Source organism: Artibeus jamaicensis, unplaced genomic scaffold, assembly GCF_021234435.1.
Source record: "Artibeus jamaicensis isolate MK-2021 breed Jamaican fruit bat unplaced genomic scaffold, CSHL_Jam_final contig_777, whole genome shotgun sequence".
NCBI classification, from domain to species: domain Eukaryota; kingdom Metazoa; phylum Chordata; class Mammalia; order Chiroptera; family Phyllostomidae; genus Artibeus; species Artibeus jamaicensis.
Genome location: NW_026521966.1, coordinates 591958 through 860940, shown reverse-complemented (window position 1 = coordinate 860940; position 268983 = coordinate 591958). Strand labels below are relative to the sequence as shown.

The 268983-nt window shown below is 40.8% G+C and overlaps 8 protein-coding genes and 1 pseudogene across 17 annotated transcripts; 4 read left to right on the top strand and 5 right to left on the bottom strand.

Annotated features, from left to right (window-relative positions):
* Positions 1-30710: 30710 nt before the first annotated feature.
* On the bottom strand, positions 30711-31037 carry LOC119048617 (uncharacterized). The gene has a single exon (XM_037144284.2). It carries the CDS (start codon positions 31035-31037, stop codon positions 30711-30713), a length of 327 nt encoding a protein of 108 aa, XP_037000179.2.
* An 8809-nt stretch (positions 31038-39846) lies between these two features.
* Positions 39847-46646, bottom strand: MIS12 (MIS12 kinetochore complex component). 2 transcript variants are annotated; one of them, XM_037144275.2, is made up of 2 exons: positions 46515-46646; positions 39847-42805 (listed from the first exon to the last, which is right to left on the bottom strand). In XM_037144275.2, exon 2 carries the CDS (start codon positions 42763-42765, stop codon positions 42145-42147), a length of 621 nt encoding a protein of 206 aa, XP_037000170.2. In that variant the 5' UTR covers positions 42766-42805; positions 46515-46646; the 3' UTR covers positions 39847-42144. The 2 variants fall into 2 exon arrangements, with proteins under 2 accessions (XP_037000170.2, XP_037000169.2); XM_037144274.2 differs by lacking the exon at positions 46515-46646 and adding an exon at positions 46206-46488.
* Positions 46647-46954: 308 nt separating this feature from the next.
* On the top strand, positions 46955-55166 carry DERL2 (derlin 2). Of its 4 annotated transcripts, none has more exons than XM_037144271.2 (7): positions 46955-47077; positions 47712-47774; positions 49706-49779; positions 50818-50911; positions 51909-52104; positions 52364-52454; positions 54659-55166. In XM_037144271.2, the coding sequence occupies exons 1-7, from the start codon at positions 46985-46987 to the stop codon at positions 54762-54764; spliced, it is 717 nt and encodes a 238-aa protein (XP_037000166.1). In that variant the 5' UTR covers positions 46955-46984; the 3' UTR covers positions 54765-55166. The 4 variants fall into 4 exon arrangements, with proteins under 4 accessions (XP_037000166.1, XP_037000165.1, XP_037000167.1 ...); XM_037144270.2 differs by having other exon boundaries at positions 47709-47774; XM_037144272.2 differs by lacking the exon at positions 47712-47774.
* Positions 55167-60714: 5548 nt separating this feature from the next.
* DHX33 (DEAH-box helicase 33) lies at positions 60715-81409 on the top strand. 2 transcript variants are annotated; one of them, XM_037144269.2, is made up of 12 exons: positions 60715-61147; positions 63401-63561; positions 64393-64620; positions 64824-64994; positions 67639-67824; positions 68533-68644; positions 69738-69897; positions 70067-70155; positions 72548-72675; positions 73060-73263; positions 74544-74630; positions 77676-81409. In XM_037144269.2, the coding sequence occupies exons 1-12, from the start codon at positions 60865-60867 to the stop codon at positions 77982-77984; spliced, it is 2118 nt and encodes a 705-aa protein (XP_037000164.1). In that variant the 5' UTR covers positions 60715-60864; the 3' UTR covers positions 77985-81409. The 2 variants fall into 2 exon arrangements, with proteins under 2 accessions (XP_037000164.1, XP_053528575.1); XM_053672600.1 differs by lacking the exon at positions 77676-81409 and adding an exon at positions 75935-77651.
* Positions 81410-82177: 768 nt separating this feature from the next.
* On the top strand, positions 82178-86848 carry C1QBP (complement C1q binding protein). Its single transcript, XM_037144263.2, has 6 exons — positions 82178-82490; positions 83070-83220; positions 84543-84636; positions 85861-85956; positions 86190-86312; positions 86462-86848. Exons 1-6 carry the CDS (start codon positions 82265-82267, stop codon positions 86609-86611), a joined length of 840 nt encoding a protein of 279 aa, XP_037000158.2. The 5' UTR covers positions 82178-82264; the 3' UTR covers positions 86612-86848.
* A 58-nt stretch (positions 86849-86906) lies between these two features.
* Positions 86907-94886, bottom strand: RPAIN (RPA interacting protein). Of its 3 annotated transcripts, none has more exons than XM_037144268.2 (7): positions 94760-94886; positions 93049-93219; positions 91960-92020; positions 90268-90379; positions 90054-90174; positions 88841-88981; positions 86907-87064 (listed from the first exon to the last, which is right to left on the bottom strand). In XM_037144268.2, the coding sequence occupies exons 2-7, from the start codon at positions 93202-93204 to the stop codon at positions 87035-87037; spliced, it is 621 nt and encodes a 206-aa protein (XP_037000163.1). In that variant the 5' UTR covers positions 93205-93219; positions 94760-94886; the 3' UTR covers positions 86907-87034. The 3 variants fall into 3 exon arrangements, with proteins under 3 accessions (XP_037000163.1, XP_037000160.2, XP_037000161.2); XM_037144265.2 differs by lacking the exon at positions 94760-94886 and adding an exon at positions 94419-94538; XM_037144266.2 differs by lacking the exon at positions 94760-94886 and adding an exon at positions 94419-94535 and having other exon boundaries at positions 90054-90117.
* A 166-nt stretch (positions 94887-95052) lies between these two features.
* NUP88 (nucleoporin 88) lies at positions 95053-136834 on the top strand. 2 transcript variants are annotated; one of them, XM_037144256.2, is made up of 17 exons: positions 95053-95380; positions 98166-98335; positions 99076-99201; positions 104694-104780; positions 113062-113238; positions 116642-116828; positions 117281-117428; positions 126953-127051; positions 130262-130352; positions 132733-132834; positions 134622-134780; positions 135069-135194; positions 135301-135366; positions 135499-135579; positions 135849-135975; positions 136112-136230; positions 136596-136834. In XM_037144256.2, exons 1-17 carry the CDS (start codon positions 95084-95086, stop codon positions 136657-136659), a joined length of 2226 nt encoding a protein of 741 aa, XP_037000151.2. In that variant the 5' UTR covers positions 95053-95083; the 3' UTR covers positions 136660-136834. The 2 variants fall into 2 exon arrangements, with proteins under 2 accessions (XP_037000151.2, XP_053528565.1); XM_053672590.1 differs by lacking the exon at positions 113062-113238 and having other exon boundaries at positions 95056-95380.
* RABEP1 (rabaptin, RAB GTPase binding effector protein 1) lies at positions 134622-245954 on the bottom strand. Of its 2 annotated transcripts, XM_037144254.2 has the most exons (18): positions 245871-245954; positions 208596-208724; positions 204444-204647; positions 202054-202214; positions 197463-197582; positions 189279-189414; positions 186085-186263; positions 179309-179440; positions 174226-174693; positions 172896-173000; positions 170943-171059; positions 154478-154576; positions 150269-150409; positions 146514-146703; positions 145830-145885; positions 141612-141710; positions 140685-140801; positions 134622-139677 (listed from the first exon to the last, which is right to left on the bottom strand). In XM_037144254.2, exons 1-18 carry the CDS (start codon positions 245902-245904, stop codon positions 139576-139578), a joined length of 2589 nt encoding a protein of 862 aa, XP_037000149.2. In that variant the 5' UTR covers positions 245905-245954; the 3' UTR covers positions 134622-139575. The 2 variants fall into 2 exon arrangements, with proteins under 2 accessions (XP_037000149.2, XP_037000150.1); XM_037144255.2 differs by lacking the exons at positions 134622-139677; positions 140685-140801; positions 141612-141710; ... (7 more) ...; positions 179309-179440; positions 186085-186263 and adding an exon at positions 190542-190587 and having other exon boundaries at positions 189328-189414.
* LOC119048620 (uncharacterized) lies at positions 165712-165933 on the bottom strand (annotated as a pseudogene).
* Positions 245955-268983: the final 23029 nt, after the last annotated feature.

The following is a 268983-nucleotide window of genomic DNA, read 5'->3' as shown; positions in this document are numbered from 1 at the left end:
CTGATTGGCCACCAGGGAAAGGTGGTCCCCCTGTACTAGGTTCACCTTTCCCATCGCCAGAGAATTATAGCTCTCCATGTTAGAGAGTGGTGAAAAGGAAATGAATTATTTATCCAAGTTATACAGATTTAAGAGTAATGACTTCATGTCTTCATCAAAATCCCAAAGTCTCTTAAAACACCCACAAACACACAGTCCTTCTTTCCCCCCTTTGCCCAGTCTGGGGTACTGTATCTCAGGAAAAAAATAGAAAGCCACATGGTGGTTCTCTGCTAAAGCCGCATGGTGATTCTTTGCTAAAGCTGTGCTGGTGTTTCTCTGCTAAAGCCTCAAGGTGATTCTCCCTCACGTGGCTTCAGGAGTCCCCATTCTGGCCAAAAGCATGTGGTTCTCTCTTCAGTGGCTGCCGGTGTCTGCCTTTAAATCCCATGCCAATCTTTCTCTGCAGTCCCATTTTCGACTCCTCCCACAATTAGCTACACTTGCCAGCATTCCCATATCCTTCCAGCTTTGCTGGGCTGCCAAGTGAGTCTGAACAGGTGTGGCCCCATGTCCTGGAGCCAATCATCTCGAACCTCTCATGCAGGCACTGTAATGGGGGCTGGAAGTTGCCTCCCAGTTACATCTTGGGTGGAAGTCACTCCCTCCTCCCGGGCTCAAAGCATGGCCATGGCAATTTAACACATACATGAAATCAGTTAAATGTTATAGATGCATTAAATGACCATGCCAGAGGTTAGCTGCAAAGTTGTTGCTATGCAAAACAACTCAATGGCCCTGCTCCATATATCCCAACCCCCCAGCTCAGACTTGTGGGGGTGAGGACATCATCCCATATTTTTAATATTTTCTGGACAGTCTGAGTTCTGGACCCAATTACAAATCCTTCTTTTGGGGGCACCCTGGCTGCACCCTCCTACATCTGTATGTATATTACAGATAAGGTATATTTTGCTACCAGGTAGTATTACCAACATATTTTTGTAAATTCACATTTAGATTGTAAAGTGACCTTATTTTATTGGCTTAAAACAAATGAGTGCTCGCTCATACCAATTGAAGAAATAACACAATTGCATTTCAAGTGCATGAGATATAGGATTTATGTTTCATAAATAAAAACTAGCCTAAGGAAGCTGTTTTAATTAAGAACATGCAACTGTCCAATGCTCTGCTAGCTTTGGGGCTAGCTGACCAGGTGGGTAAATAGAGTTTAGAGACCTTAGTGTGTTGTTTTGAAAGGCTAGCAGCCAACTCTATTTGCATGAAAGGCCTCTCATGCAACCTGCATTCCAAGACCAGCTTGCACTAAGCTGCCTGCCTCCTGGACTGAGCTCCCTGCCTGCACTGTGTTCCTGCTGTCTGAGCCAGCCCTCCTAAAGCAGCTCCTGGATTCCTATTTCAGCCAATAGGACTGAAGCTTTCCCTGTTCAATCAGAGCTGCTGCAGCTGTATCTTCCATTGGCCTTCCTTGGACCTTAGATGTCACCAAGCAATCAGAGGTGACTCCATTCTGACAAACAAGAACAGTATTTTTGGATCAGTCAAATAGTGGGGATTTGTAGGCCTCATTTGCACGAAGACAAACCAGCCAAGGACAAGGGACAGGAAGTTTTGTTCATATAAGTCATTCCCCGGAAGCTCTGGGAGTGTACTATGTGTTTTCACCAAAGAGTGTGTTTGCCTGGCTGAAGTTCAACAGCAGTGCCAGAGCAGAATGAGCAGGCCAGTGCAGGCCAGTGCAGACCTGCACAGAGGAGAGAAGAGCAGAACATATCTGTACAGAGCCAAACACTGAGGAGTACATCATATCTCTCTAGTTGGGGAGGACCATGCCCCAGGGCCATTTGGCCCATGGCCTCCTCACAGGCTTTTTTTTTTTTTTTTTCACAGTGGAGCTATATCACAATTGAGATGTCTTGCACTGAATAAATTTTCCTCTCCTGCACCTCAAATTGGGGATTCCTATTGGCACAGAAGTGGTGGTGCCTATGACTATCATTTGGCACTAGGTTAAAACAGATTGGTTATTTTCAACATGCAGACAAAAGAGACAAAATCTACACAGAAGGAAGCCCCAACATGTCCATGGAGCAGTGGTTGTTCCAGGATGGTTATGGCTTTGCCTTGAGCAGAGCTCAGCATCAGGTTGAACAGCTCTTGTAACAGGGTTCAGCAAGGGAGGGAGGGGGCAGGGAGGAAAATAGAAATTTGTAATGGGGTCCAAAATTCAGGGTGTTCAGGAAATATTAGAGAAAAATATGTATATGGTATCCTCACCCCCACCAGTCTGAGCTGGGGAATAAGACACATGAAGCAGGGCCATTGAGAGCTGTTTTGTATAGCAACAGCTTTTCATCTAACCCCTGCATGGTTATTAAACATATCTATAACCTTTAACTAGTTTCATAGATATGTTAAAGAGCTGTGGCCCTGCTTTGAGCCAGGGCAATGAGAATGACTTCAACCCAGAATGTAACTGGGAAGCAACTCCCTCTGGTTACAGCTCCTGCGTGAGAGGTTGAAGATAATTGGCTCCATGCCTTGGGACATGGTTGCCATAGTAAGTCCAAGCAGGTGTGGCCCCATTGCGTGGAGGCAATCATCTCCAAGCTCTCATGCAGGCACTGTAACCAGGGGGAGTTGGTTGGGACCATGCAACTTGGGCGAGAGTTAGGGCCACGCAGCTTTGGGATGTTCCCTTGTGCCACGTGGCTTAGGCAGCAGGACAGACTTTGCCTGGAAGAAAAGGGGAGAAATGACTCTTGCTTGTGGGCCATGAGAAGGTGCCACATGGTTTTAGATTAACCAGAGATTGTGACGGCAACACAGCAAATGGTGCCAGGAACTCAGGGGCTGCCTGAACCACAGACTTCTACTTCTTTTCCTGAGATACAATATCCTGGACTGAATAAAGGGGAGAAGGAAGGACTATGTGCATTTGTGGGTATTCTAAAGAACTTTAGTATTTTAATGAAGACATTAAGTCGTGACTCTAAGTCTGTATAACTGTTAAATAAATAATTCCTTTCCTTTTCACCAATCCCTGGCATTAAGAGAAGTCTTTCCTCTGGTGGCAGGCAAAGCAAACCTAGTACGAGGTGAGTGAACCCCCAGAGAAAAAGGGGTGTCCTTTTGGTAGGAGTATATCATTCACTACCTGCCCTCAGGTCTGTTCTGTAACACTGTTACAGCTGAGCGCAGGTGTGTGTAGGTCCCACATCCTTACAGCTTCCTGACTACTTACAGTGACTCTCTTAGCAATGCTCACTCCATTTTAATTTTGCGGTTATCAGATAGTTTCATTAAACTGTAGAAGGTTCACAACCTCTGGATTCTGCTTCCATTGGAGAGTTATCACTATCACTTGTCCAGAAGTGGACTTTGGGGGAGGGTGACGGTGGCCAGAAAAAGAGGGGGATTAAGTGAGTAAGGTGAAGGAATTAAGAATTACAAACTGGTTATCACAAAGTAGTCCCAGGGATATAAAGTGCAGCATAAGGAACAAAATATTATAACTATGTGCAGTGCTGGATGGGTACTCAAAATATTGTGGGGATTGATTTATAAAACATATAACTGTCCAACCCCTATGCAGTAGTATAGCTGGAATTAATATTGAATGTAAACTATAATTTAAAAACAACAGAAAAGTATGTATAAAGATCATAGTGGGTTTTTTAAGATTTTGTTTATTTCAATATATTTTATTGCTATGCTATTACACTTGTCCCATTCTTCCTTTTCATTTTCCTCTACCCTGTACAACCCCTCCCACCCACATTCTCCCCCTTTTAGTTCATGTCCATGTGTCATAAGTTTTTTAGCTTCTACATTTCCCACACTACTCTTGCCCTCCTCTGTCTATTTTCTACCTACCTTCTATGCTACTTATTCTCTGTACCTTTTCCTTCTCTCTCTTCCTTCCACTCACCTGTTGATAACCCTCCATGTGATCTCCATTTCTGTGGTTCTGTTCCTGTTCTAGGTGTTTGCTTACTTTTTGTTTTTGTTTTAGGTGTGGTTGTTAAAAACTGTGGGTTTGCTGTCTTTTCACTATTCATATTTTTAATCTTCTTTTTCTTAGATAAGTCCCTTTAACTTTTCATACGATAAGGGCTTGGTGATGATGAACTCCTTGAACTTGACCTTATCTGAGAAGCGCTTTATCTGTCCTTCCATTCTAAATGAAAACTTTGCTGGATAGAGCAATCTTGGATGAAGGTCCTTGCCTTCCATGACTTGAAATACTTGTTTCCAACCCCTTCTTGCCTGCAAGGTCTCTTTTGAGAAATCAGCTGACAGTCTGATGGGAACTCCTTTGCAGGTGACTGTCCTCTATGTGTTGCTGCTTCTAGAATTCTCTCCTTCATTTTAATCTTGAGTAATGCAATTATGATGTGCCTTGGTGTGTTTCTTTTTGGGTGCAACTTCTTTGGGACTCTCTGAGCTTCCTGGACTTCCTGCAAGTCTATTTCCTTTGCCAGATTGGGGAAGTTCTTCATTATTTGTTCAAATAAGCTTTCCACTGGTAGCTGTTCCTCTTCCCCTTCTGGTACCCCTATAATTCGGATGCTGGAGCGTTTAAAGATGTCCTGGAGGTTAGTAAGCCTCTCCTCATTTTTTCGAATTCTTGTTTCTTCATTCTTTTCTGTTTGGTGGTTTCTTTCTTCCTTCTGGTCCACTCCATTGATTTGAGTACCAGTTTCCTTTCCATCACTATTGGTTCCCTGTGCATTTTCCTTCATTTCACTTAGTGTAGCCTTCACTTTTTCATCTAATTTGTGATCAAAATCAACCAATTCTGTGAGCATCCTGATCACCAGTGCTTTCAACTGTGCATCTGATAGGTTGGCTATCTCTTGGTTGCTTAGATGTATTGGTTCTGGGGCTTTGATCTGTTCTTACATTTGAGCCATTTTGGGTGGGGGGGGGGTCTGGTCTTGCCTGTTGTGTAGTGAGGTGTGGAGCCTTAAGTGTTCACCAGGGTTGGGCAACCCACAGGGCCGGGTTGTGATGTTGTATGTGGGGGCGGGGTCAGAGAGAGAACAATGGCACTTGCTCTGCTCTCTCTCTTGGATTTCAGTTCTTTCTGCCACTTCCCACAAGGAAATTGGGCCTTTCTGGTGCTGGTTCCTGGGTGGGTGGGCTTGCGTACATTCTAGGATCCTGTGGGTCTCTCCAACAAATTCTCCTGTGAGGCTGGGAGTCTCTCCTGGCACCTCAACCCCCACAAGAGTTTTCAGTCAGTGCTTTTAGGATTTATTTCCTGGTGCTGGGGCCCTGGGTTGCACAGTCAGTCTCACTGCCCGATTTCATCTGGTTTATCTGCGTGCCAATGTGGGACTTTGGTCAGCTAGCTGCCTTGTGCACCTCACTGGGTCCGCTTGTTGCCACCAAATGCCTGGGGTCTGCAAACTACTGCCTAAGTACCTGGGTCCACCAGCCACTGCTTCTTCTGCCACCACCCCTCTCCACTGGCTGCTGACTCTGCCCCTCTTACTGGTCTGGATGAATGGTTGTTGGACTCCATACAGTTCAATTTTCTGACACTCTGGTTGTTTTTTTGTTTCTAAATTTCTGTTGTCCTTAATTTTGGTTGTGTGAGGAGGCACAGTGTGTCTACCTAGCTTCCATCTTGGCTGGCAGTCTCTAGTGATATTTTGACATTACAATTGTCCCAATTTTCCCCTCTTTGTCCCCCTTCACCCAGCACCCCCCTGTAGGGTGCCCCATCCCGTGGAGCAATCCCAACCACCATGAGTGAGAATGAATCGATCGGACACAATCTGTTCCAGTTGAAAGGGGTGGTGGTGATTCCCTCTAGTGGGCATGCCTCAATCCCTTCTGCAAAATGGCTTTTATTGGGTTCAGTGTGTGCAGGGGTAAACAGCAGGCATGCAAAGCTTATCAATCAAAGTCTAAAGGCCACAGTTACAGAGAACAGATATTAATCATAGATAACAATTGTGGAAACACAGAGATCTGCCTTAGGTCTAGGTCTGTTAGATATGCTGACACCAGAGGGTCGTTAAGGAATGTTTCATGAGATTAGGAGTTCACTCCCTTATGCTCTGAACTTAAACATTTGGTTTATATCAACAGGGCTATACAAAGCAAAGCAAGCTTCAAAGGGTATAATGCATTCTTTAGCCCTAATTCCCTAGGGAAGCTTCCATGCTAGTATCAGGTCATGCCTGCCTCCAGCATTCCCGGTATTCCAGTGGATACTTATGGGCCTCTTTCAGGGCCAGCTTGCATGAAGCTACAGCCTCCAATACCACACAAAGTGGTCCCCAACACCCCCCACTCCCTCGTGGGTCAGCATTGTTCATGTCCATGGGTCAGGCATATAAGTTCTTTGGCTAGTCCTTTATCTATGCTATACTTTACATCCCCATGGCTATTCTGTAATGACCTATTTGTACTTCTCAATCTCCTCACCTCTTCACCCATTCCCCAATACCCACCTCCCACCTGGCAACCATCAAAACACTTCCCATACCTATTATTCTGTCTCTGTTCTCATTTGCGTAGTTTGTTTTTTAGATTGAATTGTTGACAGATCTATTTTTATTGCTTTTTATTGTTTATAGTTTTTCTCTTCTTTTTTCTAAAATAAGTCCTTTAATAGTTCATATAATAATTGTTTGAGATGATGAAATTCTTTGTTTTTTTCCTTGTCTGAAGAGCTCTTTATCTGCCTTTTGATTCTAATAGGGAGAAATCTTTAAAATCCAAAGCAGGAGAGAGGAAAGAGAAAAATCAGCACTGAATCTGTTATTGTGAATCTACAAAAAACAAAAGTCTCAGGGCAGGTTTTAATAGCAGCCAGAAAGATTATTGAGTGAGGTGCTGAAATTAGAACATCACTTGATTTTTCAGCAGAAGCAATTAGAAGCAAAAGACATGAATGATATTCTCAAAGTTTAAAGAAAAGAACTGTCAATCATGGATTACAACCACAGAAAAATTATTTTTTAAGAAGAGGGGGTGACATCAGAGGAATGGTGATATACAAGATCACCTTGGTTTCTTCACCTGAAAGTTCGACAATTTGATCAGCTATAACTTAAGGAAAGATTCCCTGCTCAACATGCAAGCAAACCTGAGAGATTCGCACATGGAAGTATCTAAAGGTGGGCAAACAGGAGCAAACAGGCAAGGTGAGAAGGGAGGAGAGCTCAGATGTCCACAGACACAGCCCTGCAGCCTGAAGTTTGTGGTGGGTTAAACTCAGAGAGGGGATGAAGCTGGCTGTAGCCAGTGCTTCCTTCATCTGGGAGAAGCAGTCTCAGTGGCACTTCTGCAGGAGTGAGTGGTGCAAACTGCAGCTTAGCAATACAACATGTGAGAAAATAGAAACAGGCACATTGAAACACTCAGAAAATAAATTAATGAACAAATTGAGTACTTTACCAAAGAGACTGAAATTTTAAGAAAGAACCAAACGAATCCTGGAGATGAAACATTTAATGAAGGAGAACAAGAATGAAGTACTCAGCATAGAAAACAGAGCCAATAAGATGGAGGAGGAAAGAATCAGGGATATTGAAGATAAAAATCTAGAAATGATGCAGAGGAAACAAGTAAAAGAACTAAGCATAGAGAAGTGAAAATGCTCTATGGAAGGAAACCATCCAGCTCAATCAGAAAAAGTAATATGAGAATTATAGGTATACCAAAAGAAGGGCGGGAGAAGGGAACAGAGGGCCTATTCAAACAAATAGTGGATGAGAGCTCCGCAGCCCTATGAAAAGAACTAGATCCTCAAACCTGAAAGGAAACAGAACATCTAGTTAACTTAATCCAATGAGGCCCATTGTATTAAAACTGTAAAAAATTAATGAAAAAGAAAAAAATAACAAAGCACCCAAGGAATAATGAAAGTGACCTACAAAAGAAAGCCCATCAGTTCATCATCAAATTTCTCCCAGAAAATATAAGCCAGAGAAGAGTGTAACCAAATATTCAAAATACTGAAAGGCATAAATTTCCAGCCAAGAATAATATATCCAGCAAAGTTATCCTTAAAATAGAAGGAAAAAAATACCTTTCCAGTCATACATAGCTCAGGAAATATATCACCAGAAAATGTCCACTGCAGGAAATATTCAAAGGAGTTATTCTACCTGGAACAAAGAGTAAAGCTCACAACATCATAAGTAAGAGTACAAAAAAATGCTTACAGTGTAAACAGGAATATTTTGGGGCAACAGAAACATAAAAAGGGAGGGTGCAAAGGTTTGAACTTGCAAGGGAGAATGAAGAGCAGAAGCATTCAAAAGAAAAGAAAATCTACTGTAAATATGCAACTTTTTAAATAAACTCACTGATAACATGCCCACAAAAAAATCCATAAGATTTTTAAGCTATGAGAAACATAGCTTTAAAAAAGAGGAAACAAATGAAAAAAGCATGAAATACCACCAAACAAAATCAATCAGCAGAAACACAAAGGAAAAGAAACTATGAGGCATGGAGCTATCAGAAAACAAAGGATTAAATGGCTATAGGAAATCCTCATACCTCAGTAATTACCATCAATGTAAATGAACTGAATTTACCAGTGAGGAGGTGCAGACTAGCAGAATGAGTCAAAACACAAAGCCCAACCCTGTGCTGCCTTCAAAGATACATCTAAGCTGCAAATACAAAGGTAGATTGCAAGTGAAACTGCAAAATAATTCTCCAAGCAAATAACTTCCACAGAAAAGCATCTGTAGCCATACTGATATCTGACAAAATAGATTTCAAGATAACAAAGATAAAAAGAAATAGAGATGGATGTATTATAATGGCAAGGGGACACTACATCAAGAATCCATGACACTTCTTAATATGTAGGCACCCAATCAAGGAGCACCAAAATTTATAAAGCAATTACTCACAGAGTTAAAGGGAGAAACAGACCAAAACACAAATGGTTGGGGACCTTAATCCTCCACTGACAACTCTAGATAGATCATCCAAACACAGAGTCAATCAAGAAGTATCAGCCTTAAATCACACCTTAGATCAAATGGACAGAATTGACATATAGAGTCTTTCATCCCAGATCATCAGATTACACATTCTCCTCCAGTGCACAAGGGACATTCTCAAGTATAGATCCTATGCTGGGTCACAAAACTAGCCTCAACAAATGCAGGAAGAATTAACTGATACCAACCATATTATCTGACCACAATGCCTTCAAATTAGAAATCAATTGCATAGAGGAAGTAAAGAAACCCACAAATATTTGGAAGTTAGATAACATACTACTAAAATATGACTGGGTCAAAGAGGAAATAAAAGTTGAGATCAAAAGACATACTCATGGATGAGAATGACAATGCGATGTATAAAAACTTCTGTGATGCAGTGAAAGCAGTAACAAGAGGGAAGTTTATATTATTACAGTACTATCTCAAGAAACAACAGAAATTCCAAATAAATTACTTGACATTAAATTTAAAAAATCTAGAAATATAAGAACAAAAGGAACTCAAAAGTCATCAGGAAAAAGGAAAATAATAAATATTAGAGCAGAATGGGGACTTCTGGCCAAGATGGAGGCATAGGTAGACACACTGTGCCTCCTCACATAACCAAAATAAGGACAACAACAAATTTAAAAATAAAAAACAACCAGAACTGACAGAAAATCAAACTGTACGGAAGTCCAACAACCCAAGAGTTACAGACGAAACATTCATCTAGACCAGGAGGAGGGGCAGAGACAGGCAGCTGGGTAGAGAGGACTCGTGGCAAGTCAGCAGCTGGACAACAGGGGTGGGCAAAATGGTGGCTTGTGGACTGGGTGAGTCCATGGCTCACAGAGTGGGCAGTCCCATATTTGAGTGCAGATAAACCAGAGGGACAACTAGGGAGTGAGATAGACTGCACAAGCCAGAGTCCCAGTATGGGGGAAATAAATCATCAAAGCCTCTGACTGAAAAAACCTGTGGAGGTTGAGGCATCAGTGAGAGAAACTCTCTGCCTCACAGGAGAGTTCACTGGAGAGACCAACAGGGTCCTAGAACATATACAAACCCACCCACCGGGAATCAGCACCAGAAAGGCCCAATTTGGTTGTGGGTAGCAGGGGAAATGACTGAAAACCAGCAGAGGGCAGAGCAAGACACACTGCTCCCTCTCAAACCCCTCCCCCATATACAGCACCATGAACAGCTATGTGTGTTGCCTGCCCTAGTGAACACCTAAGATTTCTCCCCTTACCACATAATAGGCACAGAGAGACAAAAAAAAAAAAAAAAGGCCCAGATGAAAGAACAGTGCAAAGCACCAGAAAAAATACAACTAAGTGACAAAGAAATAAGCCAAACTATCAGATACACAGTTCAAAACACTGGTTATCAGAATGCTCCAGGAACTCACTGGGTACTTCAACAGCATAAAAAGACCCAGGCAGCAATGAAGTTCGCATTATGTGAAATAAAGAACCAACAGTGATGAGAAGAAAACCAGGGCTCAAGTCAATGATTTGGAGCATAAGGAAGAAAGAAACAGTCAACCAGAACAGAATGAAGAAACAAAAATTCAAAAAAAATGAGGAGAGGATTAGGAACCTCCAGGACATCTTTAAGCATTCCAACATCTGAATCATAGGGGTACCAGAAGGAGAAGAGGAAGAGCAAGAAACTGAAAACTTATTTGAAAACATAATGAAGGAGAACTTCCCCCAGTCTGCCTAAGGAAATAGACTTTCAGGAAGTCCAGGAAGCTCAGAGAGTCCCAAACAAGTTGGACCCAAGGAGGAACACACCAAGGCACATCATCATTAAGCTACCCAAGATTAAAGATAAGGAGAGAATCTTAAAAGCAGCAAGAGAAAAAGAGATAATTACCTGCAGAGGAGTTCCCATTAGACTTATCGGATGATTTCTTGAAAGAACCCTTACAGGCAAGAAGGGGCTGGAGAGAAGTATTCCAAGTCATCAAAGGCAAGGACCTCCATCCAAGACTGCTCTATCCATCAAAGCTTTCATTTAGAATGGAAGGGCAGATAGAGTGCTTCTCAGATAAGGTCAAGTTAAAAGGGTTCATCATCACCCAGCCCTATTATATGAAATGTTAAAGGGACTTATCTAAGAAAAAGAAGATAAAAAATATGAACAGTAAAATGACAACAAACTCACAGCTATTAACAACTGAACCTAAAAAACCAAAAGACCAAAAAAAACCCCACAAACAACTAGAACAGGAACAGAATCACAGAAATGGAGATCACATGGAGGGTTATCAGTGGGGAATTGGGAGGGGAAGAGTGGTGGAAAAAGGTACAGTGAATAAGCAGCATAAATGGTAGGTAGAAAATAGACATGGGGAGGTTAAAAATACTATAGGAAATGTAGAAGCTAAAGACCTTATATGTACAACCCATGGACATGAACTAAAGGGAGGGAATGCAGGTGGAAGTGGGTGTGCAGGGCAGAGGGGAATAAAGGGGGAGAACTGGACAACTGTAATGGCATAATGAATAAAATATATTTTAAAAAGAAAAATAATAATAAATATTAGAGCAGAATTGAATGAAATAGAGAACAAAAAGACTACATAAAAATTAACAAAGATCTGATTATTTGAAAAGATTAATAAAATTTATAACCTCCTGGCTAGACTCACTAAGGAACAAAGGGACAACACCTATGGAAACAAAATCAGAAATGAAAGAGGAGAAGTTTCCACAGATACCACAGAAATACAAAAGATCATGCTAGAATAGTACAAAAGGCTATAGGCCGCCAAATTCAATAATCTAGAACAAATGGATAAGTTCCTAGAAACATATAACCTTCCTAGACTAAATCATGGAAAATTGGAAAATCTAAATAAACTGATCAGTGCAAAGAAATTAAATGACCATCAAAAATCTCCCCCAAAATAAAAGTCCAAGACCAGACTGATTCAACAGTGAATTCTACCAAACAGTCAAAGATTTAAAACCTATTTTCTCAAACGTTTCTTAAAAAATTGAAGAGGCAGTACGTCCTAACAAAATTATGAGGATAGCATAGCCCTGATACCAAAACTTTGTAAGGAGAACACAAAAAAAGAACATTACAGACCAATATCTCTGATAAGTACAGATGCAAAAATTCTAAACAAAATACTGGCACATCAAATACAACAATACATTTGAAAATAATACATCACAATCAAGAGGGGTTCATTCCAGGGGTACAAGCACAATTCAACATGCAGTATAATACACACATTAACAAAAGAAAGACCAAAAATCATATGACCTTCTCAACAGATGCAGAAATAGCATTTGATAAAGCACAATATCCATTTATGATTGAAACACTCAATAAAATAGGAATAGAAAGAAAGTATCTCAACATAATAAAGACCATATGTGACAAACACTCAGTCAGTATCACACTCAGTGGTGAAAAACTGAAAGCTTTCCCTCCAAAATCAGGAACAAGACAAGGATACCACTCTCACCACTCTTATTCAACATAGTTCTGGAAGCCTCAGCCAGAACCATAAGGCAAGGGAAAAAAACAAAAGGCATCCAAACTGGGAAGGAAGAAACAATAGTGTCACTTTTTGCAGATGGCGTGATTCTGTACATAAAAAACCCAAAAGATTCCATCAAGAACTATTCGAAGCAACAAACAAATACAGTGAAGCTGCAGAATACAAAACCAATGGACAAAAATTCACTGCTTTCCTGTACACCAACAAAGAAGCTTCAGGGGAAAAAAAGAATAAATCACTTCCTTTTGCAATCACAACCAAAGAAGTAAAATACCTAGGGATACAGGTAACAAAAGATGTAAAAGACCTAGATACTGAAAAGTATACATATTATTAAAAGAGATTGAAAAAGATACAACAAAATGGAAAGATATTCCATGTTCATGGATTGGCAGATTCAACATAGTTAAAATGATCGTATTACCCTAAGTAATATGTATATTTCATGCAGTCCCCATCAACACCCCAATGTCATCTTTTAAAGAAACAAAATAAAATAAAATTTATATGGAACCACAAAAAAATCCCAAATAGCCAAAGCAATTCTGAGAAAAAAGAATGAAACAAGAGTTATCATACTACCTGACTTCAAATTGTACTACAGAGCTACGATAATCAAACCAGTATGGTACTGCAAGAAAAACACACAGATCAATGGAGGATAATTGAGAGTCCATGTGATATAAAACCATTTGTACATGGGCAGATAATTTTCACCAAAGGAGCCAGAAGCATGCAATGGAGAAAATAAAGCCTCTTCAATAAATGTTGCCAAGAAAATTGGAAAGCCACATGGAAAAGAATGAAAACATATTATAATTTGTCCCCAAGTACAAAAATTAATTCAAAGTAGATCAAAGACTAAATATAAGATCTGAAATAATATATTACAGAAAAGAAAATACAGATACTAAATGTATCTTGGTCATCGAGAACATTTTATGAATTTAAAACTCCAAAGGCAAGGGCAGTAAATGCAAAAATTAATGAATGGGACTGTGTCAAACTAAAGAGCTTCTTCACAGCAAAAGAAACTGACAACAAAACAAAAACTGGCTCCCTGCAACCAACTGAATAGGAAATGACATTTGCAAACAACAGCTTTGACAAAGCTTTCCTGTCCAATATATATAAAGGACTCATAAAACTCAACACCAAACAAACAATCCAAATGAAAAATGGGTGGAGGACCTGAACAGATACCCCTTCCAAGAAGACATACAAATGGCCAACATATATATATATATGAAAAAATTTGGAACCTCACTAGCTATTAGAGAGATGCAAATCAAAACTACAATGAGATATGACCTCACAACTGTTAGAATGGCTGTTATCAAGTGATGCCAAGTGTTGGAGAGGTGGTGGAGAAAGGGGAACCATCGTTCACTGCTGGTGAGAATGTAGACTGGTACAGCCACTATGGAAAACAGTCTGGCAGTTCCTCAAAAATTTAAGAATAAAGTTACCACATGACCCAGCAATCCCTCTCCTGTCTATCTACCCCAAAACTCCAACACGTGTATTCACAAAGGCATACGCACGCCTCTGTCATTGCAGCATTATTCACAGTAGCTGAGACAGGGAGACAACCCAGGTGTCCTTTCATAAAGGACTGGATAAAAGGATGTGGCTCACATTCACAATGGAATACTCCTCAGCCACAAGAAAACACACACACTGCCATTTGCAACAATGTGGATAAACCTCGAGAATATTAAGCTAAGTGAAAGAAGTCAGGAAAAGTTAAGAACCATATGACCCTACTCATATGTGGGATATAACACTGAAACTCATGGACACAGACAGCACTGTGGTGGTTGCCAAAGGGAAGGGAGTGGGGGTGCAAAGGGCCTAATACCTGGTGTCCAGGACAGTTTGACTATAGGTGGTGGGGGCACAGAGCAATATACAGTTTATTATCAGAGAAATTAACAATTGAAACCTATATGATCCTATTAACAATGGACATCCCAAAACAATTAGTTTATAAAGTTTTTAAAGAAGGTGAAAAATAGACATTTGAAAACAAACTAAAGCCAAGATAGCTTTCCACAAATAAATCCTTACTGAGGGAACTCCAAAGGACGTGTGTCTCAGGAAAAAGGAAAGTGATCCCACATGAAAGGTGGGAGGTGAGAGATGAAATGATCTGCCAATATATGGAGACACATCTGAATAAATCAGACCAAAGACTGAGTAAAGCAACAGTAAAAATGTCTGATGTGTGGGAATTTTAAAGAGAGAGAACTAAAAGCCAACACCAACAGCAGGTAAGAGTGCTAACGCGCCCGAAGTCCTAGTGTTGTTCACAAGGAGGTGAAGGCGCCCCTGCCCCTGCCCTCCTGGTTAAAATGCTGAAATACTTCTGGACTCATCAGGAAAGAGCATTCTCCATTTTTTGTAACCACAAGTGACCTGACAACAACACCCGGTGTTGCCCACACAGGGAAGGAACAGGGCCTGTGCCTGTGCCGGCATGGACGGGGAGGCTGGGGCAGCATCTCTGCTCCTCCCCCAGGGTGGGCAGCAGAGTCTGACCCATGGGCAGCAGGAGCTGTGTTGTGGGCAGGGGCTGTGGCTCAGCCTGTCCAGTCCAGGCCATGAGAGGCATCAGATGCACAGCCAGCCAGTGCTGACTGCCAGAGGCCTCATGCCTGTCAACTTAGTGACACAATGAGAAGGACCTGATGCGGTTCCCCTGTCAATCAGGACTCAGACAGGAACTTTATTGAATTATGATAGAATGATTTATTAAACAATTCATGTTATAGCTTATGCCATTTGTAAGCACGCATATGATATGCATAGGTTAGGTAATAAAGGAGGATATATTTCTAATGTTTCATTTACAGTCATGCACCCCTAACAACCACTTGCTCAATAACAGACCACGTAGACGAGGGAGGCACTCCCTGGAGCCTAGCTGGGCAGCAGGCTCTGCCATCTAGGTCTGTGCACATGCAGTCTCCGAAGTTCACACAATGACAGAGTTGCCGAAAAGTGCATTTCTCAGAGCGCGTCCCTCTGGTTCAGCAGTGTGTGTGACTCTATAGCCTGATGTATTAATTATTCTGCCACTCCAGTACTTAAATAAATTTAGTATCAGTTCTATGTACAGGCATTGATTTACTTCAGACTTTAAGTAAACACTTTAAAATATTTTAAAATATATTGACTGAGTCCTCAGTCAAAAAATATATACATATGTAAGGACAATCATTCACAAACTAGTAGAAAGAAAAACGGATGAAAAAATAAATAAGCAAAGAGAGGCCCAGACCCAGAGGAAGCTCTTGTGTTGAGGCCACAAGGTCTAGCATTCAATTCAAGCTGCCCCTCAGGAGGAACAGAGGCCAGTCCCAAGGGAAGAGACTCGAGGGTCCAGGGTCACCTAGCTTCACAAACAGGGGAAGCTTTACTGGGGAAGATTAGCTAAAGAAGATTTGGGAGTATACAGTGGGGAGGGAGGCATGAGGTAGTTCAGGGGCTGTAGTGGTCCATTCACGTGGGCAAGTTGAGGAGCAGGTGCTGAGAGCTCCGACAACGAGCTGAGACAGTTAACTTCCTCCCACCTGAACACCTATAGACTGATGAATAAGCCACCGCAGACTGTGGTCGGAGTATAGGGCTCTCATCCCAGGCCTCTGGCTGGCTTGTGACTTTGGGAAAAACACATCACTCCACAGGTTTTAGTTCCTTCATCTGACACCTGAGTACATTCCCATTTCCTGGAGAGCAAGGTGACCTCATCCACTGAGTGTCACCATGGCAGTGCCAAGTGCACCACCTCTTAGAGAAGCAACTGTGCAAAATATGGCAACTCATAAAAATGTTCTCATCCTTTCACCACTTTACTCATCCCTTGGCACTTATCAATTCCAAGGTGCTAACCCAAAGGAAATAGACAGATTCTCTGCAGAACATGTGCATCGCAGGACTGTTTATCATGGAAGCAACCTCAGGGCTGAAACAAGAAGGGAGCAGTGAACCAGGGATGCTGCATCACTAGCAGAGACCATGTGCTGCAGTCCTAGGAAAGGTCTGCAGAGGCTCGTGACCATGCAAACCAGTGTGGGAAAGACAGGAGACAAAGCTCCTTGCTGTAATGGAGCCATGAAGAGGTTCTGCTGCAAAGAAAGACTCATGAGACAGAGAAAGATGGCAATGAGAGTTGCACTGCTTGGTGGGGTCAGAGGTAAATACTTCAACATTCTGTCACATGGTGTACACCACTGTGGTATTCTTTTTCATGAAAAATATAAGCAATGAATACAGTGGAATCTCAGTTCTTGAAGTTAATTTGTTCCAGAAGGCTGTTTGAGAAACAATTTGTTTGAAAACTGAATGATCCTAAGAGATGCATGATTGATCACACAGGTATGAACATGAAAGGTTTATTGGGTTGAGAATTGAAGTTTTCTTGATATTTTCCCCATGAACACTTTGAGAAACTAATTGTTCAATATAGAGACGTTTGAGAAACAAGGTTTGAGAAAACTCACATAATAATCTCCGCAATCACTCCTGGGATGAACAGCAATCAGCAGTGTTCCCATTGGCGCCCAAGTAGACTGAGGGCTTGTGAGCCTTCCTGGATGTGCCCTGGTTGCCCAGAAACCTCCTGCATTGCAGCAGTTGCCAGGAAATACAGGGATGGAGCCAGGAATCCTGAAACCTGGACCCGTGGCTCTCTCACTACCAGCCTTCATCCCTTGAGTCTCCAGTGGCGTCAATGTTCCTGCCTGGTGCACTGGTCAGAGATCTTATCTGCAGTCAAAGAAAGCACAAGTGTCTGATTGATGCACAAGAGGAATGTCTAAGGAGAATATTGAGTAGTTCATAGAAATAGCAAATGATTGGGCAACCTGTCTTAAAGGGAAAACTAGGCAGTGAATAAAAGCACTGGGAAGTCAAAGCTGTCACAAGTCAAATGGGGAGACGTCTGCTGCGGACGCAGCCCCTGCAGATCACATCCCTCCTGCCACGGTGGCTACTGGACCTTTGAATCCATGGCTGACGCCAAAGAATCTATGTCCTGTCACCACCCCCAGATCAAGGTCCTGGCTAGGGGCATCCACTCAGTCAAGTCCTGATCACACACCTGTGTCATTGCTTCCTGGTAGCAGCAGCTTCCCAAGCAGAAGACCAAGCTCCATTCTTGCCAAGACCCACATAATGAGGGCAAAGGAGGTTCTTCCACAAAGAGAAGGATCTGAAGGGTTCATGACAGACACTCCACAAAGGTACACTACCCATGTACACTCCATTCCCCACTGTGCTTTCTGCTTAATGTTCTCTACCTGTGAGAAGTCAGGCCTGCAAGCTTCACTCAACAAACCTCATTGTTACAGAATCCAGCACAGGTAACCATGGGTCAATACCATTCCCGGCCCCAGGACAAGAGACTGAGTATAGGTCTAGCTTGAGGGGCTATCAGAGGTGCTCCCTCTCTAGAGAGCCTGTACCAACAACTCCAATAAAACCCAGGCCTCGTCCAGCCAGCTCTCCTAGCTGGGTCCCTCAGGGAGGCCACTGAGCCTGCACCTGAGGACCACACTGCCCCTGCATAGCATGACTCCATGAGGGCATTAAATCCTTGTTTCTCAAATTCATTCTTTTCAGGAAAAAATGTGGACAAATCCTGGTTCCAGGTGGCCCACATGAAAGAGGAGGGGATAGTCCTGGAGAACCCCAGCTTCTCCCCCATCGGAGTTCTACTGAGAATTATCCATGCTGTCCTGCCCATTTCCATCACCTTCAACGTGCTGCTCTACTATCACCTCCAGCATGAGGATGTCACCTTCCACCTCTACCTGATTCCCATCGACTGCTCCATTTGCAAGGTGACACCAAACCAGAAAGGCTGGGCCAGGGTGGGCTCACAAGAGACATGACAGGCACCCACACAGCCCCCCTGGATGCAGCATAAGGATCAACCTCTTAAGAGCAGAAAAATTTAAAGAGATGAGTGATGGTGCCTCTCCTTAGCCATGGACTGGTCAGTCTCTTGGGCCCCTAAGGCCTCCCCCAGCCAGGTTTGCTGCTCCCTCACTCACCATGGACACATCACTCATCAGTCGTCACTCACACTTCATCAGCCTCTTTCCAGGGCTCAGAGGAGGGAGGGTTCCATATCCAGAACTGTCCCCTTCATCCATCCTCACTTCTTTTGTAGCCTTGCCATAATTGAACCCTGTACATGGCAGAGGCAAACTGTGGGCCTCTCCACTAGCAGTCAGGGGGAGGGCGTGCAGGTCACAAGGGCATCAATATGCCATGGTGGGTGTAGCCACCTTCATACACAGTAACTAATGCATGTACCACCTCACTTTGCTTGGACAAGATTCCACAGGGCAGACTCTCTGAGCCAGACCCAGACTGTCCCCCCGATCAGTGTTCTGTGTGCTCCTTAGGCCATAGATGATGAAGAAAAGATATTCCAGTTTGTGCAACTACACAAGCCACCCCCACTGATCCCCCTCTACATGGGCTACTGATACACTGTGTCTGGTTCAGAGGAGATGGAAATAATCCCTCAGGTGAGCAGCCCTGATGTTCCCCCCTCCCTGAGGTCAGAGGTCGTGCTTGGGAATAGCTCTGGGGCAGGTCTCAGGGCTTTCCCAGGAAAGGCCCAGTTGGGGTACAGCTGACAGCAAGAGGGGTTTGGGGTGAGAGGGAAGGCTTCAAAGATTGGGAGAGAGACAGCTGGTAGGAGTGAGGGTCACATTCAGGACAGGGACAATGATGGGGTGGACTTAGGGGACTGAGAAGTGTTGGGGCTACAGGGTGTTGATGCTCTCCAAGCACAAGCACCAGGAACACAGCTGTAGTGAACACACTGGGTCCGGTCTTATCTCAGCCTGAGACCAGGCACCAATGGGAGCCGTGGGCCTCTCAAGACAGAGTCTCAGAAAGAACCTATTTGTGATCTGGGACGTGGCTGGGTAACCTGGGGGAGGTCCAAGGAAATGGAGGTTTGCTCTCTACCTGGTGTTGTCAGAGGGCAGGGAAATTCAGTCACTGGGAACCTCAGTGACTTTGTCTCTAGGGAGGGCAGACTCAGCCAGCACAAACCATAATATATGAAGCAGCAGTCTCGAGTGCAGAGGGGCAGGATGGTGTTTGGCATTTTGTGGGCTGCCCGGCACCCCATGTGAAAGGGACACTTGGGGATTGTGTGTGTCCAACAAGAGGACAACATGGCTGAGGTGGCAGCCCAGATGTGTTTGTAACAACACTGAGGTCCAGCTGTGAGCATCAGACCAGATCCCAGACCTCAGGGGCTGCCTTTGTCCTCTCTCAGTCTCCCCCTCTCACCAGAGGAAGAGGTGGTCAGGACACTGGACACTCAGCTGTGATACCCCCGTTTTCACCACAGCCCAAACTGTGCTGCTCAGGGTCAGAGCGTCATCCACTGAAGGACAGTCTGTAGTGGAACCATTGTCACCCTTTCCCTTCTGGTCTCAGACAAGTCCTCGAACTCTCCTAAGTGGTGATGGCAGATGGAGTGGATGTGCAGTGGTCAGGAGGGAGTGATGTGTGTCCTTTCAGTGGGGACACATGAATCCAGGGATGAGCACCTCACAGTTTCCTGCTGTGTTAGTTGTTAACAAGGGAGGAGAGACACGGCTCAGTCATTTAACAAACGTTTACCCACTGCCAGCTCTGTGCTGGCTGCAGTTGGGAGGGCCACTGAACAAGACAGAGAAGGCCCTGCCCTTGGGATGATGACACCCTGGTGGGTTGAGACCTGCATAAATAATTAAAGAAATAGAGACCAAAACCATAAAGCACCGTGGGGAAACACACCAGGCCATGTGGGTGGTATGTGGAGGTATCACTGAGGTGGCCCCACCTGAGCTGAGACCTGAGTGACAAGGGTTCTGGTGGGGAGCCATTTGTGACAAAGCCCTACAGGCTCAGATGCAGAAAGGAGCAGGCACCCTTGACACCTCTATGTGACAAATTGGAGGTCAGTGTGGCAGAGCTCAATGACTGCAGCAAAGAGAGGAGGTGGATGGTGTCACACAACAGACAGAGGTTTCCTGGGGCCCATTAACCATGTTGCCCTGGTGTGGAGTTCAGATTCTGTTCCAAGTGCATTGAGAATGTCTTAGAGTCTGACTTGTAAAACGAGAGCTGATTTAGTTTCACGTAGATGCCTCTGGCTGCTGGGTAAGAAGGGTGATAAGAAGTTAAGAATGAAATCAGAGAGATGTGTCAAAAGGCTATTGCTGCAGGGCAGGCAGGAGCTTACGGAGGCTTGACTAGGAAGACAACAGTGCAGATGACGGTAAGTTGATGGATTCTGGGAGAGGTTGGAGGTAGAGCCAACAGGACTTGGTGTTGGGAGAGAAATGTAGGAGGTAGGGATGAAGCCTAAAACGAACATGAGAGCTCAGTGGGTGGTATGACATGTGCACTGGCTCGCAGTGCCAGTGGCATCATGCATGAGACATGAGACAAATTCACATAGACTACTGAGTCCTGTGGAGGAAAACTACCAAGTTATGTGGGATAGCAAAGCTACTCTCTCAAGGGGGGAGTGCCTTGCAGCAGCCCGGCAACTCTCTCAAGGGCAGAGTGTGCCTACCCTTGCCTAGACAGGCTTTTATTAGTTTTGTTGCATAGGAGTTCAGGTACAACTTATTAATCATTGTCAGGCAGTAAACAGTAGATAGTATACAAAGAACTATTAGGGCTTCTTCTAAATCAGTGTCTGTAAGCTAAAAGGTTACAGAACTTTGGGAACATGAACTTATTTTCTGCTTGGGCCTTTATCATTTAACTAAAAATATTCTTAGCAATGGAGGCTTCACAGGATTGTTAGGAATTTTTTCTTTTGCCAGATCACCCTGGATCCTGCTCTAGCTGGTAAAGGGGCTGCACCTTCTCCCCCACCACAGGTTTTCAGGCTTAAGTGGATTAGAGCCAGGAAGCACTTCTCCCAGAGGACATGGTGACTGGGCTATGTCAGAATAGCTGGGGGGCAAGGGTCCATCACTGGCTCTTTGTTGCAGTCCCCCAAGTCCTTCCATGATGGCTTCCCAAGTGATTGTGTCTGGCTTATGTTGCCCCTCCTCTGTGGGGTCTCACCCATCTCTGACTACCTGACCATGCACTGGGGGCATGAAGATGAAGCAGAGGCAGCATTTGCTACCAGAGACAAGCTTTGTCTCTTTGTGGCTCACATCCCAGAGGTTGCTCACTCAGTCTTAGCTATGGGAGATGGTTACAATTCCTGAAACCAGGCAGAGCAGTTCCCAACAGTGGTAGTGTCATTTAATGAGTGTGGGAAACTGGGGAGGGGGAGTGTTTGGAAGACAGTTGGGAATCAAAAGTCTGTCCTGAATGGGGTTTAGAAAATGGGAAGGATATAAGTTTTCTCTTGGTTCAAAGCGGGTCAGGCTCAGGATCCATTGAGAAGACAGGTTGTGGGCTGGAGAAATGAGGATTTGGGGTCAAGACACAGGAGGAGGAGGGAGAAGGATCTGGTTTGGGATGTGTGGGCACTAAAGGATGAGTCCTGACTCATCTATGGGGCACTCAGTTGTGTCCTCTTTCTTCTGGGTCAGAATTTGTGGAAAAGGAGAAAAAGATCAGAGAGAGCGTGCACTGGTGATTAATTTTAGTGCAGATCATTCAAGGCTTATGGCTAGGGTTAGAGTTAGGGTAGGATTAGGGTTCCCATGGAGCTGAGCAGGGCCACGAAGGTGTCAGGTGGAGAGAGACCTCACTTCCAGGATGAATGGTGGCCTCTCACATGATATCTCCTCCCACAAGAACTGGAGCTCTGCTGTTGGAGCCCTGGAGAAGCCCAGCTCTTCTCTGAGTTACACGTTGGCCATTTGAGGTCAAGTGTTAGGCTGTACACAAGACACAAGGAAGAAGGAACTCTGGTGTGGGAGGCCTTGGTGAAATCAGGTAAAGTCAAGACAAGTGTAGGGAGCTCAGAAAGTCTGTTACAGAATTTGTGTGTGTGTGTGTGTGTGTGTGTGTGTGTGTGTGTGTGTGTGCGTCTGTCTGTCTGAGAGAGAGAGAGAAAGCTAGAGAGAGACTCCGTATTATCACAACTTGCTGGTGAGAATAGCCCAGAGAAGTTAATCTTTCTATTTACACAACAGCTGTATGACTGGAATTTGAACTCAAGTTAATCTGACTCTAAACTCCATTCCCTTTCCTATGCACCTTCATGTCTTCACACTGCCCTGTATTAACAGAGTTAGACATCAGCAAGGCCTGTGGTAATTTTTCTCATATTGGATTGGGTGTGAGCTGAAACAATAAGAACTAAAAGATAGTATTATTGTACGAATTAGGCCAATTTTGACAATAGCAAATACTCTTCCCTGTGTCATTAAGCTTTCTTCAAGGTAGACAAGAGAGAATCGAATAATGAATTTTCAGGAATGAATGACAATTTGTAGTTTTTTAGATGAGCACTAATACCCTCAAGAACCAAAATCCCCTAGACATTCCTTGAAGGAACAGCTAACGCTTGTCTACTGTTGAAATAAGTTGGAACTGCCTCCTGAGCTTCCACAACAGTTTCCCCGTGTGAAGAAATGGAACAGGTTTCCCTCAGTCTCACTTGGGCACAATCACAGTTGTGCACAAAGCAGCCCCAGTGTCAGACCTCAGTTTGAATCCCACTCTGGCACTGACTTGCTGGGTGATTTGGGGGAAATGACTTAACTCGTTTGAGTCTCCTGTTCCTCGTTTATAAAATGCAGACCATACTACCTAACTTGTATTATTGCAGAAAAAAATAAACTACTAATATATGTTCTCATCTCATGAATCAGTCCTTAATATAGCGGTAAGGTTATTTTCTCTCACATTAACCCAGTCTCTTCCTCTACTCAGTCTTAATTCTGCCCTTACAGCTGACAGAGGCTCTATCCCCATCCCCATGGTAAAAACTTTCAGATATGGTACTTGAAAACTATAGTGGCCTCCCTTAAACTTTTTCCCATGCCAATTAAACATCACTAGTCCCTTCCATCATTCCTCTTACAGTTTAGTTTTTCAAAACTTTGCCATCCCAGTCACCTTGCTCAGCAGATGTGTCCACTTGAGGATGAGTCAGGATGGACTCTAAGACCATCCAGTCAGCATAGAGGACATGCAACTCCCCCTCCCTGTATTCAAATAGACCTGATCCTCCCAGCACCAGAGCTGGAGCTCCCCTGTGCTTGACTTTACCTCCCACACTGTCCGCTCACACAGAACTTGGGTGGCCCAAACTCCCATGTGGTGTCCACAGGAGCTTCTGTGGACTCCTCCTTCTTTTCCTTTGCAAGTAATTGTTACACCCTTCATTCATCATTACTGTTGTTGTTTTCTTTTCCCATTGAAATTTACCCATTACTCTGCAAAAATTTTCTTCATTTTGATTCTGACATCAAATCCAAAATAAACAGTGTGAGTCTAAAAGGCCAGACAAAGAGAAGGAGTTAGACTTCCAGTAGGCAAAGGAGATCTCACAGTTGAAGCTATCTATCCACCAAAAGACTCAGTTATTTGTCCCCCAGGGTACCATCCAGGCCAAGACTGAAGTAACACATGTCTACAGTGTTCGAGTAGAAACTATTAACTCTCACTGTCCCTCTGATCATAGCTTCTGGGCCTCAGTTTCCCCACATGCATGAGGAATGGACTCACCTGCAACCCTTTCCTTAAATTTTGTTAGAATGAGTCTGTAGCTTGTTCTAAGAACCCAATAAACTCAGCAGTAAGACATGGGTCACAGTTTCAAGGCTTCTCGTTTGTGTTAACAACTACCACTGTCACAGAAGGTTCTTCCTGTCTGTTTTCCTCCAGGAGACACCAGACCTGAAGCTACTCTGGTCCCTTCATACCATACAGGTCAGTAGCAGCTGTTGGGGACCACGGGATCCATGGCTGGTCTGGGGTGTGCTCTCTGCTCCTGGAGGGGAGGGAGGAGAGAAAGGAAGGGACTTTATCATTGCAGACTTTACAAGGGATCAGGACTTGGAGAGTGGTGTGTGCCCCAGGGCAGAGTCCTTCTCCATTTTCCTTATTCTTGTTCATGGAGCCCTGGCACCTTCCACAGAACAAGCTCCAATGCCTCCATCATGAACCCGACTCCACACCCAGCTCCAGGAGAAGGCTGGGCTGGAAACTCACATGAGGGGGACAGAGGTATGGACCACATGTCTGGTGGTCCATGTTTTCACAGGGTGGGGGTACCCAGGGAGGCAGAGAAGGTGAGTGCAGAGTTAGAGGTGGGGAATCAGAAGTAGAGGCTGCAGTGGAAGCTCCTCTTCATTTGCTGCCAACCTCAACTTCACCCCCAGATGCCCCAGCCTTACTGCACTTTGTGGATCAGCATCGGGAGCAGCTGGTGGCTTGAGTGACTTCGGTGGACCAAGTTCTGGACAAGCTACATGGACAAATGCTAAGTGACGAACAGCATCAGAAAGTGCAGGCTGAACGCACCAGTCCAGACAAGATGAGGATGCTTTTCAGCTTCAGCAGATCCTGGAACAAGACATGCAAAGATAAACTCTACCAACCCCTGAAGGAGTCTGGCCCTCACCTGATAATGGACATATGGGAAAGGCGGGGCCATGGAGGAGAACCAGGAGGGCTCCCGACCTGACTGTGAGTCCTGACTCTCCTGACTGCTCTTAGGGTCTCTGTTTCTTCACCTCTAAACAAGCTGCCCTCTGACCTGCCTTCTATTATGAAGTTATGGAACATCAGTGATGCCCTCACTGGGCATTACATGTCCATGCCCAGGATCACCCCGTGGGCACACAGACTGCCTCCCTTGGCTTCCACAGGCCAGAGGTCCAGGTGGGATGGCAGCATCTTAGGAATGTGCATATGCAGCTGGCAGGACACCTGCAAACCTTGTAGAAGCCTCACCCACACTCCTTGTCCAGTGGCCACCACAGCCAGGCTGAGAGCCCTCTCCGTGCCGCTGATATGTGGGGAGAATTAGGGAGGAAATGAAGCTGGTACCTCTGCTGGAGACACACCATGGAAATGGACACCTTGGGGGTTTTAAGTGACTTGTAAGTAGTAGAAAAAAAAAGATTTACTTTTAACTCGTCAATGTTGAACTTGGATTTTCTCTTAGTTCAAATTTTGCTGTGTTGTTTTTGAAGTTTGGATGGATTCCTAGAGCCAGGAGAGGGTGAAGAATGCCACAGGGGGGTGGCGTCTAGACCTTAGTACAATGCCTTCTGCTGTGCACCTTGCAGCTGGCCTAGGCACCTCTGCCCGGTGCTCCTGGAGCACCCTGTGTCCCCCACCCCATCAGAACACTCAGCATGTGGCATTGTTCCGACGGCTTTTCTCCTGGTCTCTCCACCCTAGATGGCAAGCATCCTGAGGACAGGAACCATGTCTAAGCAGGTTATTGCCAGTGCCCAGGGCAGTCCCTGGCACACAGTGGGTGTTAAGTGAGGGTTTATGAATAGGTAAATTATAAAGGGACATTCCCCAAATATATCCTTTAATTCCCTTCCTGGCCTCTGACTGTCTTTGAAATTCAAAGACGCATCTGAGTAATATTTCCCCCATTAGTAGTCTACCCCTTTGTCCCCAGTGAATCAGTAATCTTAGAATTAAATCCATTGGTGTTGAGTCATTTGTACCAATGTTGTTCTCAACTGGTAAAAGCAAAGCTCCACTCAGTTTACCCCATCACAGTACACAAGAGCCCAATTTGATCATCCAACTTTGTCTCCCTTCCGACTTTGTCCCCCCTCTTTCCTCAGTCACTTCTCCTGCCATCTACCTGGGCCTCACCCACTTTCTGTACCCTCCATCACATAGCCTAAGGTGTCTCTTCTTTGACCTTTCTGACTATGATGCTTGTTATGAGGGTGAAATGAGATACATGTATGAGCTTGGATCAGTGTTCACCTCCAGGAGAGTACATAGTAAGCAATAGGCATAATCCACTGCTCACTGGGTGGGTGCAGGACACCTGTACTTAAAGAGAATGTTCTTTTCCTGAGATTCAGGGAGCTGTGGCTGCTTTCTGGTCCCAGGTGGGATAGGCCTGTGCAGAAGTGAAAATACTGTCAGGACTCTGCACCCAGGGCTCTGGTGCTACTCCTCCAAGGACAAGGAATAAGCACAATGACCTTGCTCTTTGAATATAATCTAGACCAGCTGCCCCATGGGCGGTTTTCTGCTGCATGTGGCAGGTACATGACTGTATTCTGAATCTGCAGTCCTCAGCTCCAGTGTTACTAAGAGACAAAAGATATGCCAGTATGTCACAGCTTGTTTCTTCACCAGACAGCCAGAGCCCTCCTGTAAGTCCGTGAGAAGCATGGAAGAACATTCTCAAGACAAACCTATTTGTTCCTCTTGCCTTGCACTGGGCATCACATTGAAAGGACAGAGCCCATTTATGGGTTCTAGTTTACTTCATTCTCAAGGTCAAGTCCAGATCCTCCTAGAGGAAGCTCTGCTCTTCTCCACAGGAAGGTAACTGTGCGGCTTGGTTGCTCGGGGCCTGTCCTAGACACCGTCCTCCAAGTTTTAACTCCCAGCGGGGGCTATGATGGTCGTTGGGGCCACAGGTTCACAGGGTCATGGCAGGCAGGGTGTCTGGGGTCAGCCTCCCCTCCCTGCCACGCCACCTCTAAGTGAGGCAGGTCAGTGGGAAGCTAGGAAAATTCCTTGACAGTGAAATGAGAGAAACAGAGAGAAAACCGTTAAATGAACAGCTGAGCATTAAAGCCAGATAAGAAATCCCTGGTCTCTACCCTCCCTAACCAAAGCCACTTAGGAGCAGATGGTTCACATCTCCCCTCCCCAGCCAGACAGCAGTTACCTTACCTCAGTTTGTGCTCTTTCTGTTGTTTAGTGCCAGCCAAACCTCAAAATGAATAAAGTCAGAGGAAGAAAAAACATAAAACCAGTCAGATCCCGACAAATACAAGATAAAGGGGAAGCCGAGCAGAGAATGACCCCACACCCCACTATACCTCACTTTGATGCATGAGCATATTATGGTACACATCTGGAAAGCTGATGAGTGTTTTGACAAGACCTCCCCTAAAACTCCCTCCTGCAGAAAACAGATAAAAACCCTCAAGAAAAAAAAACCCAGTGTGTAGTCTTTTCCTCCGCTTTTCTCAGGCATGTAAGTTCGCATTCTTTCTCCTAAGTTCCGAGGGTCTTCCTCATGCCTAACTTTTCTGTGAGCCAAAAGTGACCCTACCCCGGCTCCACACTATTATTGGGACTTCCTTTCCTGAGTGTAGGCAGCCCAGACCAGGCTCACTGCTGTTACTGTGTTCTAGCTTCTTCTGTTAAGCTCTTCCTTTGGTTCACTGTCCCAAAGTTTTACTAAAGATACTCTCAAAATCACCTGGACTCCTGTCTGGAATTCTTTCCACACAAAGTCAAGAAACCACACAAAGTCATGTGGAACAGAGCTACCTTGGCCAGGTCACATCCCTTTATAATGACATAAGAAGTGCCTGACCTTTGGAGAAAACCCTTAGTCGTTGCCCTTAGTTGTTGCTGAGGGTATGGGGACATTTTCTGCAGCCCCAGGATGTGTTCAAAGAGTGAGAGAACATAGGCACCTGAGAAGCTGAACCTGGACAGGTGCAAACACTGAGGTTACAGTCTGCTAGTGAGGCCACCCATCCCTATCTTATTCTGTAAGGATTATATGTATACACTATTTAATCTTAATGAGAAGTTTGGATTAGCCAGGGTTTTCCAGAGAAACACAGCCAAGAGAATGTGCGTATCCATAGAGGGAGATTTAGTTTAAGGCGCTGGCTCACACGATTAGGAAGGCTGGCAGGTCCAACATGTGCAGGGTGGGCTTGCAGACGGGAGACCAGGGCAGAGCTGCCGCGGCTGTTTGCTGGAGGGATGCCCTGGAGCTCAGGGAAGGTCAGTCTTTCCTTCTATTCCAGCCTTCAGATGACTGCAGGAGGCTGGCCACACTGTGGAGGGCAGTCTGAGCTACTGACTCCAATGCTGCTAAAGTCAACATTACACATTTAAACGTTCATTTCATGTAAGAACACCCTCACAGAAACACCCAGAATGATGTTTGACCCACTATCCGGGCCCTGTGGCCCAGTCCAGCTGACATAAACTTACCATCACAAACCCTATGACGACAGGTGCCACTATCATCCTCATGTCACAGATAAATGGAGGCAGAGAGATGGTGAGTGTTGTCCCCAAATTCTCAGAGGAACTAAGTGGTGGACTTGGGATTCACCCTCTGGCAGCTGACCCCAGAGCCTGCCCTCCTGCCCACCCCCCAGGCCTCTGTGAGGAAAAGGACTCTCTGTCACTGCAAAGAGGGAAATAAATGCAAATCTACCAGGGAGCCTGCTGGGGCTGCTGTGTCCCTGCTCTCTAGGGGCCCAGAAAAGGAATCTGAAACCAGGTCGTTATTTCGTACTATCAGACCCACTACAACTGCCTGAACCATGGGCTTCCAGTCCTCTGTGTGGGCCTGAGTCATTATTTCATTACATGCCCTGTGGCACCTGCTGAACTCCAAGAAGGTCTAATTGTCTCTTGCTGGTGGGATGCAGCCAGTTGCTGTTTTCAGGAGCTGTGTTCTGCCCCCTGGTGAGCATCTGTGCCAACACTTTACACCAGAGCCTGACAGAAATGACAGCAGTGTCAGGACCAGGCCCATGCATCCCACGGGGTGGGACCCACGTCCTCCTGCCCCCTATTAGCCCCTCCCCAGGGCAGCTGACAGTGGGACTCTCCACTCCCTTCAGAGGAACCGCCCCCCTTGCCTCTGCTGGGAGGAGCAGGAGTGTCTGGGGACTGGGTCCCTTCAGCAGAGACCTAGACTCTTTGTTGTTCTGCACGACCAAAGTGGGCTGTGCAGGCCCAGGCATCCCTGAAATGCAGTGGCTGAGGGAAAGCCTGGCTCTGAGGGTGGTGTGTGTGGTGATGGGGTGTGTGTGTGTGTGTGTGTGTGTGTGTGTGTGTGTGTGTGTGACACAGGCAGCCAGGAGTGTAGCGACACCTCCTGAGCAGCCAGCCCAGCCCTCCTTCCTTTTCCAGGACACCCCCCACTCCCCACACAGACTAAGTGGTAGCAGGAATAGCCATGTTTACACAGCTGACCCTTTTCCCCTAACCACGGAGAGGTTAGCAGGGGCCAGTTTCTGGGAATAACAGAGACAGCCAGCCAGCTTTCAACAGGAAAGAACATGAAGGAAACCAATGGGTGAAGAGAAGCAGGGATGAAGGATGCAGACCATGGGCACCTGGAATGCCCCGTCTTTCAATTGCTACTTCCACTGAGTTGCCAAAGTCACAACTCATTTGTGCTCTTGAGTTCCGTGGACATTCTGCTTCCTTTCAATTGTCCCCTTTTTTGCTTACACTAGTTCCAATGTCTTTTCTGTTATTTAAGAAAAGTCAAAAAAAGGAAAAGCAAAGCAAAGCACTGAACTCTAGCTCTTGCACTAGGAGATCTGTCTGTGCCAGCTGGGGGACAGGGTGGGCTCCTCCTGGGGTGAGGCAGCTTCACCGGGTTCTAGCCCAGGCCAGTCAGGGCATTGACCCTGTCGCAGACCCTCTCTGAAAACCCACGGGCCACAGTTCCTTAAAGAACAGTTTTTGGGCCCTGGCTGGTGTGGCTCAGTGCATTGAATGGGGGCCTGAGAATCAAGGGGTTACCGGTTTGATGCCTGGTCTAGGGCACATGTCCAGGTTGCAGACCAGGTCCCAGGTGTGGGGTCCGAGTGGCAACTGCACACTAATGTTTCTTTCCCTCTCTTTCTCCCTCCCTCCCCCCCTCTGAAATAAATAAATGAAATTAAAAAGAAGAAGAGTTTGTGAGCTGTGAGTCCTTTAAAAACAAAATGATGCATCCCCTGTACTTGCACCTACCCTACAGAGTGGTAGGGTCTGGGACATTATCCTAATTATAAATGGGGTTCAACTGCACCCCAAAACTCTAAACGTTGGGGCCTGACTGCCCTCTCCCCTAACCTTAAGGTGCAAATATAGAGACCCTTATTTCATTACTTACAGTAGCTTTGGTCGTTCCTACTGATGCACAAAAGTAGTGAATGACAGGCAGAGAAGAAACAAGTATCAAAAGCTAAAGTGAGTGCAAAGCGCCTCCCAAACAAAAAGCACAGAGCCCTTCTTTTCCATTCTCTGCCTGCACTCCCCCGTCTCGGCCTTAGCCACTCAGGCAAGCTGTAAATGGCTAAAGGTCAAAAGGCAAGAGGTGATGGAGAAGGCGATGGCCACGTAAAGATGCAGAGATGCGGGAAATGGCTGAGACAGCAGCCCTTGTCCAGTGGAGACGCCTCCTCCTTGTTAAGGAGGCGCGCAGAGGCCCTTGCGGGGTGCTGGGCACGGATCCTTGCTCCGACTCGCCGACCAGCTTTCTCGCCCGCGGCCAATGCTGATTTGGGTTTGCGGGCAGCCGGGCGTTCCTCCTCGGGAGGCTTGTCACACAGACCTTCGGAGTCGGCGTTGGGGTCCAGGCTAATCTGCTCCGGGTGCCAAGGTTTGCCCTGATAGAGTTCGTTAGCCATTGCCAAGGAGTGGAGTTGGGGTGGCGCGTCCGGCCGGGTCCCAGCGCTATGAGCTGTGGACACGGTTGCAGCTGTATTTCCATCTCCCGGACAGGGGTGGCGGGGCCAGCCGGGATTTGAGGCCTCCGACGGTTCCACGGCTTCCCAGTTCGGGAGCCGCTTCCCATGACTCCTCCTTTTGCCCCCATCCTGTTGCAGCGGTTGGCTGTCCAGGTTCCAGATCCAGGGAGCTCCCGGGCTGCTAACTGGCAAGTCTCCAGTGCAACAAAATTTGTTTTTATGGCAACCCAATGTAGGCAGGGTTTACTCAGGACTTTATTTCTCTTTTTTTTTAATCTCCAAAATGTACTTGCTCCTATAATGCTTTTCATTCTCTCCTCACTATCTTTTTAAAGTATATTTTATTGATTATGCTATTATAGTTATCCCATTTTTTTCTCCCTTTTACCCCCTGTACCCTGCAACCTCCTCCCACCAGCACCCCCCCCCATTACTTCATGCCCAAGGGTGTACATATAAGTTCTTTGGCTTCTCCATTTCCCATACTGTTCTTAACCTTCCCCTGTCTATTTTGTACCTACCACTTAATGCTTCTTATTCCCTGTACCTTTTTTCCCCTGTTCTCCCTCCCCCCTCCCCTGATAACCCTCCACCTGATCTCCATTTCTGTGATTCTTTTTTTAATATATTTTACTGATTATGCCATTACAGCTGTCCCATTTCCCCCCTTCCTTCCCCTCCACCCTGCACACCCCTCCCCGCACATTCCCCCTCTTTAGTTTATATCCACGTGTCATAAATTTAGCTTCTACATTTCCCATACTATTCTTGCCCTCCCCCTGTCTATTTTCTCCCCCTCTGTCTATGCTACTTATTCTCTGTACCTTCTCCCCCTTCTCCTCCTCCCACTCCCCTGTTGTTAACCCTCCATGTGATCTCCATTTCTGTGATTCTGTTCCTGTTCTAGGTGTTTGCTTAGTTTGCTTTTGTTTTAGGTATGGTTGTTGATAACTGTGACTTTGCTGTCCTTTCACTGTTCACATGTTTTTCTCTTCTTTTTCTTAGATAAGTCTCCTTAACATTTCATATAATAAGGGCTTGGTGATGATAAACTCTTTGAACTTACTTTATCTGAGAAGTGCTTTATCTGCCCTTCCATTCTAAATGAAAGCTTTGTTGGATAGAGCAATCTTGGATGTAAGTCCTTTTCTTTCATGACTTGGAATACTTCTTTCCAGCCCCTTCTTGCCTGTAAAGTCTCTTTTGGGAAATCTGCTGACAGTCTGATGGGGACTCCTTTGTAGGTGACTGTCCCCTTAGCTCTTGCTGCTTCTAGGATTCTCTCCTTCATTTTAATCTTGAGTAATATAATTATGATGTGCCTTGGTGTGTTCCTTCTTGGGTCCAACTTCTTTGGGCCTCTCTGAGCTTCCTGGACTTCATGGAAGTCTATTTCCTTTGCCAGATTGGGGAAATTCTCCTTTGTTATTGGTTCAAATATGTTTTCCACTTGTTGCTCTTCCTCTTCCCCTTCTGGTACCCCTATAATTTGGATGTTGGAACGTTTAAAGATGTCCTGAAGGTTCCTAAGCCTCTCCTCATATTTTGGAATTCTTGTTTCCTCATTCTTTTCTGTTTGGTTATTTCTTTCTTCCTTCTGGTCCACTCCATTGATTTTAGTTCCAGTTTTCTTTCCATCACTATTGGTTCCCTGTGCATTTTCCTTCATTTCACTTAGTGTAGCCTTCATTTTTTCATCTAATTTGCAACCAAAATTAACCAGTTCTGTGAGCATCCTGATCACCAGTGTTTTGAACGGTGCATCTGATAGGTTGGCTATCTCTTGCTTGCTTAAAAGTACTGGCTCTGGGGCTTTGATTTTTCTTCTGATTGAGCCATTTTTGGTCAGGTCTCGCCTGTTGCATAGTGAGGGGCAGAGCCTCGGGTGTTCACCAGGGCAGGACAACCCAGTCGCTAGGTTGTGATGCTGTATGTGGGGGCGGGGTCAGAGAGGGAATAATGGTGCTTGTTCTGCTCTCTCTCAGATTTCAGTCCCCTCTGTCACTTACCACAAGCAAATTGGGCCATTCCGGTGCTGATTCCTGGGTGGGTGGGCTTGTGTACGTTCTAGGACCCTGTGGGTCTCTCCCATGAACTCTCCCGTGAGGCTGGGAGCCACTCCCAGCACCTCGACCCTCGCAAGTTTTTTTCAATCGGTGCTTTTAGGCTTTATTTCCCATCTTTGGGGCCCTGGGTTGCTCGGTTTGTCTCACTGCCTGTATTTTGCCTGGTTTATCTGCACACAAATGTGTGTCTGTGGTCTGCCAACTGCCTTGCACGCCTCACTGGGTTTTCTCGTTTCCTCCCCGTGCCCGTGTCCGTGTCTGCCAACCACCGCCTTTTCCTGCCAGGACCCCTTTCTGCCGGCAGCCGTCTCCTCTTACTGGTCTGGATGAATGGTTCATTGTTGTCGAACTTCCATACAGTTCAATTTTCTGTTTGTTCTGGTTGTGTTTTTGTTTCTAAATCTTTGTTGTCCTTACATTTGGTTATGTGAGGAGGTACAGTATTTCCACCTATACATCCATCTTGGCCAGAAGTCCTCCATTTCTGTGATTCTGTTTCTGTTCGAGTTGTTTGCTGTTTTTGTTTTTGTTTGTTAGGTTTAGTTGTTGACAATTGTGTTTGTCGTCATTTTATTGTTCATATTTTTGGTCATCTTTTTCTTAGATAAATCCCTTTAACATTTCACATAATAAGAGCTTGGTGATGATGAACTCCTTGAACTTGACCTTTTCTGGGAAGCACTTTATCTGCCCTTCCATTCTAAATAATAGCTTTGCTGGATAGAGTAATCTTGAATGTAGGTCCTTGCCTTTTATGACTTGGAGTAATTCTTTCCAGCCTCTTCTTGCCTTCAGGGTTTCTTTTGAGAAATCAGCTAGTAAGACTTATGGGCACTCTTTTGTAGGTGACTGCCTTCTTTCCTCTTGCTGCTTTTAAGATTCTCTCTGTATCTTAAATCTTGGCTAATGTAATTATGATGTGCCTTGGTCCAACTTCTTTAGGACTCTCTGAGCTTCCTGGACTTCCTAAAAATCTATTTCCTTTGCCATATTGGGGGAGTTCTTCATAATTTATTTGAAAAAGTTTTCACTTTCTTGCTCTCCCTCTTCTCCTTCTGGCACCCTATGATTTAGATGTTGGAACATTTAAAGTTATCTCAGAGGTTCCTAAGCCTCTCATGTTTTTGAATTCTCTTTTTTTTAATTTTTTTATTGATTATGCTGTTACAGTTGTTCTATTCCCCCCCTTCATTCCCCTCCACCCTACCCCCCGTTCCCACCATAACCCCCCCTTCAGTTTATGTCCATGTGTCTCAAGTTCTTTAGATTCTATATTTCCCATACTAATCTTGCCCCCCCATCTATTTTCTATCTACTGTCTATGCTACTTATTTTCTGTACCTTCTCCCCCCTTCTCCTCCTCCCACTCCCCTGTTGCTTACCCTCCTTGAGATCTTCATTTCTATGTTTCCACTCCTGATCTAGCTGTCCTCTTAGTATGCTTTTGTTTTAGGTGTGGTTGTTAATAACTGTGAGTTTGTTGTCCTTTCACTGTTCATGTTTTTTTAACTTCTTTTTTTTAGATAAGTCCCTTTAACATTTCATATAAAGGTTTGGTGATGATGAACTCCTTGAATTTGATCTTATCTGAGAAGCACTTTATCTGCCCTTCCATTCTAAATGAAAGTTTTGCTGGATAGAGCAATCTTGGTTGTAGGTCTTTGGATTTCATGACTTGGAATACCTCTTTCCAGCACCTTCTTGCCTGGAAGGTCTCTTTTGAGAAATCTGCTGACAGCCTGATGGGGACTCCTTTGTAGGTGACTGTCCCCTTAGCTCTTGCTGCTTCTAGGATTCTCTCCTTTATTTTAATCTTGGCTAATATAATTATGACGTGCCTTGGTGTGTTCCTTCTTGGGTCCAACTTCTTCGGTACTCTCTGAGCTTCCTGGATTTCCTGGAAGTCTATTTCCTTTGCCAGATTGGGGACATTCTCCTTTATTATTTGTTCAAATAAGTTTTCCACTAATGGCTGTGCCCTTCCCCCTTCTGGTACCCCTATAATTCAGATGTTGGAGCGTTTAAAGATGTCCTGGAGGTTCCTAAGACTCTCCTCATTTCTTTGAATTCTTGCTTCTTCACTCTTTTCTGTTTGGCCATTATTTGCTTTCTTCTGGTCCACTCCATTGATTCGAGTCCCAGTTTCCTTTTCATTGCTATTGGTTTCCTGTGCAATTCCATTCATGTCAATTAGTTTCGCCTTCATATATTTGTCTAATTTGTGGCTATAGTCAACCAGTTCTGTGAGGATCCTGATCACCAATGTTTTAAACTGTGCGTCTGAGAGTTTTGCTATTTCTTCATCACTTAGATTTATAGGCTCTGGGGCTTTGAGATCTTCTTGAGCCATTTTTGGTGTGTTCGCACCCTTTAAGTGTGAGGAGCGGAGCCTTGGACTACCAGGTCCCTGGGTTGTGACGCTATATGTGGGGGCGTGGTCAGAGCAGGGAAATGGCGGCACCCTCTGCTGTTTCATGCTGCTGGGTGAGGAGCAGAGGCTTAGGTGGTTCACCTGGTCCGGGCCACTCAGAGTCGCTGGGTTATGACACTGTATGTGGAGGTGGGGTTAGAGCAGGGAAATGGCGGCGCTCTCCCTGCCGCTGGCTGCGGGGACCTGCTGCGTCCCGGTCCAATCGCCCACTCCCTTGCTTGTCTATCCGTGCACCAATGCGTGACCATAGTCAACCCGCAGCCCTGCTCCCTCGCTGTTTCCCCGAGGTCACTTGCTTCATCGCTCGCTCGGTCACTCACTAGGTCCAACCCTGCGCCTGGATTCCGCGCACCTGAGTCTGTCTGACTGAGTTTTCCTGTGCAACCCCGCTCCACCAGCTGCTGGTTTTGGCCCTTACCGGTCAGGCTGAAGAATTTGTTGTTAACAGACTTCCGAAAAGTTCAATTTTCTGTGTTCTGGCTGTGTTTTCTGTTGCTAATATTGTTGTCTCTAAATTTGGTTGTGTGAGAAGGCACGGCTTATCCACCTATGCCTCCATCTTGGCGGAAAGGAATTTCCTGTTTTTGAATTCTTGTTTCTTCATTCTGTTCTGGTTGAACGTTTACTTCTTCCTTCTGCTCGAAATCATTTATTTGAGTTCATATTAATTCTCTTCACTATTGGTGCCCTGTATATTTTGCTTTATTTCACTTTGCATAGCCTTCACTTTTTCCTCTATTTTGTGACCATACTCAACCATTTCTGTGAGCATCCTGATTACCAGTGTTTTGAACTGTGCATCTGTTAGGTTGGCTCTCTCTTCATTGCTTAATTCTATTTTTGGAGCTTTGATCTGTTCTTCCATTTGGGCCATATTTTTTGGTCTCAGCATGCCTGTTAGCTCTACCTAAGGGGTGGAGCTTTAGGTATTCATCAGGACAGGGCAACCTACATCACTGCATTGTGGTACTGTATGTGAGGGAGGGGCCTGATAGGGAACAATGCCAAGTGCTCAGCTCCCAGTCAGCTTTCAGTCACTTCCCCCACTTCCACAAGTGCCGCGGACCAGCCTCGCCAGGAGAGGGGAGGAGGTGGAAATGAGTCAAGGACGCAGGGAGTCAGGTTGGAGAGGTCTCAGCATCCCGCTGAGCCCCGAACTCCATTTATTCAAGGCTTTTATTACAATTATGGGGAATAAGCAGGAGGGGGCCGCACCCAAGCCAGTTTCTTTGTCCTTTCTGCAAAGCTACTCCACGGAACAACAGGGGAACACAGGGTGCTATCAAAACTTCCCTGTTTTTCAAGCACCGGTGCATGACCTACCCTTCTACAGGGAAACAGGCTGTCTAGCTTATGCTAAGTTCTTGGGAAACCTATTGTCTACCCACAGCAGGTTCTAGGCAGGGAGCCAAGCAAGGTGGAGAGGAACTGCGCCACGGGCAGCGGCCTTGCCAGCTGGCCCTGGCCCCCCGGCTTTGCCAAGGGGGGCTTGCGGCGCGTCTCCTTGAGCAGTGGCTATGCCGACTGGTCCTGGCCCCCTGGCTTTGCCATGGGGGGCTAGTGGCGCCCACACACAAGCAAATTGGACCCTTCTGGTGCTGATTCCTGGGTGTGTGAGCTTGTGTACATTCTAGGACCCTGTGGGCCACTCCAACAAACTCTCCTGGGAGGCTGGGCATTCACTGCTGCAATCCCTACAGGTGTTTACAGCCAGAGGTTTTGAAGATTTATTTCCTCATGCTGGACCCCTGGGTTGCACAGTCTCACTCCCCAGTTGTTCTTCCTGGTTTATCCACACACGAATGTGGGAGTGCCTGGTCCTCCAGCCACCACCTTGCCCACCCAGTCCACCAGCTGCTGCCTTGCTGTATGGCCTCTCCACCCCAGCTGCCCATCTCTGTCCCTCCCACCAGTCTGAATGAATGTTTCTTCTTTAACTCCTTGGTGTCAAACTTCCATACAGTTCAATTTTCTGGCAGTTCTGGTCTTTCGTTTCTAAATTTCTTGTTGTCCTTCTTTTGGTTGTGTAAGGACGCAAAGTGTATCCACTTATGCCTCTGTCTTGACCAGAAGCCTCCTAATGATGTATCTTTTTGAGTATCTTCTCATGTGCTTATTAGACAAGTGTATATCTTCTTTGAAGAGATCTGTCTTTGAATCCTTTACTCATTAAAAAAATTGGGCTTTTCTTTCTTTTCCCTTCTTTTTTTTACAGAAAGACTGACTTTATTTTCAACTACAAAGTAACCAATTAAATGCCATTACTGAAGTAATTTTTAATCTATTTAAATTCCATTACATGCATTTAAAACCTTTTATTTACTTGAGAGAGATGGGGGGGTGCAGAGAAAAAGAGAGACATCAATTTGTTGTTCCATTTATTTAGTCATTTGATGCTTTTGTATGTCTCCTGACAGGGGATCAAACCTACAACCTTGGTAGTTCAAGTCGATGCTCTAACCAACTGGACTACACAGCCAGGGCTCCATTACATACATCTTTAAGTGCTCCACTACAATCATGATTAAAATGGCCTGTGAGAAAGTATTAGCTTTCAATCGCTTGTCTTTAAGTACACCAATATTTTTCTTTCGACAGAACAGGAAATATATTCAGACTTCTGTTTTTCATTTACCTTTATAAAGCAAACATGCTACTAAAAGAGGAGGAATTATGTTACTTAGAACTATGAAAGAAGGGTTGCTTTTCTTGAATTCTGAGTTCTTTAAATATCTTAAGTACAAGTCCATTATTAGGTATTTGTAAACACTTTTTCCTATTGTTGATTTTCACTCTTTCTTTTAAAGATTTTATTTATTTTTAGAGAGAGAGGGATATAAACTTTGATGTATCAGAGATACATTGATTGGTTACCACTCCCAGGCCCCCAACTAGGGACCTGGCCTGTTACCCAGGAATGTGCCGACTAGGAATCAAACCAGCAAACTTTTGGTTTGCAGGCTGGCATTCAGTCCACTGAGCCACACCAGCCAGGGCTTTTTTTTTTTTAATGAAAATAAATGAGACTTCATTGTCTGAAAACACATGATTTGTCCCCAAGAGTTTTGGGGGATTAGATAAATTGTGTCAGTAAATGTAATAAAACTCACAGGGATGTTTTTCCTCACCATGAGGAATGTTTTAACTTTTTTTTGTTCAATCTATTGGAGTGACATTGGTTGTCTTTTAACTTTCATGATGGTGGCTGAAGTACAAAAGTTTTACATTTTGATTGTTATATATATAAGTATATATGTACGTACATACACACACATTTCTTTTTCCTTTCATTTCTTGCTTTTGATGTCACCTCTAAAAAAATTATTGCCTTATTCAAGATTATAAGGATTTATGCCTATGTTTTCTTCTTGGAATTTTATAATTTTAGCTTATACATAGGTCTTTGATTCATTTTGAGTTTACTTTTATACATGGTATTAGATAGAGGTCGAACTTCAATCACCAGTGGTCAATGATTTATGAAATGAAGTCTCCATAAAAACCTAGAAAGACAGCTTAGAAAGCTTCCAGATTGGGTAACCTGAACACATCCACCATGCCTGAACTCCATGGGGATAAAAGATCCTGTTTTGGGGACCTTGTCCTGTGGCTCTCTTCACTTATATACCCTTTGCAATAAACTGGTAATCCAGGGAGTAAAGTTTCCTTGACTTCTGTGAGCAACTCTAGTAAATTAGTTAAATCCAAGGAGGGGTTCAATGGAATCTCTGATTCACAGCCCATGAGTCAGAAGCACCTGGGCTTGTGACTGAAATTTGAAGGGTAGTCTTTGTGGGGCTGAGCCCTTAACCTGATTCACAGCCCATCAGATAGGAATCTGATGCTATCTCTGAGCAGATATCAAATTGAGTGGAATTCTAGGACACCCAGGTGGTGCCTAAAAACTGCTTTGTGTAATAGGGAAAGTCCCCATCATAACTGAATGCAGAACCTGTTACATAGTATGTCCTTACAATTTTTCCTACTTTTGTAAGGTTGGTAGTACTGGCCACTTTTTATTAATGCCAAACAATCTCCCAAAATGGCCGCCACTGCAGCCATAGGATGAGAAGTCTGTTTGAGGGTACACATTGGGGAACACGCATGATGTTTTATGGGAAAGTAAACAGATAAATGCAAGGGAAAGCTTGGGAGCAGATTTGCTATTACAAAATCATATGATCTAATGTAGTGAGAAGCAGGAAACTGGGTGAAATTGATGCTAGATGGAAAATAAAGCAATGGAGCAGAGTAGGTAACCAAGTGTTTATTATTCTGATTTCTGAATTTCTGAGAGAGGAATTTAACTATTAGAGGACAATGAGGCCAAGCAGACTAACTTGTTCCTAGAGATATTACTATGACAAATGATATTAATATCCAACAATTATTAAGCATTTACTAAACATGAAATGGACTCCTGAGTTCTAATCACTGAGGACTTCACCCTTCTATCCAAGTCTTCTTCATATTTTAACTGTATTCAGACAAGCCATATTATTGCATATATAATGGGGCCAATCAGGCCTCAGCTGTCATTTCCTTAATAACAGCTTACATCCTTTTTAATATCTTAATGTTCTAATTTTACTAAGTACATTAGTTTTTTGTTGCTATCATAACGAACTTAGTGACTTAAAACAACAGAAATGTATCCTTAGTTCTGCAGGCCAGAAATTCAAAATAAGGGTGTCTAGGGCCCTTATTCTGGGGTCCTGCTGCAGGTGCTAGGAGAGAATCTGCCCTTTGCCTCTTCCAGCTTATGGTGGCTGTTGCCATTCCTGAACTTCTGGCTGCATCACTTCAATCTGCCTCTGTGGTCACAATGCCTCCTCCTCCATCTCAAATCTCTCTGCCTTTCTCTTATAAAAAACACTTAACAATGGATTTTGCCACCCCCCTCCCCACATAATTCAGACTGATCTCATCTCCAGATTCTTAACTTAATTAAACCCGAAAACATCGTTTTTCCAAATAAGGAACAGTCATAGTTTCCAGGAATCATAACATACATGGACAAACCTTCTGGGAAATCACCATTTAAACCTCTATACTAGGGGATTTTAAATAACCTACAGATGTAAAAGGAAAAAATGAAAAAAATTTAATTTCATTTGGATAAAAATATTGAAAAAAACATGCCATGACGCCCTGGCTGGGGTGACTCAGTGGACTGAGCACTGGCCTGAGAGCCAGGGGGTTGCCGGTTCGATTCCCAGAGCAGGGCACATGCCTGGATTCTGGGCGGGGTCCCCAGTGTGGGGTGCGCAGGAGGCAACCACACATTGAGGTTTCTCTCCCTCTCTCTTCCTTTCTTCCTCTCTGTCTAAAAATAAATAAAATCTTTAAAAAAAAAAAAAAAACATGCCATGACATTACAGACAGCAGAAAAATAAAAAACCAAAACCTTTAAAAACATATATATTTCATGTGCAGGATTAGAAAAAGAACTTTGATAATAAATACATCAAGGTAAACACAGACTTCCTAAATCTATGACTATTTAATCGCAAATATTAATACCCTAGATTACTCTTCTACATAAAGGAAAAACTCCAAATCCTATTGTTTAGGAAGACATGGAGGGCAAGCAATGCCTTTAGAGTATGGCCAAATTGTCTCTTTCCTTGGGTGACCTAACATGTTAAATGAATTAATTACAAAAGGAAATATCAGACTCCATGGAATTTAAGCAAAAGACATAGCTAAAAATTCCCACTGAAGGTACAAAATATTAAATGCTTATCAGTGAGAATACATAAGTTAATTAAATATTAGGTACAAGGAAAATTCCAAAACTATCTGGAATATGAAAAAATGGCATAAATACCTAACAGTCAGTTAACATAAACTTTGCTATTGGGTATGTTCCAGGGTTCCTTTTCTATTCCAGTGAGATCTGCTTCTTTTTTGTCCAAGATCTTCCGCTGCTGGGCTCCAATATAGTAAATTGTTTAACATCATCAAGGCCTTGGTCATGGAAAGGATTTATTTGTTGAAAACAACTTTCTTCTTTACTGAAGATTGTGGTTGTTTTCTCCGCTACTTACTTCTTTCAACTAGTTATCAACCTTCTCACGTAAGAAAAATTATAGGGCAAAAGTAAACATTCTATGTTGGCTGTCCCACAATGTAGTAGCTGACTAGTAAAGGAGCCACTCACTCAACCTTTTTATCACTTGGACTCATCTAAATAATAAGTAAAAAGGAGCAAGGTTAAAAGCAAGGTTAAAAAGGACTCATGACCAAGGTACAACTTTTACAAATATCTTTGGCCATGGAAAGCTTTATTTCTTCATCACACCCCCAAATGAATTTTTAATAGATCAAGAATCCCTTCCTACCTATTAGAGGACTGTAAGAAATAAATGCTTCAAAGATTTGTTCGTAGATAGGTCAGGAGAGGGGACCAAAAGAGAGGAAAATGTGGAATACAAGGAAGAGTAAACAAACAGAATCCAACAAAATATACAGTACAGTAAAATAAGAATAGTTGATATAAATCCCTTACTCATTCTACATTTGACTGGCTCTTTTTACTATTTAGAAATTAAGATATTTTCAGTCTTTTGCTTTCCTTTTCCACATTGTCTCTAATACTCTGGAGTTTTCTGGAGTTCTGGACCAGGAACACAAAGCTGTCCCTAAAATCACTAGTCCCATGATTTCTACCAACATTTTGAAGCTCATCAAACAAAGTCAATGTCTGTCTAAGTTTGGCCTGAACAAGTTTTTGCTCTTCTAATTCTGCAAGAAGGGCCTGCTTAGTGCATAATTCAGTTTTATACTTCTCCTGCAACTGTTCGATTTCTTTTTGGAGAAGCTGGAATTCTTCTTCACTATAAGAATGACTCTCCTGAGATTTATCTTCTGGAAGCAAGATGTTTGGGGGAATACGCAAAATCCACTGTAAAAACAGCTGCTCCATTTTCACAAAAAGGTTATCAAAACGTCCTTTCATGAAGCAGAGAAATTTCTCTGTGCATTTACGAATCTGGACTGGGGTAATCTCACAGTTTGGGATGCCATCCAGCTTCTTCAGAATAACCTGTTCAACAGCCTGCATCACTTCAAATAGGTAGTCTTGAAATGCAATGTAGATCCTGAGCATGCAAGTTTGTGGTGTAAAGCCAAAGAACTGGGCTTCATAGGTCATTGGATCAACAGACATCTTGGCTTATTCTGGTATGTTAAATTTAATTGTGAAAAATCTGTAAACATAAAAAAAAAAAACATGATAAAAAAATCATCTGAGAAAAGTAACAAATCCCATTACAGATAGAAAAGCTTTTGTTTCTTGATACCCATGCCAATTCCAGCCTCACTCACTCAAAGTAAGATGCAGTCTCTGAGGTTCTTTCCATCAGCCTATCACCTCCCTTACTCCCTCATTTCCCTTACCTCTCATTTTTGAGGATTCTGGCCTGTGGCTCAGTATTCTGAAGTCTGTTCATCACCCCAGACAATGTTCAGATTTAGACATAATCTAATCACTGCCCTAGAGACTTGGTTTCATTAGTTTCAATGGCTTCACTCTTTCAGCCACCTGCCTTTTGATATTTGTAACTTCTCTCCCCAACTGCACTATTTTTTAAAGATTTTATTTACTTATTTTTAAAGAGAGGGGAAGGGAGGGAGAAAGAGAGGGAGAGAAACATTATGTGCAAGAGATACATCAATCGATTGCCTCTCACATGCCCCCAACTAGGGGCCTGGCCCACAACCCAGGCATGTGCCATGACTGGGAATTGAATAGGTGATCTTTCAGTTCTCAGGCCAGCATTCAATCCACTGAGCCACACCAGCCAGGGCACTGCTGCCCTACTTTTTTTGTCCACAACTTCCTATGTTATTCTTCCAACTCATATTATACCTTAATCACGCACTTATACTATACCTTAACCATCAAGACTTTTAGCACTCTGATCCTCTCTTCCTTGTATTCAGTCTATCCCATTTCACTTCTTCCCTATCCATTTTAAGATTCACCATCCGTCACTTCAAACACTCCCTGGGCAATGTCTTCAACTCCTTGTCCTTCCAATCTAGCCATAGGGGGGAAAATCCCAGTTGGAAGCCTCTTATGAGCTCTACAATCCCAACATGTTTTTTCAAGGGTATATAAGTCATTACTTTAGAATGTAAATACCTAGGAAAATATCTCCTTGTCACTGTAGGAATTTAACCTATGTACCTTTTCTGAGCTATAATCATATACTTGCTATAGAATAGAGTCTCACTATTCCTTCAGATAAAGGCAATTAGCTAAAATAAATGGCTACCTCAAATACCAGGTGATTTTAGGATGAATTTTATGAAAGAATTTGAAGCAAATGGTATGATCAAATCTCATGGGAAGACAAGATGCAGGTAATCTTGAGAAATTATGTAATGGCTAAAAATGGAATGGCTGTAATTGCTTGGCTACATAGATTACAGACAAAGAAATTTCACCCTCACTCAAATTATCTACACTATGTTATAATCTGGATAAGACTATTCGGTAATGAAACAACTTTCTTCTCTATGTCTGTGGAAAGGATTCTCTGGGTTGGCAGGATTTTTATTTCCTTAGCACTGCCCTATGCCTTCAGGATCAAGATCAAACTCTTTCAACATTGCTTACAAGGAACTTCATCATCCAACCCTTATTAACCACTCTGTCCTTAAGAACCTCACATGTGCATAATTGAGCTGATAATACTTCCTATTTCATGGCACTCTATTTTTAGTTCATGCTAAGTCCTCTTACTTTTTTATTCTTCCACCTTTCATCTCCCACAGGAACCTACTCGAATGTCTTTTTTTTTAAGTTATTTGAGAGAGAGGGAAAAATAGATTTACTTGTTGTTCCACTTATTTTTGCATTCACTGGATGATTCTTATATGTGCCCTAAGTGGGGATCAAACCTGCAACCTTGGTATAATGGGATAACACCAAACTGAGTACCCGGCCAGGGTAATGTTTTTGATGTATGCTTTTTGATTCATCTTTAACTTTAGTTTTTAGATTTATATTCTTGAGAAATACAGTTCTGTATATGTATGTTTACATTTTTCTTTACATTTGCAATCTCTTCATGTTATTATACAAGTTTACTTCATTGGTTCTGACTGAAGTATTCCAACAATATTATCACATGCATATACCACACTTAATGTCCATTCTTCTTGGGACACCTAGTTTGCTTCAGCACCTTACTACCAGAAATGATGCTGTAATAAACACCCCCCTATGTTGTTTCCTTAGGGACTTGCAGGGTATTTACAAAGGCAAGTAATTGCTAGCCATGGAATTCACTTATAATTTCACTAAATATTGCCAAAATATTCTCCAGAACACTGTGGGAGGGGGGATCCTACACAGGTTTACACTGCCATTTGCAGTATATGAGAATTTCTCATATCTTCGCCAACACTTATCTAACATTATAGTTTTACCAATCTGGTAGATATAAAATTGTTTCACAATGTCGTTTTTTGAAAAACAAAACCATCTAGTCCCACACAGGTTGGATAATGAGGACTGAAACTACCTACGTTCCCCCACTCTGATAAAAACTTACTCTTTACATTAGCATAACATTACTATTCTGAGAGACCAGTATATTTTCACTGTTCTAATGGCTTGAATTGCACCAAAGATGGGAAGCATCTTCAATGAGAAGCATCGACAATTTGTACCCTAAAATTCTCTGAAGCCCTTGCCTCAGCTGTTTCTACCAATCCTGGACTGTTATTTCTAGACCCCTACCCAATACTAATCAAGCTTCCAAATTGAAAATCCACCATAAACCAAACTTGGAATTCTCAAAAAATTCCAATCATGCCTTTCTTTCGTATGACTCACACCAAAGCTCTTTCAAGGTCCACTCTTCTCTCTTACCAGAGCTAAGCAGTAAATACTGCATTGTTTTATCAACAGGTTGTGGTGGTGATATTTGGGGAGCAGGCAAAAATATTTTTAAGTACATTTCTGTTACTACCAGTAAAACCGGCTACCACTCACTTCATACATGCTAGCTTTTCAGATTTCTCCTGGGAATTACCCATTCACATCCTTTTTAAATACCACTCTCTCCACCCTTTTACTTGGTCCCTTTCTTATATATTACCAGATTAAATTGTCACTCTCCATTCCAAAAACCTTTAGCGCTTCCTTATTGTCTGACAAGTTCTAACTACTCTTTGTTCCAACCAAACCAAACTATTTTCTTTTTTTTTTAATTTTATTTATTTATTTTTCGATAGAGGGGAAGGGAGGGAGAAAGAGTGGGAGAGAAATATCAATGTGTGGTTGCCTCTCATGCGTCCCCTGCTGGGAACCGGCCTGCAACCCAGGCATGTCCCCTGACTGGGAATCGAACCGCGATATTCTGGTTCGCAGGCCCGCGCTCAACCCACTGAGCTAGGCCAGCCAGGGCCCCCCAAACTATTTTCTTTTCCTGTGATGTCTTTCCCTCAAGGAAAGATACCGTGGCCAAATATTCTTCAAGGGTTAGTTTAAATACACTTCCTTGGTGACGCACCCCTCCTCTGAACCCCATCAGGGCCTTTCTTCGGGCACTGACCCGAGTTCTACCTCAGGATATTACCACGAGCCCGTCTCACCTTTTCTGCTAGCTCTCGAGTTCCTACGGGCAGTGCGAAGACGGCTTAATCAATATTTGCAGAATAAACACTGGAAATGTCCAGGATACCTCAAGGATTTGAGTTGACAGAGCAACAGAAAGCGCCAGACAGGACCTGCTTCCGGCCGGAGAACTGGCTCCCGACAGCCCCCGCAACCCCGCTGCATGCCGGGACCTTCAGGTCGCAGGCCCCGCCAGCGAAGATGCTCCAGCGCCGGACGATGATGCCTAACCCAGTTCCACTGCTTCTCTCTCTGCCTCTGAGAAATTGCAGCCCCGCAGCACTTACCGAAGCGACCGTGAACGGGACAAGTTCGATCAAACAGTGGCTTCCCGCCACCTCCTTTAAACCGCTTCTGGCTGCCGGATATCGGCGGCGCTGGTCGCTCCCCAAAATTACGGCCGACGCTAGCATCAGCGAATGACAGCAAAGGCGGGACGCCTTCCCGCTTCTGATTGGCCGACTGGACGGCGCGCGAGCTAGCTGTGGCCCTCGCGGATTGGCGAAAAGAATCTGTACCAACTCTCTTCTTTGTGATGTGAGTGGGTGAGGGAACAAAGCTGCTGCTCCGCGGAGACGCAACTCATGATTGGTGAATGGCTTTTTTTTAGGCCTCTTACGATTGGTGGTTGGCAGGTGGCGCGGCACCGATTGGACAATAGTGGGCAGGGCAATGGGAGGCCTCTTTGATCCCGCCTCGCTGCTTGCTCGACTGGCGGAAGGGGAAGTGGGGTGGAGGGCAGGTGGCGGAGGGGAAGATGGCGTACCAGAGCCTCAGACTAGAGTACCTGCAGATCCCACCGGTTAGCCGCGCCTATACCACCGCCTGCGTACTCACCACCGCCGCAGTGGTGAGCAGCTGCAGCGCCACCTTCTCATTATCCGGCCTGGATGTGATCGGTTCTCAGGAAACTGGGGTTTGGGCCTCAGGGAACCCCAGATGGGCTAGTCTCAGGGGTGGGTGGAGGCGGACAAGGCTCGCTTCGGGATTCGTAATTGCTTTGACACCCGATAAGGAACTCGGTAAGCGAGTGCTACTGCAGAAGGGGTGGAGGTTCAGGACTGCAGGTCAGTTTCGGAAAGATGAAGGCCACACCTGTAGCAAGTCAAGGCAGCGGGAGCCGCACATCCAGAAAACGTGCCTGAGAACTCTGGCAATGTCCAACTGGTACCTCGGTGACTAGTGGGATAGGGTGGTGGGGAAGTCCGCTTATGAAGAAAGTTAGATATCGAGGACAGAAATCTGGAAGTTGGTGAGAGGGAAGAGTCTTGAAATAAGGAGTGTGGCTATAGGGGTTGTTTGGAAGCATCCTGCCCTGACGGTGGCAGGCTCTTGAATCTCCGTTCTTTTGAGGGTGTTGTATTGCTTCACCCAACTGTTTCAGATGGTGCCCATGTGATGGGCAGATTCATAGCAGCTGCTCTTTACTTGCCCTATATCTTAAGAGGGATTTGCTTTAAGGAGCTCTTTTTCTATTTCAGCAGTTGGAATTGATTACACCTTTTCAGCTGTACTTCAATCCTGAGTTAATCTTTAAACACTTCCAAGTAAGTGGTCCATCACAACCATGATTGTTCCAGTTTTTAACTTGTTTTTCTTTTTAGTAGTAAATCCTGCCACATACTCCCTCAAAAAAGAATTCAGTGGGAATATTTGACTGTAAGTCTTATAGTGAGATGTATAAAGCAGTGATTCTGCAGCCTAATTGGGCTTCAGAATCACCTAGGGAATGTTTAAGAGATTCTCAAGTTCCTTATCATGTACCAAATCAGGATCACAAAGGGTACGAAGTAAGAATCTGTGTGTGTGTGTGTGTGTGTGTGTGTGTGTATTTAAGTTCCCTGAATGGTTTTGATTTGATGTGTCCATTTCCTATATTTAGGAATCACTAGTTAAAGTTAATATTGTGTTTGACAGGAGACTGCCCAGCCTTTAGAAAGTTACAGAGGTAGTACAGGTGAGCCAGCTGTGCTGTGTGGGCTTAGGAAACAAGTTACAGAGGCAAAGGAAGAGCCCTCGGAGCTTAGGAGAAAGACAAAGGTGACTTCCTGAGAGGAAGAAGGAAGGCACAGGCCTGGTCCCAAGAGGAGCACCTCAAATCTATTACAGCTTTGAGATGTATTTTTCTGCTCCAGGATGTTTTTATAGGCTATAGTTGGAGAGACCCAAAAACTAGTAATTCTGCCTCTACACATTCTATTCCCTGTTTCAAATGTGTTTCATTCACATTATACTCATTTGATCTCCAGCTTGCTTATGAAGACACTGCTTTTGTGTAACCTCAGACTCATTCTCCTTGGTGTCCCTAGGGTATCTATAAATGCTTCTTTTAGAGCACCTCTCATCTCATATTTGGACTTATTTTATGCTTGCCTCTTCACTAGGATGAGGACTCTAAAATCCTTTATGTAGTTAGTATATATAACTGAATTATTTCAATTTTAATAAATATGAATTCTTAAGAATTTAATGATGCATAAAGCAGTCCTGTGGATTCTTGTCACTGTCTTCTTCCTTTGATAGTAACATGGCCTTTGCTGGGGGCTGTATAGCTCCATCCAAGCATTGCTTCCTAGTTAGTACTTGGCTTGGTTTGATTTTGCCTGGGGTTAAAACCCTTGATACTATGTATCTGCATTAGGAGTTAGGAGTTCCAGGTCTTGACTTCAGTCTCCTTTACAATTTGCCCTTTGGGCAAGTCATTTTGAGAGTATTTAAGACTCTTAGTTTTCTTATTTGTGCATTGGGGGTGGCAGTAACAGGATTAAGATTACCTGAGATAATAGAATCTGTTAAAACACTTTAAAATGTTAAATGCTCTACCATTGTGAGAAGTTGTTTTTATTGTGTGTCAGTGGGTTGGGTAGGGAAGAGTATGTCAGGGTTCCCAACAAGAAAAAATAAGTGTCCTTGTATCTATCAACTATAGAATTTAATTATTAGAGTGTTAGGTCTTATAGGCATTTGTCTATTCAGACTGGAACTTGAGCATTTGCTTTATAATTACTCTTCACTCTGGATGTTTTGGACTGCCTAATATAGAGACTTTTTTTTTTTTTTTTTTAGCAATTTATATTAGATCCCTGGGGTTTTTTCTGATTTCTCAAGACTGATCATTAGATTGCAGTACTACAAAGTGAAAGCAGTGTTTTTTATTATGCAAATTAACCTTGTCTTTTCATCAAACTTTTTCCATGATTTGGCTGACCATGTTAAATACAATCACAATTTTAAGTTTTCTGTCCTATTGTCCTTAAAATTTCAGGGGCTGAGTGTCATCATTCAGATTTTCAACAAGAAGCAGCACAAAAATCCAGCGTCAAATTCTGTGCTCCACTCTTTAGTTCAGATATCCATGGACAGTGTGACATATCCATGGAGTCCCAACCATTGTAGTCAGAGGATATCTTTCATTTTAATATGGAAATGTTCCTAGTATATTTTAATCTAGCTCTTGATTTTTTTTTTCTTTCAACAGATATGGAGGCTAATCACCAATTTCTTATTTTTCGGACCAGTTGGATTCAATTTTTTATTTAACATGATTTTTCTGTATCCTTTACTAAGTGGGGTTAGCGTAAAAACTTTAGGTTTACTTAGGAAATACAATATTGAGTTGAAACTATTAATCCTGTCATTTTTGTTACCGTCTTAGCTGTAACTTCTAGGTACTGGGTCAGTGGGACACAGAGTAGTTGGTCAGATAGTGTTGTTTTGATGGTGTTTGTAAGTCACTGTTGGTTCAGAGGGCAGGTACGTAACCATAAAATGATTATATTTCACCCCATAAGTCACTTGCAAACCTGATCAAGTGAGTTGAATGATTTAACTGATTCATAGTTATAACATCAGCAGATACCGTGATAATTAACATAGTTTTTTGGTTTTTCTGTTTGTTTTGATAGTTAACAGAGTTTTGATAGAGGTCTGAGAGTGCGTTCATAAGGAATGGAAATTTGAGATCCTGTATCTTAGTTACTTGTTCTACTGGCTGAAAATACAGTGCCATAATGTCTTCCAGGCTTGCCATGTTCCAGTTTATTGAAAGACAGGAAGAGTCGTGCTCTGGTCACATGGTAGTTGGGGCTACTGAGCTTTCTCCTCTGACCCTCTGGAAAGGGCAGTTACAACTCACTTTATCTGCAGCAGACAGAGAACCATGCAGGGGTGACAGGATTCCTGCCCTAGGATGGATTCCTGTGTCTCCTAAATACTATATTATTCTGGTAAATTTCTGATAATTAAAGTTTTTTTTATCGTGATGCAATTTCATTGACTGAGGGATAGAAATGCCTAATCAACCTGCCTGAAGAACTAGATTTTCACACAAGGCTTCTTGAGGGATTTCTTCCCCCAAGAATTTAGGGATTTCTTCTAAGTTAGGTTGTGAAAAAGAGTAATGCAGATTGTGTGGCTGAACATGGAAAAGATGATACAAATTTTAAAAGGTTTAATAGGTGACTGGAAGCATGTGTATCCAGAAAAAAGGCTTGACTTAGAAATAAATGGAGTCCAAGTGTACCTACATGATGTTAAGTTTTACTTTCTTCATATTTGTGTGCTAAACATTTTCTTAACTTGGATCCTAAGATATCGTTACTGTCGAATGCTAGAAGAAGGCTCTTTCCGAGGTCGGACGGCAGACTTTGTATTTATGTTTCTTTTTGGTGGATTCTTAATGACTGTATCCTTAAAGAAATAGAACAAACACAGGAAAATGCTAACACCCTCTCTCCCTAAAGTTTTTCATCTGTCTCCCACAATTTTCTGGGTACCCTGAACAAACAGACCTCCAGATTTTAGCCTCAGTGTACTACTATTTATTTCATACCACACTTTATGGGCAACTTTCCAAGCCTAGAGGTTAGACAAAAAGCTTTTCTTTTTCCTTCTTTTTTTTTGTTGTTGTTGTTTACAAGATGCTTTTCTACTGTGAGCAAGTCAGAGGAACTTTTAACCCAGATGGGTTACTGTTATGTATCTGAGATATATTACTGCTCATGGGTGTACTTCACTTTTAAAAAATTAAGTTGGTAAGATGTCTATTTGGTTACTACCAAAAGTGATACATTTTTTTTTAAATTGTCAACCATTTAACAATCTTGAATGTTGTCCTGTCTGAGAAGATGGTTTTGCTCCAGCTGGCTTTATTCACCTTTGTCAAGGTGCTAATAGCAAGAGACCTTTAATGCAATTATTGACCAAATAATTAACACATTTTCCAAAAAGGCAAGAACTTCATGACTGGAGAATAACAGTTTGAAGTCCAGATGAGTTGGCCTAAGCAGGTTTTTGCCTGATTGCTCTGGGAAATTTTTTTCAGGATTTTTTCTTCTAAAGATGTAAGTAACTGCTCTGACCAATGGTGACTCGGTTGGGCATTGTTCTCCAAAGCTAAGGTCGCCAGTTTGATTCCCAGTGAAGGCACATGCCTGGGTTGTGGGTTTGGTTCCCAGTGAGGTCATATGCAAGAAGCAACCGATCACTGTTTCTCACATCTGTGTCTTCCTCTCCTTTCTTTCCCTCTCTCTAAAAATAAATAAACTCTTTTAGAAAAAGATATAACTAATGCTCAGTTTTCCTAATTTGAACTTTTCTTGTAGCACAATTCCTAGTTCTCTTACCCAGTCTCCCCTGTTAACACTTCTAATGTTGATATTTTCCTTAATGCCATCTGCTAGATTTTTGGTTTGTTTGTGAGTTTAGTTTTCTTGGGCCAGGCCTTTACAATAATGCTTGTCTACGTGTGGAGCCGAAGGAACCCATATGTCCGCATGAACTTCTTCGGCCTTCTCAATTTCCAGGCCCCCTTTCTACCCTGGGTGCTCATGGGCTTTTCCTTGTTATTGGGGAACTCAATCATTGTGGACCTCTTGGGTAAGAGTCTTATCACTACTTTTTCTATTATTTTACTTGCAAACTTACTTTGTCGCTATTTTTCATGTTTATTCTGTTTGGCCTTCACATAATAGCTACTATGGAATTATTTCATAGTTGTATGCTCAAAGACTACAATATTAGCTTTTTAATTCTTACTAATTATATTGATATTTCTTCCTAAATATTAGAAATTTATGTTGGTTTATTCACCAGTCAAAATTTTAATCCTCTCTCCTTTATTTCTGGTTGACTTTAGGTATTGCAGTTGGACACATATATTTTTTCTTGGAAGATGTATTTCCCAATCAGCCTGGTGGAATACGAATTCTGAAAACACCATCTATTTTGTGAGTATTTAAACCAGGTTGTGTGTTTTTTGCAGATAAACTGGGATAGGGTGCATGATCATCGGTCAGGTCAGTAAATATTTGCAGATTGAGCAACCTGCCTGCCGTTCAGCAGCACTGGTATCGACAGGAACAGACGGTGCCAGAGTTGTGGCAGGAGTGAGGTTAACAGGCTCAGGATGTGCTGCGGCTGATTTGTTCATTGTTCTCCAGGATGACCTCTGGCACCTCCTGCGCCAGAGAGGAGTCCGCTGGTTTTATGAAAGCTGCAGAGGTTTTGGGAATACAAAAAGAAAAAAGAAAGAAAGCTGCCGAGTTTAGAAAGGTGAGGTAGCAAAATGGGCAAAGCCGATTAGAGGAAAGTTTGTAATGGTGAAATTAAACAGGTAGTACAGGTAAGCAGTAGAAAGGAAATAGCTTTGGGCTAGAAAGCAGATGTAGGCTGTTCACTGACCAGCCAAGTCCCTTCCTTTCTGCACATCATTTTTCCTGGGAATGGAGCTTTCATAGGACCTCTTTCTACTCTGAAATTTTATGTCCTTGGGATATACTGCATTAAAAAGGGTTCACTTGAGGAATAATATGTGAGTTTCCATTATAAAATGCTGGTTGTAGAATAGTTAAGCAAAACAAAGTCAAATCTTCCTTAATCCCACCACCTACTAACTTTTTGGTATGTGTTTTTTGGTCTTTTATTGTCTGTGTACTTTTTAAAAATGCGTTGTCATTACCTTTTTAAGTAATATGTGTCATCATAGTTTTTTTCATCATATATGTCCTACAAAATTGTGACAGCCACACGATACCATGTGGTATGAATATAGCGTAAGTTTATGAAAACTTTTTTTTAATTTAATTGATTTTAGAGAAGGGAAGGCGGGGAGGGAGAGAGAAACATGATTTGTTTTTTTCATTTAGCTTTGCATTCATTGGTTGATTTCTTGTATGTGCCCTGGCTGGAGATCGAATCTGCAACCTTGGCATATTTAGGACAATGCTCTAACCAATTTAGCTACCCAGCCAGGGCCTAATCCCTTGTTGATGGACATTGGCATTAGTTCTTGCTTTTCCCTTCTATAATTGGAGTGGTGGATATCCCTGTAGCTAAATCTTGGCACACATCTATGATTATTTTCAAAGATGAAATTCCTAGAAGTGAAATTTCCATTTTGTTTATTGCTGAATCACTGTCCAGAATGGATGTTCAGGTCTACACTTCTACCAGTAATGTAAAAGTGTCCCATTTCCCCACATCCTTCACAAACATGGAGGTATTGTGTTTATTCTTCCCTAGTTTGATAGCCATAGGATGATGAACAAAGGACTTTTTTCCCCTTAGGTATTTGAAAGTAAATTGTCAGTCTAATGCCCCATGACCCCCTTTAATGTATATTTTCTATAAACAAGGACATTCTTCCACAGTCAAAATCAGGGAGTGAAACAAACACAATGCCACACTTGGGAATTGTCCTAGTAATATTCTTTATAGCAAAAGAATGCAGGGGTTGCATTTAGTTGTGTCTCCTTTAGTTCAGAACAGCTCCCCAGTCTTTCCTTGGCTTTCATGACATTGACATTTGTGAAGAATATAGGCCCATTTTGTGGAATGTCTCTCAATTTGGGTTTGCCTAACGTTCTCTCACATTTGGGTTCAGGTTTGCATCCTTGGCAGGAATATCAGAGAAGTGACACTGAATTCTTCTAATTGCAGCCTATTAGGACAGGATTTCAGTTTGTTAAATTTGTCAAAATGATAGTTATTACTTTGATTACTTCATTAAAGGTGTCTGTGAGCCTTCTCCACTTTTTTCTCTATAATTAGCATGTATTGCTTTTTGTATTAAAAACAACTGAGAAAAGCTAATGTAAATATGAAATAATTATACATATCTTCAAAATATAACTTACAGGGGATTGCGGTTGCTAGAAGAGGGAATGGGGATAAATGATATCAGGTGACTTGATTTGGAGTGGTAACACACAATATACAGATGATGCGTTATAGAATTGTACACCTAAAATCTATGTAGTTTTATTAACCAATGTCACCCCAATAAATTCAACCAAAAAAATGTAACTTTTTCATTGGTAGGCAGATGTAATGCTTGTCCATTGGTGGAAACCCCAGAGCTCTTTTTGACCTTGCAGTATTTAGGACCTAAGATGATTGTGGACCTAAGTTATATCTGTTTCCTGTCTTTTAGGAAGGCTATTTTTGATACACCAGATGAGGATCCAAATTATAATCCACTACCTGAAGAGCGGCCGGGAGGCTTCGCCTGGGGTGAGGGCCAGCGCCTCGGCGGGTAAAGCGGCAGTGCCAATAATGGACCCAGCTGGGAAGGACTCAGTGACACACCCATTGGGATTCTTCTATCCTTTGTGTTGCAAAAGTGTGGACACTTTTGACAGCTTGACAGATTTTAACTCCAGAAGCACTTTATGAAATGGTACACTAATCCAGAAGACATTTCAAGCAGTTTGCCAGCGGTTCCTCACTGCACTGGTACTGAAAGTGTAATCTCTTGGAGCCAAAAAACTGGAAAAACAAACACCCTGCCACCTCTAGTGAACAAGTACACGAGTACTTGAGTTACGTGGTATAAGGCAGAGCTTTTTCCTCCTCCTCTTCTGTGATAGACGAGGCCATGGTGTAAATGGAAGTTTCAGGGAGGACAAAATAAAACTGAATTCCATCTCTCTCTCACTGAATTAGAGCTTTTGTGTGTGATCTTTTAAATTATACTATATTCCAGCTCAGGTGTGAGCTCGGAGCAGCTTCCATGCTCACTCCTGCCATGTCTCCACAGCTTTCGACTGGATTTCATTTCAAGATTGGAAACGTGGCTGTATATACATCTTACTAATTCAGAATGCCAGCTCCAGTAGGAAGATTTGGTTCTGTTCTCATTGGGGTTTTACAAAACTTCAAGTTGTCAGACAACGAGGAAACAAGGGGCAGGGGGAGGGTGGCTCTTACAGCAGCAGGAATTCTGCTACAGGCCAGTCCAACTACAGGCCGAAAGTCCATGTGGCGTCTGATTTACTCCGTCTTCATTTCTCCATTAAGAACTCCAGGGAAAGATAATGGCCACCTTCTTGTAGAGCAACAGAAAGAGATTTTTAGACCTGGAAACCAGTTAGAATATTGACTTCGGAGCCGGATGAACAGGTACCAGTCAGGCAGAGATACGTTTCTCCTGGGCCTTTGGCCGATTAACATTTGCCATTTGCTTCATGAAAAACCAAGAAGCTTTTCAGAGTAAAGTACCTGGTTTACCTTTCCAACCAGGTAGAAATTAGGTTCCACAGAAATAGGAACTTAATGCCTGTGGTTCAATAAATGCCTATCCAAAATAGTAACTTCCCTGGGTCTCCGCATGTTTACATTCATGCTGCCTAAGTAATTCAGGGAACCCAGAGGACTAAAAGGGACACCCCCAGAAAAGAGATTGTTTCAAATAGTTTTGATAAACAGCATGTAGGCACAGGACTATTTCCTAAGTAGTTCCAGACTCTTATGTGGTAGCTTTCTAGAGTACAAGATTTTCCTCTGAAATGAAGGTTTAAACTAAACCTAATGGGAATTGTCATAGTGTTTGTGAAGTGAATAGTATTTTAACATCTTTCAATGGACTGTGCATTAGGAATGGAATTTAAATATTTTACATGCTGTGGGTTGGTAATTTTTAATATGATTGTTGCAATTTTATAGAATATGGGTTAATGGGACTGCTGTTTTTCTTGAGTGGTTTAAAAACCTTAATGCCAATCTGGGAATGCATAATCCTTATGGGATCTTAAATTGTCCTGTCTTTGTTCAAGAAAGCTTGAATTTAATTAGAAGGGGTTTTTAATATTGTTCATTTTGGGACTAGCAGTGGGTTTCTCTAGTTTTATTTGTTCTCCCTCAGTTAACTGAGTTATCCCATTCATGGAATTTTTGTGGTAAAATTTTAATCCTAAAATCTATATACTGACTGTTCATTTAAGTAAGGAATGTCTGTGCATATTGATGGCTGGGTAAAACAAGAAGCCAGTTTTGAATTGATGGCCTAAACAGAGTTGGTTATGGGACTTGGATTTCTCTGATGGGATGAGAATTCCTAGCAGCAGGATGCCACACTGTGCCACTTCACTCTGCCCTGGGCAGTGGTCATGTCAGTCACTGACCTCTTATCAGATTGGTCCATCCCACTACCACCATCCCTAGCCCTGTGTTGCTTAACAGGTTACCTACACTTACCTGAACATAAAGAAAAAGTTCATCACCTCCAACTTACCTCAGTCTCGATTCTTCCAGAACACCCTTTTACATTAATGCAAGTCAACTGAAAAATGAGATTCAGTATATGGGATTTTGTGACCAATTTACCTGACATAATTTAAGGGATTCCTGGATTCTACCAGTAATACTGAAAAGCACACCTAACCAAGGCATAGTTTTGTTGTTACTGTAGAAATACAGTATATGTTCATTTTTTTAAATGGACGTGTAAATTACATCTCCCTCGGAGATAACATTTTATATACGTTTTGGTGTTTTGTTTTTCACTATGAAATTCTATTTGTTTCTCTCTTCCCATTGTTCTTTTTCTGTGTCACTCTCCTATGTCCTAATATCTTCATACCTCTTGTGTAGTATTTCTAAGCAGAGAGTGCCCAAGTGTTAGATTTTGGTAATGAAACCCTCGCTCTAGCCCTGGCTGGTGTAGCTCAGTGGATTGGTGGGGTCCCAATAATTTTCTTCCCTCTTCCTTCCCCCTTCCCCTTAAGATAAATAAATAAAATTTCGCTCTGTTTCTAGGGTCTATTGAAATTAGGAAATATTGGAGCTATTGGCATGTTGAATAAGAGGCTTCCTAGAATTGTCATCTGTCTGTGATAGCCTGTATTTTATGTTGCAGCCGTGTTTTCCCTTGATAGGTGAGTGCCGTCTGTGTTGTAGTCACACTATGCCATTGTTTCTAGTGTTGTGTAGGGATGTCCCCTGAGCTATTTGCATATTATATCAATTTGCATTAAAGTTGTGGAACTTTTTATGATCGAGTCACTTCTCTGCTCAGATATCCACAGTGACTTCTTAGCCCCCATATCAATTGCATATTTTTTGACTTCCTCTGAGCCCTACTCCTACTTGTACCCAGCAGGGACCTCAATTTAAGTCTCTTCAGTCCTTCAAGGCCTGACCCCTTTCCTGGTTCCTTCAGAAATCTTGACTCTAAGGCCCATATCATTGTCTTTCTGCTTTGAACTCCTATAAAGCTTCAAGTCTATATGACATACTCTTACACCAAATTATATGTTGTCTTGTACTGTTACTAGCTGGTACATGTATATTAGTTTTGTCTCCCTCACGAGAATGTAAGCTCCTTAAGGGCAGGGACCATGTCTTAAACTTTTGTATCCACCACAGTGCCTAGCACAGTGCTTGGCACATATGTGCTGAATAAATACTTTGTTTATTGATCAGCAAACTATTATCTGGTATTTTTAACTAAAGAGGGGTTAATATATGTGAATGCAAACTTCTACCTAGTTGCTGAGGCTTATGATCTTGGAGGGTAGAATAAAACCAAACGTGGTCACAGGCAGTGGTTTGGTGGTCAGATAAGCCAAGGAACAGCAGTGACCACCACCAGCCAGTATGATCATAGTGAGAATAGACAGTTACGTCCACACACCATCCCAGAGCACTTAAGAATGAAATGTGTTTAAGAATTCACCTTTTGAGGGGTTGGATGGGGCAAGGGAGAGCAAGAGAGGGAGTGGGGGGTTGGGACAACCAACTGAACAACAATAAAAAAATAATTCACCTTTTGGAAGAAGAGCCCAAATATCTGAGTAGTTAGCTTGTGACCATCTGCATATGGAAGTCATTTAACCACAAGAGACTTATTTTGGAGGGAGGCAGATTTCAAACTGCCAACGTGGGGGTTGGAGGGGTAGAGGAGGAAATGTGTGTAACACTGCTGGATGCCAATATAAGGTTTTTTTCAATTCTTTCAGGCTTCAGAATAGCTGGATTATTGGGCTAGAGGTTATTGAGTTGCCTACATATTGGTTTATTTTTGTCTGCACCATTAAAAAGAATTTTGACCCTGGTTGGTGTGGCTCAGCAGGTCAAGTACTGACCTGCAAACTGAAAGGTCGCTGGTTCAATTCCCAGTCAGGGTACATGCCTGGGTTGTGGGCCAGGTCCCCAGCAGGAGGCAGGTGAGAGGCATCCACACATTGATGTTTCTCTCCTTTCTTCCACCCTTCCATCCTTCTCTAAAAGTAAATAAAATCTTTTTCAAAAGTTTTTTTTGAGCTAACATTTAAAATGAACAGATTTTACATGAAAACCTTTTTTTTTTTTTTTTTTTTTTTTTACTTTTCTTGGGGAAAAAAAAAGGAAGATCTGGCAATACCCAGCCTGCATGGCAGCTACAGACAGGGAATGTTCTCTATCAAGACATCATTTCACTCAGTTGATTATTTACCTCATTTGGAGATATATAATTGGAGCATGTGTCTCCATTAGCTTACTCTGGAAAGCATGCTGGGACAAAGGACTGAAGTCCATCTTACATACTTAAGGCCTATAATTTCAGAGTTAACATTTAATTATTGTTATGGTCTGAATACTTGTCCCCTACCCCCAAATTCATGTTGAAATCCTAATTCCCGTAGTGATGGTATTAGGAAGTGGGGGCCTTTGGAAAGTCCTTAAGTCATGAGGTAGAACCCTCATCAATGGGATTAATGCCTTATAAAAAGGCTCTGGAGAGATCCCAACCCCATTCCTTCATGGGAGGACACAGCAACAGTTCTCCAGGCAGACATCATGAGAGTGCCTCGCCCAAAGGCAATCATGTCGCCTTGATCTTGGGCTGGAATCCAGAACCGTGAACATTAATTTTCTATTGTTTGTAAGTCACCTAGTGTGTCATATTTTGTTATATCAGCTGAACAGACCAAGACAGATTTTCCTTTTTAGTGTTGGATTGCCTTTCTAAATATGTAAGGGTAAGAAGTGAAATTCTGTCAATTTATTCTTAAACATATCTGCTATAAGATCAACATGTACATTTCCAGTAACTCCCTATCACTATACTGTAAGCAAGTGGAGGAAAATTGTGTCAGACCTAGAAGAAGGGGGAAGGAGCATTTTTAACAGGTTCACAAATATGAGTTGCCAAGGTTGCCCAGAGATGAACTTCACAGGGTGCCCAAAGTCCTCCATGTGTTGAAACTTACCACGAATTCTTCGGAAATAATTTCCTGTAGGCAGAACAAAGGAGCTGCTTGCCAGTCTTTCTGTGCTGAATCAAAAAAAAATCATCTAAGAGCTTTGAATTTCTGAGGGGATGGAGAAACTAGTTTTAACTTATCTTCCCTGCAGGAGTTATGAATCTTTGCATTGATTGGTGTCTGGGTGATGGGGTTTGGGAAGCACTGTGGAGAACTTCAGAGTCTGGCAGAAATAGTTGGGGAAAAGAAGGGTAAAAAAACATTTTAGTTTCATTAAACTTCCTCTTTCCTTGCTTGTACTGCAGGAGCAGACCACATCCATTGGGATAGTCATTTTCTGAGAATGTATGATTGTTAGAGGATGTATCTTAGAGTGATTTCCTCTTCTGCAATACAAAATGATCACCACTAATGTCCTTTTCAACATTCTAATGTTGTGGCATCTAATGTGTTTAATCTCAGAGGCTATTTCTTTATCTGTAAATTGGGGTAATATCAGTATCTAATATGTAATATAAATTGTCATGCAAGGGTGTTTAAATTTGGCGTCTCTGGGCCACACAGTAAATACACAAACACTGACGAAAACAAAAATCTCAATGTTTTAAGTAAGTTTATGATTCCGTGTTGGGACGCATTCATAGCCATCCCGGGGACCCTCTGGCCGCAGGCTGGACACCTCTGGTAGAGGATTAAATAACGCAGATGTGGGTTCCTAATTGATCTTACGAAATTAAGCACTTTTCTTAAAGAATGAATATTACTGTGGTAATACCTAGTATTATCTAGTAAACACATGTTTACTAGAATTAGTATTACATGTACACTAAAACTGAAAGATCGCTTTATTACGACGCAAGGGGAAGATCCAGTGTAACCAAACACCCGGTCTTCCGTGGCTGTCGCTCACGGCCTTTTTCCGGCTTTACTTCGGTTGCTCCACTCCCCGCCCTCCGGAAGTGAAAACCTCCGGAAGTGAAAGCCACCGCAAGCTCCCAGTGCATGCTGGGAGTTGCAGTCCCTTTCCTAAAGCCTAGGTGTGGGCCTGAGGTCTCGGGTGGTCGCCGGGAGCCGCTAGCAGGTGGCGGGAGAGGGGCGGAGCGTCCTAGCTGTCTGCTCCCGAGAGCTGCAAAGCTGCCTCCCCTCGCTCCTCCGGTGGTCGTTCCCTGCCGGCATGCCAGAGGAGGCGGGCTTTCCGCCGGCTAAGAGATTCCGGCAGGGCTCAGGGCCTGGGAGCCACGCCGGGTCCTGCCCTCCCCAGAGGCGAGTGGTAATGCTGCTGAGCGCGGGCAGTGCTGGTGGAGGAGGAGGCCGGCGGCGGCAGCCGCCCCTGGCCCAGCCCTCAGCCAGCCCCTACCCCGAGGCTGTGGAATTCCAGCGCCGGAGTCTACCCATCTTTCAGGCGCGTGGGCAACTGTTGGCCCAGCTCCGAAACCTGGACAGCGCCATCCTCATCGGTGAGTGGCCGCGTGGTTCCTTTCTTGTTCTTGGTTCCTGGCTCTGCGAGCAGTTTTCTTAAAAGAGGGTGCCTCTAACCCTCTTTCATTTGTTTCTACAACGAATCTAACCGCCTTTTCTGGGCCAGGCCCGAAGTGGGGCCGCGGAGTCTGATAGCCCTGCTTGGGAGGTGCTCACAGCCGAGTGGGAGTGAACGAAGTGTTAGGCAGAGGCCCACCTTCAGTGTGAAAGAGTTGAAGGGCATACTGGGGTCTTTGGGAACTTAGAAGGGTGAACTGAGCCAGTCTGGGAGGAGGCGGCGGGGGAGGTGCTTCCGGAGGGAGGTATTCTATGCTAGGGGGAGAGCCTGCTGCGTGAGAGATAGTCCGGTCTGACAGGAGGTATAATAGTAATTCCTGGTGCACGAACTAAAAGGCGGGGTTGTGAATTGGCAACTGTTTAGAAGGAGCTGTGATCGCCAACGTTTAAGTTAGGAACTTCTGAAAGACCGAGGGGATGAACCTCCAAAGAGGAGAGGGAGACCAGTCGAAGGAATTTCAGAGTTACAAGAAGAGGGGAGTGTACAGATGCAACAATGAGGTCCAGTAATACATGGACCCCAAAAATGCCCACTGGGTTTGGATGCAAGGTATCGGTTGTGGATCCCATTGAGTTCAGTTTCAGCCCAGCTGTGGGTAGGAGCTGAAACTTGTCACTGGGCTAAGGAATAAGTAAGAGGTGAGGGAATGAAGGTAGTGGGAGCAGGTTTCGGTTTTGAGGAAAAAAAGAGGGAGCTGAGAGGAACTTGCAAGTATATCTTAATAGAATGAGGGGAAGAACTCAGTAGGGAGGGAGGCTGAAGATGGAAAGCGAGCACTAATAGAGCTGAGGTCAGGGGGCATGGGCAGGGGGGACAACAAGGGCTAGAAGCAGAATTGGTCTTTAGTACAATGAAGGATGTCCAAGTGGCTGAGGGGCTGGAGAAAGGAGGCACGAGTGGGTGTGACTGCAGAAAAGCTTACAAGGGGAGGTAGAGTAGATCACATTTGAGGACTTCTCTTTTTCTATGAAATAGGTGCAGGAGCTCTGCTGAGAATATGACTTTCAGGGCCTCAAGTAGGCCCTTGGGGAGGATGAGGACAGAGGACAGGCTGCAAAAGCAAGAAAAGGATCGATGTTAATGCTGGTGCCCAGGGGCATTTGGCCCCACTACAAACTCAGGTCCTCCTCTGCACAGTTGGGTCATTTCACTTTATCAGTGCTCAGTTCTCTGGGATAGGAGCAGAAGAGATGGACAGGGAGACACACTCATCCGAGTTTGGAGTTTTGCCTGGTGGATTCAGCAGGAGGAGTGCAGAATAACCAAATTCTTAGTTCATGATCTTGCCTAGAACTGAAAGAATGAGCAGTCAGAGGGGAGAAAACAGAAGAATAATGGGACTGTAGGAATATGAGGTCAAAGAGGTGTAGTTGTAGCAAAGAGGGAAAAGATCTACAGCTTCTCAGGAGGTACTGCTAAAGGAACTCACCAGGAAGAAGATAACATTGGGTGCTTACTATATTCAGGATGCTCAAGTACAATGGAAGACACAGATAGCCCTATGCCTTCTAGAAGCTTCTGGAATTGGAGGAGGATAGAAATGTTTAAATACTTCCGGACAGTTTAGGGTAGTCAGCTGGAAGGGTGATGAACAAGGCACTACGGAGCACAGTGGAGGCTGCCAGCGCAGCCCCACGGGACGGAGTTGAGGTCTAATGCATGCTGTAGGGTTCTCCAGGCAGACAGTGAGAATGGGGGCAAAGGCAGAGGCTAGGGAATGGTGAGGAGTCGTTATGACAGCCGTGTATGAATGGATGCCCCGTGTCAGAACATACAAATCTCACTTATTCTTTTGAAGAGTACATTGTATTTTGTTTTATGTTTTTACTATACCTATTGATGAGTGTTTATATTGTTTCCAGTTTTTGCTTTCATGAAGTGGAATAAAACATCTTTGAAGTTATATATTTATGTACATCTTGAATCATTTCCTTAGAATCAGTTCCTGCAAGTGGAATTGTAGGTCAAAGGGTATAAACATTTTAAAGATTTTTCTGATAAATCTGGCCTCCTGAGAATCAATCCCAATAACCACTCCACCAACAGTGTTTGTGAGGATCAGGTTCTTGTGACTGTGTCAACTTAGAGCATTTTCTTTTATCTTTTTCTTTGATACATTTGTTTGGTAAATTTGTTTCGATGTACATTTAGATGAGACTTTTTTCTTTTGTAGGGGAAACGGGCTCAGGGAAGACAACTCAGATCCCTCAGTACCTCTATGAAGCGGGTGTTGGCCGCCAGGGTGTCATCGCTGTGACCCAGCCTCGTCGCGTGGCTGCCATCTCTCTTGCTACTAGAGTCTCAGATGAGAAGAGAACTGAACTTGGGAAGCTGGTACCTGATTTCCCTCTTTATGAACATTTCTCCCTCCCCTGCCATTTATTTTCTGAACAAGCTTTCTTATACATAGTGAGCTTCTTTCTTGCCACAATCATGTAGGCCTATCTCATAGTTCTTTACCAGTTCCTAAGAGATCAGAGGGTCTGACGGGCTATCAGTCTGATTTGCTTTGCTTTCAAAATCTGTTGGCAAGTTGCATAAATTACTTGTTTTCCTTGAGCATTGTTTTTTATTTTATTTATTAATTTTTAGAGAAAGAGGGAGACATCAATTTCTTGTTCCACTTATTGTATGTGCCCTGACCAGGGATCAGACCCGCAACCTTGGCGTATTGGGACAATGCTTTAACCCACTGAGCTATTGGGCCAGGGTTATCTTGAGTGTTTTTAAGGCTTTAATAATCTCTGTTAAATCTCTTATGTCTTTCTAGAAAAATTGTAAGCATTTTCTAGCATATATGTGGGTATTGAGAATGAGTCCCAGACTTGTATATAAGTCAAATTTATTTGTGTATGTGTGTGTGTTTATGCATTTTACTTAAAAACATCTTGGACAGCTCTTCATATGTGTAACATAGCTTCACTTGAAACTATTAAGTAGCTGGCAGTAGGAGGCTAGTTTTAAATTCTTGGTCATGCTTATTATAATTGCAGTTAAAGGAGCATGTCCATTGTCTGTGTCAGCCACTAGACTGCTTGCTGCTGCGGAGCAGGGCAGGGTCGATATTGGTCTTGTTCACCATGGTAGCACAAGTGCCTGGCACAGTGCTGGTTACATAGTGGGTGGTCAACATATGTTTGATGAATGAATAATTTCTCCACATAGGTTGGTTATACAGTGCGATTTGATGATGTTACCTCAGAAGACACCAGGATCAAGTTCCTGACAGATGGCATGCTTCTGCGAGAAGCAATTTCAGACTCCCTGCTTCGGAAGTACAGCTGTGTCATTTTGGATGAAGCCCACGAACGGACTATCCACACAGATGTGCTCTTTGGAGTGGTGAAAGCTGCACAGAAGAGACGAAAGGAGCTGGGGAAACTGCCACTCAAAGTAGGTGTAGCACGTGCTAGGAAGGGGGCCTGCATTTCTTCCTAAGCGTGTTCTCCTTCACCCCTTCTGCTTCAGAGTCGTGGACAAAGTTAACCACAATGGAAGTGGCACAGGCTTCGTCACCTGCTTTCAGATCTTGAAAGGGACAAAGAACAGCTGTCTCAGTGTTCGTTTCCCATGTTTGTCTTCCTTCTCTTGCCTAGGTGATTGTGATGTCAGCTACAATGGATGTGGACCTGTTCTCTCAGTACTTCAATGGAGCCCCTGTCCTCTACCTGGAGGGTCGGCAGCATCCAATCCAGATTTTTTACACCAAACAACCTCAGACAGACTACCTGCACGCCGCACTTGTCTCAGTCTTCCAGATTCACCAGGTATGGGATGGGGTGCTGATTCCTGAAAAGGTCTGTTTTATTTTACAGTTGGTAGAGTATGCAGTCCTGGAAAGAAAAGCTACTGAATGAAACAGCTTAATGAGCCATGCCATTAAGATGAGTCAGGAATTCCTTTTCCATGTCCAGGTTTTTATCCTTTTTTCAGTGTCTCTTATTTTCTCTAAAAATAATTCAACTCTGCCTGGCATCTTTCCCTAGCTAAGCCAGAAAACTTCCGTATGTGAGAACAGTGGCTTACAAACTTTTTTTATCATAACCCCCAGTAAGAACCACCCAGTACACTGAAGTTAGTTTTATAAAACACTGCCTCCTTTGCTACTTGTGAGGTTTTCTGGTATTTTCTACCTCGTATTAAAAAAATGAGTTGGGCCCTGGCTGGTGTGGCTCAGTGGGTTGAGTGCCAGCCTGCGAAGTGAAATGTCACTGGTTCAATTCCTGGTCAGGGCACATGTCTGGGTTGAGGGCCCGGTCCCTGGTTGGGGTTGTGTGAGAGGCAGTCAGTCAATGATTTGCTCGCACGTCAATGTTTCTCTCCCTTCCTTCTCTCCAAAAAATAAACCTTAAAAAAAGTTTGTGTTGACTTAATAATGGCTTCCAATTTAGAATTTTCTTTAAAAAGAAAAAAAATCCGTACTACAGAAATATTTCAAAATCCCTTCTCATTTTATTAAACATTTACTTAAAATTTGAGTGAGTAAATCACCTCAGTTTTGTTTAATTTGTATAAAATTGACTGTTTTTACTTTAGCTTTCTAAAAAATCTAGAGCAAACTTGTCAAAATTAATTTTATTTATTTATTTATCTATCTGTCTGTCTATTTATTTTCAGAGAGAGGGGAAGGGAGGGAGAAAGAGAGGGTGAGAAACATCAATGTGTGGTTGCCTCTTGTGCACCCCCTACTGGGGACCTAGCCCGCAGCCCAGGCATGTGCCCTGGACTGGGAATCGAACTGGAGACCCTTTGGTTCGCAGGCCAGCATTCAATCCACTAAGCCACACCAGCTGGGACTAAAATTCATTTTTATTTTAACCTAAGCAATGCACATGCAGTTTGAAGTTTAAAGAGTTAAGTAGTTAATTCCAAAAGGCTCATAAAAAAAAAACAACCAGCAGTTATTTTTACTTCCTCATATCAGATCCTGCTCTTTAGAGTAACCACTTTCAATTTCTTAGCTATTTCCCCTGGATATTACCTTAGTTTTTCTAAAATAACCTGTTGAGCCTTGGCTGGTGTAGCTCAGTGGATTGAGCACGGGCTTGCAAACCAGACAATCGCAGTTCGATTCCCAGTCAGGGCACATGCCGGGGTTGCAGGCCGGTTCCCTGCAGGCCAGTTCCCAGCAGGGGACGCACGAAAGGCAACCATACATTGATGTTTCTCTCCCTCTCTCCTTCCCTTCCCCTCTAAAGATATATAAATAAAATCTTTAAAAATAAATAAAATAAAATAAAATAACCTGTTGATATTGATATTAGGAATTATGTGTCAATTCCTTACCATGGTAGATAAGGATTCAGAAATACTCCTCCTCTACCTCTTGCATCTCCTCTACCTTCATCCTCTCAACATAATTATATCACAATGTGTTTTAAATCAAGTATCAGTATTTACAATATTATACCCTACATTGCTAGCAGTGTACCATCTCAATGCCTTGTTCCTGGTACACACAGTTGTATGTTTCCTATGTATGTATGGCTAATTTTGCCCCAAGTGTTCCAAAGTCTGTCATATGCCGATCACGAATATTTCTTATGTGTTCAAACCTATTCCACTTTTCCCAGAGTCCTTTATGCTGCTTTTCTGCTCAGAATAGCTTGCTCTCCTGGGCTGCTGTGTAGTTGTCATCCTGGCTCTTCCCTTTGCCATCCTCCTGTGTTGAATCCCATTACTGCACCCTGGGTCTTCCCTGCCTCCTGGCTGCATTGGGTCGAGAGTGGGCCTCGGAGCTCTAACCACACTATACTCAGACTTTGAGCCAGTCCCTGGATAGTCACCCTCCCACAACCCACCTCTGTATTGTGCCCAAGTCCTGAGCCTTTCTGGCTTCTCTGGGATATTGGTATGTCTCCCGTCACTATTCCCAGTAGCCGGCACCCAGGTTGGAATCCCCCCTGCCCAGCCAAGTTGCTCACGCCCTCCACCCTCTCTTCCACCTTTGAGAAATGGGTTGAGACTTCTATCCTCTTCTGTTGTCCTTGTCTCTCTGGGCTCATACCTTTATTGTCATCTTGATAGTATTTGAAGAAGGTCAATCTGCCTTGTTTAACTTACTTCCAAAAGCCAACTTGAGGTGAGGCTTTTTCATGAATGATGGCTTTGATGAGTCCTCCCACTGATGACATTTCGAGACTATTTTAGATCATATCCTTTCTGTGTGTACCTCTGAAGATTTTTCCTGTTGCTACTGGGCTAAAACTATATTCATATATTAACATATATACATATACTTATTAGTATTAAACATTTTTAATTGTTTTGTCATCAAAACAAATACAAAACAAAACAAGCACTTTACAAATACTTCTGAACAAACTTCAGAGAAAGATTAGGTGAATAAGTGTGTTAACACTTGGCTGTTCTTCCATTTGCAATACTAATCCCACTTTAACTTTTCGATAGGAAGCCCCTTCTTCTCAAGACATCCTGGTGTTCCTCACTGGTCAGGAGGAAATTGAAGCAATGAGCAAGACCTGCCGAGACATTGCAAAGCACCTCCCAGATGGCTGCCCCTCCATGCTGGTCCTTCCCCTGTACGCCTCCCTGCCCTATGCTCAGCAGCTCCGTGTCTTCCAAGGGGCCCCAAAGGTGAGTGCACCACCTCCTCTGTCCAGCCTTCTCCCTTGGAGGCCTGTGGGTATGCCCGTCACCAGACTCCAGATATGGACTGTATGGGACGGGGTGCTCAGGCACCAGATACATGGGTGAAAAGCTGCAGGAATATAATATGTAGCTACAGATGCAGCATGCTCATGTTAGGAACGGGGAAACAGTTGTCAAGGTGAAAGAGAGTACACAGGCAAAAGCTAAAAGGCAAATGAGTGACTCACGGAAGGTCCAGCATAACAAGCTGCATGTGTCCATGATGGCATTTATTGGGGGCCCGTACTGTGCCAGGCACTGTGCCGACATTTCATATACGCTGTCTCTCATCTTCTCAAGAAGTGGCAAGGTAGGTTATGACCCCATTTTATAAACACTGAGGCCCAGGCAAGTGAAGTGACAGTTATTCAAAGGGCACACAGTAAGTACCTGGCCCCATCCACATCTACCTGCATCTGAATCTTGCGCCTGTCCCACTACATCTCATCACCTCAAAATGAGCTTTTAAGACAAGAACAGCCCCTCTCTCCCACCCAGTTTAATGACCATCAATATTAGTAACTCATTAATAATAACAGAGTCATCTTTTCTTGATCATGAGTCAATTATGGAAATTAATGGTGAGAAATATGTTTTAAAACTTCTGAATCATATGTGTGTCATATGGCTTTTTGGTTTTCTTCCTCCTTTTAGGGCTTTCGCAAAGTGATCATTTCAACCAACATCGCTGAAACCTCCATAACTATTACAGGAATAAAATATGTAGTTGACACGGGCATGGTTAAAGCAAAGAAGTATAACCCTGGTGAGAATTTGTAGCTCATGATGTCTCTTCTGTGTGTCGTGAGCAACCACGGAGTTTCCTGAAGTCCCCACCTTCCCCACAATGGGCATTTCATGTTTGTGACTAACTGAGATTTGGGTGGCAGGCATCAGAAGTGAGACTGTCCAGAAGCAGGTCCAGGAAGGGGACCTGAGGCAGGAATGTGAGACAGAAAGGCAGAGTAGAAAGAGAAGGTGAGGTTTAACAAACTTGGGAGCACAGAGGTTCAGGAGCGAGGTCTGAAACCCTGTCAGCAGTTGGGTGAGAATGGTGGCAGCTGATCTCACATCAAAGGCTCTCATCAGAAGTCATGTTTGAGCATGGCCAGGTCGAACTCCAGGTTTCCCCAGATTCCCTAGGCTGGGTGGGGCCCTAGCTATTTTCTGAGAATGTTCAGTGGGACACTTGCTTCCATCATTGTTCTTCATGTCTGTTTTGTGCCTTGCTTTATTCTGCAGAGGAATTGAGGCAGCTGAAATTATCACTCCCATATATTTAATTGAAATGCACTACCCTTAGAACATTTGAAAGGGCCTGGGTCTCCGGTGCCTGGAACAGAGTACATCTTTATTCAGAAAATTTGTTTCATTTACTCCTAGGAATAACAACATCAAACTGTCTCTCTTCCGTGGCAGAGGTGGAAGGGAGGATACAGTGTACAGCGTCTGGAGGCATGTCATTTCTGAGCCATTGATGGATAGGGTGACAGCCATCCTGCTTTGCCAGAGAATGTGCTGGTTTTATCACTGAAAGTCCCAAGTCCTGGGCCAGCTGGGGTGGTTGTCACCCTATGTTCTCAGTCAGAGCTCTGAAAGTTTCTCCCTGGCCCCTTGCTACAAGCCTAAAGTTTCTGTGATGTTTTTGATAACAGATTTCACGTATTGTCCACTACAAGGCCTTGGTTTGCTGCAAAACAGCCTGGTTTTGTGCTTTCCGGATTAGCCTTGAGTTTTTCGGGACTCATGTATTACAGAAAGGATCACTGGTGTTCTAAGCAATGCTTCATTTTGTCCACACTGTGGAAACAGTTTCTGTGTGATGAGCAAGGCACTGATATGGGCCCTTCTCTCTCCAGACAGTGGCCTGGAAGTGTTAGCTGTGCAGCGGGTGTCAAAGACCCAGGCCTGGCAACGCACAGGGCGCGCTGGCAGAGAGGACAGTGGCATCTGTTACCGGCTGTACACAGAGGATGAGTTTGAGAAGTTTGAGAAGATGACCGTGCCGGAAATCCAAAGGTGGGCCCAAGGTGCCCCCACACTCCTGCCATCTCTCCCCCATCTCACTTTCCTGCTTGCTGAGGTCTTCCCAGAGTTGCAGTTCTAACACTTCTTAGTAGGGATGGCTCTGACCCACTGGCTGGAGGACCAAGGCAAGTGAACAGCACACATCCCTCACTCTTCATAGGTGTAACCTGGCGAGTGTGATGCTGCAGCTGCTAGCGATGAAAGTCCCCAACGTGCTCACCTTTGACTTCATGTCCAAACCATCTCCCGGTGAGTGGACTCTTCAGTGGAGTGGACAGTGTACAAGTAGGCAAACGACAGCAAATGGACTCTCAGAAGCATTTTAGAGGTCTCCTTGGGTTTAATCTGGTGGAGAACAACACTGACTGCCAGAGAAGTGTCTCAGAATCATGGAAGGACAGATTCAGAGCCATTGGCACCTTCCCAGGCCAGAAAAGGTGGCTTCCTAGAGGGACTCCCAGTTGGTTCCTGGACCACAGGAGCCTTTGAAAGCAGTTGAGGGGGTCCAAGAGTTATGCAGAGATTGTACTTCTGCCAGCAAAAGGACTGAGAAGGTCAAGTTCTTTGCTTTTGACTAGAGTTTGATCAGTTCCTCTCCCTCACTGATCTCTCCATAAGGAAGAAGTAATTGGGATCTTGCTAATGATGGTAGCTTGGCATTTGACATCTCTTCAACCCATGATTTTCCTTTTTTTCTTTTCCTCTCTCCTTATTAAATGAAGAAATTCAATTTTCTTTTTGGGGAAGGGAAGGATAAAGAAGGAGAGAAATATCAATGTATGGTTGCCTCTCGTACCTACAGCTGGGGACCTGGCCCACAACCCAGGCATGTGCCCTGACTGGGAATTGAACCAGCAACCCTTTGGTTCACAGACCAGCACTCAATCCACTGAGCCACACTGGCCAGGGCTCAATTTTCTTTTAAAGTAAAAATTGAGCCCTGGCTGGTGTAGCTTAGTGGATTGAGCGTGGGCCTGCGAACCAGAGGATCATGGTTTGATTCCCAGTCAGGGCACATGCCTGGGTTGCAGGCCAGTTGCCATCAGGGGACACATGAGAGGCAACCATACATTGATATTTCTCTCTCTCTCTCTCCTTCCCTTCCCCTCTAAAGATAAATAAATAAAATCTTTTTAAAAAAAAAGTAAAAATTGATGAGTACACGAGGGTCCTACCCCTGATCTTCAGGTTCTTAGTTTCCCATCCCTCAAATAACCCCATGACTATGTTCTAGTTGCCTTCTAGAGAAAATATACATATGCAAGTGTATATAGTTTTATAATGCTAACAGCAATACATGCTGTGCACTGTTCTACACCTATTTTTTCCAGATTTTTTGAGATATAATGACATACTGTATTTTTCGAACCATAAGATACACCTAGGTTTTAGAGGAAAATAGGAAAAAAGATTTTGAAGCAAAAAATGTAAAATATTTAATAACATAAATAACATAACATTTCACCAATATAAATGTAAACAAAACTCAGCAGCATTAACAACCATTATTCCTCCCAATTTTGGGTTGGGGGGAAGGGGGAGCATCTTATAGTCCAAAAAATATGGTACATCACTGGTTAAGTTAAGGTAACTAGCATAGTAATTGGCGTTACATAGAATATGAAATAATTACCTCTTATAAGTTCAGTTAGCATCCATCCTCTCACACAGATATAATAAAAAGAGAAAGCAAAAAAGAAAAATACTGTATTTTTTTTCATTGCTAAATTCCTGCACACAAAGGAAGAACACACGTGTAAGGTAGAGGGAACAGTAAAACCAACACTTGTGCGCCCCTCACGGCGGCCTGGACTCCTCCCTGCCCCAGTGCTTCCTTCCCACTCCCTCAAGGTAACCACCCGCCCACTCTGCGTTTGTAGTTCTCGTGCTGTTCTATACTGTGTAACTCTTTGGATATGTATCCCTGAATGTGTCGTTTTCATTTGCATGTTTCGGTGTCATTCTTCAGTAACTTTCCATTTTCATTCATTCTGTTTTGTAAGGTTTACTTGTGTTGGTATGTTTTCACCACTGAATGCTGTTCCATTCTGAGTAAACCAAAATGTGCTTTGCCATCTTCCTGTTGACTGAGATATTTGCACATTGCTCTTTGCACCTAATATACTTCACAAGTTGTTTCCTCTCAGTATATATACAGTTATTACATCTTAGGAGAGCTTTTTTATTCCTTAATAGGTGATGTACTTACATGGTTCTAAATTCAGAAAGCGTAAAAGAATGACTAGTAAGCCGTGGCCCTCTCGCCAGGGGTCCCTGGTGTGTCCATGGCTGTGAGTGTGTTTCTGGAGATACAGGTCCCTGTCCTTTGTATGAGCTCATCTGTGGGTGAATTCTTTTCTATTTATTTATTAAAAAAATTATTTTTGTGGGTGCAATTCTTAAGTGAGACATGGCTGGATTTGAAATTTACATACATATTGCCAAATTACCAACCATTCTTTCAAAAGGGAATTGAACTGAAGACAGTGATGTGTCATTAACAGCTTTGAAAGTATGTTGGGGTCAGTGGTCATTGTGATCTTTGCTGTGGTTTGATCAGTTGTCAAGTTATCAAGCTCCCAGAAGCACTGAACTAGTTGCAACTTCTTTCTTTGATTTTTTTTTGACTCTTTTTCTTCAGATCATGTTCAGGCGGCCATTGCCCAACTGGACCTGTTGGGTGCTCTTGAACGTAAGGACGACCAGCTTACCCTGACTCCAATTGGAAGAAAGATGGCAGCATTTCCTTTAGAACCCAAATTTGCCAAAGTAAATGATACCCTCTCTTCAGTCCCCTTTCTGTACATTACAGGTTAGCCATCCCAAAGTAGACTTCTAAACCCAGTGCTTCTGGATTAATCTTCACTATTCTCCTACATAATTTTCCACTCCGGCTTTGTGTCTGACACTGATTTATATTCTGTGTGGGATTAGAACTCATTAAATCATGAGCTATCCACAAGGAATTGGGAATCCTGTAGGAAAGGCAATTGTTTTGCAAAAAAGTCAAGTAACGTTAATGCACAGTCATGGTTTTAGAAAATCTGCCCTTTAACACCTAAGAAAGGAAGCTGCAAATGCGATATACAAAAATACTGTGTTCAGAAGCTAGGAAGAATTTTGGTTAATGTGATTTATAATTTTGATTTGCAGACCATCCTCCTGTCCCCCAAATTCCATTGTACGGAGGAGATACTGACCATTGTCTCCCTGCTGTCTGTGGACAGTGTTCTCTACAACCCTCCCTCCCGGCGGGATGAGGTGCAGGGTGTCCGGAAGAAGTTCATATCCAGCGAGGGCGACCACATTACCCTGCTCAATATCTACCGGACCTTCAAAAACATAGGCAGAAATAAGGTGAGTCTTGTGCTGTTCCTTTTCTCAAGTGATACCTCTTTTCAGGCATGTGGACCTTTGTTTTTGGCTGAATCATCTAAAGAGCTACAAAAAGAATGTCAGATGTCATTTCAGAGACATCTGCGTTCAGGGATGGTACCAGGGAGAAATGTGATTCCTGCCTTTCACTCTACTTGTGTTTAACTCATACTTAAGTTAGTTCGGTACCTAGTGACCAGTCTCTTAGCTACAAAATGGGTTTTTCCCCAGCTGCCCTGTCTTTGTAGTACTTTTTTTTGCTTGTATGACAATTCAGCTCTTTGGACCAAGATGGAAAATGGCAATATATTGTTTCATTTATCAGTATAGTCAGTAATTGTGCCCTAGTGTGTGTGCTTTAACTTTGCATTTTAATGCAGTTAATTAAAGAAAAAAGCCACCATCCACTTTTAGCAGTTGTGAGCATTTTGCTCTATTTGTCTCTCCCTGTGGAACCACTGTCCGGATGTAGAAGTGTGTTCCCGTGGCCTAGAGAGCATCCTTTCACTTCATTGGATACTGCAGCTGTTTTCTTCAACTGCCCTGTGGCAGCCTGTTTGCACTTCCACCACTACAGTGAACACCTACGCAGGTCTCCTTTCGCCCAAGGGGGAGCATTTCTCAGGGACCGAGACTCAGAAGAGAGCCTGCTGGTCTCTGGTAGCTACATCCAGCTTCACCAGGCTAGCGTGTGGCTCCCCAAAGCTGTCAGCATCTCTGTACTTCCCGTAGTGATGTATAAGAGTTTCCATTGCCACACCCATCTCCAACACTTAGTTGAAATGACAAATTTTGTCAAGTTGATGGATGTGAAATCGTATCTCAGCTGTTTAAGTTGCTTTGCCTTGATTCCTCGAGACTGAGAATCCTTACATAAGTGCATTGGTTACTGGTCATTTCTAGTAAATCTTCTGTGAGTTGTCTGTTCATTGCCTTTGTCCATTTTCTACTGGATTATTGGTGTTTTTCTTACTGATTTGTAGGAGCTTTATATTTTAACATATTCTGGTTTAATACCTTTATTAGGTATAGTGATGTAAACCTCTTAGTCTGTAGCATTTTCATGGTGACTTGACATAAGAAAAAATTGTTTTATTTTTTAAATTATTGATATTTTTCCTTATGATTTATGCTTTTTGTTAAAGATATTTTTTATATTTGTGACAACTGAAGTTTTCTCTCTAAATTCAACTATGTTCTAAAAATTATGTTAATTTCACTATAGAAATGACAGGATTGTGATCTCTTTTTCTCCTATTCAGGACTGGTGCAAAGAGAATTTTATCAACAGCAAGAATATGATGCTAGTAGCTGAAGTCAGAGCACAGCTGAGGGATATCTGCTTAAAGGTATTCTTTCTACTCCTTCTTTGGGGGACTAAGCTGATACGTTTCTCTAGGTGAAAAAATTTTAATTGTTTATAATAGTGATTACAAAAGAAACTCTTGTTGCAAGAAAATTTTAAAGTAACGAAGAAAGTAAAAGTTACACACAATTCTACCTCACCATTTTGGTCTGTTTCCTTGTAGTCCTGCTTTTAAATGTTTTTTACATACGTAGTTACATTGTATATAATTTATACCCAGTTTCTGTAAACTTTAAAAATATTTTACAATGTTATGAGAATTTGTCCTAAGATTTTTTTTCTTTTTCTAAGATTTTTATTTTTAGAGAGAGAGGAAAGGAAGGAGAGAAACATCAGTGTGTGGTTGCCTCTCATGTGCCCCCTACTGGGGACCTGGCCTACAGCCCAGGCACGTGCCCTGACTGGGAATTGAACTGGTGACCCTTTGCCTCACAGGCCCGTGCTCAGTCCACTGAGCTACACCAGCCAGGGCTTGTCCTAAGATTTTTTAAAATAGGAATATGTTTATTATTTTCAGGTTACATAAGTAGTACATAATTATTATAAATTGATACAATGCAGAAAATAGTGATATATAATGTAGAAAATTTCAGTCTCCCTTAATACTGCCCCTCAAAAGATAAACCTCTATTAACAGTCTGGTATAAATCCTTCTAGGATTTTTTCCTGTGTGTGTATGTACATACACATGGATACATGTATAAAATTTTCTTCAGAAAATAAATATGAGCCCAGGCCAGGTAGCTCAGTTGGTTAGAGTGTTGTCCTGATGCACCAGGGTTGCAGGTTCAATCTCCGGTCAGGGCACATACAAAAATCAGCCAATGAATGTATAAATAAGTGGAACAACACATCAGTGTTTCTCTCTCTCTCTCTCTCTCTAAAATCAATAAATAAAAATTTTTTAAAATACGATACACATTTTGTTTGTAGCTCATTTTTCCCACTTGGTAGACTTCTTGAATACTTAATGGGTCTGGGCTGTCTTTCATGGTCTATATGTGTGTCTCTCCTTTTTAGTGACCTCATAGCATTTCATTGTATCCACTACATTTTACTTAACCAGGCCCCTAATAGTGGTGGTTTAGATTCTGTCATAATGCCCAGCCTCCTACACAGTATATGTGTGTGGCCTGGTACGCACAGAATGAATGGTGAATTGAATTCATGGATGGTGAATTTAGGTCTTGATAGTTATTGCCAAATCATCCACCAGAAAGTTTTCTGTTAGCTTACTTTCCCTCTTAGAGGGCATGACTGCCTGACACTTGACATTTTACCTCGGAGGTGGAAGGGAGATTATGTCAGCATCTCCTGTTGTTGAGCATGGAAGTGCCCACTATCTGCTGTCATAACAACTCTGGTGAATGTGTGTGGGTGTCAGTCCTCTTCTGAGACAGCCCCGCAGTGCAGACGCTCTGCAAGTTGCTAGGAGAGTTGTTGCCTGTACCCAGCCTGCGTCTGATGCCAGTGGCCTGTTGTTAACACTAAAGCGATTTCTTTTCATAGTAGCCTGATGTGTTCTGATTTTACACATTTTCCCAAACCCATCTTGCATTTGAACAGTTTTCCAGCCAGATCATCTCAGCTTAGTCAGTTTTCTCAGTTTATTAATGACAGTAGAAATGGTGCTTCTCCATTAGTTCTGACTTTAGAAGCTTCAATGGCTGATCAGGCCTCTTTACATGCCAGATATGGTCAAGGTCCTGGAGGCTTACAGACCTACCATTCTAAACACTTTTCATATGATTGCCATATTTTTAATCCTCACTTCCTCCCTATGAGGTTGATTCTGTTACTGTTTCCATTTTACCAGTGATGAAAGTAGAGCCTAAGGAAGTTAAGTAAGTTGCCCCAAATCACCCAGACAGTGAGTGGTACAGCTGGCAGCCAGCAAGGAGACACTACTTAGCTGTAGGGCCCTGGGCTTCCTGGAGGTGGTGATACTGAGCTACTGACAGATGAGGAGTTAGTGTCTTCCTCAGGCCAGAATCAACTGATTGCAAAGAACAAAACACCCTGAACCACCTTAAAAGGGAAAAGGAGTGTGGGGGTGGGAGGGCATCTCTGGGAACCTACAGGCAAGAAATAGTCCAGCCCCACAGGGAGTGGAATGAAGAACCAGAAGAGGACAGCAGGAGCGAAGGCAGCTTTCTCTGGGCCTGCTTGGCCTCTTGTTTTGGCTGCTTTCTGCATGCTTCCTTCTCGCTGCTCACCACTGCCTTGGCACACACAGTAAGGCTGCTTTCCCTAGCCTCCCACTTAGGACAATAAGAGGGATTGCTCGGATTTCCCACACTCAGACCCCAAATACCTAGAAGTGAGAAACTGGCCTGTGTGCGTCAGGCAAGTGTATACCACTGGTTGGTTCATCTGCAGCCTGGGGTATAAGATGACATGGGGTAGAAGGTCCAGGAGACTGAGGGCTAACACTTCCACTGTGGAACCAGGGGGTGGTTTATGCCCTGGCAGTGCACATGTGAAGGCACCGTCATGGAACGGGCCTAGGAGAGAGAAGGCAGTTGAGTTTGGAGGACCCAGGATGCTCAGAGGGCTCATTCACAGCTTCACAATTGGAAGCTCGGATTGCTTTGCCAGGAGCAGTAGAAACAGTGAAGGCTTTTCAGCGGGTGAGAAATGACTGGAGTTGTGCTATAGGAAGATTACTGGGCGGCACTGTGTGAGACGGATCAGAGGAGATGAAGACGTAGTCAAAGTCAGAGGGAAAGGCCTTTCCTTCCAGGAATGCCCTGGCAGATATTACCATGAGGGGGTAGGTGCCAGGTCACCTAATCTGTCTGTGGTTGGGCACCTTCTGTGCTCGTCTCCCTCCTGGTCCCAACTTGCCCAGGCTGCGGTTTCTCTGTTTTCAGTGCGCCCTCCTTCAACTGGGCCTCTTCCCCTGCCCATGCTGGTCTCTTGATCTCCAAGGCATGTGAGAAAACCAGCCCTGACTGGCAATACTGTGCAGTGCTGAGCAGCATTTATGTTTGGGGTCTTTTCCAATTCTCACTTCCTCCTGAAACAGATGTCAATGCCAATCATGTCATCCCGAGGGGACATGGAGAATGTCCGTCGCTGCCTGGCTCATAGCCTCTTCATGAGCACTGCTGAGCTTCAGCCAGACGGTACCTATGCCACCACAGACACTCACCAGCCGGTGGCCATCCACCCCTCCTCCGTCCTCTTCCACTGCAAGCCTGCCTGCGTCGTGTACACTGAGCTGCTCCACACTAACAAGTGCTACATGCGAGACCTCTGCGTGGTGGACGCCGAGTGGTTGTATGAGGCCGCCCCGGAGTACTTCCGGAGGAAGCTGAGAAGTGCCAGAAACTGAGCCACCCCAGGCTGCTGCCTGAACTGGGGCCTGGGAGCTGGGACCACAGCCATCCCGACAGCAGACTTCCCACCTGGTGCCTAGTGAGGCGGCAGGTTTTAATGTAGCGGAACATGCCCAACATCCTGGAGCTCATAGGTGTCTTTCTTTAATGTCTAAATTCCTTAGACTGAACCATGTAGGCGTGCACCACTATTTATACCTTTGAAACATCAAAATTATGCTTTTGGTTCTTGCTTAGGCAACTTTGGGTGAACGTAGTTAACTTCTGAGCCTCAGTTTCCTCATGTGCCAAATGGGGAAGCTAATAAAACTTGTAGGGTTGGGGTCGTGAGGTTTAGAGAAAATGGAAGTGCCCAGAGCTGTGCAGCCCACGGTGAACATGCAACAAAATGTCGGCTTGGTGTTGCCACACTTTACATGACGTGAATTGAGCACAACAAAATCCCCCAGGTCCTCAAGGCTAAGGGGGACTTTCTAGAAGGGGACCATAGGAGGTTACAAAGCTCAAGTTTGTCCTTGGATCTATTTTAATGTTTGTCTAAGAAATTTTTTAATAGAAAAACCTAAGAAATTGACATCTGTAGATGTTTCAGGAGGGAGGTGCTGTTGTCCTTACCTCGTGGCCTGGCCGCCCCGGCAGAACCTCCTCCTCAGGGAGTGGACCCCTGCTGCCTCCAAGCAGAGAGCAGTGAAGGAGCACTTGTGGGCTGATGAGCTGTGCATCTTCCATCTTGGTGCTTCTGTGGCAGGTGTCCTCACCTGCCCTTTCAGGAGACATGGAGGTTTCCTGGGTGAAGGCTGATTTGTATCTTCTGAATCATGTCAAGTATAAACATGGGCAATTGACCTTGGAGGGCAGTGGCCTCCAGGATACTCAGTTGATATTTTTCTCTGGAACTGGGTCCACATAAGTGAGTGTAAGGAATGGCTCCGTGCAACATCTCAGCCATTTTTCTTCTGGCAGGGTCCCTGGTCAGAGGGCTGGTGGGGGCAGGGAGGTGGGGAGACAGAAGGTCCACAAGAACCAGACGGTACTGACTCATCCTGTCCACCACATCTGGTGTTATATTTCAGCATCTTATTTATTGTCTTTATCTTCTTCCTTCTTTGAAGACAATATGGCTTTGTTACTCCCTAACTTGACCAATCATCACTCTCTAACCCTTAGTTTCTACATTTCCCAAAGGGAATTAGAGGGTCTTCTCAATCTCTTCATATCCCACCCCCCCTTTTTTTTTGAGAAGGGAAAAAGACATCAAAGGTTCTCCTTAGATATTTACTTATCAAAGGTAAATTAATGTCTTGTCCTAGAAGTAGCCAAGATTTAGCCCTTTTAATGTGCTTAATTGGTCTAAACATATGTGTAGTATTTTGGTCATTATTTAACAAAGTGTTCATACAGTTTATGTGCAAAGGGCCAAACTGAGAGATCCGTCAGAAACAGTGGGCAGTCTCTTTGCTGTGGATCCGGTGACCTGTACTCCGAGACCAGCCTGCGGAAGCTCCCCACTCCAGGCCTCATCTCTCCACATCTGTGTCTGCCAAGTCTGGTCCAGGCTTTCCAGCACTAGCTGTGGCCCTGAGAAGTCAAGCTTTTATCTGGTGTTCAGGGCACTTGTGATTTAATTCTGTTAGAAATATTTATGTTTAGGATAAATAGGATTCAACAGATCCTGTATACCCTATCTCAGCTATTTTCAACCTTTTTCATCTCATGGCACACATAAACTAATTACTAAAATTCTTCAGCACATAAAAAATACATTTTTTGCTAATTTGACCAAAAAATAGGTATATTTATTTGTTTTGTTGGCTGTTGACATTTTTTAAAATTTGACAACATAAGGAAAAGAGGTCAGCGTTCTGACTAAATAGTCAGGTATTGCATGCTTTAAAAATTCTTGCCCTGGACCAGTGTGGTTCAGTGGATTCAGTGCTGGCCTGTGAACCGAAGGGTCACCAGTTCAATTCCCAGTCGGGGCACATGCCTGGGATGCAGGCGAGGTCCCCAGTGGGGAGCACACAAGACGTAACCACACATTGATGTTTCTGTCCCTCACTTTCTCCCTTTCTTTCCCTCTCTCTGAAAATAAATAAAATCTTAAAAGAAAATGCTTGTGGCACACTGGTTGAAGATCGCTGCCCTATCATATTACATACTTAGACTTTTAGCTGATTCTTCCTCAGATTGACTGGTTTTTACTGCCACTGACTTTCTGAAAAGTTTTTCAAATGGTTTTTAAAGAATATTTTTCTCATTTATTTAATATAGGCCTAGGATGTTCAATCTGACTTGATAAAAGAAAATGTCGTATTTTTAATAAAAATTTCATCATGCTGGTGAAACATTGGGAATGGGGTGATTTATCATGTTCTTCAGCAAAATCTCTCTGGGGCAAGTAAAACTTAGAATAACTTGTGTCCAGTGTTTTTTGTGTTCCTGAAGAGTTTCTGGAAAATATATATTTTTCTGAACAGGAATAAGGGATAAATAGCTTTTAAGTAAATGTAAATAGCTTCTAATTAGCTTTAATGTTTAATGTTTCTGTACAGAAATATGTTTATCACTGTAACATTCTGGTAGTTTTAATACAATAGTTTTCTATTGGGCTTTTTAAAAAGTTAATTTTTAACATAGCTGCTCAGGGATTAAATCAGATTGGAAAACCCATCTGAGTTCACACATATTGAGCTGCAGGGGGATAATACATTTTAAACTTAAACTTTCTTAAGAAAGTTAAATGTTTCACGATGATGTTGCAATATAATCTTGAGCTACTCTTTTTCAATTGGTGAAGTCTCTAATGGTGTGACACCTCTTTTCCTCTCTGTGAAATCCATACCTGGTTGAGTCACTAGCTCCCATGAGCAGCTTCATGTAAATAGATGCACTCCAAGCAGATTGCATGTCTCAGGTGTTGGTTTTCTATTTCTCACGGTCCTGGAGTGTGGGAAAGCCAGAGCAACAGATTTCATTGCAGGGAAAGAACTGTAGTGTTCTTTCCTTCTGACACCTGGTCCTTGTTAAGAACTGTTACTTAATGTTGCACCTCTGCCGGTTGTAAAGAGATTCCAGGATGGAGATGAGTTTTTTCTCTGTGGGGTAAACCTTTCTGTATTGTGATATGTAAATCCATTTAATCCAGGCTATCAAGAACCGCTTGGAACTGTGGCTAGGCAGCTAAGATACCATCCTGAGCATTTACGGGAACACTGCATCTGTGGGGAAGCAAGGATTCCATTAAGCTTTATTTGATCAGAATATGATAATTTGCAGAGGGGAAAAACGAATTGGTCCAGGTTTATGTTGTATTTTGAGAATCTAGTTTTGTTCAAATAGACATAGCTCTATAGAAACATCAGTTCTTGTATGTAATGCTCGAATTCGCACGACTACCAATTCATTAAAAGTGAATCTTATACATGATGCGTGACTTTCTTGCGTCTCCTTTTCCTTATTTACAGAATGCTCTTTGCAATATATTGAGTATTAGTCTTATCTTTGCCACTAATTGGGAAAGCCTTACTTTCTTGGTACCTTATATATTCTGTGTAAGATAGGAACATCGGTTCTGGGTAAGGTCCTGTGTAAGGTAGGAACATTGGTTCTTAGCCAAAATCTGATATAAATCATGGCTTCTTACCTCGAGAAAAATATCGCCCCATCAGAACCTGAGAGCAAGGTTGGAGGGTTATGGAGAGGGAAGGTCGCAGGCATTGCCGCCCCACAGGAGCACCGGGGCTGGTGGGGTGAGTGGAGGCTGTCAGGTTAAACCAGCACTGCCAGGTTTCTCCAGAGAGAAGAATGAAGGGGAGGGGCGGAGTAAGGGGGGCGACCGTGTTCCAGTGCCGTGTCTTAAGAGAGATGATCTTGAAGGCTGCTCTTTAGGTTGTTGGGGATGGCAAGAGTGTATTCCTTCCATCAGGTCACAGCGTGGTATGCTTTGAGAACAGTAGATGGTAATTTGGAGAATATAAGCAGCCAGTGAAGAAAAGTGATGCTGGCAAATTAAATAGAAAGCGTTGCTGCACACCACTCAGACCGGCCCACTGATCCACAAAAGCTCAGTTACCTGATTTGACCCCTCCCGCGGAAGCTGTGTGGGAGCAGCCCAGCAGAAGGCTTGGTTCGGCCCGCAGTGCCTTTGACCTGCAGGCGACCTTGCGGAAGTGCTTCCCTGGCGGCGGGCGGGACTTCCGGTGGCGAGCACTTGGGAGTCCCTCAGGTCGGATTGTCTTCAGCTGCACGTGTCAGCTGCGGTGCTGTCGCTTTCGCGATGCTGCCTCTGCTGCGCTGCGTGCCCCGCGCTTTGGGTGCAGCCGTTGCCGGCCTCCGTGCTGCCGCGCCCTCTGCGCCTCTCCGGCCGCTGCTGCAGCCCGCGCCCCGGCCATGCACCCGGCCCTTTGGGCTCCTCTGCGTGCGCGCGGGGTCTGCGCGGCGGCCTGGCCTCCTGCGGCCTCGCGGACCCTGCGCCTGTGGCTGCGGCGGGCTGCACACCGAAGGTGAGTTCGCGTGTGTGGACCGCAGCCGTGTGGGGCAGATTCCGGGTGGGGTTGGGGAACCGGGTCAGGGAAGCGTAGACCGCGAGTGGGCCGCCCGGAGCCGCTCCGCGAGGTCCGGAACATTTTCCCAGTTACTGGCAACCTCTGGATGATACCTACGTGCCATCACATTTCCCTCTCCCCTACATCCTTAAAGTGTTTCGTTTTGGTTTGAGGCATACAATTAAAATTTGGAAGCTTACCTTAGCTTTAGTTTCTGGAAAAGGGAACTTTGGGAAGGCCCTAGGTCGTGGTTTGAAAGTAGGGTGATTACATCTTTTGGTAAGTGGAAAGGGGTAACTGGGAACTCTTTTGCTTTGTGTGAAACGTGATGACTTAATGGTTGCAAATCCTTTTTCAGAATCGAACTCAGATTCCCAAATGATAAGGGGACTTAGACTTACTGGGTGTGAGTTGGCCTAAGTCCCGGAGGATTTTTTTTGACACTCCAAGTCAAGATTTCTGGCTCGAGGAACCTCGGTCACTTTAGATTGATGGACTGGCTGTTCTTTTTCTGTACCTTACGGATTTTCATTGTAGGGGACAAAGCTTTTGTTGAATTCCTGAGTGATGAAATTAAGGAGGAAAAGAAGATACAGAAGCATAAGTCCCTCCCCAAGATGTCTGGAGGTTGGGATCTGGAAGTGAACGGGACAGAAGCCAAACTAGTGCGGAATGTTGGTGGAGAAAAGTAAGTACTGGGGGCTTGTGGGCTCTGTGGTCCTATACCCATGACCCTGAGGGACCTGTCCTGGGTTCTTTCGAGGCAAGTACTTTGATACATGGTTTCCAAGATGCAGAAGGAATCTTTGGGTAACTTCGTAAATTCCAAGTGCGTTAACTGTGCACAAATTTCCTATGGGCTGGTTGCTAAGGAGGTGTATTCTGTAATTTCACCTAAACCATTTTTCCTAGGATGAATCATAGTCAGTATTGGGCCACTAAAGTATTCTGATGAACACTGCAGTTCTGCGCCCAGAGCTCAAGTTGGCCACCACTGTTTCCAATTAGATTTTGTGGCTGAACCTTTAACCATTGTTCCTGTGAGAAGGTGGCTTCCTGGCAAAGCCCAGTTAGCAGGGCTCCAGAGGGTGCAGTTAGAGTGCTAATGTATGCAGACAGTGCCTGCTGGAGCAGCACAGCTCAGCAGGGCTGGTTCCGAATTTCACATCACTTTTAATTTCAACTCAAATTTAGGCACACAATTTGTCAAGTGAGGATACTTGCACCTTAAAATTGCCATCAGTTGTTGTTTCTGTCATGCCTTGTCATTATAAAACTTACCACAAGTATTTAGAAAATGAATCCATACTGCAGCACATTGTTGTGAAGCTTCCCCTTCCTGGGATCGGGTCTGCTCTTGGTATTTGGCTGATGCAACTCTCCAGTGCCCCTTCTTCCTTTCCTCTAAGGGGCAGAATTTCTAATGGAGAAAAAAACTCTTTAAAGAAGGCAGCTATTGTGCTGACACTGACCAGTGTGGCTCAGTGGTTGGGTGTTGTTGTGCAAAGCGAAAATCCAAGCACGAGCCTGGGTTGTGAGTTCAGTCCTTTTGTGGAGCACATACTAGAGGCAACCCGTAGCTGTTTCTCTCCCTCTTTCTCCCTCCCTCACCCCCTTTCTAAAAATAAGTAAGTAAAATCTTTAAAAAGTAAAATAGAGGCATCTACCTATTCCATCCCACCACTTCCTAGGAGCTCACTGCCACTGGAGGGAGCCCCAGGAAGCAGGCCTGGGGGAAGTAAACCTACACTTGACTGTAACTGGCTGACATGAGCTCTGAGGCCTGAGTCTGACTTCAAGCAGCTGGCACAGAGAAGGCATGTTTCATACCAGCTGATTCCATCTCAGGGTGGGACGTGGGCACCCAGGCCTTTTTGGGAGGTCTGTATAAAGCTAGCTAGGATTGACATTGTTCCAACAAGGATTTTTAACTATAGCAGGCCTCCATATTTAATGTTCAGTTAAAGAAAAAAAAACTATACCATGTCCTTTGTGTTTTCTTCTCTCTAGGGTCACTGTCACTTTCAACATTAACAATAGCATCCCACCAACATATGATGGGGAGGAGGAGCCCTCCCAAGGGCAGAAGGTTGAAGAACAGGAGGTAAGCTGTAACACTGTAACCAGCTGTAACACTGTAACCAGCTGTAACACTGTAACCAGCCTTTACCTCAGTTCTAACAGGCCCAGGGGCTTAGAGGAACATTGTGGGGGGGTTTTTGTTTCATTCCTCTAATGCTAGAAGGGGAAAGAAGGCTGTAGACAAGCATCCTTGGGACTTTGCTTGTAGAGGAGCAGTTTCAGGCCAGCCTTAGCAGCAGGAGTGTATGGCCCATTTTCTTTCCCAGGACTGAGTAAATTGTCATCTGCAGGCTTGAGCTTTATAATTTGACCTTTGTTCTTCTAATAGAAAACTGTTGAAATTGTCTTTTACCCTGCTATAACAAGAGGTTTAATATTGAAGATTATCATTTGGAGACTTCCCAAGTGAGGGATGCTAGAAAATGCTAGAAATAAACACCAGCCACTTAACTAAGGTAGCAAAGTTGGGGACATCAGATATTTAACATCAGAGATTCTGGTATGGTCTTTCCTTACGTGGCTGGCCTCTTGGGGCCCAGTCTTCAAACATTTTAGGAAACAGTGGATCTGGCCTAGAAACTGCTAGTATAAGGACCACAGAGTCCCTAGACCTTCTAAGAAGGTTGTCTTATGACCTAGAACAGAGAACACAGCTTCCGGGTGACATCAGACTATGATCTTGGCATTGAGTGGTTCACTGTCAAAGGAAGGGTTGCTGTGATTATTCAGACTTTAGGATGGCCAGCTAGCCAGATGTACTGGCCTTTGGTCTTAGGCCATAAGAAGATCCTGAAACAGACAGTTGGCAAGAGATCTAGGAGCTTTATGCCATCTTAGCAGTTTATGGATGGAGAAACAGTCCAGGAAGATTGAAGAATGATCTAAATTTCAGTCACTTGACACATAGCTGGGGCTGGAATTCAGATTTCTTCATTCTGAACCTAGTATGTTATTTAAAGAAGTGTCAACAGAATTGAAACACTACTAAATATATGATGCTCTGTTCTTAAAAATAGTTTTTAACTCTAGAAAGGATCCATATGAAGAGTTCAAAATGAGCTGCTGTGTGGCTTCAGTGTACCCTGTTATTGGCTCCTTACTGAGAACACTGTAGCAAAGACTTTAAAAATGGCTAAGTGATATCCTAACAGTGGTGGTTTTCAGACCCCCTGAATTGTCTGAGACCTTTGGTCCAAGCACCCAGTACCTATCAAGGGCATATACTGACTTATTCTTGTTTCCCCAGCCTGAATTGACATCCACTCCCAATTTCGTGGTTGAAGTTGTAAAGAAAGATGGCAAGAAGGCCCTTGTGCTGGACTGTCACTATCCAGAAGACGAGGTAAGTAGGATGGAGTGCTAGCACCTTGGCATCCCTGGGGACAAGGGCCTCCGGAGACCTTACTGGTACCTTTTCTAGCATAGACCAGCAAAGCTGGGGAAGAGGGGGATGGGAAATGAGGGAGCAAGGTTAAAACCTGGTTGGTCTCAACCTGTAAATAGTCCCTATTCTTTGCATGAGTCTGGCCTATCTTGGAAAACCCTTCAGTTTCCTGAACTATTGTCTCTTCTCAGGTTGGACAAGAAGAAGAGGGTGAGAGTGACATTTTCTCCATCAGGGAAGTGAGCTTTCAGACCACTGGTGAATCTGAATGGAAGGACACAAATTACACACTCAACACAGATTCCCTGGACTGGGTGAGTGCTTGATAAGATGGGGTGCTCTTGGGCCTTGTAGGGGAGGTCCTGGTCCAAGGAGAGACAAAAAAGTATTTTAATTAGCAAATGTTACAGATGAAGCCTCTCCCTCTTTTTCTTTTTTTTTTTAATGGTGTTTCTCCTTGTAGGCCTTATATGATCACCTAATGGATTTCCTTGCGGACCGGGGTGTGGACAACACTTTTGCAGATGAGTTGGTGGAGCTCAGCACAGCCCTGGAGCACCAGGAGTATATTACTTTTCTGGAAGACCTCAAAAGTTTCGTCAAGAGCCAGTAGAGCAGACAAGATGTTGAATTACCTTAATTTTATGGCAGGCTTTGCCAGTGAACAAAACCTACTTTGAAGCCAGACATGTACTTTGAAATGTTTTCATCCTAATATCATGGGAAATGATTCAAATTTAAATTATTTGTTGCCCTTTATTTACTATTCATTTGTTTCTTCTGTACAAATCTATTATTTCTAGATTTTTGTATAACATAATGATAGGCAATAAAATAGGTTTATCTCTAAGGTGATTTGGTTTTTCTGTTCCTTCCCCTTCAACCTGTATTACAAAACACCAAGAGCCTACATGTTTGGAAAGTTTTAATATAAAATAAGTTATAAATGAAAGGTTTGTATTTACAGGGTTCCCTCTCGTCGCAGATGGAAAGAGTTGTTTCCAACCCAATAGAACGAAGTGAGTGAAGGCTGGCTTTAGATGATCACAGCCCAAGTATCGCAAGCCTGGATTTAAATAGAAAAAGTTAGCTTAAATTGTTTTAATCAGTAATGACATTTATGCTGCCACTGAAATTCCTGCATACCACAAGATGAGGCTTTGATTCATAGTACAATGGTACAATACCCATTGTACAATGGGTACAAGCTTTGAAAATAGTACAGTGCTTTGAAATAGCTTTGAAATAGTACAATGGTATAGTCAGAATAGGCTTTGCTTGATTTCAGTCCCGCAGTTTCTGAACAACTGTCTTTGAAACCCTCAGCAACATCCTCTTCAGGCTAAGATCAGACCCTGGAGAAAGACTGATCAGTTATCCTCACCCTCAGGAACCCAGTGACCAGATTATTCAAACTTTTGAGAGCTGGCAGCTTTTACAGCCTAGCAAGGAGGTGAGGTTCCCTCAACTTGAGACTGAAACAGGTATGTATTATAGAAGGGCAGAAACTGCATATTCACTACAGTCAACTTGGAGGCCCATTAGTTCTAGTACACCTTCCTTGGTCTCCCCTAACAGAAGGTTCTCAAATATAAAACGTTCCCACCTGCACTGGCTGGCATAGTTCAGTGGATTCAGGGCAAGCCTGTGAACCAAAGGGCCACCAGTTCAATTCCCACTCAGGGCACATGCCTGGGCTGCTGGCCAGGTCCCCAGTAGGGGGCATGTGAGAGGGAACTACACACTGATGTTTCTTTCCCTCTTTCTCTTTCCCTTCCTTTCAAATAAAATCTTAAAAGAAAAAAAATACTGGTTCCTGATTCTTTGAACAGCCCAGCCCCACATCTATGCCAAGGAATACTGTGCTTAATTTAATTAACCTTGACATTCATAGGTAATAGACTTGGCTTTCTAGTGATCTAGCACATCCCATCCCTATGATTACCCCTAGACCGCTGTCCCTCTCACATTTCAAATACTCCACAAGTAATGAGTGTGCATACCCATCTGTAACTCACACTTATCTTCCTCATCCTTGACAGCCAAGCTTAATCCCCCTATAGCTTGACTTCACTGGATCTTGAAACCAGTGGCCTTTGACTTCCCCTTAAGAGAAAGATGCCTAGTGCCACATGAACTCCAGAACATTCCAAATGATTTACCTACCTTTCGAAATGATAAACTCCGGAACAGGCTACGGAATACAATTTTGTTCCCTGTCCTGTTTCTCATCTTTGCTGTGACAACCTCCTGTCCCACAACAGTCTCCCTGCCCACCCAGCAGCCAGCATTGCCAATCACAGGTTACTGTCAGAGATATTGGTTCCTACAGCAAGCTCAAGGCCTGCAAATCAGGGTGGCTCTATATCCACTTGTGTGGTCCCGTTCCCTCACACATGAGTTGTCATTTACGGGGCCAGACAATAGGCTTTGGTCCTCGTGAAGGTATCTGCCTAAGAGATAAGCCCGATGCTACCTTGCTGTGCTTCCTGCTCTGTATCCTTGTGCAAAACTGATACCAGGATGGCCTCCTTGGGTCTTACAAATATGAAATAATCAGCTTCATCTGAGATTACTGCTGCCAATCAAACAAGAGCAGGCAGTGCAACCAGGCTGTCTAACTCAAGACCAACGCACCTTCCATAATCCTCTGCTGCCTCTGTCCCTCCTCTTGTGGGGAACAGCTGGCCTGTCAGTTGAACTGACTTGTTGCCTTCACTTTTCTATTCAGGTAAACTCCTCAGAGAATAAACTGCATCTTTAAACATTTACCGGTCTCCAAGCTATTATTTCTACCAGAGCAGGGACCCGCCCTTACCACTGGGTCCCCTGGGAGGCTTACCAGACAGTTCATGAGAAGACTGGACTTTTTTTCTGTCCCTTCAGTGACTGAAAACACAGGTGTGTGAGGACAGTGTGCACTGTGCTCACTCACGCTGACCTCTAAACAGGCACGAAGTTTCTGCTCTGTCAATTCTGAAGACTAAAAAATAAAGAAGTTACACCACAACTTCATCTTAGTTACCTCATAGTCGACAGTTTGAAAATCATGATATCCAATATATCTGTGATAACTTGATTCCTTGGGCCTTTAAAAACACTCCTGGGCTCATGAATATACTAGAAAGATCTCTCAATCAATCTCCATCTAACTGCCTCGCCAGGAAACCAGCGCTCTCCAGTCCTGCTATAAAACACACCACCCCTTACAGTACCAGTGACACTCAGAACCTCCCTTATGCTTCTGCCTCTGCCAGTCAAATGTATCCCCACCAAGATCTGTTTGGCTGGTGGAGGCAAAAGCATAAGAACCAAACAGATCCACTCGGTCCTGTAACTGTTTGTGCTAATTGAACTTCCTGCTGTAATTGAGTAATTTAATTACATATTATGTAAATGAAACAAGAGCATGAAAATAAAGTTTTGGGTTTTTTGTGATAATAAGTGGGACATTTAGGAAACACAAAGATGAGTCACTTAAGAAAAAAAGGTTGAATTACATAAAAGATAGGAAAAATCCTGAAGTTGTACACTCAGCTTCTGGATGCACTTTTTAGAAACCAAACTGGAAACTAGGCAATGCATTGTGAGAGTGATCTGTGTAAAAAAGACACAGCTCTCTAATCAGCAGAGCCCCGCTCAAGGACTGGCAAGTAAAGTTATATGCTTGAAACTTACTATGTTTCATTTTTAAAATTCACCCCTTTAACCAACTGACAAAACCATCAGATCCTCTCACGTCAGAAAAGAGGGCTCCTTCTGTATTTTGAGATAACTGAAGCTTAAATTCTGAGCATAGGTGTGTCTTCGTATATGGACGATCTTTACGGGTGTTTAACAAATGGCTCTGGGGAGAGGGCAGGGAGCACCCTGACTGGTAGTGCTTTTCCATGCTGTACATACTCTCACTGTGGCTGATTTTAAGCTACGAAGGTGAACTGAACACAAGTTGGGAAAAGATGTGCACAGTTGGCTCTAGCACACCCTGAAGGTTCTTAAAGACAGCAAGTATACGTGGAAAGAGGTGACACAAAAGCTGTGTGTGAAACACTTACATGAGATGGGATGTACAGGCCACACTGACACATGACCACACCGCTTGCTATTCTCAGGTTGTACCTAGAGGCAGAATTGGGATCCCAGAGCTTCATGGCCAGCAGACCAGGATCCCTGAAACTTTCCAGACAAGAAGTGTGGAGGGGAAATTCCACTCATATTGGAGTGGAGGGTGGGAACCAATAGTGCTGAAAAGGTTTGGAAAACTCTTACTTTGTACACACAGGACAGATGAGGGAGTTCGCTTCCCACTCAGCCAGTATGATGCTGAGACATTTTTCATCAAACTGCAAGCTCTTCTCATATTCACTGATGATGGACTGTTCTGCAAAGCAATGGACAGTTGGACTACGTCACCATGCTTCACCTGACTGCCCTGTCTTTGTTGCTAAGCTTCACCTTCAAAGGCTTCATCCACACAAGAGAAATATTCAGGCAAAAATCCTGCTACCAACCACTAGATATTTACTCTTCCATCAGGCTTCCTCTTGGATCCCTCCCCTCCTGTCTGTCTTCAACTGGTGAGCACAAGAAAGTAATGATGATAAGGGACAAGGAGAAACCTTTCACACACATCTCCTGAGGTCATAAGAGCAGAGATGTAGGATGTCAGGGTCCCAAGGGCAGCTGGAGAACAATGACACTTACAGGGTGATTATTTCTGAGGCTGGCCCACCCTGCTGAGTCTAAAGTGATCTCTTTCCCAATGTCCATATTCTCAGAATCTGTGTTGTTCAGAATCTGTGGTCATTCATTCAGCAAATGCAACAATACCTACCATGTAGTAGGCAAGGAGTACAAAGATGAAAATGACTGATTCCTGCTCTCAATGACCTCACAGTCTAGATTTTAGCTCAGGGATCAGTAAATTATGGCCCACAGGCCATATCCAGCCCACCTTCAATTTTTTAATAAAGTCATATGGGAACATAGCCATGGTCATTTTTTATGTATTGTCTATGACTGTTTCCACACAACAACAGCAAAATAGAGTAGTTGGAACAGAGACTAAACCCCAAAGCCTAAAATGTTTATTATCTGGACCTTCTCAAGAAGTTTACCAGTCTCCATTCTAGAGCGTTCCTCATGATGGCGTATGGCTGAACACAGTAAATCCTTATCACTTCAGATTTTTTAAACATACCCCAAAAGAAATATTTATGTTTCACCACTAAGATAGTTTTATAGGTGAGGGTAAAGGGTGACCCAATTAAAAAAGAGGATAACTAAGAGGATAAAAAATTCACAGTCTAAATGGCATCCATTACACTAATCATAACAACTAACACTTGTATAGCACTTACAATTTGTCAAATGCTATTTTAAGTCCTTTACATATATAAACTTATTCCCTATTGTTATCCCTATTTTAAAGATATAGAAACTGAGGCATGGGTAGATTAAGTGCTTTGCCCAGTGCCACACCAGTTACACTGGTAAAGCTAAGAAGTGAATCTCAGGAGTGAGCTCAAGAGTCCACTGTCTTGCATCCTCATAATAATAGTTATCATTTGTTGAAAGCTTTCTATGTGCCAAGCACTTCTCTAAGTCTTCTATGCACATTATTGAAGTCTACAAACAAACTTACAGAGTAAGTCTATTATCACTATTTTACAGATGATAAAAACTAAGCCTAGTCAAGACAGGACTATGTGGAATAAACGAATTGTATAAAGTGCTGAACTATACACTCTATGGTGCTATGAATGCCTCAGGGAGTGGCTGCTCACAAGACCCTGGGGGGTCAGTAAAGAACGGAGAAGGCACTTAAATTAGGCAGTGCAAGAGAGACCTGATCATGCCCTGTATCCTGCAGGGTGACAGGATTACTATTAATCTATTAATAGAGAGGTACTGCATTAGAGTAATAAGATATAGGCAGGAAAGACCACTCTTAGGGGTCACCTTGGTCAATCAGCTCCTGTTGGATTTCTTCCAGCTCAGCCAAGTCCATCGGCCTCTCCCACTGCAAGAGAAAGAGGGGCCACCAGAGGTTTGAAGTTATAATCAGCTGATGAGCACCACAAGGATTCACACTTGGAGGATGGCTTGAAGAACAGGTTTGCCTGAGTAAATCTATCAGGTCCAGTCCTTCTGTAGATTATGTTGACAATGGGGTAATGTGATCATGCCGAGAAGTCATGAACAAATGATTAAACTACCCAGTGACAAAATAATGACACTTAATTGGGGGAAGAGGGTATAGGGGAGCAGATAAGTATGTGGTTCTGCCAAAGCTATGAAACCACTAGAAAGTTCCTAACCTCTGTAAACCTCAGTTTGGACTTCTGTAAAGTGGGAATAAAACCTAGCTGAGACGGTTATTGTGAGTGCTAATTGTAATTATACAACACAAACATCTGGCATACTGGAGGTCACACGGAAGGCACTGAATAACGCATCATTATTATAAAGAGCCTTGATGTTTTCAAAGCAGTTTCCCACATTTTCTTATATAGCACTCACGACTCTGAGATTATTGTCTTCATTCCATAAACATAAAAACTAAAAGTCAAACAGGCAGGGTGGTGTTAACAAGTAATAGAAAAAGCAGGATCTGAATTCCAGAGCTCCTGACTTCTAACCCAGTGCTCTTCCTGACACATGGTAAATGGTTTCCTGCCCACATTCAGCTCCCAGCTCTTACAAAGATCAGAATCAAAAAGCTACTGAAGACCTTTTTAAAAAGAGATTCCTAGTTCATGCCTACTGGATCAAAATTTCCAGGCACGTAGCCAAGGAGCAAAATTACTTTGTTTTCAGTTTCATAAATGAATACAATGCAGTGATGCAGCAGGTCAACAGTATGATATTTAGGAACCATTAATCCAAAAGAGTCTAACATTAAAGAACCTGGGTTAAAGGCTGTCAGAATCCTGAGTCTGGGCTTGAGGGTACATGAGTTTAGAGGACTTGGGGAAACAGGTGGACAGAGGACACTAGGTGTTCCTGGTGTTGTAGCACCCTCCCTGAAAACACGTATCATTGCCTGACCTGAGCCAAGGCCTCTGGACGACTTTCCATTGATTGTAAAGCACTCCACTCTTCTTCCATCAACTCTTGCACTAGAAGGGTGCTCTGAGCTCTTCCTGGCATATTGCCTCTAGCCTGGCGGTATTTGTTCAGGAGCCGGTCCCGGCTGTTTCGCATTCTCTCCAGGCATCCCTTGGAAGGAGGAGAAAGATGGGAAGAGGTTGGGGAATGCAGGGTGGGTGGGGTGGGGGAGGCAATAACATTAAAAAAAAGTCTTAGCTTAGTTGTTAAAACATTAAAGAAAATTTATAGACGCAAATTATCAACTATAATCCTAACTATTGTTAATTTTGCATTTTCTCCTCCAGTCCTTATTCACATGTAGACAAATGAAATTACAATGCTTTGTTCATGTATTTCCTGATCACCATATTTCATGGTTCTCTCTTCAATGCCAGCTTCCTTAATGGTTGGATGATAACAGCTCAAAAAACACTGTGCTATTACGGGACATTTACGTTGCTTGCAAATTCTTGCTGTTCCAGATATAGCTATGGTAGTCACCTTCCTGTACAGCAGTGTTTCTCAACTTGGGGCAATTCTGTCCCCCAAGGGATATCTGGCAACGCCTGAAGACATTTTTGGTTGTCATAACTCTAGTTGCAGGGCTGCTGGAATCTAGCAGATAGACGCCAGGGATTCAGCTAAACATTGGACAATGCACAGAACAGCCCCCCACACCAAATAATTTATTTATCTTCCTCAAAATGCCAACAGCCAAGTTGAGAATCCCTGATGTCAACTGTCAACAGCATCAGATTATATTCCTGGGATATATCCACTTATGGGATTCCTGTAGTCACAGGCAATATTACAGGAACCATGCTGTGTTCAGACTAGGTCAGAACTGAGATGAGGTGCAACTTTGCAAAGACTTACTAACTGCAGCTCTTCTGAACAGAGGCTTTCTCTAGAATGAATAGAACTAACTTCTCTCTTGCATGAGATAAATATACAGTATACAAAATGCCTTTCTTGGTGCCCACCTACCCCAAAACAGCAGGTGTGTTATTATAGAGTACAAAGGGGTAGCCAGGATCACACTTCAAATGTAAAACAAATCCAAATCCAAAATCCAAATTCAAAAATAGGGGCCTGGGGTTGGGCCGGCCCGGGCTAATCCCATACCCAAGGTCCAGCAACTCCGGGAGAAGGCCAAGACCCAGAACTTCAGGTGGGAGGCCTGAGTCCCAGGTCCACCTCCACCGGCCAGATGCTCCCGGCACCTGCCTCACCAGGCTGAACTGAGGCGAAGGCACTGAGAGCAGTTTCTGGGCGGATTAGGGGAATGACGACGGCCCAGGCAAGGTTTTCCCAAACTTCACACTCACCTGCCTGAATGCCTCTTTCCATGGAGGTGAGCCCACCAATTTGTACAGGGAGCGGTGCGGAGATACTGATTGCTCCGCCATCTCCCCTCCGCTGGAGTAGCTATCAGAAATCCCCGCCCCCTGCAGGCGTGCAGAACCCTGGGAACTGTAGTTTCTGATTGCTGATCCCACTGCACCCCACGGAATCTGGGAAGTGTACTTTTATTGGCCGACCCAACCCAGAGACAAATTTGTACAACCCAAAGGTGGGGGACTGCGTTCGTAGTATTTGTGAGGTTAACCACCCTGGATTGACGGAGGTAATTCCTGAACGAAGATTTTGAATGTCTAGGTTTACCTACGTGGAGGTGTCCAATAAGCAGTCAAATACGCGGGAGTTAAGTTCTTCCCCAAATTCTAGACATCCCGCGGAACCAAACTTGAAGCAGGCACTGGCCTGTTGACTTTCTCCTCCCGCCCCTTTCGGCTTCAGAATAAAATATTTGACTGGGGATCGACTTTCCACTGGCGTTGTCCCCGCCTGATGGGCGGGCCTTAACTTCGTCTGCCCCGTGCTTCCGGGATGCCTGCACCGTGACTAGTGGAAGCAGTGGGAGGCTGGCCGCAGATTGGCCGAGCTCTGCAGCGGGCGGAGCAATTGGCAGGAGGGGAGCAGTTGGGTGAAAATGGCGGCCGTCGCGGGACCTTTAGGTGACGGCGAGCTGTGGCAGACGTGGCTTCCTAACCATGTTGTGTTCGTGCGGCTCCGGGAGGGACTGAAAAACCCTAATCCAGCCGAGGCAGGAAATGCGGCTTCTTTATCTTTGCCTTCGCCGCCGCTGTCTCAGTTGCTGACGAGAAACCTGGTCTTTGGCCTCGGCGGAGAACTCTTCCTTTGGGACGGAGAAGGCAGCTCCTTCTTAGTGGTTCGCCTTCGGGGCCTCAGCGGCGCGGGTGAGGAGCTCTCTCTCTCCCAGTACCAGGTATGGCCAGGCTAATCTAGGAAATGACCGTCAGCTGGGATCTGAATTCGTTTGTTTGTTTTTTAATTATTGACTTTTGAGAGAGAGCGAGAGGAAAACACCGATTTATTTTTCCACTTACTCGATGCGTCTAACCGCATCCGTGGCGTACGGTGACGACCCTCTAACCAACTGAGCCACCCTCCAGAGCTGAGCTAGTTGGTGGTGGGTTTTTTTTCCCCTTTCCATCCTGGCTATTTTTCACTTCGAGTGGAACAGTGTCTTCATTTTCATTCCGCTCAAGCATCGCCACATAACCTTTTGTTGCCTCTTTGTCGGCCCGTCATTGTGCTAGACACAGTTATAGGAACTTACACTCTCAAGGTGCTTAAGTTCTTGGGGTTTGGGAGGAAGGGAAAGACCACGGAATACTCAGCAACATCAATTATGCAAACGCTCTGAAGAAAAACGAAGCAGGGTGAGGGGATAGAGGGTGTGCGTGCAGTTGCTGTTTTTGGTGGGTTGGTCCTGAGAAACCAGGTTCATGATGTGACACTCAGAATAATAGGGATAAGCCTGCCTTTCCCTGGGGGTTAGGAGCGGCAGGTCAGGTAATAGATTTGAAAGTACCAAGTGTTGTGCCTGACATAGAGAAGAAATCCCCTGTTAATCTTGCATTTACCTTTTAGAAAGTTAGGCCATTCCCAAGGTTGTTTGTTTTTTGCTTGTTTTTGGTATGCCAACAGCATGTGAAAGCGGGTGTGATCAGAAAGTATTACACATTTGCTGTAATCAGACATTGCTTTCTGGAAATGTTTATATTTGTAATAAACTGATTCTCTTCTTTTAAAGATTAAAGACTTGTCACAGGTTCTAACGCATGACATCTGTTGTGTAGCACTGTCTGATTCGAGTTGATGAGAAATGATTTGAAATCACAGAGGTGCTAGATAAAATTTTGCAGTTTTCAAAGTAGGTCACAAGTCTACAATCTAAAATTTCAGTACATGAGTAATTTACAAGCTGCTCATCACACAGCATTTGCACAGTTGTAAAATCATTCACACTTGTTTATTTATTTGTCTGCTTTTCTAGACAGTAAACACTAAGGCAGGGGCTCTTTCTGCCTTACTTGTTTTTTAAGTACCCCCAGGATTTCACTGAGTGCCTGGAACGTATAAGCTCTCAGTAAATATTGGTGAGACTTGAATGACCTTCAATCCTCCAGAATATCAAAAACTTGGAGATAGGCAAGAAAGTGGCTTAGCATGAGTTGCAACTTTAAAAGTTAGCAAAAGCAAGAGTAGTGACTTAGAAATAAAACCAAAAACCTTCTAAATAATGCGATTGACATAAACGATTCGAATTGTATGTGTAGCATAAGAAAGGTGGTCTCTGGTTGATTTGAGGTAGACTGTCAAAATCAAGTAGAAAGAAGATGAGGGTTGAAAAGGTAGGCAAAAAGGAAAGAACCACTGACAGGAGAAAAAAACAATTAGAATCAGTAAAGGGCAACTAAAAACCCAAAAGTCAGGCTTATAGATATCAGTAACAATTAATAGAAACCTCATTGTATTTAGAATGACTTGTCTAAAAGGATTTGGGCTTAATGTGACTCTCCATACATAAGGATAAGCAGTAAGTACAATGGCAATTTCATGGTTTATTGCTGAAAGTAGAAAGACAAGAAAATGGGAATTCAACATAGTCGCAAGAGAAGAAATAGGAAGGAGTAAATGTTGTCTGAGCATATGATGCTAAGACAAACACTTCCATATCTGCATAGGTAAAATGCCATTTTATTTGCTGCAGAAGCTCTTGAAGCCATTCTCTATCTCATACTATTTCTAATATAACATAGTAATTATTTATTAATACTTCTGAGTTCTTCATTTGTTCACTAAAACATACATTGAGTCAACAATATGCCATATACTATGCTAAAGATACTGAGAGGAACAGTACAGATTCATCATTAATTCATTCTGAGTAATTCATAGTTGTGTGGGATGAGCAAGTGAATAATTAGAATGCAGGGTGATAAGAACTATAATAGAGTGTGATATGGGAGTCCAGGAAAGATGCATTTTATCCCTGGCCAGAAGATCAGGGGTATTTTTGTGGGAGGAAAGCATATAGAGACTGGGTCTTCCAGAATGTGTTAGCCTGCTTAAAAAAAAAAAAAAAGGAAAATGAGGCATTGCAGAATGCAGGAAGAGAAACAGTTATGCAAAGACATAAAGGCATAACAAAGCATGATAATTACCAAGAAGTACAAGTTCTCTGGAGGGAGTATAAAGTTGAAGTAGAGAGTGGTAGAAAATTGAGGCTGGAGCTTGATCATAAAGAGGGAAATTATGTGCAGTATGTATTTATCAAGGTAGGGAGATTTGATGCATTTTTATAACATTCCAATCAAAATAGTTAAAATTATTTCTTCAATTAATGGCCTGAGTGTTAGTAATTACCCAGAATGCTTCATTTTCTTCTTCCTCCCTCCCTCCCTCCCTCCCTCAGGGAAGGGAAGGAGAAAGAGTGGGAGAGAAACATCAATGTGTGGTTGCCTCTCATGTGTCCCCTACTGGGGACCTGGCCTGCAACCCAGGCATGTGCCCTGACTGGGAATCGAACCAGCAACCCTTTGCTTTACAGGCCCGTGCTCAATCCACTGAGCTACACCAGCCAGGGCCAGAATGCTTCATTTTCTTACAGTTACGGAAAACTAAAGCAGTACTGTGGTTTCAAGTAACTGTCACATATATTTACTTTAAACTTAACTATTTTAACCAGTTTGCTTTAATTTCAGAGATTGCTTTGCATAAATCCACCCCTGTTTGAAGTCTATCAAGTCTTGTTAAGCCCAACACAGCATCACGTGGCACTTATAGGAATAAAAGGACTTACGGTGTTAGAATTACCTAAAAGATGGGGGAAGAATTCTGAATTTGAAGGTGGAAAAGCAACAGTGAATTGTAGGTAAGTTATATTTGCATTTAGTGTTTAACTTTATAATTTGTAATGAATGCAGAAAATTATTCAAGACCAGTAATTTTAAGGTATGTTTACTATGAATACTCCATATGGTCTGCACATTGGCATTTTATGGTAATAATGTTTTGGTATATATGTGATTATATTTTATATTCTACCTGAATTATCACATTACTCTCTCATTAGAAGTCAGGTCATTCTTCAAGGTAGAAATAAGATTTTTTAAAAGCAATTATTATCTATGAGCCAGACAGTTTGTTCATAAGTTCAACTAAGTTTTCTTTTTATGTAACTTTTTTCCCAACAAATCCAGAAAAGTGACCATCTGAAAGATCTACTGAAAAGAATATAAGGTAGAAACCCGCCTTTAGTTCTACAACTTAAAAGTTGGGTCCCCTTAAAATGTTTCTTTTCTAACTCCATTTCCACAATGGGAATGATAATATCTGCTCTTTTATTTTCCTCACAGGGTTACTAAAAGGATCAAATAAGATACTATATCTAAAATTACATATACAATATAGAATGCTCTACAATTTAGAAAGTGTTTTTATTTTGATTCTTTGATATTGATTGAATAGATGCTTTGAATGCTCTCCTAGCAAGACTTAAAAGAGAAAGTTGAAGGAAAGAAAAGCAGAGTGTTCAAATAGATTTTCCTTTAGAGGGTTTTTCATCCAAGTCCTACAAAATGTTTTGTTGGAAAATTGTTGTCTTTATTTTAGTACCACTCCAATTGCTGAGAGATTTTTCACCAGTTCTACCTCTCTGACTCTAAAGCATGCTGCCTGGTATCCGAGTGAAATGCTGGACCCCCACATAGTGCTGTTAACATCAGACAATGTAATAAGGTAAATTTTATTTTTATATCTTACAGCCTTGTGATTGGGGAGGTTTTGTTTGTATTTGCCAGTTAAGAGCTCAAGGTGCCACTAAATGGGTCCTGTCTTATCTGATGGCTGTTGTAACGCATTCTCAAGGATAGTCTAAGTGCTCTAACTTACATGCCCTAATTACTGCTATTCTCTCTCAACTAATCTTCCCGCCTCCGTTATCTCCTATCTAATTCTGACTAGTAAACACTGTTAAAATAACCTTCCTGAACTGTTTTCATGGTGTCAGTGTTTTGGATGTAAATAGTGTCAGTATTTTGGATGTAATGTAGCATAGGGGAAAGAGAATATGACTGGGAATTGAGAGATTTGAATTTTTGTCCCAATGTCACTTCTGTCTTTGAGATCTTAAACTTCTCTTTAGGGGAGCTTCAGTTTCCAGTTTGTAAAATGAGTAAATTTGATGATTCTAAAGTCTCTTTTAAGTTTAGTACTGGATTAAATTACCTAATCCTACAAAAATTTCTGTTGTCTGTTAACTTTCAGGATCTGCCTTATATAAAAAGTTTCTGGAGAGACTCAACTGAGTGAGATATAAATACCTCCAGTTCTGTTTTTCCTTTTTCAACTGTATTCTACCAAATTTTCCTTCCCTACTCAATACTTGATCCCTTAATGGCATCTTTTACAGATCTCATAGCTTTCTGGTTACTTTTAGGTATAAAAACTAAGTCTGTCCAGTTTAAAACTCCAGTCTCAAATCTGTTTCAAAACCATATCCTGGGCCTTTCACAGGTCAGACCCTGAGGCATCTGCAGTAAGTGCAGAGAGCATGGTCTGCTCTTTGAGTCTTCTCTCTGTCCCAGCATCTTGAGGTAGGGAGTAGAGTATCAGGAGGGGGCTGCCTCTTCTTCCTTCTGGGTCTAAGCCCTTGTTAATTGGAGTAGGGAGGATAGCTGAGGCAAACATCTGACCTAATTGGTTGTCTGTCAGTGGTGGGGCAGAGGGGTAGGGGCATATCCCTGCTCCTGCATTAATCTAGTTCCATATGCTGCTGGTAGCCTCTGTTGATGGGGTAGTATGTAAACACAAGTGGTATGTATGTGTTTATGAGTCAGTGTTTAGTCTCCAGCCGTCTCCATCATTGCAGAGCTCTGTCTCTCATTGGCTCTAATAGCTATCTATACCCTGAATCCTCTCTCAAGATGGCATATCCCCAAACATGATATTCCTCCTTTGTCTTTCACATTGTGGTCATGGTAGCTGCTCGGGTACTTTTTGTGCCCTCCAAGGACCACAGAGAACTGGGTGTGCTATACCATAGTCCTTTCTTTTGCCTTTCCAGCTTCTCTCCCTCCAGTAATTTTCATGTAAGAAGTAGATACCATATAGTGTTCATATGCCACTAACCCTAGGAGGTGGCATGCCAGATTCACCCAAGAATTTCCTCACCTTGGTGGCCTGTAGTTTTCTGTAACACATCTGGCAATTAGCACCAAAATGACTCATCTCCCCTTTATTATAGGTACCCCTAAATCTGACCATTTCTCTTAGAGACTTCCCTGCCCATCCATTTGGCTTTGGAATTGGGATAAAGACAGGAGGAAGGAATACCTCCCATTAGGAACATTGTACTGTATGCCTAAGGTTCTTGGCACCCTCTCTCTTAGTCTTCCTTTTATACATGCTAGAAAAGGAAATGGTGGGAGATAGCAAAGTCTATGTGTCTTCTTCACCTAAGCCCTGAAGGAGTAATCTGGCCTCAATTATTGAAGATTCTTTTTAAGCTGTGGGGTATTTAACATTTCTCTTTCCTAAGCTGTGGACCTTGTTGACAATTTCAGGACAGCAAGAAATTCCCACTCAGTGCCCTGTTGCATTTTTTCACTGTTCCCTGTTACAATATATGCTGTCTAGTACTTAGTGTGTATTATGTGTATTTTGAAGTCAGCGCTTAGAAGCAGCTAGGAAGACCACAATGAATGTATGTTTTTTGTTTTGTTTTTTGTTTTTTTAATACATTTTATTGATTATGCCATTACATTTGTCCCATTTCCCCCCTTCATTCCCCTCCACCCTGCACACCCCTTCCCCACCATTCCCCCCTTGAGTTCCTGTCCATATGTCACAAATTCTTTTAGATTCTATATTTCCCATACTATTCTTGCCTTGCCCTCTATTTTTTACCTGCCATCTATGCCGCTTATTCTCTGTACCTTCTCCCCCCTTCTCCTCCTCCCACTCCCCTGTTGCTAACCTTCCATGTGACCTCTATTTCTGTGGTTCCACTCCTGATCTAGCTGTCCTCTTAGTTTGCTTTTGTTTTAGGTGTGGTTGTTAATAATACTGTGAGTTTGCTTTCCTTTCATTGTTCATATTTTTTCTCTTCTTTTTCTCAGGTAAGTCCCTTTAACACTTCATATACTAAGGGCTTGGTGATGATGAACTCCTTGAATTTGACCTTATATGAAAAGCACTTTACCTGCCCTTCCATTCTAAATGAAAGCTTTCCTGGATAGAGCAATCTTGGTTGTAGGTCTTTGGATTTCATGACTTGGAATACTTCTTTCCAGCCCCTTCTTGCCTGTAAAGTCTCTTTTGGGAAATCAGCTGACAGTATGATGGGAACTCCTTTGTAGGTGATTGTCCCCTTATCTCTTGCTGCTTCATTTTAACTTTGGCTAATGTAATTATGATGTGCCTTGGTGTGTTCCTTCTTGGGTCCAACTTCTTTGGGACTCTCTGAGCTTCCTGGATTTCCTGGAAGTCTATTTCCTTTGCCAGATTGGGGAAGTTTTCCTTTATTATTTGTTCAAGTAAGTTTTCCACTTGTTGCTCTTCCTTTTCCCCTTCTGGTACCCCTATAATTGGGGTGTTGGAACGTTTAATGATGTCCTGGAGGTTCCTAAGCCTCTCCTCATTTTTTTGAATTCTTGTTTCTTCATTCTTTTCAGTTTGGTCATTTTTTTTCTCCCTTCTGGTTCACTCCCTTGATTTGAGTCCCAGTTTCCTTTCCATCACTATTGGTTTCCTGTGCATTTCCCTTCATTTCAATTCGTTTAGCCTTCATTTGTTCCTCTAATTTGTGACTGAAATCAACCAGTTCTGTGAGCATCCTGATCACCAGTGCTTTCAACTGTGCATCTGAAAGGTTGGCTATCTCTTGGTCACTTAGAATTATTGGCTCTAGGGCTTTGAGCTATTCTTGAGTCATAATGTTCTGGTCTGTACACACCTGTTACATATGAGGGGCGGAGCCTTAGGTGTTCACTGGTCACGAGGGTAGGGCAACCCAGTTGCTGGGTTGTGATGCTATGTGTGGGGGCGGGGTCAGAGAGGGGCAGTGGCATTTGTTCTGTTCTCTCTTCAATTTTGGTCCCCTTTGCTGCTTCCCGCAAGCAAACCTGGCCCTCCTGGTGCCAGCTCCCGGGTGTGTGGGCCTGTGCACCCTCTAGGACCCTGTGGGTCGCTCCAACAAACTCTCTGTGAGCCTGGGAGCCTTCCCTGGCACCTCAACCCGAAAAGTCTTTCCAGTTGGTGCTTTCAGGCTCTAATTTCCGTTGCTGGGGCCCTAGCCTGAGTGGTCTGTCTCACTGCTCGCTCCTTCACTTGGTTTATCTGTGTGCGAATGTGTGACCGTGGTCAGCCAGCCGCCTTGTGCCCTCACTGGGTCCCCCCTGTTGCCACCCCACACCTGGGATCCACCAACTGCTGCCAGCGCTCTTGCGCACCTGGGTTGGTCTGGCCGATCTTTCCTGCCCGACCCCGCTCCGAGAGCCGCTGACTCCGCCACTCTTACCAGTCTGGCTGAATGGTTCGTTGTTGTCAGACTCCGTACAGTTCAATTTTCTGTGTTTTGGGTGCGTTTTTGTTACTAAAACTTTGTTGTCTTTAAACTTGGTTGTGCGATGAGGCACAGTGTTTCCACTTATGCCTCTATCTTGGCAGGAAGTCAAATGTATGTTTAATTGGATTAAGTTTTCATTGAAAACATTTGTTAAATGGTGTTTTATTAATAATGGAACAGACTAAGTTTAAAATGATACTGGTGAAAAAATTTTTTTAGTTTTATACTTCCCTTTGAGAAAATAGTGATGACATGATAGTGTCCTTATATAACAAAAGCATGTATAGATTATAGGGTAAACATCATTCATTCTGCTGGTCAGAGTAGTGAGATATGGTACTTCTCTAATTAGATTTGGTGTCTAACAGGCAGAGAGAGATGGGTATAATCGAAGGGAAGCTGGCAAACTTAGGGGCAGTAGTAAGATGACTACATAAGGTGGGTATGGCTAAGAATTTTGGATGGAAGAGGCAGAGGTGCAATTCTGTGGAGTAGACTAATAAAGAATTTTGGTAAGGACGGAGAATATTTCTTCAGGTCCCAAAGAAACCTTCTACTGTTAAAAGAACAAATGAAATACCTACTTTGTCAGTAACAGAAAGATCTTTGAGAAAGAAATGGTTGTGATAACTTGTAGAAAAATTCTCAAAAACTGACTAGATATATAGAGGAAAGGACAATTTTAGAAAATGAAAGAGAATTAAACAAGTGTTGGTGAGAATGTGGAGAAAAAGCAACCCTAGTCCACTTTTGGTGGGAATGCAGACTAGTACAGTCACAGCGGAAAATAGTGTGAAGTTTCCTCAAAAAGTTAAAAATGGAGCCCTGGCCAGTGTGGCTCAGTTGGTTGGAGCATCATCCCATATACCAAAAGGTTGGGGGTTCAATACTGGTCAGGGAACATACCTAGGTTGAGGATTTAATCCCTAGTTGGGTCATGTACAGAAAGCAACTAGTTAATGTTTCTCTTTCTCTCTAAAAAGAAAAATGAAAAATGGGATTTTCTTTTGACCCAGCAATTCCACTTCTGGGAATATACCCTAAGAATCCTAAAACACCAATACAAAAGAATATATGCACCTGTATGTTCATAGCAGCATTATTTACAATAGCCAAGATCTGGAAACAGCACAAGTGCCCATCATTAGATGAGTGGATAAAAAAAGCTGTGGTACATTTACACAATGGAATATCATGCAGCAGTTTAAAAAAAAAATAAAAGGAACTCTTACATTTTGTGACAGCTTGGATGGGCCTAGAGACCATTATGCTAATTGAAATAAGCCAGTCAGTGAAAGAAATAGGATATGATCTCACTTATACAGGGAATCTAATGAACAAAATAAACTAACAGTAGAAACAGAGGCATAGTTATATGAAACACACTGACAGCTGTTGGAGAAGATAGAGTGGGGGTGTAGAGACTGGATAAAGCAAAGTGAACGGATTAGTCAAAGAACATGTATATGTTCTTTGGGTATATGTATATGACCCATGAACGGGGACAGCAGTATGGGGATCGCCTGAGGGAGGGGGTGCTGGCTAGAGGGGGACTAAGGGGGAAAAGGCAGAGACAACTGTAATAGCATAAATAATAAAATACAGTAAGAAAAAGAAAGAAAAAAGAATTTTAAGTGCAACTTTCTTCTCTTTCGACTGCTAGAATTTATTCTCTTCGAGAGCCCCAGACACCCACTAATGTCATCGTACTTTCAGAAGCAGAAGAGGAAAGTCTAATGCTCAATAAAGGGTAAGTTTTCATTTGTGTCATGAAATGCTTTTCAAATTTAGGTTATTGAGATTATAAATGCAGTCTTAACAGGTTGCAAGGTTTTCCAGAGGTGACTTTAGCATGCTTTTGGTGAGGAGAAATAAGCAAAAAGTAAGCATTGTAAATAAGTAACAAGTTACAAATCTGAATGTCGTCATAACTACTAGATTGATCTTTTTTCAAGAAAGTTCTAAAATGTGAGTGGCTTAAACTGATTCTGTGTTATATCTTGCATAAATTCTAGCTCTGGCCAGTGCGGCTTGGTTGGTTGGAGCGTTGTCCTGTACACCAAAAGGCTGCAGGTACAATTCCCAGTCAGGGCACATACCTAGGATGAGGGTTTGATCCCCATTCAGGGCACATCTGGAAGACAACCAATTAATCTTTCACTCGCACATCGATGTTTCTCTCTCTCCCTTCGTCTCTCTCTAAAAGCAAAGAAAAATATGTCCTTGAGTGAGGATAAAAAAATAAATAAATTCTAGTATTACAAAAGTACAGGAAAGGTGGAAGGTGAGTGTTGAGGCAGAGGCCTACCATCTGTTCACTCAGTGTAGACAGGCAGATTGCTGAGCTCCCAGACCAGCATCTAGTGTCCCAGAACTGGAGTGGACATAGATAGCCCTCCTGATTCCCTAGTGACCCTGACTTCTTTGATTTTTCTTACCCACTACAGGGGCAAGTTCCTGGCTGTGTTGACCACTAACAGAATCACCCTTTGAACTCATAAACCTTGTTCCTTTGGCCTCCTGATTAGTCTCTCTGGTGAGCACTGCACCTGATCACCCGCAGTGTGTGCATGTGAAGTGAGGCTTTTAGTAGCTGGATTTCTGGACATTCCATTTGGCTCTTTTCATGTTTCCATGGTGGTCATATCTAATAGTCATTTATTTTTGTTTTTCCAACCTTTATTTCTCTAAATATTTTATATATAGCTATCCCATATTTGGCAGTTTTAGTCTCCAAAGACCTTGGGGGATGTTGTACGGATCTAAATATGTATTTATTTGTTCTTCCTGACTCACCGTGAAAGTCTTCTTTCTTTCATTGCTAATCTCTAATTGTGCACTTAGGTCTACTTTAAAAATATTCTTTTCAATTATAGTTGATATTTAATATTTTGTATTAGCTTCAGGTGTATAGCACAGTGACTAGATATTTTATATAATTTACAAAGTGATTCCCCAGTAAGTCTAGTACCCCCCTGGCACCATACATAGTCAATGTTGTTAACTATATTCCCTATGCTGTACTTTACATCTCATAATTATTTTGTAATTACCAATTTTTACTTCTTAATCCCTTCACATTTTTTACCCAGCTTCCTCAACCCCCCTTTTATTTGGCAGCTATCAGGTTGTTCTCTGTGTCTATGAGTCTGTTTGTTTTCTTTGTGTGTTTTGTTTTTTACATTCCACATATAAGTGAGTCATACAATATTTGTTTTTCTCTAACATATTTCAGTTAGCATAACACCCTCTAGGTCCTTCCCTATTGTTGCAAATGGTAAAATTTTATTCTTTTTTTATGGACAAGTAATATTTCTTTGTATATGTGTACCACAGCTTTTTTATCCATTTATCTATTGATTGGGTTGCTTCCATTTCTTGGCTATTTTAAGTAACATGGCAGTGAACATAGGGGTGTCTGTATCTTTTCAAATTAGTGTCTCAGATTTCTTCAGATAGACACCCGGAAGTGGAACTCCTGGGTCATAAGGTAGTTCTCTCCTCTTGTCTTCTTTGGGGGGGGTAGTTCTATTTTTAATTTTTTGAGGAACTTCCAATATGTTTTCCACCGTGGCTGTACCAATTTGTATTCTCACCAACATTGCACAAAGGTTCCCTTTTTTCCACATCTTCACCAGTACTTCTTTGTTAATTTATTGATGATGGTAGCCATTCATTGTGGTTTTAATTTACATTTCTTTGATGATTAGTGACATTGAGCTTTTTTTTTTCTTTAGATTTTACCCATTTTAGAAGGGAAGGGAGGGAGAAAGAGGAGGACACATCAGTTTGTGGTTGCCTCTTGCACACCCCCAACTGGAGACCTGGCCTGCAGCCCAGGCACATGCTCTGACTGGGAATCAAACCAGCAACCCTTTGGTTTGCAGGCCAGTGCTCAGTCCACTGAGCCACACCAGTGCCACACCAGCTAGGGCACATTGAGCATCTTTTCATATTTCTTTTTTTTTTTCTTAATTTAATTTATTTATCTTTAGAGAGGAAGGGAAGGAGAGAAACATCAGTATACGGTTGCCTCTTGTGAGTCCCCTGCTGGGAGCTGGCCTGCAACCCAGGCATGTGCCCTGACTGGGAATCAAACTGCAAACGTGTGGTTCGCAGGCCTGTGCTCAATCCACTGAGCTATACCAGCCAGGTCTTTTCATATTTCTGTGGGCCATCTGTATGTCCTCTTCAGAAGGTCTGTTCAGGTCTTCTGCCCATTTTTTAATTGGGTTGTTTGGTTTTTTTGCTGTTAAGTTGTATGAGTTTTTATACATTAGGAATATTAACCCTGTATTGGATGTATCGTTAGCGAGTATCTTCTTCAGTTGGTAAGTTGTCCTTTTGTTTTGTTGGTTTCCTTTGCTGTGCAAAAACTTTTTAGTTTGATGTAGTTCTATTTTAAAATTTTTTGTTTCCTTTGTTTGAAGAGATATATCAAAAAGAAATATTACTGAGAGCAATGTCAGAGAGGTTACTGCCTATGTGTTCTTCTAGGAGTTTTATGGTTTTGGGTCTTGCATTTAAGTCTTTAGTCCATTTGGAGTTTATTGTTGAGCTGATGTTTGGGAATATTGAAAACCTGAGTTTTGGGTGTATTCCTCCACAGAGGATTTTTATCTCCTTCCACTAGCGGTTAGAGGTTGCCACCAACCTGGGACCCCTTTGATTCTCTTGGTAGTATCAGAATTGAAAGTTTAAGGGTTTTGTTGTTGTTGTTTGTTTTTGTTTTTCACGGACTACCGAGTCCAATGGAGGAAAAGGGACAGCATGGCTTTTCTCTCAAGGGGAGCAAAAGATGCGGCCCTTGCTGTGACTGGCCTTTATGGGGTTTCTCGGCACATTACATGATGGTCCTCATTTACTATGCTCAGGTTCGCTTTAGGTGGTTACCTTTTATAGAAAACAAAGGAGCCAGGGCCGTCCTTCGAAGGTTTAGCATGGATTTTTAGGAAGTTACTTTGCAGTAAATGTTTGTCACTGGGGGCCGGGCCCATGCCATGCAGAATGGTCTTCTACATCTCCCCTCTTGTTTTTAGTTAGGACCACTATGGATCCCACAAAGCTTGCTATTTGCTGGTCTTTCACAGGACCCTGGGAAAATAATTCACAGATGCATCAAAGTACACAGAACATTATTACAATCCGTAAGCAACCAGCAGTTCCAAAGACCCACATTCTCAGATTAAGGCCATCAATCACTGTCAGGCAGTAATGATCACATAGATAATATTTAAAGAACTCTGAGGGCCTATTTTGAGTCAGGGTCAGATAGCAAAAGGGTCACAAAATTTGGGGGAAACAGACTCATTACCCTTATCGTTTAAATTGAGGGTATTAGCAAAGTAGGTTTCATAGGATTTTATGCTTGCTTTCTTAGGCCTGATTGCCTTGGGGAACCTGCCCTTTCCAACACAGGGCCGAATCCACCTCCAGCACTGTTTCAGGCTTAGGTCCAGTAGGGAAAGTAAAGCAGCCAAGAGATTAGGAGACTTCTCGCAGACAGAATGAGGACTCAGGCTACGTCAAAGACCAGGGTCAAGGGCCTATGACCCTCTCTTTCTACAGCCCCCCAAGTCCTTCCCTGAAGGCCTCCATGTGATCCTGCCTGTCTTAGGTTGCCCCTCCCTTGAGGGATCTTACCCGTCATTGGCTAACTGACCTAGCACTGGGGGCCAGGCAGGGTGAAGAAAAGTAGGCAGAGGTGGTGCTCCTGCCAGGAAGATAAGCTTTGTCTCTCAGATGCTCAGGTCTCATGGCAGAACAGACTCAGATGAAGCATGTCCCTTGGGCTCTTACTCAGCCTTAGCCATGGGGGGTTACAGCTTCTGAAACCAGGCAGGGCAGTTCCCAACATCTAATCTCCTCCCTTTTTCTATTGTAAATGCAATTGTAGCTATTAAGCCTGTGAAACCTACTATTTGCTGTTCCTGAATGTGATCTCAAGAAAACAACCTCCATGTATACATCATAAAGCACAAATAAGGATTAAGACAAGGGTGCATCCAAGGGTTGCCATGACCCAAACTTATAAATTCAGTCCATTGAACCAGTTTTTAGGGTTCAACCATTGAACATTATGGGGCACTGAGGGGGTGTTGCCCTCTGCAGGAGGAGCTTGAGCCTCAGTCCCTGTCATGGGGCAGCCCCATCCTCCTCCGTTGGCAGACCCAGGCCCGTGAGTGATGGTGCAAGTGTCCATTTTCCTTCTGGTTGTTCAGGGTTAGCTGGACAATCTGGTCTGTCAGTCGATTGGTGTTCGGCTTCAGGTAGCAGAGCTTGGTGTCTGTCCCGCTCATGATAAAGCTTTACTCTTTCGGCTGGTAGCCAGACGGGACCTGTGGGGATGGAAACACAAGCATACCCTCTTCCCCAAGTTAAGAGGCCTACAGGGCTTTGCCAAGAGCCATCTCCCGGCGAACCTCTATATAAAACCTGAGGATAAGATGACTTTGGCTCTTTCTTCTGAAAATGTTTCTTAATTGGAGTACTAAGTGATGCATCACAATTTAGAAAATTGTAGGTAAACAGGGCTAACATAATCAAATTTGGGGGGGAAGGACTCATAACTCCCCCTTTTTCTGTTTCTTAAGATTTCTAAAAGTATGATGAGCCCATTCTATAATTGTCTGACCGGTTGGATTTTAAGGTATTCCTGCTTTATGTTGGATAGTCCAGTGCTGAGTGGAATGTGCAAGGTATCCAGGGCCATTATCAGTTTTAATTTGCTGAGGCCATCCTAAATGACTAAAGGCCTCAAGCCAGTGGGCTTGTATATTTTTAGCAGATTCTCCTGTTAAAGCAGATGCATGTAGGGCACCAAAGTAATATCAATAGAAATATGAACGTATTTGAATTTTCCAAAGGGATAGTAATGAGTGACATCTCTGTTAAAGCAGATGCATGTAGGGCACCAAAGTAATATCAATAGAAATATGAACGTATTTGAATTTTCCAAAGGGATAGTAATGAGTGACATCTGTTTGCCAAATTATTTGAGAACTTAGTCCTTGAGGGTTAACTCCTGTAAATGGGGGTGCCTTGCTAAGGGCTTGGAAAGACAGGTCCCCTGCTGTTTCTGCAAGCGGCAATGAGTTTAAGCAGAAAGTTAATGGCCCTGTTGTTCTCAGGACCTGGTAGCTCCTGGGTTCAGAGTTTTCAAGAATAGTGGGAAAGATGGGGGGGTGCTCCGAAAAAATATGTTTTAGACAAAAATGGTTGTCTAAAGGGCCTTTTGCACACCAAGGGCCTTTTGTGACTTGATTGACTAACTGTTCCCTCTGGGAGAATAGCCAGTTCTTCCCCAAGGAAACAGTCAGTGTTTATAGGTACTGAGTTAAAAAATGGTCCTTTTGCACACCAAGGGCCTTTTGTGACTTGATTGACTAACTGTTCCCTCTGGGAGAATAGCCAGTTCTTCCCCAAGGAAACAGTCAGTGTTTATAGGTACTGAGTTAAAAAATGGTACTTTGTTTTCCATGGAGGAGGGCTAGTTCTCCCCGGGGTGAAAGTTTCAGTTAAGTGATTTTAATGTCTCACAGCAGCAGATACTTAAATTTCAGTGAATCCATCTCCACAATAAAGGAAATAACTGCTTCTGGGGGTTGATAGGGCTTGTTCTGGTGTCAGAGCATTTTCTCCCTGGCAGTGTGTTTCCATAGTTTATCAACTTGCCATTACAGACACATTGTCTAGATGAGAGAGAGGCAGGAGGGCCCTGCAGTTATCAACACAGCTGTATTCTAACCTCAGCTCTACCATTTGTCAGCCATGGCATGTGGGCAAGTTACTCGACTGCACTAAGACTCATTTCCATGAATATAAAAAATTATAATTGTGCCCATTCATTAGGATTATTGTGCAGAGTAAGTGAGATCATGCATTTGAAGTGCTTAGCATGGGTCCTGGCACTGATAAGTACTCATTAATTGATATCTACTATCTTTATTGGACAGAGTATTAGAAATATTCCTATATTTAAGTTCCAGCTAAGTTTTTTTTTTTTAATTTTTTTTTTGATTTTATTTTTTTTAATTTATTTATTTATTTATTTTTTAATTTTATTTGGTTACTTTTCAAGTACATTTTTTTTTCTCTTCCCCCCCCCCCCGCCCGGTCTCCCCCCTCCCTCCCATCCCCCCCCCCCCCCCCAGTCCTCATCTCTGTGTCATTCATACTTGTTCCTCAAAATCCCTCCCCCTTTTTCCCCTTAAGTTCCCTTCCCTCTCCCCTCTGGTCGCTGCCCACTTGTTCTCTATTTCAGCGTCTTTGTTTTTATTCTGTTTGCTTGTTTGTTTTATTCTTTAGCTTCCTGTCAAAGGTGAGATCATATGGTATTTGTCCTTCAATGCCTGGCCTATTTCACTCAGCATAATGCTTTCCAGTTCCATCCATGTTGTTGCAAAAGGTAGTAGCTCCTTCTTTCTCTCTGCTGCATAAAATTCCATGGTGTATATGTACCACAATTTTTGGATCCATTCATTTACTGATGGGCACCTAGGTTGCTTCCAACTCTTGGCTATTGTAAATTGTGCTGCTATGAACATTGTGGTGCATAGGTTCTTTGAAATTGATGTTTTAGGATTCTTGGGGTATAATCCTAGCAGTGGAATTGCTGGGTCAAAAGGCAGGTCAATTTTTATTTTTCTGAGAAAATTCCATACTGTTTTCCATAATGGTTGTACCAGTCTACAATCCCACCAACAGTGACCAGCTAAGTTTTAATGGTTGCAGGTTAAGTGTCTTTAAGTTCATTTCTATGTCTATTTGTTACCATTTATTGTCTTGATTTTTTAGTTGAACTGATACAATTCTTTTATTGTAAATATTGGGATTTCTCATTTTTAGCATCCTTATACCATATACCTTTCATGTGATAAACAAACTAAGGTATGGTACTTATAATACCTTAGAATAATGTTGACTCTCAACTGTATTAAATTGTGGTTAAAATAATAATCTTATTTATCACCCTTGTGTTAAACTGGAATCTGTTGGGCTAACCAATTATACAAATTTTAAAATTGTAAAAACAGCACAGTTTCTCACTTGTCTTTCCTGATTATAAAGGTAATGTATTTTATTATAGAAAATTGGGCAAACTACAATAAACTATTAAGAAAATGAAGTATTATGTCATATTCTATGTCTGTCCTCAGTATAACAGCCAGAATGATACTTTCAGTATAAATCAGGTCATTCTACTTTCTTGCTCTCCACACCCCGTTGATTTCCCAGCATCTTTGCAAGGGTCCTGGAGGGCCTTCAGGTCCAGCCCTGACTCCCTGCTCTCTCCACCCTTATTCTTCCCTCTGTGCCCTGGCTCTCTCACTATAACCACCTTGGCCTTCTCGCCGTTCTTTAGACAGCATTGACCAGCTTCCCACCTTAAAGCTGTTGCAGATGTTCTTCCCTCTGCCTCAACTGCTCCTTTGCTATGCAACCCGCACTTGCTCCCTTAACTTCCTTAAAGTCTTTGCCCAATTCTTACTTTGTCAGAGTGCTTCCCACACCACCTAGTCTAAAGCAGCACCGCCATCAGTACCTACCCTCTTATCCTATTTTTTTTCCTTCATAGCATCATTTTATGACTTGGTATTGTTATGTGCTCTTTTCTCCTCTGTTTGTTGTAAGTCTTTATCACTAGAGGTCAGGCCTTTGTTTAATTCACTGATGTGTTCCCAGAACCTACCACAGTGGCTGGCTAGATACTTAGAAAATATTTGTAGAGTAAATGCATCCTACTGTTCAAGGATAACTATAAATGTTTTTATGTGTTTTCCTTCTGTTTCTTTTTGTGTTTATGCATGTTTGTGTGTATATTTTTACTATTCGTATGTCTGTATTTAAACTATTTAAAATTAAAATAGCACTACACAATTTTATGGCCCATTTTCACGTAGTTTTGTAGTGTTGCTTATTAACATTCCTCATAATCATAATTTTTTGTGTTCTCTATTGAATACAAATTCTATCCCACTTCCTGTTATTGGGCCTGTTTTCAATAAGTTTGTTTTTAAATCTCATTTCAGAAGGGCATACACAGCATCTCTAGGAGAAACAGCAGTTGCCTTTGACTTTGGGCCACTGGCAGCAGTCCCGAAGAATATATTTGGACAGAAAGGCAAAGATGAAGTAGTGGCGTACCCACTGTACATCTTATATGAGAATGGGGAGACTTTCCTTACGTATGTTAGTCTGTTACACAGGTAAGTTGAGGAGGTAAGCCACCTAAATGAAAGTCCAGCTTGCGCTCCAGTATAGATTGTAATAGTTAGGGTTGGGATCTGTGTTTTTGAGTTTGTGGAAGTGTTGTAGCCTTTCAGAGCTTGGCTTTTGTGGTTTTTTTATTTTTTAAGGACTTGCAAGTCATGGTAAGGAGTTTTGGTTTTATTTTTATTTTTTTAATATATTTTATTATGCTATTACAGTTGTCCCCATATTCTTCCCCTTTGTCCCCCTCCACCTGGTACACCCCTTCTCTCTAGAGGTCCCTCCTCTTAGTTCATGTCCATGGGTTGTGCATGAGTTCTTTGGCTTCTCTGTTTCCCATGCTATTCTTTACATCCCCCTGTCTATTCTGTACCTACCAATTATGCTTTTTTTTTTTTTTATTAATTAAATTTATCTATTTTTTTGAATTGATTATGCTGTTACAGTTGTTCTATTCCCCCCTCCATTTCCCTCCACCCTGCCCCCCCAACCCCACCATTACCCCCCCTTTAGTTTATGTCCATGTGTCTCAAGTCCTTTAGGTTCTATATTTCCCAAACTATTCTCGCCCCCCCATCTATTTTCTATCTACTGTCTATGCTACCTGTTTTCTGTACCTTCTCCCCCCATCTCCTCCTCCCATTCCCCTGTTGCTAACCCTCCTTGAGATCTTCATTTCTATGTTTCCACTCCTGCTCTAGCTGTCCTTTTAGTTTGCTTTCGTTTTAGGTGTGGTTGTTAATAACTGTGGGTTTGTTGTCCTTTCACTGTTCATGTTTCTTTATCTTCTTTTTTCTTAGATAAGTCCCTTTAACATTTCATATAATAAGGGCTTGGTGATGATGAACTCCTTGAATTTGGTCTTATCTGAGAAGCACCTTATCTGTCCTTCCGTTCTAAATGAAAGTTTTGCTGGGTAGAGCAATCTTGGTTGTAGGTTTTTAGATTTCATGACTTGGAATATTTCTTTCCAGCCCCTTCTTGCCTGTAAGGTCTCTTTTGAGAAATCTGCTGACAGCCTGATGGGGACTCCTTTGTAGGTGATTGTCCCCTTAGCTCTTGCTGCTTCCAGGATTCTTTCCTTCATTTTAATTTTGGCTAATGTAATTATAATATGCCTTGGTGTGTTTCTTCTTGAGTCCAACTTTTTTGGTACTCTCTGGGCTTCTTGGATTTCTTGGAAGTCTATTTCCTTTGCCAGATTGGGGAAATTTTCTTTTATTATTTGTTCAAATAGTTTTTCCACTGGTGGTTGTGTCTTTCCCCCTTCTGGTACCCCTATAATTCGGATATTGGAGCGTTTAAAGATGTCCTGGAGGTTCCTAAGACTCTCCTCATTTCTTTGAATTCTTGCTCCTTGACTCTTTTCTGCTTGTCCATTATTTGCTTTCTTCTGGACCATTGCATTGATTTGAGTCCCAGTTTCCTTTTCATCTCTATGGGATTCCTGTGGAATTCCATTCATTTCCCCTTAATTTAGCCTCCATATGTTTCTCTAATTTGTGGCTGTAATCCACCAAATCTGTGAGAAAGGTGATGACCAGTGTTTTAAACTGTGCGTCTGAGAGTTTTGCTATTTCTTCGTCATTTAGATTTATCTCTGGGGCTTTGAGTTCTGCCTGCGACATTTTTGGTCTGTTCTGGCCCTTTAAGTGGGACAGGCGGCGCCTTGGAGTCCCAGGTCGCTGGGTTGTGACGCTGTATGTGGGGGCGTGGTCAGAGCGGGGAGATGGCGGCGGCCCGCTATCGCCGCTGCGGCTGCCGTCTATCGCCGCCGGTCCAACCGCTCACTCCCTCACTCGCGCGCAACCAGGCAACCACAGTCAACTCGTTGCCACCGCCTCCCCACTGTGTCGCTCCCCCGGTGGGCTGCTCGGCGGCTCACCAGGTCCAATCCTGGGTTTGGAACCCGCGTGACTGGATTCGCGCGCCGGATTCCGCGCCGTCCGACCGAGCCCTCCTTTATAAGTCCTCACCGGACACTGGTTTCGCCCCTTACCGGTCAGGCTGAAGAATTTGTTGTTAGCGGACTTCCGAAAAGTTCAGTTTTCCGTGTTCTGGTTGTGTTTTGTGATGCTAATATTTAGTTGTCCCTAAACTTGGTTGTGTGAGGAGGCAGGCACATCCAGCTAAACCTCCATCTTGGCGGAAGTCCCCAATTATGCTTCTTAATCCCTGCACCTTTTCCCTCATTCTCCCCCTTTGCCCTCCCAGCTGATAACCCTCCAAATGATCTTCATACCTATGATTCTGTAGTTCCAGGCAAGAGAATAGAGTATGCAAAATTATAAAGATGAGAAACACAAAAGAGCTTCATAGATTGCAGAATGGTGAGGCTGTACTACCAGTAACATTCTCCTTGAGAAGTGTTCTCTGCCCTCCCCACATGATCTTTCTCAGGAGATGTCGTGTAACGTTATCACTCTCCCCATCCCTTTCTCCCCCTACCTACCACCTGGTTCTCATTCGTCCACACTGTGATCTACCTTGTAACCTTAGCTCCAAACCTTAGAGTCATCTATATTCTCTTATGTCTAGTCTGGTCCCAAAATTCTATTAATTGTACTGTGATCATTTCTTGAATGTATATATCCTCCATTCGCTTGTCCCTGCTTCATATCCTCATCATCATCTGCCAAGATCATTCTTAAATAGTTGCCCTGAATCCCATTTTGGTCCCCTCTCTATCATTCTTTTCACTACTGCTCACTACCGGATGAATCTTATAAATCACTCTTGATTTAAACCTCTAGTGGCACACTGTCCCCAGCACACAGACTCTGAACCCTCTCACACGGCACACAGGATCCTCTGCTTTGTAAGCCAGTCCTGAGTATCTGCCTCACTACTTCTCTGTGGCCTTAAACTTTGTACTTTACCTCCCATCATACTAAGCTAAGTTTCCTTCTTGTTAATTTTTTGTCTTTCATGCCTCCAGGACTTTATGTATGCTGTTCACTAGCTTGGGATGTTTACCACCTTTTCCCAGAATATACTCTTTCTCCACTGATCGTACTTGCTTTTGATACCTTTCTTATACATCTCACTCTTTATATCTTTCTGTATCCTTTGTACCCTGTAAAGCCTTGCATTGTAACACTTATTACATGGTATAGTAATTCTGGTTAAATGTCTGCTTCACCAGGTAACCCATCAGTTCTGTAGGGGTGTCATCTAGCTCTCCATAAACATACTTGTCTAATCCAATTAAATATGTGGGACTGGAGCCTTGACGATAAGCTATACTTCAGAAGAAAATTGGGGAATCACCAGAACATAGGGTAGTAATTAAAACCAGGTGTTGTTTAATATGCTGTCATGTAAGTGTATTTTGAAGAGAAAAGAGGGCTTACAGCACCAGTGCTGTTTTCACCCACATTTGTTTCACTCTTTCTTCAGCCCTGGGGATATTGGAAAGTTGTTGGGTCCATTGCCCATGCATCCTGCAGCTGAAGACAACTATGGTTATGACGCTTGTGCAATCCTCTGCTTACCCTGTGTCCCCAACATCTTAGTGATTGCCACTGAATCAGGAATGTTGTATCACTGTGTTGTGCTGGAAGGAGAAGAAGAAGATGACCAAACAGTAAGTCAGGCTAGTGTGTGTATATTTGTATCTCCAATACTTAATATACTTTCGTGCCAATATAAATGCTTAATATATATTAGGAATTTCGTTTATAGCTGACAGTTCTGTGTATTCTGAAAATTAAACACTTAAAATCAATTGAAGCCCACTTAGAAATTTAAATGGGAAGAATAGAAGGTGCCCAACTTACTTAATCCACCAACCTACATATATCTGTCTTTCTGAACTCTAAATTGGCATTCTTTAATGACAGATAAAAAGAACCTTTGAATCACTGCATTAGCTCTTCTCTGAATTTGTTCTTCCTAAGAGAGACTCTTTTCTCTTTGAAGAATAACAAAGTACTGTCATAATAGGGGGTGGAGTTAAGAATTTGAAGGCAGTATTTGAATTTCATTGTGTACATTTTCAGGTGAACATAGAAGACTAAAATTATGCTTTTTTTACAGTCAGAAAAGTCATGGGATTCCAGGACCGACCTTATTCCTTCTCTGTATGTGTTTGAGTGTGTTGAGTTGGAGCTAGCCCTGAAACTGGCATCTGGAGAGGATGAGCCCTTTGATTCTGACTTTTCTTGTCCAATCAAACTTCACCCAGGTAATTTTCTTTAATTACAGTTTACATTTAATACTTAATATTAGTTTCAGGTGTATAACGTAGTGGTTAGACATATACTTTACAAACAAATCCCGCTCCCGATAATTCTGGTACCCAGTTGGCACATAGTTATTACAATACTATTGATATATCCCCCATACTATACTTTACATCCCCATGACGGTTCTGTAATAACCACTTTGTACTTAAGCCCTTCACCTTTTTCACCCATGCCCCTGAACTTTGGCAACCCTCAGTTTATTGTCTGTATCTAGGAGTCTGTTTCTGTTTTGTTTGTGCTTTGGATTCCACGTGCTAAGTGAAATCATATGACACTTGTTTTTCTCTGACTTATTTCACTTAGTGCAATACCCTCTAGGTCCACTTATGTCACAAATGGCAAGATTTCATTCCTTTTTATGACTAACATTTCATTGTATATATGTATCACATCTTTATCCACTCATCTATTGATGGGCATTTGAGCTGCTTCCATATCTAATATAATGTTCCACTGAACATGGTGCATATAGCTTTTTGAATTAGTATTTTGAGTATTCACTAAGTTTTGTTCTTTTATTCTGTTACATTTATACTAAAACTACCACAGATTATTTTATGCTATTTATTTGTTCTGTGGTCCAGTCTTTAAGAATTTAACTGGCTTTTTTTGTCCTTTTAGTCATACATTACACTTTAGGTCCAAGAAAGGCTGAGCACATTCCCCAAGTCTTAAGATAGTGGTCTTTAGTCTGGATCTACCCCGATTTATCATAGTGAATTTTTTCTGTTTCAAATTAAAGTAGATTCCATGATTCAAATACTTAAAGGTAAACACACTGTAATAAACTTTGAAAGTCAAATTATAATATACTGATATATACTAATATAAAGAGATAAAGATATCTCTTAAACATAGCTTTCTTAAAAAATAAGCAATGAAATAAAATAGCTTTCTTCATTTTCTAGAATACATCTTGTTATAATCAGACCCAATTTAAATGTTACCCTTTTTATCTTTTTTTCTTTCATTTCACCTTATCTGAGCTGGTCCCAGATTGTTCTGGCAACTTATCTCTGTTCACCTAGGGAGCTCTCAGATAAAGACGTGTGACAGTTAAAGAATGTATTGTTGAGGAAGAGTGGCTGAGTGGAAGGAGTATGTGACTAGGAGTCTGGAGTGTCCTTTAGCTACTAGTTACAACTCTAATTCATAAGCTCTGTAGTATCGGGCATTTATTCAGCCTCTCTGGGCCTCAGTTTTCTCATCTGAAAACAACAGGGATAACGTCAGATGATCTTTAAGGTTCCTACTAACACAGAAATTTTGTGGTTTTATTTGCCCTTCCATGATTTCTCAGAGTCTCCTCTAGGATCTTGTCCTCCCTTTAAGAACGAGGAACAAAAGCTTAACTCAGCTGGAATAATTGGGTGTACCTTTCACAGTTTTCTTCTGAGCATTACAGAGAGAGGAGTTTAGTCGAATAGCAGTCTGAATCTGCTTCTGGTCCCACCAGCAGTTTGCATAGGTTTGGTAATAATGACTTTGACTCTGAATTAAAGTGTAGCCAAAACATTTAAGGGGAAAGAGTCCTATAATGGACCAGCAGAGAGAACTCATTGGGCATGTCTCATTAAATAGTATTTGGAGACATAAAGTCTAAATGCTGTCTTGAAACTCTGCTTGATAGATGAAGGAATTGAGACACTAGATAAAGTAGTATAAGCTAATTGGTTCCCTTATAAAGATGCATGTGCTTTCTGGCCAGGTAGCTAAATTGCTTAGAGCATCATCCTGATATACCAAGGTTGTGTGTTTAATCCCCGATGAGGGCACATACAAGAATCAACCAGTGAATGCATAAATAAGTGGAACAACAAAAATTGATGTTTCTTCCTCTGTCTTTATCTCTAAAATCAGTTAATAAAAAATTTTAAAGTATATTTTATTGATTATGCTATTACAGTTATCCAAATTTTCCCCCCTTTGCCTTCATTGGCCTGGTACCTACCTTCCCTCCAACAATCCTCCCACCCCTTAGTTCATGTCGATGGGTCATGCATAAAAGTTCTTTGGCTCCTCCATTTCCTATACTATTAACACCTCCTTATTTTCTACCTACCATTAATGCTTCTTAATCCTTGTACCATTTGCCCCATTCTCCCAGCTGATAACCCTCCAGATGATCTCTGTATCTATGATTCTGTTCCTGTTCTTGTTATTTGCTTAGTTTGTTTTTGTTTTTGTTGCTTTTTACATTCAGTTGATAGTTGAGTTTCTTGTTATTTTAGTGTTTATAGTTTTGATCATCCTTTTCTTAAATAAATCCCTTTAGTATTTCATGTAGTAAAGGCTTGGTAGTGGTAAACTCCTTTAGTTTTACCTTTTCTGGGAAGCACTTTATCTGCCCTTCAATTCTAAATGAAAGCTTTGCTGGATAGAGTAATCTAGGTTGCAGGTCCTTGCTTTTCATCACTTTGAATACTTCTTGCCAGCAAGATTTGTTTTGAGAAATCAGCTGACAGTTTTATTGGGAACTCCTTTGTAGATAATTCTCTGCTTTTCTCTTACTGCTTTTAAGATTCTCTCTTTATCTTTAAACTTTGGTATTTTAATTATGTTATGTCTTGGTGTGGTCCTCTTTGGGTCCAACTTGTTTGGGTCTCAGTGCTTCTTGAACTTCTATGTCTATTTCTTTCACCAAATTAGGGAAGTTTTCTTTCATTTTTTCACATAGGTTTTTAATTTCTTGCTCTTCCTCTTCTCCTTCTCTCACCCCTATGATTCAAATGTTAGCACATTTGGAGATGTCCCAGAGTCTTCTTATACTCTCCTTATTTTTTAAAAATTCTTCTTTCTTTATTCTGTTCTGGTTGAATGTTTATTTCTTCCTTATGTCCAAATTGTTGATTGGAATTTTGGCTCCTTTCTTTTCACTGTTGGTTCCCTGTGGAATTTTTTTTTTAATTTCACCTAGCCTTCATTTCTTCCTTTATATTTTTGCCATACTCAATGAGTTATCTGAGCATCCTGATTACCAGCATTTTGAACTCTATGTCTGATAGGTTGGCTATCTCTACTTTGTTTAGTTCTTTTTCTGGGGTTTTGTTCTGTTTTTTCATTGGGGCCATATTTCTTTGTTGCCTCAATTTGGCAGCCTTCCTATGTTTGTTTCTATGTATTAGATAGAGCTGCTTTGACTCCTTGTCTTATCACACCTGTTAAGTTGTATGGGCTGGAGCCTTAGGTATTTGGTATTTTCGTGGTGGCTCTGTGTCAGGGGGAGAGGTGGGGGAGGGGACAATGCTGCTGCCGCCTGGCTTCTTGAGGCTTGTGCGACATGCGCCCTGTTTCCAATCACTTCACTCACTTCCTTGTTCAATTGGTGCCCTTCTAGCTATTGCTGCAGTAGTGATTCCCAGAGTGGGTAGGTTTGTGTACATTTTGGTCTGTGCAGGCCCTTTAAACAGGCTCTCTTGAGTAACTGACAGTTTCTATAGCTGCCCCAAAACCCCACTGGCTTTTACAGCTAGAAAGTGTGAGGCTTTATACCCTGGGCTGCATGGTCCGGCCTGGGGCTGGGATGGCTCAGTCCTGAGGTATCCCTCCTGATTTTTATCCACCACACATAAATGTGGGACTGCCCATTCCCCTACCGCCACTCCACACCACACCATGTCCTCTCTACCCCAGCTCCTTATCTACCTGTCTGGATGAGTATGGCTTCTTTAAATCGTTGGTGGTTAGATTTCTGTACAGTTCGATTTTCTGGCAGTTCTTGGTGTTTTTTATTTTGAGGTTAGTGGTGATTCTTATTGTAGTTGAATGAGTAGGTGAAGTGCCCCTACCTATGCCTCCATCCTGTCTGGAGTCTAAGTTGTATAAATTTTTTTTTAAATGTAATAAGATAATATGCATATCTTTGGGAAATCTTAAATGTAGGCCTTTTTATCTTTGTTCTTCTAATGAGCATTAACAATTTCATGTGAAAGTAATAAATTGTTGACTCATTCGTATTTGTACAAAAGGCATATTACAATCACTGAAATGTACCCATATTTTTAATGATAAAAGTGAAATAACTACCTATAATATGTGGGGGCAGGTATCTAGCAAATTTCTTACTTCAGTTACTGTTGTTGCCTCTTTTTCATAACAGATTTCTGTTACATCCCCAAATTAAGACTTTTCTGACTTCAGCACTACAGACACATTTTGAAATGCCATTTTGAATAATAGACCTGATGAGATGATTTGAGCATTAGGTCTCAGGTATGGGCAAATGAAAAGAAGCTTTTCAATATTTTGTTATTCAGAGAGATGATTGCCATAGACCAAGAATTTTTAAACTTCTTGCAGCACAATGCTTTTTTCAGAGATACTATGTAGAACCCCAACATATAAAACAGATGATGATAATATAACATCCACTTTACAACATTTATGTACTATAAAGTCAACAGTAAAAAAGTGAGGCTGTGTCCTGGCCTGGTGGCATAGTTGGTTGAAGCATCATTCCATAAACCTAAAGGTTGCAGTTTCGATCCCCAGGCAGGGCCAGATCTTCTGCAGTAACTACAGTGCATGTTTGACCCCCAACTGGGGCGCATATAGGAGACAACTACTTGATGTTTCCCTCTCACATCGGTGTTTCTGTCTCTCTCTGTCTCTAAAAGCAATGAAAAATGTCCTCAGATGAGTGGAGGGAGAAAGAAAGGCTGTTAAACAAAAGAAAATTCTAATTTAGAGACTTATGAGTGATAGTCACCATTTTATTTTATTTCATTTCATTAATTTTATTTTGTTTAGAGAAGGGGAAGGGATGGAGAGAAACATCGATGTTCACACATCGATCAGTTGCCTCCTGCTTGTATCTTGTTTTAGTTGTATAATGTTATTTTCAAAATCTTGAGTTACAGAAATAAATATTTAGAAATCATAATAAGTATTCAGGAGCTCATCTTTTAGTCTCAGGATAGTATTACTGATATCAGGGATCAAAAGAAGTATAGAATATTACATTAAGATTATGTAACAACTGCTCATATTTCTTAGTATAAATATAAATGATTGTCAAACAAAAATTGTATCCAGAACTTAAAATAAACTTAGAAAGTATCTGTAAGCCAAGAGTATCAACACAAGTATAGCTTCACATTTCATACCTGACATACTATGACAGAACTGTTCTCTAACCAGTTGCACTGAAGTATTCTCAGTGTACCTGTGCTGTGGGAGTGCACTTGCTTCCATAGTTTTGTATAAGTAGCTAGATGTGTGTGAGCATAGGTCTTCTGCAGAGCTGTAACCTGTCTCAGTAACCTTTGTATTGTGAACAACTATAAACAGATACACCAAGGTAGGCAGTAGGCATACATGAGTTACCTGATAGCAAGTGCGTATGCTTTGGTGAATGTTACTCTATTAATATTTAGAAAATAACATACTTGGGGACTTTTGGCCAAGATGGAGGCGTAAGTGGAAACACTGTGCCTCATTGCACAACCAAGTTTAAAGACAACAAAGTTTTAGTAACAAAATTGCACCCAAAACACAGAAAATTGAACTGTACGGAGTCTGACAACAACGAACCATTCAGCCAGACTGGTAAGAGTGGCGGAGTCAGCGGCTCTCGGAGCGGGGTCGGGCAGGAAAGATCGGCCAGACCAACCCAGGTGCGCAAGAGCGCTGGCAGCAGTTGGTGGATCCCAGGCGTGGGGTGGCAACAGGGGGACCCAGTGAGGGCACAAGGCGGCTGGCTGACCACGGTCACACATTCGCACACAGATAAACCAAGTGAAGGAGCGAGCAGTGAGACAGACCACTCAGGCTAGGGCCCCAGCAACGGAAATTAGAGCCTGAAAGCACCAACTGGAAAGACTTTTCGGGTTGAGGTGCCAGGGAAGGCTCCCAGGCTCACAGAGAGTTTGTTGGAGCGACCCACAGGGTCCTAGAGGGTGCACAGGCCCACACACCCGGGAGCTGGCACCAGGAGGGCCAGGTTTGCTTGCGGGAAGCTGCAGAGGGGACCAAAATTGAAGAGAGAACAGAACAAATGCCACTGCCCCTCTCTGACCCCGCCCCCACACATAGCATCACAACCCAGCAACTGGGTTGCCCTACCCTCGTGACCAGTGAACACCTAAGGCTCCGCCCCTCATATGTAACAGGTGTGTACAGACCAGAACATTATGACTCAAGAATAGCTCAAAGCCCTAGAGCCAATAATTCTAAGTGACCAAGAGATAGCCAACCTTTCAGATGCATAGTTGAAAGCACTGGTGATCAGGATGCTCACAGAACTGGTTGATTTCAGTCACAAATTAGAGGAACAAATGAAGGCTAAATGAATTGAAATGAAGGGAAATGCACAGGAAACTAATAGTGATGGAAAGGAAACTGGGACTCAAATCAAGGGAGTGGACCAGAAGGAAGAAAAAAAATGACCAAACCGAAAAGAATGAAGAAACAAGAATTCAAAAAAATGAGGAGAGGCTTAGGAACCTCCAGGACATCTTTAAATGTTCCAACACCCCAATTATAGGAGTACCAGAAGGGGAAAAGGAAGAGCAGAGCAACAAGTGGAAAACTTATTTAAACAAATAATAAAGGAGAACTTCCTCAATCTGGCAAAGAAAATAGAATTTCAGGAAATCCAGGAAGCTCAGAGAGTCCCAAAGAAGTTGGACCCAAGAAGGAACACACCAAGGCACATCATAATTACATTAGCCGAGATTAAAATGAAGGAGAGACTCCTAGAAGCAGCAAGAGATAAGGGGACAGTCACCTACAAAGGAGTTCCCATCAGACTGTCAGCTGATTTCCCAGAAGAGACTTTACAGGCAAGAAGGGGCTGGAAAGAAGTCATGAAACAAGTCATGAAATCCAAAGACCTACAACCAAGATTGCTCTATCCAGGAAAGCTTTCATTTAGAATGGAAGGGCAGGTAAAGTGCTTTTCATATAAAGTCAAATTCAAGGAGTTCATCATCACCAAGCCCTTAGTATATGAAGTGTTAAAGGGACTTACCTGAGAAAAACAAGAGAAAAAATATGAACAATGAAAGGACAGCAAACTCACAGTTATTAACAACCACACCTAAAACAAAAGCAAACTAAGAGGACAGCTGGATCAGGAGTGGAGCCATAGAAATGGAGGTCACATGGAGGGTTAGCAACAGGGGAGTGGGAGGAGGAGAAGGGAGGAGAGGGTACAGAGAATGAGTAACAGTCGGCAGGTAGAAAATAGGGGGCAGGGCAAGAATAGTATGGGAAATATAGAATCTAAAGAACTTGTGACACATGGACATAAACTAAAGGGGGGAATGTGTGGGAGGGGTGTGCAGAGTGGGGGCGAATGAAGGGGGAGAATAGGAGAACTGTAATGGCGTAATCAATAAAATATATTTAAAAAATAACATACTTGGATTGCATTTATTCATTATACTTTTTAAAGTATTTTTTATTAATTATGCTATTACAGCTTTCCCAATTTTGCCCTTTATCCCCCACCTCCACCCTGCCTCCCCAACCCTCCATCCAGCATTCCCTGTCCCCTAGTTCATGTCCATAGGGTGTAGATATAAGTTCTTTGAGTTCAGCTTCTCATACTGATTTTTAGATCTCCCCATCTGTTTTATGCCTACTAATTATGCTTCTTCTTCCCTGTACCTTTTCCTCTCTTCCTTCCCCTCCCTCCCTTCCTACCTTCCTCAGTGAGGGTGCAAGGCAGCTGGCTGACCGCGGTCCCACATTCGCACACAGATAAACCAAGCGAAGGAGCGAGCAGCAAGACAGACCACTCAGGCTAGGGCCCTGCCGTCCCTTCCCCTCCCTTCCCCCCCCATGCTGAAATCCCTCCATGTGATGTCCATTTCTCTGATTCTGTTCCTGTTCTAGTTGTTTGCTTAGTTTTTTGTTTTCATTGTTTTTCTTTTCTTTTAGGTTCATTTGTTGATAGTTATGAGTTTGTTGTCATTTTATTGTTTATATTTTTTATTTTCTTAGGTAAGTCCCTTGAACATTTCATAAATTAATGGCTTGGTGATGATGAACTCCTTTAACTTGATCTTATCTGAGAAGCACTTCATCTGCCCTTCCATTCTAAATGAAAGCTTTGCTAGATAATCTTGGATGTAGTTCCTTGCCTTTCATGACTTCAAATACTTCTTTCCAGCCACTTCTTACCTGCAAAGTTTCTTTTGAGAAATCAGCTGATAGCCTTATGGGAACTCCTTTGTAGGTAACTGTCTTCTTTTCTCTTTCTGCTTTTAAGATTCTCTCCATATCTTTAATCCTGGGTAGCTTAATGGTGATGTGCCTTGGTGTGTTCCTTCTTGGGTCCAACTTCTTTGGGACTCTCTGGAATTCCTGGAAGTCTGTTTACTTTGCCAGATTGGGGAAGTTCCTCATTGTTCAGATAAGTTTTTCAATTTCTTGCTGTTCTTCTTCCTGCAGCCCTATAATTTGGATATTGGAATGTTTCAGGTTGTCCCAGAGGTTCGTAGGTCTCTTTTCACTTTTTTGAATTCTTATTTCTTCATTCTGTTCTGGTTGGATGTTTATTTTTTTCTTTTGTTTCAAATTGTTGCTTTGAGTCCTGGTTTCCTTCCTGTCACTGTTGGTTTCCTGAATATTTTGCTTTATTTTATTTAGGGTATCTTTCATTCATTTTTAAAAAATTTTCAACCAAGCTCTATCAGATCTGTGAGCATTTTGATTAGTAGGGCTTTAAATTCTTCATCAAATAGGTTGGCTATCTCCTCATCACTTAGTTCTCTTTCTGAAGTTTTGCTCTGTTCTTTCGTTTGGGCCATATTTCTTTGTCTCAGCACACCTAATAAGTTGTAAAGGGGTGGGGCCTTAGGTATTCACCCTGGCAGGGCAACCCTCTTTGTTGTGCATCCTGTGGGGGAGGGGCCAGAGAGGGAACAATGCAGCTCACCTACCTGTCCGCAGTTCACTTTCCAACAGATTCTCTTGTGAGACTGGGAGTTTTCTCCCACTGGCAACTCCTGTCATAGTCCGCAGTCAGCTGCGAGTCTCGGTTTTTCCTTCAGCCAGCTCCACCCACTTTGGCCTGCCACCTTGCCTTGGTGTTTCTGAGCTGGCCAGCCAGTGTAGTCCTCTGCCACCTTACCGGTCTGGTTGTTCTGGTTGATTTTTTTCCTCTAATTCCTTGGCTGTCGGAGTTCCATGCAGTTTGATTTTCTGGTGCTTCTGGCTGTTCATTGATTTTAGATTGGTTGTTATCCTTCTTTTGGTTGTTCAAGGAAGCAAAGGGTTTCTACCTACACTCTTATTATCTTGGCCAGAATTCTATTCATTATACTTTTTAAAATACTTAAAATATGTTTGAAAGTTGAATTCAGACTTTAAAATTTCAAAATTCTTCACGTAGTGCCACAATGTGTATGTCCTGTAGATCTTCCATCACTGTCATCAAAAAATGTGTTTTGGGATTATTGGGGTGAGTTTTTTCAGTTTCTAATGGCTACTTTTATATCAATCATTCCATTTGCAGATCCCAAGTGTCCCTCAAGATACCACTGTACTCACGAAGCTGGTGTACATAGTGTTGGGCTAACTTGGATTCATAAACTTCATAGATTTCTTGGATCAGGTCAGTTCTCTGCTTTTTCAGTGTTTCACAGTATCAGTGTTTGATACTTTGTATCAAAAAGTATTTTGGAATAGAAAAATAATTTTGGAATCAAAAATCAATGAAACCAAAAGTTGGTTCTTTGATAAGATCAACAAAATTAACCTGTAACGAAACTGACCAAAAGTAAAAGGGAGATGACTCAAATTACTACTATTAGGAACGAAAAGGGGGATATTACTACTAACCTTATAGGAATATAAAAGATTATAATGAAATACCATGATGTGCCAATTAAGTATGTGCTAATTAAGATAAGCTAGAGGAAATGGACAAATTTCTTGAAAAACAAACTTCTACCAAAACTGACTCAACAAAAAGTAGAAAATTTGAATGTATCTACAACAAGAGATTGAATTAGTAAACAAAAACTACTCAAAAAGAAAAGATTAGTACAAGTTGGCTTCACATTTAAAGAATACCAATTATTCACAAGATTTCCATAAAATAGGAGAAACACTTCCAAAGTCACTGTATGAGGTCAGTATTACCCTGGTACCAAAACCAGACAGAGATGTCCTAGAAAAGAAAATATTTCTTGGACAAATATTTCTTATGTATATAGATGTAAAGTCTTAAAATAATAGCAAACCAAATCCAGTAGGAGTACTTTAACATCCATAAATCAATTAATGTATTACACTGTATCAATAGAATAAAGGATAGAAAGCATGTGATCCTCTTAACAGACACAAAAAGTATTTAAGAAAATTTCGCAGCCTTTCATGTTAAAAATATTGACCAAGTTAGTAACAGAGAGGAACTTCCTCCAGCCGACAGAGGGCAGCTCTGAAAAACCCACAGCTAACACCACACTTCATGGGGAAAACCAAGTGCTTTCTCTGTTAGCTTTCCGTTGCTGTTACAGATCACTGCAAACTTAGTGGCTTAAGATAGTACAACTATCTATCCCATGTATGTGGACCAGAAAACTTAATATTGTAAAATGACAGTACCCCCACCAATGTAGAGTTCTAGTGCAATCTCTACCAAAATTCTAGCTGGCTTCCTTTCAGAAATTGATAAACTGATCCTAAAATTTATGGAATTGAGTGATCTAGAATAGCCAAAATGGTCTCAAAAAACCAGAGCGAAGTTGGAGGATCACTCTTCCCAATTTCAAGATTTCTTTCAAAAGTATGGTAATCAAGACAGTGTGATATTGTCATAAGCTTATACATATAGGTCAGTGGGATAGAATTGAGTCCAGAAATGTACCTTTACATTTTGCAGTAACTGGTTTTTACAAAGGTGCCAAAACAACTCAGTGGGGGAAAGGAATAGTCTTAACCAACAATTGATAATCGTACAAGTGTATATCCACATGCCAAAAAAAGAAGGAAAGGAAGAAAGAAAGAAATTGGACCACTTCCTCACACCACACACAAAGTCAACTCAAAATGAATCAGACCTAAAATATAAGAACTAAAACTATACAATTCTTAGAAGAAAACACCATCACAAAAGTGAAACAACAACACACAGAATGAGAGAAAATATTTGCAAATCATGATAATGGACTTGTATCTAGCGTGCATAAAGAACTCTTAGAACTCAATAATAAAAGGATAAAGATCCCGATTTCAAAATGGACAAAGGATTTGAATAGACATTTTTCCATTGATTATATACAGGTAGCGTAAAAGCACATGAAAACATGTTTAATAACTTTAGTCATGAAAGTGAAATACCACAAAATCACGAGATACCACTTAACACCCACAGAAGTGGCTAACGTAAAAAGACACAGTAACAAGTGTTGACCAGGATGTGGAAAAATAGGGACCCTCATGTACTGCATGTGAAAGAGTGTGGTCACTTTGAGGAAAGATTCTGGCAGTTTCTCAAATGATTAGAGTTGCCATATGACCCAGTAGTTTTACTCCTGAGTATATACCCAAGAGAAATAAAACCTGAGTCCACACAAAAACTTGTGGATGAATGTTCGTGTCAGCATTATTCATAACAGCTGAATAGCTCAGTATCTGCCAACTGATGATTAAATAAAATATCCATACAGTGAAATATTGTTCAAGAATAGAAAGAAATGAATTGCTGACATGGATGAACCTTGAAAGCATGATGCTAAGTGAATGAAGCCATTTACAAACAACTACATGTTGTTTGCTTCTGTTTACATAAAAATGTCCAGATTAGGCAAGTCCACAGGTAGAAAATAGAGAAGTGGTTGTTGCCTAGGTCTTGGGGGATTAGCAGAAACTAGGGAGTGACTGTTAACAGGTAAGGGGGCTTATTGCTTGTACAGTTTGTTTGTTTGTTTGTTTGTTTGTTTTAAAGATTTAGGGGAAGGGAGGTAGAAAGAGAGGGAGAGAGACGTGCAAGAAAAACATTGATTGGTCTGCCTCTTGCATGCCCCTAACCAGGAACCCAGCCCACAACCCAGGCATGTGCCCTGGCTGGGAATCGAACTGGCAGCCATTTGGTTTGCAGGCACTTAATCCACTGAGCCACACCAGCCAGGGCTACTTGCAAAATTCTTTTAATATACTAAAAGCCTATCTTTTATTTTTTTCCCATCACCATTTATCCCCCCCTCTACTGTTTTCCACCTCCATCACCTCCACAGCCCCCTGGAATTGTGTGCTTTAAATGGGTGAGTTGTGTGATATTGTGAATTATATTTGAAATAGCTGTTATAAAAATAAAATTGGCCCTGCTTGGTGTGGCTTAGTGGATTGAGTGCTGGCCTGTGAACTGGAGGATCACCAGTTCAAGTCCCACTCAGGGCACATGCCTGGGTTGTGGGCCAGATCCTCAGGGAACATGTGAGAGGCGGCTGATTGATGTTTCTCTTGCATATCAACATTCCCTTCTTGTTCTCCCTCCCTTTCCCTCTCTCTAAAAATAAACAATATTTTTTTTAAAAAGAAAATTCATGTGGACAAGAGACTCTGAAAAGAAATGATTTCTTGAATCATTCTCCCCAGTGAAACATTTCTGCATTTAGAAACTTGACCAAGGAAAACCCACTATCCATCTTGGGGCAGAAATCTAGACCCCTATGTTAAGGAAATTTCTGTCACAAAGGCATAGTCCTTAAGCAGTGGTCTGAGACAGGAACTTAATTGCATTTAACTAATATTATCAGCATTTTAATTTGGACGCTTTCTGTTTCAGTCAACTTATACAATGTGATGCTTTCCTTTGTAGATGAAGAAGACAAGGATAGTTTGCAGGAACTTGCTACTGAACAGAAGTGCTTTGTAGAACATATCCTTTGTACAAAGCCATTGCCCTGCAGGTGAGAACTTCTGTCCACACAGGTGACAGTTGTTGTGTCAGTACTCCAGGTACGTGTGTACATTGCACTCCCATGTGCTCTCCACACAGATAACAATTGTGTCAGTGCTCCAGCTAAGTGTATATACATTACACTCACCAACTGTCTACACAGATAACAGTGGTGTCAGTAGTCCAGGTACCTGTATGTACACATTACACTCATGCAGACTCACCCCCGAGAGTATCAGTTTATCAGATGTTCATCCAAAGCTCAGCCCTGCTTCCTGACCACTCCATACACTGTGCCTTCTGTTTGGAGGGTATTTTCGTCGTCGCATCTGTAGTCTGCTGTCTTCACTTGGCAAACTAATTATTCTTTGTGATCGTAATGTCAATTATTCAGAGAGGGTTCCTTGATTCCCCAGTCTAACTTAGGGTTCTCCTGTTATTTTCCCTTTTTTGGTAGTACATTAAGATGGATGTTTGTGTTTCTTTAATGTTTTGTCACCACTGCTAGAATGTATGTTTCATGAGAATAGAAACCACTGTTTCTGACTGTTTACTGTCCCCTCCTGTCTGTATCCTCGCTGTCTCACAGTGCCTAGTGGAGAGTCAGAAAGTATTTGGTGACTAGAGTAGGGGAGATGTCTAGAATGACTCCCAGGTTTCTACCTAGCATAGCTGGGTTGATGTGGTACCTTTGAGAAACATGGGACATAGGAGGGGTCTGTTTGGGAAGACAGGCGGTGTGTTAATGGAGGGAGACACTTGGAGTTTTCTGTTCCCATAGGACATCCAAGTGGAGGTTCTCAATAGCCTGTTGGACATGTAGCTCTGGAGTCTGGAGTGATCTGAGCTAGAATGGTATGGATGTGGGACTTGTCAGCTTTGGAGCTAAGAATATGGTGGTTACTCAGAAAAGAGTCTAGAATGAGTAGAGGAGACATACAGAGCCTTGAGCAACACTTTCTTACAGTCACTGAGAGGAGATAGAGGACCCCAGCTCAGGAGGGAACCATGAGTCAGGGCTGCCAGAAAGACTGAAGGGGAACCTGAGGAGAGATGTCCAGGACGCTGAGGAGGAGGAGGAGGTCTCCAGGAGCAGGCAGTGTGGGCAGCAGTGTGAAGTGAGCACATCGGAGCAACGACGAGTCTAGACTTGGCAATACAGGGCTTCATCTAGAACCATAAGGAAAATAGTAGGGGTTGGGGATGGAAAGCACCATTGAAAAACGAATGGAGAAAACAAGTAACAAAATTCCACTTATGTATATTTCAAAAAACAGGTAAAATTAAACAGCATCACTTAGTAATACATAGATACAAAAAAACTATTGTATTGAAGGAGAGCAAGAACATGAGTGTCATAAAAGTCAGAATGGCAATTACCTCTTTGAGGAGTGGAAGGCTGTGATCAGGGAGGGTCGTGCAGGAAGGAGGTCCCAGGCCACTGCACCGTTCTAATCACTGATCTGGGTAATGGTGACAGAGTGCATCTGTGCACTCTTCTATGCATAGATTTCATATTGCAAATATAAAATAAAAAATATCAACTTCCCAGACTCCGTCTTCCCACCACCCCCCTTGTAGGTTACAATTTAAAGACTGCTGATTCTAAAGAGTATGGGAGGAAAACTAGGTTAGAGGGAGCTTGCCATCATAGTAGGCAGTGTTCTGAATAAAAGATGTGAGCATGTTTGTAAACTGAGGGCAGTTAGACAATAGGGAGCTTATATAAGTGCAGTTGACGGAACAGTACTCAGAAGAGGTGAGAGGGTGGCATCGGCAGTCCAGGGGCAGGAATGTGCTGGGGTGCGGGTGAGGGGTGAGCAGCATGTTCACAGGAAGGACATTTCCTCCCTGAGGTCTGCAGTTTTCAGTCTCTTCAGTGAAAGAACCAAAATTAAGAGGGAGATGCAAGCTGTGCACTGTGAAACTAAGTCCTATGACATAGATGTTGAGCTCCACTGGATTTTTAATGTGAGATATACTGACATTCTCTTGGTCAACAGTTTCTGAGCACTTAATTCAGGTTGGGCCCTGGGCTGGGCATACAAGGATAGCTGGGCCTTCTGGGCAAGTTGGAACGTGACAAGTTTAGACAGGTAAACCATTAACGTCACCATGTCATGGTAACTTTGGAGGTAATGGTGAGCACCATGAGGCTGTGGGTTCCTGAGGGAGTGACTTACAAGTCAAATGGCCTCTAGACTGTTGAGTGACAGCTTGTTTGAAACCAGTCAAAGCTGTAAGCATTACAAGTTCCAAAGTCAACAGCTTTGCAGTTGCTGCACTAATAACTCAGGCCTAAGAGGGCGACAAACCTCAACTATGTCGTTACTTTTGGATCCATTGCATTTGCTGTTTTATAACCTAACTGTAGCCTTGTGTTTTTCCAGGCAGCCAGCTCCAATTCAAGGATTCTGGATTGTCCCTGACATTTTGGGGCCCACAATGATCTGCATCACCAGTACCTATGAATGCCTCATAAGGCCTTTGTTGTACGTATCAGTTTGAATTCCCCACACAACTTGTTAAACCTGTAAAATCTAGGCTGGGAAAATGCCCTTGAAAACCCACTTGAAGATACTTGGATTCTGCTTTGGCTTCTGACTTGAGGGTTGGAAAGGTAGATAGAATTTATTATAGGTGTGATTTCTGGTTATCTTCTTCAGCTAGCTGAGAGTTGAGAGCTTCACTTCAAAGTATGGGAAAGAATACGAAAATTAAACACTGAACCCTATTAATAAAAATTACATTGAGTTTTTGTATTTTAACTATGTGTCAGGCTTAGAAGTGAAGCAGCAGTTACCTGCATTGGCCCCTGGAAAGCAGAGCAACCCTGTAAGGACAACACCGTTAAGCCCATCTGGTAAAAGAGGAGTCAGGGCTCGAGGGGTTCAGTAGGTGCTGAAGTAACACATCGAGCAAGGCTGCAGATACAGGGCTTTCTGACTCTGCAGTTCATACTCAACTTGAATTTCCTCCACTTCTGCCCAGCTCAGAGGGACATCATAGAATATATAAACTCTGAAAATCTTCCTTCTTATGGAACTCGTGTTAAGCTCATACACCATTTTTATTTTCAACAGCCCTGAAATATCATTGAGTTTCATAAATGCAAGAATAGGAGTCCCTAAAAAGCCACCAGAGTGTTGAACACACTAGACCACCCCCCAAGTCTTCTGGTGTCATTTCAAAGCATGTGGTTCTAGATACTGACACAGTTCAAAATACTGCCACTAATTTATTATCCTTTAAAGAACTTGTATACTCTTTGAAGACTGACAAGTTACACTATCTGGAAAGGAAAATAATTCAGTGTCAGTTTTTATTATTTATACTCAAAAAGTGACTTAAAGCTCTAGCAAAACTAAACAAAAGCAATAAAAATCACTGAAAAAAATTTTAATTGTTTTTTTAGACAGAGAGGGAAGAGGGAAAGAAACATCGATTGGTTGCCTCTCAAACACCTCCAGCTGAGGACCTGGCCTGTAACCCAGGCATGTGCCCTGACCAGGAATCGAACCAGTGACCTTTCTGTTTGCAGGCTGGCGTTCAGTGTACTGAGCCACACCAGGCAGGGCTCAAGCATATTTTTAAAGACTCATCCTACCTTTAGTGAAATCTTAAGTCCTACTCACCTGTAGTTACTCCAGAATAAAAACATGAATCCCAAAGGAAAAAATACTCTGAAATATTAGTTAATCTAGGTACATTTAAATCCTGTTTTCTGTTAGCTCCCTGAAATACAAGTTGTCTTTAACAAGTTCCCAGATTATGATTGCATTCAGTCACTTACCATGCTAAAGTTGCAGTCTTTCCAGCTTTCTAAAATTGTCATTGTGATATTTGTAATACTTTTTGTAATTTTTAGAAATCAAGTTATATAGAAATACAGTATTAGAGCAGTTACCTTGGTGAGTATTGGTTTTGATCAAACCCAAACTATACCTAGGAAAGGAGTGACTCCTTTATATTTGTGACTCTGGCTTATAACTGGTTCTCAAGCTCTTGCATAAAGAGTCCATGATGAATTTATACTTTTGTGCTGCCTTGATCTTTACAAAAAAAGAATTTGGAGTGACAGAGTACTAAATGAATGCTTTGACAAATGGTAATGATATTGGTTGAATAAGGTTTCCCAGGGAGCTATCTTCAAGGAAGAAAGCATGCATTCTTGTCCTTTTCCACAAGTAACACTGTAATGAGGACTAAGGTGGACTATCCTTTTCCTATAGTACAGTAAATGACTCCATGGTAGATTGTGTTTTTTTAATTTTTGCAGAAGCACAGTCCATCCAGCGTCTCCTCCACTGCTTTGTACTCAAGAAGATGTTGAAGTGGCAGAGTCTCCTCTCCGAATTTTAGCAGAAACTCCGGATTCCTTTGAAAAGCACATAAGAAGCATTTTGCAACGTAGTGTTGCAAATCCAGCGTTTTTGAAGTATGAGGTTTGGGTTATAGGTTTTAAGAACTGGTTCCCTTCTGTTTTTCCAATTACTACTCATTCTTTCTGTTCTCAGCTATAGATTTCATTTTATATACTTTTTATTATGTTGGAGCTTGGAGAAACCCAGGGTGTATTTAATCAGCTAGTGAATAGTCAAAATAGAGACACTTGAGAATGACAAGCGGCAAGTGTGAAAAGGGGGGGAAAGCAGCTATGACTTGAGTCTATTTTTAGTTGTTTTGCTAAGCTACAGACTGTAATGGTAGAAACTTTTTTTAAAAGATCATCTGAAAAAGATATGGCCCCTCCTCCTGAAGAATGTCTGCAGCTCATCAGCAGAGCCACCCAGGTGTTCAGAGAACAGTACATTCTTAAACAGGACCTGGCAAAGGAGGAAATTCAGCGGAGGTAGGATGGCCTTTGCTCACATGCCACCAGCTCCTAGCTGGTAGCTGACCAAGTGTAATGGCCTAGACCTGGATTCCAATTAAATTTCACTTTTTTGTTTTCAAAGGGTCAAATTACTATGTGACCAAAAAAAGAAACAACTGGAAGATCTCAATTATTGTCGAGAGGAAAGGTAAGGGCCAAAAGTAGATGAAAAAATTTTTTTCAGTAAGACTGGAACTGTATCTTACCCTAAAATACTGGATAACATTAGCTGGCTTCACCATCAAGGTGGGCCCTAAGATTCTCATTTTTATGCCATTAGGAAAAGTCTACGGGAAATGGCTGAGCGTTTAGCTGACAAATACGAGGAAGCCAAGGAAAAACAAGAAGACATCATGAACAGGTCAGCGGGTTGTAGAACATTCTGTTACCTGCTCACGTATAACTAATGCTGTTAAGTACTCAGCTGCTGACAGTGTTAAGGAAAATGTGCCTAGGGTGCATCCTTTGAGGCCCACAGCACTGACCTGATTCCCCACCTCTCTTCCGAGGTGTGTGTCAGGGAAGACAGTGTGGTGGTGGTTTACACACCATGAATTAGAGCTTTAGTTGTAACTGGTTCCCTGGGTAGCAGAGATCTTAAGCCAAGATGTTGTTTTGCCTTTTGTAAAGGATGAAAAAAGTACTTCACAGTTTCCATGCTCAGCTGCCAGTCCTCTCTGACAGTGAGAGAGACATGAAGAAGGAGTTACAGCTGATACCTGATCAACTTCGACATTTGGGCAATGCCATCAAACAGGTGGGAGTGAATGCAGGTGGCTAAAATTTGTACTTGTGTTTGTTCTACAGAAAACTTTATAATGTAAAATGATACAGTAAAAACATGTAGCGAACCATAGCTAAATATGTTATCTATGTTCTGTTTGATACTTTAGGTTACTATGAAAAAAGACTATCAGCAGCGGAAGATGGAAAAGGTACTGAGTCCTCAAAAACCCACCATCACTCTCAGTGCCTACCAGCGCAAGTGCATTCAGTCCATCCTGAAGGAAGAGTAAGTAATTCTGCTCAGATATGATTACTTAGCATTTGCACATCAAGTAATTCATAGAATAGGAGCCAATGATAGGTGAGGGCTTCAGAGAGGAGTGTGGTAGACCAAAAATGATGACTTTATTATAAAGAGATTTCATTGACCAAGGGAATATGCTAAAAAATATTTCCAGCATTTGCAATACTGTTTGCCACCATTAGCCTTGAATGTGTAATAAAGACCATTACTGTCTGTCTCAAACCATAAGTTAGCTTTAGCAAAGCACTTCTAATGTCAACATTATTAACTAGTTTCAGTTCTTAACAGTATTAATGACTTACTCATTTGTTGTGTTCCCAATAGTGACTGACTTTATTATTTTACAGGGGTGAACACATAAGAGAAATGGTGAAGCAAATTAATGATATCCGAAATCATGTAAACTTCTGACACCAGGAACAGATTCATACCTGAAGTTAACACAAATGAAGGCTTGAGCTCATATTTGTAAAACAAACAGGTAGCATAGTCTAATTTATAAAGAGGCACTTGGATGAGCTTTGATGTGGTGGTTCATCATTTTTTATACTTTTTTATAATTATTGAATAAATGCTTTTATTTAAACATTGGAATGTGCTTTATATGTAGTAAGCTCAAGTCAATGATTATTTTCAGCAAGGGCCTAGGATTAAAAAAATAAAGCCTGAGACTTTCCATGAACCTGAGTATTCGCCATAGTTGAACAAAATCACAATTAAGAGGTGCATGTTAAAGTACCAGCACCAGAAATATGACTCTGTAGAGGGACAGGACCTTAGAATTCAAAGGAAAAGGCCACACCATATACTAGGCAGCAGCTTTTTTAATGTGAACACTTTCTCCTTCAGTACAGTTAAACGGTTACATCTGAAATCTGCTTAGAGCGGAGTCCAACATCCACACTGCAAGGCCACTGTTGGCTCACTTCCACAGGCAGCATTACCTTTCAGAGCTGAGTCTGGCTGTGCAGTGCACCCCTGGGACACATGTTACTGAGTGAGGATGAGGTACAAGTGTAGGCCCTCAAAGGGAGAAAAACAATTTCCTATGCAGTATATGGTTTTGCTCTCAGTTACCTTTATTTTAGGTGACCTTTTTAAACCTGCCCATGTGGGTTCTGAAAGGTAATACTGTGTCTGCCTAGAAATGGCCAAGTGGCTGCCAGTTAAAAGCCACATGGTAAGGTAGGTTTTAGGTAGGAAGTAAATCAAGTTAGACATGCATGAGAAAAACATGTACAGACTGAGTACAAGCATAGGAACACTTATGAAACCGAACTGATCTTTTCCTTTGTCCAGACAGACTTAAATCCCACCTTCTAAATCAGTTTCCCATATACAGAAAACCCCGTTTAAAGTGTTTCTTACCAGGATGGTGGCACAATGTTTGTTTCATACCAAAAACAGATTATTAACAAAATCTAGTCATAGTTTGGGTTCTTCCAGGATATTTTTCTCAACAAAGTGGCTTCCAACGGTTTGCATCTGCCATGGTGGAGACCACCAAATGGTTCCCCGATCATGATTTTATTGGCCCAACTCCACCTTACAAAGGCAAATACCTGCAGTGTCTCAGCAGAGCAGTTCCCTAGGAGGTACAGTTCAGTTCAGGAAGATTAAAACTGGCTATACTGCCAGTTTTAATATTCTGAGACAAATTAACTCAGGGCTTATCCAAGGGATTCGTCTTACATAATTTAAACATATTTGGGAGTTATTAAAGTTCCCTGTAACTCCATGAGGATGTATGTTTCCTTTATCTAAACCAAGTAGCACTTTATATGAAGGGACTTTAAACCAATTAAAATAATGTTTCATGCATGCCAGGCCTATAGTGCTGTTTCTGTAATTCCTATTTACTTTTAAATTCATTAATCACGAATTCAAGACTACAACAACAACCCAAGGAATGAGGTATGTAGTCCTTGTCCCATGGAAGACAGGATCAAAGATCTTTAGGGCTAGTACATAATCAATTCATTAATAACAAAGACCATTCACTATGAACTATAGCTGATGGTGGCTTTCAACAAGACAATCTACTTAATCCACTTAATTACCATAAGGTTCCTTCAAGTACACTGCTGTTACATAATACCAATCACAAAAATTATTTGAAGACAACTTCATTTTTGAATTATCTGTATCATGAATTAAACAATGTAGGCTCCCACTGGCTCACAGCAGTGGGAGAACAGCCAGCTGGAACCCTTCGTGCTTCCTGCATGTAGGCTGTGGCCAAAGCAGCCTGTTCACTGATGCTTTCTCCACACAGGAAAGGAATCTAACCTCATAGAGATAACAAAACACATTTCCAAACTGATAATGTACCAAACAGGTTTTCCCCAACTTCATAAGCACATCACACTCCAGGCCTAAATTATAAAAGAAAAATACAAAATAGGTATCTGTCACACACAGTTATCGCCATTTTCATATTTGACACTTTAGAAACAGTACTCAGGCCCATTGATCTGAATTGAAAATAAGCAGCATGTTTATAAATTTATAGATGTTGTCGGACATAGCTTGGTTTGTCATATTTCCCACAGATCCAATAACAAAAAGTTTTCAAAAGAGTAGCTGGTACCAATTCAGCTTAACCCTGGTACCTGTGGGCCCATGAAATTCATCCAGGTAACAGAAAAAGTGCTTCCAGTTTCTTGTGCTTTTCCTTTAACTTCAATTTCCAATACATATAGCCCCAACCAAGTTTTCAAATCCTCATAATTCAGTTCTTGAATTGGTTTTGTTTGCCACATCTTAATGGTTCTCAGGCAAGTTTCAGTAGCATTTAAGGTCCTTCAAAGCAATTAAAATAGTTAAAAAGAAAACACTGAGCTAGGAAATACAGTCACTAGCCAATGGCCTGCTCTCAAACTTCATATTTTAATATAAAATATTCATACAGCATACTACACGTCTTGCTAGCTGAATACTGTTACTGATGTACTCTAGATAACAGAAAAAATTACTTCTTCCAATATGTATAAACAGGAAATGTAATTCCAAACACTACTGGGATGGTGCTTTAGGGCAGGGAAATGGATAAACAGGCAAGGAAACAGCACTTTCTCCATCACCAAATCTGTTCCACACCCGCTGGAATCAAGTTTGGAGTCTTGTTCGTGTTCCCATTTTAAAGGTCTTTTTGCTGCAAATTAGCCTGTTTGCTGTTCCCATGCTGCAGTCTTCTTCCACTAGAAACAAACATTTCTCCAGTCTTCCTTTTTTTGTGACTTCTTTAGTTAAGAGTTAAATAATTAATGTTGCTCTAAAGATGAGTTAAAAACCGAAAGTGCAGGCTAGAGTCCTGCTATGACAGTGTCATGTCTCAGGGAGCTGGTTAATGTCTGTCAGTTTGGTGTCATTCAGAATTGCCCGGACTCTCTCCAGGGAGTCTGCTTGCCGGATCCGTTCTAATTGCACCTGGAGAAACAATACAGCGAGCTAAGTACAGATGGCTTCTGCCTAAATTTTCTGAAGTTTACTTTGTTTTAGATGAGATGGAGCAATTCCTAAAAGTTGCTGTGTAGCAGACCCAGTGTAAGGTGCTAGGACTATGGAGGTGAGTGAGAACCCACATTTCTTGGGGGGGCAGGGGGAATTAAAGAAAATTTTGGCACAATATACTAATGTCACTGTAGGCATTCAGGAGCGCCAAGGCAGCACAGGGTTGGGTGGGTACCACTGTAGAGCATGAGGACCTACAAGGGGTTCTATGGGAAGGACAAAGTTAAGCTGAACCTTAAAAAGGAACTGGGGTGATGAGACAATGATGCTTACCAGAGGGACTACCATGCTGTGGGCAAGGAACCACAAGTAGTTAAAATACACTAAAACAGGATGTCAAACTCATTTTCACCAGGGGCCACATCAGCCTCGCGGTTGCCTTCAAAGGGCCAAATGTAATTTCATTTGAAATTGAATTTCAATTTCAAATACCCCTTAACTGTTAAGGGGTAGATACATTTATACTACTACTACTACTGCTACTACTACTACTAGTAGTAGCAGTAGTAGTTGTTGTTGTTACAGTCCTAAAATTATTTCGGCTCTTTGAAGGCAACCTCAAGGCTGACATGGCCCCTGGTGAAAATGAGTTTGACACCCCTGCACTAGAACATAAAATGTAAACTGTAAGGTGGAGAAGTGAATAAAGTGCAGGGGTACGTCTGGTTCGGAAGGGTCTTACATGGTATGCTAAGAACTTTATATTTGACTTTTAAGGACCAACAAGGTAGAGAGGGGAAGGGGCACAAGTCTGAAGTACACACCTGGTTTTTGGCTTAAATGACCAGGCAGGTGTTTGGGCTGGGATAGGGGTAGCCACAGTCTAATCCTGTAGCTATTGTCAGTGGCCGAGTCAAGGATTGGCAAGTTCTGGATACCAAGACTCATGGCTTGGTGCTCTAAGAGTTCTCCAAATGCCTCACCTGAAGGGTCTGAGAAAGCTTTACAAAATCTCTCTGGACTTGTTCACTGACATCTAGTTCTGTCTGCAACCTCTGAGCTTTGTTCTTCTCTTCAAACATTAGTTGTTCAATAGTGACCTAAAAAATACAAGTTTTGAATGAGGACTGTCAAAAAATCATGGGTCAGAATTGTCTAGGTTCCTAAAGTGAAGGGAATATGAAAGCCAGAAGAAAAAGTGACTGAAGTGCTACACACGTACTGCAAACACACACACACAGTCACCCCTCACCCCAGTAGCCTAGTGACCATGGTTAGTCATCAAAAAGCAGCAGCTCAGATTAGTAGCTACTACAGCAATAGGGACAGAAACTTTGGGGACTTCCTCTGACAACCACAACACTCAAGCATATGAAAATTCTCAGCGAGGATACACCAGGCTGTCTCCATTTCAGCTGGACCATGTGGCAGCACCTCCATAAACAAAGGACTATCAAATACCACGTGCAGTTTTTTTTACACTTAATGGTCTGACCTCACAGATTCTGTTTCTAGGAAAACTTCCCCGCAATTAGCTCCATCACTTTTATTCTAATGGGAATAATGAAAAGTTAGGCAGTCTGTATTGTTCAATGAGTATTTGACAAGTCAAACGGAATTGCACTTCTGAAGCAGTGTGTCTAGTTATGGGCAGGGCCACATTTGCCCCATGGTCCTCGAGCACACTGCCTAAAAAGCTGCGAGGCCTATGACACAGGCCAAGAGCTAGCAGTGTGCAGATCTCATCCAACTCTAATGAGATCAGTTCATCTCATTTTCTTTCTGCAAGCAGAGTCTTGACGACTTTCAAAGATGCATTTAAAGTAGCAATATATATTTTTTAAATAGGCAAGATATGGTCTTACATTCTTAGTACTGCTTTTTAATTAAATTACCAACAAAAATATCACCTTAGCAGTAGTTTCTTTTTTTAATTGTTCTTCCAAAGTGATTTTCATTTCCTGAAGGCTCTCAAGCTGTTGAGACTTCTCTCTCAATGTGGACTCCAACTGTGAAAGTAAGAAGAAAGCTGAGACTCACTGCAGGTTGACAGTGCACTGCCTGTAGGAACCTGAGGCCTGGAGAATGATGCCTGAGTTCTCAGGCTTTGCTTGTGTTGTTCTTCTCACCCTCTGGTCTCTGTGAATCTTCTATTTATTCTTCAACACCCATTTCTTTCACTAAACATTAGGCACCTACTATGTTCTAAGGCCTGGCAATGGAGAAATCAGGAAAGACTAATGTAAATAAATAATTCTGACACATGAGTTCTGGCCAAGATGGAGGTGTAGGTGGAAACTCTGTGCCTCCTCACACAAACAAAATTAAGGTCAACAAAGATTTAGGAACAAGAACCAGAACAGACAGAAAACTGAACTGTACAGAAGTACAACAACCATTCAACCAGACCAATAAGAGGAGTGGAGTCGGGGGCCTGAGGGGAGGGGTAAAGGCAGGAAAAGGCAGTGGCTGCCAGACCCAGGAGCTCAGGTGGCACAGGGTTAGCAGACCCCAGGCGTGGAGAGGAAATGAACAGAGCGAGCAAGGTGGCTGACTGACAGCAGTCCCACATTCGTACTCAGATAAACTAGGCAAAAATGGGCAGTGAGACAGACCGCACAACCCAGGGCCCCAGCAATGGGAAATAAAGCCCAAAAGCACAGATTGAAAAAACTTGTGGGGGCTGAGGTGCCGGGAGACTCCCAGCCTCATAGAAGAGTTCGTTGGAGAGACGCACAAGGTCCCAGGAGGACGTACACAAGCCCACCTGCCCAAGAACCAGCACCAGAAGGGCCCAATTTGCTTGTTGGAAGTGGCAGAAGGGACTGAAATCTGAGAAAGAGTGGAACAGGCACCACTGTTCCCTCTCTGGCCCCCACATACAGTGTCACAACCCAGCAATGGGGGTTGCCCAGCCCTGGTGAACACGTTTAGGCTCTGCCCCTCATTCGTAATAGGCACAACCTGACCAAAAAATTATGACTCAAACAGAAGAACAAATCAAAGCCCCAGAGCCAATACTTCTAAGCAACCAAGAGATAGCCAACCTATCAGATGCACGGTTCAAAACTCTGGTGATCAGGATGCTCACAGAACTGGTTAATTTTGGTCACAAATTAGATGAAAAAATGAAGGCTACACTAAGTGAAATGAAGGAAAATGCACAGGGAACCAATAGTGATGGAAAGAAAACTGGGACTCAAATCAAGGGAGTGGACCAGAAGAAAGAAAGAAAGAAACAACCAAACAAAAAAAAAAAATGAAGAAACAAAAATTTTAAAAAAAATGAGGCTAGGCTTAGGAACCCCCAGGACACCTTTAAACATTCCAACATCTGAATTATAGGGGTACCAGAAGGGGAAAAGGAAGAGCAACAAGTGGAAAACTTATTTGAACAAATAATAAAGGAAAACTTTCCCAATCTGGCAAAGGCAATAGAATTCCAGGAAGCCCAGGAAGCCCAGGAAGCTGAGAGAGTCCTAAAGAAGTTGGACCCAAGAAGAACACACCAAGGCACATCATCATTACATTATCCAAGATGAAAATGAAGGAGAGAATTCTAGAAGCAACAAGACATAGGGGACAGTCACCTACAAAGGAGTTCCCATCAGACTGTCAGCTGATTTCTCAAAAGAGACCTTGCATGCAAGAAGGGGAAAGAAGCTGGAAAGAAGTATTCCAAGTCATGAAAGGCAAGGACCTACATCCAAGATTGCTCAATCCAGCAAAGCTTTCATTTAGAATAGAAGGGCAGATAAAGCGCTTCTCAGATAGGGCCAAGTTCAAGGAGTTCATCATCACCAAGCCCTTACTATATGAAATGTTAAAGGGACTTATCTAAGAAAAAGAAGATAAAAAAGATGAACAGTGAAAAGACAGTAAACTCAGTTATTAACAACACCTAAAACAAAAGCAAACAGGAACAGAACTATAGAAATGGAGATCACATGGAGGGTTATCAACAGGGGAGTGGGAAGAGGAGAGAGGGGAAAAGGTACAGAAAATAAGTAGCATCGATGGTAGGTAGAAAATAGACAAGGGGAGGGCAAGAGTAGTGTGGGAAATGTAAATATAGAAGCTAAAGAACTTATGACACATGGACATGAACCAAAGGGGGAATGTGGGTGGGAGGGGGTGTGCAGGGTGGAGGGGAACGAAGGGGGGAAACAGGACAAATGTAATGGCACAATCAGTAAAATATATTATTAAAAAAATAATCCTGACATATGAACATGGATGAAGAAACATTTAATTCTGCCAGAGAAGTTGGGAGAAGGGCTTCCTTGAAGAGATGACATTTGACCCTTAAAAGATGAAAAATTTTATAGGGGAAACAAGAGGGATGGTATGGAGAAGGTGGAGAGAAATACTCCAAAGAGGGAACAGATGACATGAATAAAAAAGTGCCCAAGAACTGCGGTGGGTTTTTGCTGAGCTACAGTACAGAGCATTGGGGTCTTAGAGGCTAAGGCTAGTGAGGCTAAAGAATGAGGACTTGATCCTGGAGGTAAAGAGAACCACTGAAGAGTTTTAAAGCAGACTGGGACATTGTTTATCATTTTTAAAGACCACCATGGTTTATTATGAAGATGGATTGGAACAGGATAAATTTTGGAGGCAGTGAAAGAAGTTAGGCTGTTACAATAAGCCAGGTGAGAACCGAAGTTGGAACCCAAACAGCACTAGGAGTGGAAAGGATGGGACACGACTAGAGTTCTGGTTAAGTTCTGCCAGCATAACCCCAACAGCACAGCAGAGGCAGAAGCCAGACTGCATGGGTGAGGGGTGATGGGAGGTCAGGCAGTGGATATTACTCTTTCATGAACCTTGGCTATAAAAAGAAGACGACTGGTAACTTGAGAAGTATAAGCCAAAGAGAAACTTTTCTCCTCTTAAGAGGAAACACATGTAATGGAAAGACTGATCACAAGGTAGAGGTTCGAGGCCCATGACTGAGGGGTGGAGGGGGTAGGGACTGAGAGGATGTCTGCAAAAGATGTGAGGATTCAGCCAAAGCACAAGTGCAGTGATAGAAGACTGGTCAAAACCAGGTCATCTTCTCTGATGAAACAGGAGAGAAAAGGCTAGGAAGAAAAGTAAGAGAACAAATAACTGAGGGGCCAGGAAGCTGAAGGTGACCCCACTGATGATGGGTATAAGACCACCATCTCTGAGTGAGGGGGTAAGGTGAGTGTGACTGTCTGACACAGCTGCTGTGAGGGAGAGAGGAGAGATAATGAAGGCCAAATGAAAGGCTGATTAACACCTGAGGCTCAACTGATGGCCAGTGTGCAGCGTGACTCATTCCAGGGGCATCCCCAGCTGGGGCAGGGGCAGAGCAGGTGCACACCAGGATCGCTTCGGAGTTGGGCGGTATTGAGTGAGGGCAGCAGAAAGACAAGAAGTCATGGGACCCGCAGGTGTATTGGTAGGAGACTGACTAGTTGAAGCAAGCCACAGAAGATACAGCTTAGAAGTGAAGAAAGCAAAGCCATAAAAAAGTCACTAAGGCAGAAAGAAAAGGAAAAGTTCAGGGAATTGAACGTCTAAATGAGGTACTCACAGACAGTTGGGCTCATGGGATTTAAGTACTGAAAGGATGGTAAACTAGGATCAGGGAACAGGGGGCTGCAGTGAGATGTCAGAGGTGGGGCTTGGCACAGCCAAGAGTATGTGAAGGAAAGGGTGGGGGAAGCAAAGGTCATTGAGTAAATGAACACTGAGGCCAGAGAGTTGAGTGGGGTTGTATTGAGGACTCTAAGCCAGCTAGAAAACATCACCTTCTATGTGTAAAAGACTTTGTACATCTTTCTACTGTAGGTTTAAGTATGTATCATGTCACAACCATGCTTTGCCCGTGTTCCCACTATGGTGGAAACCCCAGGCTGCAGCCACATCTCAGTCTTCCCGGTACCTCTCTAGTCAACATGTGGCCTGACTCAGAGCAGAGTGGCAATAATGGTCTCCATTATTATCATCCCTTTTTCCACTGTATTTTTCCCACTAGACTTAAGTCCCTTGAGGGCAGGGACATGTCATAACTACAGTTTATTCCTTGGGTCTAGCACAGTGGGATTCAATTAATTGTAAGTTGCTGATGGGATTAATTTGAAACTCATGAAACTCACCTGTCCTTTTTCTACTTTTATTCTTTCTAATTCAGCTTTTAAGCTAGAAATGGAAGCTATAAGGGGGGAAAAAAAAGACAGAAGTGTTAGCGTTTATTATTGTGAATTTAAATCATTTTCTTACCATTCCCCCTTTCCTACCATAAATTCAATCTCATAAAGAAAAAAGTTAAATATATATACTGAACATGGGAGGAAAAAACCAACATCTTTTCTCAAATTATCAGCGACCAATCACCATAACAATCAAGCTCAGGGAAAGGGAGAGTCCACGCAAATACTATCATCATAAACTCCTAAATTTTTCTGATATCCACATCCATCTCTGGGTGTGCAGTGGAGATATTCCCCACGGGAGTCTTTTAACCCATCAAAGTTCTGCAAGGAAATCCCACCTATCTAGTCACATTCCCCAGTGGTCTCAGTTCAAGTGTAGACTTTCCCATCTTTTAGTAATTGCCAGAGAGAGGCCATTAGTGCTCTTAAAAAGACTGAGTTTGGGTTTTTTTCCCTCCCAATTATTAGATAATCAGAACATTTGGGAAAATGGACTGAGACCTTACTTAACTCTTTCCTATACTTTTCTGTTTTCCACATTCTATGACCAGGTATTACTTCTTATAATCAGAAAAAAAAGTTTTATTTAGTGCCTCCAATTCTAAACTACATCACTTTTATCTTCACCTATTTCTTCCTTGCAGTTTTCTATTTCTAATTGCAGAGTTTCTTCAAGGTTCTCTTTTAAACACTGTTCCGCCTGAATCTGTTCTTTTAGGAAAAGTATTTCCGCCTTCAGTTTTTCTTCCATGTGGTCTGCTGCTGTCCGCACATTAATGATATTCTCACGGTATTTTAACACCAACTCTCGGAGTTCCTGGATTCAAGAAACAAATGATTATTCAGTTTGGGGCGGGGGGGTGAAAGAAAAAAGAGACTAAAGACTTTCTGCACCCAGAATTTCAGATGAATACTGTTTTGTTTTGTTTTGTTTTGTTTTTAATTCTTACACAAGGACATTTTTCATTGTCTTTAGAAAGAAAGGAAGGGAGGGAGGGAGAGAGAGAGAAACATCCATCTGTTGCCTCCCACACGCACCCCAACCAGGGATGGAACCTGCAACCTTTCAGTATACAGGACTAATACTCCAATAAACTGAGCCACACCAGCCAAGGCTCAGATATTGTTTTAAATGGTTAAAAAATAAAGACTTCCAATTCCGCCCCACTTGGGGCTTCAAGGGGCAGGTATCATGTATGTCGTGTTAACATTCAGCATATTATAGAAATAAGACATTTCCAGCCAAAAAGTGTGTACTGTGAACTACTTATTTTTCCCTCAAAATTGTTTCATAAGCAGAAAAATAAAAATGTTAAGTGACTTACAATGTGGCGCTCACCATGAATGGCTTAGGAGCTTCTACTATTAATTGCTTAAATTTGAGGAGAGTTAGGGTATAAGAAGCAAAGAAACAAACTCAGAAACAAATGTGAACTCTAATAAGATAAAAATTATTTACTTTTTCATTCGACCACTTGTTGAACATCTACCACAAGCAAAGTACTATGTTAGGCTAGAGGCAAATATGACAAAGAATGGCTTTCTAAGGTGATCAGCTTTTTGCTATAATCAATTTAAATCTTTTTTTTCTCTAATTTTTCTGAAAGACTATTTATTTATTTTTGAAGAGAGGGAAAGGGAGAGAGAGGAAGAGGAACGCTGATGTAAAAGAGAAACACTGATCAGTTCTCTCTCTCATACCTGGCCCGACCAGGGGTACAGCCCACAACCCAGGCATGTGCCCTAACCAGGAATCAACCTGCAGCCCTTCACTTTGTGAAATGACACCCAAAGAGCTACATTAAGTTAGGGCTTCCCTAAATTTTAATTGTCTACTTTAAGGCCTCCCAATTATATATCATAAAATAACTCTAAAGCAAAAAAACATGATTCTTAGATAACTAGCAAATGTATATAAATTAAAGAACAGCAAGAAAAATGTAAAAAACTGTTACAAGTATTTCAAAATATTTACTGCTCAAGTAGGTCTAAGAATCAAGGCTTACAGGCAAGACTGATTATATCATTCTAGGCTTCTTGGATTTTTTTTAAATTTAGAAATAAACAGTTTCTAGAGAACATTGAAGAGAGAATTTTTTCTGCCAAAGAGAAAAACTTAACAGAGGTGTTAAGCAGTATGCAAAAACAGACAGGTTCCCAGAACTTCCCCCTCGATGGGATCAGTAGCCAGTTCAGAAAGGAAAGAGCTCTCTCAGGAGAGGACCAGTGCTTGAGCTGAGATGGGGAGGGGGTAAGAGGGAAAGCAAGGAGCTAACAGCTCCTTGGTAGGCAGCCAATGGAGCCACTGTGAATGAGTAAAACAAAAACCAAAAATAACAGTGATGTTAATGCATACACACAGGAAAAAAGAAAAAAGGACGAGGTCCAGATTGTAGAGGGTATAGAGGTAATAAGCTTAGGGAAAACTGTAATGTTTGATTGTTAAGTAATGTTTAACAATTATAATTTTTTAAATAAAAGAACAAAAGGATTTTATGAATAACATTTTTCTATTTTGTTTTGAAAATTGCTCTAAGAAATCTCACCTCTGCCTATACTGTCTGTAGTGTTTACATGGGTTTAGCCTAAGGTAATATTTCTTAAAATGTTAAACAATATTAAAATGTATGGTACTAAAGGTTGGAGAAAGTTAGGAGGTAGTTATGAACATCTCTAAGAAACCTGGTTTTGCAACCCAGGCTCACCCAACCACAGAAGAATGGAAGTGACTAAAACTGTTGAAAAGTCACTGGAAGTCAGAGGAAGGAGACTGCAGTATATACCCTTTTAAGTGCTAAACAGAAAAACAAACATTACAAGAATCCAGCTTGGTAATCTCTTCAAACATTTAATTTCTGGTGCATTCTCTATCTGGTCCTGCAAGAATAACTTACAGACCTTTAATATGGCAAAGGATTCTTACATATAACACTGACGGCTCTAGGAAAAGGAGCAAAAAATAGGTAGCTTGGACTATTTATCAAAATTAAAAATTTTTGCCCTGGCCAGCCTGGCTCAATTGGAGCGTTGTCCCATATACCAAAAACGGTCACAAGCTTGATTCCTGGTCAGGGCACATACCCAGGTTACAGGTTCAATCCCCAGTCAGGGCATGTTACAGAAGGCAACTAACTGATATTTCTTTCTCCCTCTTCCTCCCCTCCCCGGCTTTCCTTTCTCTCTGAAAAGCAATGGGGAAAAAAATGTCCTCGGGTAAGGATAAAAAAAATTTTTTTAACTTTTGTGCCTCAAGACAATCCACAAAATGAGAGGAAATATCTGCAAATAGTAATTTACCTGATAATGGACTTAACATGGAGAATATAAAAAGAACTCTTATAACTCAATAAAAAAAAATTTTTAAAGATTTTATTTATTTATTTTTAGAGGGGAAGGAAAGGAGAGAGGGAGAGAAACATCAATGTATGGTTGCCTTTCATGCGTCCCCTGCTGGGAACTGGCCTGCAGGGAACCGTCCTGCAACCCCGGTGTGTGCCCTGACTGGGAATCGAACCGCGATTGTCTGGTTCGAAGGCCCGTGCTCAATCCACTGAGCTACACCAGCCAGGGCTCAATAAAAATTTTTAAATGAGCAAAGGATATGAATAGATATTTCTCCAAGGAAGATATACAAAGGGCCAATAAACACACGAAAAGATGCTCAATCAGACATTAGGAAAACGCAAATCAAAACCACAATGATACCACTTCACACTCACTAGGATGGCTATAATCAAAAAGTGAGACAAGTGTTGGTAAGGATGTGAAGAAATCCTCAAAAAACTAAACACTGAGTTCTTACATGACCCAGCAATCCTACTCTTAGGTTTATTCCCCAAGAAAAATGAAATACATGTCTGCGTGAAAGCCCACATATGCATGTTTCAGCAACGTTATTCGTGACAGTCCCAAAGTGGAAGCAACCCAAACGTCCATCAACAGACGAATGGTAACAAAATATTCAGCCATAAAAAGAAATGAAGGACTGATACATGCTACAACATGAATGAACCTTGAAAACAGTATGCTATGTGATAAAACCCAGTCACAAAAAGACTACAGATTGTATGATTCCATTCATGTGTCCAGTACACAGCCACCTACAAACACTAAGTAGATTAGCAATTGCTTAAGCCTCTGGGGTAAAGAAATAAAGGGTAAGGAGTACCTTTTTGAGGTGATGAAATGTTCTAAATTGACTGCGGTGATGGCCACATATCTGAGAGTACACTAAAAACCACAGAACTATACATTTTAAATGAGTGAATTACTTGTTATGTTAATTGTATCTCAATAAAGCCTGCTTAAAAAAAAAAAAGAATGTATAGCCATTTCAGAAAATGTACTTGTTTACACTTTTGATCATGTCGAAAATAAGTTACCTCTATAGCGTCTGGGAGAATGAAGTCTTCTGCTTGCTGTAATGACACATGCAAGCTATGCTTTCCCTGAAGACTGTCATTATCTTTTTGTAACCTCATCAGCTCTTCTGAAACCTGTTCCCGTGACTGCATCAGCACTGCCTAAAATAGAAACAGATACTAATCACAGCCAGAAAGTTAAATCCTATCTGCTGATAGCTATACCAGAGAAACACAAGGCCAAACCAGATGAAGGCTGAGAATAGAGGATACAGAAAGCTCTGTAAGAATTGCAACTAGCAGCTCAGAGGTTTTTTGACTTGCAGCCTTTACATATATTGAGGTGGACAGCGATGAAGCAAATTATCTGAGCTGCTTCTCCTGCTTCTACCAAAAGCCTGAAAGTAATGAATTTCTTCTACTATCTCCCTGAACTATAAAAGAAACAGTATCTCTAGGTAGATGAAGAAGGTGTCTGACACAAGACTTACAACAAATAGAGCACACGCTCCCAGACAACTCCCAATTCCTGACAGAATGCATTCAACAGGAAGCAGGGAAAAACAAAAAGCAGAGTTTTCATTCTTCATTATGTGTACCTGTGTTCAACCTCAGGATTATTGTCAATAGCCTAAGAACCCCCAAAATTAGATATCATAAAGAGGATAAATATTTAGGAAATGTAAGACGCTTGAGAAGCTCATTCTTTTTTTTTTTTTCTAAAAACTCCGAGAAGCTCATTCTTAAATTGGGACATGCTCCTACTTCTGCTTGTTGATGTATAAAACAATTTCCAGTACCTCACATGAATTTATGTCAACATAAAAGTTATTCTAACTAATCTGAATATAAAATAAAATTCTACAAAAGCATTTAACTTCCACTGTTTTATATATACATAAATTTAGATTACTCATTCATCCAATACTTATTTAGTAGCTACTACTCTCTGCTAGGTGTTTTGATGCCCATGGAGGATAAAAGACCGACTGCCCTGCAGAAACTCATGGTACAGTGAGGGAAAGATAAATAAACCAAAAATTACCAACTGTTCTACAAGTGCTGTGACAGAGTGGGTAGAGCAGTGGTAAAAGGACACAGGGTACCCAACTAGGGAAGAACATTTCCCAGAGAAGGTGATCACAATAAGGTGTCCTAAAGGACAAATCGGCTGCCAGCCAGCAGGCAGGGTCATGCATAAACTTTAGTTAATTCTACCAGCTCTTATATATCTTTAAATGACAATCAGTTGTGCTTTATGCTCACTTTCAACCCATTTACAACAAAATATTGGCATCCCACTACCTTTCAGATATGAAGGAAGGGAAAGGATAATATGTATATATTTGCTTGTAAAGACAAAAAACAGAAAGGTAAAAAATAAATTTAAATGATCATGGATGGGAGTGGATGATAACAGGGTGAAAGAAAGAGGGAATGGAAGTGAAACTTCTGATTATACATTTTTCAGTTTGGATTTATGAACCATACTGCATGTTCAAAAAATTAATTAAAAAAGAAAAAAATCCAAAAATGTAATACAAATAAGAAACAAATGGAGCTAACCACATTATCAAATCAATAGCATAAGCACAAAGAGAAAACTCAAGTTAACTCACAGGACCCAGACCAAAAACCCTCACCAGGGGTTCACTCTAGGGGCAAAAAGAAGTACAAAGAAATGTTGAACTTCACATGGTCGGTTTGCTGTGGTAGGAATTGATGAAATTATTTTGTCTCCACCTTCACCAAGTGATCAAATTTAACACTGCCAATAATGGAACCACCCATTAGATGCATCTTGATGTTATAAATTTCCCACTGAATAATTTCATCTATATAGTATTCTTACCAAAATGTCTAATCTGAATCTAATCGTGCAGAAATAATCAGACAAATGTATTCTATATGGCGATTGCTCTGGACTCTTAAAAAAACATTAATGTCATACAATTAAAAATTTAAAAAAAAAAACTGGCTACTGTTCTAAATCAAAGGAGACTAAAGTGACCTAACAACAAAAATACAACACATGATGCCTGACTGCTTCCTCAATTGAAAAAACTGAAACTATCACTAAAAAACAATCCAAAACTTTTGGGGATTATGTTATACCGAACAACACAGGTTTGAACTGCACGGGTCCATTTACATGCAGATTTTTTCAATAAATACACAGAGTACTGTAAGTGTATCTCCTCTTCCTTATGATCTTCTTAATAACATTTTTTCTAACTTAAGAATACAGTATATAATACATATAACATACAAAATATAAGTTAATCAACTGTTTATGTTACTGGTAAGGCTTTCAGTTAACACTAAGCTATCAGCAGTTATGTTTTGGGAGAGTTGAAAGTTATATGTGGTGGGGTCAGCATCCCTAACCCCTACACTGTGGCACAAGGGTCAACTGTAATAATAATATAACTGTTATAATATAATAATAGTATAACACTTATGCAGAACAGTATTTCTTATAGTTAGGAAACACATACTGAAATATTTAGAAGTATATGATGTCTACAACTTAATTCCAAATTGTTCTGAAAAATATACAGGGTGGGGGCAAAAGTAGGTTTACAGGTATGAAACATGAAACAGTACATGAAACAGAACTTATTCTTGTATTACTATTTATTGTTATATTACTTTCCATATGAACTGTAAACCTGCTTTTACCTCACCCTATACATACATTTATATGAAAGAGAATGAGAAACTGCAAGTATGAAAAAATGTGGCAACATATTAACAACTGCTAAATCTAAATGATTTTATGAGTGTTCATTCCTTAAACCTCTCTTTAAGTTTGAAATTTTTCAAAATAAAAAGTTAGCGGAAAATATTAAGATCCCAATACTACCATAGCTACTATTCTCCGAAGCAGCAAAAGAAATTAAGTTTCTCAGTATGTTGATTACTAGAGGGAAAGGGGCCCGGGGAAGGTAAAAGAGGGTATATGGGATTAAATAATGATGAAAGAAGACTTGATTTAGGGTAGTAAACACACAATACAATACACAGATGGGGCATTGTACACCTGAAACCTATATAATGTTATTAACCAATGTCACCCCAATAAATTCAATAAAAAAGGAACAAAAAGAAGTTGAGTTTTTCTTTCTCAACATATAAAATTTCAAAGGCCATTTCAACAAAACTATAAGGTACTCAACCTTAATTTAAGTAATTCTTCAATGTCACCTACAACGTATTCATTTTTAGAAAAATCAACTTTGTAAAATGTTGGCAAAAGCAATGGGTTTAAAAAAAATGGTAAGGAAAAGATAAGAGGGGACAGAAGAATGTAAGAAGGCTAGCACTGAATCTTTGTCAGCATTTAACAGTGGTTTTCAGATCAACGATTTTTATTTTATATTGTCTAATTAATGAAAAATCATGAAATTCTCTATGGTCAATGATTAGGATGAGATGCTTCCCCACAGGCCAAGGCTAGTATTGAGGAATCAGCTCAAAGGGTCTTTCAGATACTCACCAATGCCAACCAAAAACAAACCACTACCATACAACCCAAGGCTTTTTTTTGGTCATCCCTGAAAGAGCTGTATAAGAAGCAACTCTGTAGGATCATCCCAGCAGAGCCAACTATGCTCTAACTTACAAAGGGCCATCAGATGCAAGGTCTCAACTTTGAGAAAAAAAGAGTAATAAGGCAACTGCAGTCAAACTACTGAGGAGGCCCAAATCTGGACAACTGTTTTGCAAAGGTTCTAGCCGGCTCTTCTTCAAGAAGCTCTCTACCCCCACCTAACTCAAAATTAATGGCCTTCTCTAAGTTCCCCAGTACCAAGGCAGTATGGTGCATTTTCATTATATCTCATGTGCAATTATGAGGCTATTTTAAGCAAATTTGCTCTCCAGGAAAAGCATGACTGCTCATAAGCTGTGACTGCTAGGGCTTTGAGAGATTTCAATTTTTAGTATTTAGAACTCAAAGTTAAATGGTGATCCAGAGTTTATTCTCTTTAGGTTTCCCAAATCAGAAAAATAAATAAGTAAAAAATTAGAATATTGGGGGTTTAAAGAAAGAAATAATGTCTTTACATAATAATGTCTACATACTCTTGTCTATTACTGATGTTCTATAGGCCCTGGAGAACATAACAATAACCACTTTGGCCTAGAACTCATATCAAAGAAAATTTCAAGATACAACAAAAAGGACAATATTTAACATAGTTAATGTTTCTTTAAATGTTAACTTACCATCTGTTCCTGAACATCCCTCTTTGCTTGGGAAAAGCCCTGTTGTAACTCTTCAAGTAAAATCTCAGATGCCTGGGCTCTTAGAACAAGGGCAGAGATCTTAAAAAAACAATGCATACGCAGAAAGTAACAGTTAATAAACTAGTTATTCTGAAACTAACCCTCCCATCTCTGCTTAAAGAATTATGTTGTATTAGTTCACTGTAACCCACTCATTCAACAGATGTGTATGCATCTGCTATGTACAAAGCCTCAGGCTTTCAGATGACACAAGGCAGTACTCAAGTCCCCAGAAAAGCATGCTGTCACACAGAAGCAAACAGCAGTCTCTAGACACAGATATTAATTAATCCACGTGACTTAGTTATGAAATATTAACCTTAAAGGAGCTAAAAAATTAATAAAAATTAAAACTCTGTCCACAAAAAACCACACAGTTTAAAGGATAAATTAGTCTTTTCTGAATAGCTGAAATAGTCTAAGATGGTTAACTAACAGCAATAAACAAATGATTGCATCACTGAACTCCAAACTCCCTTGAATTAATGTTCCTCAGCAAGGATTTATGTGAAAGTTGATGACTCATGTGAATTATAAAATAAATCAAAATAAACTTGTTCAGGAACTTAAAAATTATTGTCAGAATTCTGCTTCCACTTTCCGCCAAGGTGGAGACATAGATAGATATACTGTGCCTCCTCCCACAACCAAAAGAAGGACAACAACAAATTTAAAAACAATAAACCATCAGAACTGACAGAAAATTAAACTGTATGAAAGTCCATCAACCAAGGAGTTAAAGAAGAAACATTCATCTAGACTGGGAGGAGGGGAGGAGATGGGCAGTGGGGCAGAGAGGACTCTCCACAAAGCAGCGGCTAGCAGACCCAGAGAGGCAGCCGATTGTGGACTGGGTGTCCTACATTCACCTACAGGATACAGATAAACCAGAAGGAACAATGGGGGAGTGAGACAGACCACACAACACAGGGTGCCAGCACAAGGAAATAAAGACTAAAAGCCTCTGACTAAAAAACACCTGTGGGGATTGAGGCGGCAGCAGGAGAAACTCCCAGCCTAACAGGAGAGTTCACTGGAGAGACCTACAGGGTCACAGAACGTACACAAGCCCACCCACACAGGAATCAGCACCAGAAGGGCCCAATTTAATTGTGGGCAGTGGGGGAAGTGACTAAAATCCGGCAGAGAGCAGAGCAACCAGCATTGCGCCCTCTTGGACCCCTCCCCCACATACAGCATCACAACACAGCAACATGAGTTTGCCATGGCCTGATGAATACCTAAGGCTCCGCCCCTTACTATGTAACAGGCATACCAAGACAAATAAAAAAATAATAATAAAGACCCAAATAAAAGAACAGATTAAAGCTCAAAAAAAAATACAACTAAATGATAAAGAGATAGCCAACCTACCAGATGCACAGTTCAAAACACTGGTAATCAGGATGCCCACAGAATTGGCTGAATTTGATCACAAATTAGATGAAAAAATGAAGGCTATGCTAAGTGAAATAAAGGAAAATATACAGGGAACCAACAGTGACAAGAAGCAAAATTGGGACTCAAATCAACACTTTGGAGGAGAAGAAAGAAATAAACATTCAACCAGAATAGAATGAAGAAACAAGAATTCAAAAAAATGAGGAGAGGCTTAGGAACCTCCAGGACATCTTTAAACGCTCCAACATCCGAATTATAGGGGTACCAGAAGGGGGAAAGAAACAGCCACCAGTGGAAAACTTATTTGAACAAATAATAAAGGAGAACTTCCCCAATCTGGCAAAGGAAATAGACTTCCAGGAAGTCCAGGAAACTCAGAGAGTCCCAAAGAAGTTTGACCCAAGGAGGAACACACCAAGGCACATCATCATTACATTAGCCAAGATTAAAATGAAGGAAAGAATCTTAAAAGCAGCAAGACAAAAGGATATAGTAACCTACAAAGGAGTTCCCATCAGATTGTCAGCTGATTTCTCAAAAGAGACCTTACAGGCAAGAAGGGGCTAGAAAGAAGTATTTCAAGTCATGAAAGGCAAGGACCTACATCCCCGATTACTCTATCCAGCAAAACTTTCATTTAAAATGGAAAGGCAGAGAAAGTGCTTCTCATATAAGGCCAAGTTAAAGGAGTTGATCATCACCAAGCCCTTATTATATGAAATGTTAAAGGGACTTATCTAAGAAAAACAAGATAAAAACGTACAGTAAAATGACAGCAAACTCACAATTATTTCCAACCACACCTAAAACAAAAACAAAAACTAAGCAAACAACTAGAAAAGGAACAGAACCACAGAAATGGAGATCATATGAAGGGTTACCAGCAGGGGAGTAGGAGGGGGAGAGAGGAAGAAAAGGTACAGAGAATAGGTAGCATAGATGGTAGGGAGAAACTAAATGGGGCAAAGGGGTAAGAATAGTATGGGAAATGTAGAAGCCAAAGAACTTCTATGCGAGGACTTCCGCCAAGATGGAGGCATAGGTGGAGACACCATGCTTTCTCACACAACCAAGTTTGGAGACAACTAAATATTAGCAACAGAAAACACAGCCAGAACACAGAAAATTGAACTTTTCGGAAGTCTGTTAACAACAAATTCTTCAGCCTGACCGGTAAGAGGGGAGAAGCCAGCAGCTGGCAGAGCGGGGTAGCACAGGAAAACTCGGTCAGACAGACTCAGGTGCGAGGAATCCAGGCACAGGGTTGGACCTAGTGAGAGACCCAGCGACTGCGGGGAACAGAGAGGGAGCTGGGCTGCAGGTTGACTGTGGTCGCGCATTCGTGCGCGGATAGACAAGCGAGGGAGTGGGCAACTGGACCAGAACCCAGCGGGTCCCCTCTGCTAGCGGTAGCGGAGGGCGCTGCCATTTCCCCGCTCTGACCCCACCTCCACATACAGGGTCATAACCCAGAGACTCTGAGTGGCCCGGCCCTGGTGAACAACCTAAGGCTCTGCTCCTCACCCAGCGGTGTGAAACAGCAGTGGAGATCGCCATTTCCCTGCTCTGACCACGCCCCCACATACAGCATCACAACCCAGCCAGCTGGGAGTCCAAGGCTCCACTCCTCATACTTAATGGGCGCGAACAGACCAAAAATGGCTCGAGAAGATCTCAAAGCCCCAGAGCCCATAAATCTAAGCGATGAAGAAATAGCAAAACTCTCAGACGCACAGTTTAAAACACTGGTCATCAGGATCCTCACAGAACTGGTTGATTATAGCCACAAATTAGAGAAACATATGAAGGCGAAACTAATTGAAATGAATGGAATTGCACAGGAAACCAATAGCGATGAAAAGGAAACTGGGACTCAAATCAATGGAATGGACCAGAAGAAAGCAAATAATGGCCAAAGAGAAAAGAGTGAAGAAGCAAGAATTCAAAAAAATGAGGAGAGTCTTAGGAACCTCCAGGACATCTTTAAACGCTCCAACATCCGAATTATAGGGGTACCAGAAGGGGGAAAGAAACAGCCACCGGTGGAAAACTTATTTGAACAAATAATAAAGGAGAATTTCCCCAATCTGGCAAAGAAAATAGACTTCCAGGAAATCCAGGAAACTCAGAGAGTCCCAAAGAAGTTGGACCCAAGAAGAAACACACCAAGGCACATCATAATTACATTAGCCAAGATTAAAATGAAGGAGAGAATCCTAGAAGCAGCAAGAGATAAGGGGACAGTCACCTACAAAGGAGTGCCCATCAGACTGTCAGTGGATTTCTCAAAAGAGACCTTACAGGCAAGAAGGGGCTGGAAAGAGAGTATTCCAAATCATGAAATCTAAAGACCTACATCCAAGATTGCTCTATCCAGCAAAGCTTTCATTTAGAATGGAAGGACAGATAAAGTGCTTCTCAGATAAGACCAAATTCAAGAAGTTCATCATCACCAAGCCCTTATTATATGAAATGTTAAAGGAACTTACCTAAGAAAAAGAAGTTAAAAAAGATGAACAGTGAAAGGACAGCAAACTCACAGTTATTAACAACCACACCTAAAACAAAAGCAAACTAAAAGGACAGCTAGATCAGGAGTGGAAACATAGAAATGAAGATCTCAAGGAGGGTTAGCAACAGGGGAGTGGGAGGAGGAGAAGGGGGGAGAAGGTACAGAAAATAAGTAGCATAGACAGTAGATAGAAAATAGATGAGGGGGCAAGAATAGTATGGGAAATATAGAATCTAAAGAACTTGAGACACATGGTCATAAACTAAAGGGGGGGTAATGGTGGGGACGGAGGGTAGGGTGGAGGGGAATGAAGGGGGGAATAAAACAACTGTAATGGCATAATCAATAAAAAAATAAATTTAAAAAATAAAAAAAAACTTCTATGTATGACCCATGGACATGAACTAAAGGGGAGGAATGTGGGTAGGAAGGAGTATGCAGGGCAGAGGGGAAAAAAGTGGGGGGAAGGGGACAACTGTAATAGCATAATCAATAAAATATATTACAAAAAAGAGAATTCTGCTTGCAGCAGTAGTTATTTGGATAACATGTACCAACTTTTCTATTGAGAATTAGGAAAACGAGACCAAAATATTAAAGACACCTACTTGAAGGCCCTGGAGAACAAAGCAAAAAGAATGACAAGGCCCAGGACCAGAATGAGGACACTTGGGAGTGATGAGTGCAGCATCTGGAACAGCTCTTCTCTAGAAGAATGTGCCAGCTCCCAAAGAAACAGATGTGAGACTGAGAGGCTGAGCAAAGCAAGAGCCATAAGATAGGGTGGTAAAAGTTAAGAATCCAGGATCCACTATGCAAAGGGACTCCTGGTAAAAACTCTGCATTTATTTTTTTTTTATCCTGACTCAAGGAAATGTCTTGTTGATTCTTAAAGGGATGGGGGAGAGACAGAAATATAGATGTGAAAAAGAAGCATTGACTGGTTGCTTTCTGCACACACCCCAACCTGGGACCAATCTCATGACTTAGGTACGTGCTCTGATAAGGGATTGAACCTGCAACCCTTTGGTGTATGGGACAGGTTCTAATCAACTGAGCCACCCAGCCAGGACAAACTCTGTGCTTTAGATTGTGTCCCCAAAGGGTCACTTCTAAAGGTAATAAAGGAAATGACAAAAATACAACCTTCACAAGTTCCTCTAATCGCAATTTCTGTAACTGAGTTAAGGTGATCCAGGACTGCCAGTACCACTAGTTGCCTGCCTCATATAAGGAAAATGCCTTTATAATATTTCAACAATTTTTCACATACAATATCTGGCATTCAAATAAAAATGCACAAGAGAATGATATGATAAAAACAGAAGGAAATAATAAAAAACAGATAGTGGAGATCTACAATGAATTCAGATATGTGAACTATTAGAGGCAGACTTTCAAATATATATGATCAGTGCTGGCTGGTGTGGCTTAGTGGGGCCACACTGAGTGATGGCCTGTAAACCAAAGGATCACTGGTTCAATTCCCAGTAAGGGCACATGCCTGGGCTGCAGGCCAGGTCCTGCAGGGGGCGCATGAGAGGCAACCACACACTGCTGTTTCTCTCTCTTTCTCCCTCCTTTTCTCTCTAAAAATAAATAAAATCTTTTTAAAAAGTATAAAATGAAATATATTTGATCTGTTAGGAGATTTAAAAGAAAATTTTCAGAGAACTGAAAACAATGAAAAATTACCAAATAGATATAACAAAAAAAATTAAAAATTCAATGGGTTTCAACAGATTAGACCCAATTAAAGAGAAAATGAGTGAACTAGAACACAGATCTGAAGGAAATAAAGATAAAAAATAGAAAATACAAAGTAAAGGTAAAAAGAGTCATAAAGATGCAATGTGAAGGTTGAACACACGTAAATATTTAAATAATAATAACCAATGAAATATCGTGCTCTGCAAATAAACCTATGCAAAAACTCTGTGATCTGCCCTGGCTGGTGCAACTCAGTGGATTGAGTGCAGGCCTATGAACCAAAGGGTCACTGGTTCAATTCCCAGTCAGGGTACAAGCCTGGGTTGTGGGCCAGGTCTCCAGTAGGGGGCACACAAGATACAACCACACATTGATGTTTCTCTCCTCTCTTTCCATTCCCCCTCTCTAAAAATAAATAAATAAAATATTTTTTTAAAAAAACACTGACTTCACTCAGATATACTCAAGAGAAATTAATCCACATGTCCCACAAGAGACATATAATATCTACTTAGGAAATGTATTATTCACTCACAATAGCCCAAACCCAGAAACAAGTCAAGTATCCCTCAACTGTAGAAGAGATAAAGAAATCATGGTATCATATATATCAAATACAATATACAAAGCATTAAAGTGTACCTACTAACGCACAGGAAAACATGGACGAATCTCACAGATAAAATGATCAAACAGACCAGAAATGAGACTTCCAATCAAAATGGTGGAGTAGCTATACATGGGCTTGCCTTCTCCCACTTCCATATCAAAATTATGACTAAACTACAGAATGACCATCATGGAGAACCACTTATAGATTAGATAAACTGAAACCCTGTAACTAAGGATATACAGAAAAAAAACACTTCAAGACTGGTAGGAGGAGTAGAGGCACACCACACCCATGATTGAGAAATAGGAGGGAAATCCTGGCAGCAGAGGTCCCCCTCTTTGATGAGAGAGGGGTCCCAGCCTGACACTGGGCTCCCCGTCCCAGGATTCCAGGTCTGGGAATATAAATCCCCAAAACTTCCTGTTGTGGAAAGCAGCAGGGACTGTGGCTGAGAGAAAGGGCTGCCAGAGTATCAGATGTTCCTCTTAAAGGGATTGTGCTCAGATTTACTCCCTGACAGACTCACTCTTTCTGAGTTCCAGTGCTGGGACAGCTCCTTAAAAAGTGCCAGGGAAATACAGTGAGGAACTCAATGGTCTGGCTTTAGGGTACATGCCAGAAAGGGTATTCTCATGGCCATTTTGTTCCTTTTTTGAGCACCTCCACCCCCAACACACCCTGTTGGTCTCGAGTCTCCATAAACCTGGCTAACACTGTTAGCCCCACCCTGATGATTCCCTGAGACCTCACTCCATACAACCTGAGTCCCAGCCAAGCTGCTTCCAGAGGTTTTCCCATACAAATGGCCTGTCTTGGCCTGTGCTGCAGACATTACTAAAGTCTTTCAAAGGTTCACAAATCCCAAACAAGCAGGTGCTGGCTTTAGCATGCCCCATACCTCCTTCTAAGTGACTCCTAGCTGGACACTAGTGGCAGCCAGCCATAGTTCCTAGCTTAGCATCTCCCAAGCATCTCCAAGCCCACCAACAAGTGGTAACTGTCACAGATCACTTTGTAGCCCATAGTAGGTAACCCTGAGCTGGACACAAGCAGCAGCTGACCTTGCTTTTTGCACCAGAGCCCCTCCCATGAGGCCTGAGAAGAAACACACCCCACAGCCAGCTTCAGATCCTACCAGAGCACCATCCAGCCATCTCCACAAATGGGTGGACTTGGCACACACCAGAACCCTGTTAAAGCAAATCCTGCTCCACAGGGTCAGACCCTGAACAACAGCTCCTCTGCTACAGTCATGGCCAGTCCTCGAAGTCTGAGGGTCAATCTCTCCCATGTACATGGCACAGCAATCAAGGCTCAACTAGACCAGGAGGGCACATACAACCCACACGAGACACATGTAGAGCTACCAACTCAGGTGACCAGGGGGACTGTGTCATTGAGCCCCACAGGACACCTACTACATAAGGCCACTCAACCAAGACCAGGAAACATAGCAGATCTATGTAGTACACAGAAACAAACACAGGAAGGCCACAAAGTTGAAGAGACAAAGAACATGTCCCAAATGAAAGAACAGAACAAAATTCCAGAAAAAGAATTAAACAAAATTGAGACAATCTACTAGATGCAGAGTTCAAAGACCTGGTTACAATGATCCTCAATGAATTTACAGGAAGAGTAGATGAACTCACTGAAAACTTCAACAAAAATGGAGACAAGAAGCCCTGGCTGGCATAGCTCAGTGGATTGAGCGCGGGCCTGCAAACCAAAGGGTCACTGGTTTGATTCCCAGTCAAGGCACATGCCTGGGTTGCAGGCCAGTTCCCAGCAGGGGACGCATGGGAGGCAACAATACATTAATATTTCTCTCCCTCCCTTCCCCTCTAAAGATAAATAAATAAAATATTACAAAAAAATGGAGACAGAATACATAAAAGGACAAGTCAGAAATTAAAAATGCGATAACTACAATGAAGAATACGTTAGAGGAAATCGACAGTAAATTGGGTGAAGGAGAGGATCAAATCAGTGATTTGGAAAACATGGTAATGGAAAACAAGCAAATGGAACAGCAAAAAGAAAAAAAGATACAAAAAGAGAAGATAGTTTAAAGGGCCTCTGGGCGCAAAATCAAACGTACCAAAATTCACATCACAGGGGTACCAGAATGAGAAGAGAGAGAGGAAGGAACTAAAAACCTATTTGAAAAAATAATGACAGAAAACTTCCCTAACCTGGTGAAGAAAACAGACATACAAATCAGGAGGTGCAGAGTCCCCCAAAAGATGGCTCAATGAAGCCGACCCCAAGACACATAATAATTAAAATGGCAAAGGTTAAAGACAAAGAGAGAACCCTAAAATCAGCAAGAGAAAGTAGTTATTTACTTAGAGGTCTCTTAAGACTGTCAGCTGAGCCCTGGCCAGGTAGCTTAGTTGATTACAACATCGTCCTGATACACCAAGGTTGTGAGTTTGTGGTCAGGACACATACAAGAATGAACCAATGAATGCATAAATAAGCAAATTAACAAATCAATGTGTTTGTCTGTCTTGTCTGTCTCTCTCCACCTCCTCCCTCACTACCCTTTTTAAAAAAAGACTGTCAGCTGACGTCTCAAAAGAAACTTTGCAGGCCAGAAGGGATTGGCAGGAAATATTCAAAGTGATGAAAGCAAGGACATAAAACCAAGATTACTCTACCATCAAGGCTATAATTTAGTATCAAAGGACACATAAAGAACTTCCCAGACTAGAAAAACTAAAGGAGTTTATCATGACCAAACAGTATTACAAGAAATGTTAAAAAGACTTCTTTAAGAAAAGCAGGAAGAAAAAAGATAAAAAATATGAATAACAAAATTGCAATAACTGCATAACTATATACCTATCCATAATTACTTTAAATGTAAGTGGATTAAATACTACAATCAAAAGGCACAGGGTGGCTGAATGGAAAAGAAAATAAGACCAATACATATGCTGCCTACAAGAAACCCACTTCAGATCAAAAGACACACACAGACTGAAAGTAAAGGGATAGAAAAATATTTCATGCAAATGGAAACAAAAAAGAAAAAGATGGGGTAGCAATACTTCTATCAGACAAAAAAAAAAGACTTTAAAAACAAAGGCTATAAGAAGAAACAAAGAAGAACCCAGCAATTCCACTCCAGGCCATTTATCAAAGAAATTCAAAACACTAATTCAAAAAAACACATGCATTTCTTTGTACACTGCAGCATTATTTTTTTTAACTTTAAATATTTTATTTATTTATTTTTAGAGAGAGAGGAAGGGGAGGGAGAAAGAGAGGGACAGAAACATCAATGTGTGATTGCCTCTCATGCACCCCTACTGGGGACCTGGCCCGCAACCGAAGCATGTGCCCTGACTGGGAATCAAATCAGCAACCCTTTGGTTCTCAGGCCAGCACTCAATCAACTGAGTCACACGAGCCAGGGCCAGCATTATTATGATAACTAAGATATGGAAGCAACCTAAGTATCCATCAATTAGCCAATTAAGAAAGATATAGTACCTACATAAAATGGAATACTACGTTTTTATTACATAAAAAAAGAATGAAATCTTGCCATTTGCAACAGCATGGATGGACCTAGAAGACTATTTTGCTAGGTGGAACAAGTCAGACAGAGAAAGGCAAATATAAAATGATTTCATTTCTATGTGGAAACTACCAAACAAAATACATGAATAAATAAAAAAGAAACAAACTCACGGATACAGAGGACATCAGATGGTTACCAAATGGGAGGCAGGGGGATGGGTGAAAAAGGAAAGGATTTAGATGTGCAAAGTGCCAGTTAAAAAACAGTAACAGGTATATAGAATACAGCATAGGAAACATAGTCAATTGTAATGTAATAACTATGTATGGTGTCATATGGGTACCATACTTTGCAGGGTGATCACTTTGTAAATTGAATGTCTAATTACAACATTGCACACCTGAAACTACTATATGTCAACTGCAATTGAAGAATAAAAAAGTATTAAAAAAAACAGACCACATGCAAAAAAGGCCAGAAACTATGATTATATTTATACGATGTTCAAGAACAACATAATGCTATTAGAAGTCAAAATAGTAGCTACCTCTATGTACATGCAGGTAGGATATTTATTTATTAGGAAAGAACATGAGTGTTTCTGAAATGTGCATATCTTGATCCAGGTAATGATTACCCTGGTAATAGTTTTCACATGTTAAAATTCATCTAATTATATACTTAAGGTTTATGCACTTTAATGTATGGATACCTCAAGAAAAAGGTTTTTTTGAGGAGCTATAATGGCTAAAGATATTCTATAATGGCTAACGTTATGACATAAGACAACTCAGAGATTCAAGAAACCATGAACCCCAAACAGGAGAAATACACACCCAAAGAAAAATACACCACAGTAAAACTGCCAAAAACAAGTTTTTTTAAAAAGTCTTTAAAATAGCCAGGGGAGCCCTGGCTGGCATGGCTCAGTGGATTGAGCACAAGCCTGTGAATCAAAGGGTCACTTGTTGCATTAAGCTTGAAAACTCCTCCGCAGAAACAATTCAGATAATTCAAAAGCCTTTCAGGAATGATGCAATGAGTACAGCACAAATAAAAGTGCGGCACAAATGTTTCAAAGATGGTTGAGAATCTGTTGACAGTGATCCACATTCCAGAAGGCCTGCAACAAGCAGAACACCTGAGAATGTTGAATGTGTATGGGCTGCAATGAACAAAGATCAGCAACTGACAGCGTGAGAACTAGAAGCTGATGGGGATTCCAAAAAGTACTATGTCCAAGGTGTTGATGCAGGATTTTGGCATGGAACATGTCACAGCAAAATTTATTCCATGGCTTCTGCTACCAGAGCAGAAGGAACATTGTGCTGTAGTTTCTAATGACTTGATTCAAACTGCTACCAATAGACCAGGTTTCCTCTAGAAAGTCATAACCAGAGATGAATTTTGGGTCTATGTCTATGATCTGGAAACGAAGGCCCAGTCATCATATGGAAGTTACCTGGTTCGCCTGAAGGCGTGGCAAAATACAGCAAGATCAAAACCATTTTCATTTTGTTTTTTGCTTGGGAAGGTGTTGTCCATCTCAAGTATGCCTCTCCAGGCCATATAATTAAACTGGTAAGAACAGATACTATTTGATCTTAGCCAAAAGGCTGAGAAGCAATCCAGGCCATATAATTAATAACGAGTAATACCTCAATGTTCGTCATCAGTTGAGAGATGCAATATGATGAAAATGATCTCAGCTATGGGCAACTGGATAGGCAGCTTCATCACCAGAATGTGCCCAGTCATGCATCACATCTCATGCAGAGTTTTTTGGTGACACATCAAATTACCCAGGTGACTCAGCCCCACTATAGCCCAGATTTAGCACCCTGTGACTTCTGGCTTTTCCCAAAACTGAAATCACCTTTGAAAGGGAAGAGATTTCAGACCTATGAGATTCAGGAAAATACAATGGGGCAGCTGATGGCTATTCCAACAAAGGATTTTGCAGTGTTTTGAACACACTGAAAAGAGACGCTGGGAGAACTATGTGAGGTCCCAAGGTTCCTACTTTGAAGGGGACTGAGGCGTCACTGTCCTATATACAATGTTTCTTGTATCTTCTTCAATAAATGTCTCTATTTTTCATATTACAAGGCTGGATACTTTCTGAACAGACCTTGTAAACCATCTCAAGCACTACACTTACCCTGAACTATATATACATGAACAGATAGATCCAAACCAGCATCACAAAGGCTTTTTAAAATGAACTGACATTAGAACTACCATCAGGGAAGGCAAGACAGAACTTGGGAACTAAACCTAATGAGATAAACACCAAAATTTTGCAGTAATACACTCACGATTACCAGGATAAAAGCTAAAAAGTAGCTGACATGGAAAGAATCGAGAAAATGTGATCAATTCTCAAGAGGAAAGAAAATCAACAAATACGAACCTTATGATGGCCTCGGTTGAAATTATCAAAAACTTTGAAGTAGTTATTGTAACTATGCTGCATGAGGTAAAGTTAAATACTTCTGAAATGAATGAAAACACAGTTCTCAGCAGGAAAATAAAAACTATACAATAGAACAAAATAAAGATTTTACTATAAATTACAGTATAGAATTTGGCACAAAAATAGACAAACAGACCAATCTAATGGAACAGAGTTCTGAAAATAAAAACACACAAACTCATACATTCACTTGATACATGACAAAGGTGGCTTTGCAGAACAGCACAAATAAAGTGACGTTTTCACTAAATTGCATAGGAACTGGATATCCATACAAAAACAATACATAAAAGCTTACCCTTATCTACAGCAGATACATAAAAGTCCTTTCTAGGTAGATTTTATATATAAAAATGAGCAGATATAGCAGTAAATTTTCTACAAAGTATATAAAAATATGCTCTTAATTCCAATGTAAGAAACCATTATTTTAAAAACTGAGTCAAGCCCTGGCCTATGTGGACTGAGTGCTAGCCTCTGAGCCGAAAGGTCGCCAGTTCAATTCCCAATGAGGGCACATGTGGGAGGCAACCAATACATGTATCTCTCACATCACATGTATCTCTCACACATCGATGTTTCCCTGTCTTTCTCCCTCCCTTCCCCTCTCTCTAAATATAAATAAGTAAATCTTTTTATAAAAACCAAGCCAACAGTCACTAATCATAAAGAAAAGATCAGTAAATTTAACCACGTTAAACTTAAGAGCCACTGTTCATCAAAAAGCCACCATTAAAATAATGAAAACAAGATACTGGACAGAAGACATCTGCAACACAAATCACTGAAAGGCACCAATAAGATCTTGTGTGTGTGTGTGTGTACATGTGTATGAAACTCTAAACAAATCAGAAAAACAAAGAACTGGGAAAAAGTTTTTTAAACACAACACAAAAAGAAAAAATGAGCATAGGACTTGACAAAGAATCTCGCACACACACTAAATGATATCCCAATAGCCAATTAACACGAAAGATGCTGAATAACCTCAATGGTCATCAGAAAAATGCGAACTAAGCCACAGTGAAATACCATTATACATCCACCAGAATGGCTATAATTAAAATAACAAAATGAAGTTTGTCAAAAATGTGGACTCACAGAAATTCTTACCATACATTGCTGGTGGGAATATAAATCCAGACAACCACATTGTAAAATCTGTGGCATTAATATCTACTACAGTTGACACACACTTTGAACCATTTTGACCCAGACATTTCACTCCTGGGCTTATTCGCACCAGAAACATGCGCAACAAGCCCTATACAGAATTCAAAGTAGCATTATTCATAATATCCCAGAACTGGAAACAACTCAAATGCTCACTGTGATATATAAATTGTGATATATCCATACAATGATAAAACTATGCAATAAAGAAAATGAACATACTGCTATATGCACCTCGAGTAAAAAATCTCACATGCTGAATGGAGGAAACAGGCACAAAAGGATACAAATTATATGATTTATTTGTTAAAATTTAAAAAATAACAGACAAAACTAATCTAATGGTATTAGAAGTTACGACAGTGGTTACCTCTGGGGAAGGAGTGGTAAGTAGAGGGGCAAATGAAGGCAGGCTTTCTGGGGTACTGACTAATGTTCTATTACTTGATCTTAACATCTGTGGTCACACAGATGTGAGTTCTGGTATGTCTGTATTTTTCCTATGAATGCTATACTTCTTAAAAAGTCATGAAGAATATAATTAGTAACTTTCCTGTAAGCACGCAGATGTGTTGTATATCGGAAAAAGCAAATAAAAAATCAAAGGGGAAAGAAAAATTGTCCTCCCTGATATTCATTAACCAGTAATTTTAAGTTTTGGTTTTTTTTTAATCTGTAAAACACCCTGGGTGATGTGGCTCAGTGGACTGAATGCTGGCCCGTGAAGCAAAGGGTCGCCAGTTTGATTCCCAGTCAGGACACATGCCTGGGTTGTGGGCCAGGTCCTCAGTAGGGGATGCGTGAAAGGAAACCACATTTTTTTAAAAAATATATTTTATTGATTATGCCATTACAGTTGCTCTATTCCCCCCTTCATTCCCCTCCACTCTGCATACCCTCTCCCCCACCGTTCCCCCCCTTTAGTTTATGACCATGTGTCTCAAGGTCTTTAGATTCTATATTTCCCCTACCATTCTTGCCCTCCCCCTGTCTATTTTCTACCTACCATCTATGCTACTTATTTTCTGTACCTTCTCCCCCCTTCTCCTTCTCCCACTCACCTGTTGCTAACCCTCCATGTGATCTTCATTTCTATAGTTCTGCTCCTGATCTAGCCATCCTCTTAGTTTGCTTTTGTTTTAGGTGTGGTTGTTAATAACTGTGAGTTTGCTGTCCTTTCACTGTTCATCTTTTTTATCTTCTTTTGCTTAGGTAAGTTCCTTTAACATTTCATATAATAAGGGCTTGGTGATCATGAACTCCTTGAATTTGATCTTATCTGAGAAGCACTTTATCTGTCCTTCCATTCTAAATGAAAACTTTGCTGGATAGATCAATCTTGGATGTAGGTCTTTGGATTTCATGATTTGGAATACTCTCTTTCCAGCCCCTTCTTGCCTGTTAAGGTCTCTTTTGAGAAATCAGCTGACAGTCTGTTGGGAACTCCTTTGTAGGTGACTGTCCCCTTATCTCTTGCTGCTTCTAGAATTCTCTCCTTCATTTTAATCTTGGCTAATGTAATTATGATGTGCCTTGGTGTGTTCCTCCTTGGGTCCAACTTCTTTGGGACTCTCTGAGCTTCCTGGACTTCCTAGAAGTCTATTTCTTTTGCCAGCTTGGGGAAGTTCTCCTTTATTATTTGTTCAAATAAGTTTTCCATTCGTGGCTGTTCCTCTTCCCTTTCTGGTACCCCTATAATTCTGATGTTGGAAAGTTTAAAGATGTCCTGGAGGTTCCTAAGCCTCTCCTCATTTTTTTGAATTCTTGTTTCTTCATTCCTTTCTGTTTGGTCATTTTTTCCTCTTTCTGGTCCACTCCTTTGATTTGAGTCCCAGTTTCCTTTCCATTACTATTGGTTTCCTGTGCATTTCCCTTCATTTCCCTTAGTTTAGCCTTCATTTGTTCCTCTAACTTGTGACTAAAATCAACCAGTTCTGTGAGCATCCTGATCACCAGTGTTTTGAACTGTGCATCTGAAAGTTTGGCTATTTCTTCGTCTTTTAGATTTATTGGCTCTGGGGCTCTGAGTCCTTCTTGAGCCATGTTTTGATCTGTCCATGCCTGTTACATATGAGGAGCGGAGCCTCAGATGTTCACCAGGGCAGGGCCACCCAGGTTGCTGGTTTGTGACGCTGTAGGTGGGGGCGGGGTCAGAGAGGGACAATGGCGGTCCCCTCTGCTGGTTCCCGCCACTGGGGCCTGCACGGTCTGTCTCACCGCTCGCTCCTTCACCGGTTTATCTGCACGCGAATGTGTGTCTGCAGTCAGCCCTTAGTGAGTCCACTGCCCTGCGCCCTCAGTGGGTCCGCCCGCTTCTCCACACCTGGGATCCGCCTACAGCTGCCCGAGCGCCTGGGTTGCGTGCCCGGTTCAGTCCGGTGAATCTTTCCTTCCCGACCCCGCTCTGCTGCTGGCTCTGCCCCTCTTACCGGTTTGGCTGAAGGGTTCCTTATTGTCAGACTTCCTTATAGTTCAATTTTCTGTGGTTTTGGCTGCGTTTTTGTTGCTAAAACTTTGTTGTTTTTAAACTTGGTTGTGGGAGAAAGCACGACATCTCCACCGATGCCTCCATCTTGGCAGAAGTCCCTTAAGTTATTTTTTTTAATCTGTAAAACACCCTGGCTGATGTGGCTCAGTGGACTAAATGCTGGCCTATGAAGCAAAGGGTCGCCAGTTTGATTCCCAGTCAGGACACATGCCTGGGTTGCGGGCCAGGTCCTCAGTAGGGGATACGTGAGAGGAAACCACACATTGATGTTTCTCTCCCTTTCTCCCTCCCTTCCCCTCTCTCTAAAAATAAATCAAATTTTTACTAAAAAATAAAATCTGTAAAATAGAAAAAAACAAACAAACAAACCAACAGTAAGAAGGAAAAAAGAACTGCCCAATCTTCAGGGCAAGAAAAAAACATTACTACATTTTCAAGATTTTGTAATTTAAACAACCCAGTCACCTCCCATGGGTCCCATTCTAAAAACCCATATTTACCTGATGACTTGAATCCTCAGTGCTCTGCTTTATGAAGTCTTCTAGTTCCTGTTTATCTTTCATTGTCTTCTCTAACTGGTCATTTGCTTGCCTTAGCATCACCTGTAGTTTTTTCACCTATGCAATTTTAAATGCCAATTAGAAGGAAATACCAGAATTCTTTTATAAACTGAAAAAATCCGTAATTCCCAACTTTAAAAAAATTTAATCTTTTCTTTCCCTGAAAAACATCATAGATTTGCCAATTCAGGAAAAAGGAAATGAATGATCTAATTTGATGACTATATTATGCTTACTGTTAAGTCATTTTTCACATATATCATTGCATTTTAAATATCTGCTTGTCCTCCTGGGCCCTCTGGTCTAGCACACTGGCTTCATGGACTCTAGTATACCCTGTGCCTCCAATCTACAATCCATGCTAACATCATAGATTTCTTCTAAAACAAAAGTCAAGTCATATTATTATTTCCCTAACTAAAATCCCTAAATGTCTCCTGACATCTTCAGGGTAAGATTAAATCCCTTCAATCATCTCCCTCCCTCAGTGGTCTCATCATGACCATCCTGTAGTCTCCACGCTGATTATTTTATCACGTGCACGCCTACACACATACATTTCACCCAGAAACATGTACTATTTATACTTCCTAGAACACATCACTTTCCTTCATAACTCTGTTCTTTTGTACATCTTTTATTTCCTTGTACACCCTTCCCTCCTTCTTTTCCTAATTTTACTCCAGCCTCTAAAAGAAGTTTAGACCCGCAAGTGTTACACAACTGAGCCCAAAGTTAAGTTAGATGCCCCTGTCCTTCCTCTAGTTCACAGGTGGCAAACACAAGGCCTGTGGGCTGAATCCAGCCCCCCACCTTATTTTATCCTGCCTGGAACCTTGTTTCTACCCGGTGGCAGCACTGAGCTCTAGCTTAACTGTTAAGGAGTAGTTACGTTTATACAGTCTTAAAATTACATTCGGCCCTCTGAAGGCAACTGCGAGGCGTATGTGGCCCCCAGTGAAAATGAGTTTGACACCCGTGCTCTAGTTCTATGTGTACACCTCGGGAACGAACTATATTGAACTGATGGCTTGGCTGGCAACACTGAAAGCTCTTTATGGGCAGTTAATACTGTGTTCTTTCTGTACCTGAATACCCAGGATTCAGCAAAATGCCAAGCAGCAGTTGAAGCATGCATATATGCAGGAAATCAATGCTAATGGCATTTGAAAATATTAAACCATCATTCTAATATGCTTAAACTTACTTTGAAGACTAAGGGAACAGTCTTCATAACAATCAAAGAACAATGAGGAAATGTAAAGAAAAAATTATCTTTTCATTACATATACTTTCACAAGCCTACTCTCACGAAATTCCACATTAGTTCCTAAATGTTATCAAGGAGCCCATTATTTAGGACTGTATTTGTAAAAGATATTTGTCAATTCCAGCATTCTAGTTCAACCTAATCTTAATTTCTGTGACCCTGTTAATTAACATAATCAATTCAACAAATTTATAACAAGTAGGCAATAAGCAAGATTCCAAAAACTGATTAATATTCAATTAAGCATTTAATAGTCAACCTCTTATCTCCCTAAATCTCCATATCGTAAAGCATTTTCCATGTGTATACACTCAGGACACTATCACTTTTAGGTGCTGGGCAGAAGAAGAAAGTGGGGAGAGAAGATGCAGCAGTGCTTCTGAAAGTAGTAAGCTGACTGTGTGGTGTTGGGCAAGCTAATGAAGCAAAGGTACACAAAGGCAGAGTAGAACGTTCTAATGTGCTCCCACTGGAAATGTAACTGACGTTGCATGTACTAGATTATTTCATATTTAACAAGATGGATACACTTCATAAAGCAAACTGGAGGGGGGAAAAGCAATTAATTCTGTGCAATGAAAACTACAACAGTTCACCAATTTGGCATACCCAAAAAAACTCACCTGTTCTCTTGTTTCCGCCTCTTGAATCTGAATTCCTTGTAACTGTTTTTCATAATTGGAACACATATCACAACGTCTACCAAGTTTATTTCCAGCATTATGTACCTGAAGGGCACCAAAATTACCTCTTTATCAGGCAGAACAAAATAGTTCTACATTACATACTTGAGGACACATGCACAGTCTCGCCTATATTGCTCAAAGAAGAACATCAAGTAAATAATTTCTTCAGGGACTGAAGGCAAGAAGTTACAATATAGGGTTGGATTCTAAAAGTCATAAGCTCTAATAGAAATATGATAGGAAAACAAGGGACACAACTTCACTACCAAGAGACTAAGTGCCACAAAACACCACATTTGAGGAAAGCACAAAGCAAGCAAAAGGTAGTACACCATGGCACTCACAATTTAAACCCAACCAAGGAAGGGGATGAGAGGAGGAACCAGTGCCAATTAACCATTTCACCTGCTCCAATTACAAAGTAGGTGTTAAACTATTAAGTAGCACCTTCTCACATGTTAGAGAACAGTTTCTTTCAGGCTTAATAAGCTGTTCTACTTACTTACAGCTTCTTTAAAGAGAAGTAATCCTGGGTAAAGGAAAACACTGCAAAGTCAAAAAACCTGGATTCTAACCCAGGTTCTGCTGCTAAGTCAAAGGAGAAATTTAAGTTACTCTTTGATCTTTTGAGCTAATTTCTTCATCTGTAAATTGAGGACAATCATGTCCTCACTGCCTCATTATTATCAAGAAGCTCAAAGAGATGAGATATGTGATCTGTAATCTGTAAACCACTATGCAAGTATATACTTAAGTTTTTACCTCCTACCTTACTTCTGAATTGCAAACACTATTAGGAGAAAAATTAACCTCACTGAAGGCTGCTTTTTTTCTCTTCCCTATTCTCCACCTCCTCCTTAAATTCACTCTCAGCATCAACTGCTGACAAGCATTTGCACTTCAGATCTCAAAGGAAAATGAAAAAATAGGAATCTTGGAATATACTGAAGTTACAAAAACTGCAAAGCAAACCAAATAGCATAACTTAGCTACACTATTCAGGCAGACTGCTCCAATTTCAGATGTCTGACTTCAGGATAGAGAAGTTCACACTCAATGCAATTAGCTAGTTAGTTCCTTCTATATCATAATCACCTGAATAACTAGAGCAGACTATGGCAAGGGTCAGACAATATGGGTTAACACCCACTTGCTAGTAGCATGTGCATATACCGACTCCAAGGATTATCTTCTGAATGAACAATACATTCCAGAGTTACCCAGTATGGCTCAAAGTGCTCAAGAGGAAAAAAGAAAGATAACTCACCTCTTTCTGCAGGAGATTCCATTCTGTCTCACTGACTAAGCGATAGCCACTGGGAGACACATAAGCATTTTCCATACCCTGGGTGACACTGGAGAGGAGAGATGCTGTCTCTTCTTGTTCTGGCGTCATTGCCTTGATTGCTCTTTCCTGATCTTTGGTTAACATAAACCCACTTGGCATTTGCAGTGATCCAAGGGAGGCAGTGTCAAAATTCTCAGACACTGAATCTGCTCCTACCAGTGGTCCAAAATCTGACTCATCTAGGTTTCCAGCAGATTTTGCTTTGTAGTTATAGCCTAAAGCTTTGGATTGCAGTGAGCCTGAGGTTCCCAAGCTGTCTGTAGACTGTGCTCTCCTGAGTCCATCTTTAAACATGTCATTGTCCGATTTACTGAATGGATCTCCAGATGGCAATAGTAAATCTGCATCTAAGGAATGGACTGAACCATGCGTACTATCTAAATGCTCCTGAAATGTGAAAATAACATCTATGTTAGACAATTCTCTATAGTTTTCAAAAAGGAAAATTACCATATGTTAAAAGTATTTTGCCAGATTACACATGATAATCATTAGTGTGTTACCTTCATGTATTTATTGAACAAACATTTACTGAGTGTCTTCTATACACTGGGCACTAAACCAGGCACTCAAGATACAACTATGAGCAATCTCAGACCTCAAGATGCTTATGATTTCATGAAAAAAAAGTAAGGAGGCTCTCAGAATATCACATTTAATAAAATGATAGGCTGCCTTTTGATCCAGCAATTCCACTGCTAGGATTATATCCCAAGAATCCTAAAACATCAATATCAAAGAACCTATGCACCACAATGTTCATAGCAGCACAATTTACAATAGCCAAGAGCTAGAAGCAACTGGTGCCCATCAGTAAATGAATGGATAAAAAAATTGTGGTACATATACACAATGAAATTCTATGCAGCAGAGAGAAAGAAGGAGCTACTACCCTTTGCAACAATATGGATGGAACTGGAAAGCATTATGCTGAGTGAAATAGGCCAGGTAGTGAAGTTGAAAGACAAATACCATATGAACTCACCTTTAACAGGAAGCTAAACAACAAAACAAACAAGCAAGCAGAATAAAAACAAAGACACTAAAATAGAGAACAAGGGGGCAGTGACCAGAGGAAAGAGGGAAGGGAATTTAAGGGGGAAAAAGGGGAGGGATTTAGAAGAACAAGTATGAAGGACACAGGGATGAGGACTAGGGGGGGAGGAAATGGGAGGGAGGTGGGGAGCACGGGGCGGGGGAGGCTGGGATGGGAGAAATAGACAAAAAACTGTACTTGAAAAATAACTAAATAAAAAAAATGATAGGCTACAACTATGTACTGAATGCTTTGGTAGCTCAAGGAGAGGAATAGTCCACACATACAAAGTCAGAGGAGGTTTCCTGAAATTCAGCATGGAGTACGTTGAATGTGAGATGCCTATCGTATATCCAAGCACAGATGTCCACCCAACAGAGGGACATATAAGTCTTCAGATAAAGATTTGGGAGTAACCATCATACAATAATAATTAAAGTCACAAGAGCAAACCAAAAAACCTAAGATGAGTCTGCAGAATGAGAAGAGGGTCAAGGGCAGAACCCTGAGAAACACATTTTGGGGATGGACAGAGGAAGGAGTAGCCAAAGTGGCAGAGTAAACAGCGGTAATGTGGTATGCTGGAAACTAAATTTTAGGCAAGGTGTAATTAACACATTAAATGTAGTGCACTAAGTGAATGAAGCCAGGTTATATATATCGCTTGATTCCAAATATATAAGATGTCCAGAATAGGTAAGTCCATAGAGACCCAAAACAAACCAGTGCTTGCCAGAGGCTGCAAGGAAAAGAGAATGGGATTAATAGATCCTTCTGGGAGATGATGAAAATGTTTTGAAACTAGACAGAAGTGACAGTTGCATAACACCATAAATGTACTAAATGCCACTGCACTGTACTTTTTTCCTTTTAAAATCTTTTTCTACCACCGCACTATAAATGGTTAATTTTAAATTATGTGAGTTTCACCTCAATTAAAAAAAAAGACAGTGCAACACATTCCCAAAATCTAAAAGCATACCAGTGCCATCATATGATAGAGTTACACAGCTAGTGGGATCAGAAAACAACAACAACAAAAAATGCAGCCTGTTTTTTTTAAACTAAATATACCGAACTTAAAGTACTAGCCTTTATTTTAAGATAATAGTCTTTCTACTCTTTGTGGTTAAATGCCTTCCCTTCTATGAACTAGAAAAGATTGTAGAATAAAAATTGTTTAAATGTTTAAAAATATTCTTACATCCTTACTTGGTATTATAATAAAAAGCTGACAACTTTTAATGTTAATTTCTCCACTTCTTTCTTTTTAAAGACTTTTCATCTGTGAAATTCAGATGACAAAGGAACACAAACCTAGTATATATTAAACTAGCTATGGCAAAGGTCCCAAATAAGTATCCTAATAAAAACTGGGAACCCATTCTGTGAACTTATAAAGGAGCCTAACAGCTAATACTATCATACACAATGCTGCTGTAACACAGAGAAAAGGGGACAGGGGCAGAAAAGTTCTGATGGCCAATTTAAAAACACCTGACTACCATGATGTAACATCATAAGGAACAATTCTATAGGAACTGTAAACTTTTATGTTTCCAAAAGATGATTCAACAATATGTTCTAACACCTTAAAAATGTCTGCATCCTCAAACTCAGCATCTCTTTTCCCAAGAACTTACACAGTCCAAGAGGACTGTGAATAACATTAAACTTTTCTTTCACTGAAACTGACCTCTCCATGTTATCACTCAGGCACCTTGAAAAATTAAAACATGGGCACAAATCAATAAGTAGGAGATTAAGGAATTATGGTACATTTACATGTACATGCTGAATTATACCAGCCACAATCATCATTTTAAGAGAAAACATTTACTGATGTGTCAAAACCTTTAAAAACAGACTTAAGTGGGGAAAAAATGAGATATAAAACATTGTGCAGAGTTACAATTGGATTTGTTGAAAAAGTACAAATAGAAACATATGTATGTTAACTTTGGAAATAAAAATAAAAGAGGGGAAGAAGAGGTACATACCAAAATATTTATGGCAGTTATCTCTAAGCAATAGAATTACCTACCAGTTAGTTTTATTTTATTTACCACTGTCCTCTATTTTCCAAATTTTCCATAATGAACATGTATTACCTTTGCATGCAAAAGCTTCTTCTAAGAGTCAGGTTAAAGAAGATATGAGGTCTTACAAATTTAAATGTTTTTATCAACGAATCTAAGTTTCCAAAGCATTCTAGATTAAATTTAAACTGACAGACTAAATTGTCATGATTGTCAACACAAAACAAATGTGCAAAATATCAGATCTGAAGGTCTAAAAGATATTTTGAATGTCAGGAAATAATGTTATACACAATATATCATAGGTCTGTTAAGACAGAATCAAAAATAAGAAAAAGGCTTCACTGAAAATAACAAAAAAAATCTCCCTTTCCTATTTTCCTGCTAAAATATTTTTGGAAAAGTCTGAAACCTTTTCAAACATTCCTGGACACAGAACTCTGCATGATACACACAAAAAAAACCAGGCATAATATTTGGCAGTACCAAAATATTCTCCTGGGAATCTAACTATTAAAATGAAATATACAAAGAATCAAGCCAAGTGGTTTTCATTGTATGATCCAAAACAAAAGTGCAGAAAAACAACTACATCATACTTTTCAATGTCCACTAGCATTTTTAACTTTCTTTGTAATGTCAAACAACCCATAAACATGGAAATATAAGCCACTAGGAATATTATACATGGCTCAGAGTAAATCTGCTAACAAAAGAGAAACATGATCTCTCTGAAAGTGGGTAAGACCCTTATCTAATTTAACTGAAACTGATTTACCAGGCTGAGAAAGAAGACAGCAGTAGGAGAGTGACTATGAAGTTCTAAATAGCAGGGACAGTTGTTATAAACAAGACATATGAGCAATGACAGTAAATAGAAAGGTCTGGCTGTGATAAAATGGACAGCAGAGTAAGGCTGGAAGGGTCTTTCGACTGTGAAGGCCCTCGTATGCCAAGCTAGGAACGCTTTTTAGTTTTTACCCTAAAGGCAAGGTAAGAGAAGCATTTCTGTTACTGAAGAGGAGATACCAACATGAGTCTTGAAGAGTAAGAAGGATTTCAGCACTCAGAAAGGCAGAGGGAAATAAGCCTTTCTGGTAAAGAAACCAACATGCAAGTTGGGAAGTATAGCACAAGACAACCAATGTCGCTAAAACAGAGTGCATATTATGAGTGGTCTGAGTGAGGAATTTGTACTTAATTATTTAGGTAATGAGAGTCAGTGTTTGAGCAGGGGAGTGGCCTGACTGCAGACACACTTAAGAAAAATAAATCCAGGAGTGGCCTGACTGCAGACACACTTAAGAAAAATAAATCCGACAGTAGCACTGAGGCTGCAGTGGAATGGGACAGGCTGAAAACAGGAAACCTAGTGAGAAGGCCTTTGCCACACTGTAGATTAGAGGTAAAGAAGCCATAGGAGCACCACTGTACACTTTCCACCTCCAGGTCTCTCTACTCTCCCCATTCCCATTCCCACCTGAAATGTTCTACCCTACCCCATCACAATCTGCCAAACTTTGCCTACTAGTCTCAGGGCTTAAGGCCTAATACTAGTTAATACTTAATCTATGGTATAGAGAGTTAAGTGTTTCAATATTTTAGATAAGCTCTTTTAAACAAAAAGCTCAAAGTATTATCAACATCATGCATATAAAAGAAGACTGCAGATATTAAAGATTTCTTCTAATGTTTTACTTTTGGAACCACTGGATAAAATAACATCGAATTATTTCAGAGACTATGAGAGAAATTACAACATGTTTCAAACAGTACTACTTATAATACCATAAAAACGATTGCAAGTAAATATCATTTTATCTAATTTTAGCAAATAGTTATACACTTACCATATAAACAATACTATTGATTAACATATGAAAAGCTAAAATAGTACACAATTATTTTAATTACAGATTCACTATACCTCTTCATTTGATAACTGGGCTGAAGATTCTTCATGAGTTAAAGCACACACTACTGGTATTTTCACTTCTTCCTCAACATCTGTTTTTTTGTGGTCCTTTCTCTTATTAAGTCTTTGTTGCTCATCTTCCTCCTAAATGTTAGGAAGAAAAAAATGTGTTACACAAGTAACCTATATTTAATGATTCATGTAGTTCTAACCATTCAAAACAAACAAAAAATAAAAAACAAGAACTGTATGATGAGAGAAAACTGGACACTTAAGTTTATTTGTTTTATAATCACATGTGAGGGCATCTGGTCATAACAAAATGTTTTAATACTATAGGCACAAAGTACAAACCCTAGTAAAAGAACAAATCAGGAAGTAACTTCCGGAAAGTACATAATGTGAAAGGCAAAAACAAAGAAAGCAAACCACCTCCTCTTCTTCAAATGATCCTAGAAAGAAAACTAACGTAGAATATTTCTTCAGATTATTGTAGAAAACTAATAAGAAAAAGTTATTACTCATCCATTAGAAAGATATACAAATTTATATAAAATACAAAAGGAATGATGGAAGTTGATGCAATCATTCACTCAATAAAGATGAGTACCTTTAATGCCTAGTGGTAAAGGACAAACACACAATTATATTACTAATGGAGAATGCCTTTTTTAAATGACTGATTTCACATGAGAGAACTAGAAAAGGGGACCCCTGGAAGGTAACACTTTAGCTGATCTTCAAGAATAAGTAGGATAAGCCTGCCAACTGTGAGAGGAGACAAGCAAGGGTTCCAGGGAGAAAGAAAGCGGGTACAAATACACAGGGGCACAGGCAGCCATCTGACAGAACACTGAGTAATTTTTTAAAGATTTTATTTATTTATTTTTAGAGAGAGGGGAAGGGAAGAAGAAAGGAAGAGAAACATCAGTGTGTTGTTGCCCCTCACATGCCCCCAACCGGGGACCTGGCCCACAGTCCAGGCATGTGCCCTAACTGGGAATCGAACCAGCAACCTTTGGTTTGCAGGCCTGTGCTCAATCCACTGAACTACACCAGCCAGGGCAGAATACTGAACAATTTGATGTGACTGAAAATAGCATAAGCACATGAGAAGAGAGGTATATGGAAGGAGGGTGGTAATTAAGTGCCTAGACTCTGGAATCAGAGACTGGCTCAAACCTCAGATCTGCCATTAGTTCCTACTTCATTTGGGTAGTATTATTGAAGGTTTTTTGGTAATTTATTTTTTATTTTTTAATTTTATTGATTATGCCATTACAGTGGTTCTAATCCCCCCTCTGTTCCCCTCCACCCTGCACACCCCTCCCCCATCATTTCCCCCCTTAGTTCATGAACACGTGTCTCAAGTTCTTTATTTTTTTATTTTATTTTTTTATTGATTATGCCATTACAGTTGCTCTATTCCCCCCTTCATTCCCCTCCACCCTACCCCCCGTCCCCACCATTACCCCCCCCTTTAGTTTATGACCATGTGTCTCAAGGTCTTTAGATTCTATATTTCCCCTACTATTCTTACCCTCCCCCCTATTTTCTATCTACTGTCTATGCTACTTATTTTCTGTACCTTCTCCCCCCTTCTCTTTCTCCCACTCACCTGTTGCTAACCCTCCATGTGACCTTCATTTCTATGGTTCACTCCTGATCTAGCTGTCCTCTTAGTTTGTTTTTATTTTAGCTGTGGTTCTTAGTAACTGTGAGTTTACTGTCCTTTCACTGTTCATTTTTTTTATCTTCTTTTTCTTAGATAAGTCCCTTTAACATTTCATATAATAAGGGTTTGGTGATCATGAACTCCTTGAATTTGATCTTATCTGAGAAGCACTTTATCTGTCCTTCCATTCTAAATGAAAACTTTGCTGGATAGAGCAATCTTGGTTGTAGGTCTTTGGTTTTCATGACTTGGAATACTTCTTTCCAGCCCCTTCTTGCCTGTTAAGGTCTCTTTTGAGAAATCCGGTGACAGTCTGATGGAACTCCTTTGTAGATGACTGTCCCCTTATCTCTTGCTGCTTCTAGGATTTTCCTTCATTTTAATCTTGGCTAATGTAATTATGATGTGCCTTGGTGTGTTCCTTCTTGGGTCCAAGTTCTTTGGGACTCTCTGAGCTTCCTGGATTTCCTGGAAGTCTATTGCCTTTGCCAGAATGGGGAAGTTCTCTTTTATTATTTGTTCAAATAAGTTTCCACTCGTAACTGTTCCTCTTCCCCTTCTGGTACCCCTATCATTCGGATGTTGGAACATTTAAAGATGTCCTGGAGGTTCCTAAGCCTCTCCTCATTTTTTTGAATTCCTGTTTCTTCATCCTTTTCTGTTTGGTCATTTTTTTCTCCTTCTGGTCCACTCCCTTGATTTGAGTCCCAGCTTCCTTTCCATTACTATTGGTTTCCTGTGCATTACCATTCATTTCAATTAGTTTAGCCTTCATATGTTCCTCTAATTTGTGACTAAAATCAACCAGTTCTATGAGCATCCTGATCACCAGTGTTTTGAACTGTGCATCTGAAAGTTTGGCTATTTCTTCGTCTCTTAGATTTATTGGCTCTGGGGCTCTGAGTTGTTCTTGAGCCATGTTTTGATCTGTCCATGCCTGTTACATATGAGAAGAGGCACCTGAGGTGTTCACCAGGGCGGGGCCACCCAGGTTGCTGGTTTGTGATGCTGTATGTGGGGGCGGGGTCAGAGAGGGAGCAATGGCAGTCCTTTCCACTTGCCTAGTCAGCCTCACCGCTCACCCCCGCCTGCTTATCCGAGCACAAATGTGCGAGCCCGCTGCCCTGCGCCGGGGCAGCCAGGGCCTGCGTGATCTGTCTCAATGCTTGCCTCTTCACTGGTTTATCTGTGTGCAAATGCGCAACCGACTGCAGACAGCCAGCGGCGCCTCTTCCTTGGGTTCGGCCCGTAGCCAGCCCACACCTGGGATCCACACCCTCTGCTGCCTGTGCACCACCCGTGTCAGGGGATCTTTTTTGCCTGACCTGCTCCGCTGCTGGCTTTGACCCTCTCACCAGTTTAGCTGAGTGGTCCGTTGTTTTCGGACTCCATATTTGATTTTCTGTGTGGTTTGATTGCGTTTATTGTTGTTAAAACTTTGTTGTTTTTAAATTTGGTTGTGCGAGGACGCAAAGTATTCCCACCTATGCCTCCGTCTTGGCGGAAGTTCTTTGGTAATTTTTTTAAATGTTAGAGACAATGATTTGTTGTTCCATTTATTTATTCATTCACTCATTGATGTGCCCTGACCAGGGATCAAACCCACAACCTTGGCATATCAAGATAATATTCTAATCAACTGAACTACCCAGCCAGAGCAAAGCTCAAAAAATTTTAATAAAAACTTTAAATGAACAGTTATAGGAATTAACAGTTTTAATGGACAGCAGGAGGGACATAATTGAATTTGTACTTTAGAATCTGAATCTAGGACTTCCAGCCAAGATGGAGGCATAGGCAGACACACTGCGCCTCCCCAAACAACCAAAATAAGAACAACAACAATTTAGAAACAAAAGAACAACCAAAACTGAGAGAAAATTGAACTGCACGGAAGTCCAACAACCAAGGAGTTAAAATAGACACATTCATCCAGACCAGTAAGTGGAGCGGAGTCGGGCTGCTGAGCAGAGAGGGGTCAGGGCACAGGAACCGGTGACACCAGGCATGCAAGGCAGACCCCAGGAATGGGGTGTCAATGGGCAAACCAAGTGAGGTGGTAATTGAGAAGCAGGGCACCGTGCACAAGGTGGCCAGCTAACCAGGCAGTGGTCCCACGTTCGTGCATAGATAACTGGGGAGCAAGATAGATCGTGCAACCCAGGGTCCTAGCACCAGGAAATAAAGCCTCAAAACACCAACTGTAAACACTTGTGGGGATTGAGGCACAGGGAGAGACTCCCAGCCTCACAGCAGACGTTGGAGAGACCCACAGGGTCCTAGACCCCATACAAGCCCACCCACACGAGAATCAGTGCCAGAAGGGCCCAATTTGCTTGGGGGAAGTGGTGGAAGGGACTGAGATGCAACAGGGAGTGGAGCAAACCGCCATTGTTCCTTCTCGACCCCACCCCCACATACAGTGTCACAACCCAGCAATGGAGGTTGCCCAGCCCTGGTGAACACCTAAGGCTCTGCCCCTCAAATGTAACAGATGCAAACAGACCAAAACATTATGGCTCAAGCAGAAGAACAGCTCAAAGTCCCAGAGCCAATACTTCTAAGTGACCAAGAGATAGCCAACCTATCAGATGCACAGTTCAAAACACTGGTGATCGGGATGCTCACAGAATTGGTTGATTTTAGTCACAAATTAGATGGAAAAACAAAGGCTACACTAAGAGAAATGAAAAAAATGCACAGGGAACCAGTAAGTGATGGGAAGGAAACTGGGACTCAAATCAATGCAGTAGACCAGAAGGAAGAAACATTCAACCAGAACAGAATGAAGAAATAAGGATTCAACAAAATGAGGAGAGGCTTAGGAACCTCTAAGACATCTTTAAACGTTCCAACATCTGAATTATAGAGGTACCAGAAGGGGAAGAGGAAGAGCAACAAGTGGAAAACTTATTTGAACTAATAATAAAGGAGAACTTTCCCAAGCTGGCAAAGGAAATACACTTCCAGGAAGTCCAGGAAGCTCAGAGAGTCCCAAAGAAGTTGGACCCAAGAAGAAACACACCAAGGCACATCATAATTACATTAGCCAAGATTAAAATGAAGGAGAGAATTCTAGAAGCAGCAAGAGATAAGGGGACAGTCACCTACAAAGGAGTTCCCATCAGACTATCAGCTGATTTCTCAAAAGAGACTTTACAGGCAAGAAGGGGCTGGAAAGAAGTATTCCAAATCATGAAATCCGAAGACCTACATTCAAGATTACTCTATCCAGCAAAGCTTTCATTTAGAATGGAAGGGCAGAGAAAGTGCTTCTCAGATAAGGTCAAGTTCAAAGAGTTCATGATCACCAAGCCCTTATTTTATGAAATGTTAAAGGGACTTTTCTAAGAAAAACAAGATAAAAAATATGTACAGTAAAATGACAGCAAACTCACAATTATTAACCACACCTAAAATAAAAACAAAGGAAACAACTAGAACAGGAACCACAGATATGGAGATGACATGGAGGGGTAGCATCAGGGGAGTGGGAGGAGGAGAGGGGGGGAAAGATACAGAGAATAAGTAGCATCGATGGTAGGCAGAAAATAGACACAGGGGGGAGGGCAAGAATAGTATGGCAAATGTAAAAGCTAAAGAACTTAAGACACATGGACATGAACTAACGGGAAGAATGTAGGTGGGAGAGGGTATGCAGGGTGGAGGGGAGTGAAAGGGGAAATGGGACAACTGTAATAGCATAATGAATAAAATATATTTTAAAAAGAGAATCTGAATCTTTAAGATGACTATGTCCACACACAAGATGAACAAGTTAGAATCAAGGTACAGAAAATTAGCCCTGACTTGTGTGGCTCAGTGGATTGAGCACCAACCTGAAAACCAAAGGGCTGCTGGGTTCAATTCCCAGTATTGAATTGAATAGGGCACATGCCTGGGTTACTGGCCAGGTTCCTAGTGAGGGGTACACGACAGGCAACCACACATTGATGGCTCGGTCCCTCTCTTTCTCCTTCCCTTCGCCTCTCTCTAAGATAGATAGATAGGTAGATAGATAGATACATAAATAGATACATAGATAGGTAGAAAGAAACACAAAATTAAAAAGGAAGAAACTTCTGAAAAACAAATCTAACCCAAGTCATCTAGGTAATCTAAAATATTTCTAATACCTAAAAAAGCTTCTACCTAGCTATCCTAGGCAAATAATTGTACACATATACAACACAGTGTGGGACATCAGCTGCAACAACTGTTTAAAGTAACACAAAAGGAAACTATTCAGATGCCCACTACAAGGAGGATTATGTCAACTGGAGCGCATCCATGCTACCAGCTAAAAACAGAGAGATCTCTGAGGTGAAAATATACCCAGATAATGCCATGAGAAAAATAAGTTATAAATACTTAAACTATGATACCAGTTAAGAGAAAACTGAAAAAAAAATTTCCTAAAAGTACACCAATAAATTGTATTGCAATAAATACATAGAAATGGTCTGGAAGACTACCTTCCAAACTGACTACTCCTGACTTAAAAAGTGGTTACTTCTGGGAAAGGAGGTGTGGGAGGTTATCAAGAAGCATCTTTTCCACTTTATAACTTTACCTTGTGCTTAAAAAACAAAACAAAACAAAATATTAGCATAAGGATATATCTGTATATTATTCAAGTGATTTAAATAATGTTTTAAATTACATGAGGCAAACAGAACCTTGGATATGCAGCACTCTAGACCCCTGCCTTTACCTATCACTCCGCTTCTCCATCCCCTCCCTGTCACCTTCTAATAAAGCTTTTAGACCAACGTCATGAAGACCTGGCCTGGATAAACACACTTCAAGAGCCCTAGGAGAACTGGACAGAACTATAGAGAAAATATTTCCCAGAAATATGCACTGTTGCACCCTGCAGTCTCTGAAGCAGATCACTTCTAAATGGTTTTTTCCCCCAGGCAAGGCCATTTCTAAAACTGAAAAACAAAATCCTTCAAATGCAGCTAGGGTGTTTTTGAAAATGTCATACAGCACCTTATTTCAGGCTTTAGTCAACCTCTAATATGCATAAAGTAATGCAGTCACATATCTGTGGGTGGATTAGTGTGTACAATTTAAAAAGTAAGCTAATTCCTACAAAAATGCTATTCACCTGATCTTTCTTTTTCAGTTCTTCAACTTGTCGGAGCTGCTCTGAAGTTAGCACAATCTCCATTCGCTGCATGTCTCTCATTAGCAAACGCTGAGATTCCAGAAACTGGTCATTGGCCTTCTGCCACGTATGTTTTAACTGGTTGTGTTGTTGTCGCTCTTGCTCCAAGAGATGGCACACTGTAAGAATCCCCCAATCAAAAACACTGAATTGTAATAGTAGGCAATACAGTATTTCCCAAATTTCTTTGACAAAAAAAAAATTCCATAATGTCACTTTCATAAAAAGTTTCTAGAGAATACATTTTGGGAAACATTGCTCTAAAGGCCAAAAGTTTAGTAAGCATCCCTAACTCTCTTTAATACAGTCTGATATATCTGTTACCCAGAAATCCTTGAGCCCATTTAATTCTGACCTCTAAGAATAAATCCAAGAATATTTGTAAATATTTATGTTGTTGATTCTCATTGGCTCAACCATCTTCTATGGAAAAAAGAGTAGGTAGTATCATCCTCTATGTCCACCTACTCAGCTACCCAAGCCAGAAACTCAAGAGACAACTCATATTTCTTACTTTTCCTCACCCAACACATTCAGAAAACTACTATCAACAGAAGTCTACTAATGCTGCCTCCTGTGCATTATGGGGCAGCCATCTTCTACCTTAGATCAGCCCTGGTAATTTAGACAACTACAACAGTAGTCCCTTTGATATTCTTCCTGCCCTTAGTCTTGCCCTCTCTATTCTATCCTCCACCCTGCTATTACAATGAACTTTCCAAGATGCAAAATTAATATTATTACTCACTAGTTTAAAACCCTTCAGAGAAGCCAATCACAAAGGCCACATATTGTATAATCCTATTTACAAGGAAATCCAGAATAGGCAAATGTACAGAAACAAAAGATAGGTTAGTGGCTGCCAGGAACTGGAATGGAGGAGAGAACAGGGATGTTTGGCAATGGATACATAATTTTTTTTGGAATAATAAAAATGTTCTGAAATTAGAATATATTCAGAATAAAACCACTGAATTTACACTTTAAAAGAGTGAATTTCGTGGCATATGAATTATATCTCAATAAAGTTTTTTTAAGAAAAAAGATTTTTTAACCCTCAGACACTCCTTAACGCCCATGGGATAAAATCCAAAATCCTCAGCACAAGGTCTCAGTGATCTGGACCATGTCCACCTCTCCTGTTTCACATTTCGCACCACTGACTCCTGTATCCTAATTCTGATGAACTACACTTCTTTCACTTCCTTACCTTATTATACCACATGCAAATGGCCTTGAATGTTATGCTCAGCTTTGAAAAATACCTATCTATCTTTCAAAACTCCACTTAAGAACAACTTCTTTGAAGAAGCCTATCTGTGGCACTGTTGCTACCTCATACACTTCCATCCAATCCTAGCACCTCTGATACGCAACTACTACACTAACTTGGCTGCAAATCTAGCTCCACCAATTAAAGCTGTCATTACACTGCTGCTTAATCTTTTATCTGTCTTCTTTCATTCAAATACTATTTTCTGGTGTGTTTCAGTACGGAAATTCCTTTATCCCAGTACTCATTTAACTGAAACTTCTCAGATACTTTTCCAGACATATTAGGAAGGTTTGGCAGTCTTACACTATTTTTGGAAGGGTTGGGGCACATGGCTTAACCATAAATTTTTTTTATACCCTTTCAGAGTTAGGGGGTCTTTTTCACAGCAGTACATCTGAAAAATGTTTCCTGAAAGCCAAAGGCTCATTCAAACTTTGTGTTATTTTCATAACATTTTATGAAATAATTCTGTACACTTCTGTAATTTCAACTTTCCACTCTTTGGGGGAGGGAACTCACAAACAAACCTAATTTACGGAAGAGCTATATTTTTCACAGTATTTGATATACTCAAAAGTATTCACTGTAAGACCCTATCACCACAGTCCTAAAATGCATATTAAAATACATTTCTAGCAAAACCTGAAAGTATAAGATTTCAAAGGAGCCCATGCATGTGGAAGAAGAAAAAACTTAGATCTTTATTTTCACTAACCACTAACTGAAATTTATCATTTACTTCAATTATGAAATGTAGGCAACCAATCAAAGTTAAGTATAATAATCCCTATGACCTGCTCACAAACAGAAGCCACAGATATCTTAATATCAATACTTATGCTCATCAGTAATTCGAAATTACAAGTTATCAAACCTGCTACTAGACCTTGTTATTTAATGCGTTACTGAAATAGCACATTTATTACTATACCATAAGTTTGCAGTTATTTATATTTTGATAACTTTTAAATAGTGTTATTGGTTTCTTTTGTAATGCCACATATTTTATGGATTACAAACATTATTCTGAAAGGGCTTCACGAAACTGCCAAGAGTCCATGACACAAAAAAGTTAGGAACCCCAGGTATATAGGAGTCACTAGAAGAATGCAAGACAAAAGTACATTTTTATTTTAATGAGGAAAAAATTAGTGAAACACATACTGAAACACACCTTCTTCCTCATTCCTGGGAAAACACAGTCAATTTCTGCATCACTCTGCTACTAGACTAGTGAAATCAAAATTGTTTCTTATAGCTCTGACCAGTGTGGCTCACTGGATTGATCATGGGCCTGTGAAGCAAAAGGTCACCGGTTCAATTCCCAGTCAGGGCACTTGCATGGGTTGCAGGCCAGGTCCCCAGTAGTGGATGTATGCAAGGCAAACACAGTGATGTTCCTCTCCCTCTCCTTCTCCCTCCCTTCCCCTCTGTCTAAAAATAAATTAATTTAAAAAAAACTGTCCCTTATAAACAGGAATGTTATTTAAGGACACCAGAATATATTATCTGTCCTCTGTCCCATATGCACTTTTGCTAATCCGCCTCCATCAAAATGGGTTAAGAGCAAAAATGGTCTATGCAAAAATGGTCTAGCTCTATCATGTTTTATTCAAGAGCTCATGCCCTGTGAAGTTATTACTAGAGTCCTGGAAGAAAGAGAAGTCAGTAACAGTCTAAGTATCTTTAGCAGACCTCACATCCCCAGATTTTCATGGGAATATTCAAACTAACTGTGAAGCTTAAATTAAATCACTAATATATTGGATTGGTATTTTAAGATTGGTTATTATTTTGTTAATCAATATCATAGTTCTCTTAGAGACTAAGAGGAAAAATATACAGAATATATATTTACCTTCATGCAATTCTTTCCGCAGTTTCTCAGCATCTTCCTGTAAAACAGATTTCTGAGTATTCAAAACAGCTACATACATCTCTAGGTCAGTCCTACAAGATTTCTCAGCCTCCAGATAATGATTCAGTTCTTTAACCTGAAACAAGACACAATTCTATTAAACTAAAATTTACATACTTACTATAGAAAACTTAAAAAATAATTAATAGTAGACATTATAATCATATCATGAGTAAATATAAAAAATAACTGAGATTATACATAACAATTTTGTATACTTTTCAAAAAGGTAGTTCCGATTTATATTCCCATAGACTCATTTTATCACATACTCAGCAACACCAAGTTGTTGTTTTTATTTTAAACAGTAGTTGCTGTCTAGAGATAAAACAGTACCCATAGCCTTATAAGTTTGCATCTTTTTATTTCTAATGAGGTAATTCCAAGTGCCTTAAATTTATAAAAAGGAAACATTTTCACAGATACATGTATCCATGGAAGGAAAAAAGAGGAAGTCATGATGAAAAAAATAATTGGTCTCATACAGTACAAACACAAACTTGAAGGCAAATGCAGAATACTTCTTAAAAATCACATCTTTTAAAAACTTTTATTTCTGTTGAACAATCAGCTATAATGTTCAAATATAAACAATTTAGTATAAATCTGAAATAGTTACAACCAAAATAAAATGCAATCTTGCCCTAGAAAGTGATTATAGAACTACTTATTTTATCCTGTCTTAGAAAATGTCCATCCAATGGTCATTTAGTTAACTTACAACTTTTTCAAATGGTTATGTCTAATTTAATCTTTAAGGTCATTTCATGCCTTTTACCTTCCCACTTTTTCAAACATGAAATAGCTGAAACATTAAATAACTGACTAATCTTATCTTCGCCCCTAGTCTATTGTCAGTACAATAGAGTAGTACTGGTCACAGACTAAAATAATTATTTAAAGCTGCCATTTGCTTCACTGGAGGTTGTCGGCCAATCAGAAAGATACTATATCCAGTGTGGCTCAGTTGGTTGGAGCAACGTCCCATAAACTAAAAGGTCATGGGTTCAATTCCCAGTCAGGGCACATGCCCTAGGTTACAAGGTTGGTCCCTGGTTGGGGCATATACAAGAAGCAACCAATCAATGTTTCTTTTTCACATCAATGTTTCTCTCACTTTCTCTCTCCCTCCCTTCCCATCTCTGTAAGATCAATAAGCATGTGTTCGGATGAGCATTAAAAAAAAAAAAAAAAGATACTAACCAAGCATGACAAAGTGCTGGCTGTTGTGAGGCATTTTCCCTATGACCTGGAGAGGGTGATAATTCAGTTGATGGTAAGAGTCAATATGGCAGATATAAAATGGTGGTAATATAACCACTAATTCTATCAGTTATTACTTCTTAGAACAAATATTTGGCTCAATAATTAATAACTTCTAACATTCAAAAGCTACAGAGCAGAACTCTGGGAAAATGGTGGCACAGTATGTGAATTTCCTTGAATTTCACACATTCTAACAAAGGTTGCAAGAACTACTAAAAAAACAAAACCAAAACCACATGGACAGCTACAAAAAAAACAAAAGAAAAAACAACAACAAGTGATAAACAGAAGGTGGGGACAAACCACTGGAAACTACCTACATGGACTTAAGTAATATCAGTGTCTATGCAAAAGAAACTAAGAGAGAGCAACAAGAGCCCTGAGAATCTCAAAACAGTCAACTGGGGCTCTAACTTGACAAGAGCAGCTGGAACTAGGAAGACTTTCACACACTCCAGTAGTGAACACTACAAATTTGTACTGGTAAGACATAATCTGGTTAGGATAAAATGGCATCCCATTTTCACTTACATTTCCCTGATTTCTAGTGAGGTTCAGTATCTTTTTACATTCCTTGGCAATTGTGATTTTTTATGAATTGCTTTTATGAATTGCTTGCTCATGTTCCTGTTTCTCTACTGGGCCATTTGTCACTTATGAACTAGGCAATTTTTATTAATTTCAGATACTAATTGTTTGTTAGGTATTTGAGGTATAGACAAATATCTTCTAATAGTCTATAGCTCTTCAATTTTATGTGAGATTTCTTTTAATAGGGAAGTTTGATATTCTTAGGTAGGCAAATTGTCAATCTTCATTTACAGTGAATATTACTGTCTCATTTCAAAAGCTTTTGTACTTAGGTAACATTTTCTTTCTTTTATTTATTTATTTTATTGATTATGCTGTTACAGTTGTTCTATTCCCCCCCTTCATTCCCCTCCACCCTACCCCCCTTTAGTTTATGACCATGTGTCTCGAGTTCTTTAGATTCTATATTTCCCATACTATTCTTGCCCCCCCTTCTATTTTCTATCTACTGTCTATGCTACTTATTTTCTGTACCTTCTCCCCCTTCTCCTCCTCCCACTCCCCTGTTGCTTACCCTCCTTGAGATCTTCATTTCTATGTTTCCACTCCTGATCTAGCTGTCCTTTTAGTTTGCTTTTGTTTTAGGTGTGGTTGTTAATAACTGTGAGTTTGCTGTCCTTTCACTGTTCATGTTTTTTTAACTTCTTTTTCTTAGATAAGTGCCTTTAACATTTCATATAATAAGGGCTTGGTGATGATGAACTCCTTTAATTTGGTCTTATCTGAGAAGCACTTTATCTGTCCTTCCATTCTAAATGAAAACTTTGCTGGGTAAAGCAATCTTGGTTGTAGGTCTTTGGTTTTCATGACTTGGAATACTTCTTTCCAGCCCCTTCTTGCCTGTAAGGTCTCTTTTGAGAAATCTGCTGACAATCTGATGGGGACTCCTTTGTAGGTGACTGTCCCCTTATCTCTTGCTGCTTCTAGGATTCTCTCCTTCATTTTAATCTTGGCTAATGTAATTATGATGTGCCTTGGTGTGTTTCTTCTTGGGTCCAACTTCTTTGGGACTCTCTGAGCTTCCTGGATTTCTTGGAAGTCTATTTCCTTTGCCAGATTGGGGAAATTCTCCTTTATTATTTGTTCGAATAAGTTTTCCACTGGTGGCTGTTCCTTTCCCCCTTCTGGTACCCCTATAATTCGGATGTTGGAGTGTTTAAAGATGTCCTGGAGGTTCCTAAGCCTCTCCTCATTTTTTTTGAATTCTTGCTTCTTCACTCTTTTCTGTTTGGCCATTATTTGCTTTCTTCTGGTCCATTCCATTGATTTGAGTCCCAGTTTCCTTTTCATCGCTATTGGTGTCCTGTGCAATTCCATTCATTTCAATTAGTTTCGCCTTCATATGTTTCTCTAATTTGTGGCTATAATCAACCAGTTCTGTGAGGATCCTGATCACCAGTTCTTTAAACTGTGCGTCTGAGAGTTTTGCTATTTCTTCATTGCTTAGATTTATAGGCTCTGGGGCTTTGAGATCTTCTTCAGCCATTTTTGGTCTGTTTGTGACTGTTAAGTATGAGGAGCGGAGCCTGGGACTCCCAGGTTGCTGGGTTGTGACTCTGTATGTGGAGGCGTGGTCAGAGCGGGGAAATGGCGACCCCCTCTGCTGTTTCTCACAGCTGGGTGAAGAGCAGAGCCTTAGGTTGTTCACCGGGGCAGGGCCACTCAGAGTCTCTGGGGTATGACGCTACATGTGGAGGCGGGGTCAGAGCAGGGAAATGGCGGCCCCCTCCGCTGCTGCTTGCCGCTGGGGCTGCTGGCTCTCGGCCAATCGCCCACTCCCTCGCTTGTCTATCCACACATGAATGCGCAACCACAGTCAACCCGAAGCCCTACTCCCTCGCTGTTTCCCCACGATTGCTTGCTGAGTTGCCCACCAGGTCCAACCCTGCGCCTGGGTTCCACGCGCCTGAGTCCATCTGACTGAGTTTTCCTGTGCTACCCCACTTTGCCAGCTGCTGGTTTCGCCCCTCTTACCGGTCAGGCTGAAGAATTTGTTGTTATCGGACTTCTGAAAAGTTCAATTTTCTGTGTTCTGGCTGTGTTTTCTGTTGCTATTATTTAGTTGTCTCTAAACTTGGTTGTGTGAGGAAGCACGGTGTCTCCACCTATGCCTCCATCTTGGCGGAAGTCTCCATTTTCTTTTATTAACACCGAAAAGTTTCAAAATTTTGCTTTTCACTCTTATGGTTTTTCATTATTAAAATCAGTATTTGTAAAGTGTGAGACAGAAAGCTAATTTCATTTAATCCCACATTTATAATTACTCTTAAAAGCTTTTTTCAAATAATCCTTTCTTTTCCTACTGATTAGTGATGCCTCTTGTCATATATCAAATTTTCATATATGATGCTATTTCTGGGCATTCTAGTCTGTTTCACTGGTCCATTTGCTTATCCCTAAACCAATATCTAACTATCTTAATTATAGTAGTTTTTTATAAAGTATCTGGTAGGTAAGACAAGTCTCTTCACCTTCCTTCTTAAAATTTTTGCTAGATATATTTCTGATCCTATGCTTGTCTACATGAATTCATACTGGAATCTACTTACTAAGTTCCTTATTGGATTTTTGAGTGAAATATTGAATTTACAGATTAATTTGGGGATAGACTGCCTGCTTTGTTACTGCTATTCTTGTTGTTGGAAGGTAGTTTTCTTTACTTGCAGCAAGTAAAGAGACAGAAGACTCATCTTCAAAGTTTTGTTTCCCTTCTAGCCATTGGCTAATTACACAATGATTTCTTTACAGTTCGCTACATTTATCCATTGAGTTCCTATCAAGGTCATCCTGTTTACAGCTGCATCTGCAAAATACTCCATGGTATCCAGGTTCCTTCACCACTGTCAAGCTCCTAAGTATACTTCCAGCTTTATAATACATTATCTTTTCACTAAGGAACACACATGTATTTAGACCTTCATTTTAATATGAAAGTACACTTATAGCTGTGAATACACAGAACAGTTTTTTCTTGTATTATAATCCATTAATAATTGTATTATTTTCCACACAAACAACTGTAAACTACTTTTGCCTCACCCTGTATATTTCGTAAAGATCATGCCCATTTTTTATGTATTCTAGGTAAATTATATGAAGTAGTCCCCCCTTATCTGTGGGGGACACATCCTAAGACCCCTAGTGGATGCCTGAAACCAAGGATAGTACCAAACCATACACATACCACAGTTTTTTTGCTACAGAAAAAAATATTGTATCATTAGAGTAAAATGGTATCCCTAAAGTGTATGGTAAAGTGTATGTATATACTTTATAGATTTTGTTTGGCATATCCAAACTGCTGGCATCACAACTCTTTTGCTTTAGGGCCATTATTAAGTAAAATGAAGGTTACTTGAACATAAGCACTGTAATACCACAGTGTGATACTGATAACGGAGATGGCTACTATGTGACTAACAGGCAGGTCCAACATAGATATGCTTCACAAAGAGACGAGTCATATCCAGGACAGGATGCAACAGGAAGACATCAGATTTCACCACCTCAGAACAGCAAACAATTTTAAGCTTATCAATTTTTTATTTTTGAAATTTTCCGCTTAATATTTTTGGGTTGCAGTTGACTTTGGATAACTAAAACCTCAAAAAGTGAACCTGTGGATAAGCAGGGACTACTGTAGGTATTATTTTGGTCTTTCTTCTATTGTGAATGGATCTTTTATCCCCATCCATTATATTATTTATTTAGCTATTACTGGGGTACAGAAACATTATTGTTTTTGTATGTTGATCTTGTTGGAACAACTTTTCTAAACTCTTACTAGTTCTAATAACCTGTTTGTACATTCTCTTGCTTTTCTATATAATGATCAAATCAGTTTTTCTTTCCAGTTCTCATGCCTCATTTCTTTCTCTTGTCTAACTGTATTGTCTGAACAAAATCACTGAGCATGGGTCTCCTCATATTGTTTCTGTACTTACTTGGCTGCTAAACATTCATCATTAATTATGATATTTGATGAAGGCTTGATAAATAGCCCTATCCTACGTTATTGGTGTTTATCAAATGCCTTTCTGAATCCAAAATATACTGCTCTTTTCCTACAATCTTATGTGGTACATAATCATAATAATGGGTTTTCTGGTGATACACCATCCTTAAATTCCAGGGAATACACTTCATTGGGTCATTGGTTCATGCTGTGTTTGTTTGTTTTTTTAACTACACCATTGAAAATTTTTTTTCTGTATTCCTAAATAAGATTATCTAGTTTTCTTTTCTTATACTACCTTTCTATGGATATATGTGTGCTCATTTGTAATGAAGTTATGCAAGTCTCTAAAATGACTTGGAGAGCTCTCACTCTTTTTCTATTCTCTAACACATTTTATAAAATATATGGATTATCTCTTTCCAGAAAGCTTGAAAAAACTTGCCTGCAAAAACCAGTTGAATCCAATGTCTTTTGAAGGAGAGGAAACAGGAGAAAGAAAATTTTTTACTATAAATTCATTTTCTTTAATAGTTACTCTCCACTTTTACTTCCCTATCTTATCTTGAGACAATTTTGAGTATCTTTTATTAGAAACTTTTTCATTTCATCAAATTTATTTAATTTCAAATTTATTTGACACTGTTCATAGTATTATTTTTAAATCTCTACAGATTTATACTTATGTTCCCTTTATTTCTAATAATTTGAGTTTTTTTCTTTTCTCCTGATTAATCCCATTGGAGGTTTGTCTATCTTATTTCTTCCATTTTTTCATTGTATTCCCTTTCTCGTTTTTCTTTGGCCTTCTTATTTCACTAAAATAGGCTCATATATGTATTATTTTCATCCAACCATATTGCCTATATTATTGTTCTTATTTTAGATTCTTGAGTAAAAATATTCAAATCACTCAATATTTTATAATTCCTTTTTCCATATAAGTTAATTTTTTTTCATTTCCAGTTCATTTTAGGTATCATTTTAATGTAAATAATTTAATAAACTGTGATCAGAGATTTTGGTCTGTATAACATCAATTCTCTGAAATTTGTTGGCACTTCCTTTTGTGAACTTATGAAAAGTATAATATATCTAAAAATAGTAATACTTGATTCTATGCACTATCCTAAGTGCTCTGATGTGTTCATTTATAATCCTCATAATAGCCCTATGAGACAGGCTATATTACTACCCCCATTTTACAACTGAGAAAACTAAAATACAGCAAGGTTGTTTTCCCAAAGTCACCCAGCTAATTAATGCTGAGCTCTTACCTACTGTGTTTTACTACAGTATAAAAAACAGTCTCTTCCTTGGGTACAGGGAGTCTATGTGTCTAATAGCTAAATTAATCATGTTGCTCAAAACTTCTATATCCCTACTAATTTTTTTTTTGCTTGCACTATCACTTTCTAATGATCAGTTTAAATATCCTATTATAATTGGGAAATGTCAATTTCTTCTTGTCACTTTTTGCTTTACATATTTCAAGACTATGTAAGGTGAATTTAAGTTCATGACTACCTTTTCTTTTTGATGGATTATTTATTGATGGAGTCCTTTTTTATCTCCATTAATTCTGTTCCCCTACACCTACCTGTTTCATTATTACAGTTGCTGTATCAACTTTCTCTTGGTTAGATTTTACATGGCGTATCTTTAAATAGCCCTTTATTTCCAATCTCACCTTGTAGGTTTATTTTAGGTGTATCTCTTATAAGCCATATAAAGTTAAATTTTTAACATACAAGCTCTTTTAATTGATTATCAGTTTACTTTACTCGGATTATTGATACATTCCCTTTTCTACATTTCTATATTCCTATGTTGTACTTCTGTTTACTATCTCTTTCCTTACTGTTTCTTTCCTACTTTCTTTTAATTAGTTATTAAAATTTTTAATACTCCCTTTGTATTTCTTCTATTGTCTCTGTATGGCCAACAAATCCAGCCATAATATAACTGTATCATCTCTAAATAAATCAATTACTGGCTGACTTCGACCAGCTTATTATTTTCCTTAATAAGAAAATGAATTAGATTGGGTCTCATTATGATAAGAAAACAAACACTAACTCTGTAACAAAGCAGTACTTGCATCACTATTGTGATTATTGATAATACCACAGGGACAAAATCTACTCTCAGGATTTTTTTTTCTTTTTTCTTTTTGCATTTTAAACAAAGCAAGATTCCTAAGATTCATAATCTAAATTACAGTTTTTACCCACTTAGTGATTCTAACTTTTGCTCATTGCATTAGGTCAGAATCTTGGGTTTTAAGCAAATGAATTATAATGTTTCACAACCTTTGAGGCTTCCAGCTCTTTCACCTTGTCTTCAGCTTCTGTCAATTTATCTTTCAAAGCTGCAATTTCCTTTTCCATGGGCATCACAACAGACCGAAGTTTTTCAGCATCCTCTTGGGCCTATGATTATTAAAAAGAATGAAATACTTTAACTTACTGATTTATTGCTTTTCCTAAGAAACTCTGATCCATCCAGTTATTTAAAATTAGTATAATAAATAAGTCTACCAGGCACTCGCAAAACAGAACCATGTCTAACTTTTAAATGTTGCATTGCTTTGGCCCTGAGTGCTGTGGCTCAGGGGGTTGGGTGTCCTACTGCAAACCAAAAGGCTGCCCATTCAATTCCCAGTCAGGGCACCTGCCTGGATTGCAGGCCAGGTCCCTGAATGGGGGCATGAGAGAGACAACCAATCGACGTTTATGTCCCTCTTTCTCCCTTCCTTACCCTCTCTCTAGAAATAAATTTAAAATCTTTAAATAAATAAATGTTGCATTACTTTGAATGTCAAGTCATAATCATAATTTTTGCATATATTCCATTTAGAATTTGGAAGTAGGAAAATAAATTCACTATGACAATTTTGACTTTGTAATTAATTAATTGACTTGGAAAGTACCTTATGTATAAAAGGAAACACACATAACAATTTTTTTATAATCCTGGTTACTAAATTAATTAAACCATAATTTCTTATGACTACTAAAAAGACTCTTTTTTAAACATTAGGAAATATTAAAATATGATAAAATTATGTTGCTATAAAAAAGCTATCATCCATGGAGGTGGGCTGGGATGGGAGTAAAAGGCAGAAAACTACTTGAATGCTTAAAATATAAATAAATAAATAAATAGTTTAATTTAATTTTAAAAAGCTATCATCCAGTTATTTAAACAGGGTACTTTATATATCATTTTACTTTTGATATTTAAATGACACAAACCCAAAGAACGATCTCTAAAAATGTATTGTTTTTATTCTCAAAAACAGATTAAAAGAAAACAACATCCATCCAACTAGTCTCAAAAACTAGTAAACTGGTGAGAAACTTAATCATGTCTGTGTGTGTGTTTACACTTTCAAACTTGTACAACGTTAATAGGAAAAACTGAGTGTGGAGTATAGGGGAACTCTGTATTATCACCACAAGTTTTCTGTGAATCAAAAAGAGTTCTATAAAATTAAGTTTTATTTTAAAAATAAACTTAAAAAATGAAAAAAAGTGGCAGATTGTGGAAATCACGAATATGGATATGAATATATTAGAAGAAAGAAAAAACCTCATATGGATGGGTAGTTGGGACTAGGGCTAGGAATAAAACTTCCAATGATAGCATCAAATATAAATTCATCTCAATTTGAGAGAAGGGTGTCTACTTTAGATAACTATGTTAGATAACTATGAAGACTGTCAGATCCTAGTGAAGATGCTGAATTAAAATATTTTTCAGAAATGAGAGAATGGAAAAAAACTATTCCTCAAAGTTCAAGCTTTTGTTTTGGGTGTTTGGTTCTCAGATGACTTTCATATTATTAAAAAAAACTGGCCCTGGCTGATGTAGCTCAGTGGATTGAGCACAGGCCTGCGAATCAAAGAATCATGGTTCCATTCCCAGTCAGGGCACATGCCTGGGTTACAAGCCAGTTCCCAGCAGGGGACGCACAAGAGGCAACCATACATTGATATTTCTCTCCCTCTCTCCTTCCCTTCCCCTCTAAAGATAAACAAATTTTTTAAAACCTTTTTAAAAAGTAGATTAAAAGAACTAAATAACTAAAAAAAACTAAATGAAAGTAGTCCTTATACAGATTAAAAATTAGGAACAAGAATATTATTAATCTCATTGAAAAGTCAAAATCCGAGTTTCTGGACATGATGGAGCATAGGTAGATACACTCTGTCTCCTTGCAAAAACAAAGGTAGGACAACAACAAATTTAAAAACAAAATAGAACCAGAACTGCCAGAAAATCTGTATTAAAGTCTAACAACCAAGAAGTTAAAGTAGAAACATTCATCTAGACCAGGAGGAGACAGGAAGCCAGGGCAGAGAGTGCCCATGGCAAGGCAACAACTGGAAGACTGGAATGGGTAAGGCCACGGCTCATGGACCAGGGTCCCACATTTGCACGCAGATAAGCTGGGAGGAACAACTGAGGAGTGAGACAGACCATGCAACCCAGGGTTCTGGCATGGGAAACAAAGCCTCAAGACCTCTGGCTGTAAAAATCCATGTGGGTTGTGGCAGCAGGAGAAATGGCCAGCCTCACAGGAGAGTTCACTGGAGAGACCCACAGGGTCCTAGAAAATAAACAAACCCACCTACCCAGGGCTCAATATCAGAAAGGCCAAATTTGCTTGTGGGTAGCAGAGGAAGTGACTGAAAGCCGGCTGAGAGCCAAGCAAGTGGAACTGTTTTCACTAGCATCCCTCCCCCACATACGGTGCCACAATGCAACGAAGTAGGTTGCCCACCCTGGAAAATACCTAAAGCACCACCCCTTACATTCTAACAGAGACAAAAAAAAATTACATATGTAAGAACCCATCAAATCTCCAAAAACAGAACTAAGTGATAAGGAGATAGTCAACCTATCCAGATGCAGAATTCAAAACACTGGTAATCAGGATGCTCACAGAAATGGTTGAGTATGGCTGCAAAGTACAGTAAGAAATGAAGGCTATGCAAAGAGAAATAAAGAGAAATGTACAGGGAAACAACAGTGAAGGGAAGGAAACCAGGACTCAAATCAATGGTTTGGAGCAAAAGGAAGAAATAAACATTCAACCAGAAAATGAATAAATAAACAAGAATTCAAAAAAATGGGGAGAGACTTAGGAACCTCCGGAACAACTTTAAATGTTCCAACATCGCAATCACAGGGTGTCAGAAGGAGAAGAGGAAGAGGAAGAAATTGAAAACTTATTTGAACAAATAATGAAGAACTTCCCCAATCTGGGGAAGGAAATAAGACTTTCAGGAAGTCCAGGAAGCTCAGAAAGTACCAAAGAACTTGGACCCAAGGAAGCACACCAAGACACATCATAATTACATTAGCCAAGATTAAAGATAAGGAGAGAATCTTAAAAGCAGCAAGAAAAAGGGAGACAGTTACCTACAAAGGAGTTTTCATAAGACTTATCAGATGATTTCTGAAAAGAAACCCTGCAGGCAAGAAGGGGCTGGAAAGAAGTATTCCAAGTCATGAAAGACAAGGACCTACATCCAAGATTATTCAATCCAGCAAAGCTATTATTTAGAATGGAAGGGCAGATAAAGTGCTTCCCAGATAAGGTCAAGTTAAAGGAGTTCTCTACCACACAGCCCTTATTATATGAAATGTTAAAGGGATTTATCTAAGGAAAAGAATATAAAAACTATGAACAGTAAAATGACAACAAACTCACAACTATCAACGACTGAACCTAAAAAAAAAACTAAGCAAACAACCAGAACAGGAAAAGAATCATAGGTATGGGGATTCTCTGGAGGGTTATCAGCTGGGAAGTGGAAGGCAGTAATGGGGAAAAGGTGCAGGGATCAAGCATAACTGGTGAAACAATATAAGGGAGTGTTACGAATAGTATAGGAAAGGTAGAAGCCAAAGAACTCACATGTATGACCCATGGACATGAACTCAGTGGGGGGGATCACAGGAGGGCAGGGGTACCGGTGGACAGTGGCAAAGGGAAAAAAATTTGGGACAATTGTAACAATATAATCAATAAAATTTACCAAAAAAATTTTTTTAATAAAATATATGTATGCATATAAATTAACAATGTAAAGTTTAACCAAACTGGACAAAAGATTTTAAAATTATCTCAATGATAAAATGTTTCACTTTGTATTTAGTTGGTTTATGTTCAGGCATCTTATGGTAATATGTTCAAATGTAATACACAGTACATTCTTCATAAAGAACCAAGGTATATTAAGGAAAAAGGCTAAATTAAAGCTTTGGTTTAGACACAATGATCAAGAAACAACACTAATTCAACAAACATTTTTTGAGCACCTATATACCAGATACTATTGTAGACATTTAGGATACACAAATAAGCAATACTCCTTCCTCAAGGAGCTTACATGCTAGCAAGGAGAGGAAGGCAGCAAATAATAAACATAATAAACTGGTAAATGCTGTGTATATCATAAAATATGCACTATGGAAAAAGAAAAATTAGAATAGGAAAAGGGTGATAAAAGGAAGATGGATAGGCTGTAATGGTAAACAGTCTGGCTAAAATATACCTCATAAAGAGATATTTAGTCAAGGATTTGAAGAAGGTGAGGGAGTTTCCCATACACAATATGGGGGAAGGACATCCAATTACTGTGTTTTACCATGTATAATACACACCCACATTTTGTGCATATTATGCATGGGATTATTATACCTATTACTATACCCATGGTATGTAACCATTACACATGGCGAAATACAGTATCCAGTACTATACTTAGGTTCATGTCTAAATAATTCCTCTAACAGAAAATGTAAAAAGTACATCTATTACTCTAGTAATATTAAAGCATCTGGCATTTGGACTCAAATATTTCTACAGATAAATACATTCCTTCATACCTTTTTCATTTCATTTTCTAAATTTTCCTCCTCTTGACCTTCAGACAGCCTTCTCCTTAAATCAGCTATTTCCCTCTCTGCAGATTCTCGATACTGTGTCCACTGTGCTCGCTCTTGCTCCAGCCGAAGGTGGAACTGATGCTCATAGTCACGAACTGTTTCTACAAGACACCAACAAATATTTAATGTCTAAGCATTCTGGAAAAAAAAAAACAACTACGTTCTGACACATGAAAATTTAAGTAGTTATATTAAAAGCTTCTGCTTAAGTTCTAGAAATCTTTTAATTCACTAAAAAAAGTTAACCTACATTTCCATTTCTTATTACGTGTAGAAATTTTGCTAAGAACTTTAAGTCATCATCTAATCTTAAAATAAACCTGTGTAATATTATTTTACAGATGAGGAAAGCTTAGGAAAGGTTACATACTCTGGCCAATGTTTCCTTTTCTGAGGCAGACTGAAGTAGGAGCAGTCATTTTTCAGCCATGAAGCAAAATGAGGTTGAAAACCACATACTAAGGATGAAGGAACAGAATGACTGAAGGAGCCTAGAACACTGAGGACATTGTGGAACCACTATAACCAGTTTTAGATTACCTACCTCTGGATTTCTTTTTCTGTAAGGAAAATGAACTCCTATTTTTGTAATCCACTATAGTAAGCATTGTTAGAGGCTCACAGTAATCCGAAGGTGATAGCCACAAACTCAGAAATAGGGCTAAATTTAACTTGCCTTCTCGCAAATAGCACTAAGACAAAAATGACACACAACTGCTAAGATGGAGGGGGGAAGTTACCATATTTTTCGGACTATAAGACACACCCCCAATTTGGGGAGAAATGGGGGTGCATCTTATAGTCCGAATGTAGCTTGCCTGGCTTGCTGTGGGGGTAGGGGGTGACAGTGGAGTGGGGCTGCAGGTTATTAAATATTTTACCACATTTTTTGCTTCAAAAATTTTTCCCCTATTCTCCTCCTCTAAAACCTAGGTGTGTCTTATAGTCCTAAAAATACGGTAACACTATCTCACATTTACAATAAAATTAATTTCAGAAACTCAAAGATTCAGGGGCAACATCATTTCAGTATCATTTTCTCAGAAATTGCAGGAAGTAAGCATTCGTGCCAACAGCAGGTAGACCAAATTACTTCTCTTCCTTTAGACTAAGCCAGCAGTCCATAAATCCTATTTTAACCCACAAGCCATGCTATCATAAACTGCAATGAAAATTGCATATAAAAATCCAAATTTTTCTTAAAAGTGTAAAAGATATGATAACACTGAATTGGATGGACCATAATGAATTGGAACTAGTAAGTGTAAACAGTAAGTTTACTCTTTGCAAAGGAGGTCTCTCTAGTCCCACATTCTCCCTAGTGCCCATACAGCTTTATTCATTGACAGTACTTGCCTGACTCTTGTAAGAAAATCCATTTTGAAGCCCTGCTTTAACCTTGTGATGAACTATAGTTCTCATTTAAAGCAAAATCTTTTTAACCTTCTCATTATATTGGGTTGGCAAAAAATCCGTATGGTTTTTTCCATAAAGTAAGAGACATTTTTCATTTTCACCAATAACTTTATTGATTTGGATATTCTGAGTATGTCGGCTATCTCCCTCATGGTATTCAATTGATTGTTCTCAATTAATGTCTCAATTTGATCGCTATCAGCTTCAACCAGTGTACCTGACAATGGAGCACCATCCAGCACAAAACTTCACAAACCACTTTTGACATGTTCGGTCAGTCACAGCATCTTCTCTATACACTGCACAAATATTTTTTTCTTTTGCATTTCAGTTGCATTTTTACCTTTCTTAATATAATAAACCATATGTCAAAAATATTACTTATTTTCTTCCATCTTCAATATTAAAGTGACTACATAAAAATTCACCAATTTTGTTAAGTTTTTTTTAAACGCATGCTGATGACAGCTATCACAATACAACCTAACAAAACTGTTTCAAATGAAGTTTTTAACTAGAGCTACTAGAGCTACTAGAAGTTTTTAACTAGGCAACTAGAGCTACTAGAATGATCTTTTTTTTAATTTATTTAATTATTGTTCAAGAACAGTTTTCTGTTTTTTACTCCCATCCCAGCCCACCCCCCTAGTGCTCCCCACCTCCCTCCCATTAGAGTCATCTTATGGAAAAAACCAAATGAACTTTTTGGCCAATCCAATAATTTTCCATTATTAAATCTGTTAAAGATACAGATGGCATACCCATATACAATATGACTGACTTTTATTTTGAAAATGACAGTACATCTTGAAGATAGTAATACATAAAGTCACAATTGAAACTCTGAAAATGTTCTCAATAATCAGAATCAGATCTTGGAAAATCATAAAATATCTAACTTTCTTTGCCTTTACCTTTCATAACAGCCTGAAGTGAAGCAACTTCTTCTCTCCACTGTCTTTTTACTTCATCTATAGCTTCTTGTTTGGTATTCTCAGAAACTGTGGCAATGGCCTTAATATTCTCCATCTCTGCTTGGGCTTCCCACAGCTGTGTTCGAAGGTGTCCCAAATCATCTTGTGCAGCTTGTAACACTGCATTTTGTCTCTTCAGATCCTCTGGGAAAAAAGTAAAAAACTTTCTATTAATGAAGGACTCGCATTTATCAGGCTGGCACTGAAATGAAGAAACAAGCACCAAATTTATAATGGTAACATTTTAATAAAGAAGCTAAGCATTAAATTTGACAATTAACTTGAAAATATTTATAAAGGTAAAATTCAAGGTATGCTGGGTATCACAAATAAATTATTAATTATGTAATCAGATAAGGATTAAGGCCATAATTTTAGAGCTAAATTTAAGCCTTTACCCACTGGCTAAATGAGCTTACTTAACCTCCATGGCCTCAATTCCACATCCATCCATACAAAATGGATAAAAATTCTCACCTCAGAAGGCTGTTTCAATGATAAAACAATGTATTAAAAATGCTTACTAGTACAGTGCCTTGCACAAGTAAACATTTAAGAAATGGTTAATAAAAGAAACATGGCAGTTACTGGATACAAGTTTTTAAAGTTAGAATCAACTTCTCAGCACTCCCTTACCATCTTTTAAACATTATCTGGTGTGCCTATAACATGATTTAAGCCTAGGAAGGACATCTGTTTGGCTAACCCATCTTCCAAAAAAGATGAACCTACCAAAAGTATAGAGGGATATGTCTGTTTCCCATACCCTTAGCAATAATCACTATTTTCCATTTTCTAAAATTTTTGCCAACATCATGGGTAGAAAGTGGTAATAGTTTCAATATTTTTAAAAGATCTAATTTATTTATTTTTAGACAGAGGGGGAGGGAGTAAGAGAGGGAGAGCAATATCAGTATGTGGTTGCCTCTGGGGTGCCCCCTACTGGGGCATGTGCCTCCACTGGGAAATTGAACCAGCGACCCTCTGGGTCACAGGCTAACACTCAATCCACTGAGCCACACCAGCCAGGGCAACAGTTTCAATATTTATTTACCTATTAATAGAAAGATTGAGAGTATCTTCTCATATAACTATTAATGACCAGTATTTCCTTTTTGATGATATTTTTCATTTGTATTTCTAATAAGCTGTTTTTCTTCTAATTTGGAAGAGTATTTTATATATACTGGATATTAACTCTTATTTTTTTCTTACATAACTTTCCCTGTCTGCTACTGTTTCTCAACTTCTTTTTGTTTTCTACTGCTATCTAAAAGTTATGAGACATTCATGCAAAAGAACTGTTCATCTTTTCAAAGCTATCAATATCTTTTAGAGAGCAAATAACTAAGTCAACTAGCCACAAACAACTGGATTTGAGATCTAACTGTACTATGTACCAGCTGCATGACTTTAAGGAAATCATAAGCCATTAGGCCAGAATATCGGTAACACCCTTCTGCATAAATTTCTAAGTACATGAAAAAATCAAGTAGATAATATCAATTAAAGTACTTTTAAAAGTTGTGAAGATGTTCATGATTACCAAACACTCACAAAAATTAACAATTTGGTAGTCTAAATAATGGAGAAAAAAACCTAGTCATGCTAATTTTAAGTCATTTAAGAAATCTTTAGTCTCTCAACACCAGTTTCGTATCACTTTGCCCCCACTATCAAAATATTCTGAAATACTAGCCAGAAACAATTATAAGAACATTAATTGCACAAAGTAATTATCTAAAATAACAGTAATTTTCCTTGAAGAAAAAACGAGTATCTAAGAAATTATTGTGTATGACTAAGAATGACGCAGAAACTGAGTAAAGACATAAACACATGAAAACACAAAGAAAAGTGTATCTGTTCCATACACTAAGGGTTAAACTGTTTCAGATAATGTGGAATAAAAGCAAAAGCATTATTTCTAAAATACTTTATTCATTTCTGAGAACTACGATTTTGTCAAGGCTCAAGTTTATATAATTAACACCTCATGTTAATTATCCCCACAACTTTATGACTTACTGGAAATTATCCAGAGCTATTCACCACCATGTTGTCAATATAAACAGAAAAAACACAAATACCAAGCCTAAACATTAATTTTTGGCATGTTTCCACACGGCGGAAAGCCATAAAAAGAGGCTGAAGGAAGACTGGGTCCGGTTTTGGCTATTCTGGCTCCCTAGCTTTTTCATATGAGTTTTAGGATCAGCTTGTAAATTTCTACAAAGAAGAGAACTGATACTAAAAGACTCTGCATTAAATTTGTAGATAAAAAAAAGTGTAGAGCAGGGGAGTATTGCCAACATTAATCTTTGATTTATGGACATGGTATGTCTCTCCAATTACTTAGTTCTTTTTAAAATCTTTAAGTGTATTTGTTTTCAGAGTGCAAGTTTTGCACTTTTTGTTAAATTTATTCCAAAATATATTAGTCATTTTGGTGCTATTATAAATGGAATTTTTTTCTTAAAATTTCATTTTCAGGTTATTCAGTGCAAGTATTATAGAAATAACAACTGGATTTTGCACATTGATCTTGTTTCCTGCAACCTTGCCGAACTTACATGTATGTTAGTCTGAATAGTTTTTAGTGGATTCCACACAATTTTATATACTTAAAATGTCATCTGGGAATAGAAATAGCTTTATTTCTTCCTTCTAGTCTGGACTCCTTTTACTGGGTGTGACGAATGAGGGCTAATTGCTCTCGATAGAACTTCCAAGACCAATGATGAAGCAAACTGCTGTAAGTGGACTCTGCTGTCACTTTGTGAGATGAGTATTACCCTGATTACCAAAACCAACACAGGCATCACAGGCAAAACAGAAACAAAAACAAAAATTTATAGACCAATATTCCTTATGCATATAATGCAAAAATACTCAACAAAATACTAGCAATCAAAATTCAGCATTCAGAATTATATACCATGAGCAATTTAAAGTGTCAATATTGACAATATGATAGAATTTACATCCTTTAAATAATTTTAAATTAGAAATAAATATACATTTAAAGGTTGGATGATCACTAGTGTAGAGCTGTGGTTCTCAAACTGTGGTCCTTGGAATAGTAGTACTGCAATCATCTATGAGCTTAGTAGAAATGCAAATTCTCAGGCCCCGCTGTAACATACCATGTTCTAACAAGTTCTTCAGGTAATTTTTATTATTTTACTTATTTTTAGAGAGAGGAGAAGAGAGGAAGAAAGAGAGGGAGAGAAACATGTTCGAGAGAAACATTAATCATTCGCCTCTCACATATGCCCAACTGAGACCTGGCCTGCAAACCCAGGAATGCACCTCGACTAGGAATCAAATCCGCAACCTTCCAGTTCACAGACTAGTGCTCAATCCACTAAGCCACACCAGCCAAGGCTCCAGATGATTTTTATCCACGTTAGTGTTTGAAAGCCACTGATCCAGAGGGCTATGAAAACCATACCCATATTTTACTGGTTCAGTACCCAAAATGTAAGCCCTTTCCCTTATCCTTCAGACAAGGTCACTCACGATAGGCTCTCATGTATCTGCTTTTTTAAAAACAATTCACAATTATTTAATATCTATATTTTTCATGAGAGTTCAAATTCTTTGAGTTAAAGAACCACATGACTCTTGCTCCTTCTGTATACCCAGCACCTGAACACAATGTCTGCCTCACAGTAGGTATTAAACAAATATTTATTAATAAACAATTGAACATTTATTGGATAAATTCCATAAACTATCAGTTTTAACATAATATGGCTAAAGCTATTACTAGAATGCCAACAGTCCTGATTTGCCTGGGATTATCTTTCAAGTGTTAAGAGAACTGAAAGTCCTGTGTCCCAGAACTATATAGCCCACTACTATATTAAATACCATCATTAAGATCAAAAGAGAAGAAAAAATCTGAATACATTTTTAGGCTTGTTTTTCAGTTCCATTCTTAACCCTTACCACTAAATAGGCTTTTATTATACAATGTGAGTATAAATAAAATCAAGGTTTATTCAATGGCAACACTGTACTACCAAGAAACCCGACATTTTTTTAAGGCGGTTTCAGTATGGGGTATAAGAAAAGACATAAACTTACCCTCTTTAGCCAAATATAACTCTTTAAATTTTGCTCTCTTTTGATTAAATTCTTGCTCAAGCTGCTGCTGTGCACGTAAAAATTCAGCATTAATTTTTTCCAATTCTGCTACCCGTTGCTGAAGAGAAACTGAAAAAAAAAAAAGATACTAGTTAACATGCAGTAACTTTCATTTTTAAGTTATTACAAGTATAAATTAGTATTCCTGCTGTACATTTCTATAATGAAACAAGTAGTTAAGCTTCTTCCAAAGATCTAATATATTCTAGGAAGTTGTAACTTAAAAAAAAATACTCCTATTACACTTAATACACACACACCATGAATGAATCATATAAAGTGAACAGCCTATATATGGAGAATCACATACTGAAAATTTCTCAAAACAGAGCTTTGAAGTCCCTTTAAATGTCTGACAGAATTGTTGGCCCACTTCTGGAATTGTTAAATATTAAATTATTTGGGCTATTTCTCCCACAAATGAACCCACTGCCAATCTTCCTAGCTCCTGTTTCTCTCAAGTGTTGTTATAAGCAAAATCTAACAGGTTCCCTGATTAGCAGAGCTGCACCAGCCTGAACCACTCTCCTAATTTCAAGATGATTCCTCACCATTATACTCAAATCACAGTAAAACTCTTTCATATTGAAAGGATGCAGAACTGAATTTTCCTTATGAACTTTCAATTACCAGGAGATCAGTTTTTTTAGATTAATGTTGACTGTGGTGTGGCAGAAATTGGGACACATTTGTTTACTTTAGCAGCTCTACAACTTGGCCACAGCTGACTATCTATCCAGACCAAACCCAGAGACTCTTCTGATTCAAGCAAGGGGTGGGAAATTCAAGAGTCCAGCCCTTGACCTCCTCATGCCCAGGCAGCAACCCAGCCACAAAGCTATAACCCTGACCCTTCTAGAGGATACCTATCAGTACTAATGTCACTGCATAATTACCTAAGCCAGCTGAGATCCCACCCAGTTCCCTAACACAAACCAACCCTAGATAATGATGATTTGTCTATAATTTTAACCATGATCTGCAATTATCTCTGCAGGTCCTCCCTGCACTCAACCCCTTACTCAATTTAATTGACAGCTAATTTTATAGTACATAGAAAAAAGACTAGAAAAATGCACCAATGATTTACCTATTAGTATTAGAAGTATGACTCATTAATTTCTTCCATTACAACTTTCTTCAAAGTTCTTTACAACTCCTTTGATAATCAATAATGATCTAAAACCAGTATGTTTATCCCCATTACATTTTCAGAGTAGCCTCACTACAGATCTAACAGTACTGATGCAATTCATGGAAGAATACAGAAAATGATCGCAGCCTTGAGTCCCATGTCATTAAAGATAAAGAGTCATTTTGTGGAGCAAATATTAGGGTCTTTAAGTCAAAGCAAAGAATGGCATCTGGTCATTTGAACATTTGATAACAGAGAAAAAGAAGAATGGAAAATTGACTGGAATGGGGAAATGTGCAGTTTTCTCATATTTGCCATTGAAAATCACGAAGGAAACTTGTTTTCTGTGCTATTAATTTCTCTTGTATTTTTACTGTACAAATCCAATTGTTAAACAAGTTTTCCACCTAACACTTTAATATTACTGACAACTACTGATTACTATATGAGATAGAGAAGGACTCCATTCCTACTTCCACCAAAACACACATATATAAAATACCCATACCTTTCAACATAATATTTATATTTAAAAACTGAGGCTAATGAATCAATAAAAACTAAAATTCAGCCTTTAAAATTGCAGACACAGTTAAGTGTATTTTCACTATTCCCAACCCTGCCCTGGCTCTGACCCAGGTTCAGATGAAGTCTACACCTGCATGTCTGGCTGCCTCTCTCCTGGTTTCAGGATAGTTTTCAATTCCAGGAATCATGATCCCTTTGAGGATATAGCAAGTAATTCACTTATTCCAATTTTTTTAATTAAAAAAATTTAATTTACTTCAAGTACTTCTAACAATTCCACAATACAGAAAAAGGCCAAAACAACTGCTTTTTACAAGAATGCCTCTACTGCTATATCTGGAAAAAATCAATTCATCTTGAATAGACAACAGGAAAGTTTACAAATAGTCACATTCTAATGCACTAGCAACCAACTACAAATCAAGCTGAAAACAGCTCTCATCACACAAAATGCTGTATTATTTTTCTAACATGTAACTAGTAAGTAGTTCATAATAATTAGCTAATAGTTTATTAAAAATTACTTAGCCTGGCATATAGAAAAAATTGTTAGCTATAACTATTAAATTAGTGATATTTATTTAGTAAATAAAGAAAAAAAGAGTGATCAAGTGACTATACAGAGCTACAAAAGACCAGAATTCACTTCCAATCTCATTATTCTGACTCAGTTCCATGCTTACACATCCAGTTCATACCCTTCCCTATTACTATGTATCTTCAAAGCATCATAGATAAATTAATTAATGTTAATATTAACCCTCAACACTATTAAGCTTTCTATAACTTAGCAGCTAGAGCTATTAGTATAGCTCTTCATTAAGCATTCCATACATTCTTTATATTGTTACCTTTACCTGAGTAATAAGAAAAAAAGGGGGAAACTACCTTATGCAATTACTACTTTTAACACTTTTCCAAAAGGAAAAATGAATAGTAAAATGGCAGTAAATATGTACCTATCAACAAATTAAATTTAAAAAATAAGACACACAAGCAGAACAGAAGCAAGTTCATAGATGCCGAGAACATTTTGACAGTTGCCAAATGTAAAACAAGCTCAGGGGATGAGAAAAAAAGGTGAAGGGGGACTTCCGCCAAGATGGAGGCATAGGTGGATGTGCCGTGCCTTCTCACACAACCAAGTTTAGAGACAACTAAATATTAGCAACAGAAAACACAGCCAGAACACGGAAAATTGAACTTTTCAGAAGTCCGTTAACAACAAATTCTTCAGCCTGACTGGTCAGGGGCGAAACCAGCGGCTGGTGAAGCGGGATTGCACAGGAGGTCTCGGTCAGCAGGACTCAGGCGCGGAATCCAGGCACAGCGTTGGACCTAGTGAGCGACTGAGCGAGCCACCAGGCGAGCGACCTCGGGGAAGACAGCGGGGGAGCGGTGCTGCGTGTTGACTGTGGTCGCGCATTTGTGCGCAGGCGGACAGGCGAGGGAGTGGGCGGTTGGACCGGGGCCCGGCGGGTCCCCACGGCAAGTGGCAGTGGAGGGCGCCACCATTTCCCCGCTCTGACCCCACCTCCACATACAGCGTCATATCCCAGCGACTCTGAGTGGCCCGGCCCAGGTGAACCACCTAAGACACTAATCCTCACCCAGCTGTGAGAAACAGCAGAGGGGGTCACCATTTCCCCGCTCTGACCACGCCCCCACATACAGCGTCACAACCCAGCGACCTGGGACTCCAAGGCGCCGCTTCTCCCACTTAAAGGGCCAGAACAGACCAAAAATGTCGCAAATTCTCAAAATCCCTGAGCCCATAGATCTAAGCGATGAAGAAATACCAAAACTCTCAGACGCACAGTTTAAAACACTGGTCATCAGGATCCTCACAGAACCGGTTGATTATACCGACAAATTAGACAAATATATGAAGGCGAAACTAATTGAAATGAATGGAATTGCACAGGAAACCAATAGCAATGAAAAGGAAACTGGGACTCAGATCAATGGAGTGGACCAGAAGAAAGCAAATAATGGCCAAACAGAAAAGAGTCAAGAAGCAAGAATTCAAAGAAATGAGGAGAGTCTTAGGAACCTCCAGGACATCTTTAAATGCTCCAACATCTGAATTATAGGGGTACCAGAAGGGGGAAAGGCACAGCCACCAGTGGAAAACTTATTTGAACAAATAATAAAGGAGAATTTCCCCAATCTGGCAAAGAAAATAGACTTCCAGGAAATCCAGGAAACTCAGAGAGTCCCAAAGAAGTTGGACCCAAGAAGAAACACACCAAGGCACATCATAATTACATTAGCCAAGATTAAAATGAAGGAGAGAATCCTAGAAGCAGCAAGAGATAAGGGGACAGTCACCTACAAAGGAGTGCCCATCAGACTGTCAGTGGATTTCTCAAAAGAGACCTTACAGGCAAGAAGGGGCTGGAAGGAGGTATTCCAAGTCATGAAATCCGAAGACCTACAACCAAGATTGCTCTATCCAGCAAAACTTTCATTTAGAATGGAAGGACAGATAAGGTGCTTCTCAGATAAGATCAAATTCAAGGAGTTCATCATCACCAAGCCCTTATTATATGAAATGTTAAAGGGACTTATCTAAGAAAAAGAAGTTAAAGAAACATGAACAGTGAAAGGACAACAAACTCACAGTTATTAACAACCACACCTAAAACAAAAGCAAACTAAAAGGACAGCTAGATCAGGAGTGGAAACATAGAAATGAAGATCTCAAGGAGGGTTAGCAACAGGGGAGTGGGAGGAGGAGAAGGGGGGAGAAGGTACAGAAAATAAGTAGCATAGACAGTAGATAGAAAATAGATGGGGGGGCCAAGAATAGCATGGGAAATATAGAATCTAAAGGAATTGAGACACATGGTCATAAACTAAAGGGGGGGTAATGGTGGGGATGGGGGGTAGGGTGGAGGGGAATGAAGGGGGGAATAGAACAACTGTAACAGCATAATCAATAAAAAAAATTTTTTTTTAAAGTGAAGGGATTAAGTACAAATTGGTAGCTACAAAATAGACATGGGGATGTAAAATATAGAGTAAGAAATATACAATAATATTGTAATAACTATGTATGGTGTCAGATGGGTATGAGATTTATCAAGTTGACCACTTAGTAGTCATATAACGTCTAATCACTGGGTTGTACCCCTGAAACTAATATAATATTGGATGTCAACTGTAACTAAAAAATAAAAATCATTTAAATTTTTAAAATGTCTAAATTAAGTAACAAAAGAGAAAGCAGAGGAAAAATAGAACATGATAAATAAGTGAAGGAAAGACTTACTAATTCTCAGCTATATCTCCTTCCCTAATTTTGATATGAATGGGAGAATATATAACAAAAATATTTTTAAGCCCCAAGCTGTGTCCTACTACTATATTCTTCTAACACTGCACTAAATTTGATGAAACAAAAACAATGAAAGAAGGGGGAAAAAAGGAAGTTTAGGTCAAATATTACTACAACAAGAATCTTTTTGTTTGAAGATGTTTACTACCCAAAAACACCTACTTCAAGCAAAAAGAGAGAGAAGATACTCCAGTGGAACAAAAAAATCTGAACAGCTCCTGAAACTGAGAAGTCTTAACTTGTGTATCATTTGGGTTTAAAATGACACTTTTAGGTATGGGATAATATAAAACCAGAAAAATTATATTAACTTAAAAGAACAAGATACAAAATTATATGCAATATGACATTAACTATGAAAACATGCACACACACGCGCACGCACACATACACACACAGAAAAAGCCTGGAAAGAAGATGCCAAATTATACTGAGGGGCTGCCTCTCTGAATCAAAGGATAATTAAAAGAATAAATTACACTGATTGGATTTAAAGGTAATGAAGTACTTCCCTTTTTTAGTTATGATTATAATTTTACCTTATTGTTCTATGTCAATTGTTCTACTCAGTGATCTTAAAATACTTAAAAATACTCATCATTCATTCATTCACTTATTTATTTTTAGAGAAAGGGAGGGAGAGAGAGAGAGAAATGTCAGTGTTTGGTTGCCTCTCACGCACCCTCCCTGGCCTGCAACCCAGGCATGTGCCCAGACTGGGAATTGAACTGACAACCCTTTGGTTCACAGGCTGGTGCTCAATCCACTGAGCCACACCAGCCAAGGCAAAATATTAATTTTTAAAATTACACTTATATAGGTCCTGGCCAGGTAGATCTGTTATTAGAGCAGCAATCCCCAATCTTTTTGGCATCTGGGACAGATTTTGTGGAAGACAATTTTTTCACAGCTATGGTGGGGTGGGAGATGGCCTGCCACCAGATGTAGCTTGTCACTTGCCACTCACTGATAAGGTTTTGATATGAGTCTGAAAGCAACTGATTATGGTCTCTGTGCAGTCAAACCTCTCTGCTAATGATAATCTGTATTTGCAGTGGCTCCCCAGCGCTAGGATCACTGCCTCAGGTCCACCTCAGATTATCATGCATTAGATTCTCTTAAGAAGCATGCACAGTTCACAGTAGGGTTCATGTTCCTATGAGAATCCAATGCCACCACTGATCTGATAGGAGGCGGAGGCAGAGCTCAAGCAGCAATACAAGTGACGGGGGAGCTGGGGAGTAACTGTAAAAAGCTTTGGTCACTTACCCGCCACTCACCCCCTGCTGTGTGGCCCAGTTTCATCCATGGCAGAGGGGTTGGGGATCCCTAAATTAGAGCATCGCCCCAACATGCCGAGGTTGCAGGTTCAATACCCAGTCAGGGCACATAAAACAATCAACCAATGAATGCACAAATAAGTGAAACAACAATGTTTCTCTTCCCCCCTTCCTCTCTCCCTCTCTAAAATAAATTTTTAAAAACTACACTTGTATTTTTCTAAGGTCAAGCAATTTGTTAGAATAGATTAATTTTCTTAAAAACATAATCTCTTCTGACTTTTCAAGATGGCGGCCAAGTAGGCAGATCTTGCTCCCAGAACCAAACTGGAAACACAAAACTAAATTGGAAAGCATTCACCCTGAATGACCAAGTGAGGACTGGCTGAAGAGGAGTTTCGTAACCAAGGATCTGTAGAAGAAGCCACATCAAGGGTGCACCTGAACAGCAGCTCACGTGCCGTAGCCAGGGTTGAGCCTTACAACCAGCCAGCCTGAGGGTCGCTCCCATGCACAAACAGGCCAACAGCAATGAAGACTCAATTACAACAGGAGGACCTACAAGACCCACACAAGGGATGTCCCTGGGGCACTCAACTCAGGAAATCAAGGAGAATGCACCACTGGGTCAGGACACCTAGAACATAAGGCCACCCAACCAAGACTGGTAGTCAGAGCTTTGTGTGTTTTAGAGGGACAAGATCTGAGGCAGAAGCCTGCCATTCTTCCAAAAGTGTGGCTTTTATATCTTAAGTTATTTTGGTTTGTAAACTAATCCTACAGAAATAAGATAATTAAAAACAAACAAAGGGAATGATAGAAGAACTCAGGTGTGAAAGACTATGGTCTTAATTGATAGGTTTAAGTGACTAATGCATGTAAGAAGCTGTTATTCCAAAATTGTGTAGCTTTTGAATAAAGACTCCTTTCCTTTATCACCAAACCTCTGCCTTCAGAATTCTGTCTAAGCAGCAGAACCCCACTTGTTATTCAGTAACAGGTGTGGCTGATAGGAATTACTAATCTAGAGACTATTAGTCACAGACAAACAGCAATCCACATACAGGTAATTTAGGATTAACATTACCAATCACTTTACAGTCACAGAATAAATAGCACTTGGGAATCACTTTTTCCATAACACAAAAATAATCAAATTCTTTAGTATAATAGAAAGTTGTCTTTTCACTTTATATAATCCCATTTCATTTTATATACCGTATTTTTCAGACTGTAAGATGCACGCCCCCCAATTTGGAAGGAATAATGGTTGTTAATGCTGCTGTTTGAGTTCAGTTTTCATTTACATTGGTGGAACACTATGTTAGTCATGTTAGTAAATATTTTACCACATTTTTTGCTTCAAAAAATTTTTCCCTATTTTCCTCCTCTAAAACCTAGGTGCATCTTACGGTCCAAAAAATATGGTAATCCCCAAAACACCTGCCTTTAGCAACTTTAATGTAAGAAACTGCACCCCTTCACCTTGTCCATTTATTGAGATATACCAATTATAAAACAGAATAACATTCAGTTAAGAGGTTTGCACAAAACAACTTCTTAGCCTTCCTTTTGTGAATAAAAGTAAAAAGACTTATTTTGTCTTACTTTTTTGCAACTCTCAAAAATAATTAGCTGTCATAATACTTCAGATAAAAGATGGCCCTTTTAACATGATGAATTTCAAATAAGAAAGTCAGTTATTTCTTATGTGAAGACTAGGTGTTTACATTAACTACCTGAAGATATTATTATGAATCCAGAGAAAATATTAAGTGAAAGAACAAACTGGTACCAAACATTAATTCAGAGGAAAATGAGATAATGAAAAACTATTTAATAAGGAATTCTCCAAAAGGGCAAAGGTAGAATTAAGGGGAAGAAACAATGGAAAAGCCTGATTTGGGGGAGGAGGTAGCAGAGATGGGAAGGGTGGAGGTGGGGAGAATCAAAGGACACAGGAATGTTTTCTCATTTCAACCTCCCTATACACATTTATGACCAAAATTAATAACCTCCCAGCATTTGCACTGTGCACTTTTCTGGGTCTAACATTACTTGAGTAGGAAGAATCAATCAATCATAGGATTGTAGTGTTGCAAGGATTTTAGATTCTAATCTAGTGTATTTCAAACTGAGTCTCTCAATCCATTAGTGAGTTGTTAAATCAATTTAGTGATTAGAAATATGCCCTCTAAAACTAATGAAATAGAAAATAGCAGCAACACCTTTAATATGGGTATTATGTTATTTCATGAAATTTGTATTTCAAATATAGATATCCCGACTTTTTGAAAGTTCGTCTTATGTTGCTCTGCTTTTATGAAAGGCCTACATTAGCAATACCTATTTTCACTACCTGAAAGAGAATTTGTTTTCAGGAAAAAAAGCAAAAATAATGTTCAGTGTTTGTTTTGCAGGGAGTCATTATGCAGGCAGTGAGAGTGGCACTGCTTTTACTATATGCTAGTGTTATTTTAGGTTTTATATGTTATTTGGTATGATATAGTATGTTATTTGGGGGGTCTGGGAACACTAAAAAAATTTCCATATAAACTACTGGTAACTGCTTCTTCACTTTATGCCATTTCAACTTACAAAAAGTTTGAAAGGAACACTCTACTTTCAGATAGCAGGGAAACCTGTGCTCACACATTTATAATGGGTTGCAATGAAGAATGTGTTTCTTACTGTGGAGAGAGGTCTAAATAGTTTGAAAACCACCAATTACTAACTCGTGCAGAAATCCATTCATTCCTGCAGTATCACAGACAGGTGATTATATGGCTTCCACACAAACATAAATAACAGTTCACTGCCTCATGAGGCAGCCAATTCCACTCTTCAGAGATATTAAATTACTCCTCCCACACTGCCTCAGCCATTACCTTAGATAACTGATCATCTATTAGAAATATCTTTTAGTAACACAACCCTAAATCGGCTTCCAAAGAAATCTTAGTTCTGCCCTACAGAATTCAAGAGGAAAATTTCTAATATCTGACATTCCACAATGTCCTCTCCTTTCTTCTCCAGACAAAATTCCTCCTAATCTTTTCTCTAAATTTTTTTAAATATATTTTATTGATTATTCCATTACAGTTGTCCCATTTCCCCCCTTCATTCCTCTCCACCCTGCACACCCCTCTCCCACATTCCCCCCCTTTAGTTTATGTCCATGTGTCATAAATTCTTTAGATTCTATTATTTCCCATACTATTCTTGCCCTCCCCCCTATTTTCTACCTATAATCTATGCTACCTATTCTCTGTACCTTCTCCCCCCTTCTCCTTCTCCCACTCCCCTGTTGCTAACCCTCCATGTGATCTTCATTTCTATGGTTCTGCTCCTGATCTAGCTGTCTTCTTAGTTTGCTTTTGTTTTAGGTGTGGTTGTTAATAACTGTGAGTTTGCTGTCCTTTCACTGTTCATCTTTTTTATCTTCTTTTTCTTAGGTAAGTCCCTTTAACATTTCATATAATAATGGCTTGGTGATGATGAGCTCCTTGAATTTGACCTTATCTAAGAAGCACTTTATCTGCCCTTCCATTCTAAATGAAAGCTTTGCTGGATAGAGTAATCTTGAATGTAGGTCTTTGGATTTCATGACTTGGAACACTTCTTTCTAGCCCCTTCTTGCCTGTAAGGTCTCTTTTGAGAAATCCACTGACAGTCTGATAGGAACTCCTTTGTAGGTGACTGTCCCCTTATCTCTTGCTGCTTCTAGGATTCTCTCCTTCATTTTAATCTTGGCTAATGTAGTTATGATGTGCCTTGGTGTATTCCTTCTTAGGTCCAACTTCTTTGGGGCTCTGAGCTTCCTGTATTTCCTGGAAGTCTATTGCCTTTGCCAGATTGGGGAAATTCTCCTTTATATTAGCTCAAATAAGTTTTCCACTTGTTGCTCTTCCTCTTACCCCTCTGGTACTCCTATAATTCAGATGTTGGAATGTTTAAAGATGTCCTGGAGGTTCCTAAGCCTCTCCTCATTTCTTTGAATTCTTGTTTCTTCATTCTTTTCTGTTTGGTCATTTTTTTCTTCCTTCTGGTCCACTTCCTTAATTTGAGTCCCAGTTTCCTTTCCATCACTGCTGGTTTCCTGTGCATTTCCCTTCATTTCAATTAGTTTAGCCTTCATATGTTCCTGTAATTTGTGACTAAAATCAACCAGTTCTATGAGCATCCTGATAACCACTGTTTTGAACTATGCATCTGATAGGTTGGCTATCTCTTGGTCACTTAGAATTAGTGGCTCTGGGGCTTTGAGTTCTTCTTGAGCCGTAATGTTTTGGTCTGTTTGTGCCTGTTACATATGAGGGGCGGAGCCTTAAGTGTTCACCAGCGTGGAGAGACCCAGTCGCCAGGTTATGACTCTGTATGTGGGGGTGGGTCAGAGGGGGGCAATAGCGGGCCCCTCTGCTGCTTCCCGCAAGCTGCTGGGGCCTGTGCAGTCTGTCTTACTGCTCACTCCTTCGCCTATTTTATTGGTCTGGCTGAACTGTTCGCTGTTGTCAGATTTCCGTACAGTTCAATTTTCTGTGTTTTGGTTGTGTTTTTGTTACTAAAACTTTGTTGTCTTTAAACTTGGTTGTGCAAGGAGGCACAGTGTTTCCACCTACGCCTCCATCTTGGCCAGAAGTCCACTAATTCTTGTACTATATAATTAAGCCAAAGCTACCTCCAACCTATACCTGGTTTAATTTTAGTTAAGTTGCAGAGTTTTGTTTTGTTTAAACAAAGTTTTAAATTAGAGCTAATGACCTAAGTTGGTAGTATCACCTAAGACCTCAGTGGAGACCAACATTGATATATGAGATTCCAACTACCTTCAGTATCAAACTACATTTCTTCATTTTATCGAAGATGTCATACCAGTGTAGTCAAAAGCCTTATTAAAACTCAAAGATAAGCAAGCTATCAATAATTTTGGAGTCAGAAACTTGTGCTTCAACCCAACACAATCTTTTGTTATATGAACAAGGGCAAACAGTTGAAAACTTTCTAGGTTTTCTATATTAAAATAAAGATAATGCTGCCCTGGCTGGTGTGGCTCAGTGAATTGAATGCTGGCCTGCAAACCAAAAGCTTGCCAGTTCAATTCTCAGTCAGGGTACATGCCTGGGTTGTAGGTCAAGTCCCCAGTTGGGGGTGTGCAAGGAGAGGCAACCAATTGATGTATCTGTCCCTCATACAGATATGTCCCCCACATATTGACTTTTCTGTCCCTCTCTCCCTCCCTTCCCCTCTCTCTAAAAATAAATAAATAAAAACCTTTAAAATAAAATAAAGATATTTTGCAGCATATCACGTACTGTGAAAATTAGAGATCGTACCATATAAAAGTAACTTCCATATAATAGGCTCTCAAATGGTATGTACTATCAACTACTTCAGAATTTAAAGTTTCAGATACATAAAGCTGCTAAAAAAATACAGATGTTCATTTAGCTCAACTTGTTCCAGAGATTCTTCCTAGTGGTAACTACAAAATCACTTTATTTCCTAAAATGCTCATTAATCACTTGCTTAATAATTATTTTTTAAATATTCCAGAAAGTGTATTCAAGCAAAGTTATCAATTAAAAACAAACAGGTAAGCAAAACTTTGAGAAAAGGTAAAAAATACAGAAGTAACTGTGAACAAGGAATGGAAACATCAGTGAATGTTCAGTAGATAAACAATGCAGTTGTCCTGCATTGGACATAGCACATGGGATACAAGCTATATTCCATGTGCTAATCCTATATTCCTCTGAAGCTATATTCCACCACTGTTTCCATGTGGAATGTATTTTGAAAACATGAACCATGAAAAAAGTCTCAAATAAATACCAAACAAGGATAACTTCAGAAATAAGCAAACTATATATACAGTTTTTCTGATTACACTTAGTCCAGTTATCATACTGTCAAAGCTGGTGTTCAGGAGCTGATATAAATATGCATGGATAAAAATGGACTGTTACTGATTTGATTTGTACAAACTGGTGTTACTCTACTTCCCAAGTATTTCAAACACCATATAATAAAGATGAAAAAGTATGACTACTACTGGACTGATTAGCAGATGTGTTTTTTAACTATGTATTAATATTTCAGTTCCCCCCTTGTAAGACAAAAAAGACTCTTTAAAACTTAAACATCAGGCTTACTTAATGCAACCACCAAAATAATTCCGTTTTCTTTACTGGCATTCATAAGAAGTTACACATTGCCATTTCAGGACCTAGCTTGGGACTCTAAGAATCCACTATTTGTGAAGTTAAATTTTATCCTTATTTTGTGCTTGGATTTAGTAAGTGTTGGTAAGGCTGCCAGTAGGAATGCAAAATACTACAACTACTTTGGAAAACGTTTTGGCTGTTTCCTATAAACACACTAACCATGAGATCCAACAATCCTACAAATGAAAACATAGTTTCACACAAAGACTTGTACACAAATGCTCACAGCAGCTTTACTCAGCCAAATACTGGAAATAACCGAAATGCCCATTATAAATAAACATATTATGGTATATCCACACAATGGAACACTGTTTGGTAACAAAAAGAAACAAGCTATTAATATACACAACATGGGTAAATCTCAAGAGCATATGTTAACTGAAACAAACCAGACAAAAAAATATGATTCCACTTACATGAAATTCTAGAGAAGGTGAACCTATAATGTCAGAAAATAGAACAGCACTTACCTAGAAGTGGGGAGAGGGGTTTAACTGAAAAGGGGTATGGAATTTTGGGGGGTAAAAATATTCTATAACACAATTAATAGTGATGCTTACAGACGGCATGTTTATAAAAATTCATGGATATATATACTTAAAATTAGTAAATTTTAGTGTAAATTATTTTTAAGTCAGCTTTACTGAGTTGTGAGTTTAGAATTACAAGAATAAATTTGTAATTTCCAACAGAAGTTATTTTTTCATCAAACCAATTTTACTATCCTCATAGCACTTGCCACTATCAAAATTATTTCTCTGAATATTTGAATAAATATCGTTTCTTATTGGAGTATACACCTAATGAAAACAGAGACTATATATCCTGCTCAATGCTACATTTCCAACACCTAGAACTGTAGTTGGCACATAGGCATTCAATAAACATTTACTAAATAAACAAGTAAATAAAAAAACTGAGCTGGAATAACAAAAACCCATTAATAAAAAGGGATATAAGTCCAGATTTTAAAGGACAACAAGGATTTGAAGTAAAGGAGATAAGAGTATTTTAATGAAAACAATAAAAGGGGAAGGGAGAAAGGAAATCTAGGCACCCAACAAGCAAACATCTCTGACTTTGGGTAAACTGGAATTTTCTCCATGTAGCATAGTCATCCCCTTGAGTTTCTTTTTGCATTTTGCTTTCCAATATGGTAGCCACTAGCCACATGAGGCTATTGAGCACCTGAAGTGTGGCTTTTTGAACTGAGATATGTTGTTAAGTATGAAATATATATTGAATTGTTGAGTATTTTACTACAAAAAAAATCTAAAACATCTCAATCATTTTTATAGTGATTATATGTAGAAATTATAACACTGGAATATACTGGGGTAAATAAAATAGATTACTAAACTTAATTTCCACAGAAAGATATATACAAATATTAATAGTAACATTATTCATAATGGTCAAAACTGGAAGCCACCCAACAATTGATAAATGGACAAACTGTGGTGGTATATTCATACAACAGAATATTATTTATCCATAAATGGGAATGAAGTACTGATACATGTTACAAATGGATGGACTTTGAAAACACTATGCTAAGTGAAAGAAGCTAGAAACCAAAGGTTACACATTGCATGACTCCATTTATATGTAATGTCCAGAATAGAAAGATCCATAGAGACTAAGAACAGGAATAGTGGTTGCTAATGGTTGGGGGAGGAACACAATGGGGAGTGACTGCTAGTGATATGGGATTATTTGGAGGGTGATAAAAATGTTCTGGAATTAGTGGTGATGGATATACAGTTCTGTGGATATTCTAAAAACCATGAATAATAAATAAATTTTAAAAGGGTTTAATTTGCCTTGGCTGGGTAACTCAGTTAGTTGGCAGCGTTGTCCAGATATGTCAAGGTTGGGGGTTCAATCCTCAGTCAGGGCACATACAAGAAGCAACCAAAGAATGCATAAATATGTGAAACAACAAATTAATGTTTCTCTATGGTAAATAAATTAAATTGCAATATAACTTATTTTAAAAATTAACTTTAACTGTTTTTCTATTTGGAGGGTTTTGTTTTCTTTTTTGTTTTGTACTTTTTTTAATGTGGCTCCTAAAAATTTAAATTGTATCCTTTAGCTTACATTACAGTTTTCTGGACAGCAGTGTTCTGGAGGGCTTACTGGAACCCTAGATATTTTAAGCCCTCATTTTTACCTCTACTTCTCTTACCCTCTATATTTTTCCCAAGTTCCCAGCCTGCTTCAAGTATCACACCTACATCACAGCCAACTTAGACCCCTAAAGTGAACTACCTTAAAACCTAGATTTTCTTCCCTCCCTCCTCCCTTATGCTTTTACAGTAGACTAGTGCTACCCTAATGTAGTATGCAAACTGCTTGTTACTGGTCTAATGAGATAAGGAGTTTGTGCCAGAATGTAAAACCAACAAAGACACTAAGTACACTCCTCAGTTCAGATGACATTTTTTAATAAAGGAAGCAGTACAAAAATTTGTATCCCGGTCCAAGTGCTTTATCTCCTTGCAGACAACCATCAAATCCTTGATGCCCATCATCTTTTTTTGTCCTTTTTTTTAAAATTTTTATTGTCCAATTACAGCTATCCCTGTTTTTCCCCCATTACTCTCCCCTGCCCTACCCACCTCCACTACATTCAATCCCCCATCATCTTATGAACATTTAAGCATTTTTGCAACATTTAAAGATATTTCTATTTTTATGAGTTGCAGCTTTACAAAACAGAAATCAGATTCCCAATACATCCTGAAATGAAAATGCCAGCCTTGTCACCTGAGCTCCTCAGAATTGAGCAATATAAAGAAACGAAGCTGAGCCCTGGCTGGTATGGCTCAATGGATTGAGCACCTGCTTGTGAACCAAAGGGTTACCAGTTTGATTTCCAGTCAGGGTACATGCCTGGGTTGTCAGCCAGGTCCCCAGTAGGGGGGCGCAGGAGAGGCAACCACACATTGATGCTTCTCTCCCACTCTTTCTCCTTCTCTTTTCTTCTCTCTAGAAATAAATAAAATCTTAAGAAAAGAAAAGAAACAAAGTTGAATTCTCCCTGCTTTCAGTGGCTTCCCAGTGGTTACAGGTCCAGCTCCTTGAAGCGGAAATGGTAAACAATGCAAGCAGCAATAGCAACTGTATTAAAGTGGAACTCCATATACTCATCAGCATCAGAGAAATCAGGTTCCTATCAGGCCATTTTGTGGAAGCTTTTGGATGTTCTTTAAAACTTAAGAGAGGAGAGCAGTGATTCTCAAAGTGTGGTTCTGAGACCACAGAATAACCCTCACCTGGGAACTTCTTAGAAGTTCAAAGTCTCAGACATTCTTGAATTTCTGGGTATAGAACCCAGAAATTTGTTTCAACAAGCCCTTTAGATGTATGCTCAAGTTTGAGAACCAAGGGCCTAGAATCTATCTGTTCTTGCCCTCCCAATGACTCTGTAAACTACCTTATATCCAAAAAATTCCTTTTATGCTTAAACCAGATAGAACGAATTGTTTTTGTTTGCAACAAAGAACTCATACTGAAACATATTATACTGATACGCCCAACAACATTCTCTTAAAGACTGCTCATAGCATGCTAAACATTCATTTAAAAAGTATGTCCACAAGGGATTAACACTGGTTAGAAAATAGGAAACACTCTGGAAAAAATATGCTTACAACTATCCTAATTGATATTTCCTAACACTATGTCAGGCAGGAGCATATACTGACTTCTTTCCAAAGAGTACAGTAAGGAAAGTCACAATTTCTAAAACTGTGAAAATCACTATACTCAGAAGGAATGATAACACTGCAAAGAAAATGACACTTTATATGTGTGGTCTTCTCCCCAAAACACACAATCCCAGTCTAATCATGAGAAAAATATCAGACAGATTCCAACTGAGAGGGCCAGTCTATAAAACACCTGACACTTGACCAGTACTTCTTAAAACCAGCAAATTCATAAAAAAGAGTCAGAGAAACTGTCACATTGTGGAGGAGGTAGGGAGATATAGTGACTAAATGTAATGTAGTTTCTAGACAGGATCTAAGAAAACAAAAATCTAAGAAAATGTGAATAAACTATGGACTTTAGTTAGGAATAATGTATCAATATTAGTTCATTAACTCTTTGCTTATTTACATATATTTATTTTATTTTTATTTAATTGTAGTAAAACACACATAGCATAGAATTTACCATTTTAACCATTTTTTAGTAGCACAGTTCAAAGTGTGAAGTGCATCCACATGGTTAAGCAACCAATCTCCAGAACTCTTTTCATCCCGCCTTGAAAAATTAAAACTGTATAACCATTAAACAACTCCTATTCTCTGTTGAGGTAAGACTGTTCAATGACATAATGCTACTGGACCCTCAAGCTGGATCTGGACCAGAACAGAGATTGCTTCCCATAAATTATCTCAGAGACTGGCTGATCCACCTCTTCCCTATGCACCATGGCATGTAACAGGCCTTTGCCCTACCCTAGACAAGCAGTTGAGGTGTTTTCCCCTTATCTGGGGTGGATCACAAACCACTACCCCTATCCCTCCTACCCTGTACTACATAATTCTTTAATGTCTGCCATGCAGTAGTTCATTAATTTTGATAAATGTACCATACTAACATATGACATTACTGACAGGAAACTGAACATGCAATATATGAAAACTCTCTGTACTATCTTCCCAATTTTTCTGCAAGTCTAAAACATTTCTTTTAAAAAGTTTATTTTTTAAAATACTATTAAACTTCAAATGCTTCCCAAATCCAAATAAATGAATACCTTTTACCAAAGCTGGAACCAGAGGTCCGGCAGTGTTGACCAAGTGGAAAAAAGCATATACCCCTCCATACACCATCACCACAACATTGCCCCCTGCTCCAAAAAAAGACTTCAAGCTTAACAGAAATGAAAAACTCATGTTTTTTCATTCAAATGAAAAAACGCATTTGAATGTTTAGCTGAGGAGTAGACAGACACCCCTTCCTATCAGACTTAATATTGATACTACACTATATAAGATCTGACTTTATCTCCTAATTAACACTTAGTTTTCCATAGTCAGATAATCAGAGAACCAAGGATACAGAAAAAGCAGAGTTTAAAAATGAGTGCAGAGAATAAGCTGAAAAGCTCTACAGGTGAGAAACAGACCTCACTAATACCAAGGAAGACTGGGTCACAGGAAAACAAAAATAAAACAATGACTAGAACTGACTTGGAATTTGGTACCACTTAATAATATAAAGGCAAACAAATCTAATCTTTAAAACAAACTTCAGCAGCACTGGGGTAGTCACCAGCTTACAGCTCAGATCCAAAACTAATATTTGTAACAGAATGAGTCATTGATAAAAGATTCAATGATATCCAGTATAGTCTAAGAAAGCAAGGTAAAATGCAATTCATTTTAGAAAAATTACTAAGAAAAATACACGCCACACTAAATACCCAGAATGTGGTCACTAAATACATTTTCTTACTAAAAGGAACCAAGGCCCTAGCTGGTGTGACTCAGTAGATTGAGCGCCAGCCTGCAAACTGAAAGGTTCCCAGTGAGGCACAAACTTGGGTTGCAGGCCAGGTCTCCAGTAGAGGATGCATGAGAGGCAACCACACACTGACGTTTCTCTCTTTCTCCCTCCCATCCCTTCTGTCTAAAAATAAGTAAAATCTTTTAAAAATATGGAATAAAATAAAAGAAACCAGGGCTCCTTGGGAAAAATGACTCATTCTAGACCTGGGCAGGAAGTATACAAGATAAACCTGGAACACCTTTGGTATCTACTGGTGTTGTAGCAAAGAATCAGGGAGTCAATTTAGAGACTATACTGACCAAAAAATGAGATAATTTGAACACCAGTGTGGTGGGCTGAATCACCTCTAGCCCTCAAGATATATTCACTTCCTAATCCCCAGAACCTATGAAAATTACTTTATATGGCAAAAGATATGATTAAATTAATGATCTCGGGAAGCAGTCTTTATCCTGGAATATCCACTGGACCCTAAATGCAATCACATGTACCCTTACAAGAAAGAAAACAGGAGTTTTGACACAGACATAGAGAGGACCATGAAATATGATAAGAGAGGCAGAAATTGGAGTGATGCAGCCAAGGAATGACAGTAGCCATCAGAAACTGGAAGAGGCAAGGAATGGATGAACCCCTGCAGCCTCTAGAAAGAGCACAACCCTAATGACATCTTGATTTAAGCCCAATGATACTAACTGAATTTCTGGCCTCCTCAACTATGAGATAATAAATTTGTTATTTTAGGGCAGCCAGTTTGTGGTAATTTCTTGGAGCAGCCATAGTAAACTAATACAATCATTAAGAATAACTACAACAACTTCCGCCAAGATGGAGGCATAGGTGGAAGCACTGCACCTTCTCACACAAACAAGTTTAAAAACAACAAAGTTTAAGCAACAAAAACACAGCCAAACCACAGAAAACTGAACTACACGGAAGTCTTACAACAATGAACCCTTCAGCCAAACCAGTAAGAGGGGCAGAGCCAGCAGCAGAGCGGGGTTGGGCAGGAAAGATCCACTGGACCAACCTGGGTGCGCAACCCAGGTGCACCAGCAGCCGTGGGCAAACCCCAGGTGTGGAGAAGCAGGTGGACCCACTGAGGGCACAAGGCAGTGGACTCACTGATGGCTGACCAAAGTCACACAGTCGAGCACAGATAAACCGGTGAAGGAGTGAAATGGTGAGACAGAGAGTGCAGGCCCCAGTGATGGAAAGTGGCAGAGGGGACCGCCATTGTCCCTCTCTGACCCCATCCCCACATACAGCATTACAAACCAGCGACCTGGGTGGCCCCACCCTGGTGAACAACTCCTCATAGGTAACAGGCACGAACAGATCAAAACGTGGCTCAAGAACAACTCAGAGCCCCAGAGCCCATAATTCTAAGCAAGAAGAAAGAGCCAAACTTTCAGATGCACAGTTCAAAACACTGGTGATCAGGATGCTCACAGAACTGGTTGATTTTAGTCACAAATTAGAGGAACATATGAAAGCTAAACTAATTGAAATGAAGGGAAATGCACAGGAAACCAATAGTAATGGAAAGGAAGCTGGGACTCAAATCAAAGGAGTGGATCAGAAAGAGGGAAAAAAAATGACCAAACAGAAAAGGATGAAGAAACAAGAATTCGAAAAAATGAGGAGAGGCTTAGGAACCTCCAGGACATCTTTAAACGTTCCAACATCTGAATTATAGGGGTACCAGAAGGGGAAGAGGAAGAGCAACAAGTGGAAAACTTATTTGAACAAATAATAAAGGAGAACTTCCCCATTCTGGCAAAGGAAATAGACTTCCAAGAAATCCAGGAAGCTCAGAGAGTCCCAAAGAACTTGGACCCAAGGAGGAACACACCAAGGCACATTAAAATTACATTAGCCAAGATTAAAATGAAGGAGAGAATCCTAGAAGCAGCAAGAGATAAGGGGACAGTCACCTACAAAGGACTTCCCATCAGACTGTCAGCAGATTTCTCAAAAGAGACCTTACTCTTTTGAGTAAGGGGCTAGAAAGAAGTATTCCAAGTCATGAAATCCAAAGACCTACATCCAAGATTGCTCTATCCAGCAAAGCTTTCATTTAGAATGGAAGGGCAGATAAAGTGCTTCTCAGATAAGGTCAAGTTCAAGGAGTTCATCATCACCAAGCCCTTATTATGTGAAATGTTAAAGGGACTTACCTAAGAAAAAGAAGATAAAAAAGATGAAGAGTGAAAGGACAGCAAACTCACAGTTATTAACAACCACACCTAAAACAAAAGCAAAGTAAGGACAGCTAGATCAGGAGAGGAGCCACAGAAATGGAGATCACATGGACGGTTAGCAACAGGGGAGTAGGAGGAGGAGAGGTGAGGAGAAGGTACAGAGAATAAGTAGCAAAGATGGTAGGTAGAAAATAGGAGGAGGGCAAGAGTAGTGTGGGAAATGTAGAAGCTAGAGAACTTATGGCACATGGACATGAACTAAAGAGGGGGAATGTGGGTGGGAGGGGGTGTGAAGGGTGGAGGGGAATGAAGGGGGGAATGGGACAACTGTAATGGCATAATCAATAAAATATATTATTTTAAAAAGTACATTTATAATTTAATAATATATCATAAACAACTCTATTTAATTGGGAACAGCATCCTATAAAAGTATAGCCCTGGCTGATAGCTCTGGCTGGTGTGACTCAGTGGATTAACTGCTGGCCTGCAAATCAGAGGATCACCAGCTCGATTCCCAGTCAAGGCATATGCCTGGGTTGTGGGCCAGGTCCCTATTTGGGGGCATGCTAGAGGTTGCCAATCAATGTATCTCTCACACATTGATGTTTCTCTCCTTCCCTTCCCATCTCTCTAAAAATAAATAATATTATTTTTATAGAATTTTAAGAGATTTTTAAAAAATATGTTTTAATATACATGTGAAAATTCTGAACAGGTAACACACCAAAATGTTACTGGAAATTATCTTTGTGTCAGCATAGTTTTATTCTTTATGCTTTTCTGTATTTCATGAGTTGTTTGCAACAGGCAGTATAAATTTTACCCAAAATTGTAAAATTATTATTTGCAGAAAGAAAATGAATGACTTAGACACAAGATGCAGGAGACCTAACTTGACATATGGCTCACATAGAAACAACTTAAGAATTGAAATAATATTGAAAAAAATTGGCCAACTATTTTTTTTAATTTAGACATTAAGTATAAGTGAATATCTAATTGATATCTAAAAGTATCAAAACATTGTCAAGTTTGCCCTGGCTGGTATAGCTCAATGGATCGAGCATGGGCCTGTGAAGCAAAGGGTCGCTGGTTCAATTCCCAGTCAGGGCACATGCCTGAGTTGCAGGCCAGGGCCCCAGTGGGGGACGCATGGGAGGCAACCACACATTGATGTTTCTCTCCCACTCTTTCTCCTTCCCTTCCCCTCTCTCTAAAAGTAAATAAATAAAATATTTTTAAAAATTATCAAGTTTATTCAAATAAAATCTTAAGACTTCTCTGTCTTATTAATTAACATAAATTACCAAAAAGCCAAAATAAGACAAAGGACAATCTTGGAAAATACTGGTTACAAATAAAAGGCAAAGACCCATATCTATGAATTAAAGATATTGTTTATAAATTAGTAAGAAAATGGCAAAGGATGTGAAGAGACAATGCGGAAAGAAAACAAATGGCCAATATATTTTTTAAAGGCCAATCATACTAAATATGCAACTTAAAACAGCAATAAAATAAAATTTTAGTGCCAATAGCATGGGCAAAAAATCGTAAGTCTATAGTTATGGTAGCAAGGCAAAGTGACATGAACAGGTATCAGCACTAACAGAAGATATGTAAACTAAAACTAGATTTCTGGAAAGCAATTTGGCAATATAGTTATCAAAACCTTATACTTTTTTTTTTTACCCAGAGCTCTCTAGGAAATAATCAAAGATGATATCTAAGATCAATAAATAAGTCTCCTTTTGGTGTTCTTAATTATTAATAGCAAGATCTTACAAATAATCAAATAGCCTACAATACAAAAATAATTATTATGCATTCATATGATTAAATTACAGGCTTAAAACTAATGTTTTTTGAAAAATAACTTACAACAGTAGGAAATTTCATGTGATAATTAAAATAAAAATAGAATACAAACCACATGTGCAAATAAGCAACTGCTTAAATTTTTTTTATTTGTAGATCTAAAACATAACCACAAAAATACTAAAAGGATGGATGGAATTATGGATAGGTCCAGTTTTCATACACTTTCTTTGTACTTTATGATCAAAGAAGAAACTTGAGGTTTTAATTTTGCCTTTTTCTTTAAATGACCTGCGAGTTAAACTAAACTGACCTGAAAGACAGTTGGGTAAAATGAAAATACTCATGAGGACCTGGATTCTGGGCAAGTTACTAAACTTTTCAGTTGTGAAATAGAAATAATACCACCCTTAAAGAATTTGGAAAAATAACAATGCATTTGAAGTGCCATAAGGCACTTTTTCCAGTAAAGATGTTTGTTAAAGACACATGTTCTCCTTAATTTATAAACCCAACTAATAAGGGTTTTTTAAGGCTTTCTCTTAAGGTGTTTTATTTTAGTTTTGTTTTGTGCAAGGAAGTGGGTGATTTAAGGATGACTTAATGTGGTCATTCCAAATTTTATCTGAATAACTTCATACCTAAGCATAGCTAAGGAAAATTATGCAAAAATCTGGTTCCTTGCTTTTTAAAATATTAAAACATCAGAAAGTAGAGGACTTCCGCCAAGATGGAGGTTTAGGTGGATGTGCGGTGCCTCCTCACACAACCAAGTTTAGGGACAACTAAATATTAGCAACAGAAAACACAACCAGAACACGGAAAACTGAACTTTTCGGAAGTCCGCTAACAACAAATTCTTCAGCCTGACCGGTAAGGGGCGAAACCGGCGTCTGGTGAGGAGTTACAAAGGAGGGCTCGGTCGACCCGGGCGCGGAATCCAGACGCGCGAATCCAGACGCACGGGTTCCAGGCCCAGGATTGGACCTAGTGAGCGACCGAGCAACCCACCGGGTGAGCGACTGCAGAGGAGACAGTGGGGAGGCGGTGCAGCGTGTTGACTGCGGTTGCCTAATTGCGCGCGAGCGAGGGAGTGGGCAGTTGGACCGGCCGCAGTGGCGATAGACGGCGGCAAGGCAATAGAGGGCGCCGCCATTTCCCCCGCTCTGACCACGCCCCCACATACAGCGTCACAACCAAGCGACCTGGGACTCCAAGGCGCCGCTTCTCCCACTTAAAGGGCCAGAACAGACCAAAAATGTCGCAGGAAGACCTCAAAGCCCCACAGATAAATCTAAGCGACGAAGAAATAGCAAAACTCTCAGACGCACAGTTTAAAACACTGGTCATCAGGATCCTCACAGATCTGGTTGATTATAGCCACAAATTAGAGAAACATATGAAGGCTAAATTAAGGGAAATGAATGGAATTCCACAGGAAACCCATAGAGATGAAAAGGAAACTGGGACTCAAATCAATGGAGTGGACCAGAAGAAACCAAATAATGGCCAAACAGAAAAGAGTCAAGGAGCAAGAATTCAAAGAAATGAGGAGAGTCTTAGGAACCTCCAGGACATCTTTAAACGCTCCAATATCCGAATTATAGGAGTACCAGAAGGGGGAAAGACACAACCACCAGTGGAAAAACTATTTGAACAAATAATAAAAGAAAATTTCCCCAATCTGGCAAAGGAAATAGACTTCCAAGAAATCCAAGAAGCCCAGAGAGTACCAAAAAAGTTGGACTCAAGAAGAAACACACCAAGGCACATCATAATTACATTAGCCAAAATTAAAATGAAGGAGAGAATCCTAGAAGCAGCAAGAGCTAAGGGGACAATCACCTACAAAGGAGTACCCATCAGACTGTCAGCAGATTTCTCAAAAGAGACCTTACAGGCAAGAAGGGGCTGGAAAGAAATATTCCAAGTCATGAAATTTAAAGACCTACAACCAAGATTGCTCTATCCAGCAAAACTTTCATTTAGAATGGAAGGACAGATAAGGTGCTTCTCAGATAAGACCAAATTCAAGGAGTTCATCATCACCAAGCCCTTATTATATGAAATGTTAAAGGGACTTATCGAAGAAAAAGAAGTTAAAGAAACATGAACAGTGAAAGGACAACAAACTCACAGTTATTAACAACCACACCTAAAATGAAAGCAAACTAAAAGGACAGCTAGATCAGGAGTGGAAACATAGAAATGAAGATCTCAAGGAGGGTTAGCAATAGGGGAGTGGGAGGAGGAGATGGGGGGAGAAGGTACAGAAAACAAGTAGCATAGACAGTAGATAGAAAATAGATGGGGGGGGCAAGAATAGCATGGGAAATATAGAACCTAAAGGACTTGAGATACATGGACATAAACTAAAGGGGGGTAATGGTGGGGGTGGAGGGGAATGAAGGGGGGAATAGAACAACTGTAACAGCATAATCAATTTAAAAAAAATAAATTAAAAAGAAAAAGAAAAAAAATAAAACATCAGAAAGTAGAATGGAACAGTAATTTTAACTATGTAGTATGATACCATAATAGAAAATCAATTGAACAAAAATACATTCAAGAAATGGACTCAAGCATTCTGGATATTGTGCATATAACAAATGGTGTGACTTAAAAATCAATGAGGAAAAATGGATAAAGCACTACACGGTGCAAGAACACCTGGCTAGCCATTTGAAATTAGTCACCCTGGCTGGGTGTGGCTCAGTGGATTGAGCACCTGCCTGCACACCAAAATGTTGCAGGCCAGGTCCCCAGCTGGGGGCGTGCTAGAGGCTGTCAATCAATGTATCTCTCACAAATCAATGTTTCTCTTCCTCTCTTTCTCCCTCCTTTCTCCTCTCTCTAAAAATAAATTTTAAAAAATTTTTTTAATGAGATGCTACTATCCACCTACTAGAATAGCTCAAGTCCAAAACAAACACCACCAAATGCTGACAGAGTAGAGCAACAAGAATTCTTATTCATTACTGGTGGAATACAAAATGGTACAGCCACTTTAACATATCTTACCATATGATCCAGCAATCGCACTCCTGGTATTTACCCAAATGAGCTGAAAACTTAACATCCACACAAAAATCTGTACTTTAACAGCTTTATTCATAACTGCCAAAACTTAGAAGCAGCCATGATATTCTTCAAGGCAAAAGGACAAATTGGTATATCCATACAATGGAGTATTAGTGAGTGCTAAAAAGAAATGAGCTATCAAACCATCAAAAGACATTAAAGAACCTTAAATGCACATTACTAAGTGAAAGAAGCCAATCTGAAAAACTACATACTGTTTGATTCCAACTATGTGACACTCTGGCAAAGGCAAAAAACTATGGAGACAGTAAAAAGATCAGTAGTTGCCAGGTATTTAGGGGGAAAGAAGGATGAATAAGTGGAACAAAGGGGATTTTTAGGAAACTACATGATACTACAATGCTCAATAGATACATGGCATGGTGCATTTGTCCAAACCCATAAAATGAACACCAAGAGTGAACGCTAATGTAAATGATGGATTCAGGGTGATGATGTATAGGTTCACTAATTGTAACAAATGTACCACACTGGTGTGCAATGTGGACACTGAAGGGGTCTTACAGAGGTAGGGGGTAAATGAAACTGTACTTTCTGTTCAATTTTGTTGTGAATCAAAAACTGCTCTAAAAAATAAAGTCTACCAACTTTTTAAAAAGTGTAACTACACCTGTATCCCCAGTGCCTATCACAATGCCTGACCTATATAGTCAATGTTAAAAATACACAGCACAGTGCAAGGCCCTAGTTTCTCCAATAAATCATAGTTGCCATTTTATTTTGAATATGATAGTGAATTAAAACAAATTGAGGGAATATTAGCCTACATTAAAAAGAGTTGAGGATCTTGATCAAAAAAGGTTACTTTTGCTGTTCTTTGCATAAGTCATATTGACTTTTATATCTGGTCACCAATTTTAAGTACACCTTTTAAAGAAGAGCACTAGCAAACTACATGGTATTAGAACATCTGGCTAGCCTAGCTGAGGAAGCCAAGAATGGTGAGGGTATACAGAATCTTCATATAAGAAACTGCCAAGATTGAAAGCTCTTTAACTACCTGAATACCTTTTGTGTGGAAGTGAAAATAGCCTAATTCTAATTCACTCAAGAGGCCAGAACCAAGGTGCAGAAGTTGTAGAGAACTGATCTGGGCCAAACAAAACTAGAAATTTTCTAATACAGTTACCCAGAAAATGGAAATGTTCTAGAAAGACTAGATTTTCATCTGTTAGAAATAAATGCAGAACAAATTTTTACAACAGAGAGGAGTCTAAACTGTTAATGTCTCTTTTGTTACTCTACAGAGACTTACCAGGCTCATGATAAAATGAAAGACAGCAGTAGTTTCAGACTCTGCTCTAGAGCAGCTAAGAAAATGTGGGATAAGAGATCCAGATAGAAAGGAGGGCAACTGCAGTTTATTTATATTGGGTTGGCCAAATAGTCCATATAGTTTTTTCCATGAAATAAGACACATTTTTCATTTTCACCAATAACTTTATTGATGATTTGGATATTTTGAGTATGTTGGCTGTCTCCCACTAGTGGCCTGTAGTGGGCAGAGGCCAGGGGTGCTGCCAAATGTCTTCCAATGCATAAGACAGCCCCACAGCAAAGAATTACTTGGCCAAAATGTCGAAGTACCAAGAAACTACACAAACCACTTTTGACACATTCGATGAGTCCCAGCATCTTGTCCATACACTGCACAAATCTTCTTTTGCCTTTCATTTGTGTTTTTACCTTTCTTGAAGTAATAAAGCATAATATGCCAAAAATGCTATGTATCTTCTTCCATCTTTGATATTAAAATGGCTGCACAAAAATTCACCAATTTGGTAAGTTTTTTTTAAATGCACACTGATATGACAGCTATCACAATACAGTCTAACAAAATATTTTTGAATGAAATTAAAGACAACTAAGCACTAAACACTACCAGAGCCATTGTACAAAAAAAAAAAAAAAAAAAACCTTTCTGACTGACCCAACAGGTAACAAAAGCAGCAGTTGTTTATAGAAAGTAGGTATCAATTGGCCTGGATAGAAGTAAATATCAAGTTTGTCTTGGTTTTTAACAGCCATAACCAAAGGTATACCAACCCAAATCATGATTTACTCCTTCCACCCCATCTAATTTCCCACAATAAGTACCCAATCATATTCTGTGGTTACTACTCTACCAGCCTTTCTGAACCCAGGTTCCATGTCAAAATTAAGCCCTAATGCCCAAGGTATTCAATGTATATAATGAATTAATTTCTCTCCTGCACACCTGGAATAGTACTAGTTATATACTACAACCTCCATGAGGACAGGCACCTTGTCTGCGTTGTTCACAGTTCATACTCAAATCATGTATGTTGAATAAATGAATAAAAGAATGGAGGCTCCATATGTACTTACTTAATCAGTTTTTCTTCTACCTCAGAATTTTCTCTACCTTTCTCACTCATCTTTTCCTTTTTCCCTTCTGTTCTGGAGGATGAGATCTGTCTTTCCTCTTGACACAAGATCCTGATCCACCTTACCTGCTCTCAAATCCTCAGAGGCCTTGATATCTTTAGGCTTTCCCTTTCCACTGGCAGTTCCTCCAGCATCTACAATTATTAAAATCTCTACTCTTAAAGCATAAACTTACACTTTGTCACAATTCTACCACCACTTTCGAGTAGCCTACTTGTATGTGTATCACCATGATTTTAAAATTTAGTCTATACACCTGCCTCTACCTATTTTACTTCTTCCTTACTGAAACTTCTCTTAGAGGATCTGATCCCTCAACTGCTGACTTCAATGATCACTTGTCTTCATTTGACTTCTCTGTAACACTTACTACTAGTGCCCATCCATCCCCCTCCTCCTTCAAATTTGCTCTAATACTGATTTCTAATACTAATTTACCTCATAATTCTGTTTTTATGATTAATCATTGGTTTCCTCATTCTCATACAATCCATTTGTTTTATCTGTGGCCTTCCTCATAGCCTGTACTTTTGATGTAATAGCCCCAATGCAAGGCCCATCATTCAATAAGTATAAGCAAAGAGAAGTGTTCATCCTGGATGATTTCTAAGCATTTGACTACCAAAAGTCTATCTACACCCCTGATTTCTTCCTTGAGCTCCAGGGCTATATTTCCAGCTACTTACTAGGTATTCCTACATGACTATCCCACTAGTACTTACTCCATATCAACATACCAAAACCAAATTTACCACTTTCTACTATTAAATCCACCCTCCCACTGGTTTACCACTACATGGATAAACAGCATCTACATTCTCAGAATCCTCAATTTCTCTCCTGCATGCACCCCAAACCAAATGTTTAGCAAAATGCTATTTTACCACCACAGTATTTCTCACATATATTATTTCCTTTTCTCCACTCCCACTGACATAAATTATAATCCCATCATCGCTCTCCTGGGCCACAGCACAGCCTAACCAATTTCCTTAGCTAACCTTCTGCCTTAAAACCAAACCACAGACCTAGCCACAACATCTAGAAAAACCCAAACTCCTTTGCTGACAGCAAAGCTTTCCACCATTCAAGCCCAATCCCTTTTCAAAACTGTCTCTAAACATGTTCCCACAACTCCAGATTATTCAGACCTAACTTCACACTGCATTTGCTCGGTCCACAATCTGCAAAGATTCTCAGTCTCCAACATCTTTCTCCAAGGCACCATTTCCATCTGTCAAAATTCTACACAGCTCTCTATGTTTTACTCAAATGCAACTTTCTCTGATATAACTTGGGGTACAGTGAGAATAGAATGGATGAAGTGTCCCTATGTTAATTAAACTTCCTGAATGGCATAAGATGCCCCTGCTACATTTTGTCAAATATTGTAAATGGGGAAGAGCTACCACATTATTGTAGCTGCATGTAGCGCTCTGACTTTTATCAAATACCTATAATTCATATTTATTCTATGGTAAGCACTGTGCTGGGGATATTACCACCAACCATACAAAATGCCTTTTCTTCATGGAATCTGTCTGTATTCACCACCAGACTTTAAGCTCTATAAGGAAAGGAGAACTGGATCTGCTACAACACAAATCACTTCTACTTCTGTAGTCCCTAGTTTCCTGATCTATAAAATGGGGGAATATAACTAGTCTTCAGAATTTCTTTCAGTGATATGTCTGTATTTACTACTCTCTAAAGGTTGCATTCATCTACAGAAAAACCAGCTACCATCAAAAGTCATAACGATTGGAATCTGTCTCAAAGAGAATTAAAAGAATGTTAAGTAACTGATGGGAGACATAATGTAAACCATCTGATGAGAGAAATAAAAATAATATTCAGCAGAATTTTCTTCAGACCAATGTTATCATCAAATCTATTCAGACCAACATGGAAAAGAATACCTTGGATTTCCTCTGTGAGGTCCTAGAGAGAAGAGAACTAAAACCAGTGGGTAGAAGTTATGGTAAGGCAAGTTAGCACTTAATCGAAAGATAAACAAAACATTAGAACTAGTCGAAACTAGGAAGTAGTGAGAATTCCTTCTCTCCAGAGGCATTCAAATCAAAATCAGACTACCACTTAGAAGAGATTCAGGTATCTAATAAGAAAACTGAACAAAGGTACCTTCCTTCACAGCTCTTCCAAAAGAGGAAAACTATCTTCTATGGTTAGGTGCCTCCTTGGTCCACATTAGGGAACCTAAGGCCCATTCCTCCCTTAGATCATAAAATTCTTAAAAGCAGAACCTACATTTCATTCATTTCTATATCCCCTCCAACATTGCCTAGCACAACTCTAAAACAGAAAAATAAATGTTTCCTAAATACTCCTATGAAAATTAAACTCAATTTAATGATCATACAAGAGCACATCAAATTTCACTGGATAAAAACCTAGTGTATGATGCAACTGAGATATTTTAGAAATCGGAGCCCATAAGATTCAAAGGCAGTTCCATCCACAGATAGTCAGGTAAGTCATACAAATTAAAGTAATTACACAATTCTGGGCTATTGTATGTTGGGATACTAGATTGATAATACTACTCAGCCATAAAAAGAACATCTTACCTTTTGCAACAGCATGGATAAGCCTGGAGAGTATTATGCTAAATGAAATAAGCCAATCAGAAAAATACCATATGATTTCACTTACATGTGAAATCTAATGAATAAAACAAACAAACAAAACCAAAACAGACCTGGCTGGTGTGGCTCAGTGGATTGAGCGCCAGCCTGAGACCCAAAGGGTCACTGGTTCAATTCCCAGTCAGGACACATGCCTGGGTTGCAGGCCAAGTCCCCTGTAGGGGGTGTGTGAGATGCAACCACATGTTGATGTTTCTCTCCCCTCTTTCTCCCTCCCTTTCTCCCTCCCTTCCTCTCTTGTCTAAAAAAAAATAAATAGAATCTTAAAAAAAAAAAAAGACACTCGCAGTTACAGAAAACAGAAAGCTGTTAGTGGAATGGGGGGAGGTCAGGGGACTGGGTGAAAAAGATAAAGGGATTAAGTGCCCTGCCGCCCCCCAAAAAACAAAAAAAATCTCATAGACACAGATAATAGTATGGTTACTACTATAGGGAAAGGCAGGTGGAAGGGGTAGAAGAGGGTAAAGGGGAGATAAATAGTGACAAAAAAAAGGCCTGACTTTAGGTGGTAAATATACAATACAATATACAGATGATGTGTGATAGAACTGTGCACCTGAAACCTATATAATTTTATTAATCACTGTTACCCCAATAAACTCAGTAACATTTTTTTAAAAGATTTTATTTATCTTTAGAGGGGACAGGAAAGAGAGAAGGAGAGAAACATCAATGTATGGTTGCTTCTAGTGCGTCCCCTACTGGGAACTGGCCTGCAACCCAGGCATGCACCCTGACTGGACTCGAACCAGGATCCTCTGGTTCGCAGGCCTACGCTCAATCCACTAGGCTACACCAGCCAGGGCCACTCAGTAAATTTTTTTATAAAATACTGTGAGGTAAGCACAGTGCTTCTGTGTCTTGGATCAAGCATCTACAAATTTAGTGGTTGGAAGGTTGATGAAGTTATAATAAACCTAATACACAGATCACTGAATAAATGGAGTTAAGACAACTGGCCACTCATTTAAAAGAAAAATAAAATTAGATCCCTATGTTACATCAAAACTAACTTCCAGACGCAGGTAGCTTCCCCCAGCAAACCAAAAACCAACTTTCCAGCTAGTTCTGCCAAAATGAACTCTGCCCTTCAAAGGGCCACAGCTGCACCCTCACCAACAAAGTCTGGACCTCAGTTCTGGGACTGGCCTCTTGAAGATTTGTTCCTTGCTTGCGTGATCTGCCTCAGCCCTAGAGGTAGTGACTGCTTCTTATATCTGCTATTCCTGTATTCTTTAGTCTTCTATTTCTCTTAGGGAATCTGAGCAGTCAGTAATTCTTTATATTAAATACTCCATTTAAATTTGAAAATAAGTAAATTCCAAATGATTTAAATTACTAAATATAAAGGATAAAGCTATAAAATTGTTGAAAATGAAGGCTTTTTTTAAAAAAAATAAACATGGGACTTGAGGAGTTCTTCCTAAAGCAAGATGAGAAACCTATTTAAAAATGATCAGAGCTATATAAAAATTAAAGCTTTCTGTACAACAAAAGAAAAAATACACATAATTACTATGAGGAAAGTACAAATTAAAAAGCCTTCATGTCATCTACTTGCTTAAAACCTTCCAAAAACTCCTCTATAGTTCTAGGGCTGAAGCCCACTCAGACCAGCCCATACCTATTTCACACCCTCTGGTTCTCTCTACCACAGGCACTCAGGCACAGAGACGGTTCTTTGGTTCTCTTACTCATCCTGCTTGTTTAAAAAAAAAAATTGAGGGATACGGGGGAAGGAACTCCTGCTTATCCATTGGATCTCACTCAGGTCCAGGACCACGTCCTCAGACACACTTCCTGGCCTCCCTAAATAGGTCCATCTCCTCGATTACAGGTATTCATAGCACTGTGTACCTCTCCCAGTTGCTCAGGCCAAAAACCTTTGAGTGAGTGATCCTTGACTGCTCTCTCTGGCATCCCATATCTAATTCAAATCCTGTTGGCCGTGCCTTCAGAATGTAACCAATATACCCTTGGTCCAAGCCTCAATGATATTCCCCTGGACTAATTCTTCTCTGCCTCCCTTTACTCTATTGCCAAGTTAGCAGCCAGAGTTATTTTTTAAAACATGTCAGATCACATCACTCCTCTGCTCAAAACCTTTTCAATGGTTCACCATAGCGAAAGCGAATATTTAATTTTTGGCTACAACGTAGGGCCGAAGAAGATCTGCCCCTACCCCACTTACCCGTCACTTCATATCCTACGCTCCTCTTCCTCTCTCCCCAGTCAACTCCAATAACTTCATTCCAGCCACAATGGCCTCCATGTCATTCCCAAATATACACTCCTTCCTCAGACATTTGCAAAAACTGATCCCTTTGTCTGGAACACTCTTCCCCTAGATACCCTCATGGCTAATTCCTCTCTTTCAAATTTTTGCTCAAATGTCATCTTGCCTATAAAACTACTCTGACCACTCTACTTAAAACCAGCCTATCCTTCCTTTTACCCTGCTCTTTCTTTTTCCCATAAGCACTTCTCACCTAACAATCCATATCATTTGCTTATGTTTGATGTTTAATGTTTCTTCCACACAACAGCAGGGTTACTTATTATCTGTGTTGCCCACTCATGTATTCCAAATGCCTATAAAGTGCACCTGGCAAATAGTACACACTTATATTTGTGGAACAGTTTTATATATTTGGTGGGTTTATCTAATTAATGGCATCTGATTCACTACCTAGGAATTGGAACTGGGTTTGGTTCTGTTGGTTATTGAACTTTCTAGAGCCTAGCATGGGGCTAGTCATAGACTAGACACGGAAACATTTGTTAATTGAAGAATATCGCCCTGGCTGATGTGGCTCAGTGGACTGAGCACGAGCCTGCAAACCAAAGGATCGCAGTTCGATTCCCAGTCAGGGCACATGCCTGGGTTGCAGGCCAGTTCCTGGCAGGGGACGCACTAGAAGCAACCATACATTGATGTTTCTCTCCCTCTCTCCTTCCTTTCCCCTCTGAAGATAAATAAATAAAATCCTTAAAAAAAAGAATATCATTTTTTAACCCATCATAAGATACAAATTCAAAACAACTAACATTATCCAGAGCTTGTAAGAATGTAGAAGAAATCCATCCTTTCATGTACTACTGGAGGTATGTAAATTGATACTTCTTTTGTGAGTAAACTAGCAATAGCCATTACAATTTAAACCACTCAAAGCTTGTGCCCTTTAAATTCAGTATTCTTACAGAAGAGTACCTGAAAAGTATGTAAAAGTATATCAATTTCAGCACTGCTTATAAAATAATGGGAAAAAATCTACAGTAATCTACTTGTCCATCAACAGAGAAACAGGTACATGAACTATGCATGGTACATGCATGTGATGAAATACTCTGTAACAAGAATGAGATAGATATGTAACAGTGACCTGAAAAGTAATCCATTCTCTAGTAAATAGACCAGAGGGCCCAAACATCAATTGATCTGGATTTGAATCCTGGCTCCCTCCTCTTCCTAGCTACATAACTCCAGGCACTTTTAACTTTTCTGGGCTTCAGTTTCATCATCAATAAAATAGGAACCACAATAATATCACAATAGTACCCACCTTACTAACACAAAGATTTCCTGAAATAATGCATGCAGTGCTTATAGCACATTACCTGGCCATATAACCATTACAAGTATATAATAATTATAGCTAACATTGTTTTTTAGCTAATATTTATGAAGTAAAATAGACAAGTTGCAGACCCATGTATATAAACCAATTTTCAACCAGTGTGCAGCAAAAGAATTTTAAAACATGCAATATCTGTCTATTTAGTCAGAGGCACTGACCTCCTTTCCCTTTGGTTGTCAAAGAAAAAAACTGCATCAGCCAACACAACAATAGTTGTCCAGCATGAATGAACCAACATTGTACCTTTTTTTCCATGTTGACAAAAAATGTGTTTTTTGGTGTGCTGCAGAATTTTAGTAGTAAGTTAATGTGTGCCATGAGATGAAAATCGCTGATGTAAACCATGCCCATTTCAGGACAGAGGGAAAAAGTAGAATGTCTGTGTAACTACAGAAAAAGTCAAGAAGAACTGAAAACTTAATAGTGGTACCTTGGGAAATAGAAGACACACTTAAGATATATTTTAGAACATAATGTCTTTAAATAAAAAAGAAAAGAAAATTAGACCAAATGCTTTAGGTTTTAAAATATAAAAATTTGGAGATTTTTAACATTATATATATAATCATTGAATTCTCAAGGTAAAATGGGATAATCAACTGAAATCTGTTTAACTACTGAAATTACCTTTTCTTTTTTTTATTTATCCTCACCCAAGAACATGCTCATTAATAGCTAAACAAATTTTAACCAATTATTCCATTTTACCTTGATAATTCAACAAATATATAATATGTAATGTTAAAAATCTTCAAATTTTTATATTTTAAAGTGTAAGTTAAACTATATTTTAGAACCTTTGGTCTAGTTTTACTTTATCTTTTTATTCTAAATGAGAAAAGAAAGATGCTTCATCAAAAAAAGAACAAAACTTTTTGAAAACTTTACAAAATAAAAAATCAAGGAGAATAAAATTATTACACTTCATCCTGTCAATTTCACACAAATTGATTCTTTTCTTAACCTACCACATCTCCATAGAAACAGACATGCCAAAAAAAAAAGTCAAGTCTGGGGGGATAGGTAAAAAGGGGGAAGGGATTAAAATATACAAACTGCCAGATATAAAAACTGCCACACAGTCACAGGAATATAAAGTATAGCACAGGAAGGACAGTTGGTAATATTGTAGCAACTATGCATGGTGTCACATGAGCACTAGACTTATCAGGGTGATCACTTTGTAAGTTATATAAATGTCTCATCACTATGTTGTATACCTGGAACTAATATAATACTGTATGTCAACTATAACTGAAAATCTTTCAATAATCTTAATATAAAAGATAACTGCTTTTAAAATAAAAGCAAAACTAAGCAGTTACTTTCACTGTCAGTTTGACTAAAAGAATTCTACAATTTTTTTAAATCAGCAGGCTAGGCTAGTATTTAAAGGTAATATTAAGAAGTGACCTATATTAAGTTCAGCTAAAAAAAAAAAGTCAAATCCCCAACATGAACGTCTGAGAAGACACTGACACAAAGTGCTCATACCATATTCTCTATCCTTTTGTAAACAGTAGCTGTAGCTGCTCTTTTGCTACACTAATTGAAAATAAATACTGTAATCTATGCAAACTAAATCTCATCCTATAGTCACAAGATTTGAAAGACAGGGAACAAACCTGTACTAATAGTAAGATACAAGATTTCCTAAAGCGAATTTTCCTAGCCTTTTCAAATGCTTAGTCACTTCTGCCTATTTACAATGAAGACCATTTCACATCCTGAAAGAGGCAGGGAATTTTGATTCCAGACTCTCATGTCACCTGAGCCAGCCTAGAGTTTGTTTCCATGCAACTCAAGAGATAGCAGCAACCAGCTAAGCATGCCTACCACTCCAGATCAGAACGAGAAGTCACTGGAGCTCCCTGTATTCTACCTCTGTCTGAAGTAACAAAGAGGGGTTTGTGGAAAATGCAGTTTTCTTCCCTGACACTGAATGCAAAAGGTGAGAATTAAAATGTAGCCTGAAAACATGCCAGTTTCCGCTCTCTGAAAGCCAAAAAGAAATGCCTCCGTTCTTTTCCACTGAAAGTAAAACAGCAGGCAGTACCCTCACCTGTGGGGACTGGACATCTCTCCTGAGTCAACTAACAAAACCTAAAACTACAGGCTAACGGGCTTTGAAGCCCACTTCTAAGAAAGTAGCCTGTAAAATCTGGTAACATTGTTTCAGGTTCCCCCAAAGCAAGAACAAACACTAAGGTTTTCATAAAAAGTTATTTTAAGAGACAAACGTAGGCCAAGTCACGTTTTAAGTGCCTACTATGTGCCCAGCACTATAACCCAGCATTTCACGCACACTAAAAGAAACTTTGCATACACGATTATGGAAATACACCTAAAAGAACTTTCTCAACCAGAGAGAGTAAGACCTTGCCAAAGATCAAGTACATTCTTTCCAAACATAACTCTTCCAGGTAGTAAAAACCTGGAAGGATGTGGTCAATCGCTGAAGTTCCCCAGGTCATGAAGGACTCTGACAACCAACTAAGATTATTTAAAGGATGGTAGTTCTTTTCCTTAAAAAAAAAAAAAATGTAAGTGCTATAAAAGACACGTTTCCCCCACTTCAGTATTTTCAATCGCTATTCTCAATAACCTCAAAATAATACTAACCACTTTACATACATACATGTTGCAATCTTTATAGATAAAATATAAAGGCATGAATTAACTTTTCACTAAGCTGTAATAAGCTGAAGTTCAAAGAAACTCAGAAATCTGCCCACAACTTTTTAGCGAAGGATACAAGTCCTTCAGACTCCCAAGGCCCCGGCGCTTACCACGAAACCACACAGCCTCTCCAGGAACGCTACTCAATCCTGTTAACTGATCCCAACCAGTTTTGTCACAAAATTGGGTGCAAAACGCACGGATATCACGGACTGGGGCAGGAACAAGGGCACACCACCACTACCTAACCAATGTGTTTTGTTTTGTTTTGTTTTTTTCCTTAACGAATATAACACGCTCCCGGTTTCCATTCCCCCCAGGGGCAGAACCCACGTGCCGGCCCCACGGCCATCCCACGGCAGCTCCCGTTCCACGCTCCCCAGCTCCTGCCAGGTCCCCAGCAGCCTCCCCACACCCCTCCCGCCGCTTTCCGCTATCGCTGCCGCCGGCGCCTCCCGCCCCCTCCCCAGAGACTGCCGCCCAGGCCCCCGTGCCGCCCGCGCGCGCAGCCGGCGCCGGAACCCGCGCGCTCCCGCCTCAGCCCGACAGGGTCACCCCCGGGGCCTGCGCGCACCCTCCCCACTGCCCGAAGGTTCCACCAAGACACCGGCGCCGGGCAGGCCGCGCCCGCCCCGCCTGCCATGGTGGGCGCCTCACCGTCAGGCTGAGAAGCCGGGCCCGACTGCGCCATGGCCAGGCGGCGGGCCTCGGGGAGGGGATGGGCGGGGAAGTGGCGTCCCGAGCTCCGGCGGACTCAGCTGGCGGAGACAGCGTCGACCCAGCCGCGGCCGCCGCCGCCCAGAGAGGAACCGCTAAGGCTGGAGCCGCCGGCGCCGCCACAGCCGCGGGCAGAGACGGACCCGAGCGCCGACCTCCGCCTCCTCATCCTGACAGCGGGAAATAAGCGGTGCGCAGGCGCGGGGGATGGGGCGGCACGTGACGTCGCCCTAGGGGAAGGGCGGGGCTTCGCGAAGGGACTTGGAACGCAGCGCAGCGGTAGGGAGGCTCGGGCTCGACTCTGCGGGCTGCGAGAATGGCAGACCGGGCTGGGAAGGGGAGGAGAGCGAGGGGTAGAGGGTAGTCCAAGAGAGAAACCGCAGCGCAAAACGCAGTTTAGAGCAGCCGCTTTCAGGGCTCCGCCTCAGAACAGAGGCAAAGAAAAAAATCATAAAAAGAAGGCCGGATAGTGAAGTGAGTGCACATCCAGCCTCTAGCTTTTCTGTGTGACCTTGGGAGTGTCACTTAAACCGCTTTGAGCCTCACAGCCTTCATTTGCATAATGGCTAAGAAGAGTTTAAATGAGGTAAAACGTGAGGAACTGTTACAGACTTACTTTCCACAGTGCACCTATGCACGATGTGACTTGGAAGTTAGGCACCGAGGTAAATGCAGATACGGCCCCTGCAATAGAGACTAGAGGTGATATGCAGACAGTACTACCTTTACATCGGTACACTAACCTGGGAGCCTGACTGCCTTAGGCCCCTAGTTTAGAGACTCCCCTGGCCACACCTCCCACTGGATGAGCCGACAAGTTCCAGGGGACAGGCCCACCTGGGATTGTGCCCCTCCTTCAGAACCGAGTTCTGGGAATCGCAGGCCCCAGAAGTCCCTCCACAAATGGCTGGATGCCGTGGCCTCTTCCCCAGGTCCGTTCTCTCTAGGGCAGAGTCAAGGCATCCCTAAAAGTGGCTAAGGGGCATCTGTGTTTTGGGGTAGGTATCACCGCACTTGGACATTTGAGCTGCTGTGTTTACAGGTCCCTAGTGCAGGACAGAGGTGGGAAGACAGGTGGGCTATGGGTCAACAGTGGGGCCGGGGCCTGCATGCTCCTGGCCACCTCATTCAAGAGCATAAATCTGAGGAGTCCAGGAATTCTAAATTTGAACCAGCTCTTCTGCGTCATTAAAGATGTACACTCATCAAAGTAGAATACAACACATTAAGGTTAACAGTTAGTTGAAGTGATTTATAATTTTAAATAATTTAGGTAGACATGTGACATCTATTCGTACTTTTGCCCTAAATCTTACAAACATTATGGGAGGGCCTATGTACAGACTCCAGTGTTTTGTGCTGTTTATATCTTCAGATGGCTAGTGCGCCTCTGACAGAGCAAACAGGGTCATTGCCCCCACACCCTTCTCTCCATAAATGACTTTCCTGAGTGAACAAATCTGTGCTTAGCAGGGAGACCTTTGTCCAGGATAGGGCAGCCTAATGCAGCCTCTGTTTTATGATGACTAACACGAGGCAGGGGCCATAAAGATAGTAGTTGTGAATGACCTTAACAGAAGGGGCTCCTTCCAGTAAGTAAGAGGCACATTTATTGCCATTGGTAATCTGGGACTGGAAGCCAGACCCTCAAGATCATCACTCAGAAATTGTCAGGCTGCGGGTTTGGATACTTTGAGCTCCCCATGCCAAGAAGGTGGTTGAAAAACAATTTTCAAATCAGATAGGAGATACACGAGTTATGTACACTTTGATATCTTCAGGTTAAATCCCCAAGCCCAGCAATTCCACCCTTAGGTATACATTAGAGGAGCCTTGGCTGGTGTGGCTCAGTGAATTGAGTGCCAGCCTGCAAATCAAAGGGCCACCAGTTCAGTTCCCAGGCAGGGCACATACCTGGATTGTAGGCCAGGTCCCTGCTGTGGGGCGGCATGAGAGGCAACCACACATTGATGTTTCTGTCCCTCTCTTCCTCCCTTCCTTCCCCTCTCTCTAAAACTAAATAAATAAAATATTTTTATTAAAAAAGCTAATGTGTGCTCCAAGCTTTTATTAAGTGTAAAAGAGGTGATTTTTATGTTATAAAGGAAATTGGCAATAAGATTTAAACACATAAAATAATTATTCACCAATTACATTGTACATATGCACCAGGAGACACATACAAGGATATTCATAGTGGCATAATACAATAAATATACAGAAGTAACCCAAATCTTCATCAACAGTAGAATGGATAAATTTTTAAATACTTATACAGTGGAATACACAGCAATGAAAATAAACAAACCACAGCTACATATTCAACATAGATGAATCTCACAATTTTGAGAGTAAGAAATAAATTATAAAATACAGCACAATTCTATTTGCATAAAGCTCCAAAACAGGCAAAACTAAACATTATGCGTACGTAGTTGGTAAACTGCACAGATAGGAAGAGAACCAGTATTGCAGAAGTCTTGACCGTGGTTCCTGGATCAGGAAGGGAGAGGCACACAGTTAAGGAGAGTATGTGAAAGCCTGCCTTCTAGGGTATTGGCAAAGTGGTAGTTCTTAAACTGATTATGAATCTGGGAAGCACAAATTTTAATGTAGTTTAGGTGACAAATATTTTGGAGTATTTGCTGGTTACAAGCTTAAAATGAGCAACTTCAAAGCAACTGCTAGAAAGCACTCGTTTTGTGCTTCACTAACAGTCGCAGAGTTGTACACTACAGGAGTTGATACCTCTCTTGCACTTTGCCCTGATCAGGTTGCATCAGCTGCGGCATTGGTGTTCTCTCTCTGTCTCTCTCTGTCTCTCTCTGTCTCTCTCTCTCTCTCTCTCTGTCTCTCTCTCTCTCTCTCTCTCTCTCTCTCTCTCTCTCTCTCTCTCTCTCTCTCTCTCTCTGGAACCCAGATTCTCAAGGGCAGGAAGGGACCAGGGAGTAGGGTCAGGGCATCATACTTTTTCTGACTTTCAGTAAGGGACAGCTTCATGGCAGGCTATAGGGAAGGACATGAATCGGGGGACTCTCCCCCAGGGCCAGTCTGCTTGCAGGCACAGGGAGACTTGGAAAGTCCCAATCTGGGTGCTGGCTTCCTTGCTACAGATTCCCGGGAAGAGCCCATGGGACAGACACCGTTATGTCTTCAGCCATAATCCTCCAAGTAGGTCCCTCTTGCTCCAATTTTCCCCTGGTCCATTTGGCCCTGAGCAGCTTATCTTCCCTTCCTGAAACTTGGAATGGGAAGACAGTGATTGGAAATCATGCTCAAAACCATCCTCGCCCCATCTTCCTCTTTAGTGAGAAGTATGTAGTAGAATGCACCAAACTGACAGATGACTTCTCTCTCATACTCTCAACAGGTGCAGACCGATGTCCAAGGACCCACTCCAGACTGACTCAGAACACATTTTTAACCTGTTTGAGCCTCTGTTTACTTATCTCTAAAACGGGGATAATAGATTAACCTCGTGGCACATCAGGAGCACTAAAGCAATAAAGTACCTATCCCCTAACACACAGTAGTTGCTTTATAAATGTTTGCTTCCTTCTCTCCTTCTTTCCTTTCCTTCCTTTTTTCTAGATAAGGAGTTTCCACCCTGAGGAAGAAGGATACCTGCACGTCAGTCTGTGAAAGTATTCCTAGAGATCCAGGGCAGAAATGTCTAATATTCCCAAAGCCTAACTGAACTGTCCCATTTACACTAGATAAGGTCCCTGAACTAAAAGGTAGGTTTCTTTGCTTTGTACAGAATTTATATCACATTGCTTATCTCATGCTGATTAGAAGTTCTTATTCCAGCTCTGCATTAGCTGTTGATTAATAAAACAAAGAGGATCCATTATTACTTAATATATGTAGTTTGCTAGATAGACAAGCATCTTTGCATCTGGTGGGTGCTTTCTTCTCTGGAAATTTTCCTTTTATATAACATCAACCACACAGTGGCATAACTGCCTGGAAATAAAAATTACTGTGTATTTAATAGTGTATACCATGTGTCAGACACTGGACACTGTATTTTACCAGTGTATTGATTTGTTTAATCCTCTTAAGAACCTCATAATGGGGATATTATAGGAGGGGGAAACTGTTGTCAACCCATTTTATAGAAGATGTGACCAAAGAGGTTAAATAATTCTTCCAAGATCACAGAGCTAATAAGTGATAGAGATGGGAGTCACACCCAGATGATCTGGGTCCAATGTCCCTATGAGTAACTTCCAGTCTGCATTTATTGGCAACTAGCTATGTGTCTCTTCCATTGAGGAAAGATGTCAACTCCCAGGAAACAAACAGACAGTCATTTATTTCTAATGTCATATGTCTGGTGCCTAACATGAGATGCTCAATAAATACTTGTTGAATAAATAAATGAATGGGTGGATGAACAAATGAATAACACTACAAATACATGGAGCAAATAATAAGGAATCTTCAGTGTTTATAAGATCTATAGTCTGCAGCTTAAATCTGTGTGATTAAATTCTATTTCGTCATCATTCATCTGACTTTCACTTCTTTTTTTAAAAGATTTTATGTATTTATTTTTAGAGAGCGGGGAAAAGAGGGAGAAAGAGAGGGAAAGAAACATCAATGTGTGAGAGGAACATTGATTGGCTGCCTCTCACATGCCCCTAAACCAGGCATGTGCCCTGACTGGGAACAGAACCAGCAATCAATCCACTAAGTGACACCAGGCAGGCCCTGCCTTTCACTCTCATTGGATTACAGACCATAATTGTAACCATTACCACTGTCGACACCCACCATTTATCCAATCACCTACTATAATGCTAGAGATTTTACCTATATTACCTTCTCTATCCTCATCACAACCTTTTGAAGTGAAGTAGGTTCCATTTATTTTCCCAGAGCTCAAAGAGGTTAAATGACTTGCCTAAGTCACACAGTGAATGGAAGAACCAGAATTCAAATCCAACTTTGACTCCGAAGTTCATGCTACTTTGCTGGCAGTGCTAGCTAACCATGTCTACCAGATATCAGCAAATATCCCTACCCTCCTAGGCCATTTTCAATTGAATTCACTTTTAGAATTTTCAATATCTCTAGCAGTTACCCTATCTTATATTTCTTGTTTATTTTTTCAAATTACTCCAATAAAATTCTAGTTTTAATTTTTTTAAAGTACAGATAAAGCAAAAATACCCTTTCAATTTCTCCTCCCCCTGAAAGACACAACCCCAGATCCCTCCCAGGGCAAACTACAATTATCAGCTTTGTATGAGTCTCCTCAGACACTTTTCTGTACATCTGTAAATGTATAGAAACATGTGCATTTGTTGCCCTGGCTGGTGTGGCTTAGTTGGTTGGAGTGTTGACTCGTACACCCAAAAGGTCGTGGATTCCATTCCTGGTCAGAGCATCTACCCAGGCTGCAGGTTCCATCCCTGGTCGGGGTGTGTAAGAGAAACCAACCAATCAACATTTCTCTTTCACATTGGTCTCTCTCTCTCTCTCTCTCTCTCTCTCTCTCTCTCTCTCTGTCTCTCTCTTCCTGTGTCTCTAAAATAAATGGCAAAAAAAATGTTCTCATGTGAGGATAAAAAAAAGAAAAAGAAACATGTGCATTTGTTTTATTTTACTCAAATAGATAAGACCATATCCTATATATTATTCTGAACTTGGTTTTTCCTTAATAATGTAGTTACTACAAGTATCTCTACTTTATTCTTTTTTTATTATTGATACTATTACAGATGTCCCCATTTCCCTCCCCCAACTTCATTATTTTTTTAAAGATTTTATTTATTTTTAGACAGAGGGAAAGGGAGAGAGAAAGAGAGGAAGAAAAACATCAATGTGTGGTTGCCTCTCATACACCCCCAACTGGGGACCTAGCCCAGAATGCAGGCATGTGCCCTGACTGGGAATAAAACTGGTGATGCTTTGGTTCTTAGGCCAGCACTCATTCCACTGAGCCACACAAGCCAGGGCTACTTCATTTCTTTTAACTCCCACATAGTTTTCCATTTTGGTAAATGGTTAGGTCAATTACAATTTTTCACTATTTTCAAACAATGGGTCAAGAAACTTATATGAGCAGTTTTCCAGGACACCTACCTACCCACTTAGAATTACCAAATCAAAGGTCAAGGTGCACCCCCATGTTCATTGCAGAGTTATTTACAATAACCAAGATTTGGAAGCAGCCCAAGTGTCCATCAGTAAATGAGTGGATAAAAAAGCTGTGGTACAGTTACACAAGAAAATACTATGTAGAGTAAAAAAAAAAAAAAGGAACTCTTACCTTTTGCAACAGTGTGGATGGACCTGGTGAGTATTATGCTGAGTGAAGTAAGCCAGTCCGAGAAAGACAAGTACCATATTATTTTGCTTATATATGGAATCTAATGAACAAAATAAACTAACAAGCAAAACAGAAACAGATCTATAGAGACAGAGAACGTACTAACAGCTGTCAGAGGGGAAGTGGGTTGATGGGCTGCATGAGAAAGGTGAAGGGATTAAACAAAAACCAACGAAACAAAACAAAACAACTCATAGACACAGACAAGGTATGGTGATTCCCAGCAGAAAAGAGGGATGGGGGAGGTAGAAGAGGATAAAGGGGAATAAATGGTGATAGAAGGAGGCTTGATGTGGGGTGGTAAGTGCACAACACAATCTACAGATGATGTATTGTAGAATTGTGTACCTGAAACCTATATAATTTTATTAACCAATGTCACCTCAATAAATTTAATCTTAAAAAAGGTCATGAACATTTTTCCATTATACTAATGAATAATTCTCAAAAAGTATCACATCAATGTGTATCCCTACCAACAATATATAAACAAATTCATTTTTGTACATCCTTGCCACTGTTGGCTTTTACCATTCTTCTTTATATCTGCCAATCTGAATGGCCAAAGACCATATGTTAATATCATTTTAGTACACATTTTCCTGAATATCAGTGGGGTTAGAAATCTTTTCATATTTTTATTAGCTGTTTGTATTTTTTCTAAAATAAAATGTATATACATTTTGCCTATTCGTCACTGGTTGTTTGTCTTTTATTACTGATTTGTAGGAGCTCAGCATATTCTTACTATCAATTTTTTGTATGTTATATATGGTGTATTTTCTCCCAGTTGGTTTTTTAAATTTTTTAAAGATTTTATTTACTTTTAGAAAGAGGGGAAGGGAAGGAGAGAGGGAGAGAAACATCAATTGTATGGTTGCCTCTCGTGCGTCCCCTGCTGGGAACTGGCCTGCAACCCAGGCGTGTGCCCCGACTGGGAATCAAACCTGTGACCTTTTGGTTCTCAAGCCTGCACTGAATCCACTGAACCGCATCAGCTAGGGCTGTTTTTAATTTTTAATAGTACTGTTGGTGTAATTTATTTACAGAAGTTTTACATTTCACGCTAACTTGTTTTTTTTGCAGCTTCCGAATTTTTCATCTTGTCCAAGAAGGCCTTTCTCTCCCACCACTCTGGCCCTCATTCCCCCTGCTCCAGTTATCCTGCTTTCTGTTGTCTCTTGAACATGCCAGGCCTGTTATACTCTGAGGGCTTTAAAAAAGTTTCTCTTCTTTTTGCACGAATATGACTGGTATTCTTCTCCTCCACATCTTCCTATGGCTGCTTCCATCTTCCCGCTCAGGTTTCCTTCAAAGCAGCCTCATCCTACCCTCTGTAGCTGAGTTGATTTTATTCAGAGCCTCTCTCCAACCTGGTTGCTGTTCTGGACATATTAATAAATAAGCAAGGAGGACTTCCGCCAAGATGGAGGCATAGGTGGATATCCATGCCTTCTCACACAACCAAGATTAGAGAAAACTAAATAGTAGCAACAGAAAACACAGCCAGAACACGGAAAATTGAACTTTTCAGAAGTCCGTTAACAACAAATTCTTCAGCCTGACCGGTAAGGGGCGAAACCAGCGGCTGGCGGAGCAGGGTTGCACAGGAAAACTCGGCCAGACGGGCTCAGGCCCGCGGAATCCAGGCGCAGGGTCGGACCTAATGAGCAACCGAGCGAGCGACCAGGCGAGTGACCGCGGGGGAGACAGCGGGACAGCAGGGCTGCGTGTTGACTGAGGTCGCGCATTTGTGCGCGGGTGGACAGGTGAGGGAGTGGGCGGTTGGACCGGGGCCCGGTGAATCCCCACGGCCAGCGGCAGTGGAGGGCGCTGCATTTCCCCGCTCTGACCCCACCTCCACATACAGCGTCATAACCCAGCAACTCTGAGTGGCCCGGCCCAGGTGAACCACCTAAGGCACTAATCCTCACCCAGCTGTGAGAAGCGGCAGAGGGGGTCGCCATTTCCCCGCTCTGACCACGCCCCCACATACAGCGTCACAACCCAGCGACCTGAGAGTCCAAGGCGCCGCTTCTCACACTTAAAGGGCCCGAACAGACCAAGAATGGCGCAGGAGGATCTCAGAGCCCCAGAGCCAATAGATCTAAGCGATGAAGAAATAGCAAAACTCACAGACGCACAATTTAAAACACTGGTCATTAGGATCCTCACAGAACTGGTTGATTATACCAACAAATTAGACAAATATATGAAGGCGAAACTAATTGAAATGAATGGAATTGCACAGGACACCAATAGCAATGAAAAGGAAACTGGGACTCAAATCAATGGAGTGGACCAGAAGAAAGCAAATAATGGCCAAACAGAAAAGAGTGAAGAAGCAAGAATTCAAAGAAATGAGGAGAGTCTTAGGAACCTCCAGGACATCTTTAAACGCTCCTACATCCGAATTATAGGGGTACCACGGGGAAGGGGGAAAGGCACAGCCACCAGTGGAAAACTTATTTGAACAAATAATAAAGGAGAATTTCCCCAATCTGGCAAAGGAAATAGACTTCCAGGAAATCCAGGAAGCTCAGAGAGTCCCAAAGAAGTTGGACCCAAGAAGGAACACACCAAGGCACATCATAATTACATTAGCCAAAATTAAAATGAAGGAGAGAATCCTAGAAGCAGCAAGAGCTAAGGGGACAGTCACCTATAAAGGAGTCCCAATCAGACTGTCAGCTGATTTCTCAAAAGAGACCTTACAGGCAAGAAGGGGCTGGAAAGAGGTATTCCAAGTCATGAAATCCAAAGACCTACAACCAAGATTGCTCTATCCAGCAAAGCTTTCATTTAGAATGCAAGGACAGATAAGGTGCTTCTCAGATAAGATCAAATTCAAGGAGTTCATCATCCCCAAGCCCTTATTATATGAAATGTTAAAGGGACTTATCTAAGAAAAAGAAGTTAAAGAAGCATGAACAGTGAAAGGACAACAAACTCACAGTTATGAACAACCACACCTAAAACAAAAGCAAACTAAATAGACAGCTAGATCAGGAGTGGAAACATAGAAATGAAGATCTCAAGGAGGGTTAGCAACAGGGGAGTGGGAGGAGAAGGGGGGAGAAGGTACAGAAAATAAGTAGCATAGACAGTAGATAGAAAATAGATGGGGGGCAAGAATAGCATGGGAAATATAGAATCTAAAGGACTTGAGACGCATGGTCATAAACTAAAGGGGGGGTATTGGTGGGGATGAGGGGTAGGGTGGAGGGGAATAAAGGGGGAATAGAACAACTGTAACAGCATAATATATAAAAAAAATTTAAAAAAATAAGAAAGGAGACTTCCGCCAAGATGGAGGTATAGGTGGATGTGCTGTGCCTTCTCACACAACCAAGTTTAGGGACAACTAAATATTAGCAACAGAAAACACAACCAGAACACGGAAAATTGAACTTTTCGGAAGTCCATTACCAACAAATTCTTCAGCCCGACCGGTAAGGGGCGAAACCGGCGTCTCGTGAGGGGTTGCACAGGAGGACTCCGGTCGGACGGACCCAGGCGCGGAATCCAGACGCGCGAATCCAGACGCACGGGTTCCAAACCCAGGATTGGACCTAGTGAGCGACCGAGCAACCCACCGGGTGAGCGACTGCTGAGGAGACAGTGGGGAGGCGGTGCTGCGTGTTGATTGCGGTTGCCTACCTGCGGGCGAGCGGACAGGAGAGGGAGTGGGCGGTTGGACCGGGCCCGGCGTCCCCGTGGCTTGCGGCAGTAGAGGGCGCCGCCATTTCCCCCGCTCTGACCACGCCCCCACATACAGCGTCACAACCCAGCGACCTGGGAGTCCAAGGCGCCGCTTCTCACATTTAAAGGGCCAGAACAGACCAAAAATGTCGCAGGAAGACCTCAAAGCCCCAGAGATAAATCTAAGCGACGAAGAAATAGCAAAACTCTCAGACGCACAGTTTAAAACACTGGTCATTAGGATCCTCACAGATCTGGTTGATTATAGCCACAAATTAGAGAAACATATGAAGGCTAAATTAAGGGAAATGAATGGAATTCCACAGGAAACCAATAGAGATGAAAAGGAAACTGGGACTCAAATCAATGGAGTGGACCAGAAGAAAGCAAATAATGGCCAAACAGAAAAGAGTCAAGAAGCAAGAATTCAAAGAAATGAGGAGAGTCTTAGGAACCTCCAGGACATCTTTAAACGCTCCTACATCCGAATTATAGGGGTACCAGAAGGGGGAAAGACACAACCACCAGTGGAAAAATTATTTGAACAAATAATAAAAGAAAATTTCCCCAATCTGGCAAAGGAAATAGACTTCCAAGAAATCCAAGAAGTTCAGAGAGTACCAAAAAAGTTGGACTCAAGAAGAAACACACCAAGGCACATCATAATTACATTAGCCAAAATTAAAATGAAGGAGAGAATCCTAGAAGCAGCAAGAGCTAAGGGGACAGTCACCTACAAAGGAGTCCCCATCAGACTGTCAGCTGATTTCTCAAAAGAGACCTTACAGGCAAGAAGGGGCTGGAAAGAAATATTCCAAGTCATGAAATCTAAAGACCTACAACCAAGATTGCTCTATCCAGCAAAACTTTCATTTAGAATGGAAGGACAGATAAGGTGCTTCTCAGATAAGATCAAATTCAAGGAGCTCATCATCACCAAGCCCTTATTATATGAAATGTTAAAGGGACTTATCTAAGAAAAAGAAGTTAAAGAAACATGAACAGTGAAAGAACAACAAACTCACAGTTATTAACAACCACACCTAAAACGAAAGCAAACTAAAAGGACAGCTAGATCAGGAGTGGAAATATAGAAATGAAGATCTCAAGGAGGGTTAGCAACAGGGGGAGTGGGAGGAGGAGATGGGGGGAGAAGGTACAGAAAATAAGTAGCATAGACAGTAGATAGAAAATAGATGGGGGGGGCAAGAATAGCATGGGAAATATAGAACCTAAAGGACTTGTGACACATGGACATAAACTAAAGGGGGGTAATGGTGGGGATGGGGGGGCAGGGTGGAGGGGAATGAGGGGGGGAATAGAACAACTGTAACAGCATAATCAATTTAAAAAATAAATTTAAAAAAATAAGAAAGGAAATTCACCTTCTCTTTAAAAACCAGGTTGAGGGTTTTTTCTCTTGCAACAAAGATAATTCTGGTTAATATATTTATAGAACTTTATCAATAAAAAAGGTGGTATTTCAAACCAATGGGGAAATAATAATAATGTGGGGGCAAATGCCTATCCATCTGAAAAAATAAATGTATATTCCCTACCTCAAACCATATAAAATTATTCTTAGATTAAAAAGCTAATATGAAAAAACAAAACTATAAATAAAGTATTGGGAAAACTATTGTATTCTATTTTATGCTATCTACTATGGGAAGTGATTGGAGAGTTTTAAATAGAACTCTGTTTAAGAGTTCTAGCAGCTATAGCAGCGGTCCTCAACTTTTTGGCACCACACACTTGTGTCGTGGAACTGGGGCTGCGGGTCAGCGTCACACCCCCGCTGTGGATGGGCAGGAGACAGGAGGCGGGGCTCAGGCCAGCTTTGCTTGCTGCTTAGGTTCCTAACAAGCCAGGGAAAGATATTAGTCCCCGGTCTGGGATTAGGGATACCCAAGCTATAGGATTTGATTCACTTTTTTTTTCTATAAGAATGCATTTATTAAAGCTTGGAACCATAAAACAAGAAAAGAGTTAGCATAGAAGAAGCAAAAAGAGAGCCTGGGCTGTGCTACCTTAGCCCACTGGGAAGTCGGAGAAAAGGGGACTTTGGGGGCAGGTTCAGGGGATTAGCCTGGGTCAAACTGCAGCTGTCTATTGCCTTATGGATTTACATTTTAAAGAGATCACCCTGGTTACTGTTTGGAAAATGGATTGTGGGGGAGGCGAGAGGTAAAGATGGAAGAGGGGAGGCCAGTTAGTAAGTGCTGCCAAAGTCAGGGAGATGAATGATGGTGGCTTGGTCTGGGGTTGTGCTGGGAGAGATACAGAAGAATGGTCAGGTGTTTGGGCTATAATTTTTTTGATGAGCATTTGCTGAGGAGAAATATAAAAAGTTCTGTTTTTGCCATGGTAGATCTAAGAGCCTATAGGGTGCATAAGTGAAAATGTGGAATAGATAGTTGGGTATGCAAGTTAAGAGCTCAGATGTGGGCATAGGGTTTGGGAGTCACCAGTTTAGATGATATTTCTTGTCAACAGGTAGGACCATACAAAGAGCTCTGAAAGAACCTAGAGAAACAAAACCAAAAACCTGATAGAAAAAAAAAAAACGGGCAAAGAACATGGCAGTTCATTTAAAAAGGCATCAAAATTTCTTGAAACATATTAAATGAGTCTCACCCTCACTTAAAATAGAATTTGAATTGAAACTACACTGAGAAACCGTTTCTCACCTAGTAATTGCCAAAAATTCAAAAGGTTGAAACCTACCGTCTTTAGTGAGACAGGGAGGAAAATAGGTGCTCTCTTACACCGCTGTTGGAAGCAGAAAATAGAACAAATGCTGTGGTGGGAAAACTTGTAATATTTAACAAAATTGTATACTCATGTGCATTTACCCTTGACCAATAATCTCTTTTATGGGAAGTTACCCTGAGGATATATCTGCAAAAAAAAATGAAACAACAAATGCACAAGGCTATTAATTGTAGCATTATTTTTAATATCAGAGCATTAAAAACAACCCAAATGCCAAATCAGCTACAGAGGACACTTGTTGAATTAAAGATGGTACAGCTAAACAACTGAGTATGGCATAGCCATAAAAGAGAACAAGGAGGAGTTTTATGTTCTAGCATGAAGTGAATGCCAAAATATATTGTTCAGAAAAAAAAGCAGACTTCAAAAATTATATAAAATATGCTACATTTTGTTTAAAAAATGGGGGAATAAACCTATTCTGTATTTCCTAATTTTTTAATTACAGCTTCATTGAGATAAAATCCACCCTTTTAAAGTACATGTCAGTAAGTTTTAACATATTCATTAAGATATGCAGCCATCACCATAATCAATTTTAGAACATTTTCCTTTTTTTTCTTTAAAGATTTTATTTACATATTTTTACAGAGGGGAAGGGAGGGAGAAAGAGAGAAAAACATCAAGGCATGGCTGCCTCTCATGTGCCCCTTACTGGGAACCTGGCCCGAAACCCAAGCATGTGCCCTGACTGGGAATCAAACCAGTAACCCTTTGGTTCACAAGCCAGCACCAATCCACTGACCCACACCAGCCAGGGCTAGAACATTTTCAAGAATGTTCAAAAAAAATTCCTGTACCTATTCCCTTCTTCCTCTATCCTCTGGAAACCACTTTTCTAATTTCCATGTAAATGGGTTTTCTTATTCTGGACATTTCACATAAATAGAACCATGTAATATTTCTTCTTTTGTGTCTGGATTCTTTCACTATGTATAATGTTTTCCAGGCTCATTTGTGTTGTAGAATGTACCAACACTTTGTTTTCTTTAGCGGCCAAATAATATTACATTTTGTAGATATAGCACATTTTTATCCATTCAGCAGTTAAGGGATGTTTGGGTTATTTCCACAGAACTGCTGTGAGTATTCATGTACAAGTCGTTGTGTAGACACTTGTTTTCATTTCACTTGGTCGTATAACTATCAGTGGAATTGGTGGGTCACATGGGAACTCTGTGTTTGTGTTTAGCATTTTGAGGAACTGTCAGCTGTCCTTCAAAGTGGCTGCACCATTTTACAATTCTACCAGCAATGTATGAGCATTCCAAATGCTCCATTTCTTTGCAAACACTTGTTATTTGTTGTCTATATTTTTTATTTTAGCTATTGAAGTGAGTGTGAAGTGGTGTCTTACTGAGATTTGGAATTGCATTTCCCTCATGGCTAATGATATTGAGCATCTTTTCATGTGCTTTATTGGCCTTTTACGTATTTTTTAGTATCTTCTCATGTGTTTATTAGCCAAGTGTATATCTTCTTTGTAGAAATGTCTATTCATACCATCTGCCCATTTTTCCAGCTTATTGAGATATAATTGATACAGATAACATTATGTAAGTTCAAGGTATATCTTTGTTGATTAAAAAATTAAATTTATTTTTAGAGAGGGGGAAAGAAGGAAAAAAGAGAGGGAGAGAAACATCCATGTGTGAGAGACATCAATTGGTTGCCTATTACATGCCCCCAACTGGGGAGCTAGGCCACAACTCAGGCATGTGCCCTGATTGGGAATTGAACCAGTGACGTTTCAGTTCTCAGGCCGGTGCTCAATCCACCACCACACCAGCCAGGGTTCTTTGTTGATTTTTAATTTGTTTATTTTTTCTTTATATTGTTGAGTTGTAAGAGTTCTTTATATGTTCTAGATTCAGGTCCTAAATGACATGTGTGATATTTTGAATGAACAAATATGAGTACTCCAATTTTATTCTTCTTTTTAAAGGTTGTTTTGGCTATTCTGGATTCTTTCAATTCCCATATAAATTTTAGGTTCAGCCTGTCAGCTCCTTCAAAGAAGCCAGCTGGGATATTGGAAGACATTGTTAAATCTGTAAATCATTTTAAGGAGTTTTACCATCTTAGCAATATTAAATTTTCCAATCCATGAATATGGTATATCTTTCCATTCATTTCTGTCTTAAAATTTTTTCAACAATATTTTATTGTTTTCAGAATATGTATTTTGTACTTCTTTTGTTACATTTATCCCTAAATATTTCATTTGAGCTACTGTAAATGAAATTGATTTCTTAATTTTATTTTTAGATTTTTCACTAATAATGTATAGAAATACAATTGATTTTTGTATATCAGTCTTGTATTCTGCACCCTTGCTGAACTCATTTATTAGTCTTACTAGTTTTTGGTGGACACCTTAGTGTAGTCTCTATACAAGATCATATCATCTGAAAATAAAGGTACTTTTTCTTTCATATCTGGATGCCTTTTATTTTATTTTCTTGCCTAATTGCTCTGGATTGAACTTATAGTCTAATATTGAATACAAGTCATGAGAGTGAACATCGTGGTATTATTCTTTTAAAAATATTTATTTATGTATGTATTTGTTTAATAATACATAAATAAACATTTTATTATTTTTTAATTTTTATTTATTTATTTTTAGACAGAGGTGTAGGGAGAGAGAAAGACAGTGAGAAAGACATCAATGTGTGGTTGCCTCTCACACACCCTCTACTGGGGACCTGGCCCACAACCCAGGCTTGTGCCCAGACCAGGAATCGAACTGGCAACCCTTTAGTTCACAGGCCAGTACTCAATCCACTGAGCCACACCAGCCAGGGCATAAATAAATAAATATTTTAACTTGGTCCCAACTGGAACCAAATTTGCAACCTAGGCATGTACAGGTAAGCCTGGGACATATTTTGTGCCAGAAATCAAAGAAGACTAAAGAAAGCTCAAAGATGAATGGAAATCTCAAAAAGAAACAAGAGACAGTGAGGTGGCTCCCACTGGCCAAATTAGTGACAATTTGAATATCAAAATGAATGATGGTAATGATACATAATATATTAAATTAAAAAATTTCATTAGTCCACAGAAGTACTAAGATCAAAAAATGAAAAACTCTTATTTATCAGAGAATGCCAGCTAATAATCACAGATGAAAGGATAGAATGAAAGGAAATAAATGTTCTGCAATCCCCAGTGTATTAGTTGGTTCAGGCAAGAATCATTAATGGATCCTTGATTGATGATGATGCTTAAACAATTATCAGTCCTCCGTTTAAAATAGAGATCTGGGACTTCCGCCAAGATGGAGGCATAGGTGGATGTGCCGTGCCTTCTCACATAACCAAGTTTAGAGACAACTAAATATTAGCAACAGAAAACACAGCCAGAACACGGAAAATCGAACTTTTCGGAAGTCCGTTAACAACAAATTCTTCAGCCTGACCGGTAAGGGGCAAAACCAGCGGCTGGTGAAGTGGGATTGCACAGGAGGTCTCGGTCAGCTGGACTCAGGCGTGGAATCCAGGCGCAGGCTTGGACCTAGTGAGCGACCGAGTGAGCCACCAGGCGAGCAACCGCGGGAGAGACAGTGGGGGAGCGGGGCTGTGTGTTGACTGTGGTCGCGCATTTGTGCGCGGGTGGACAGGCGAGGGAGTGGGCGGTTGGACCGGGGCCCGGCGGGTCCCTGCGGCAAGTGGCAGTGGAGGGCGCTGCCATTTCCCCACTCTGACCCCACCTCCACATACAGCGTCATAACCCAGCAACTCTGAGTGGCCCAGCCCAGGTGAACCACCTAAGGCACTAATCCTCACCCAGCTGTGAGAAGCGGCAGAGGGGGTCGCCATTTCCCCGCTCTGACCACGCCCCCACATACAGCGTCACAACCCAGCGACCTGAGAGTCCAAGGCGCCGCTTCTCACACTTAAAGGGCCAGAACAGACCAAAAATGTCGCAAGATCTCAAAGACCCAGAGCCCATAGATCTAAGCGATGAAGAAATAGCAAAACTCACAGACGCACAATTTAAAACACTGGTCATTAGGATCCTCACAGAACTGGTTGATTATACCGACAAATTAGACAAATATATGAAGGCGAAACTAATTGAAATGAATGGAATTGCACAGGACACCAATAGCAATGAAAAGGAAACTGGGACTCAAATCAATGGAGTGGACCAGAAGAAAGCAAATAATGGCCAAACAGAAAAGAGTGAAGAAGCAAGAATTCAAAGAAATGAGGAGAGTCTTAGGAACCTCCAGGACATCCTTAAAAGCTCCAATATCCGAATTATAGGGGTACCTATAATTTGGGGGAAGGGGGAAAGGCACAGCCACCAGTGGAAAACTTATTTGAACAAATAATAAAGGAGAATTTCCCCAATCTGGCAAAGGAAATAGACTTCCAGGAAATCCAGGAAGCTCAGAGAGTCCCAAAGAAGTTGGACCCAAGAAGGAACACACCAAGGCACATCATAATTACATTAGCCAAAATTAAAATGAAGGAGAGAATCCTAGAAGCAGCAAGAGATAAGGGGACAGTCACCTACAAAGGAGTCCCCATCAGACTGTCAGCTGATTTCTCAAAAGAGACCTTCCAGGCAAGAAGGGGCTGGAAAGAGGTATTCCAAGTCATGAAATCCAAAGACCTACAACCAAGATTGCTCTATCCAGCAAAGCTTTCATTTAGAACGGAAGGACAGATAAGGTGCTTCTCAGATAAGATCAAATTCAAGGAGTTCATCATCACCAAGCCCTTATTATATGAAATGTTAAAGGCACTTATCTAAGAAAAAGAAGTTAAAGAAACATGAACAGTGAAAGGACAACAAACTCACAGTTATGAACAACCACACCTAAAACAAAAGCAAACTAAATAGACAGCTAGATCAGGAGGGGAAACATAGAAATGAAGATCTCAAGGAGGGTTAGCAACAGGGGAGTGGGAGGAGGAGATGGGGGGAGAAGGTACAGAAAATAAGTAGCATAGACAGTAGATAGAAAATAGATGGGGGGGCCAAGAATAGTATGGGAAATATAGAACCTAAAGGACTTGAGACACATGGTCATAAACTAAAGGGGGGTAATGGTGGGGATGGGGGGTAGGGTGGAGGGGAATGAAGGGGGGAATAGAACAACTGTAACAGCATAATCAATAAAAATAAATAAATAAATAAATAATAAAATAGAGATCTGGCAGTCTTCACTTTAACTAAGTAATTAGATTCATAAAGTGATGAGATTCACTGAAAAGCCACAATAGCACCTATGTAATTTTCTCAACAAAAACTATTGAACCTGAATCTAATCATGAGTAAAGAGTCATATAAACTTAGATTAGGGTTTCTCAACATCAGCGCTACTGAAACTTTGGGCTGGATAATTTTTTGTTGTGGGGACTATTCTGTGCACTATAGTACCTTGATATAGATTGAAGGTTTGTGTCCCCCAAGATTCACATGTTGAAATACTAATGCCCAAGGTAATAGTATTTGGAGGTGGGACCTTTGGGAAACAATTTAGGTCATAAGGGCAGAGCTCATGTGAATGGGATTAATGTCATTAAAAAAGAGGCACAAGAAAGCTCCCTCCCACCTGTGCCATTTGACATTATAGCAAAAACACCACTGTCTAGGAACTAGAAGTCAGGTTCTCACCGGAAACTACACCTGCAAGCCCAGTCTATGGTGTTTTGTTATAGCAGCCCGAAAGGACTAAGACACACCAACCCAGCTATGACAACCCAAAATGTCTCCTGACATTGCTAAATTTTCCCTAAGAGGTAAAGTCACCACAGTTGAGGAGTTCTTTTTAAAAAATCAAACTTCTGGCCAAGATGGAGGCGTAGGTGGAAATACTGTGCCTCCTTGCACAACCAAGTTTAAAGACAACAAAGTTTTAGTAACAAAAACGCAACCAAAACACAGAAAATTGAACTGTATGGAAGTCGGACAACAATGAACCATTCAGCCAGACCGGTAAGAGGGGCAGAGTCAGTGGCTGGTGGAGCAGGGTCACGCAGGAAAGTGGCCACGGACCCAGGCATGTAGGCGGCAATTGGCGGATCCCAGGTGTAGGATGGCAATGGGTGGAACCAGTGGGGGCACAAGGCAGCTGGCTGACCGAGGTCACACATTCACAATCAGATAAACCAGGCAAAGGAGTGAGCAGTGAGACAGACCGCACAAACTAGGGCCCCAGCGACAGGAGTTAAAGCCTAAAAGCGCTGATTGGAAAAACTTTTGGGGTTGAGGGGCAGGGAGAGGCTCCCAGGCTCACGGGAGAGTTTGTTGGAGAGACGCACAGGGTCCTGGAGGGTGCACAAGTCCACACACCCGGGAACCAGCACCAGAAGGTCCCAGTTTGCTTGCGGGAAGCAGCAAAGGGGACCAAAATCCTAGAGAGAACAGAACAGAGGCCATTGCCTCTCTCTGACCCCACCCCCACATACAACCCAGCAACTGGGTCGCCCCACCCTGGTGAACACCTAAGGCTCCACCCCTCATATGTAACAGGCGCGAACAGACCAAAACATTATGGCTCAAGAACAACTCAAAGCCCCAGAGCCAGTACTTCTAAGCGACCAAGAGATAGCCAACCTATCAGATGCACAATTCAAAACACTGATGATCAGGATCCTCACAGAACTTATTGATTTTAGTCACAAATTAGAGAAACATATGAAGGCTACACTAAGTGAAATGAAGGAAAATGCACAGGAAACCAATAGTGATGGAAAAAAAAACTGGGACTCATATCAAGGGAGTGAACCAGAAGGAAAAAAAAATAACCAAACAGAGAAGGATGAAGAAACAAGAATTCAAAAAAATGAGGAGAGGCTTAGGAGCCTCCAGGACATCTTTAAATGCTCCAACATCTGAATTATAGGGGTACCAGAAGGGGAAGAGGAACAGCCATGAGTGGAAACCTTATTTGAACAAATAATAAAGGAGAACTTCCCCATTCTGGCAAAGACAATAGACTTCCAGGAAATCCAGGAAGCTCAGAGAGTCCCAAGGAAGTTGGGCCCAAGAAGGAACACACCAAGGCACATCATAATTACATTAGCCAAGATTAAAATGAAGGAGAGAATCCTAGAAGCAGCAAGAGATAAGGGGACAGTCACCTACAAAGGAGTCCCCATCAGACTGTCAGCTGATTTCTCAAAAGAGACCTTACAGGCAAGAAGGGGCTGGAAAGAAGTATTCCAAGTCATGAAATCCAAAGACCTACATCCAAGATTGCTCTATCCAGCAAAGCTTTCATTTAGAATGGAAGGGCAGATAAAGCGCTTCTCAGATAAGGTCAAGTTCAAGGAGTTCATCACCACCAAGCCCTTATTATGTGAAATGTTAAAGGGACTTACCTAAGAAAAAGAAGATAAAAAAGATGAACAGTGAAAAAAACATCAAACTCACAGTTATTAAGAACCACACCTAAAACAAAAGCAAACTAGGAGGACAGCTAGATCAGGAATGGAACCATAGAAATGAAGATCACATGGAGGGTTAGCAACAGGGGAGTGGGAGGAGGAGAAGGGGGGAGAAGGTACAGAGAATAAGTAGCATAGATGGCAGGCAGAAAATAGACAGGGGGAGGGCAAGAATAGTATGGGAAATACAGAATCTAAAGAACTTGTGACACATGGACATAAACTAAAGGGGGGGAATGTGGGAGAGGGGTGTGCAGGATGGAGGGGAATGAAGGGGGGGAAATGGGACAACTGTAATGGCATAATCAATAAAATCTATTTAAAAAATTTTAAAAATATAAAATATCAATTTTGTGAAAAAGAAAAAAGGCAGGGAGGGGTTGTCTGTTTTACAATAAAAGAGACTAGAGATATAATAATCAAATGTAACAGATAAATCTTCATTGGTTCATGGATTTAAAAGAAAAACTTCTGCCCTGGCTGGTGTAGCTCAGTGGATTGAGCATTGTCCTGTAAACCAAAGAGTCACCAGTTCAATTCCCAGTCAGGGTACATGCCTAGGTTGTGGGCCAGGTCCCCAGTGGGGGCCACATGAGAGGCAACAACACATTGGTGTTTCTCTCCCTCTTTGTATCCCTCCCTTCCCCTCTCTCTAAAAATAAATAAATAAAAACAGTTTTTTTTAAAGAAAAAAAACTTCTATAAAAATCATATTTCAGAGATTTAGGGAAATTTTAATATGTCCTCATATTAGATGATATAAACTTACTGTTCATTTTCTTCAGTGTAATAATGGTATTATAGTTAGTCAGGGAAATTCTTATACCAATTTTGGGAGATACATGCTAAAATATTTAAGAAAGAAGTGTCATGTTGCTTGAAACTTGCTTTAAAATGGCTCAGCAAAAAAATTAACTGCGTGTGGCCCTGGCCAGCAAGGCTCAGTTGGTTGGAGCATCTTCCTGGAACCAAAAGGTTGGAGGTTCAATTCTCAGTCAGAGCACATACCTAGGTTGCGGTTTGATCTCCAGTCCGGGCACGTACAGAAGGCAACCAATTGATGTTTCTCTCTCACATTGATGTTTCTTTTTATCCCTTCCTCCCTCCCCAAAAACAAAGGAAAAAATGTCCTTCAGTGAGAATTTTTAAAAATTAAGTGTGTGTGGATGCAGGAAAGGTGAAGTAGAGAGAAAGAGAGAGTGCACACAAATGTTGGCTAAATGTTAGCAACTGGTAAGTTTCATGCAAGAGTATATGGATATTACTACTCTTCCAACTTTCTGGTAAGCTTAAAAGTTTTCAAAATAAGAATGTGAGGGGAAGTAAGATAAAATTCATGGAGAAAAGAATAGGTAAAGAGTCTGGAAATCACTGAAGGGGAGAATGTAAATAGAGGACAGAAGACTGGTAAAGACAGAGTCCTGGGGAAGCACAATAGGTTCATAAGGAGGAGAAAAAACGGGGGAGTAGAAAGTCTTCGAAGCTCAATAAAAAAGTGTTTTATGAAGGGCAAAGTGTCCAACAGTATCAAATGCCACTGAGAAGCTGAATAAGATGCCAACAGAAAACTGAAACAAACAAACAAACATTGGTTTGCAAGTTGTAGCTCATTGGTCACCTTGATAAAATAGGGAGGGTGGGGCCTGATTGAAGCAGTTTATGGAAAAGTTGGCGACGAGGAAGAGTGACAGCAAGAAAGGGCAACTCTAATGACAAGGTTTCTTTGGGAAGAGAACAAAGAAATGAGGCAATAAGTTGGAACAAAGAAATGAGTCCCCTACGTTTAAATGGGACTTGGGCTTGTTTGTTTACATTTTGAAGATGAGTCATTTGCAGATATGTTTGCAAGCCAGTGGGAATGATCAGTAGAATGTGAAAGAAGGAGTATGAGGAGTGAAGTAATCGAGGAGATGAGGGGGATGGGATCCACATGGAAGGGTTGCATTGGTAGAAAGAGGAGATGCCTCCACAGGCATCTGTTTCCTTGACAGATCACTAAATAAAGATAGCGTGCAGCTGAGGGGAAGAAGGTGGAGATTTGAGGAGCAAGAAATAGTAGCTTAGAAAGGAGAAAAACAAATTCACTAGGAAAGTGAGGGAGAATAGTCTGGCTGTGTTGCCAGCTTGTTTGAGATTGTGACCATATATTCAAAGTGAATTCAATCAGTATGGTGAGGGGGGTTTTCTCTTACAACCTTCAGTTGTTTGGGCTTAGGTGCTGAGTAATAGACTTTTATAATTAAAAAATGTTCTATTAATTTTTTAGGGAGATGGGAAGGGATAGAGAAAGAGAGGAAGAGAAACATCAATGTGTGGTTGCCCCTTACATTCCCTATACCGGGGACCTGGCCCACATCCTAGGCATGTACCCTGACCGAAAATTGAACAGGCAACCCTTTGCTTCAAAGTTCAGTGTTCAATCCACTGAGCCACACCAGCCAGGGCTAGACTTTTCTAATTTTTATTGACTGCTCAGAATGTGAACCCCTTTCCTATGTATTGGAACTACTTCTTTCCTATATTTGGAAGCTTTTTCCCCATCTTTTGGTGCATGGCATAGCATTCCTCCAACCATAGAAGCTGAAACCATCAGGCACTTACTTTCCCAGCATCTTTTGCAGCTAGAACTGAGCACAAGACCTAAATGCAGCCAGCCAATGCACTGTGCTGAATTTTTATTTACTTTTATTGTTTAAAGATTTTATTTATTTATTTATTTATTTACTTACTTACTTACTTACTTATTTTTAGAGAGAGAGTAAGGAAGGGAGAAAGAGTGGGAGAGAAACATCAACTCAAGAGAGAAATATCAATCGGTTGCCTCTCT

Bases quoted from the DNA above. Each gene is read 5' to 3' on its own strand.
- LOC119048617 (XM_037144284.2), bottom strand. From the start codon at position 31,037: ATGGCTAACGAACTCTATCAGGGCAAACCTTGGCACCCGGAGCAGATT.
- MIS12 (XM_037144275.2), bottom strand. From the start codon at position 42,765: ATGTCTGTTGATCCAATGACCTATGAAGCCCAGTTCTTTGGCTTTACA.
- DERL2 (XM_037144270.2), top strand. From the start codon at position 46,985: ATGGCGTACCAGAGCCTCAGACTAGAGTACCTGCAGATCCCACCGGTT. The intron at 52,105-52,363 runs GTAAGAGTCTTA...GGTTGACTTTAG, and splicing joins AATCATTGTGGACCTCTTGG to GTATTGCAGTTGGACACATA. The intron at 52,455-54,658 runs GTGAGTATTTAA...CCTGTCTTTTAG, and splicing joins CTGAAAACACCATCTATTTT to GAAGGCTATTTTTGATACAC.
- DHX33 (XM_037144269.2), top strand. From the start codon at position 60,865: ATGCCAGAGGAGGCGGGCTTTCCGCCGGCTAAGAGATTCCGGCAGGGC. The intron at 61,148-63,400 runs GTGAGTGGCCGC...TTTCTTTTGTAG, and splicing joins GGACAGCGCCATCCTCATCG to GGGAAACGGGCTCAGGGAAG. The intron at 69,898-70,066 runs GTGGGCCCAAGG...CACTCTTCATAG, and splicing joins ACCGTGCCGGAAATCCAAAG to GTGTAACCTGGCGAGTGTGA.
- C1QBP (XM_037144263.2), top strand. From the start codon at position 82,265: ATGCTGCCTCTGCTGCGCTGCGTGCCCCGCGCTTTGGGTGCAGCCGTT. The intron at 84,637-85,860 runs GTAAGCTGTAAC...TTGTTTCCCCAG, and splicing joins AGAAGGTTGAAGAACAGGAG to CCTGAATTGACATCCACTCC. The intron at 85,957-86,189 runs GTAAGTAGGATG...GTCTCTTCTCAG, and splicing joins GTCACTATCCAGAAGACGAG to GTTGGACAAGAAGAAGAGGG.
- RPAIN (XM_037144265.2), bottom strand. From the start codon at position 94,499: ATGGCGGAGCAATCAGTATCTCCGCACCGCTCCCTGTACAAATTGGTG. The intron at 93,220-94,418 runs GTGAGTGTGAAG...CCTCCTTCCAAG, and splicing joins GGAAAGAGGCATTCAGGCAG to GGATGCCTGGAGAGAATGCG. The intron at 88,982-90,053 runs GTAAGTGTTTCA...TTTATTTTTTAG, and splicing joins GCCTGTACATCCCATCTCAT to TCTTCAGAATTGACAGAGCA.
- NUP88 (XM_037144256.2), top strand. From the start codon at position 95,084: ATGGCGGCCGTCGCGGGACCTTTAGGTGACGGCGAGCTGTGGCAGACG. The intron at 117,429-126,952 runs GTAATTTTCTTT...TTCCATTTGCAG, and splicing joins TCCAATCAAACTTCACCCAG to ATCCCAAGTGTCCCTCAAGA. The intron at 135,195-135,300 runs GTAGGATGGCCT...TTGTTTTCAAAG, and splicing joins AAGGAGGAAATTCAGCGGAG to GGTCAAATTACTATGTGACC.
- RABEP1 (XM_037144254.2), bottom strand. From the start codon at position 245,904: ATGGCGCAGTCGGGCCCGGCTTCTCAGCCTGACG. The intron at 202,215-204,443 runs GTAAAGGCAAAG...GGTGTCTTGTAG, and splicing joins ACTTCAGGCTGTTATGAAAG to AAACAGTTCGTGACTATGAG. The intron at 186,264-189,278 runs GTAAATATATAT...GGATTCTTACAG, and splicing joins GCGGAAAGAATTGCATGAAG to TGTGCCATCTCTTGGAGCAA.